Source organism: Mauremys reevesii, linkage group 16, assembly GCF_016161935.1.
Source record: "Mauremys reevesii isolate NIE-2019 linkage group 16, ASM1616193v1, whole genome shotgun sequence".
Taxonomy (NCBI): domain Eukaryota; kingdom Metazoa; phylum Chordata; order Testudines; family Geoemydidae; genus Mauremys; species Mauremys reevesii.
This window is the reverse complement of record NC_052638.1, coordinates 27542162-27830519: the sequence shown is the minus strand read 5'-3', so window position 1 is coordinate 27830519 and position 288358 is coordinate 27542162. Positions and strand designations below refer to the sequence as shown.

Below are 288358 nucleotides of genomic sequence, written 5' to 3'. Positions count from 1 at the left end.
CACCAACCTAAGAGGGGCAGTGTGGGGAGCTGAGAGCCCACTCTCTAAGCTCTGCTGGCAGCTCCCTGCTGGGAATCAGGCTGTCCCTTCCCCCCCCCCCCGCGCCCTTGGTTCCCCATTCCCCACTGGGAGTGGGGGGAAAGCCTCCCAGGGCTTCTTGCCCCAGGGAACAGGTTGCATCTGCCCCCATTTCTTCGCCTCCCATGCTGCCTGGAGCCAAGCAGCCTTGTCAATTTCACAGCTCAGGTAAGTCCACAAGACAATTAAGGTTCCCAACTGGAGGATGGGTGAGGGAGCCACCCAGGGTTCTCACCCCGGCTCGGGTTTTAATGGTCAGTTCTTAAATATTTTAATAGGATAAACTGTGACTGTGTCTAGCAATGCAGATATCAATTGAGATTCAAAATGATAAATCAATTAGGGTTATTAATAAATAAAAGGATAAAGGGAAAAATATAAAACTATGTAATACACACACACACACACACACACACACACACACAGAAAGAGAACAAGGTTAATGTCCTGTGAGACTGCAACACTTCTTAAAATATAAGAATATGTAGAGATAAACATAGAAATGCCCCCTTTGGCCTAGACATCATTCATCTGAACTCTGTGAAGTCACTAAATAATTTGCTTTTGACACCAAATTAGTGGAATAAAATGACGCCTCCCACTACAGAACTAGCACTTTATGCAGGGGAGATTAAAAGGTTGTGATCATTTCAGAGATGGGACACCTCGCATTCTAAAATGTTTGTCTTATGGGAAGTAGAATTCTGTGAGTCTTCCATTTGAAAAGGCAGATTATCCTGAGCACGGGGCAGTGCAGAGCTGTGCTGCCCAGGAGCAGCCCCCAACCCAAACTGTCACTCATCAAATCTTTTACCTGGCACAGGTTACTTAATCCCCCACATCAGTTCATCTGTGCTGGAGGACACACTGGGGTGGGGAAAGAGGGGCAGAGTCAAGACTCAACCAGTTCCTCACTCCATCCTGCTCACTTCCTGCCTGGATGAGCAGGCGGTAGACTAGTGGCCAGGCAAAAAGGACAAGTCACAGTCTTCCCCAATATATACTTATAGTGATGAAAAGCTCTGTAAAGCACATACGAAAAAGAGAACTTGGAATGAATTTTAGAGGAAAAAAGACATCAATTAATAACCACAAGCACAATCCAGCTGGATAACAAGTCAGCTATAATGATTACTAATGGTAAAGAAGTGGATCCCTCGTGTTATAAGTAGTAGAGATGAATAGCATGCAATAACAAGAATCTCAAAAAAGAAAATTGAACCGTAATATTTCCTATGCATTAGCAATGGTTCCCTGAAAGCTATGAGCTAGCTAACCATTCCAAGATTAGTAAAACATGAGGACAGTCTTGTTAGAGTTTTTTATTATTATTATTATTTCAAACTTTACACCGTGTATTAGAACATATAAAAATGTTCCATTATAATGGGAAGTCTTATAATAAACATTAAAAGAATACTTTAAAGAGATTTTGCTATATCTATCTCAGGGCAAAGTCAAATTTCTTGGTGCAGGTTTTCAAAGGGTAAAAAGTTAAGAATCATGAAGTTGACAGCAGGAACAAACCAAACCGAGCAGACAATCTCTTATTATGATACTCTTACAAGTTCTTATGATAAGAGGAGAGTCCTATTAAAATGGGACACCAGCAGCTCACATCAAAAAGAAAGTAGATGCCATAAAGGGTACTTAGCAAGAGCAATTCATCTCAAAGGAACCTTTGTGAATGAGGTGCCATCTCAATTTTTTTTTCTGATAACACTGAGTCTGCATATGAAGACCAGTTAAATAGAAATATCTTATTGTGATTTTCTTAGACTATTAAAGATAATATAAAACCTACCACATACAAATAGAGAGACAGCCATGTAGACTCATTGGCAGACATATAATAGAGTGGTGTTTTCCTTCTGGACTTAAAGTCTCATATCTCTCTCTCTCTTTCTCCCTCCTTAACTATTCCAGAACTCAGATAAAATAAAGGTTTGTACAGCATCAGTCTGTGATGTTCCCCTCGTGTTCTCTGGACCAGTGATCTGCTACGTCACTCCAATCCTTGACTCTGGGAGCCAGCCTTATCCTGCTCTGCTGTGAGAATCCCCATTCCCAGGCTCTTCACGCACAGCCTCTAGCATGTAAGCTGTTCCCAGCTACATAAGTGAACACTTTTGACCAGCCGCTGCTTGTGCAACCGAATGACACTAGCCAATATCTCCAGTCCCAGACACAACCCTAGGAAACTCTGTATTGCAGTGTCCAGTTATGACTGCTGAATGCTGCAAGCTTATATGAGTTCATCAATTTAACAAAGAAATTGATATGTACCAGGCTTGTTATCCCAAGGGGCATCTCTGACACGCTTCAAACCAAACGCACTGCTTCAGGTAGAATAAACAAATTTATTAACTACAAAAGATAGATTTTAAATGATTATAAGTCAAAGCACAAATCAGATTTGGTCAAATTAAATAAAAGTAAAATGCATTCTAAGTTGATCTTAACACTTCCAGTGCCCTTACAAACTTAGATGCTTCTCACCACAGGCTGGCTGGTTGCCCTTCAGCCAGGTTCTCCCCTTTGATTAACGCTTCAGTCGCTTGGTGGTGGTGACTGTAGATGGAGGTGGAAGAGAGAGAGCATGGCAAACATCTCTCCCTTTTATCATGTCCTTTCTTCCCTCCTGGCTTTGCCCCCCCACATTCAGAGTCAGGTGAGCATTACCAAACTGATCAAGGGAAGTCCCAAACTGACCAAGGGAAGGGGGTGTGACTCATTCTGAGTCCAGATCCTTTGGTGCTGCCTAGGCCAGTGTCCTTTGTTCCTGTGAGGCTGGGCTGGGTTTGTCCCATACATGTCCTGAAGAGGTGTGAACTGCCCCTCCACTCCTGGAGAGTTTTGCCTGGGCTTGTTTTAAGCCATGAGGACACATTTTCAGCCTCATAACTATGTATATGAAATTACAACCTATAACATTACTATAACAACAATGTTCAGTGCATCATGAAGACACCCGACATGACAAACTTTGCATTGGATACCACACAATCATATTATCAGGATGAACATGGGGGTGGCAGCGTGTTCCCCTGAGGTACAGAGTGTCCCACAGTCCAATCCCATATTCCCTACACAACCAAAACTCCCACTGACTTCAGAAGGTTCTTTGACTGTGGTGGTAGGAATACAGGGATCAGGCCTCCAGTGTTCAGACCTGCATATACCCATTAGCCAAACAAGAATCATCAACAATTCAAAATTATAGCACAAAGAAAAGGGATCGTCTCCCAAGTAATGCCATATAGTACAACTGATAATCTGAACATTCAAGGGTTCTCTTTGCATGTTAGGTCACTGCAGGGAAGTTTGTGGGGGGTTTACAGTACAGTTCATAGAATATCAGGGTTGGAAGGGACCTCAGAAGGTCGTCTAGTCCAACCCCCTGCTCAAAGCAGGACCAATTCCCAACTAAATCATCCCAGCCAGGCCTTTGTCAAGCCTGACCTTAAAAACCTCTAAGGAAGGAGATTCCACCACCTCCCTAGGTAGCCCATTCCAGTGCTTCACCAACCTCCTAGTGAAAACGTTTTTCCTAATATCCAACCTAAACCTCCCCCACTGCAACCTGAGACCATTACTCCTTGTTCTGTCATCAGGTACCACTGAAAACAGTCTAGATCCATCCTCTTTGGGACCCCCTTTCAGATAGTTGAAAGCAGCTATCAAATCCCCCCCTCATTCTTCTCTTCTGCAGACTAAACAATCCCAGTTCCCTCAGCCTCTTCTCATAAGTCATGTGCTCCAGCCCCCTAGTCATTTTTGTTGCTCTCTGCTGGAATCTTTCCTATTTTTCCACATCCTTCTTGTAGTGTGGGGCCCAAAACTGGACACAGTACTCCAGATGAGGCCTCACCAATGTCGAATAGAGGGGAACAATCATGTCCCTCGATCTGCTGGCAATGCCCCTACTTATACAGCCCAAAATGCCGTTAGCCTTCTTGGCAACAAGGGCACACTGTTGACTCATATCCAGCTTTTCGTCCACTGTAACCCCTAGGTCCTTTTCTGCAGAACTGCTTCCTAGCCATTCGGTCCCTAGTCTGTAACAGTGAACGGGATTCTTCCGTCCTAAGAGCAGGACTCTGCACTTGTCCTTGTTGACCCTCATCAGGTTTCTTTTGGCCCAGTCCTCTAATTTGTCTAGGTCCTTCTGTATCTTATCCCTACCCTCCAGCATATCTACCACTCCTCCCAGTTTAATGTCATCTGCAAACTTGCTGAGAGCGCAGTCCACGCCATCCTCCAGACCATTAATGTTTAAGAAGTGCCCTGAACTGCTCCCTTTCTAATTGAGATTTCATACACACTCTCCATCTGGATAATGAGTATCTGATCCAAATACATTGCAGAGATCAGCACCAGAGTGAAAAAGCAGGAGTTTCTTGTGCCTGCAAATCAGTCAGTGATGATGAGTGTTTGGACGGTTTTTAAGCAATTCCATACAGCCAAAGCCTACTCACAAGTCAGGATATTACACAAATAAAAAGAGTATTCTTTTGCTTTCTAAAGGCATGAAATGTCATGTAAATTTGAGTGGCAATAACAGTGCATGAAACAGAATACATATTGACAGGAAAAGGAAAATACTGAATTGTTTAGGGAGTAGAGTTTTGCAAAATACAGTAGCTAAGGAATTTTTACACTATGCTAATAAAAGCTAGGCGTTACTTTGTCTAACCCTGAATGAAATTAAATAAATGAAGGAATGAGTAAATTACAATCCAGTGGGTTAAAATCATCACTAGGGCATGGGGCTGTGCCAGGAGCCCTGAGCAGCAGCAGCACATTGGCACATTGTTTCTGGAGCAGATCAGAAAGCTGAGTGAGAGTCAAAGGGATAATCTGCTTTCCAGAAGAGAGAAATACCCTGTACCTGGTCCAGACCTGGTACACTGTGCTTCCCCTGCTGTACTGACAGATCTAGCTAGGCAACAGGTTGAGGTGTTAGAGCCAAGGCTCTGCCCATACACCCTGGTTTACACAGAAGGGAATGTGGTAGCCCAGTGAAAGCTGCTCTCCTCCCTGCACTTGTGAAGCCAGCACCTTGGGCCCATTTACGCAGATATGCAGACTGGGGCCACAATCTGTTATTGCCCCATTGAAAATCACATATCCAATTCCAGGGGGAGATTGTGTATGGGAAATACACGTGGGTGCACATCGCTAATGATTTATTTTGTTCTAGTTGTGGTGGTGATCTGATTACCCTGTTTACTTCAGGGGCTGATCCGGACAGGGGTCGAATACTCACAACCCCCACAAACGCCACAGGGGTGTGACTAGTCATTTTTTATGTCAAAAGCCAGTGACTAACTAACAGAACAATAGTGAAACAAATAGATTGTTGCTGATTTCATGAACTGGCCACTGTGTTTGTGTGGAATAAAGCCATGTTTTCTTCAGGAGGTTTCTTTTTCTCTCCCTCCCCCTCCACAGCCCTGCCAACCCCTGAGAGACATCCTCTCTCTCTCTCTCTCACACACACACACACACACACACACACAGTTCCTCAGGACTTTGAGCAAAGCAGGGACTGTAGAAACACAATTACAGCAATCCAAAAATACCAAGAGGACGGGAAGTAAGATAAGAATGTTATACTTTCTTTTGAGCACAAACTTCAGCTCCATCCACCTGATGACATATAAAGGGCAAAGTGATTAATCATATTTAAAAAATGATGTGGCTTTTCTTCCTGAAATAGAGGCCTTTTTAGTAAACACAAGCCTGTCCCAGCTGTTTGAACTGTGTTTGCATTACCAGTGTACACTACACTGAAATGAAGGTTATAGTGCAAAACTAAGTTTAATTTCAAGTTTCTCTTTATGGTTTTTTCCCTTGCTCAGATGCTTCTCCCAAAAGGGCTTTGAGGAAGTTGTTGAACTGTGGCAGCTGGCACCTGCCTTCAAGGCTCAGACATACCCCAGGGTCCTTTGCACAGCTGTTATGGTGCCTTTAGAGTATCACAGAAGCCACAATGCAGATCTAGGGAACTTTTGAGCACCACCGGCATCTGCTGCTCCAGATCAGTGGGTAAGAAGTTTCATGTCTAAAAACGATGTGGTTTATGTTTTTAAAATGGATTTTCCTATTTCAGCTGAGTCAAGATGCCAAGCAAAATGGCTCAGGATACACGGTGCTATCTGCTGTGGCACCTCACTTGATGCATCAGGGAAGCTGAAGGAGGCACAAACAACTGTAGAGACAAGCATTCTTCATCTGAAGAGGAAGAAGGTAATATGGGGAGATGAAAGTGAAGGAGAAGTAACAATTACATTCTTTTAAAAATTAACCAGAGGAAAGCAGAGGTCCGTGCTTAAGAGCAGAAAAGCAGGAGGGTGGAATGGGTTCTGTGGTGTTTCACTCCATATTCTTTATGAAAATATGCTTATGATATGAATATGACATAACAGATATACTTTATGCAAGATGGGTCTTGTAAGGTATCATTGGAAAGGTTAGAATCTACTGAATGTGATTATCCAATTTGTGTGCCTGTATCATTTCTGTATCTGAAGTTAGGAATATTGACTGTGTACCTGTATTTCAGCTATGCTACTTTGGGAGATGCCCACTGCTAACGCTTCAGGTACAGCTATGGAAAATCCAGACAGGGCTAATGGCCCACCAGCGAGGACAGTGGTCTGTGGTAAGGCTTGGCTTTCCTGCATGGACACTGTGATCCTACAGAGTCAGGGGGTCCTGTCACCTGATACTAAACATTACCAGGGACTCCTTGTGACTTTCCACTGGAAGGGAAGGGGGGTCAAGTTTGGGATACAAAGGATTCCCACCTTATGTAAATCCTATTTAAGGGTGGGGAGGAAAGCAAACAGGACTCATCTTCCCTCCATGGCCTGTCTGCCTAAGAAGAAAGACTGCTAAAGCCACCTGAAGGGAAGACAGGAGTCCAGACTGAGACAGGGGTCCAGTCTGAAAAGAAATATAACTGGAACTTTGAACCATAGAAACTTTGCAACCTGCCTAAAACAACATTTAGGGTAAGAAATTAAATGTTGTAACCCGTTTCTTAAGTATATTGAGCTTAGCTTGCGTACTTTGTTTTATTTGCTCAGTAATCTGCTTTGTTCTGTCTGTTATCTCTTATATTCACTTAAACTTCACCTTTTGTAGTTGTTAAACTTAGTTCTTGTTGCTAATATAATCCAGTTTATGTAATTTCTAACTGGGGGGGGGGGGAGAAGTTGTGCATATCTCCCTCCACATTGAGGGAGGAGGTGAATTTCATGAAACCTTTGCATTTGTATCCCTTAAAGGGAGTGGGCACCAGAGTGTTGGGGTGAGTCCCTAAGGCTGAATCTTTCCAGAGCGGATCTGTCTCTCTGGGCAGCTGGCTGTGGCCCTGCCTGTGTATTTGACTGGAAGAGGTTTACCAGCAAGGCCAGGTTAAGGGGTCCCAGGCTGGCAGAATAGGCTGACTCAGTGGCACCCCAGCACATCAGGTGACACCCCAAAGGGCCCAAACCCATCACAGGTTCGATACACCGCAAGTTCTGGGTGACTTCTACAGGTTTGCCTCCAAAACCTTGGCTGCATAGTGCCCCTGGGTACAGCACATGTTGCTACTGCAGGCAAGGCAACCATGAAAAAGTGACAGTCAGCAGGAATGGAGGGATGGTGCCTGTCCTGGCAGGGGAGCAGATCAACTTAAACGAAGTAAAACACTGAGTCAAACTACTTAACATCAATTTCTTTTCTTAATCACATAGCAGAAGATAGCTGGGGGGAGATGAGGATAAGGGAGAGCGAAGAAAACTTCAGGCTCAGCATCCCACTGTATGTATGAAGTATACACAGCTACTCTAACTCTATTTACATGCCTTTCTGACTGGGAGCTCTCCCACAAGTAAATGAAGAGACTGGTCCAAAAAGGCAAAACAGAGTTGAACTGACTGAGCCAGTGCTAACTGACCTTGCTTGCCCAACAGTTTCTGGTATGAACAACTAGCAATATTTTTAGACATATTACGTTCTCTCACCTATACATTGTGTTTCGCTATTGAAGTATAATAATAATATAGAGCCCTGGTACTTTTAAACCCTGCTGAGGATTTCCTCCCCTGAACTGAAGAATTCCAGTGAATAGCACTGAGTGGTGCCTTTAAAGAAGACATTCTCTCCAGCAGAGGAAGTGGAATTTTAAGGGGCCAGAACTATACATTTCCCCACATAAAGTGATTTATAAGAACAGATTAACATATACAGATCCAAGCTCCCCTCTGCAATGGAACATTTCCATGCAGGTTCAGGGTGGTATGCAATATGACTTATCAATAATTTAAATGCATTCAGCACATCTGTTGCTTAATAAGAAAAAATAAAGGCAGTGTTTGAAAAATGATCACAACTATCTGTGTTTGCCCGAACAGCATATTTCCCCTGACTTATTTATATTTTTGCTGCAATGTTTGCAGACACTGAATCATGTTAAAGCTGCATTCTTTTTATTACCAACTTTGACTGGATCCCTGCTAATAAACCATTAAAACAACAAACATATAAATAAAACAAATGTATTTGTCGGTGTTTATGTATCACAGCCACTGAAAATAATACAGTAAACAGAGATTTTTTTCCTCCCTCTTGCCTTATGTCTGCGCAGGCTTTTTTTACATAGGAATAATTCAAATGCATTCATATCTGGGCATCAAATCATCCCCTTGGTGAGCCTCTTATTGGCCATTAACTGACTCTTTATTGGGCAGCCTAATTTATTGAACAGGTTAGACCCAGTACCAAACAGGCAATTAAGATGATTTACACATGCAAGCAGTGAAGTGGAGAGCCTCTTGCATGGGACAGGAATTCATTGAAATGGGCCCTTCAAATCCCACTCTAGGTAACCTTCTCCGTGGTTCCTGGCAGGGGGAGAAGGGATGAACAAAACAGATGCATACACTTCCCACCCAAATCACAGAGAGACACTCTGCCTATACCTCATTATCTTCCAGCACCTGCCCCTATGGAAAAATCCTACAGAATGTATAGGGATGCAACCAGTAGGGGGTCTGTATAAACGTACTACGCCTGTATAGACACTGTTCTAAACTTGATAAAAATAATAGGGAAATAGTTCTTTTCTATAGGGTTTGTTAACCATGCTATAGAAAATTAAATCCCAGGTCTACAATTCTACTAAATTCTATAGGATGTTCATATAAGGGCAGGTAGGGAGAGGCCAAAGATTCCACCCAGGCACACCGGGGAAGGGTTGAGTAGCAAAATAAATACTACATAGGTGCGTCTGAGAGGTGATTTCTCCCTTCGGCAATATCCTAGCTCAACTGCACAGCTAGGGTGGGCTCTATGCCAAGACTTGCTGACTTAGAAAATACCACAACATGTTTTATTTATGCCCCTGTCTCAAAATTAATCATATCATGCAAAGAGAAACAAACCATACAACAACGTTTTTTTCATGGTGCCTAGTTGTAAACAAAGGACTCCATTCACAGAGACTGGAAACCTGGCTGATTTCATTCTATTAGTCCTGTTGAAGTCCATGAGCTGTGAAGCTAAACACATTGTGACCTTGTCCCTTAGGTGCTCCACAGTTCTTGTAATCTTGTGGCTTCTTCTGATTCTCCAGGGGAAATCCAGAACTATTCCTACTATTTGGAATTTCCCACCCCCACAAAGCAAAGTAGCAAATTAATTCAGGTTTCAGCAGTTATTGGTCTTTGAGAACCTGTTTCAAGGTGCTAAGTACCCTCCATTTCTACTGAAATAAATAGAAATTGAAGGTGTTCATGGAGGTTTATTGCACAGAACTGGATCCATTAATGCTGATATCAAGGAAATGCATTAGTGTTTAGCAATGAGCTATACGTCTCTGGGTCATCTCTTCAGCTTCCCAAAAATGATTTTGGTTTTGCAGTGGACTTCGGTGATAACCCAAACTTTCTTCTAATTAATACCACCTTCCATGGAACAAGAATCTGTGCCTCTTTAGGGCTTATGGAGCATGAAAGTTATGGATATCTTTAATAAACTAGATCCTGGGGAGGAATTCATGAATTAAACAATACCTGAAAGTGATTTAATTTGAGAAAAGGTCAGGAATCCACCCTACATCTGAGAATCATATTGATACATAAACTTTCATGGCTATTCTCTCTCCCACAAATTCATACCCAGTTTATTCATACAGTTTAATAATATCTTTTTATTGCACACAAAACCTACCACACAAGCAGAGTAGAAAGGGCGCAAATAGCTTTCAGCTGAATATAACACTTCACACACACACACACTCTAACTAACTGGGTATGTATTCAATACAATTGTTTCTCTTAAAGAAATATCACATCACAGAATTTAAACAATATTCCCATCTCTAAAATGTCTTTCCATACACATCATTTCCAATAACCCTGACAAACTTATGTTTACACACAGACATGTATATATATATATATATATACACACACAGTATATATATATATATATATATAAAGATCCCTGCTTAGAATCCTGGAAATATTTGTTCTTATTCTAGTTTAGTCCTAAGCATTTGGTAACCATTATAGGGTTTTTTTTCCCTTTCCTTTTCTTTCTTATAAACAAAAACAGCAATGTTTATTTCAGCTCCAGTTGCTCAATGTGAAATGTCATTACAGCTTTTGGAATGCTTTTTGCTTGTTACATTAGCTGCTGTTACAGAGCTAACAAAAAAAGAAAAAAACATTGTGGAGCCAATTTTCAAATATAGGATGCTTAATAGGACATCAAACCCTACATTTTGATACTTAAAATCAGTACTTAGTAGTATTATAATAAAAATGTTGCTGCTGATCTACATGTCTGCTGAAAAGACAATTTGACACCATCTATGGATATCATCAATTATGTAATCTTGGAATTTTTCCCTACTTTTCAAATTTTTACTTTTTCCTATTTTGTATAGGTCTGGCTTTTTTTTTAATAAAGATTCATAATGATACAAAGACAAAGTTTACAAACCAACAAAGATGATATCAACTCCACAGATGTGCAAAGGTGGTGGCTTATTTTAATCTTTGCAAAAGTAAAATATCTTTATAGTACAGCATTAGACAAGTCTGTGGATTTATTGAGTAAATGGCCTAATCTTCCAGTATAGCAAGGAAGTGTCAGCTATCTGCAGCATATGCGAGAAGATTCTGGTGATTCTCTGTAATGGGTTGGCATGCTCGGGAGACAAGCTGCCATCGATGCCAAGGAATGGACTATACAGAGACTCTTGTACATCTCCAGATGGAATATAAATTATCTATTTCTAGTACAATATAGAAATCACTATTAGCCCAATCCGCCTGCCACTGAAGTCAATGGAAAGTCACTCCCATGTACTTCAGAGGGAGGGAAATTGGACACCATGTTTGATTATAGAACATCTTCGCACTTGATGTATGTGATGCTTTTCATTTATCAAGGCTGTTTGCTCTGGTCTGACATCTACCTTCTTGTTCAATCCATCATTCATCTGTACCAGCATGGTGTCTTGTCAGCATAACCCAATGCTTATTTCTATAACCAGCTCCATTTGATATTCCAAGAGAGACAGTTTAACATCTAAAAACTACATATAGAACACTCCTGACAGGGCCAATGCATCTATGACACAATGAAGATATTGTTATGCTCGGGGCTGGGTGAAACCTTACTGATCAATGTAAAAAGCAATTAAGCTCCTTTACTGAATATATAGCTGAACCAATAGGAGCCACAGCCCGAAACACAGGCCACATGCAAGACTGGAGTAGGAGCTGAGCCATGTGGCCTGAGAGGTTTTCCCTGGGGTCTGAATGCAGACACAGAGAGCTATGTACGCTCTGTGGGGAAGTGAGGGAAGCGGACACAGCTCCACAGTACCATGAGGCTCCACCTCAATGAGGCTCACACCAATATAAGTTCCTACCTACCCCACTGCTACTAAAGCTTCCCTCACAATCAAGCCCCACATTCTCCCCTCCACTGCTGTCAAACACCCCACATTCTTCCTTCTCTCTCCTGCAAACATCCCTCCATACCCCAACCTCTACATTTCCCTCTTTTTCTCCCCAAACTCCTACTTTTCTCCAATTTTCTCCTCCTTCACTCCCTGTCATCACTCCTCAACCTCACCCATTTCTCCTCTTAATTGCTCCTACTATCCTAATTCCACCCCTCTTCTCTCTGGTTCCTCCTCAAGTGCCTTCCCAAGTCTGTCTCCCCCTTCCTATCATCCCAAGGTACCCGTATCTATTACATCTCTCAAAGGCCCCTCCTCTGCTTCCCAATGGTTCCTGTTTCTGTGCCAAAGTCTCCCCCTCCCCAGTTGCCCCATACCTGTCCCCACAGATGCAACATCCTCAGACCCCACCTCTCCTATCCCCAGGTCCTCACCATGGCTTGTCCTCCTATCTTACTACTTCCTCAAGCTCCTTCCAACGCACTTCAACCACACACACACACCCGCAAGGTTCCCCTTTCTGTGTTTCCTTGCCCATCTTAGTTTCCCCTTCCCAAGGCCCCCTTCCCCTGAGTGACCCCATACCAGTCTCCAAAGTGGGGGAAAGAAGACAAAAGATATTGATGTGGGAAACCAGGGGCAGGGCCCTGCCGTTCCCAGACTCTCTGAACCAGCAGTGGACTGGGACTGGACCCAGGGTAGGATGGGAAGGTGCAGGGCTGGCTACAGCAGGGCTAGCTGCAACCTTCCACCTGCCCAGCAAAGTACACATTGGCCTTGGCTGGCCACAGACTGCTGCTGATGCTTCCTGCGACTGAACCCAGCAGCTGGGACCTTTGTAAGGTGGCCCTCAGGGGCAGGAGAGTTGGCAGTATCTGCAAAAAGCTGCAGCATCACCTTGCTCTGTCCTCTACTCCCCTGCCAACCAAAAGGAAGGAAGTGGAGAGGATCACATGCCCCTTTCTCCCCCCTCTTCTGCCCCTAAATGCATGCACTCTATAGCAACGCCTGTGGCAGCCAGACTGAGCGGAGGTGTGTAACATCGTGGAATAGTTCCCAGTGGGGCCCTTCAGTGACTCTCCAAACAGGCTTCACCAGTGCCAGCATATTCCCACATTCTTCTGTGCACCCTAAATGGGCTTGTTCACCCTACAGAAGCACTGCCAACTCCAGACATTCAAAGATCAGGAGAATTTTAAAATAATAAATTCCAGTATCTTTTTATTTTATTTACTTTCTGGTATTTGAGCCTCCAATGTTCACATTTTCCAGCTCTTTGCAACCAAGAGGACTAGAAATCTTTTTTAAAAAAAATGAAAGCCAGAGTTCTCCCATTTTCACATGATTTTATGAGCAGGGACTTTAAGATATCAGACATTGCAAGACTTGTGATCAGATTGTGAGAGTTAGCAATATTGTAACAGATAAGAACAAGACAGCGAGTGCTTTTGACCCACATATAAAGAGATTTAAAGATAAAGGGCCCAGTGCTGATCCCATTCAAGTGAATGAATATTTTGGCACTGTTTTGAATGGGGACAAAATCAATATACGGTTTAAATGGGATTTTCAAATGTGCTCAGGATTGGCCTAACTTTGCTCCCAGTGAAGTCAATTTACCATTGCCTTCACCAGAAGCAGACTTTGGCAAAGTTACCAACTCTTGTGATTCTGTCACGAGTCTTGAGACCTATTTCGTGTTCCGTTTAAAGCACCAGGTCCTGGAATCCTCGGATTATGTGAGAATCTCAGCTTCCATTTTTAAAAAAAAAATACATTTCTAGCCCACATTTGCATAAAAGAAGCTTAAAAACATGAGCCAGGTGCTCCCTAAAGGCTCAGAAACCAAAAGATAATTTAACAGAGTCCTAAATATATCTATTTTTTTGTGTATTTTATTGGTACCTATGTGACATTAATATAATTTCAAACAATAAAAAAAAAGATTTCTCTAGAAGATAACCTCTTTCTAAAAGGTAATAATTCCTTTCAAATTCTCACATTAGAATCTATTGCCATTAAAAATGTATATGAAGTAAGGGAATAAAACAAAATATCCATTTTCCTAAGAGAACTAATTTTTGCTTGGGCTCAGATCCTAAAGTCAAAAGGTAAAAGTGCCCCTGGCTTGGTCCTTTGTGGATATAATATACAGTGGGATTTTCAAAAGCACCTAAGTGATTTAGAAGCCTTCAAAAATCCCACTCAGTCTCTATCAAGACTAGATTCTACATGGCCTTTGTGTGGGAGCCTTTCCTCACCTTGCAACTCTTGAACTTATGGGCAGGGGCGGCTCTAGGGATTTTGCCACCCCAAGCACAGACGTGCCTGCAGGAAGTCCTCCGAAGCCGCGGGACCAGCGGACCCTCTGCAGGCAAGCCACCGGAGGCAGCCTGCTGCCACCCTCGCGGCGCCGGCAGAGCACCCCCCCCCCGCGGCTTGCCGCCCGAAGCACGCGCTTGGCGTGCTGGGGCCTGGAGCCGCCCCTGCTTATGGGAGCTCACAGACTGTCCATCATGCTCTCTGGAGGTCAAATCACCCCTTGGGGAATAGGTTGCTTAGGGAAGAAACCACCAAATAAAGGTGTAATTATTTTCAGAGAAAGAGGAAATATATCAGATTTACCCTGCCAAGTTTCAGCCTCATCTAGTATCTGAGTTTTCATTTCTCACTTATTTCAACATTTTGCTTCATGAATGTTATAATATAAAAAGCAATTCAGCCTTAATTATAGTGGTTTACTGAAGCTGCTATAATTTTCTTGTCCCTTAATTTTCCCCATGTTTACTACTCTGAGAGCTTAGGCTCTAGTAAATTTTTTATTTTTCCTAATTGCTAAGCCTGAGAGGAGCAATAAGAGCCCCATGTATAGTATTTCTTTCTGTAATCTAAAGACATACTGTGCCAAATATAAGCCACTCAAAGTTCGCCACCATGGGTAGCAAAGTACATACTTTAACGTATGGTGCTCAAGGTATCTTACGTGTTCATAGTTATTCAAATTACCTGCAGCTCTATTTATTTTCACTCCCAAACTCTTTCACTCTTTCTTATGCACAGATAGAATAGTGGAACTAATTTTGTAGTGAGAGTGTTTTTTCTATTTTTATCAATGTGTTGCTTCCTTTGATAATCCTTTGATAATCAGTTACTCAGAATCTCAGTCAAAAGAATTACCACGTGACGTGAATGGCATAGGATCATGTCCTCCAAATCTAGGTCAGAAGAAGCCCCTATATACACTGATATCCCACACTCTCACATGGAATTCCTTTCTTGGATATGCTCCTTTCATTGCACTGCATCTCCTTTGTGGAGGCCTCTCTCCGGATGCAGAGATCCACACAAGAGCAAATGGAAAGTGGGTAAGCCTGGAGGTACCGCACAGGAGATTCATCTTGCACAAGATAAACTAGCAAAATATAATTCACGACTAGACAGACAACAATGGGGGTAGGTAGATGCATCATTGGTGGAATGGAGAGTATAATTTTACACACACACACTTTCTCTGTTAATAGTCTCGACACTATTTCATAGAACAGAGAGGTTTTGTTTTCAAAATCTGTACAGTGTGAGCCACAAAACTATACCATATTTATGTGAAAAACAGTCTTAAGTGTATGCAAATACTGGATACTTCTGACTTGATACAGTCTAATATACCGTGAACAAAAACACGTGAATCTTATTTTCCATGATCATTTTAGTCAAAAATTGATTTGATTTTCAATCAAAATATTTTTCCCAAAAATATTTCCCCCACAGTGGTTTAGAAAGGAAAGGGGGACTATTTCATACTTTCTGTAGAAAAACAATTTTCCACAAAAATGTCCAACCGGTTCTCATCACGGAGAGGCAAATCAGCCTTCCTTGTAGATACAAGACTTGAGATGATGAGGCTACTTGGTGGTCTCAAGTGGCAAAGGGCAGAGCTCACCTTCTTTGTTCACTGACAACACATCTAGTATGGGTGGTGGAAACATATTTCTGATAATCCACTTGTTTCCACTGCTCCAAATTATCTCTCTCACATAATACCTGGTTATTTTTATTTAGGTGCCAAATATGAAATTAGAGGCCTAACATTAGGTAACCAGGTTCGTCTGACCAATGTTACTTCTATTGTTGTGCAGAGATATGCCTGCATTTGAACACTGGCTCTGATCGCTCTAGACCTTTGGGACAGTTCTGAACCCATTTGAATGTGGCAGCAGGAACCGCTTTCTCTTGCAGAATCTTACACCAGCATTCCTAAGTGATAGAATTCTCAAGTTGTAATCCCTGGCCATTTCACTAGGTGGCGTATACCTGAGATGTGGACAGATGTAAAATGAGGAAAAACTAGCTTGGGGAAGTGCAGCAGAGAGATTGCAGTGTCTGAATTATTGAGAAGACAATACAGAATTTATTGCGCTTTATTTTGCCAACTCACCCACCCTGTTGGACAAAAATGTTACTATTACATCTTCGCATTAAAGAACCACCTACAGTTCCCAGTCACCATCAGGACCCCATCATTCTAGATGCCATACAAAACACAAAGTATAGGATGTTCCCTGCCCTGTTTAAAGAACAAGATTTCATGATTCCAATGGCTTCCACAACCAAGCTGTGTCAAGCTGTCATATTATAAAAGTTGCCTAGGGAACTGGATGATTCAGGAGACAGATGAAAAGAATGTTATGTCATAGCCCATTAGTGTCTAGTGCTCATCCAACCAAGGTTGGAAGAGAAAATAATTTACCATCTAAAGTGTCTTTGAGGGCTAGTGAAATTATTTGGTGGTCTCAGTCTCATTCTTAGCAAACTGGTTTAGCATCATGTTTGGAGTCTTCTGGGGATGACTTAATTCACCAAAGGTGTCAACCCAGCACCTTTCACAAGCCTATATTCATTTTAGATGTAACATACCCCTTTGTTGCAGAATTCCAATCTCATTCCCATGCCTTAAGACATGTGTCAGATATTTAAATCTTTCTCCTCCCCATCGAGGCTGCCATTCTTCATTACCATACCTCATCCCAGTTCACTGAAACACTCACTATACAAATGCTGATTTTGCCCGTGTGGTGGGTTTATTTATATTTTTAAATAAACCAGTGTCTGTTGCAAGACACACCATACTAAAACAGCAAATGACTCTCTCTCTCTCTGTTTGGATGTCACATGTCTCCGGGGTTATCAAAACCCTAGGGAATTCTGAAAGATTAAAAGGAGAATGTAGAAAACTGAATCTTTACAGATGGCATTATCAGACAGGGAAGTATTATCGTCAGAGGAGAATTACATCATGATGAATCTTCATACATACTGAAACGAAGAGGGGCATGCAATGGAATATGGAAGAGACTGGTAGCTAGCTAGGTACTTCAATCTAGGGTAGCTAGCTAGGTACTTCTACTGCCCTTATCACTTTAGTAACTGAGACATAAAAGAAAACAAGTTTTCGTGTGGCGAAGATTGCTGTCAGTTTCTGATAGCATGGTTTTGGGCCAAGATTCTGGGGCGGGGGGGGTTGTTATAATAGCTCTTATTTAGCACAAGACTAAAGCCCTGGTTTACAGAGCCACGCCAAGAACTGACAGTAGCATTTCCACACTAAACTGGGAGCCACAACAAACCCAGATGAAAAAAGGCAAGGAGAGGCAAACTGGCTATGATTCTAAGCAAATAGATTTCAAACGCATAGCACTAGAGTTAAATATAGATTAATAAGTCCTGCTGCAAAGAAGCAAAAGAGCAAAGATCTATTAAATGGAAAGGTGTTAAAGCATATCCACCTATATGAAAGTTATTATAGAACCATCTCTAAAACCTTCAGCCCAATGTGCTGTGAAACAGGCAAACAGGACATTAGACTGTCTTGCTAGGAGTCTGTGCTATAAATCAAATGGGATGATTGTTTTATTATGTGAGGCACTAGAGTACAATTTGCTGTAGAGCTTGAGAAAATCTGCCTGCTAGTAAGCTCTCTTTAAAAAAAAAAAAAGATCTCCCAGTCTTTCAACCACAGCAAGAGCTTACAGTCTAATGCAGGGGTGTCCAAAGTTTTTTTGGTGAGGGCCAAATATAGAAAAAAAAAAAAAAAAGGCCACACACCACACACACACCGTGCGGAGGGCGGCGACGGCGACCTGAGGCATGAGGCATGGCGGGTCCGTCTTCGCTTCCGTCCGGTTGAGCTGCCCCGCCGCATGACTGCAGCAGGTTCGCTCCCGCCGGCTCCGGTGGACCTGCCGCGCGGCATGCGGGAGCTCAAAGCGCCGCGCTGCGCAATAAAAACTGACCAGCGGCGCGGTTGGGGCCGCGGCCGTGAGTTGGACACCCCTGGTCTAATGAGTTCAGAAGGGGTGCATTGTCAGTTGGGCTCAAAAATGGCCTCCCTCTTTGTGGGCTTAAATTGTGCCCATAGAAGGAGAAACAAATAGTAACACCTCTCATTACCTGATCGGCACCTGCTCTGAGGCAGTGAGAGGCGTAATTACTCCGATTTGCACCCACAGCTTCATTGCAGGTGCTGATTTCACCCTCAAAAAGGAAAGGCACCTGAAAATTTACCCTTAACAATGTGGAGGAAAGACACAAAGGAAGAAACAAGTGGAGCTGTGAGAGATTTAGAAAACCTTGTAGAAGGCAGAAAGGTCCCTCAGCTTTAAAAAAAAACAAAACAGTAAACTCACAAAATCTCTGAGTCAATTCAGAAGGTTGACAGCTCCTCAAAGCTCCTGTTTTGTTGGATATGAAGGTAGCCATTGAAGATTAGGGAGCAATCAGTCCCTCTGAACTGATTCGTGTTTGTGAATCAACTAGCTTATACAAAAATGGCAAAGGGAGTCCTGGTCCTGTACACAAGCATATAGCACTGACTCGAGCCCTCCGTGAGGCCAGCCAGCCAAGTGGCTGTGTAGGAATGACATTTTGATTTGCATTGGTCACGTTCCTTTCCCACCCATTATGTATACCTTTAATTGTCAATTTCTTGCCCTGGCCTCTTCATTGAGCTGTGCTGCAGTTCATAATCAGAACCAAATTCTCTTACAGCTTCTCATTATCCAGATTTTGTATCAATATCCAAGCTGCTTTTAACAACCCTATTTTTCTCCTCACGTTAAAAGACCCACAGCATAGAAGTGACACTAAAGACATGTCTTCCAGTGTCTTACAAACACTGCACACCTAATACACAAGCACAGTGGAAGGGACACATTTTTAAGGCAAGTTTACAAAGGCCTGTTCACCAGAATCTGAATCTCTGACAAACAGCTTGCTGCAGCTTTAGTTTACAGAGTTTATAATTGTTCTGGGAGGTGCATTACAGAGTAATCAAAATGATAACAATTCTCAAAAATTACAGTGGGTTGTGTGGAAAGATTAAACAGCTTGGTCTTATTCTCGCAGGGAAACAGAAGACTTAGCAAACACCGAATTAACATTTTTAATATTATGAAGGGGAATTAATAACAGATAAACACAGGGAGAAAAATCAGGTAATAACTTATGGATAACAGGTATTCTGCTGCTACCTGGCGGTGGAAGCAAGCAGAAGGAATTTTGCTCACCAAAGGTGACATTCTAGTAGGGAACGGAGGCACGTTGAAGGTCCATAAACTGAGGAACAGTGACTGTGGCAGAATGTGGATAAAGGCAATCGCGTAGCCTCCTGCACTCCATGAACTCAAGCTCCATGATGATCCATCCCATGAGAATATGCTGGGGAGATAGTATAGTTGGGGCAGGCCAAAGATATTAGTGTTAATTCCAGATCCACATATAGATACACTGACTCCCGAAGATATGTAAGAAGAAAATAGCAGTCCATAGCGATCTGAAGATCTAACTATACCAAATGGCAATTCCTCTGTTGTATACAGTAGAATCCGCCACTGCATACTTTCCGATTTGCTTCAGTACATACATTTCCATGCTTTCCTTTTAAATAAAAATCAATACAATAAAATTATTTCCAAGAGAAGCTGTTAGCAAATATTACTCTGATTTAAAATTGGTTTTGAAACACCAGATAAGAAGGGTCCTTTAAAACATATTCCAAAGCTGCCTCTTAACCTTAAGAAATAATATAAGGAATTGAAATGGAGGTTGTTTCTGGGTATGTTTTGTTCTTTTAAGTCTAACTATTGTTTCTTTACAAAACAATATTTGACACATCCACACCCAGCATACCCTCCCACACCTCTTATTTTTGACAAATGCAACTGCTAAAACTAACATTTTCAAACCTGGATGTCTAAAGTTAGATAGCTCAATCCTTATTTAGGCAATTAAATATTCTGAGTACCCTAAACTTCCATTGGAGTCAGCACCTGCTACCGATCATGCTGCTGTGAAATGAAGCTATCATGAAAGCAAGGAGAGAAAGCATTGTACTGTACTTTAAATCAAAACATGAAATGTACCATTCACAGGATGATATTGTAAACTGACCGAAACACCCATGCTGCATTGGTATTTTATTAACCTTTTACATTATTTAAATTTTTGAAAAATTATAAAGCAATGGCCATTTTATTTCTGTTTTTTAAGTGTTATTCATTAAAGCTTTCTGATTCAAAAGTAATGGGATCTGGGAAAAGAGGTTAAAAAAGCCAAGCAGATCCTATCATGGAGTACAATTAATGCACCACTTTGCTTTCACGGGGCATTTCTGCCTTAGTAAACATAATGATAGCTTTACTCAGAGGTTAAAGTCAGAGGGCATTTTCTTTCATTACTAACATAGCTTGGCAAAGGTTCTGAGATCAAAGGCAGACTGTCAGCGTAATTGTAAAATAATACTTTATTCTCCACTTTTAATTACATGAAATAGCTTTATAAATTATTAATAAGGTTCCCCACCATTATAACAAACCTTGATTAAAGACACCGATTTATTCATGAACTTAAAGGAGGTTTGTATAAAATATACAGAATCCTTCCGTTAGATCTGATTTTTTTGACAGCACATGCACAGTAAAACTCTTTAAGAAGAAATGGTTACAAAACTATGCCCAAAATTCAATTAAGACCTGCCAATTCAAAGCAAGAGACTCTTATTTTTATCTTTGATAGGTTTACATCCCTAGAAGGCAGCATTTCCATGAATGCAGTTCCAGAGGTACAGCAGGCAAACCAAGAGATAAGCATTAAGTATAATCAAACCTGTGGGGTAAAATGGCTTATTATGGCAGTGGAAATTTCACAACTTCTCTTAGAAGAAACATCCAGATTTAAAGGCCTGATCCAAATAACTTTAAAATCAATGGGAGTCTTTCCATTAACCTCAATGGGGTTTGGATGAGGCCCGACATGACAGAATCTGCTCCAACTATTAAAGTGCAGAACAAAAAGTAACTGTTTTAGCAAATCTGTTCTTGACACCTGCTTTTTTCCAGAAAGATGCTATTATTTAGGCAAAAGAACTAAAAATAGCATAGAACAAATTTGTTACTGGTGTAACTCCACTAAAGTCAGCAAAGTTGTTTGGACCTATCTAACTGTGATCCTTTAGCTTTGAGGGGCCCATATACTACTGTAATGGTGCCAAGTAAATGTGTCATTTAAGGTGCAGATTTCATTCCACCCTAGGGGTTATTTATCACAACCTTCTGCCGTTCTTCAATTTTTCTTATTCTCTATTCCCACACCCTGAATCTCCATCTCCACCCTACCCAAGTACAACAAATAGTTCTTTCCTAAAAGGAAAAGCTCAGGAACAGATTGATGATGATATTACATTTTCTGATTCAGTTAATATGTCCTTCATCTCCAGGGAAGTTTTTCTGTATTTGCAAAGAGACAGATGCAATGATCTAAAAGGCTTTTCCATCTCTAACTTCTATGACTTGTATTTGATTGTTTTGGCCTGGCCCAAGGAGGTCAACGATCCACTTCTGCATCTGACTAGCTTTTTGCTGAAAAATGTTTTGCATCATGATCGCATTTTATGGCGGAATATTGTTGTACAAGATTTTTTAAAAGTATGTTACAAAAGGAACTTTTAAGGACACGTTAAACAAGGCCATTTACTTTCCATGCATTTATGGCTTTTTTTCCCTAAAAGTGAGCAAAGTGTTCTTCACATAAATTAAATGCACTGGGTTTGGCCATTTCAGAATACCCCAAACTATGCTTGTATCTAGGTGAATATGTCAATTCACTAAAACAATCATGTTTCAAGAGTCACTGCTCACTCCAGAGTGTACATACAGGCTATCTAATATTTTCTCTGTAGACAATGTATAATTGTGCACTTCCACTAAAGTCTTCTGGCCTACTGATGCAAAGAGCTATCAGGCTGTGTATTGCAGATCAGTAGAGCACCATTGTTCTACTAGTGTATTATGGGGCCTTGCTTCTCCTAACACATTTTCAGAACATTGTCATTCAGCTTTTTCACTCTGGCCTCAGTTCATGCCTAGCTTTAAGGACTCGAGTACCACTGAAACCAATGAGACTATTCTCATGCTTAAAAGTTTAGCATGGGCTTAAGCACCTTGCTGAACTGGGACTTTTAGTTTTCAGAGTGTAAAATGGAAGTGTACACTAAAAAGAAAGTTCAGTAGAACTTAAAGAGCTACCTGTGAATTAAGGATTCTGTAGTGAATGTGGTTTAAAAAACAGTAGGGTTCCCAGTGGTTTCTAAGTTTCTAAATGTGTTGAGTGGGAGATGAAACTCACTGCAGGGCAGTATTATCTAGAGGTTATGGCCGCGATCCAGCAAAGATCATGTTTTATCTTTAAGCACAGAAGTAACCCCATGAAAGTCAGACCAATGAGCTAGCACCCCTGCTCTTGTGATTATAAGTGATCCAGCAGTTTTCACAAGTGCCAGTTTTACTTCTCATCCATAGAGACAGTAGCCTGAATTCTGAATTCCATTAAGGCCACTTCACACCAGTCTGTCAGTGTAAAGGGGCCTTCACGTGGGTACAACCACAATTTACGTTTCCTTTGAGGCCCAGTCACACTGCCAGAGAGATGTACAGGGGCCTTGAAGGAACTGAGAATCAAGTCAAGTATCTCCGACAGCACACTGCCCCCCTATTGGACCACCAGCTCAGCAGCAAACCAGAGGCAAGAGTGCCACCCACTGGATCACCAGCATCACACAAGGATTTCACTGGAGCTGTACTGACAAGTTCTGAGCCTGTCGAACTTGTGAGATCTGCCAAGACCACAGCCCAGCACAGTTCACTGCATGATTACAAATATTTGTTTCAGAGTATAAAAAGTGTATTGCTTCAAGAGTACTGTCTGAAATAGTCTCAGACAATTCAAACAGACTCTAAAATACAAAAAGCAAGTATACCTACTATAGGACAAAATGGACCAGATTATCCATTAGGTTCATTCCAACTCCACGTTCCATACAATGGTGCAAGTAATCCGGTACAGTCGGGTACTCCGTACCATTAAGACATTCATTGCTGGTCCGCCATACCAGAAAGGCACATTTTCAAGAATGAATTGTAGAGCCCTTCATGGATACAAATTTATATCTGCGGATAGAAATCGATATCTGCTGAACCGCAGGGCTCTCCCAGGACCTATGCCGGCAGCTCCTCTGGTGCAGCTGTACCGCCCCTCGCTCTGCCCCCAGCCGTTCCACACAGCTGCATCTCCTGTCTGGAATCTGTACAGCCCCGCTGGAGGAGAGGGCTGGGATGGTACAGCTGCAGCGGAGGAGCTGCAGGCACAGGGTGCTGGCTCTTGTGAGTGGCAACCCCACTTTCTGCTCCTTTCGCCGCTGCAGTTCCCGGGAGAACCATGCAGTTCAGCTGATACCGATTCCTATCCATGCAGGGCTCTAGTCACGGAATTTGGCGGGGAGGAGTCAGGGGGTCGGTACAGTGCCAGTAAGAGTTAAAAATCTACTCATACCACTAGTTCCATAAATCTATGAAAGTAGTTCACCTCCCTCAGAGAAATGGCCACAGCAAAGTGCTGATGTGCCACACTGCCACTGAAATAAAAGATAGTCTTGGAATTGCACAGTTTGTAAGGATTTAATCCTATTGCTATCAAATATCACGGGGTAGAAAATATTTATTCGACAGGCTAGACAGCTCATATTTCCTTGGGTTTTTGTGATGATTCACAATGTTGATGTAAAAAAAGACAATGTAAAGAATTGCAACAGGCAATGTGGCCTACCACTTGTGATGTGAAGAAATGTATCCTCTAGAGAGAAAAAGTGGTATTTGGCAATTTCAGAAAGTGTGGAACAGACATCATAATTTCTCCCTTACAAAGACATTCAAAAAAAATGTTTGTTACTTAATATTTTTAAGGGCAATCACTGTTTTTAGCATCCAATTACATGCTACCAGTGAGAGAAGGCACAAATGGAAAACAGTATTTCAAAATACGCATGCACAACACCCATGTTTGTATGCACAAATTTGATGCACACATTAGATATTAATAATTATTAATGCTGTTATTCATAGGTGGTTGTTTTCCTTCATTCACACTGTAGGTTTTGTATACATACACACAACACAGAGGCACATAAAATAAGAGAATCTCCTCTATAGTAAAACAATCTATTGAAGGGAAGACTAACGTGATATACGTCCATATTTTTAAAAGCAGTTTCCATCTAACAGCGCTTATATTGTTCACAATGATTCCACTGTGAAGTGTTTACATTCAACTATTGCTTTTGTGTATATGGCCCTGGGAACACTTTTGCATGTTTTTCATATAGTTCCTATTAAATATGAGAACTGTAGCTCCTCTCATGAGACAAGGTTCCACTGCTATTTTCCCTAAATAATGGCCATCTGTTCTGAATGACCTCCCAAAACAACCTGCTTTGTTAATGGCAACTTTGTTACAGTTAATACATCAGCTGGGATTACTCCAGGCAGCTTTCTGTGGGCCTCTATTGTTATGAAAACCTATTATCGGGCAATTAAATGACAGCAAGAACGTAATAAAGTACAACAGTTTTAGTTGTATCATTAGCTTGGGTGCTGATGTTAATGAAAGGCTATCACACCCTCGACTGTAATTCCTACAGCCTGTCGTAGAGGAAAATAACTGCAGTCAGCAGCTATTTTCACCTTAATGGTTTGAGCAATTACACCTCTTACCCTAAGCCCTTCCCCCTTTCTTAGAATGAAGAATAACTCTCAGATTATCTTTGAGGACTGCTGCAGAAAATGAGGCATAAACGCAATGTAAATCTTACCTAAATTCTGCTGGGTTTTTGTCAGGCAGATTTCATTGATATTCATTCATAATCATTTGTTCTCCATGTAAATGAAATGATAAACTAATTTTGCCCACTCTCTACTTTGTTCTTGTCTCAGTGGAAAATAATGAAGTTGAATTACCCTCACAGTCCTTTGAGATTCCCTACTGTAGGTTGAGTCTCTGCATAGTGCTTTTCCTTTTCTTTTTTTCATTTCAAGAACTACATAAAACCAAATAAACCTCTCTGAGAAAGTAGGTGCACATAATTGCCATAGATACCACAAGATGACTAGAGCATCTCAACTTTCCAGATAGTCCTGGGTTTGAAATATAGACAATCAGCATTTTGTATTTCTGATATATAACCTAGCTGTAGGTCTAAAATAAGTTCTGTTTTTCCCACCGTGAAAATAATATAAGAATTTATGTTGACATCAGGCAGTACACTCTCTATCACAGAGACGATGCAACTGCAGTCATACTGTTTGGCATAGATTCAGCTAATATACATTTATAGTTCTTCTTTCTTTGACAGAAGGTTGTATATTTACCAGCCTATATATGCAGTTAGGATAAAGTGCTGTTTTTTACTGGGACTCAACCTTTACTCTTCAGGTTATTCTTTTTCTTCCCAAGATGCAATATGAAAACTTTATACAAAGACACAGTATCAATCCACTGTATTGATGCTGCACTGGGGCTTCTTCCAGATAGTCAAGCACAACAATTTCATGGGAAAAAGCTTCTCAGCTTGAGTTATGTTTAAAAAAATAAATCTGCTGAGCATTTTCCCTACTTCATAGAGATATTTAGATGGTCTTGCAAATCATGTGGTCTTATCACCACCACATTTATTTTGTAAGGGCTAGAAGGTGCCCATTAGGGCTCAACTTACTTATAGGAGGGACACATAGCTGAATCACCTCAGGTGGTGCTCAGAGAACGAACTGTGCCTCTCTCTTGCTCCACCTTTGCTCTGCTGGGGAGTAAATTACTGCATCCCATTTCTGTGGTGAAACTTAGCCCATCCTGTGTGTGGAGAAACTGCGTCAGCTGGCTAAAGGAAGGGATGGAGCCAAGACTCCTCTAACTCCCTACCCCTCCCTGCTCAGAAAGGAGAATGAACGAGCAGCTCCTGCTCTGCCGCCTGCAACCACAGCTCAACCAAGAAAGTGAGTAAATAGTGGTGGGACCTTACTTCTCCTCACATCCCTGTTATCTATATATAATTGCGTGCTCCCACGCGCAGTTATTTAGAGAAAACACATATATAAATTTTGCACATAAACACATCCATTCATTTTCTTTGCTGGCGTTATGTATACTTTTTGTATTTCTATATGCTAATTGCAGCACCTTATCACAGCAGAAAGTTGCTATTCAGTAAGCTCTGCTCCATAACCTGAAGATAGCATCAGTAATTCTGTCCTAAGTTTAGCAAGCCACCACACTATCCCTTATTTGTTGTCCTATGCACACATTCATCTGCAGATTTCTGCCTGTGTGGGAACCAAAGAAAAGTTGTAAATAAATGGGTCGCACATCAGATGAAGCTCTGTACGTTATCTTCTTAGAATACTACTGCTCATAAAGCAGAAAAGTAGAGGGTTTTTTTGCGTAATATAAAGTACAATAGCATCAGGGAACTGTGAACATTGCTCACACTGCTTAGTTAGATGGCCTGTGGGGAAAACATGCATTTCCCTACTCACTTATAAATGCCAGTTTCACTTCTTCCAACTTTCTCTCAACATTGTAGATCAAAGGAAATAGGGGGCAGACTTACATAATAGCCTAACACTTGACATCTGCCTGTGACAGGCTTCCCCAAGTCTGTTCATCTTCAAACCTGGTATTTTTAATAATATCCGCTCTGGCTTCTTGAAATTACAATTGTTTGGTATCCTTTTTCAGACCAGACTCATCAGGAACAGCCTTCTAGAGTAATTCTGTCCTCTCAGAGCTACTGAGTAGTACTGTGTACCTCTCCCATTGACATCAATAATAAATCCTAATACACATGGAGAGCAGTGTATCAGAGGCAAGTACTACCAAGTGGATCCAAGAGGAGAATTTTGCCCTTATGAGAACTTTCCCAATGAGTTTTCTCTAGAAACAGGATACAGGACACTTTCTAAAATGTTCTATACAGGCATAAAAGATACAGAAGCTTGTACTTTTAAAGACAGCCAAATCGTTTGTTGTGTGTGAATCTGGTAAAGTCCAATTTACTACTGAACAGTCAACACAAATTAATAAATTATGCTATTTTACATGACATAGGACTCTTCATCCCAAAGTCCTAAACAAACTAAGGCCCACACATGCTGATTATACTGACATCTGAAGGTAGAATGTATTAGCCCTACAACACCTGTGAAATACACCAAGGACTATTTTCATTTCCTACATGTTTTCTACAGACAGAGTTGTAAGTGTGTATTTTGATCTGAACACAGCACACAATCTGTGATAATCAAGTCATTTGTATTCTTAGAGCAATATAGTGCCCTCAATCCATGTGTGCCCTTGATCTATTGGAGTTCCACTGGGGATCAAGGGCAATATCTGGCCTTTATTTTTGATGTTGAATCAAGTAGAAAGGTAAACCCTGTTTCTATCAGAAAAGGGAGCCTCTACTGAATTTAAAAAAATGTAGGGGATGTGAATAGATAGAATAACCTTTTTAAAACAGTGATAGTGACTGCTGCGAGAGAGATGAAGATAAAAGATAAAGGGCCAGATTACACTCAGTTACATCAGTGTAAAACAGGAGTCTCTCCAGCAGAGTCTGTGAAATTGCACCCATGTAAAAAAATCCGTTAGAAAGTTGAACCAGGACCTGATTTGCAAATTAGAATTTTCATGCCAGAATTCATTTCTTAATATGGCTACATTATACCCTGACTGTTAGTTGTGCTTAGAGCAAGAGGAGAATGGCTGGAGGAAAAACTGTTAGCTTAACTCCCATCCCATCTAGTTAGAGGACACATTTAAAAACAAGTATTCATTTACATTCCAATGCATTTAAACTATTAACAGGAGAGACACTTTTATAAGGGGAAGGGAAAATATGCAAACCTTGGAAAACTAAACTCAAAGAAAAGTCTGCAATATTTGTTTAAAATATTTGCTTGTTTGTTTGATTTGTAAAGATGGAAGAAGAATTGTTAGTTTACTTCTCGTGAGTGTTAGTGAGGCATGTTTATTGCATAATGCAAAGGTCTGCTGCTGAAGTTATCCCTAGCTTTCCCATGCCAATCAACCAACAGACACATCACCAAGATGCTGAGTAACAGAAGATAAATCTGCTTGGTAAATCTGCTAGCAAATCACAGAGATTGAACAATGGTCTGGGATCCATTTTAGCGCCTGCACTGTTCAATCTCTACAGCGACATTCCAGTCACATCATCCCATTAATTCATTTATGCAGATGATATTGCAGTAGTAATGCAAACATCCTCTCTTAAGGCCACAGAAAAGGTCATGAACAAATATCTCCAGTCTCCGGACACTTGAGACGTATTTCAAAGCTTGGCAACTGAAACCCACCACTTCGACAACACTCATCTCTGCCTTCCGCTTGAACAACCACAAGGCCAAAGTGCCACTGAAAGTGGATTTTTGTGGTCTGCCTTTATCTCAGGACCACATTCAACAATGCCTTGGAGTTACCCTCAATCAGACGCTGACCTACCGCCAACACCTGGACAACACCAAAAAGAAGATATGAACAAGGGTTAACATCATTCAGAAGCTTGTTGGCACATTCTGGGGAGGTGATGCATGCACACTTCAAACATCAGTACAAACCCTGGTTTTGTGAACAGTAGAGTATTGCTCACCAGTTTGGTGCATCAGCTCCCACACCAACCTCGTTGGCACTAAAATCAATGCCACACTCAAGATCGTTAGCAATTCTCTCAAATCAACACCAATACTCTGACTCCCAGTTTTTGCAGGCATTGCACCAGTCAACATCAGGTGAGACACTAATATGGTCCAGGAGTACAGTAAGACCCTGGCCACTCTGGACCTGCTGATACATCAAGATCTCAATTCACTGCCACTCTCCTGACTCAAATCCAGGAATCCTTTCTGGATCCACGCATCAACAGTCCAGGCCAATAGAAAAGATGCCAGCACTCCCTGGCTCGGATTGTGGGCCATTTGTGATGTCCCAGACAAAGACCTAATTGAAACTCCAACGAAAGAAGTCCCAAGATCCTGCCTTCCCTGTAGGCAGTGTGCTGCACTCAATCATATTCCCTGTTTGTCCCCTAACCTCTTTTTCCCTAGCCTCTTTTTGCCAGAAGTTGGGAACGGGTGACAGAGGATCAGGGGCGGCTCTAGGAATTTGGCCGCCCCAAGCACGGTGGCATGCCGCAGGGACGCGCTGCCGGTCGCCGGTCCCGCGGCTCTGGGGGACCTCTTGCAGACGTGCCTGCAGAGGGTCCGCTGGTCCCGCGGCTCCAGTGGAGCATCCGCAGGCATGCCTGCGGGAGGTCCACACGAACTGCGGGACCAGCGGACCCTCCGCAGTCATGCCTGCGGGAGGTCCGCTGGTCCTGCGGCTCCGGTGGTCCTCCCGCAGGCATGACTGCGGAAGGTCCGCCAGAGCCGCCTGCCGCCCTCCCGGCAAAATGCCTCCCCAAGTGCGTGCTTGGCGCGCTGGGGTCTGGAGCCGGCCCTGCAGAGGATAGATCACTTGATGACTACCTGTTCTGTTCATTCTTTCTGGGGCACCTGGCTTTGGCCACTGATGGAGGATAGGATATTAGGCTAGATGGACTTTTGGTCTGACCCAGTATGGCCTTTCTTATGTTCTTATGCTCAGACAATGCACAGAAGGTGGCTATTTTCTCCACAAATGGAAAAAAAATCAAAGAATCACCAAATTGTTGACTGTTGTGAGGTACAAATCATATGACATCATGGACAACTGCCCCATTCAGGCTTATAGTGGTGGTACAAGGAGGACCTATCTAACTATCCCAGAAGCAATTGAATGGCTTTCAAATTTTAAAATTCAATTATAATCCCAGCCTGTTTTTCAAAATGCCATACGAAAGAAAGACAAAAATTGCTTGCACACATCAGTTGACATACAGAAATGAGAATAAGTGTTCTACTGGCAGTGAAGAAAGATATGGATGTTTAAAACATTTGTCAAAGTCCCTGATTGGTTCTTACTGAGCTATTCGGTGTTGAAATGTACGTGAGTAGAAAAGGAACTAAATATAAAACAGCAAGCAGGTTCTACAGAAAAAGCACCTCCTTTTTAGTGAAATACATGACCAAGATAGGAAAATTCAGTGCAAGGTTGCATTCTGATGGTACTTTACATGCAAAGCTATAGGAAATTAAATTAGGGACTAAATGTTAGCAAAGTATTTAAGCACATGCTTAAGTCCATTTCTACTCAGCAAAGCACTTAAGCACATGCTTAACTACAAGTGTATGCTCACATCTCATTGATACCAATGGGACTTGAGTATGCTGAAGTGCTTCACTAAATGGAGACGGATCGCTGAATCAGGACCTTAGTGCTGAAAGAAGAAGGTGGCACCTCACCTTCTAAAACAGGGGTCAGCAACCTTTCAGAAGCGGTGTGCCGAGTCTTCATTTATTCACTCTAATTTAAGGTTTCACATGCCGGTAATACATTTTAACATTTTTAGAGGGTCTCGTTCTATAAGTCTATAATATATAACTAAACTGTTGTATGTAAAGTAAATAAGGTTTTTAGAATGTTTAAGAAGCTTCATTTAAAATTACATTAAAATGCAGAGCCTCCCAGACTGGTGGCCAGGACCCGGCAGTGTGAGAGCCACTGAAAATCAGCTCGTGTGCCGCCTTCGGCACGTGTGCCATAAGTTGCCTACCCCTGCTCTAAAAATAGTCCTTTTATAAAATCTGCTGTGACAAAGTTCCTCCTCTACCTTGGTGGGTCCTGCGCTTATTTGGCAGATTTGCTCACCTCAGTGATCTTCCCCACAGTCTGGGTCAACTTCTCCTGTGTCTGATCAGGAGTTGGGAGGTTTGGGGGGAACCCGGGCCCGCCCTCTACTCCGGGTTCCAGCCCAGGGCCCTGTGGATTGCAGCTGTCTATAGTGCCTCCTGTAACAGCTGCATGACAGCTACAACTCCCTGGGCTACTTCCCCATGGCCTTCTTTATCCTCACCACAGGACCTTCCTCCTGGTGCCTGATAACGCTTGTACTCCTTAGTCCTCCAGCAGCTCACCCGCTCACTCTCAGCTCCTTGTGCCTCTTGCTCCCAGCTCCTCACACGCACTTCCTCTCCTCTGGCTCCTCCTCGCCTGACTGGAGTGAGCTCCTTTTTAAACCCAGGTGCCCTGATTAGCCTGCCTTGATTGGCTGCAGGTGTTCTAATCAGCCTGTCTGCCTTAATTGGTTCTAGCAGGTTCCTGATTACTCTAGTGCAGCCCCTGCTCTGGTCACTCAGGGAACAGAAAACTACTCATCCAGTGACCAGTATATTTGCCCTTTACCAGACTCCTGTACCCCTCTGGCCTGGGTCTGTCACACTGGTCAATAGAATCAGTAATATTTTGTTTGAAATTTTACATCCAGCAATTAGTGACAAAATATTTCAGAACCAGAGAGTAAAAGTTGGGTCCCCAAATAGCTCCAAAAACCCGTAGGATCAACTTAAGCAGTCATTAAAATGTCACACACCAGCACTACTGGAATAGGTAAGATCAAAACATGGATAATTAGGGTATCAAAGTTCTGCCACATGTTCAGAATGGTAAAAAGGATTCTATTATCAAATGCACCTGCCAACTAAACTAATAATATGCACTACCTATGGCCTGGTCTACGCTACACAGTTAGGGTCAATGCAAGGCAACTTACATTGACTCAGCTGCGGATGTGTCTTTGCTTAAATTTGGCTCCCACTGACATAAGTGCCATGCTATGCCAACCTAATAACACCACTTCCCCAAGCCGCGTAGAGACACAGTTGATGTAGTTAGGTGGACGCAGTTATTAGCGTAGACGCTGAGTTGATTACATTAACTGTTACCGGCATCTAGGAGCTGTTCCACAATGCCCCACACTGACCACTCTGGTCACTGTTGTAATCTCTGCTGCCCAGTGGTCAGGTAGACAGGAAGTCCCCCCATTCCATTAAAGCGCCACACATTTTTTAAATACTTTTTCCTGGCTGCCCAGCTTCATGAGCACACCTAGCAGCTCTCCATTTTTTAGTGTAACTGCCTCGCTGACCGAACCAGCTACATGCTGCAGATGCACTCCTGCCTGGAATGCCCAGGAGATATTGGATCTCCTGGGCTGGGGGAAGAAAAGGCCGTGCAGGCACAGCTTTGATCCTGCCACTACGAGGCATCTACGAGCTGATTGCCGATGCAGGAGAAGGGCTACAACACAGACCAGCAGCAGTGCTGTGTGAAAGCCAATGAGCTGCAAGAGGCATACCAGAAGTCCAGGGAGGCCAATAATCAATCCAGTCTGAGCAAGAGACCTGCTGCTTTTACAAAGAGCTGCAAGCCATCCTCAGCAGAGACCCACCACTACCCCCAAGAGCACCCTGTATAATTCCCCGGAGCCCAAGTCACACTGAGGAGGAGGCGGAGAAGGAAGAGGAATATGGGGCACAGGCAACTGGGGGATCCAGCTGTGCAGTGAGCCAGAACATGTTTTTGACTCCGCCGCAGTCCAGATAGTCGAGCACAGATAAACCCAATGTAGGGGAAGGACCCTCAGGTAAGTATGCAGTTTCCTTTGAAATTACAGGGATGGAACCCCCAAAATAGCAGGACACGTTTGTTGGTTTTCTCTTTTTTATTTGTGCCAGAAGAGGTAGTGGAACCATCAAGAGAGGTAGAGTTGCTATCTCCTTTCCATTCCTCTCTAAAGTTCGGCAGATGGGGCCATGCAGAGCAGTTTTTTTATGGCACCGGCATATCCCATGAATCCTCAGTAGAGATCTCAATGAAACTTTCATGGAGGAACTCTGCAATCTTCTGCTGGAGGTTTCTGGGGAGGGGTCCCTTATTTCTTCCAATGCGGAAAGACACCTTCCCACGCCACTTTAGCAGGCACCTTGGCAGTACACAGGCTAGCAGCATAAGGACCTAAGCAGCATTGGGATCTAGCTGCAGCTTTGATTTTTCTGCCTCTGTTACCCTCAGGAGTGAGATATCAGCTAAAATAACCACCACCTGTGAAAAACGGTGCCAGTATTCAGTTCCATTGCCCTATGCTACTATAATCAATCCAGCAAGTTATTCCCCCCTTATTTCCCCAACACACACTCCCAAAGGGCCAGGCTCACCATGGCTGGTGCTGTGACTGGTGCTGTTCTCTATCCATCACATGCAGAAGTGAACCCATAGTGCTTGCAGCTTTTGGGGAGCAAAAGGGAGTGAGTTCAGTATCTTAAGTTTTGATTTCCATTGTGAATACCCTGCAGTGCTGCCTCTGTGTTTTGTATCTGCAGCTGCTGCCACTGTGGCCTTCAGGGTCTCACCTACACACCTGTGGAACACCTGAGCCAGATATGGAGGAGAAAGAAAAGAACTTGGGATGACTTGTTCCAGGAGATCCTACAAGCCTGTGCTGCTTCAGAGAATGAGCACAGGGCCTAGAGGATCAACCTTGCAGACAGCATGGAGGAGGAGGGGAGTGGAGAAAGGTGAAGTAAAAGGAGAGGGATGTGCAGTAGGAGATGCTTGTTCTTCTCAGACAGCAAACAGAGATGCTGCAGACTCTGGTAGACCTTCAGGCTCAACAATCCCATGCTCGCCTCCCTCTGCAGCCTATAGAGAATGCAATATCAAGACCTTTCTATACCCCCTCAACATTCCACATGGCATCAGGAGTCAGTATACTACCTATCACTGTACCCGGGGGTATATGCATACCTGAAATGGAAATGAGTGTTCTTTCCACTTCATAAGTTCTGGTCCCTTAATTTATTAAGTTTTAAATGTTTTTTTAATGGTCCAGTTCATTTTACAGAATAAAATTCTATTGGGGGGGGGGGATCATCTTTATTAGTTCACAACATATTCAGTCTGGTGCTGACCAGGTCTGCCACTCAACAATTTGCTGTTACTTCACTTTGTCACAGAACCCATAACATCATTCACAGACAATCGTAATAGGTGCATTGACTATGTTATATTCCTGCAGACACAGCAATCACTACAAGATTCATACCAGGCTGCAAAAGAGCAAGGCCAGGTAGAGGACACTACAGCAACACACACTACTCTGGCTCCCTTTTGAAACGGTCTTTCAAAGCCTCCCTGAGTCATATAGTTGCATGTTGAGCTCTTCTAATGGCTCTTGTATCTGGCTGTTCAAATTCAGCAGAGAGCCACTCTGCCTCCACCAGGGGAAACTTTTCCCCCTTTGATTCACAGTTATTACGCAGGACACAGCAGGCAACTATAACCATAGGGATTTTTTTCTCACTGAGGTCCAATCTTGTAAGTAAACACCACCAACAACCCTTCAAATGACCAAAGGCACATTCAGCTGTCATTCTGCATCTGTTGAACCTGTAGTTGAAGCACTCTTTGGTGCTGTCAAGGTGCCTGATATACAGCTTCATGAGCCATGGGAGCAAGGGGTAGGCTGGGTCTCCCAGGATCACTACTGGCATTTCAACAAGGGTAATCCACCAGTCAGGAAAGAGCCTCCCTGCCTACAGCTTTCTAAACAGGCCTGTGTTCTTAAAGATGCAAGCATCATGCAACTTCCCTGACCAGCCCACACTGATGTCTCTAAAGTGTCTCGGGTGATCCACCAGTGCTTGAATTACCATAGCCTTTTCTGTTGACGTACTCTGTGGCAAAGTGGTCTGGTGCCAAAATAGAGATATGTGTGCCATCTATCACCCCAAAACACGTTGGGAACCACATTGCTGCAAAACCATCCACTATGTCCTGCACATTGCCCAGATCCACAATCCTGAGTAGCAGGAGGCGATTAATGGCCCTGCACACTTCCATGACAATGGCCCCTGCCATGGATTTCCCAACTCTAAATTGATTCCCAACTGATCGGTAGCAATCTGGCATTGCAAGTTTCCATAGTGTAATCACTTCTCGCTTCTATACTACCAACAACCAACTGGCATAACAAACATTTAAGATTATTACGAATATCTACTTGTATAATAGGTCTTAATTCCTGAAGCATCTCTTAGGGACTATGGTAAAGAGTTTTTTCTTTTAAATTTATTTGTTGTAATAATATGACATTCATTAACTGTATTGCACTGCCAAGCTAATTTGGACATAACATCCATTTTGAGACAAATCCTGATCTCACTGACGTGAACAAGAGTTTTGCCACTGCTTCAAGTCGACCAGGATTTGGGCCTTTATTAATAATTAAAATATATGTGTCATATAACCCAGGTGAAGTAGGCAAATGGTATTACAGCCATTCAATTTGCAAAAGGGAAAGTGAGGCAAAAGCTTTAAGCGACTTGCTCAAGGACACCTGGGAAGCTAGTGGAATTTAGCAATAAATGAAACTGCCCTTCTACTTAGTAGCCTATAACCACATAGGTGGAAATGGTTTAATAGGAGACTCTCTAGTTTTTAGATGTTTTGTTTGGGTTTTTTGACATTTTATTTTTCTTCTCTAGTACCCTCCAGTAGTAACAGGGTATTAAAATACAATTTTAAAGGTTTATCCTGATACCACTTTTGTTGAACCAAATCAATTAAAGCAAGTATATTCAAAGAGAAAATGATCATCCGTCTTTAAGTTGTCTCACTACACATAGATCCTGAAGGGAGATTACAAATAAGTGCATTACGTTGCAGCATGGGACAGATTCTGAACTCATTTATGCATGTGCAACCCGCCTGAGTACAGGAGGGTCACATGGCTGCAAGAGAAGTTAAAACATATATAGAGATGCAGTCTACGTAAAAACCAAGTGTAATTCCATCTTTAAACCTCAGTTTCTTGGCTTCTGTTCCTCTGGATCACAGGCTAAGCATTTCTTAAGCACATTTTTTTTAAATGTTACTAGAAATCATTGCTGTGATCAATAGTCTGGATTCCAATGACCAATGGTCACATTTGAACTAACCTGAATGCAGTCTTGGTTCATAAAACTCTCTAGGTGTCAAATAAGATCAAATAAGAACACAAGCAGAAAAACTGTAATTAAAAATGGGAGCATAATCAGACTAAGAAAACTTCAGGCATTTCCTAGCAGCCTGATGTGTACAAGAGGGAATGAATCAGAAGAACTTGCAGCTGCATTTTCAGCACAAAGGAAAGGGCTCTCCTGAACTTGGCAGGAATTTACTTTAGGGTCAGAGTGAGGTACACCTGAGATATAAATTATTCTGATTTGAAGGCTGCAGTTAAATGAAAAATAGAAAATACAACTGGCGGTACCCATGTTTTTGTCTTCCACTATATTCTCCCACAATTGACCTTGAGAATACCTAATATTAGCCTAAGGGTGAAAAGAAACATTCCTATTCACTAGAATCTTTTAATAATAGCTTGTCCTCCTGCTCAATATGCAAGTAGACAGTGCTTTTATAATACCTTCACAGAAGGTGCATTGTTCCTAATGTTAGGCATGCGCTTAGCCCTTTTACTTCATACAGTAGCAAAGACACAGAACATAATACCAATGTCAACCATTGAGTATTCTAATACAATAAATCATACTAGAATGGCATATTACAATATCTTGAAACAATTTTATCTGTCATTCTACATGACCAGTTAGAAAGATACATTTTTTTCAAATTGGAAAAAAATATATATGTTGTTAAATCCAACTGCAAAGTGAATTCTGATTCACCAGACATTTTGTCAAGGAAAAAATGTCTGCAAGCAGTTTGGAGATGGGGTGAAATCAGATTGTTAAAATGTATTTTGTTCACATTTATAAAATGCTACAGCTTGACATTGTCATACATTTGAAAATTCTGGTGCTGATAGATTTGGGAAAGGAGTCAAAGACTTTGCTATGACACTTTCAGCTAATGTGAAGCAACACACGAACCCTAGAATTCTACTGCCCTCTACTGGACCTTTCTGCTCCCTCTACACTGACACAGCAAAACACAAGACTCCTCTGTAGAGTAAAACACAAGACACCTCTTTAGAGTGTATCTTGTAACAGACTGCAGGTCCAGGAAAGTAAGATGAACTTCGCTCTTTCATGGCAACACTGAAAAATTGCAAGCACAGATCTAACACGACTATCATTATGTACTTCTAACTACTAAAACCCTGCATGTTGCATCTATCCTTCCCTTGTGTTTAAAGCATGACTTTTCATTAACATTCCAGAATTGGAGACTACAGCAAAGATGTACAATATAAGCACAACCCATGATGTTTCAGATTATCTTCTGTAAATGCATGCAGCACAACCTGAGAAAATAGAAACCTGAGGAAGACTCCTCTACCTCAGAAGCTAGGAATACAGGCACTAGTCATTGGAACAGTACCAATAAGTCTGACAAAGGATCTTCAAACGAGGAGGATGGTATCTGACAGCTTTACATTTGGTTATAAATTTAGTGGAGACAGGACTTGAAGAGCAGCATCCTTCCCCTAACTATCCACCACTACCTCATAAACATAGCAAAGTTCCAGCCAAACAGTGAGAATAATGTCAGTGCTGAAGATCTGCCTTTCAATGGAATGGGTGGCTGCTTCAGAATTTTTACAAAAATAAGAGAAATTATGTACTGGCCCTAATTTCAAAGATGTAAACCTGCAAATGCATCTGCATGTGCAATTACCATGATTGGTCAGATATTCATTGTAAAGTTAGGTGAACATTTGTGGCTACAATTACTGTGACTGCACTCACAAATCCAGTATTCAAATGAACTACAGCCAAGGAAATCTGGTTTGTGAATTTCATACTGTGAATGTATATTCCTTTTAAAGAGAGAGAGAGAACGAACATAAGAATGGCCCTACTGGGTCAGACCAAAGGTCCATCTAACCCTGTATCGTGTCTTCCGACAGTGGCCAGTGCCAGGTGCCCCAGAGGGAATGAGCAGAACAGGTAATCATCAAGTGATCCATCCCCTGTCATTCATTCCCAGCTTCTGGCAAACAGAGGCTAGGGACACTGTTCCTGCCCACCCTGGCTAATAGCCATTGATGGACCTACCCTCCATGAATTTATCTAGTTCTTTTTTGAACCTTGTTAAGGTCTTGGCCTTCACAACATCCTCTGGCAAGAAGTCCCACAGGTCGACTGTGTGTTGTGTAAAGAAATACTTCCTTTTAATTTCATTTGGTGACCCCTAGTTTTTGTGTTATGAGAAGTAGTAAACAACACTTACTTATCTACTTTCTCTACACCAGTCATGATTTTATAGACCTCAATCATATCTCCCCTTAGCCGTCTCTTTTCCAAGCTGAAAAGTCCCAGTCTTATCAATCCCTCCTCATACAGAAGCTGTTCCATACCCCTAATCATTTCTGTTGCCCTTTTCTGAACTTTTTCCAATTCCAATACATCTCTTTTGAGATGGGGTGACCACATCTGCACACAGTATTCAAGATGTGGGCGTACCATGGATTTATATACAGGCAACATGAGAACCACCTTCAGCTTCTTAGTAGATGAAGTTTGATTACTGATTTAATGTTTGTCTTGTTATTTTTTCCATCCTAAGAGATTCTCTTAAAATATTTTTCTCCCCTCCCCCATCCACATTTTTCTTACTGCACCAAAGGGTTTCTATAGTATAGATCCTGCTTTCCTTGATCACCCTCCCAAGCTAAACAGAGAGAAAGGGGTGCGCCCATAGCATGCTCCCCTCTCTCATCCCGTCTACAGGCATAACATGCAGTTGAAGTTCAGAGGAGGCGTTTAAGGGATGGGAATGAATGGAGTCAGAAATAGCTTCCCTACATGGTACGTTCTACGCAGTGGCTTCCATTTATCCCCTCAGTCATATCTGTGCAACTCAGTCAGGGCAGAATCTGGCCTGCAGAATCATTATTATGGGTGATAATGGATAGGAAAGGCAAAGAGCCCAGCTTTAGCTTCTAGAGCCCAGTCTAACAGCAGCCCTAACAGCTAGAGTAGGGGTCCCCATCTAAATGTGCCCACATCCTGGCCGGCAGTGGAGCATCTGCCGAAATGCTGCTGAATTTCTGCAGCATTTCGGCGGCGATGTCTCTCGATGATGCCGCTTGCCGCCGACAAGTGACGTCATCGAGAGGTGTCACCGCAGAAATGCCACAGAAATTCGGCGGCATTTTGGCGGATGCTCCACTGCCGCCACAGTCCTTTGTCTGGCGCCTGCCAGATGAAAAGGTTGGGGACCACTGAGCTAGAGGAAAAAAAATATTTTTAGGTACAAATTGAGCAAATCTGATCAGAGCAAGAGAGATTCAGCCATGCCAACCACCCATGAACTTCAATGGGAATTCTATGCTCAGAGCAAACTGGGGACATCATGAAAGCATGTGAGCTACTTCAGTGGAACTACTCACATGCATGAAGTTCCTCATGTATAAATGTTGGCAGGATCAGGACCTCGCTCTTTGACACGTGCAATTAAAAGTAATACTTGAGTATCTATTGCAAGTACTCGTATTCATTATTTTGCTCCCCATTGTTCACATTTCATGGCAAGAACTTTGAGCAACACATCCATTTCCCTAACACTTTTGTTCTCTTCCATTTAGAAACATTGATTTCTTTTCCTATGTTTTGAATGGATCTCAAATTAATGAGGTTGTTTTGTTTAACAGCAGTAACAATTTCAACTACCAAAGCACCTTTTCATGCCAAAATATCTTTGTTTGTGCACCAGCATCAACAATTAATGTCAACACAGCTCTGGGAATTGTGTTTGTTAATTAACTGCTGCTGTAGAGCTAGCAGGCAGAGTACAAAACTTGGCATTTCCAAAGGGTGTATAAAACTAATACTTATTGTTTTCCTTTAAAAAAAAAACTACCAATTGGCTAGCAGATTTATTTTCACTTATTATTTCTATTAAGTAATGAAATAGCCATACTTTCAACTAGATATTTAGGGCCAAGTTCTCTGTCCTTCCAGAGCTCTACTCAATACAGGAATGGAGTAGGGGAGAGGCGTCAAAGGTGTCTTTGTGCTTCGCCATATTTTGGAGTCTTCAGAGGCCAATTTACTCCTGGAGCAATTTAGAGCAGCACAAGGGCTGCTCTATGTGTTGTCTGCTTTTAACTGACCCCTAGGAGCTGCTACACTGGCCAAAAAATACATGGAAAGCAGGGGGCTCCAGACATACCCACTTTACACACTTTTGGCATCCCCCATGTACTGGGTGCTGCAGGAGGGGACATGGAGCTCTTCTGGCAGCTGTGCACCTCTTAGGGAGTGCTCCATCTCGGAGGTTCTTAGAGGATTAGCTTAGTTAGTTATACGGACCCGTTAACACTGCTCCAGAGACCTTAGCAGAAAACACTGTCTGGATTCTCAAAACCAGATTATGTTAGTACATAACTTCTAACAACTTTAATGTACCTGAAATGTGAGGCCTGAAACACTGACAACGGCATGTCACATTTTCATCCACTATTTTTCTACGTGGGGGCTGCACAGTAAGTAAATGTTTTGAAATATTTTCGGGACTATAAACTTATCCCTGGTAGCAACCTGCTCCCCACGTCCTGCTGCAGTCATTTTGCTACACCTGAATTCTCAGTTGCTGCAGTAATTGATTCTAGCCATTACCTTAAAACTTTCTCAAGTTTATTCCACATTTACACATGTAGCCATAGTTTAAAAAAAAAAGTCCTCTGTTTCATTGTGCTTTCTCGTGATTATTCTGGAAGGTTCTCAAACTGATCATACTATGCCATTTCCAGAAGTTTTGAGAGTCATGTAACAGATTGCCACTCCTCTCTAAGTAGGAGACTCCAAGGACCAGCATGTTGATCCAAATGAAGACTTTTAAATTAATGTTACAGTGATGTTCTAGGAGGCAGTTCTTGCAGGAGCCATATGCTAATATTCTATCCCCATATTGTATATATTCCCATATTGCAGAGAAGGCTAGAGTGATTTCTCCTCTGCCCCCTAGAGGAGTTCATCACCCCTCTCTCCCCTACTAAACAAATCCTCTCTGCAACACACAAAAATGCTTCTTTGTAATTTCTTTGCTATACGTCAGCTGGTGCCAGGTCTCAGCTACTCAACAGTCCCAATCAGAGCATGCCCTCCCCCCATGAACCACACCCCAAGTCCTCTCACTCTCTTTGTCACACATTCTTTAAATGACTTGAGCTGTACTCTGTGCTATAGCAAAAGTGTTTCTAGAACAAAGTACAATAAAAATATTTCCTTCAAAGTGTGCTCAATATGTTTGTTTGCCAAGTTGTGTTGCCTTCCTCCTGGCTTATGGGAGAGAGAACATAAGAACGGCCATACTGGGTCAGACCAAAGGTCCATCTAGCTGAGTGTCCTGTCTACTGACAGTGGCGAATGCATTTAGATTAAATAAGGAACAAATAAATACATTCTATGGGCACAACCCCTAAACAGACTGAGTTTTTCACAGGCTTGGTGGAGTAGATTTCTGCAGGAGCATCTCCTTAAATTATTGGCAGTTCATCATTGTCAAGATAGGCGATGTCGCATGCTGGAGCCCACAGCTTCTGCAAGCTACACCTCAGTATTAAAAATGAAGGTGGCCATAAGCCACATTGTAGAAATATGTGAGCTGCATTAGTTCTATGAAATGCAAAATGGAAAGGAGGAATGACACAATTTATCTTTGTCAGACATATTGTCCTCATATGGCCCTTACCTCAGCTTAACCTCAAGTGAATGTTAATCTCTAAGGACAACAAAAACAGCCCTGACAGTTATTATTGTACGGAACTGATCATATGGTCCAGAAAGAACAAGACATATTCTGACCTAGTCAATTATTGATTTTCATCATTTAAAACTAACGCACTGCTCTTTCCAGAGCTGTTCATGCCACAAAGCCCTTCTTCAGCACTTCTCTTCTGGTTAAGTCATCAGAGTGGGTACGCTTAGCTACAAAGCCATACACCTGAATGCTTATGATAAAGCACACATTTAAACATTTAGCAAGTGTCATCTTCAATCATCTGCATGGCTCTCAGGAAAGCAAAGTCCAGCAAAAGGGCTTAAAATCCATTATACAGCATATTTCCAATACAAATTATCTTGCTTTGTATCTCAATGACAGCTGCAGTCCTAAATGCAACAACTTGAATTCACTTCTCTCTATTCTAGTTTCACCATTGGTAAAGCAGTGATGCTACTACTTAGCTTACTTTGAAAAGCACATTGAGATGTCTGGATGAAAACTGCTTTATACAACAGTGAAGTAATCTTATTGTGGCCCCTCTGCCATGTAGTAGCAGGTGTTTGGGGCCTTGAAAATTGTCACTGATACTTCCTTCACCAGGAAGCCAGAAATTCCAGGTATATTCTAAGTGTAACTTGTTTTATTTTACACACAGAGACAGTCCTGGAACTGAGGTGGTCACAAACAGCATGTAGGCAATTCCTTTTCTCTGGAATCTCAGCCCAACACCAGTCCTCAGCTCCCAGGGAACAACCCTGTCTTAGAAATGTGCTCCAAACAGAGAACAAGGTAGAGAGAAAATTCCTCTGATCATACAATTCTCTTCCCAGAACCATCCATAACATAACTAAAAAAACCACAACATGTTTTCCCAAGACTGAAAAAATACTTGGAAGACTACATGTAACAGCATCACTTGGTGACATCAACCTGCCCCAACATTATTTTGTGCCACATTTTCAACCACTATTAACGATAGGTGTAAAATAGGAGGCCAGTTTTCAAAAATCAGTCCTACAACAACATAATCTCATTAAAGACCACGGAAAACCCATTTACCACTCTTATAGTTGTCCATTTCCTAGACCTGTGAAACCCTGAAATTATGTAGCTTCCAGATGGTTTTTCCAGATGCTTGAAGGTGGAATTGAACCAACTAACTGTTGGGGACAATTTTAACAGGTCTGTGGAATCATCACTGAAACCCAAAGTCAAACTTCTTGCTACCTGTGGAACCTAAAAATGAACCTTTCAAGACTGAGTTTCAGGTCTTCATTTTGATAAAAGTTTCATAATACTAACTGTTGGCCCCATGGTAGGTCTGCTTAGAAATAACTCCAAAGATGATGCCCTCACACACATGGCAAAGAGTTTTACAAAACTCTTTGATTTCATTTTCAGTGCTGACTGTGAGATATTGAACAGAGGTTTAATCTCTCTCTGAACGATCTCAAATCTTAAAGTGGAACTTCAGAGTCTATGAAACTAGATGAGCTGAAAACAGGAAAAAAATTAATTGCACAAACCAGCACATTTAGCATAGCTCTACTAGGTATCCCTACAAAGAAAAATGCCCACAGACCTGTGAGTAGAGAGGCCACACATGAAACTTGCATCTCAACTTCACGGCAGAAAACTCTTAACTGAAGAAATGTTTTTCGAAGCTATTCCTAGCTGTACTGCCTTCAAAAGACAGTGAAGGAAACTCTTGGTTGACTTACACCTAGGACATAAGTCAATGCAGAATTTCACCCTTTAATTTTAGGAATGACATCAGTGTGCATAGGTCAAAGGTATGTATACATTTGATGAAGGAACAGAAAATACTTCATGTCGATTTACTTTGGCTCCCTTTTTTTCTGTTTTTGTTTCCTTAACATGTTGTTTTTTTTCCCTCCATCCTCACTCTATTTTGAAAATTGATCATCTGGCCTTCTGTCAGATATGCTGATATATTTATTGCTACCATAGCCTCTAAATAGCAATATGTATTCAGTACATTTGTTTTCCTTTTTCATAAAACAGATTTTCCCAACACGTTCTGATCCTAATTTGTTTAGATTATATTCTCTTGTTCTATTTTCTTTTCAAACCTAAGACTTTGCTCAAATGCTTTCTTCCCCTGTATCAATTGGTTAACATAAAAAAAATCCATTTGGTCAGCATGAATTCCTTCTTCCATTAGCAACAAAAAAGCCTGACTTTCTCAGCCTGAGAACTGTAATCTTCTGAAATGTTGTGAACTCTTTGGGCCCTGCTCAGCACCACTTCAAAGGAAAGGCTCTCAACACTACACATTGTATAGTCCCAAATGATTCTTACAGTTTATGGGCTCCGCCATTGTATGGGCCTGATTTGCTGCTGTGTGAGTTTGATTTTACAGCATTGTAAGTCCCTTGAAGCCAACTGGATTAATGCAGTAGTGAATCAGACCCTGTGTGTTTACTTAGATCCAAATTCTGCTCTCAGCTTCATGTGGATGGCTGCCATTGAAGTTATGGGAGCCATGTATGTATACAAAGGAAGACCTTGAACCTTAGAGTTCTTTGCCAATCATGTCCTCTGTTCAGTCCTAAGAACGGGTTGTCTATGTAGAAATACAGCATTTGCTGGTTCAGATATTCCTGTTTCAGACTTTAGGCGCTTGATTTTCAGTGGGGCTTTAACAGATCATCCATCTATGCATGTGTAATTTGGCACATGCATTTGTGTGTACATGTCTGGTGGACTAGGTATGTATATGCCAATATATGCATAGGTGAAGGAGTCTCTTCAATAAGAATTAGCTTTGATTACATGTGCACATAGATGTGTGCATATGAACAAATTGGAGGATGGGAGATCATGCTATTTGATTTTTTTCTGACCTTAAATATTTTAAGAACATTTTTCTTATTAACAGAGACAAGCAGAGGATTAGCATGTACCATCCTGAATCAACTCAAATATTGGTTCTAACTCACTCTGATCCACCACTCTCTCTATCTTGGGTTTTCATCTAACTATAACCAAATGGTGGACACTGAAGTTCTCTCTTTAGTTCATAGTATTCAGTCAGTATTTTTACACTCCTGGCTTTTTGAGAAACTTCCTAGTTGTGATTGGAAAGCATGTATAGTATTTTAACAATGGAGGAGACCAAAAAAAAAGAAAAAAAAGAGGACCTGACACACATAAGCAACTTACTCATTCTAGAGTCTCTCTCATTTTTTGAATCTTTGAAAATTGAGTGCAGACGTTAATGCTCCCTCAGGCAGCTTTAACTCGCATAGCTAGCATTTTCTCAGCAGGTTAGAGTGCCTCATTGACCTTGGCAACATTACCGGGATCATATTTTCAGCTGGATGAACATCTCTTGAACAATTTCTCTAATGCACTGGGTAAAACCATGATTTCTTTAAATAACAGCTTGCATCTCTTCTCTTTCCAGTGATAGCATTTTTTCTTCAGGCATACTGGTTGTAACCATGCCATGAAAAATCCATTTTCATTCATATTCGGGATTCTTTGCATCTTATCTAAGAATAAAGCACAGAAAATTATTACACCTATCTTCTTAAAGGCAATACCAAGGCTTATATTAAGGAGTAAGAACTTCTCCTGTCTTCACATTTCTAGCTCAATTGTCTTCAACCTAAATCTGTGGACCCAAACTGAGCTGATTACTGCTGAAGACTTGGATACGGCACCTTTCAGATAATGTTCCTGATTCTGTCACTTGCACTAATAGCCCAGTTCAGTTTCAGCAAGCTGCTCAAATCAGCCAGCCAGAAGGACTGATGGGCAATAATGATATTTGTATTGGAGGAAACAGATGCAATCCTGGGAACCAATTGCATATTGCTGGTACTTGAGACCATGGGTGTCTCATATTTTCCCTAGTCACTTCATATGGATGTTAAAAAGGATGGCTTGACTTCAGTGCATTTTAGATCATACCCAGAGAGCAAAGATGATGTCTGGGGTGATATGGAGGCAGCTGAGTAGGCACAGTAAATGCTGACTTACCAAATGAGATCAAGTGTAAATGAACCACAGAATCTCTTCAGAACGCTGTCATGTTCTTCTGAATAATATAGACGGCTGCAACATACCCTTGTAAATTTCAATACCTTGCAATAATTTGGGCAACACCACATTGGCCAGCATAAGCTTCTTTTCCCACTCCCTAGGTCTCTGGTAAATACAGTTTAAAAGATCATTTCCCCTTCAGATCTCTATTCAATTTACTTCAAATTATAGAGGAAATTCAGATTTACAGTGTAATGTAGAAATGACTCTGAAATTATCTAGCAAATGTAAAATGGGAAATCTTTCTATCTATAAACAAGGCAATGTTCCTCTTAAATATGTGCTGTTGTTTCCTTAACTACGAAAAAAGCTGAAGTCATTATCTGTTACAATGAGATTACAACTTTCTAAATAGCTAAATTAGTTTAAATTGCCATTCTTAAGGGGCTATTTTTAAGCTTTAAAGGTATATACAATTTTAACAGTTGACGATAGTCTCTGCTTTTAGGTGGCTGCTTCTTGTGTTTATCCAGCCCAGTTTATCATTCCCTTTGAGTAAAATGTCAGCCTGCTGACTTCTTTTCTTTTTATCACCCCTATGACTATCTTGCAAAATTTTGCAGATCAGATCAAGCCAACACTTTGTACTTCCAAAGAGCTCTTGCAGTATTAAATAAGTAGAGATGTAGGTATTATTAATTCATTCATGGCTGGAGTTGTGGATCCATTTTCAGTTAGCACTTCAAGTCGATGGAAGTCATGCAGCTAAAATCCTGCTCACTGCTTTGAAAGCATACAGCATCCCATAGTCTGAATTACTTTGGCTGTTTGCCAGTCATTTTAAATAAAGGAAAACAGCTGAATATATTACTACTCTAAATCTTGTGAGCATAATTTATTTCACTTAAACACAATGTAGCCTGTGTTCTATTCCATTTTCTAAGGCTACGAATATTTTTAAATACTAACCCATATGTAAGACGGGGCCTGAAGTACTATATCACAGCATCATACAGATGAGCTGTAATGGAATTTGAGACCTAGACTATAGGCTTAACAGATTGTTGCATATTTAAAGAGACCAGGTGGGTGAGATATATATTTTATTGGGCCAACTTCATTGGTGAAAGGGACAAGCTTTTGAGTTTACAGAAAGTTCAGACCTGGAAGAGAGCACTGTGGAAGCACAGAAGCTTGTTTCTTGCCGTCAGAAGTTGGTCCAGTAAAACATATTACCTCACCCACCTTGTCTCTCTAATATCCTGGGAGCAACACAGCTACAACACTGCAAACAATATTGCACATTTAGTTATTAAGGAGTTTGTAAAGCTTCAAAATTCTTAACAAGCTATAGTATAATGAGTAAGAGGAAATGGTATTTCATTGTCCCTTTTATTTGCATACACACTAATCAGTTGGATGATAGGATATATAAATAATCTATTTTCCTGTACATTCATTTAATTATTAGCACTCTACAGTATTTTTCCTGCTTCAGTTAAATTTGCTGATTTGCATATTAGTTATGTATTTGTGATTCTTTTTTTAATAACTGTCCCCCCCATATTCCACGTTTCCCCCATTTTTTCAGTTTCAACAGTTCAACTCAAAAGACAACCATACAGCAGTTTCAAATGGGCTTCTTCTCTACTTACTAGCTAAGTAGCCAACGGAGGCTATTTTGTTTGAGGTTCTAAACAGTAAAGTAAAAAAGCCACTAAGAATTGTGCATATTGCATTTATACCCAGGCATGATTTCTTTGCATAACAGATTAGCTTGCATTTCCAATATGTTTATTTCTTAATAAAACACAATAGCTTGTCTCTGGCATTTATTTCCTTAAAACACAAATTAGGAATGAAATAAAGTAAATAATTTTTTGTTTATATGCATCATATCTTGAGGCATAGGCATCATTTCCATGGAAATTACAGTGTATTTAAATCAACATTTGCTTACAAACTATATTAATTTCTAACTAAATAGCTGATTTGATATGCAGCACAAAGTATTGATTGCCATATGTGCATTGTCTTGGTATATCTGCCATTTCCTCCACAAAGGAGGGCACCATTATTCCCATTCTACAGATAGGGAAAACAGGCATAGAGCAGTGTGACTTGCCCAGCACATGCCAGGTCAGCTGAAGAATACAAAAGCCAAATTCTTATTCTCTTTACCTTCACCTCTCCAGACTGGGCAAAGGTAGTCATTTTTCCACCTCTGTTCTGGCCAGCCAGCTCACAGCTGTTCACATAGGTTACTCAAGCCAGGAGTCCAAGTCATCCAAATCCAATTAGGGGAGGGTACAGAGTAGCCTCTGGTAAGTGAGAAGATTCCACAGTAAAACACAGAGTGTGTAATCTGGCCCCAACAGGTGGGAGAGTCAATAGTTGTGTCCTGCTGTTCACCTCCTGGCTGCAATTTCTAGGGTAACTCAAAACCAAAATGTTACTCCTAATTCACATATTAGCATCATTGTTTGTATCACAGTAGCCCTTCAAGTCCCACACTGGGCTTGGGGTTCCATTGTGTTAGGCACGGTCACAGGTAAGCGATTTGTTCTGGTAACTACACCCATCATCACTATAAAATGGACAATTACCATACACTGATCTCTCAAATACCACCACATATCCTTAAACTAGAGAAATGCTAAAGGAATTCATGTATACAATCTGCTAAGGGCTGACTTTATACATTAGTCACCGTTATTATTGGTTTGCGGATGATAATATAAAGATGCTGCAACGTTTATTTGCACTAAAATAAGAGAGATGGGCTGCAGCCAAAGTCACAGAACGTCGTTCAGAAAGTACTCTGATACGCTGCAAAACATGGCATTGTCATTCCTAAACACAGCTGCATGAGTCAGACCAGCAGCAGGGTCTGGGGTGGTGAATGCAGAGCCTCCCAGCCCCCAGTGGAACAACTAGCCCCCTCATCTTTCCCATCGCCTCAGTTGGACCAGCAGTAGCCACTCCAGGGAACCAAGCCCAAGGTGAAAATCCCTTCCCCCCGCCATCGCATGGAGCTGTAGCAGTGGGACAGTGCCTACGGAGCTCTGACATCATCAGCTTTTTAGCAAAACCTCCAGGCTGCTTTGACCATTCTCTCAATGAGAAACAGGCCAGGAGGGAGAAGTTGTTGTAATATAGCCCCTGGTGTCCTCTTGGTTCCTTACTCAGGGCTTGCGGCAAATTCCACAATTTAGCCCTCAAATAAACAAAGAACAATTCCATACTGACGTGACACAGAGGAAATTATGCAGTGAATATCCAAACCAACTATATTTGTCACTCAGTGATATGTGAACTCTGACAGAATAATGTGTGATGTTGAGTGCCAATAACTGATGTTAATAAGCTTTTCCGTGCTAGCTATTGCATCTATTGGTTGCTAGGCAAACCTTTAGATCTGTGCATTAAGTTAGAATGTAGAGGTAGGAAAAGCTTCATGAAGAGGCAAGAGAGCTGTTGAAAAATTAACAAATTAAAAAAGGTAAAAATGTGCCAGTTTTGGCTAGATTCTGCCATCTTTATTGACATTGAGTAGTACCTTATTCTGCAAGCCATCCCATTAGTTTCAGTGGGGTTACTCATGGAGTAAGATACTATTCTATGTGAGTAAACTTATCAGAATCTGTCCTTTAGTGTCTGACAAGTGCTTACTGCAGTGCATATACTTAATATTTTTTATATATAATGAGGCTTCATTCGTATCTTTGATTTTCAGTGCAGATCTAAACCCCACATAAATACATACTATCTACCTGGGAGCATTTGTTTCAGGAATCACACTTTTACAAGATGTTTATATAGATGCAGTTTTATGCCTTTAATGGAGCATCTATAAAGAGCCAGAGTATAAAACAAAGATTTGTAATTAAAATTTGAGATGGAAGCTGCTTTTACAGCAAATTTAAACTAGGACTGGCTTCCCTGGCATCAGAACTGCAACACTGCAGTTACTGTGACCTTGAGAGGAAACTGCAGAGACGAGCCAGCTGGTAGGGGCAGAAGCAGCCAAAGCAAATACAGCTGTACTGGGGAGTGGGGTGAAATGGGCATGCTTGGGGCTACCCCTCACTTCCCCCATAGCACCTGGCTGGACACAGAACTGTGCAAGGGAGACAGACAGACACACACACGCTTTGGGGGCACTAGGAACCAGGTGGTTCCTCTCCTCCTTCTCCACATGAAGCTTTGGGATAAAACTTTCAGAGAGGAGACAGCCAGAGACTCCAGCAGAAACAGCCAAAGCAGGGCCCTTTGGACATTCAGAGAACTTTCTTCAGTTGTGGCTGGAACTTCTGGCCTTGTGCTGATCGGCTGTTTGCTCCAAGATTCCACCTCCCTTAGTCTCTTCGCCTCAGCTTCATTCCACACCCGCCCCTCTTCCCCTGTCCTGTCTCCTCACTTCTCTTCCATACTCCATTTATCCCCCACTAAACCTAGCCTGCTAGAAAAATCCTAGAACTAATTTGACATTTGCAACCATCATACTGTTCACTCTGCAGGCGTGTTGCACTTCTTCCCCCATCCTGTGTCTGTCTTGTCTATTTAGAATGCAAGCTCTTTGGGGCAAGGACCATCTACTATTCTGTTTGTACAGTGGCTAGCACAAGGGGGCTGACTGCCCCTTAGGCACTACTGTCGTAAATATTAATAATTATAATAATAGAGTTACAGGGCTGAATTCTCCTGTTGATTTCAAGGGGCTCAGAATTAAGTCTGCAATACCATACGTACACTAATAATGCTATATATTTTCTAGAAAAATGTGGTGGAAAGGGACTCATGATATTTTTATATTTTCATTTTAATAATTTTAATAATCAACAATAATATAGTATTATGGAGCCTTCCCAAGTTCCATACTGAATGGCATTGTATCTGCTTATGATAGGGACAAGGCTGAATTCTCCCATTTCCTCTCCATTTTCAACCTTCTCTAATATTCTTATTTATGCTGTTTAATGCGTATTTCAAGCAAACACCAGTGTTTCTCAGGATTTAAACTGAACCAGAGGGGAAAATATATGGGTAGCATTCAATCCTAATGAAACCCGTTTTGCAGAACAACAACAAAGCATCTGGTAACTTCTCCAGATTTTTCACAGGAAAACAAATGAAAACAAGTGTTTTATGGAATTTGGAAGCACACATGAATGTTGCTGTTAGCCAGCATGTGCCTAAGTGCACATCATCCTCTAGTGAGGCGAGGGGTGGGGGGTAAGATGTTCTCAGAACGTTCTCACTAAATCTCTGGAAAATGTGCAATCAGGCTATTTCACTGAGCAGATCCGGCCCAGGAACATAATCTCACTGCTAATGAACTCAATAGCAACAGAATACAGACCCTAGATGTATTTGGAGATTTGCCCAGTGAAGCGTATGGCAGAGCAAAAGAAAGGGTTAATCATTTATGTCATCAACCTTCATGAGACACACAGCTCAAATACTAACAGATTGTGTTGCTGTTGTGAATAATGCTTGTAGTCCAGGAGCTCCTGTTTTTCAATATACTGATGCAATTTATTGTTTTTAACTTGTCCCCGAAATTTAACTTCATATCCTATTACTCTTGCCAAGCACAAACTGATTAATTCTATATGACTGAAATCTAGTGCATCAAAATATATTTTCCAGACACTGTTTTTGTCTTATTACTGAAGAACTTGTAACTGTTCACAAAATGTTATAGTTAAACAGCAGCGTGAATTATGTAACTGATAAACATTGGGCCAAATTATCTGCTGAGCCACCGATTCACACCAGCTGAAGATCTCTCTCAAAAGTGGCATAAGAACTAGAAAAGTGAGAGATGATTTATACTAGGGCTGGAGTAAATCTAGCGGCTGTAAAGGGTGTGGCTTCACAGAATGGAATATGGCCAGCACAGGTACAATAAATGCTATGCAATTGCAGTAGCGTAACATACAGGGTCTTTTAAGGTGAGCGTAAGGAGCTGCAAAGCACTTTCACAGCATCAGGCCAAAAGCAATTTCAGCATGGCCCAATCTGCTACCATATAACAACCAACTAATAAAGGCATTTCTCAAACAAAAAGCAAGCAAGTTCTGCTAGGCTGGCATAGTACCATGCAGTAAAGTTTTAGAAAGCTGTTTTCCATGTAGTATACAGCATCCTCACAAGCCTTTGTCATAGTATTAACAGTGCATGTGATACGTTGTTAGAGCACAAAATTAACAACTTGAGGTCTGTCAGCAGAACACAGTCTCACATTAGCAATCAGTAGGACGCTTGGACAGCCGACTGCAATTCAGCTCCCTGCATGCACAGTGGCACATATAATACGCCACAACTTATGCTGCAAGTTTAGTTTGCACATGAATTGCCTACAGTCTTCACATCTTTCAGAGGCACAACTTACACATTCGTAACAGACTCGATCCTGTTGGTGCAGGGAGGAACAAACTGTCAGCCAGTCTCTTATTGATTTCAATGGGGTTTGGTGTAAAACGCCTGTGTGAACATGGGCAATATTTGTCTTTAGGCACAGTGATGAACATAAGCTGCACCTCCCTAGGAATAACCCCAGGAGGCATTGTGCCTCAGACATAACTCATTGAGGCACTATTCCCTCCTGGCTTTCCCCTTGCTCAGGGAGGGAGAGTAATTTGCAGCTAGTCTACAGCAGCAGGAAATTACTAGTTCTCCATCCACCACCACATTCCCCCTCCGGTGCAATGGCTGGTGCACTGGGGTGCTCTGACCATTCCCTACCGTCGCTCCGGGCACGTGAGCTCATTCCTGAACACCCAGAGTCAAGGTCTGGGTAGCCCATGCAGAAATAGAAGGAGATGCTTATTTGCCCTTACTCCCTGCCCAGGTCTATAGTCCAAGTAGCAATCTAGCCATAAACTTCTTTTACCTTCAGTTTCCCTATCTGTTAAATGGGTACATACAGTAATAGGTATATAACTTCAGTGTGTTGTGAAATACAGTTAACTTGTGTTCGAAAAGTGCTATGAAGTCTTTGGATGAAAGATGCTATAGAAGTGCCAACTTATTATTCAGCATTAGTTGCAGTAATATTAACAAGCGGCCAGAAGTGGGATCTGGTGTATAAATATCCTCGCCGGACAGAAAAAGTATGACTGTTTTGTATTTCAATTATAACCATGTAAGGCTCTAAAAGTATACATTATATCAAAGAATCCTAAAATGTAGACTAGATAAGACTAATTTAACATATTTAAGTATTTTAAAGTTAGCCAATATTAGCCAATAAAGCAGGCAACATTTAGGTATGACAAGCTATTCAATAGAGTAGAAATTTTAAAGAACCTAAGTAAAATAGGAGCTTAAATCACGAGGTGCCTACGTACCTTAGAAAATCTGGCCCTTAGAAGCCTAAATCCCATTAACTTTCAAAGAGACTTAAGTTCTTAAGTGTCTAAGACCCAGATTTTTGAAAGGTATTTAGGCATTGCTGTGCACCACATTGCAATGTCTACCTGATTTAGGAGCCTAGATATTTTCAAAACTGATTTAGGCATTTAGGAGCCTAAAACCCATCAACTGTCAATAAGATTTAGAGTTAAGTGCCAAAATCACTTGTGAAAATTATGTTTAGGCTCCTAAATCAGGTAGACATTGCAACACTGAGCACAGCAATGCCTAAATATCTTTCAAAATCTGGGCCTAGTCACCTTTGAGCCTTTCATCCCTTGTCCCACACTAGCCTTTTGAAAAATCAAGTACATAATGTCTGAACTTGCCTACTTCAAGCAAGAATTAATAACAGTGCAACAAGAGTCACTGTTCTGATTCTCCTTTTAAACGGTCAGAGAGGCCCAGCTGCTGCACTACCTTCGGTAATTGGCATCTTTATTTTACAAACAGTGCTATAGACAGTTTTGTCCCCTTTGATCCCTCTGTAATACAAACTAGGTTCACTAATCAAGGCTATTCCTCCTTTGTTTGCCCTTCAGATCTTGCAGAGAGCTTCTTCCTGCTGGATTTTGTTATGTACATCGCATGTGTAATACACCAATTGTTACAGAGAGATTTTGTCCTGATTCCCTAAGAAAGCATTATAGCTGTTCTGCTACAGACACCATAATATACAAAAATTGCAAATCTATTAAACAGATGTTTTACCATTCCTGAGCCCATTGGATTTAAATATACAGCACAAAAACATGTAGTAGCTTGGCTACTATAAAGAATATGACTTGAAAGCTTGCAACGCAATCAAGCATCCCAGGAAGGCCAGGGTATATATGGAAATATAGGAAAGTCATAAACCTTTGGAGATTATGATAGGAGGGACTGGTAGCCTCTTATTAAGGTTGTTCAACAGTTCCCATTATAAGACCCTTATAACTTTACCAAAGTTTCATCTGTTCAGACTGAAATTTTCCATGCCAGGTCTACCTCAGGCTGAATGTTTGTGAAAAATTCAACCCAAATGGTTCAGCCGTTTCTGAGAACGAAGCTAGGCAAACAACTATTGTTTTAAATTTTCAAATCTTTAAAAGATTCTGGTGACCTTTCCTTTGAAATGTTCTAACAATCCCATGCTTTAGAGCACGTTCTTGAATTTTGATAAGGATGGGCTTTGCATCAGCAATGTGCCTTTTGCAGTACCTGTGAAAATCCACCCAAATTGGGCCCACTTTAAGCCTTTGGAGGGAAAAAATCAATTTGCAAGTCTCTACCAGGCATGTGCTAGATCTTTGAAATGAAATTTCTCTAAGATTCTGTCCACACCGGACATGCTCAGAGCACGACTTTCTCTGCTGCAGTGCACCTCGGAGTTGCTGCAGTCTTGCTGGAGCTAGGCACTGGAATGGATAGCAAGGAGCCTGTCACTCCTGTGTTCTCAGTCACACACACCACTAGGCCCAGACAATATGGAGGAGGAAGCTGCCTGATTCTAATGCAGGAGGGACAAGAGTTAGGGATGGGGACAGTAGACTGGGACAAGAAGCCTATGGGGATTGCTTTATATTCCTCCCATTTTACTTAGCAAATACAGGTTTTGTGACAATATTGGTGATGAGTGCAGTATAAAAACCAGACAGCTATTGACAGAGTGTATGCTCTGATTACATGCTGTCATCTACCCATCCATTTCATTGTTAACAACTGCACGGGGTACTAGCATGGGTGGTGGGTATAATAGGCCAGGGGACGCTAACCCAGGCCATGGCTCTGCCCAAGCTCTGCCCCAAGGCCCCACCCTCACTCCCCTCTCCCCCAAAGCTGGCGGCCTGGAGCTCTGGGCTCAGCCAACCAGTGGCCCAGGCTGGTGCTCAGGGCCAGCCATCAGCCCAGTGCTCAAAGCGGCTGGGGCAGATGGCCCAGTGCTCAGTGCGGCTTGGGCAGGCAGGCCGGTGCTCAGGGCAATTCTGCCAGGGTTCCTCCGGCCATGGGGCGGGGAGGCTCTAGGCTTCAGCAGGTGAGGGGGGCAGAAGGGGCAGGGTAGAGATGGGGCTGGGGGACTGGCCTCCCCAAAGGTGGGGTTCACGCATCGCCCCTGAGTACTATTTATCTGACCAATTTCTCAGACACAGCCTCAACTTCTGTGCCTAAAATTAAACCTCCAATCGGTTACCCCCATGTTAACCTCACATTTACACACAGAGGGTTAGATCCCAAGCTAATGTCAATAATAGGCATAAATCCACTGATTACAACGGTGCTGCACACCAGCTTAGGATCTGGTGCAGAAATGGGCCAGTTAAGTACCCAGCTACATGCTTAGCAGGTGCAAACCCAGATTGGATGCATGTTGCCCAGGACCGGTGTAACCACTAGGTGAACTAGGCGACCGCCTAGGGCGCCAAGATTTGGGGGAGCCAAAAAGCGGTGCCCCCACATTTATTTTTACACTATTGCTGGAAAACGAATGAAAAAAGAAAAAAGAAATGTCGTTGAACTTGCATTTTAACTTGTCATTCTTCTCTCGTACATTACAGCTATAGCCTATGCCAGCTCTGCATGGCAGGCACAAGCATACTGCTTCACTACGGTACAAAGTGGCAATGACGTCATTCTTCTCATCGCACGCAGCCATTACCCGTTCTGACAGGCTGTTTATAATGCTACGTTTACTAGTTTTCAGAGGTTGTTGACTGAGGCTAAACTATTTTTGTTGAGTTGTTTCAGATCTAAGACACTGGCAATTGCTGCTGCATCATTTCACTACTACTTTGTGTCAATTGTGTATGTTAAGTATTTTAGTGTACATTTTTATCATGTGTGTAGGTTGTTGAAATTTGTGATACTGATATTGTCAGTTGTTGTATGACGGAGTAGCCGCCATTCTAATTTTATAAATTTTATTAATAACAATAATTGGATATTCTAAAGGTAGAATAAAATGTTGTAGATTCTGATATGAAAGAATGAAGGAAGGAAGTGTACGTGACTAAAAAGGGTGTATTTATTTTCACTAAATATGTAGACTAAATAATTAAATTAATTGATGTTGCCTTTTCTCCATGCAAAACTCCAGGCACCATTTTAAAGGGCAACTGTTAAAAATTGGTGTTTAGACTTACAGTAGTTATAAAAAGTAATGGGAACATGCAATCTTTTTGAAAACATTGAACCTTTCTGCAGTATTCAAGGAGCCAAAACAATTAATGAATAAAAGCTCCTAAGTTAGATCAGGCTTACAGAAAACCATGTCAATTCAGGAAAATACTGAGGGCTTATTCACCATCTTAGAGAAACACATTTGAGCTTAACAGAGCTTGCTGGTATTTATTCAGACACTGTATTCATCTAAATACAAGCATACTTATTAGTTGAAAACCACAACTGTAACAGCAACACGGCTCTTTTCTTAGAGTGAGTTCTATGGAATATGCGCTGAGCTGGGTGACAGAAAACTTTAGGGGTAGATTATAAAGTGAACTTCTCTACACTTTCCTCTAAAACACCATCTTCTCTAGTGCAAAAAATGTTTCTCGTTAAAATAAAAATTGCAGTAATGCATTTCTTTAGACTATTACAAAGTGAGGGCTGAATCATGGCACTAAACTGTCTCTTCCCTCAAATCTAGACAATAAGCACATTGTAGACAGTGGTAGTTCATGCTTCAGCCTTTTTAGCTGGAAAAGTCATATGGCTATATGATGACAACAGCTGAGAGTATTCACAACAGGAACTAAGAAAGAAACATAGTCCAAATTACTGCAGCAACTGATCTGCCTTAATATGCTGATATACTGTAATTCAAGATTGCATTAGGCCTGGCATGAAACCATCATTCAGTGCATGAAAATTATAATATGCACCATCCTTTCTACTACAGGGGACATATTTAGTGCAGACAGAGGTATTAAAGTTCATTTTCATTCTTTGAAATAATTAAGTAGAGTATTACACGCATCTTTTGATGGCATTACAGGAGGAAGTGCATTTAAATAACTCCTCAGGTAACTACATTAAAACAAATCCTCAGAAACTGGAGATTTAACAGAAATTTGAAAACAACATGTTAATGCCTCTCGTAACAGTATTTTTCTGTTCGTGCTTTTATAAATTTGCCAAACAATGGGATCCATGTGGCAGTATTTTTTTCTATGGCACTTGTAAGTGAAAATTGTTTTTCTTCTACTTGCAAGTCAATTCATTGCGAAGTTTCAAATTGGGAAGGAATCACAAGAGGACAGGGAATACAACCTCAAGAATAATTTCAGTCTCCTGCATCATTTCATCCAGGTCTCACTGGCATAACAAAAAAGTTGCAGTCATGTATAACTGTAAAAAGAGAAGCTCATTAACAAGAGCAGGAGAAATGAACTGCAAGCTTTTTAAGTATTCAGAGGTGCCTGCCAGCTTGGGGGCCCTAGAAATCATGTGAAAGAGAGGTGGTTTTGGGTAGTCGTAACTAAACGAGTCATTAAAAGGAAAACCAGCTTCCTCAACAGCAATGAGCAAAACCAAAGCAAAAATTAAGCACTGTCTATGGCAGCAAACAGTTTCCTGCATCTCTTCCTGTTACTGAAATAATTACTACTAGAAGAACTGTTCTGAATTACCCTCACCTGTCCCCTCCTCTTCTGTGGTTAAAAAAGGGCTTCCCGGTGAGACAGACTCTGAAGAGAAAAGGCAAAAGAGTAATTTAGGCACAGCGCTGCATTGGGAGCTACTTGATGTGCATGGTGCAGCATCACTGAGTGAAACGGAGAAAATGAGTACATTATGATGGCGTGTGGTGTAAAGATTTTTACTATTAGGAGTTTTGCAAATATTACAAGCATGATTGCCATCCCAGAGTCACGGATGGTGCTGTTACAGATAGTCATGCTTGCAGTACTTAACTAGCCCTGGCAGAAATACTGCGCTGTTAGCTGTGATGCAGTTCTTTGAAGACGCTATTTATGCATAAGTAAAGTTAATTTGCCCTCATTGCCTCCTCACCCCAATTCAAAGTCTCTTTCCAAGTGAAATAATTTATGTGCAGGGCTGATGTCTTTAAGATACACATACAAATAAAAAAATATTACAAATGTCAAATAGATTAATCATAACCAGCTATATCCCTAGCATACAGATATATGTCCATACAGAATATACTATGCACAAACATATGCTGCATACACTTACTGAAGAATGGTGAGTATACTTTTCCTGAAAGATCTTATAAGAGGGTCAATGAGATGTTTCTTAAAAGTATTTGGTATTGAAGTCCCTGAATTGCATTCTTCAGTGGTCTTAGTTAGTATTGCTAGCTACAGTGACAGTGCTTTGTTTGGATTATATTGATTGACATTTCATGTCATGCTGACAAGCATCACAAAGAGTTGCATAGTTCTGTTTCTCTGTTTTCAGTGAAATGTTATCAGTCCTTAGTTTCACCACAAAGCCAGCCTGAAGGTTTAAGCAGCTCTGGTCTAGTGCATATTGAAGCAAAGAGATTGAGCTTGAATATGAACTTATTCAACTCAAAGACTGTCCTGTAACTATGATGGGCAGCTGAACATTATAGATTTTATGACTACACAGACAATTTTCCACTCTTCAGACTAGGAACACAATCACGGTATTGCCAAAAAAGTCTCTTGTGTTTATTTATCTTCTGTTACAGTTTGTAACTGTTCCGCTCTTTACCACATCAAAGAAATGAAATCTTAAGTGCTGAAGCCAAGAGGGTGGACAGGCTTTGGTACCCTGGACAACATACCTCAACATCAGTCTGACAAGAGCTGAAATGATGAAATCAGTACATTAAAAACGGATGATGCTGTAACCGTCAATATTAATCAGCCATCAACAGCATCATTCATTTTTAATTTACTGGTATGCAACAGATTTGACTATGCCCATAGTACTTCTCATATCAATGAACCCAGAATGAAGGAAGGTACTATTGCCAGGTCTCCTGTTCTTGCACAAACCACTGCAGCAAAAATGTCAAATGTATTTTTTGCTGAACCATGCTCTCATTTATATTCCCATGTTTTCACTGCTAAGTATATTACAGGCATAATGGAGGATACATAACTGTATACAGAATGATTATAGATATTTATATGCATCTCTAGTGAAAGATCATGCCCATAATTCAAGCATGGCAAAGCCACAAACTTTTGAAGGTCTTCCAACCACCACTACTTCCAACCACCACTACAACCTTTGGGAATCCATTAACATTTTTATGCTTAATGTTACACAATGCAATTTATGAGTACTTTCCACATTGAGTTATAGTAATAGGTGATTTAAAAGCAGCCTGACCTTAAAATGAAGTAAATGATTTGCCCAATATACAGTTTCACCAAAAACGTTTACAGACCCTTATTAGCACAAATAAATATTACACATAATTTTAAGAAGTATGGAAAATGATTTCCATTATAACAATCTATTGTCACTCATTTTACTTTCTGAATATTTTTGCTCTTGGGAAAATTTTGTCACAGCCACAAAAAAAAGAGAGAACTTTTGGGGAAAGTTTGAAGGCAACACGTACAGATCCCTTAAGCTCCAGGAAAGAGTCTAAGTGCTTGATATATGTGGGGAAGATTTGGCATTTTAGTTATCTGAACCAATTTAATGTTAAAAAATTAAAACCATTTAACTGGAACTCATGCAAGGTTTGGAATTGCCTGCTCTAAGTCTTCTACTTATTTTTAAAGAGGACAGCAGCTATTCAGCAATTTTTGAATCAGGTCACTTTCCAGGGTATTGTATTTTGAGAGTACATTAATGCTGACTGTTCTGTGCCAATTAAAGACTTGAAGATTAATAAGTTATGCTTCATAACAGGAGGTGGGTAAGTAGTACAGTAGTAATTAATTAGTGTGTATAATTTGAGCTCCCCTGATGATAGGCACTACAGAAGTGCAAGGTATTAGTAGACTATAACCATATAGGACTCATTTCATATCTCTTTCACAGTCATATTTACTAGCTGCTACATGTTCCTAAGTACAGTATAATATTTATCATAGTAACTATACCAGTTGCCCCAAAAGCCTTATATATGTTTTTCAATAAAATTCAAGCAACGTGCATAAATGCTGTCAGTGCAAGGTGTTCTCAGCATTATATCTGTTAAGGTAACAGCAAAACATGATGCACAAAATGCACATTCCATTGTTGCATTATTTCTACGCATGATGGTGCTGCTAGCCTCATTTGGTTTCTGAAAAACAAAACAATCTGTTCACACTTTTAAGAAGTTTCATGTTAAGTGTCAGACCTCATTTGCAGATTTTCTAAAGAATCTTCTTCAGGTATAAATATTTCAGAGCAAGAGAGATAAAGTTGGCAACTAATTAAATATTTGTTTTGCGTTACATCCCTGTGACACCACTTAAAATTTAGTTCCAGCTCTACATTTGCAATGGAGGTGGTTGTACAGATTTACTGGGGTTTCATAAGTATAATTACAGGCATATTTGATCAAATAAGCTAGACCAGGGGTTCCCAAACTGCAGCACATGTATCACTGTCATATGTGAGCCTGTTGGAAGTCGTATGCTGTAACAGGGTGGTCTGTCCCCTTTAAGAGGTAGTGAGGCCTGCGGCCAGCCAACTCCTGTTTTATGGTCTGGCCTCTTTAAGGAAACAGGTGTTTGATGGAGCAGCAGACTCTTTGAAAAATGGGGCCAGGTGTTAATACCACCTTAACATGATGAAGCCCAGCTGCTAGGTGACTCCCAAGATGAGAGAGATGGACAGTCTGGAGGGGGAGAACTTCAGGGAAGCATTGAGTCACGAGTGAATTTCCCTTGGATGGGAACCAAACCGTAAGGGAGATTGGTGGGCTGGGTAAGCCTGCCTGAGACACAGAACAGCCCCAAGAAGGAGGGTTGTTGGGTCTAAAACCAAGGGGAGAGAGTCCAAGAACCTGGGAACAGGTGGGCTAGAGAAGCCTTCTTGAACTGCAGCACAGCCCCATAAAGGAGGTATTTAGAATCTCTTAATCAAGGGGTAAGAAGTTGCAGATCCAAGACCAGGGCAGGAAGAAATCTGTGGAGAAGGTTATTCAGAGAGGCCAGGGGTTGAAGTGGGACATGCAGAGCTCCTCAGCTCAGAGTGAGCTGGAGGGCAACCAGGAATCTAAAGCATTGAAACAAGGGAGAAATGAAGAGAAAGTTGCCCAGTGGCCAGGTTAGGATCAGAGACCCATTTTCTGTAGAAAATACTCTGCCAAAGGGGTTCTCGGCAAAGAAATTGAAAGAGTTGCTTTACATATAATGGTGGGCTCAAGATTGAGTTCAATAAAGTGCAGCTCATTGACTTTTGGTTGAGAAGGGGAGAGAGGAGTTTAGTATGGTATCTGACAGGGCTTTGAAATTTTAATGCCCTTCAGCACTATGCACTTCTGTGAGACTAATTTTTCTGCCCTGGTGTACCACTGAAAACAACTACAGGACAAACTTCAATGCAGAACAGCCCTTCACCTGACAAAGCAACTATGTTCTGTGAAGCAAGTACACTCTAGCACTTCTTAATTTTCTCTGAAAGCTACTCAAAACGTTTTGTATTTTTCTTGATTTAACTTTTGTAAAAAGATAAGCAAATTGAACTTTGGCTCATGTTCAACAAAATCAAGATAAGGATTAAAAGGAACTTTAATTTTAAATTAGACAAGTCAAACTCTTGATTTAGTCCTGCAGCATACCAAAAAAGACACCAAGACATCATTTGACATTTAATTGTTTCCTGTAATCTGAGTAACGCAAAAAAAGAATGCACTGTCTAAAACCTGAGATGTTTAAAAAACATCTAAACTAACACTATAGGCTTCCTTAATTGTTTATTTTACTATGCATCCAGAAATGCCTATTTTGGACTTAAATAAATGTGCACAAAGAGAAGATATTTGCATGCGGTACTTCAAATACCAATTTTTTAAGAAGGTGGTACATGAACCATTAAAGTTTGGGAACCACTGAGCTACACTATAAAAGGATAGAATGATGGATATAATATTTAACGGACCACTTAATTGTCACATCGATGGTAAATCCATCAGCAAAGTCAATGGAGCTACACTGACCTACCAACTAAGATCCAGCCCAGTATTTTTGGAGCACTTTGAGTAGCTCAAATGAACAGATCCCCTTACTCACAATGAATATTACTTAACTGCACAAATATGCCCAATGATATCAGTGGAACTAATCATGGAGTAAAATGCTACCCAACATAAGGGTATCAGAATATGTCCCTAGTTAAGCACAAAACAGTATGATGATGATTTTATCTTCGAGGCACAGATACAACAGTACAAACCATTACACCTCTAGTTAGGCAACAATACTGCCCTGTGCATGTCATTCAAATCACTTTTAGGGAGAAGTCACTGATGGAACACTTACTCAACCGCCAAAGTGATCTGCTGATTGTGCTAGAAGAATAGCAGCAATGGCTAAAGGCAACACTTTTTCAGATAACCCCAAAATCTTTACACCATCTCCAGCCTTCATTCTCAGAGGTGCATACTGTTTTCAGCGATGCTCTGCCAGCTCACTTGTACATTGGCGCATAAGTTATCTGTTTTACCTACCCTTCCAAATATTGTTATATGAATCCTATCATCCCCCACCCCCAGAGGATGGGAATACTGTGTAAGAGATCACAAAGAAAACATAACTAATGAGAGGGAACAGGATGGGCTGCACATAATTAACACTTACATGCCAGCAACACTGCAGTTTTGCTGTCAACATGAATGTTTACTGTCAACAGGAAATCTCTGAACTCCACCTGCCAACAATAAGAGTTAAGTGTGGGATAAAACATTTTAGCAAAGAAATCTCAATGTGTAAACTGAAGCTGAGAAAGAATTTTATCAGACCACCAGAGAAAGCAGGGTATGGATAGGTAGGTGGATGTCTGTCCTGCTGCAATCAACTTTATAGCTGAGCCATGACTCTTAACTGATTATCTTGTCTGCACATCTCCTTCATATGTACCTAAGCATATACCATCAGTTTAAGATCATCTATCTTTAACTAGGTTTTATCAATGCTACTTCAACTTGGCCTATGTATTTACTCACTGTATATTTTAAAAGGAAGCAAAGTCTAGAAATGTTAAATAGGGGATATAAGCCAACAAGCAGCAAAAGAAAGAACAAAGACAAAATAAGTAAACGCTTATCTCTTTAGCAAGCTAACATAAAGGTTAACGAATAAGTTCATCTCTGCAAAAAGGGGTAACAAAAACGTACTTCATTTGCCAGCACTATACGTCTTGTCATGAATCATGCTTAGTGATGCATGATCTTCCACACAAAGAAATCATTATCTTGCCTTGATTTATTTTTCTCACAACGGAGCTGCTTTGAAGCTGTTTAGCAACAGACCTAGCTGGGGTGCATTCAGCTGTCTAGAAATGAAAGTGTAATCTATGAAATAATTCTAAACTGTGGCACAAATTTCATGAGCATGCCAATGAGACAACCTTCACAAAGAAACATGGAGCCTATAAGCAAAAAATGGTGCTGTAGCCAGTTCTACTAAGGCTCAAAAAGGGTCAGAAAGCTGAACGGCTTTGTTTGCTATCCCTTTATTGGCCTAGTACATAGAATCATAGAAGATTAGGGTTGGAAGAGACCTCAGGAGGTCATCTAGTCCAACCCCCTGCTCAAAGCAGGACCAACCCCAACTAAATCATCCCAGCCAGGGCTTTGTCAAGCCAGGCCTTAAAAACCTGTACGGATGGAGATGCCACCACCTCCCTAGGTAACCCATTCCAGTGCTTCACCACCCTCCTAGTTAAACAGTTTTTCTAACATCCAACCTAGACCTCCCCCGCTGCAACTTGAGATCATTGCTCCTTGTTCTGTCATCTGCCACCACTGAGAACAGCTGAGCTCCATTCTTGTTGGAACCCCCCTTCAGGTATTTGAAGGCTGCTATCAAATCCTCCCTCACTCTTCTCTTCTGCAGACTAAATAAGCCCCTTTCCCTCAGGCTTTCCTCATAAGTCATGTGCCCCAGCCTCCAAATTATTTTCATTGCCTTCCACTGGACTCTCTCCAATTTGTCCACATCCTTTCTGTAGTGGGATCCCAAAACTGGATGCAATACTCCAGGTGTGGCCTCAACAGTGACGAATAGAGGGAAATAATCACTTTCCTTGATCTGCTGGCAATGCTCCTACTAATGCAGCCCAATATGCCATTAGCCTTCTTGACAACAGGGGCACGCTGTTGACTCATATCCAGCTTCTGGTCCACTGTAATCCCCAGGTCCTTTTTCTGCAGAACTGTCACTTAGCCAGTTGGTACCCAGCCTGTAGCAGTACATGGGATTCTTCTGTCCTAAGTGCAGGACTCTGCACTTGTCTTTGTTGAACCTCGGCAGATTTCTTTTGGCCCAATCCTCCAATTTATCTAGGTCACTCTGGACCCTATCCCTACCCTCCAGCACATCTACCTCTCCCCACAGCTTAGTGTCATCTGCAAACTTGCTGAGGGTGCAATCCATCCTGTCATCCATTAGTGAAGATGTTGAACAAAACCAGCCCCAGGACTAACCCCTGGGGCACTCTGCTTGATACTGGCTGCCAACTAGACAACAAGCCACAGATCACTACCCATTGAGCCCAACAATCTAGCCAGCTTTCTACCTACCTTATAGTCCATTCATCCAATCCATACTACTTTAACTTGCTGGCAAGAATACTGTGGGAGACTATATCAAAAGCTTTGCTAAAGCCAAGGTATATCAAGTCCATCTCTTTCCCCATATCCACAGAGCCAGTTATCTCATCATAGAAGGCTATCAGTTTGGTCAGGCATGACTTGCCTTTGGTGAATCCATGTTGACTGTTCCTGATCATTTTCCTCTCCTCCAAGTGCTTCAAAATGAATTCCTTGAGGACTTGCTCCATGATTTTTCCAGGGCCTGAAGTGAGGCTCACCAGTATGTAGTTCCCCAGATACTCCTTCTTCCTTTTTTTAAAGATGGGCACTATATTTGCCTTTTTCCAATCGTCCAGGAGCAACCCGATCCCCACAAGTATTCAAAGATAATGGCCAATGGCTCTGCAATCACATCAACCAACTCCCTCAGCACCCTCAGATGCATTGCATCCGGCCCCACAGACTTGTGCACGTCCAGCTTTTCTAAATAGTCAACCTGTTATTTCACCACTGAGGGCTGCTCACCTCCTCCCCATACTGTGCTGCCCAGTTCAGCAGTCTGGGAGCTGACTTTGTCTGTGAAGACTGAGGCAAAAAAAAGCATCAAGTACTTCAGCTTTTTCTACATCATCTATCACTAGGCTGCCTGCCCCATTCAGTAAGGGTCCCACACTTTCCCTGACATTCTTCTTGTTGCTATCATACCTGCAGAAACCCTTCTGATTACGTTTCACATCCCTTGCTAGCTGCAACTCCAGGTGTGCTTTGGCCTTCCTGATTACACCCTTGCATGCTCGAGCATAGGCACTGACTTCTGCTCCCTTTGCCCCCGGCCCTGCCCCAACTCCACCGCTGCCCCACCACCATTCCAATCCCTTCCCCAAAATCCCCATCCCAACTCCACCCCCTCCCTGCCCCTATTCCAACTCCTTTTCCAAATCCCCACCCCGGCCCCACCTCTTCCCCGTCTCTTCCACTTCTCTATTCCACATTCCTGCTCCTCCCACTCCATCCCAGCACGCCACCAAACACCTGTTTGGCAGCAGCAAGGCAGGAAGCACTGGGAGGTAGGCAGAGGAGCGAGGATGTGGTGTGCTCAGGGGAGGAGATGGAGGAGGAGGTGAGGCAGGGAGGAGGGGAGCTTGGCTGCCGGTGGGTGCAGAGCACCCACTAATTTTTCCATGCGTACTCCAGCCCTGGAGCACCCACGGAGTTGGCACCTATATGCTTGAGCAATATTTTTATACTCCTCCCTAGTCATCTGTCCAAGTTTCCATTTCTTGTAAGCTTCCTTTCTGCGTTTAAGCTACCGAAGATTTCTCTGTTAAGCCAAGCTGGTCACCTGCCATATTTGCTATTCTTTCTGCACATTGGGATGGTTTGTTTCTGTGCCCTCAATAAGGCTTCTTTAAAATACAGCCAGCTGTCCTGGACTCCTTTCCCCCTCATATTAGCCTCCCAGGGGATCCTGCCCATCAGTTCCCTGAGGGAGTCAAAGTCTGCTTTTCTGAAGTCCAGAATTTGTGATTTCATGTAACACGTCACTGATGTAATCAGAAGCTATAAGGCAAGGGGAAAAAACACTATTTGTTTCATCAGCAGTTCAGTAATTCTGGGAGAAGATTTAGACCTTCTGACACATTCACAGGACATGAGGAGACTAATGAAATCAGTTGTTTTAAAACCTGAAAACCAGTTAGCATCTTTGCTGAGAAAACTTTTTAGCAGTTGCAGTTTCCTCTTCTCTCATTAAGTGAATTTAACACTGGTAAAAAGTGCAAATTTGTTTCTCCACAGAATGGCACTGAATCTGCTATCAGTAACTAACACCTGCAGATCCCCCAAGTTCCAGAACACAGAATGGGGAAGATTTGGCATTTTAGTTATGTGAACCAATTTGATGTTAAAAAATTAACTCCATTTAAGTGAAACTCATGAATGGTTTGAATTGCCAAATCCCTTTTTTTGTTAGGGGACAGCATTGCAAATATCATAGAATATCAGGGTTGGAAGGGACCTCAGGAGGTAATCTAGTCCCATGCATTGCTCCAGTTTTAAGGAGATGGTAGGTTATGTTCCGTAATGCCCATTCACTCCTTAGCTTTGCTGCCGAGATGTTGCCCTCTCCCTAGGAGCAACTTTGAAGCCATGAAGTCGTTTTTCCTAAGGCATTGAACAGTCATTTACTATTCACCAGTCACATACTAGAACTAGTGAAAGTCTCTGTAGCCTATTGCACATCTCCATTCAGCCCTTCCACACTATGACATCTGAAGGCTTCTTGATTATGCATCAGAAACATGCTGGCTTAAAACTAGCTGCTTTACATTCAGTAAAAGAGCTCTGGAAACTGGAGACCATTGTTCTATCTTTAGTAATGACTTCTCCCAATAATGAATTGCATGTCCACTGCAGTCTGCTGAGGTATGTGATAGCCTCTGGCCACAGATAACTATCCATTAAATTTTCTAAAATGTTATCCATTGAAGGTTTAAAAACTGTGTTTAACACAGTCTGGTTTTCATTTTACTTTCTTGAGGCTTCCCTGAACTTTCAGCTTCCCAAGGGATTCTTCGCCATGATTGATACAATGTGTTTTTCCTTCTGAACTTGAAAGTTGATTCACTCACAAAAGGTGTGGTACATTTTTTCAGTGTTGGAATGAGGGCTGGCCTGCACATTGTGTACAAAACAGCATGAAGAAGATAAAACTGTGGTGAAAGCAGCTGAGGGGCAGGATTTAGGAAGGGTCATGAAGAGTGCAGAAAATCTTTCCAATCATACACAACCATAGTGTTTCAAGCCATGCTTTCTGTACGTCCAGTTGAAAATTCTGTAATCTCAACCAGCTCTCTAGTTAGTATCTCATTAAAACAATGAAATTAACACAGAATTTCATACACAAACTCCAAATTTTCTCCTTGCTTTGAGACCCTATTCAGGGAAAAACATCAGGAAAGTGAGTTGTGCTATAAACAGTCTAGACTGATGCTATGTTGTCCCCAATACAAATTTGTTCCTGACTTTAGAGACAGACCCTGTCTGCAAACCTTTTGCATCTGACGAGACTTTTTACATCATTATTTTCTACCTCAAAATATTTCCATTCACCCCCTTATCTCATATGCACTATCCTTCAGAAGGAAAAGTCAAAAGTACAAATACAAGAGAGGGAGTAACTGACTAGGTGGTATGTGATGGTGTAGCAAAAAGAAAAAAAAGGTAAATGTCATTTCTGAGCTGTATTAACAGAAGTGAGGTATTGCAGACATGGGAGGTGGTTGTTCTGCTGTTACTGGCACTGAGGTATCAGAGTGCTGGAGCACCCACGAAAAAAAAAATAGTGAGTACTCAGCACCCACTAGGGTGACCAGATGTTCCGATTTTATAGGGACAGTCCCAATATTTGGGGCTCTCTCTTATATAGGTGCCTATTACCTTCCACACTCTGTCTCTATTTTTCATACTTCCTATCTGGGCACCCTAGCACCCACCAGCCACAGCTGTTCAGCAGGGCCTCTGATCAGCTGTTTGGAGGCTGGGGGAGCTGCTTAGGGAAGGGCAGAGACCAGCGAGCAGCGGGCAGGGGCTTCAGACGAGTGGGCCAGGCTTCAGGGGTGGTGGCCAGGGTGGAGGACCCCCGGGCAAAAATAAAAATCAGTGCTTATGAGGAAAGGTTAAAAGACTTGGGCATGTTTGGTTTTATTGAAGGCTAAGGGAGAACACAATAAAAGTCTTCAAATATGTTAAAGGCTGTTATAAAGAGGACAGTGACCAGTCAAGGGTAGGACTAGAAGTAATCTGTTTAGTTTGCAGTAAGGGAGATTTAGGTTAAATATTATGAAAAACTTTCTACCTATATGGAGAGTAGATTAACAAGACCTAACTAGCATCTTTCAGTGAACAAGTAGCAAATACTTGAAGGACACAGCCAAAGTGACCAGGTCACAGACAATCCATAGATTGAAGTGTATGCATATAAAACCGCCTCAAACAATTTGGAACCACAAACAAAATTGTAACAATCAGCATCTGCTCTGGGATAAATTTTAAAAGGAAAAATGTACTGGATAAGTGATTTGCTAAAAATACAATGGATTCCTCATAGCCTAGTAAATGCAATAACAATAACCAAGCTAGAGATTTTTTTTTAAATGTTTGAAGCGAGAACACTTTTCCCTTTCCCAAGCTCTTCCATCTCCGTTAGTGTATAAACATGACCCAGACACTGAGAGCAAGAAGTTAGCCTCCTGTATTTCTTCTTTTGCTTTTGTTCTCTCAACAGCCTCTTTCTAAAGTGGAAAGAAACAATTCAAAAAAAGAAAACCTACTTTTCAGTATCAAGGATTTAATATGCATTAATCTTACAGCAGCCTACAGCATTTTCAACTAGAGTGCAAACACAATGTGCTTCCTGTCATTTATACCCCATCCCGAGCTTTGTTATACAAAGGAAATCCTTTAGATAGAAACCCAGATGGGTCAACACAAGCTAAACTACACGCTCAGCAAAGGAAACAAGAAGTTCCTTTTTTCAAAGCATTTCAGGAAAGTGCTAGCAAATCTACTGTAGCACCCAACTGAAATATAACTCTCTAGAACTGGGGACTGAAAGGAAAAAGGAAAGCAATACCTTAAAAGATTCATCTGCTAGGAAATCCGAGGGAAGGGAATTTTGGAAAGGGAGATTCTTCCCATAACTGTACATGTCATTTAGTTTACCAGACAAATGAAAAGAAAAAAGGAAGAGTCAAGTATTTTGGAGTGTATTCATTAAGTTATTTTACCCCATCATCTGAGTAACAACATTGAGTCTAGTGCAATCCACTAGAGGTGAATAAATTAATGGAGAGCTTTGACATCCTACCCAGAGAATGCACAAGTCATGTTTCTGAAAACCTCTTTAAAATAAAATAAAACAAACAACTTGAAAACTTTTTAAAAACAGCCCAATTCTGGATTAGAAGGTTCCAAATACTCCTTCCCATCTGAGAGGAGACAGCAAGACGTATAAGGTTAGAAGTTCAATACTTTCAAGGCCATAGAAGTGCAAATTCTTCCCCACTTTCCCACCAATGGATAGTCCCTTGGCTGCAGCACGAGTGTAATTGTCCTGCCCCGTGGAGTGATTGGCAGATGCCATATGTGAAAAGGTGCGTCGCTGCTTGGCACAGAGATCAGCTTTGCAGGGACTGCATGCCTGGCAGCATGCAGGGACAGGCCACGAGGAGTAAGAGATCACACGATTTGCTGTGACCTGGATCCTCCTGTCTTACCCAATGGAGATCAGGAGTAAGGGACTGCAACTACATCACCCTCCAGCTCAAAGCTCAGTTTCAGGGACCGACCCATGGGCTCTGGATGTGCCTCAAGAGAATCTCTCAACGTTAACAATGGCCCCTTCAGACCAGGGGAGAGGTGCATGACAGGGCCCACGTACTCCAATTCCACAATTCTGCATCTCTATTAAACAGAAAATATTTCAATCACTTGTTACATCTTGAGCAGCCCCCTGCCCCTTACACAGCACAACCAGACCTGTTCCCCTGCCAGGGGATCTTCTACAACGGGTGGAGGGGAGGGCTGGACTTTGCTGTGTTTACTGTACCACAGTGAGGTGTTTTAATAAGGGGTTCACCCAATAACATCCCCCCTTATCCTGTGGATCAATTCCCTGGGTACAAGAAGAGCATGCGCCCACTAAGAGTGGGGTGAGAGGCTGGAGAGTTAGTTGGTTGTTTTCCCAGCCTCTCATACAACCAAGGAGGGAAGCAACAGCACTTGGTAAATATGCACATGAAGTGCACTTAGCTGGAAATGATCCTTTGTTCCTGTGAACTATAGAGTATATTGACAGTATCAGCACAATCTTCACCTTGGGGAGTGGCAGGGGCGGGGGGTGGGGGGTGGTGAAGACTCTGTAAGAGGATCTGGGAGGGTTATCTTTAGCCAGGAAATGTTTCTCAACATATGTGACACTTGGCACCATCTGGTGCATCCCAATTTGCTCTTTCAGACGTGTTTTTATTAGCCCCAGGGATCGTCTGGCAAGGAATAGTTAGCAGGATGCAGAGAATGGGTGGGGGGAGACCACCTCCATCACCCCTTCACTTACTAGTGGAATTTTAACAAGACGCTTCCAGAGCCCTCTCCAGTTCACTAGCGCTAATGGCCTGAGTCTGATCTTGTAAATCAAGAGGTAAATCTGACATCTAGTTACCTCAGCATAACACAGCAGAAGATGAACCTTCTCTTTCCCTGCTCGACATTTTTTGCAGCATCACCAATTCTACTTTTTTGCAAATGAGCTTTGTGAGCATTTGAATGGTTGATATACTCAGAGAAGCAGCTCTGCTGCATTACAAGATGCATGTAACAAATGGAAATATCACCCATATCTGAATAAAAATGAAATAACATCAACTTCTACTTTCAAGAAAATACACATAATATTTGATTTTACAGGGTAATAAGAGTCATTAAACAATGCTTTGTGTCTTACAACAGTATTTTAATTTCTGCAATGTACCAAAGCAAATCACGTAACAGCCATAAACAGAGTGATTAAAGACAAAAAAAGATACATTGCAAAGTGCCAACCTACAGGGACAAATTCAGTTTACTTTACTCATACAAGCAGTTCTATTAACGAGAATGGGGCTACTCTAATGAGTGAAGTGAGTAGGATTAGCAATGCATTATAAAATTACAGTGTACAGATCAGAATAGACAGTGAACAATCTATGTCTTTCTTAAAGCAATATGTTCTGCAAGGAGCATAAACAATCAATAGGACATTTGAGTAATACCTTGCAGCAAACAAATTTCTGTTTCAGAAGTTAAGTGCATATTGAGTCATAAAGGTAAAGCAAGCCCACTTTTAATGCTAATTAAGCTAGAGTGGGGTAAATCAATAAATATGTTACCCTAGCGAAACCTCAGCTTCACTGGTCTGACTCGGGGATTCTCAAACTGAGGGTCGCAAGGCTGTTACCCGGGGGGTCGTGAGTACATGCACGAAACAGAGGGCAAAATATATCAATTTAAATCTAGTGTTTTAGAAAATTACACACACCTCTCCGCTGAAGTGCATTTACTTCAAAAAAACATTGTAAACATGTAATGCAGTGATCATTGTTCCTAAACGAAATATATATTTGTATTACCACTACTTTAAGGAAACTGGACTCTGGGGATCTTAGTATCATGTGCACAGATTTGTCGTCTTGAGAGAGTAAAAGGGTGGGACTGAGGCAACATTAGAGGGCTTCATTGTTCAGCTGCATTAAACAGCAGACCAATCAGAACACTGAGAGCAGCAAAAAAAAAAAGTAATTTGTATTTTAACAGTCAGACACAGGCAAGGGCAGCGCTGGTGGGGTGGGGTTGCGGGGGCTATAGCCACCCTAAAACTCGCCTTAGCCCCACCCCATTGAGCCACCCCTCCCAGTGCAAAGGTCAAACATTACGCAGAAGGAAGGGTGGCATGGTATGGCATTACCACCCTTACTTCTACAGTTATGCGCTGCTGCTGGCAGCAGTTCTGCCCTTCAGAGCTGGGCACCTGGCCAGCCGTCACCACTCTCTGACCACCCGGCTCTGAAGGCAGCACAGAAGTAAGGGTGGCCATGGGGCACTGAGTCTGCTATGAAAAGTGATATTGACAAAGTTTCTTCATGCCCTCCCAGTATTAAACACTAACTATTTTTTTTTGGTATTTCTGCTTATCAATATTTTGATTAAAATGTGTGTTAATCTTAATTGAAAAGCAGTGAGAAAAGGTAATTTCATTTTAAACAATAGGGTTATCAATTTAGCACTTAAAATAGTGTTAATTATAAAAAATGTGTTTTTAATTTATAAGGGGGGGTTGCACTCAGAGGCTTCCTGTCTGAAAGACGTCACCAATGCTGCAAAAAGTTTGAGAACTACTGATCCGATTCAAAGCCCTGAAATCAGTGGAAAGATTCCCATTGATTTAATGGGCTTTGGGTCAGGGCTCAATCTTGCAATGTGCTGAGCATCCTCAACTCCCGCTGAAGTCTGTGGGAGTTGGGAGCCCTCAGCACTTGAAACCACCAAGCTCTAAGTGAGGAATGAGTTCTAGTAGTTGGGAATCAGGACTCTTGTTCTGCTCCCCAGCTCCTCCACTTGATTTGCTGCTGTGCTTTGCAGGGACCCTGAAGGGATGGGGAGGGGGGAGATGAACAGAGGAAAACAGGGGAGAGGAGCAGGGACTGTTTATAAGGAACCTTGGGTTTCTCAGTTAAACCTCTGCAAATATTGATGCTGGAAAAGGGGATGTGGGGTATCAGTGTCAACTAGAGCTTAGGAGGGGACTTCTGGGATAAGGTGGGAAGGAAATTGGGTGGGGGCTAGGTTAACAAATAACTAGAAGGTAAGAAACAAAGCAGCTGTGATTGCAGGGACTGTCTGGCAGGTGTCTCTAGCCCCCCATGCGCCTGTATCTTCCCCCTCCCCCAGGGCCCATAACCCTGCCCCTACACTCTACACATCCCCTAGGTGATGGGGTGTTTACCCTACACCTGCCTGGAAAGGGTTAACTCAGCAAGCCACAGCTGAGAGGAATCAGGTGGCCAAGCAATCTCCTGACTGAGTGAGGGAGCCCAGCTGAGGAAGAAGGAGCTGGGCTGGGACAATAGAGACAGGAAATTGGAAGCAGAAGGGGCTGCTGGGAATGGCTGCAGTCACTCCTTGGGAAAAGGGACATCTGTCTGGAGGCTGCAGTTGCTCCCTGGGAGAAGGGGGCAGTAAAACTGGCAGAGCCAGAGAAGCAAGGAGGAGCCAGAAGATTAGGAAAGGGCTCCGGGAAATACAGAAAGGTCTGGAAGGGAACAGACCGTGATTGATGGCTTAGAGCAGGTTCCCAATTTTTTTTTCCCTGAGTCCCACCTGTGCAGCTTCAATGGGCACTGCAACCCACTATTAACACTTCTTGAGGAATATTACTAATTTATTATATACATATAAACTATAACACTGTAAATAAGAAACGTACATGTTTCTTTTATTACATACTGAGGCAATGGGTACTAATCCGATAAAGTAGAATCCAAACGTCAAGTATGTGACATCATATTTTCTTACCACTTTCTTTATTTTTTTGGCTGGCTGATTTCATGTATCTGTAGATGTTCCAGGACTTTCATTATCTTCTCCACCTGTGCACCCTTCTTGTTGTCAAAAAATAAAATCAATCCATGTCAGATTGAAATACTGCTCGCCGTTTTTTACAGTTGTAAATGGCGGACTGTGTGCACGCTGCTAGGTTACAAAGTGAGAAATCTTCTTGTTATAATAGAGAGAACAAGGCAAAGAAACCTCATGGCTAATAAGAATATTCTGGGACTAAATTATATGGGCTACAGAGGCCTTCTGAAGTTTATATCACTCTATGGTACATATTTTCTTATTTATATATTGTACTGCAGTGTCGGTGCCTATATTATACTTTATGTCTCACTGTGGAAAGCAAAGCCAGACCCAGGAATTATTATTCTCCTTATCTGTGATGCTGAAAACTTTCTTAATCACTGGTTAAACTCCAGGACTGTGTTGCTCTCTGTAGTTTCTCCTTTCTTACCAGATCATTATACGAAAATGAAGTGTGGGGAGTGGGGCAGACGGGGGGAGTTTAAAACCCTAGGGCATCCAAACTAGCTAAAATCACTTCAAGATAAGGAAATCCACTGCAGATTCTACTACCACCTGTGATTTAGATATGATCACAGCCTTTTGGAAAGCTTAAATTAAGGTATGACTTGAGTGGAGTTATTCTGGGTTTACACTAGCCTACCTAAACAAGATCAGAATTTGGCCCAATATATCCATTGTTATCCACACTGTATAAAAACGCCACTTCTATTATAGAGGTCACAGGTATACTTGCAATATTTCAGATTGGACAAAAGACCGGGGCGGGAGGCAGAGGAGGAAACCTACTAGCTACCCAGGTCTCTCAAACGTCCCTCATGCTCCACACAGATTCCGTCCTCTCATTTTTATTGTTTAAAATTATTTACAAGTTTTAAAAAAATCATGACGCTAATGGAAGGAATCCCACAACATTCTAGGTTTCCAGCATGAATCATTTTACGTTTAGATCTGTGTCACAAGTGGTAACAGGGCCACAAGAAGGGACGTTCAATTCATTCCAGTAGAACAGGGCCGGGGACAGTCAGAGGCCTGCTAAGGTGGTTTGTATTCTTCTATGGTGGGGTACAAATCTTGTCCATTTAGTGCCTCAAAAGCTGTATTCAGGGCCCCATTTCGTGCTTTGTAGATTTCACTGATATCCACATCAAAACAAGAGAGGGTATTACAGAGGTTATTTTAGAGAAGCTTAAACATTTTATTTAGATATGGCTCTTTGCAGAAAACAAAGCTACCACAATGGAGCTAACATGGCTGCAGCTTGCAAAGGTTCAGAACTGAATTCAGCAGGTAAATCAGTACAGGTCTTTCAGCCCATGTGCTGCCCATTCTCTGAATCTTGGGGAACAACCATTGCATCTGTTCTGTTTTTTGGAATTGTTCAAGATTGTATACCCTGTTTCCTGCTTCTATTAGCCATTTGGATGTGCTGGAAAAAAAGGTATTAGCATTACATGCAAATCGTAAAGCATGACAAAATGATAGGCAAAGGCAGAGGCAATCCATCCACTATGAAATCAGGTTGAGGGTGTCCTAGATGCTAACGATGAGATCACAGGTTTATGCCAGAACTTAAGTCGGAAGATGATACCTCACAAAACAAACATTTCTTAGATTTTGTTTCTTGTTTTAGCCAAGGTGTGGTATACTAGCGCATCAAAAATTAACATTGCGTGCAAAAAATTGCTCGGTCCAGATCTTGACATTCAGAGGGGTCCTAGTTTATCACATGCTTTATCAGAATAATGGTCTTCTGGGTTTGTTGCATGTATGGAAGCTGTTGCTTCACAAGTCGAAACATTAGAATATCCACCCAAGCAGTTCAAGAAGAAATTATCTCAAAGGAGGAAAGCAATGCCAAGCAAAATTACATCAGATCCTAAAAATGTTTCTGAATGTGAGGTTTTCAGCCATGTTTTAAGTATAATATTAACACAATTGGACAATAGGATGTGTGAGTACAATAGAATTGGAGAAATGTTTGCTTTTCTGACAGGTGAGAAACTGAAAAGTCTCTGCAGTGAAGTCCTAAAAAGGCATACTCGAAATTTAGCAAGCAGCCATCTTGAGGATTTAAACTCAGTTTTGAGAATCAGATGAAGCTCTTCACCAGTTTTTGCAGGTGAATTTTTAAGGATGACTTGGAAATCAAGGTGCCCATTGATCTCGCTAGCTACATTCACAAAAGGTATATAGAGAAGAGTTTCCTTAATTCAGAAATAGCACTGTGCATTTTTTGCTGTCTTTCTATAACCATGGTTGCTAATGAAAGGAGTTTCAGCAAGCTAAAATTAATCAAGACCTATCTAAGAACGTCCATGGGACAGGAAAGGTTAAGCAATCTGACTGTTATTTCTCTAGAGAACTTGGAAGCAATGCAGATAGTCTCATTAATTAGCTGATCCCAGTCTACTTCAGAGAAGGCTAGGAAGCTCCCTTAATAAGAGTATTTAGTAGTGATTGTGTAGTTTTTTGCAGCGGGGGAAGGAGGGCCCAGAACACCCATGGCATGGCACTGCGTGGTAACTCACAATTCAGCCTTGGCAGGTGCAGATCAATCAATCTCACTGTGAGTAGGAAGGTGGTGTATTTGGTTATGTTATCTCTTTGACCTAAGTCAAAATGCAAACACTCTGGATAGCTAATCTTTTCTTTCCTTATTAATCATAAGACACCCACACACACACTGCAGATGGAGGCCACCATCAGAGCAATCAACCGCCAGGCACCAGCAGCTCAGACTTAAAGAGAATATTACAGTTCAATGATTCAATATTACAGGCGTCTGCACAGAGGCATTTTTGCTTTCTTAGGAACCAGATTTTAAAGAATCATTCAGAATGTAAAAGCTCATATTTTAATGCAAACTTTCCCATAGCACTTTACACCGATTTCCTATACAGTTGCCCTAATTATAGTACATGATAATGCTGCACAGAAACAATTAGGAATAGGTGGAGCCATCCATATGCCCCACATTTGATCCAAGCCCAAACCAAAGCTCTCTGAAGGTTTAAAGGAAACCCTTTCTATTGTTGTGCAACTCCTGCACCTGTAGGCCCCAGCCAGCGCCGGGAGTAGGAACAACAAACTTCTTCAAGAAAGGCTGTTCTTGCTGTTTTGCCATCCGGACTGGAAGCAGGAAATACTAGCAATGTCAGAAGTCACTTCCCATAAGGTTTTCAGCCCAGCTTTGGAAACTGAGAGCTCTACGATAGCTCAGATAAGCACTGTGCGAGCATCTTAACATCTTGTCATTTATCTCAATCAAATGTGGACTCCATGTGCCAGATCCTGGTCCCCCATAGAAATTGCAACTGCTTTGCTATGGTCCACCGGCACAAAATCAGTTCAAAACTGGCATGGGAGTCTTTCAGTTTAGGGAAATCCCAGATGATGTAAGGACAGCATGCCTGTCTACATTTATTTTGCAATTTTAATTTGAGAAGAGAATTTGATCCACTTTCTGTCCTAAACTGTTGTGGTGTTGTTGTGAGTTGTTAAACACAGCTTATTACACCCAATTAGTGGCTGCATTTCAGTGGTAGGTAAAGATTGTGTTACAAGAGTGATGGCAAGATATGTAAATAATCGCTAGATAAGGTGTCAGTAGGTAGCACTTAAGAATGCTTAGCATAGTTCCGGGGTTTTGTAGGACCAATAAGCTTCTTGTTCATTGCATATGGCTGTCTCAGTGCAGCATTTTATGTCAACTCAACATACAGTACTTTTATTCTGTTTGTAAAGCACTTTCAGAACTCATAGGAAGGCAGAGAGCTATATAGATGTAAAATATTAATATATTATCATCAGGTACATATGAAATGCACATATATTTGATTATGTGCAAAACCTCCATAACAATAATTGGCACAATGTGCATAACTCCACATGTCCAGCACTGACAAATACTTAGTGTGAATGAACAGTTAGATTCACAGCATCAGTAATCCCTCAAAAGAAATAGGAGTTAATGGCAGAATAGACTCAGACAGAAGGTTTTAACCATAGCCCAAATATGTAAGATTGAAAGTTGTTGCCTCCCTGACAAAAGCATGGCCTAAAAAGCAAAATTTTCAGATTGCATCAAATCAGCCTTAAAAAATGTTTTTAACACCCACAAAAATGTATTACTGTTAGCTTGCACAAACCTGCATGACAATACATCAACACCTGCATATGTAAATAACGTAGGGTGCCCAGCTACCCAAAATACACAAAATTGGATATTGAATTCTCCATCTGAAAATTTGTCCCAGGATGAGAAAGTGAAGGGGAGACAGAAAAATGGCTTGTTTTTACATAATTTCTATCCCAACTCATATGTTTGTAAAATATTTTTACTAATTTTATTTAGGGATAAGCAAAGAGAAGGCACTCACCAAGTTGTTGCTGAGGCCTTTTTGCTGCCAGAAAATATTTAGTACGAAATAATCATAATGGATTCAAACATTCAAGAGCAGTGTGTTTGAATTTTTGAGTGCAGTATTCAATGGGTAGGATAGGAGGATATAGTTCATGTCATTTAGCTGGATTTCATAAAAATATAAATTTGTACCGATAAACAAACAATATTTTTTTAAAAATAGGATCCTAAAATTAAACTCCTAAAACTTCAAGTAAAGTTTTTCAGATGAATAGTTAATTCAGCAAAAACATGTAGAAACTATTTGACTATTTGCAAATTCAGGCCAAAATTGGCAAGTAGTTTCTGCTGGAAAAAAATAACTTTTTTCGGGGGGAGAGTTGAAATGGTTCATTTTGACATTTTTTTAATTAAATGTTTTGACTTTTCATTTCTGAAAAACATTATGTTTCAAAATTTAGTTCAGTTTATTTGAATAACTAAAAAAAAAGGTAGAAACACCTGAAAATGAAATAAAAAACATAAAAAAAGTGAGTTTGTGTTGAATGAATGTTTCATACAAACCAAAATGTAACGTTTTAATTTCAGCCACTGAATCAAAAAAAAATCATTTTTCATTCAGTTCTACTCCTAAATCCATGGGGCTTGCGCACTTTACTAAATGGATAGATTTTCAGAAGTTCTAAGCACCCAGAAGTACCATTGCTGGTTATCCAGTACTTTTAAGCTGCCCACTTATTTAGCTGGTATTAGCTAAGTACGGATTTAAGAGTATAATTTTAGGCTTCTGTTTTTGAAAAGCCGGGTTAAAGTGGACTGGGGAAGAGTTGTGGGGAGGGGGAGGGCAATGGATAACATTTTAGACATACAGAGCGTATCAGCAAAAGAAAGCCATCCAGGGACACAATTCAGCATGAATGGTTATTTTCTAAAAATTGAAACCAGAAGAGTTTTGTTTGTTATCCACTATGCATTATTCATCCTTCATTATTCTCTAGGTTAAAAGAGTTGCAATAATAGAGTTAGGGAGCAGAAATAATACCATGTGATTGAGGAGAACAAACAAACACCATAGCACAAAGAGTCAAAGTGAGCACTTCACAGCCAAACTGCATGCTAAAAATCTCTCTTCCACACTAGAAGTGGAATTTAGTGAATACCTACAAGAAGCAAATGCATTTACAGAGATCAGGATCAGTTTGCAAGTGATTCCCAGGGAGAAAAGGGGCTCCATTTGCAATGAATATTATTCACAATTATAAGGTATTTGTTTGTATTGGGATAGCATCTAAGGGCACCACACCAGCACCATTATTCTAGACACTGTACAGATAAGCAATAGAAACCACAATCCCTACCTTGAAGTTTAACAATCTGAGGTATGATGAAACAACAGCTGGATGAAACCAGTAGAGGTGGAAGGAGGAAGAAGCAAATTATACAATAAGCAAAAAACAAACAATTCAAATAGCTCTAGAGATGGCAGAAGGGTTGGCACTGGAGTCTATGGGGCAAAAATGAAGAGACTGAGTTCAGCCAACTGACTCGTGTGCTCTAGGACTTGACTTATTTTGCCAGCTTTTGATGTTTCCCCACAGTGACAAAGAAAATAACACACTGGAATTAAGTCTTATAGGCAGTGTCCTTCAATATATTTACCAGTATCTCTCTCTCACACACACCCCGCCCCCTCCCTCAGGGCATCTCCTTCAATTAGTTTAAAAGGAAAAAATAAATGCAAGTTCACTCCTAGGGTTTCCAGAAGATTTGAGCTCCGCCTATGCTGTTGGACACTAGTCAATAATTATTTTTGCAAATAGATATAGTCTTCCATCAAACATTACATAAATTATGCTATTTCCATCAGTCCCAGGGGCAAAGTTAAACCCTATTTATAGCAAATTCCCCAGTCATTCTATATTAGAGGCCAAAGGCCAAATTCAGCCTAGATGAAAATGGTGCAGCTTCAGTGACATCAGTGGAGTTATGCCTGCTGACACCAGAGCTAAATCAGATGTGCAACTAAAATAACCCCTAACTACCTCCAATCATATGGATCAGTGTCTATTGGGAAAAACATATCTATACTGACTAAGATTTCCAAACCGTTAAGTTTGAGCATACGCTCACTGGCTCAAAGGAGGCACAAAGCAGAATACAGAACAGGAACAGTACATGGGGGAATGTCAGTCATACACTTAAAATCATCTGCATTTTCACTATGTTTGCAGCAGTACCAAAAATAAAGCAGCATAGGTCTTGAGGTATAATAAAAAGAACGCATATAAATGAGAAAAAGTCATTGATGCAATCTTTAAACCATTAGTGCTTTGCCCCCAAAACTTTCAGAAGCAAAATCTCTTTCAGAATAACTCTCTCCACTCCCTTTTGCTACACCCAAACACAGTGTCACAACCAACCAGTTGGATTCATTCATGAAGAGCTTTTATACAGGGCACATGTATCTGCCTCTCTCTTCTGTGTACTGTGTTAGATATTTGCACTAGAAAACCAGGTCTGAAATCCTGAGCTTTGGGAAGAGGGTGGTGGTGGTGGTTGTGCTTTAAGATCTGAATCCATCTGGTCCTTATCGCGCTAATGGGACAACATAAAGCCTGGAAATTTGAGCCGGGGATGGCGGAAAGCTTTCAAAATATGGCTCAGCTCAGTTTTGCTGCTCAGGTCCGTGTGTAGTAGAAAGGCCTACACTCCATTTTCAGAAGTCTCTCCTCCCTTCTGTGAGTCATTTGTATTTTTAAAACGTTGGCCCATGTTTTGTGCAAAATTTGCAGGTGCATATTTTGGTGCAAGAATTAGCAAGACACGGCAAGTACTGCACAAACCCCTGGTGAGAGGCAGTCCCTGCTTTTGAGAGCTTACAATCTTAATAGACAAGACAGACAAAGCTGGGGGCAAAATGACTTGCCCAATGTAGAGCTAGTTGAAAGCTGGAATTTCCACTCCCGGTGGACTCACAGGTAGCCAGAAGCCCTGGCTGAGCCTTGGAGTTCCTAGACTCCCTGCTAAATGGTAGGGTGCCTGGAAGCCCCGAGAGTCCCAGCCTCAACCTGAGGAACCAGGAGCCAAGCATGAGTTAGAGCCGGAGCTCCCAACTCTTCAATAGGGAACTGGGAAGCCAGGGGTCCCCAACCCAGGGCAGTCTGCCTGATGGACTCTGAGAGCCCAGGCTTCCCAGCAGCCTGTCAGGCAAGTTGGCAGGAAACCAGGTAGGTTTCAGACAAAACCCTGTCCAGCAGGCAGCATTCAACAAACTGGCCTTTTCTGACTAAACCCTGTTCTAGTAGAAAGTCTCCAACCAGCTCTAACCCAGGATCACCCAGCAGGTCAGGGACAGATCAGGAAATAGAACCCAGGTCCTTCAATTGTTTTTTTTTTATTATTATTTCTTTATTTTGTGTTTAGTGGGTTGTGGACAAAAACAGAAATCTGACATTTATTCCTCTTGGCCTCTCTCAGAAAACAATGAGATGCTGAAATGTCCGATTTTGGTTTACCCTGCAACTTCTTAAATAAAACAAGGAAAACAAAGTAAGCACCTTCTGAGAGTTCTTTTAAACCTTTGCTTAAGTTGCTTTTCATTTTGGAGTGCCCTGAAGTATATTTAGCTTTGAGGGCAGTTTGAATTGCTGGATGCAGCCACTGGACTACAGGGAACCAGATTACTACAAATGTCTAGTTAAACCCCACCTTTAGAGCTGCATGTACATCTCAGAGGGCATAGTCCGGCCCATTAATGTGGAGAACTACATATCTTAAACACTGCTTCCCTTTTCTTCTCCATTATTGTGACATTCCCCAGGGTACAATCTCGACTGCTGAACAGCTGTTCCCCTCAGTTCTCTAACCTGGGGTGCCTTTTACACTGTTTTGCTGTGAGAACAACCACTCTGGCCTACTCACACACACAGCCTCCTGAGTTATAGGAGTGCTCTTGGCCAGCCACTCTCAAATTATATTGCAGAGTCACACCAGCAAATTCCCAGTCCCAGACTTGTCCCCAGAAATGTGCCTCTTGCACCGCCCAGCTCTTTCCTTCTGGACAATACAAAGCTCATAGAAAGTCCATCATTTCATTAATAGAAAATATGCCCAAATCTTGTTATCCCAAATACTTCAATCCAAACACACACTGGTTTAGACAAAACAATAAGACAAGTATATTAACGAGAGAGAGAGAGAGAGAAAGAAAGACTAAGTGGTTACAAGTAATGAGGCCCAAAAGTCAGAATTGGTTATAAAGAAATAAAAGGTAAAACGTAAATTAATACCTGAATCATCAAGCTAAGTGAATGCAAAGCAAAAAGGTTTCTCACCATATGCTTACAGCAGTCTGGCTGGAATCCTTTAGCCAGGACCTCTCCCACAGTTGAATGCTGCTTTTTTTTTTTTGTCTTTCAAACATTGTTGATGCCGCGAGTAGAGATGAGGGGAGAGAGGTGATTCTGGGCCTCCGTTCCTCATTTTTATATCTTTTCCTCCTCTTTGAGAATCATCTCCAGATGGGGTTCGGGTGACAGCCAGTTTGTTTACATGGGAACAACTGTTCCCATTGCCAAGATGTAAATTTCTCATTCACACCCTTCTTCCTGCCAAAGAATGGTCGCTTAACCAGGTGACAGTCCATTTGATTTTGTTAACACCTGGCTGAGGCATCAGTTTGCATTTTGTCTCTCAGGAACTGGTTTGTGCTGCTTTCCTGGATTTGGAATATGCCTTAGTAACATCATACAGTAGAATCTTATAACTTTATGTACAATGTTGCCACACATATTTTACCAAGACAACAATAATCAGCAAATGATGGGTTTTTTTTCAAATGATACCTCACAAGGCATACTTTGTAAAAAATTTATCATAGTCTTATGAAAGTGGTGAATATAGGGGTACAGTCTGTCACAATTATCCACTGATATGAGAGTGTTTTTATGAATAATATTCATAATACTTTGTATTTGCATAGTGATTTCTAAACCAAAGATCTTAAAAGACTTGAAAAGGGTGGCTGAGCATTATCCTCCTCATTTCACAGATGGGAAAACTGAGGCAGAGAAGTTATGTCACACACCCAATTAGTATCAGTTCCTGGGGAAAGAGGACAGCTCTCCTGACTGCATATTTGCTTCTCTAGTCAGAGAATGATATGAGAGGATCCACAAAACGAAAGCTAAACATTTTTCATTTTTGTTCGTTTTCCATGCAAATTTTTTATTTGTCCTGGGGGAAAGAGAGTTTTCAAATAACTCAGTATTCCACCAAAAAAAAACAAAAAATGCCAAGAAAAAAAAGTCACTTTCTGCAAAAAACAATTTTCCATTAAAAAAAAGTTTTGATGGAAAATTTCTGACCAGTCCTACTTCATTAAAGTACAGCTGCCTCTCACAAATGAATATTGCATATTAGGGATCGAGGGGCCTGGCCTAGCTTGCCAGTTACAATCATTGTTTGTAATTTTAATAAGCAAATCAAACAGGTTCATTTTGCATGCATGCTAGATTCTTATGGTCACTCAGCAGTAAGGAAGAGTTTCCTTTTATAGCTCATTCTGACAATGCCACTAGGAGTCAGACTGGAATGTGAATCCACTTTTCTAACAAAAAAACTATTTGTTCCTGTCGTTTATAAACAAGGAAATAGGACAGTTTGCCTGGTAGGAATCTGCCCCAGTGAATTTTTTAGTGTCAAATTCTGCAGTCCTTAGTCTGTATGCAGCCAGAACTCTCTGATATCAATAAATCAGTGGCAAGCTTGCCTGATTAATGAGTGTAGGGTTTGGCCCTTAATTTGCGATCTAGTTAATCAAATGCAGATGTCACAGCTGTAGTAGCCCAAACTGAAGACATTACTGAGACAATTATTTTACACATACAGATGTCGGCTTCCATTAGCCTGCTGAGCTGACATTTCTTCACATTTTCTACAAACTTTACATTACAAATACATCCAGCGTTACATTCCTCTGTTTAACAAATCTAACTATAGGAAGTTGAAGTCAGACCTGCTCCAGGATATAAACTTCAATCAGTGACAGAGGGAAACAGCTAGTAAATGGAAATGACTGATAGCACTGCAGAGCCCTGATTAAAAATCCCAGAAATAAAAACAAAACTTTTTACCAAGATTAAACCTGCCACATTGCACATTAATTGTTATTTTTAACCATAAATTAAGTTGCTGTCGGAGAGGACTCAGACAGCTGTCACATACAATTGTTCCCCATTTAAAATGTGAGGAATTTTACAATGATTATGCAAGATCTTCAAATTAGCAGTTTAGGGATTATTTTTATAACTGGTGCAAAGCTGTCTCTCCATAATTCTTAGCTAGTCTTAAAAATACTGACACAAATATCACAGCTGTGATTAAATGTCAACTCCTGGCACAGCTTCACTTGCACTGTACCTTGTGAGGAAGTTTTATGAGGACAGTGTACTGGCCCTGGTCTTTGTGTTATGTTACAGGGCATAGAGTGGGAACAAATTATGGGTATACTGCTCAAATGTAAAGCCCCAGTCCAACGGGAGTCAAATTATTACAGCAAGTGTTTATGATTAACGAATCCGCAATTGCTATAATATTGGTTTCCATAATTCCAAGAGCTGTCATGGTAAATGGTTTCATTACCAAAAAAATAAATTGCATAAATTATATAAGACACTCATAATACGTGGGGGCATCAACATGAAGAACCAAACTCCCTCTTAGCAAAAAGCAGACTTGATTCCATTGACATCAGCAGAATTTCTCCTGTTTCTCCTAGCAGCAAATTTGACCCTAAAACAACAGTTCTCAGGAATGTTACCAGCAAAATTTAAGAGACAAGTCAGATGAGATAGAAAGCAACCCAAACCAAGAACTAAAATGAAAATTAAAACAAAACAAGATACCACCAAAACCAATTATTTAAATATTAAGAAAGCGTAAAATGTCTTAGTTCTTTGTTTATAACGTGTCCTGAATACCACAATCCCCCAGTGCTTTGGTGACCACCAACGGGAGAAGTCTCCAAAAGAGAGGGCTTTCTACCCCCGGGGACCAACAGCACAAGCTTCCCCATCAGTTTTTAGCTGCCATATCAGGCCACTGGATAAGAGACAGTCCCTCCACAAAGCACAAAAAGTCATTTACTGAGATGTAAACGCCCCATTTGTCAGGGGGAACAATAATAAGAAGCAACTTTAAAAGTATGAACATTATGGGCCAAATTGTGCTCAGTTATGGAGTTACTCTGAATTTACACTAGTGTAACAGAGAGAATGGGGCTCTCTGTATAGAAGCACATGAAGTAAAGCCGCTATCAGTGTTGATGGAGACTGTAATAGCAAAGATTGAGGCAACAGTACTATCAGGAGTTAGAACCTGGCATAATATACTGTACTGTACAGTACAGTGAATTTCACACCACCGTGCTGGCTACAAAGATGAGGACTCAGAGTTTTAAGTTACCAGCTCTTCAGGGCAGGGACTCTGTACTATGCTGTGGCTATGTCTACGTTGGTACTGGGGTGGGATTCCCAGCTCAAGTAGACATACTCGCACTAGCTCTTATTGAGCTAGCATGCTAAAAATAGCAGTGTAGTCACAGTAGCACAGGCAGCACCAAGTATCAGCAGGGAATAGTCACCCCAAGTACGCACGCAAAAGGTCCGGGCAGGTTTGTATTTGGAGTCATTAGGCTGTTCCACTGCTTGCTGCTCTCCATGCTGCCATGACTACACTACTATTTTTAGCGTGCTAGCTTGATGAGAATAAGGTGAGAGCATATCTGTGCCAGCTAGGCATCCCACCCCTAGCTCCAACTATAAACAGAGCCTGTGTTTGTACACTGTCTAGTGAGGCCCCACTATGGAGTTGGCCTTTAGGCACCATCACGATAAATGTGATTAATAATAAACTAAACAACCTGCCCAGTACTTTAAACATAAAATATAAGCTTGCAAAAAAAAATTTTTTTTAAAAAGAGACACACTGATTCTGATTTTATATTGGTTTTACACCAGTGTAACTCCATTGATTTTATGAAGTTACACCTGATTTACATCTATGGAAGTGAGTGCAGAAGCAGATTGACTGTATTTACCATATTAAATGGAAGGTCAATTACAGGCCACTGTAATGTGTTATTCTCATTAATAAAAGAAAACCCATATATACCTATTAGGATTTACGTAAATGTCAACTTTAAACAGTGCTGGATGAGACAGACAGCTCTCAACAATAAAGCTAGCATTTTATCCAGTCCAGTAAAAAGACTATTTAAAAACTGAACTTTACAAGAGTAAATAGTTCAGCTCATCTGCGTATACTTCAACATCTCTTACATAAGGATGATTCTGAAATCTTAGCTTGTGATAGAAAGAGGTGCTGCTCTGAACCAGATGGCACTAAACTGACTGTGCTACACAAAAACAGCATGCAGAGCAGCTGCTGAACATCCAAGGGGCAAAGACTAGGAAGGGAGCAAAGCTGTCGGGGTGAAATAGCTGGCTACAGTTAACTGAAAAATGTGTTGTGGAATAAATGCTGAAGAGATATGTCATCAGTGGAAAAGGCTGAATGCTCCTTGAGGTAAAAGAGATTTACAGATGCAGACAGACAACTACCATAGGTCCTATGTGAATAGTTCAGCATCTTTTGCTGGCACAAAGTCTGCATCCTCCGAGTCCTTCCATTTCCTAAGGAACATTAATTCTCCTCCACTCTGCATGGAGCTCATTACTCGCTAAGGATTCCATGCATTGTCTGCACATTCCCATCCACTTCTAGAAGCTTTTCTATTTAAACACAGAGGTCTAAATTTTTTAACTTGTGTGCTTAAAGTGAGGCAACTAAATAAAAACATACCTACCAAATACAATTTTGGTTTGTATTAATAGAGGCATATCATGCAAACCACAAGAGATGATAAGACAGCTTTGCTCGGTGCTGGTTAGGTGTCAACTGGAGTCTTGTGTCCAGTTTTGGTCACAGCTGTATGGAAAGGATGTAGAGAAACTGGAAAGAATCCAGAGGCCAGCGACAAAGATGATCAAAGAGATGGAATGCAAGCCATATGAGCAAAAGCTGAAGGAACTGGGTATGTTTAGTTTGGAAAAGAGGGGGGAGGAACATGATAGTGGTCTTCAAATACTTGAAAGGCTGCCATAGAAAAGATGGAGAAAAATTGTTCGCTCTTGCTACAGAGGGCAGGACAAGATGCAATGGGTTCGAACTACAGCATAGCAGATTTAGATTAAATCTCAGGAAAAACTTAACTGTAAGAACAGTAGGAAAATGGAACAATCTGCCTGTGGAAGTTACGGAAGCTCCTTCACTGAAAGTTTTCAAAACGAGACTGGAGAGCCATCTGACTTGGATGGTTTAGACACAACAAATCCTGATTTTGGAAGGGAATTAGACTAGATGACCCTTGTGGTCCCTTGTAGCCCTATGGTTCTATGAGTCTACCAACATCTTTGGACAAAACACAGTACCTTTTAGATTTGCATACAATTACATTAATTTGCAAGCAGCCAGTCAGCAGGGCACTTCCCCATAGACTAATAGATTTACCCTGCAGGCCTACAGAAGAGCTGGAAAAAAACAGTCTAAGGGAAAACCATCATGCCAGCAGGTCTGGGAACAGGGATCTGAGCTTACATTACTGTCAGCATGAGCTGCAAGTGTTCAGCACCTTTGAAAACCAGACCATTTTTATTTAGGTGCCTCTACTGCAAATTTGAACTATGTTGTCCAGAAAGCACAACAGTAAGAAAGCCTGGGTTCAAATTGGTGAAGAGTATGCCTGAAAGGTTAGGAGATTTGTTTCTATTTGGATATGTATCCAGAGATGGGTTGTTTATCCTAAAATATCCAAGCTCATATTACCTCATAATAATCTCTTAAATCCTATGGGATTCAGCAGAAGTGAAATCTATAGAGTGAGAAAAGGGTCTATGAAAATTTAATAAGGTTCTAACACTTTAAAAACCAATAGAAAAATAATATTTCTTGGTTTTGTTTTACACACACACACTATCCTTCAGAACTCTGAAGCAAACAATTCTCCATTAAGTTCTATAGGATCCAAAGGAAAATATTAGTCTGTTGTCCCAAGACACACACGGGAAGAAAAGGCAAAGGAAACAGTTTCTCCAAACCTAGCCAAATTGTCGCTATGGGACTCCTCCAATGCCCACTAAAGCAGGGGTTCTCAAACTGTGGGTTGTGACCCCTCAGGGGGTCTCAAGGTGGTTACATGGGGGTCATGAGCTGTCAGCTCCATGGGGCTGACATCTCCGAGCCCCATTAAATTAAATCCCCCCCCATTTTTAATTTATGGGGGGGGTCACACTCAGAGGCTTGCTGTGTGGAAAGGAGTCACCAATACAAAAAGTTTGAAAACCACTGCACTAAAGGCCATGGAAAGATTCCAACTGACTTCTAGAGGCTGTGGATCAGGCCGTATATGACTGATCCTCAAAGGGATAGAAGTAGATGATGATTGTGTGGATTTGGCGAGACCTGGACTAGAAGTGACCTGTAAAGAAGACATGAGCATTTTTGAAAGGAAGGGGCATGAAGAACTATCTTATCCCCCATCCTTCGTTAGACTGATGGCAACAAAGATGATTCTGTCAGTCAAACAAATTTAGAGTTATTTACAAAAGTAAACAATATCTAGGATTGTCGTGTGCTCTGAGTACCAGAACCTATCGCTTAAGCTGCATCCTCAGCAGATAACTGTTTTCCAGTGAACCGCAGTTAACATCCTCCCCCCGCCCTTTTCTCTCAGCAATGAAATAGAAACTGCTTATTTTCTTATGAGGAAACCTAATTGTAATCAGTCTCCTTAAAGATGACTTTGAAAAATGTCCCCTCATTAGCTGCTTAACCTTCCTGAATAATTAATGTATCAAAATTTTAAAAGAGCTATTCGTCTTTGCCGCTGCACGTCATAAAAATGTGAAATAATGTAACCAAAGCCCAGTCTTCTAGAAAACTGGAAAAATCAATCCCATTACCTTTGCTAAATTGTGATGAAGAATAGGGGTGAGAGCGTATTTCACTGCAGGATGTTATTATTTAAAGTCTTCTATAAAATATGTTGCACATTTGGCTACATTTATTATAACATACCTGTAAGACCTCAAAAATTGGTCTCTTTTTTAATCTCATGCTTCTCAGAGTTTCTCCTGAATTATTTAATAAAGTAATTCCTCTCTGGCTTGTAGGGTAAAACGAATAGTGGGTCTACATTTTTTTCTTTATAGATAGGGTCAGAGGAGAAACTTAAGTATATGTTGCTGTCCCAGAACCGAGCACCAATATTCTATGTGAGTTCTAGGAGGGCCCATCTATTCATCACATTGAACTACCTTAAGTTTCATGGGTGCAATGCCCATCAGAGTCACTGTGGCCTGAAACTGGGAAACTCCCATTGGGCTGCAACAGAGGAACAAATCAGGTCGACTAGCATAATTCAAAACCACTCATTTGGAATGTTTAACTTTTCCCCTTCCCTCTCCCCTAAATATTCCTCTGCTTTAAAAACTCTAATGCAACTTGGGCAACAATTTAATTAAACAGTTTTCCGTTTAGAGTTTTTTTCTGGCCTGACTCTTTATTGCCTTGCAGCTAAATCAGAATGGCAGCGTTTTTGCGCCCTTCTTGCACAGGTGGAAATGAATATACAAAGTGCAGAGGAGAATCAGGCCCTAAATTGGAGACGTAACCAAATTCTGCTCTCAGTTGTACTGGTATGAATCCAGTTGCTTAAAATCTACACCACTGTTACCAAGAACAGAATTTGGCCCATGTTTCTTTCCCACAATTTCAATATACTTCAATCGAGTACATATTTTTTCATGCCACTAGCAAAGGTTGACTCATCGATTTTGGGAAGTAGTGGAACTTTATGGGAACACCCATATGACGGATGTGAGCTTCAGTCTTTGTTGTTTCTGGTGTAAAAATCCCGATGGCCAGGACTCACCAAAATGCTGAAAAATCCTGTTCCGCCTGAACACAAACATTTGAAAATAAACTGTACTGACCATAGTGATCAAACATTCAACTAATAAAAAAAAATTAGGTTTTTTTTTACTGTTTAGTACTCGATGTATTAAGCACCAGCACTGGCTTTGTATTTCTGCTAGAGTCCATTTCCCTTTATTCAGCTACTTATTTCTTGCTCCCTCTGAAAAGGTAAGCATAGAAATAATAAGTCTAAGTTTATCTGGTTTCCTCCACTCCTTTCTGTCACTGGCATTAGTAAGGCTTGGAACAATAACAGGATGCAGGGATGCAGGATGGGAAAAGGCTGACTCCCAGCTGGGGAACCTTGGAGACTGGAAAGCTGAACACTCCCAGTATTGCTTAATGAAATGAAAACTGATTTTTTGTTATTGTTCTTCACTCTGGGTAGTGCTGTGTAGATTTCTGGATACTGTTGATTTAGTTTGCCTAACTTGGGATAAAACTGAAGCTTCACTGACTCCTGAATCAGGTAAGGGACAATGGGGTGGTGTTGGTCTTTGCAGGTTAATTTCAAGGGTTTTAGTCCCTATTTAATTGCTTTGATTTTTGTTTAAAGTTTTCAGATGGGCTATTTACTTAATATTCTGTGCATTAGACATCTTTGCAGCATCCTCTGATCTGATACTGCTGTCACTAGTGCATAATTCTATTGACATCATAATTTACACTGGTGTGAGAAGAAAATCAGGTTCTCTGAGGCTACAGCAAAATGCTCCCACACTGTAAGGGGCGCTTAGACATTAAGAAATGGATCCTTTTTGTATCTCTGGTTCACAATGCAAACTGAGATACCAGGGTATGCGGTCACTGGCCTTTTACAATGAGACATAATAACAGGATCAATACTATAAAATGTACCTGGGGACCTTTCAGCTGCAGCGCAGACAGCAACAGGCTTACTATTTTGCCATTAGAAAACTGTACGCTGTGTTATATCTCGCTTCTTTTATACATAAATACATCGGATCAAGGTTGCACAGGCCCTTGGTGTTTTTTTCTTACTTAAAATTATTAAAGGAATTTTAGTGCTATTGGACTAAGTACCAAAAGGTTAGAGTTCTCATGCTCAAAGGCAGCCACTATGCAGATCTCACATAGCTGGAGCTACATTTGTGTAAAGACATGGGGTAACAGTTTCAAAAGCATGTAAGTGATTTAAAGCATCAGCCCCGTTTTCAAAAGTGACTCAGGCCCTTAGGAATCTAAGTCCCCATTGACTTTTAATGAGATTTTGGGGCCTAAGTGCCAGGGCCACTCTTGACAATGGGACTCAGGTGCATTTGAAAATTTTACCCTTGATCTTCCAAGTTCCATTTAACAGTACTTAGACCTTACAACTGGCTGTTGGTCTGGAAGTAGCCATCTCTGGCTCTCGGCTGTCCAAGTTTACCTATTTTTTGGTAAGTTACTTCATGGAGAGATCCTTGAAACATGAAATCTGCTAACAGGGCTTTTATGTTGTTATAACTATAATGTTTCATGTAGCAGGTCCCTCAGCTAACATACAAGTTCCATACAACTTTCAAAGACACAAATGTTTATGAATAAGAGAGGAGTCAATGCATCTTTGTTTCTGTTAAAATTATATTCTGTCATGGTGGGATTGTGGGGTGGACAATATCTTACTGTGCGGCTTGCCATGCTGTAATAAAGAAAAGGAAAGAATATGAAATGCAAGAAAAATTATGGAATAGGCTACTTTTGTGAGGAAACCTGAACAGTTTTCAGTCATTAAGGGTATTAAAATTGTGGTATTTGTTACAGGACCAGGTGTAGGGGTCAGTACTGAAGATGCTTAAGCAGAAAGAGATTCACTTAAACAGTTAACAGTTTGAAGATATTTGCCAAAAGAATATGTTTGCCTCATATCCTGCTTTTGTTGAAGGAGAATAGAGTAATTGAAAACAGGATATAGGTAAAGAGACTTGTATAATTTCTGCCTGAGAAGTTCATATGATGATAGCTTTTGCTGAGCTAGGCTATAAAAATATAAAATATTTCAAAGAAAAATTCTTCCTTTTTCCAGTGAAAAAATAGAAAAAATCATCCTATTCCTTGTCTGGGTTTAAAGCAATTAGTGCTTTCTGTCTGGGGAAAGGGATGGTTATTGCTGGTGGTTGTGTTTTTAAAAACGTTTAATCTATATTTTTTTTACTCCATTTGTACTTCATTGTGGTTTCTGATGTACAAGTATCCACATTCCAGATCACTTCGTAGTTTAATTTAGACAGATCCAAACTCAAATGGCAAGTGGGGAAAAAGTCTTTCCCACTGATTTCATGAGATGTGTGAAATGGGAATATTTTGTGACAGAGAAAAACATTTTAAAGGTATACAAAGTACTTTCCATTCTTCATTCCAGAGTTTAAAATGAGATGAGCCCCAACTGCTCAGCACACATGTTGGAAAGATTAGTTTCCTTCTTGCACTGTTGTGTGTCAGAGTGATTATTTGTGCAAACTGGAGACACGGAGGGTTGCGGGGGATGGGGGGGAATTTGCAAGGCACAAAAGGCAGACAGCCACTCAAGCCACATTGACTTTCATTGGGAGCTGGATGCTTATCTCCTACTTGTGCCTTTGAAAATCCTCCCAAGAATTTGAATTTATATCTGGATTCCCAACAGACCTTGGCTACACTCAGATCCAGGGATATGGGTATGGCCCACTATAAAGATAGCAGTTTGCTAAACTCAACTCTGGATTTAGATTTCAAACACCTACAACATTTTGGAGTGATCAAGTCTGGGGGGAATTGATTTAGTGTCATGACTACTGCAAACACCAAAACACAGGGAACCAACATACTGCCAGTCACAAGCAAACATGGTGATCTGAAGCCACCATGTCACCTACTGTGGGCAGCTCCATAGCTCTGGGATCCATTCTCAGAAATACTGCTGGAAAATTGGTAATCATGGCATCATTCCTTTCCATGTTTCAGGCTGCGTGAAACTCAACATAATTCACTTATCAGGGGTTTCCATTAACATTTTCTTGTGTTTCAGCCTCTCTCAAGTTCACAACCACCCATAACCCAGGTTCTGCTTTGAGTCTGGGGTTTGTTCAAACCCCCAAACAAACTCCATCAAAACTGCCAAGTTTTCCATTAAAGGCTACAACCTCATTGCAAAAACATAAATTGGTCCATTCACTGACCTTATGTTTACTCAAAAAGAATGTGAGCTTTAAATCTACCTTTTAGTGAATTTGCTCTGAATTTCAAGTTCGTAACAAAACATAAATCTGGGCAAATTTTGAGGGATGTGTGGTTTTGTTGCACACATTTTGCACAGCTCTCACTACAACATACTTCTCAAGAATATATTACTACCTCCGGGAGCTCATTGTACTGCATGAAATATCAGTATGGCAGGCAGAGATGGTATTTTGGGCCTGACCCTCTGAAGAGTTGAGCATCCTTAATTCCCATTAACATTCATAGGAATTAGAAGTACTTAGGAAATATTCAGCACCTTACAGAACCAGACCCTGTGTAAGTCCAAATTCCGTGAAACTCATGGAAGTCACTGAGCTAGAAAGATATATAGATATATATACACACGCATACACCATGTTTTGTCCTTGGCTGGTTCTGCTGAAAGCAGTAGCTGTTATTTCATGCCCATTTCAGGCACTGCCTGAACTTAGTATGCCCTGGTATATATGGGACTTACTATAATTTATATAAAAAATAATTTGGAGAAAAAAGTCAACTTTCAGCAATCAGGCTGTTGAGTCACTTCAATTCACATCTGAGTTTCATAACTCTTGAAAACAGTAGCTGCACTACGGAACAAAGGAACATACAGATCAAGGATATAATTTCCCTGAGGTATAGTTTTTTTCTGGCTTTCTCTTTTTAATACCTGTCTGTCTGTGATAGTGTAAAACTCCAGTCATTCAGTCATCTGGCAATTAACCTTTCTAGCAAAGCAACACTGCCAGCCCAAACATTTGATCAGTCTTTCTCAGCACAGATATATTTGTGTGGCCAAGTAAGCAAATGCTCTCAAAGGTTAGGACTATCAGGTAAAAGTATTACTAAATATTACATTTGGAGGTATGGAAACACTGAGCTCGCAGTGAAAAGCCTGCTATTTCAGAGGGAGGGAAAAGCATGGTCACTTGAGATGCACTTCAGACACCATATAAAGTCAGCTCTTTCCCAGGCCAGTAGAGACAGAGTGTCGTGCTGCACTAGCACCAGGGTCTCAAGTGGGAAGGACGGTTGCAAAGCCTCACTCCAGTTAGAGATGGGCCAAAAGCAGAATCTGACCCCATTTGAATTTCAGGTAGCAGTTACTATCTAAACCCTCCTATACAATTTGGTTCCAGACCAGATCCAAAACCTAAACCTTTAAACCCATAATACGGTTTGTTTTTTTAAAAGAAAAGCCGGCTAAAAATTAAAACAAACTATTCTTTGACCCATCACCCTCCAGTCTCTCTCTTACAAAATAACTCTTGGCCTTCCCTCAACACAGTGAGCCCCAGACAAGCTCCTTACATTCTCCCCACACCTCCCTCCTGAGATCAGCCCCTCCCACTGAACAAATCTCCACCCTCCCTTGCACATGCAGAGTTTAGAATAGAAGCTCCTGATGTCACAGGAAGCTCACCAGACTGTAGTAAGGCTGGGGAAGGCCATTCCTGTTCCACAAGGTATTTGGAGGAGGCACTTGATTTCACCTTTCAGCTGCCATCGCTCTCTTCTGCCTCGCACCATGCTACCCACTTTCAGCTTGTGCTTTGAAAATGTTCTAGGAGCACAAAAGACACCCTCTAATCTACACATGGGCCTGTGATTTCTGTTCAGATAGGTGTTGCCCTGATCATGCTCTCAGTGAAGACAATGGGGAGTTTGCCATTAATTGCCATGGGAGCAGGAGCGGGCCCTGTATGAATGGACAGCCTTCATACAAAGATTAATCTCCTCTGGGACAGAGATTCAGAATTAGTCATGCCATCCTATTTGCGGAACACTCCCACTCCCCCTTAGAACTCAGCCTGCATTCAGAGAAGGACATCCCCTATGGTACATTAGCATCTCCGTCATGGTCATCTCCCAGATTCATAAGATTTGTTTCAAAGTAAATGAAATTTTATCTGAAAATGCCAATTTACTTAAACAACATTTTGGGGTTAGCCTGAAGTACTCAATTTTTATTACTAAGAAGATTTGAGATTCGATTTCATTTCTATCTGTTTTTAGGAAAAACAGTTTTTATATAACAGTACTGTCAAAATTAAAACTAGGACCAGCTGATGTGTTCTCAGCTTTATACTACTGTGGTATCTAGGGGCCCAACTGGCAATGAATAGATATACGTTCACTAGTTCTGCTGACATTTTATCTTTCTTATGAAAGGTCAACAAATGCCACTGCCTATACAGCCAGCCAGCATAGGGTTAATAGACCTCTAAACACCATGAAACAAAGACTCGTCCCATATGGAAATGAGCAGAAGGGGAGGAAACCTTATGTAGTTTCCCTTTGGGAGGACAACTAAACCATTACAATGTTGCACGGAACAAAGTATTCTGTTTAAGGGATACAGTAGTTCTGTACCCTTGTGGCCAGAATTGCCACTAGAGTTTGCTAGTATCTTCGGATTCGTACAGGTCCATCTTCCAGTAACACTACTAAAGATGACTAAAATCTCTAGGAGGAGGAATTGAGTAAGTTTCCCATCGTAACACGCTGTCTCATTTCCCTTGTGCTGACCTAACTCAGAGAGGTTGTGAGTTGTTCCACTTTCCCTATATGGTCTCAGCTTTGATTTTTCTAAATCAAGACAAATGCTTCAGTTCCATACGAAATTTAGAACTAAAAGACCGGGCTAGGGCATAAACACTTACCACATATTCTAACATTAATCAAAGGTAGTAACAATTACCTCCTAATCATAAGAAATACAGCTAGCAATCTTTCAGAGTCAGAGAGCAAACCCACCTTCTGAACAGAATCAAGCCACAAAGCTTGGATTTGGGTCTAGATCTGAATAAGAACTTTACAAATGCTGGGATTGTTTGAGGTCTCAAGCTGTGGAAGTGGCACAGCAGCAGTGGCTGGTGTTCCAGATGTGGAAAAGGTAGGAGGCCTCAGTCTTGTTTCCCAGTATGGGCACAGGCCTCTTTGGGTACATCTATACCACGAGCAGAATCTGCAGCAGAGAGTCTCAGAGTCCAGGTCTACAGATTTAGGCTCATGGGTCTTGGCCTATGGCACTAAAAACAGCTGTTAGATGCTTGGACTGGAGCTCGGGTTCTGAAGCCCACCCCATTAATAAGCAACCAATATACGGCCACTTGAACTGCAGTACAATGTAACATGGTATCACCATATCCAACCATTCAGAAATTAGTCAGGCAACAAAAAAGAATGAAACTGACTTGAAAGCGAAGTCACAAAACATTTTTTAGAAAATTACTTTTTGCTTCCTGGCTCTTGAGCCTTTAGGCTTCTCATTTTCAAGCTTTTCTCCACTACCATGAGGGTAAAAAACTTTGGGGCGGGGTGGGGGGGAGAAAGCAAAAAAGATTCTCACAAAACAACATGACTCCAGGAGCTGGGGCTTTAAGAAATAACAAAATTACAAGACTCGCAATAAAAGCACAAGTGTTGCAAAACTGGTAACACTTCACTGATGTGTAATTCATAACATTATTTCACAATGCACAGTGGTCACAATAGAAATGGTACTGGGAAAGGTGGTAAATATAAGTGGGGACCAGGAAGTTCTGAAGGGTTAAGTAGGCATGATCTGTGGAACTGGTTGACTATCTCCAGGAAGTAAAGAAAAGATGGAGATTTGAGTTGAATGTTTAGAAGGGAAAAGATTACAGAGTGGTTATGTACTCAACAAAATACATTGTGGATCCATATTCTCCATACATTGTAGTCCCCTTCCTCAAAAGATATTTATGTATGTGCAGTCAGAAGTCTTTAATATTTCCTTTTCAAATTATAACATAATAAATTTAGTTATCCATGAGTATCAACATATAAAAAGCAGGGCTAATAACTGCACGACAAACTCACCGTCCCAGAGTGTCCCTCGTCTTGAAACCCAACATTGCAATACTTCTGCCTCCTCTCAGCCTCAGGGCTCCTGTGGTCTGGTGTGGTGACTTGGTCCTCCAGCCAAGTCACACCATAGTTCCTTTACAGGGTATCAATGTCCCATGTCAGTGTCCCATGACACTAGTTATCAATGTGACATTTTGCCCCTCCAGCGCTCCTCTTCAAGCCCACTCTTCTTTCAGGGTAGGGGGCTCCCAGTCTCCTTCCCAGCAAAACTCAAACCTGAAACGGAACCAGACACCACTTCAGCCACTCTGCCAATCCCGGGCCTCAGCTTGCAGCCCCTCTGTGTTCTCCCCAGCTCCTCACACCTCTTCTGCAGCCCCACCCCACAGGACTGCCTGCCTGTGGCCTTTTCCCTTTATCAGTGCCCACCACAGGAACTCAGTCCACTCCAGAAGCTTTTCAGTGCTTCTCCCAACTTTGGCCCTTTGCCAGAGCTCCCTTGTTGGGAGAGGATCCCAAGGCCTATTCTCTCCCTGGGCCTCCTGTCTCCTAGGTGTCTTAGAACCATAGGACTGGAAGGGATCTCAAGAGGTTAACTAGTACAGTCCCCTGCACTCATGGCAGGACTAAGTATAATCTAGACCATCCCTAACAGGTGTTTGTCTAACCTGCTCTTAAAAATCTCCAATGATGGAGCTCTCACAACCTCCCTAGGAACTTAACCACCCTGACAGGAAGTTTTTCCTAATATCCTAATAACTGGACCCAGAACTGATTGCTGTGGGACCCCACTCGATATGCCCTTCCAGCTTGCCTGTGAATCACTGACAACTACTCTCTGGGAATGGTTTTCCAACCAGTTATGCACCCACCTTATAGTAGCTCCATCTAGGCTGTATTTCTCTAGTTTGTTTATGAGAAGGTCATGCAAGACAGTATCAAAAGCCTTACTAAAGTCAAGATACATCACATCTGCTGCTTCCTCCCTATCCACAAGGCGTGTTACCCTGTCAAAGAAAGCTATTAAGTTGGTCTGCCATGATTTGTTCCTTACAAGTCCATCCTGACTGTTACTTTATCACCTTATTATCTTCTAGGTGTTTGAAAATTGATTGCTTAATTATTTGCTCCATAATCTTTCTGGGTATCGAAGTTAAGCTGACTGGTCTGTAATTCCTTAGGTTGTCCTTATTTCTTTTTGTATAGATTGGCACTATATTTTCCGCCACTGTGCTGCTCCCTATACAAAGAAGGTCTAGCTAGGTCTGCTAAGGAATTGTACCTAACATTCCCTCCAGGTGCCCATAGGTAGGCTAACTGAGCCTTCAGGCTCCCATTAGCCTTTTTGCTGCCAGTGTGGCATGTATGCATCCCATCACAAGCTGGTGCAGTTTTAACTGCAGTCTGAGAAAACAAAACTTCAGCACTTTTGTGTAATAAATATCGGTTATTGTGGATCATACACTGTATTTACACTGGGGAGATATTATGTTTCTGTTCGCTAAGACTTTGTTGAACGAATGAGTTACAATTGTATCTGCTGTAGGGTTTATTTTTAAATACATATGATAACTATTGTACACAAGTCTTGGGGTGTTGAGATTTTTTCCTTGCTCAAGAACATAGTTCGTGTTCCACACTAAACTGTGCTGGGAAGCCTCTGCACCACTCAGGGCTGTGTCCATTCGGAAACAGGAGGAGCAATAAAAGCTTTGCAATACAGTTCATTCTGTTGTACTCTGTATAGGTTCTTATACATTATTAAAATTGTGAAGAGTGGACCTTATTCTGCTTTGGCTTGTACAAGCTCTTAACATTCAGCAACAACTCTAGTTAATACTTAACCTCTGTACCCAGCAGAATTAACCAGGGGAAGGCACAAAACTTAGATCATTTCTAAAACACACACTAAATTCACTGCAGCAAGAACAGAAAATGGTTTGCAATATTTTGGCTGGAGTCCTTATTAAAAGCAGCCTAGCCAGGCAAGACATATAGATATAGATATAGATCTTTATTATTTATAACACAAGCTTTACTAAAATTCTTCTGCCACATTGTGGAAAAAGTCATCCCTCATGATTACAGTGGTCTCAGAGTTAAATTTCATGGCTGTTGTATTGACAATGAGGCTTTTCGCAGGAAGGCTGTGTACAGGAAAATAAAGATGGTCAATGTTTAGAGATTCTACTGGACAGAATCTCAATCCATCTCCCAGTCTTAATGAACTAGAACATTTGGAAAAGTTTAGATGTGTCAGCATACACTTTCCTAATTAATCAACAAGCCCCAGGGACTGCTGGATCAGTAAGATTATCGGGGCAAAACCTGCACCCAGCTGATAGAACAGAGACCACTAGGCCCCACATAGATGTTCTCCCCAAAACAGAAGGATTTTTAAAGGATTCCCAAGTCACTGCATTTAGAGACACAAGAGGCCTTGGTCGTAAGCAGCTGGAGATCTTGATACAGGGGATTTGCAGGAAGTCAGCTTGTAGTCCAATGCCATGATTAAGCGGGGTGTATTTAGAAGCAATGGCTAGTGTTAGGGGAAGGAAAGGAAAAGGCTCTAATTGTTTCAGAATTTCTATTAAGTACCAGCCTTCAGGAAATACATTCAGACCAAAGCGACTCTCCAAATGAGGTGAGGTCTTCTTCACAGATCACTGAACCTAAATTGCCGGATCATCATCCCTAACTACCTTTTCTGTTTGGAGCATATAGAGGATAACATATCCCTTGCAATTTTGCTCCCTCTCATTAGGTCACTGTCATATTTTTCTACATCTGTCCTTGTCCAATAAGTTACTAGCATTTTGCCTAACAATACCTTTTCCGTACCTTATCACTTCTGACGAAGGATTCAGCAGGAAAACATTGCTTACTTTCTATTTTTAGTGTGCATTGAATACAGCTCTTTTGTTCCAGAGTGATCTAATAAGACGGGTGGAGGTGCAAAGTAATCTAACCGTGAAAACACAGCCTGGAGTTTGATGGCATTTGGCCACTGTCATCAAAACGCTTGTGGTCAAAATGTAAATCTTGTGTCGCTTGCTACTTTTTTCCTACAATATTTTCCAAGCCAAGAAATCACATTAGTCACAGGTCCCTTGCACTTGCTGATTTTAAAAATGGAATCCTCTGAATCAACAAAATACAAAGCGCTATGTGACAGTATGAATAATACAGAATACTTTCACTTAGTGCTCTATATCAGAAACAAAAGTTCTGCTGATCTGTTTAATTATATGTGCATTAGCAAAGTATTCTGTTACTTTCTCCAGAGTCCTTTCTACTCTCAGATGTTTGCAGCCCACTCTTGGATGCAGAGCCGTGGATGCAGATCAGAGAGTAGGATTTTTTAGTGATCCCTTGGTCATGCCACTAATTCCATGCAAGTGGTCAAAATCCTCTGGTTGTGACATTACAGTCATTACTACAAAATGAAGGATGATGTCACAAATATAAAATAATGATCACTTTGGTCTGGTGCTATGCTAAGTAGTGAACTTCAAAACATTCAGCAGCTGGGTTCAGTCCCAGCACATGAAGCAGAGCCTAACCTTCTTAGGTCCTTCTTCTCCCTCCCTGCGACCCCCACCACCCCCTCACACACCCTTCTCTGCTCTCCTTCCAAAACAGATAGATTTTCCTCTCCTCTTTACTCCCCCTTCCTAGCCAGTACTACCCTTCAGGAGCCTTCAGTATCTTTCTTCAGCATACTCATGCAGCATCCTTTGTGCTAATAGATTCGCATGTGACGTTAAGTGCTGTATGCACAGGGAAACCCTGCACTGTTTTGAATAATAACGCTTGCTCCACCCTTTAGAATGTTCTAATCCGATTTGCAGATCGCTTCTGGGATAAGGCATTATGATATATCATTCAAGAGCTTATAGGGAACAAGAACTCTTAGTCAGTGCCAAAACAAATGTACACAGAATACAGCAGGCACTATACCTGTTCAGCCCCAAATGGGTTTCCACCAGTTCCCAAGTGTCTCCCTGGTCTTTATGATGACAAATTACATTTTCCTGGAAACTGGGCAAGGACATCATTGATTCTGCACCTGGCATGATACATGATCTGCATACTGAGAGAGTGAAATGATGTGAGATTCCTCAAACTCACCTCATTATGCAGCGGTGTACTAATAGCCTTTTGTGTGCGTCCGTCTCTTGGGACAGATGGAAAGCCAGCAGTCTCATAAAATCTGGTGAATTGCTTGCTAGTCATGCTGAGGTTCTCATATAAAATGAAAATAGTCGTCCATTTTAATGACAACTGCATTGCATAACTGATGTGGGGAGAAATGGGCAAGACTGGTTAATGCCACTACTGTTCATTTTTGTCATTTGAAATTATTTCATTGCCTGCATGATACATGTGTCACTCTTACCATAGTACAATGCCTCACTTCTCTGTAATAGCATTAACCCCCTTTAGACCATTGAAATGATTCCCAAAAATGTTAGTTTACCTAGTCTCTAGGACATGTGCTTCTGCAAAGTCTAGAAAAAGAGCCTAGTTCAATGAATAAAACACACACTATTCCATTTCCTTCTATTACGCTCACATTCAGGGGCATAGTGTGTGGGTGCTGGTGGACTGTGATATATAGCAGATCAGACAAGATGATCTAGTGGCGCCTTCTGGCCTTAAACTCTATAGCACCCTTTTCAGACAAGGAAGTACTGTTTAAAACAAAAAATGATTCTCTGTAAGTGGAACAATTGTTTAATTAGATGTTGTCTGTGCATGTAGATTTCTGAATAAATCTACACGGCTGTGTTTGAAACTTCCCTATGCAAGGCTATTTGATATGCCCTATATGACATCCTAATCCCATTTTGGTAACTACCCATGTTCATAAATACAGGCAAATAGAAGCATTTAAAAGAAAAAAAGAGTTCTGCTTCTGGTAGACCCAGTATGCACAAAACAAATCCCATGAGTAAACACAAATCTCCCCTGAAAAGTTCTGACAGGCTCCCAAGGGACCATGTGTGTCATCTCTTTCAAGCTTTCCAAGAATAACTTTAAAATACACTAACTGGCAAGTGGTGATTGCATTTTATTCTAACACAGGCCACACTCAGAGCTGGTGCAACTGCACTGAAATTAATAGAGTTAAGTCACAGGTAAATTTGGCCCTCTATATCTAGAAAGGAGGAAATCGATGCAGTCTGCTAGTCTGAAGAGTTCACTGAACTGTCACATGCTTTGGTTTTTGCTTCCACAAAGAATTTCATGGCTGTGTCAGACTTGAACTATCATGTTCCTCCTAGGGTTCGCAGTTTGCAATAAGCTTGTCCCATAGCCATAGGCATACATGCCAGTGTGAGGTGGATAAATTAATCAAAACACAAGTCAACCAAACGTAATTTTGTGAGCATGAAGCTAAGCCTAAGAGTGTATGCCAGCAAAAATATATTAACCGGTGTTCTAACAATAGGCCTTCTCCATCACATCGAAAACACCACAGTTCTACAAATAGTACTCAACTCCAAACACGCCTTTCAGATATTAGAGGTTTTAAAAAAAGGCAAGACCACATGCACTATTCATTATAAATCTAGAGACGATAAAGAAGCAGTTAGCGTATAGCTGTCCCCCTAGACAAAACACTAGTCTGAACTATCTCAACAACAAAGTAAATACTTAGCCCTGAGGAGTTTTTGCAGGCCAAATGAGAACTGAGATCAAGGTGGATTGCACAGGGTATAAATCAGTTCAGAATTAACTCCATATACCATACAAAAACCCTGCTGTTCTTTAGCACCAGTTGTCTCCAATATGGCTCTTGGTCTCCTTTTAATAGTTTGCTCAGGAAAGAGCCTTGTTTGAGTTGAAGGAATAAAATAACCTACTTGTCTCTTATGGAGTTCATCCCCATATGATACTGCAAAACTACCCCTTGCAGGCTTCTCATCCATCTAAAATAGATCAGAAGTGCCTGTCACCATGGTATCTAAGGCCCTGAGCCAAACCCCATTGAAATCAATGAAAAAACTCCCATTGGTTTCAAAGGTTTATGCCCCAAGTGTCCTCATCCCTGGCTCGGGAACTTTAATTCCTCTCTTCCCCTTCCCTCACAGTCTCAGCCATTACCCAGCAATCCAAATGAGAGAGATTGCAATTTAAAACATATACATGTGCTTACTTGGCTGCCACACATTAACTTGTTCAAGGAATTGAGATAACTTTAGTAGGTTGCAGTTCATGGCTGACCATGTGGGGATGGGGGTGGGGGGGGGAGGTGGGAGGTGGGGCAGGGGAGGGAGGGCAATCTTGGTGGTGCTTGTTGCTGAGCATTCATTCCCATTGCCAAATCCTTTCATCTCAGTCAAGGACTGTCAGCAAAATTGGATGTTTGCTTAAGATCACAGTTTATGGTATGTCTGTGCTCCTCAGTGTGGCAGCTACGCAGAGACTGGCTAGGAAAGAAAGGGGAATGGACTCTCTGGGAAGACAGACGTGAGCAAAAGTCAGTCAGTCAGTCTGAGATGGACAATCACAGAATGACACAAAATGTCCTCATTTGGGCTTGATGAGATGGCTACATTGCTTGGTGCTGTGCTACTCAGAGCAACTTCTCTCATTTGACTTTGAGCGTCTCATTCAAAATCAAACCAAAAGACAAAGGGCCCTGTTTACTATTCCTCTCCATTCACTGCCTATGTGGCTAAAATATTTTGGGCCCACTCTTGATGTAAGATAAACTCCTAATCAATTCAGCGAGAGTTCTTTGGATCAGGAATGCAGGAGGATTAGACCCTCAGACTAAATATGGCCTCAGGATTTGTCTTCCCATTTTAGACCATGGGGGGGGGGGGGCGGGAAGAGAGAACCACATAAACAGTTTATACCTACAGTAACGCGGCTACTTCTGAAGAACACTTTTTCCTCTGTGAAAAGGATCACACAAAATATCAATCCAATTTCATTAAAAAAATTCCCAGGAGAGAGGAAGAAAAGACCTTTATGAGCTTTTGTAAGAGCTTTTTTTTTTCCCCTCCTGGCTTATCTCCTTTACTCTGAAATTGCTCATTTTCATTCAGACCTTGAGAACACTTTCATTGGGCTTTGCTAAATTCATTCCACATTTGTGCGGATGGCTCATTCTACCTTGATTTGTTTTGCCCCCTCAGTGTTTTCGCCAGTTCTTTAGTCCAAGACTCAGCAAATCAGGTCCAGAATGCATACAGAGGACTCCCGTTCTGTACGGTCACTGGGATTTTGCTGTAGTTCTGGCTGCTGCTACCAAGCTCTTTTTAGTATTTTTTTTATCTGTCCATTTGCTTGGTGCTTTTTTTGACATTTCATTAGAGCCAGCTGGAAAACTGACAAAAATTGAAACGTTGATGAAAAACCCAATAGTCAACACTTCCCCTCCCCTATTCCCCTATCAGCTCTATATTTTAGACAATAGTTGTAGGAAGACCAGATGTCCTACTTCTGTTTGTTTGATCTACTTTCCAGCAGGCCTATATATGTTTTGCGTGTCCTGGGATAAGAAAGCAAATATCCTTCTTGCTATCCAACTTTATGAACATAAAGCCTGTGACTATATCTGATAAGCAATAAATCTTCACCATGCACAGCACATGATTGCAAATGCTTACAGCTCCTTCTTAACCAAATTTCTTCTGATGTGTTAAAACACCAGTCCTGACTGAAGACGGTTCCGTTAATTCAGAAATATAAGAATTTTTCTGAAGTTCCCAGGAATCATCTAAGGGATAAAACAGGCCTGGGAAAGTTCAGCCCATAAACTTCTTCTGAAAAATTATACAAGCACCTGCAAATAGGGGCCTAGAACAAAACAGTGTATTGCCTCCTCAACCATAATTATACATGGCCCTTGCTGGTTGGGACCCAGAATTAAGTGAATATGATGCAAAGGACACTGCAAAAGCAGCAATGTTGTGTGACCAGATTTTTAGAGGAATTATGGTTAGGATATTTAGGTACCGATGTATACCACTGTAGCACTATCTTTCTTATAAAAATCCAAGTAAAGACATGCTTGTTTAGGATGTCTCAGAATCTGTGATGCTACAATAGTTTTTAGATAGTCACAAACATTCCACAATGCTTGGTTACCCAAAAAGATTACTTTTGTCATCTGTAAACCAGGAGGTAAAAATGACATTCCAAAATAAAATGATACAATGAAGGAAAGCACCATGTCACCGATGAGATCAGCGCGTTAATCTAATAAACACAAAGTGACAGACCGTTGTCATAAAAGAAAGGCCAAAACAGGTCACTTCCTACAAATGCTCTAATTTCTGTATATTGCTTAGAACATTTGATGAGTGTTTTAATAATATTTTTATGTAAAAAAAAACAATGTTTATCCCATTTGGAATCTCAGAAAATGATGGTTTTGTAAAGTTATGAATGTCCCAAGACTCTCATGTCACATCATGGATCCTACCAAAAAAAGTGTTATTAGAGTTTAAAAAACTACCCAGTTAGCATTTTGCACTGAACTAAATGTACTGCCTCAGCTATTGCTACATGTTAAGCCGAAGGAAATGAAGTAGCTCATTTTTACGGTTTTAGACATAGTTCTCTAACAGAAGCTACAGTAAAGGTAACAATGCTCTTTTATTATAGTACTGTGTATAGTATAGTACATTTTAATTAGATTTGTTAGTCTTTCACCAGGAAGTGTTGTCTAATGGTTAGATCAAGGGACTGGGAGACCCAGAGCCTGTGGTTCTATGGCTAGTTCCGATACTGATCCATTGTGGGACCGTTGACAAGTCATTGAACCTGTAAGTGCTTTGGTTCCCCAATCTGTAAGCTGTACATACTGCATGCTGTATCTACGGTACTGCTCAGGAGCTTGAGGAGGCTTTATTAGTTCATTTCTGCAAAGTGCTTTGGGGTCCCTGAATGAAAGGTGTTTTCAAAGTGCAAAGTATTACTAGGATTGTTTTCATTTACTAAGGTTTTATCCCTTTAAGTGCTGCCGTTAAGGTCTCTTCATTACATAAATAGGGTGGGCACTCACCTTGTATTCAACTTATGTTGTTTAGTGGTTACCTTGCTGTATTACTTATTGCCAGTTATTCTATTCATGAGCCTTTATCCTTCAAAGTTCATAGATATAATATTAAATGACAAAGTGAGAACTTTTTGGTGCAGATTCTATATGGAAATACATACGATTACTGTACAGATAGACATCGGGTCAGAATCGGCTCTCAGTTACTTGAGTATAAATCCAGTGTAATTTAACTGAGTTCAGTAGTTACTCTGGATTCACATTGGTGTAACGAGCAAAATTGGGTCCAGTGTTTTTGAGCAACATTTCAGTTTACATGCATTGACCACTATATAGTTAAAGGTCCAATTCCAAGTCAATGGGAGCCCTTCCACTGATATCAGTGAGCGGGGGCTTGGGCGCTACATCAATTAAATGCCTGCACTATACGTATCTGGTAGTTCCAATGCAGTTTATTCTTATTACAATGCTGGCAAACATTTCTATTACCACCTTCAGTAACTTATAGTAATATTTTGTGTAATGGGAAGGTTTAATTTTTCTGCAGTTCATCATACAAGAGCTCAAACTGGTTGAAATATATTTGATTGTGTTTTTATGCCTAAAATTATAAATTTTTGGAAAAGAACAGGCATTTTCATAAATATCCTTCAGGTTCTCATTAAAAAACTGGGGGGAGGGGTGGAATCTACCATTTTTAGGTTGTCAACAAACAAACAAAAAAATGGTTTCAGGTTTGTCAACAATAACCCAGAAAATTCCACAAAAACCATTGAGGAAAAAACAAAAACAAAAAAAGTTGCCTTCAATTTAAATTTTGTATTGAAAAGATCTATTTTAAGAGCTGCTAGAGCTGATCAGAAAATTTCTGTTGCGAGTCTGATTCATGTCTGTTGTTTTTAGTCAAATTTCTTTCATGGGATATTTATCAATATTTTCCAGTTGGGCTAGAAATATTCTTTCAAAGGAATCTTCATTCCAAAAAAATCAAAATGATTCTCTGCATAAGATCATTGTGAGATATTTCAGCTTCCCTGGCCAAGGCAATAAAAATTGTATCAACGGCGACTGCTTAGTCATTTATTTAATCAACCATACATTAGATTTGGCTTACTGGTTTACACAAGACAGAGCTATAGAACAGTGCACTTGAGAGCCTAGATATGCATCTTTTATTTTTGACTAAACTAACTTCACTTAAGCATTATATTAACTTTAAAGAATGGGAGGAAAACAGATCAGAGCTGGACAGGGACTGCAAAAATTTTCTGAAGCAACCATCACTGAAACAGGACATTTTAAAGCCAATATTGCAGAACTACTTGCAGAAAGCAAATTTCTAATTAGTACAGTATTTACATGCATTTGCACCAAAAACTTGATTCTAAGGAATTATACTCTTCCAATTAGGAAAAGAAACCATACCATGTGATACGTGTATCTCAAAAGCAGCTTGAATATCAAAATCCTTCAGTGAATTCTCCACTTATACTTTGCAGGCTGAGAATTATTTGCTGAAATTATCCAGCACAATTTCAAATAATGAATACATTTGAGAAAATCATGATCTGCTCAAAGAAGATTTATGAGCAGAGAGAGAAGCTCAGTTAATTGAATAAACTAATTGTGAATTTTTTCCCTGCTCTCTTCAGGACATATTTAAGGTGCTTGCTTAAAATAAATGGGGTTTAAGCTATTGGTACAAGTAGTCGGACAAAAGCTAGACTGAGCCTATAGTCTCAGATCTGATGAAAGGAACAGCTTGGGAAGGAACTGTCTCCTCATAGCGCATCCTTTATTAGCCTCCTGTTCTGGAAGGATGATAGGAGGAGGGAGTAATTTACTGCAACATGTAAATGGATGCAGCTTACTCCTGCTTCTCCTGGCCCCACCAGGCCCCAAAGCCAGGCCAACTAGTCCTGGCAGTGGATGGGGACGGATTGGATGGACTACTCTGCCCTATGCACTGCCATCCTTTTGCTGACACAGCAAGTATCTGGAGAGCAGAGTGCGCTCCACCCCTGAGCCACACCCAAGATACAGATAGACTGAGCAAGGGGGCATCTGCGGAGGCTTACTCCCCTACTTACATGGGTATAATCTAGCCCTGCATTTTTAGCTGCTTGCTTCTGGCCACTCCAACATGCTGTACCATGTTGCATGGGGCGTACTTTCCCTTGCTCAGCTTCAACAACTCCTCCCTCCTGCTACTACCTCTGGGGTTTGTTGAATGAAATAGTGCACTACCTAGCCTTTCTTCGGGAATCTAACATCTGCAGAACTTGATCCTCATGCCCTTACCCAGTTACTTCTGAAGGATCTCTAAAGCTGGGACGGGGGCGAGGGCTGTGTTATACTTGAACATGAGTGATTCCACCCCCAACTTCAGGGAAAGGAGTTCCACAGGACTGGTTCACCAGAAGGGGAGGATTTTTTGCTGAAGAAGGAGATGTTCACAGACTAGCCAGAAATGAGTGTCTCCTTGCAGGCTCCAGCTGTGCTATGGCACCAAACATCACTCATAACTATACCATACAAAGGAACTGCAGAGTAGACAGTGACACTTCTGATTGAAAGGATGAAAGCTGCCAAGAAGAAAAGAGGAATTATTTTTGCAAGGAGTCCCAGGGTTTTGTTTTCACTATATGTTTGACTTGAAAGATATACCAAAGGGCGGGTACTAGCTTAACTGGAGAAATTGTTTTACAGAGGAAGGAGCCAGAGCTGCAGTTCTGAATCAAGTCAAGAGACAGCAAAATTATCTCATTTGGGGACATAGAGTCTGTTAGCCAGCAGCCAGCACAAGTGAAATCATTTTAAACTTGGGAGAACATGGAAAGAGGGATCTGCTGACTGAAGTGAAACATTTTGTATTGTAACCAAACTGTACATCTGTTTAACAGGTTCAGTCTGATACGTAGGTGACAGAGGCCCCTAAATAAAATGTAGTGTTTTGGGATAGTCACCACTTATTAAAAATATTACTGTGCTCTGCACCATGTTTGGGGTTATTACTGTAAACTACAGCAGTATTCCCCACCCACTCTGCCCCAGGGATGTTCCTTGCTTTTTCTTCTTGTATGTGTTCTGTATTAATGATTGACATATTGTATGAGGCCCAAATGGTGAAGGCCCCATATTCCCTCACAGAGAGCTCTGTGACAGCTTGATAAATCTTTAGAAGGATCAGGACAGTGCAGCAGGCCCAGAGCTCATACAATAGATAAACTCATCCACTCAGACTTCTCTGGATGCAGGTCTTCAATTTCCATGCCCACAGATCACCACAACATGGAGATAGCCAAGGTACTGATTATCTGTTCAGATTAAATTATTCTCTCTCTAGCAACTGCTCTTTAAAGACTGGGATGTTCAGAAAAGAGACCACCACTCTGCAGGGTTGCTGGAACAACTGGTACAGTAAGGGTACTGAGAGCCATGGAACCAAACTGTTGTAAACCATGTATATAACAGAAACCACTTCAAGCCAGGGGGTGCAGCAGCCCCCCTCCACCCAGCACCCTTAGTTCCAGCACCTATGCCTCTCTGGACAGCATATTTCTAAGATTAATTGAAAGGAAAGGTATCCTTAGCAAGGTGTTCTCTGGTAGATACAGGCCAGAGCCTCAAAGTTTGGATCCATATCTGAATTTCCCAGTGGCTGGCATTGGACAGGTGGTTTTGGTTCAGAGGCATCTCTCTTGCCTGTGGATATTCTCCTGTAAAAAGCAAAACAAACTAACGGGTAAATTCTTCTTCTTTAGGTAAGGTAGGAATAATGTGAAAGACAAGCTTCTCTCTCCTCCTTGTACTCTAATGAAGACGCTGGCCACTTAAGATGATAACACTTTCTGAGAGCATCTTTGTAAATATGTCAGTTCTAGTGAAGTTAATAGCAATTTAAGCTTACAGTGTAGTGTTTCAGTCTTCTCAACTAGCCATTACAATACAGCAATGAACAACAAGATAATTACTGTACTAGGGCTGGAACAGAATGATGAAAAGCACCATTCCCTTCATTCCTAGGGAGAAAACAGGCTGGTGCAAGGACAGATTTCAGACTGTTGTTCTCTTTCCTGAGGATGGGGGTGGCGGGGTCTTTTTCACAAGTGTTTCCCAAAGCTACATTCAATCCTAACTGACATTAACAAGCTGTTTTCAGATTGATCATCCATAGTTCAGATTAAGGGTTGACAGATATGGTTAAGTAGTCACCATGACTTTGAGAATCAAAATCCCCCCAGGATCCTTTATATTTTGCAGTGTAAGGTTTCTCAATTGCAAACAAAATCAATTACTTCCTAGATGTGCATCTTAAACATAGTTTAACAATGAGCATTTAATGTTAAAGAAGCTACAGTCGTTTTGCCCAGCAGTTTCCTACACATCCACGTAGAATGAGGAATGCAGTGTGTGTAGCTCACGTACGAAGATGCAGAATAAAGGGACAGGAAAAAACAAACATATCACTATGACATGAAGGTCCTAAAACACCACATTCCAACCATGTTACAGCACTACAGAACAACAGTAACTGCCTAAAACTGAAGAGTAACTCTGGAATACGTCTGACTACCTTACCTCCCAAAATATTGTCTTAATAGAATATCTAGCTAATCGTGTGGTGTCTACTCTTCTATCATTAATAATTGCTTCTCTTTTGATATACCTACTGACAGTTGATAAGAGGTAATGGGAAGCAATTTACATGTAATTTCAAGTTCTCCAACTATTTGAATGTTAACTTTCCCTGAAAGTCCTTTGTACTGTAGAAGGGAAAATTCAGAAGGAAAATCTGGCAGCTTCGCTACATGATATAAACTTCTCAATCTGATATGAAAGTCAGGTCTAAAGTTAGGTAATAATAAAGTGATTTAAATATTGTTCTAGAGAACAGCTTCAGAAACATCAACTCTATACCTTGTACAATTTAAGAATAAAAAGGCAGAGGGGACTGCGTGTTTGGTTTTGAACTTTTCCAAATACAGGGAACTGAAGCAATACCTAAAGATTTCTCTGAGCTGGCTCATTTGTTCCTGTGTTGTACTCAAAGCTGGCTGAAACATTTTACATGAAACATTTTTTCAATCAAAAGATGGGGTTTTGTCTAAAGTCAATATTTTCCATGTGAAAATACTGATTTCAGCAGAATTTACTGTCAGGAAAATCAAAAAATATTTCATTTCATCGAGCCAGAACCTTTTGTTTCAGGTTGAGTTGGCGTTAATCTTTGCATCTGCCTGAACTGTCGTATTGCTTCCTACCCACATTCACCCCATGGGCTGTGCTTCCTTGCCAGACTACATCTCCTGTGATGCACAGAGCTTCCCCTTGTGTCTAAGCAGTTGCTCCCATGATGAACTGAGGCAGCTCAGACAGATGCAGAGTAGTATCAGCAAACAAAACCAAATGGGAAGTTTTGATTCATGAATGTTGAAACGTTCATATGAACAGTATCAAAACAATGTTCTAATAGAAATTTTTTTCTTTCATGAAAAGTTTTGATATTTTTTCTGATTTGGATGAAAATGAATGTCAAAATTTCAGAATTTCCTATGGGATGGGAGTACTATATACCTAGATTGCATTCATCACCATGTATTTTTGGACAGGTTTCCATGCCCCATTTAGGGATTATATCCCACCCTCCATCCCCGTTTCCGTTGGTGTCGAAGTTTGGTGCCGTCGGCCATTTTAAAAAGAAAAATTGATGATTATTTTTTATGTTTGAATGGGGGTATGTTGCGTGCTTGTGCTTTGATACATTTGCTTGTTTGTTTAGAGAAAAAGGTTGAGAGAATAGAGTGAGAGCATAAAGATTAAAAAAATAAAGCTTTGGTAAGGTTTAGAGAAAAAAGGAAAGAAAGGTTGTTTGGTGAGGGTGAGTAAGGAGAGATGATTTTAAAGGTAGTTTGGCATTTTATTAAAGAATAGAAAGAGAGAACTTTAAAGAAATTGAGATATTTTTAAAGGGGTAATTTGAAAGAATAGAGGCAAGTTATTAAAGAAAAGAGATTTTTGGTGAGGTTTAGTAAGGAGAGAATTTTAAAGGACTAGTTTGGTATGTTATTAAAGAATAAAAATTGTTGAGATAATGTAAAAGGTGTATTAAATATAAGGGTAGGTTAAGAAAAGAGCATTTAAAAAGAGTTAAATAAAAGAGAAACATATAAAGGAAACTCTTTAGTAAGTACATGGTACAAATATAAAGGTTGGTTAAGAAAGAAACATTTAAAATGTTAAATATAAAGGTAGGTTAAGAAAAGAGCATTTAAAAATATTAAATAATATTGAAAAATTGATTTTAAAAGAACACACACGGCAAAAAAAGGGCATTTACTAAAGCAAAGACTGTTTAGTAAGCACATGGTAAAAAAGTATAAAGGGAGGTTAATAGTAAGGCATTTAAACTATTAAATACAAGGATAGGTTTTAAAAAGAGTATTTAAAAAGAGTTAAATAAAAGAGAAATGTATAAAGACAGGTTAAAAGAGAGAACAGGGCAAGAAAAGGGCAAAGATAGACAGCACGTGGTTGAGTCAGAGAGAGAGAAAGAGAGATTTTACCCTTCCAAGTGTTTCTGCGGAAAGAGAACTTCACAGGTTCACACCCCCTCAGGCTTGGTATCACTGCCTTTGGACTGGCCCAGTCAGATGTTGTTCTACAGCAGTGTCGTAGAATTCATTTTCCTGAACCAGTCCTATAGTCCCAAGGTTTTTAAACAAGAGCCATCTACCCCATCTCCCCCTCCCCCCGCACCTTTAACTGCCTTATTCTTATCTAAAAAAAACAGACCAAGCATTTTTCCCGCCATGTAGCACTTTTATATAGGGGCCTTAATAAAAGTTAAAACCATAAGCCCTTAGTAACATACAATTTTTAAAAGTTTCCCCCTATGTTTTAGACTAACATTGGTTACTTTTTAGTGAGACAATTTGAAGCAGCGTGCTTTTTCACCAAAAACAGCCTTTGTAAGCCAGTGGATCAGAGAGAAGATTTCTTCTTCCTCCACTTCTTAACAAATAGAGGTGAAAGTCTTATAAAGGAATAAACACTTTAAAAGACAAGCCTATATGAAGACACATCCCTTCATTTAACATTTTTATAGGTGTGTTTCAATAAAATAGAGTATGCAGAAACATCCCAGGTTTAAAACCACAGGGCCTTAGTTACAGCCAGTTTATACTTCCCTTATTCTGTAAACCAGTGGATCAGAAAGAAGAAGTTTGTTTCTTCCCCCCACTTTTTAACAAACGCAAGTGAAAGTTATATTAAGTTTTGTAAAGGAATAAACACTTGAGAAGACAAACCTATATGAAGAAAGAGCCCTTTATTTAGCACTTTTGCATGTGTTGTAATAAAAATGAGCATGCAGAAACAACCCAGAGTTAAACCCACAAACCCTTACTTAACAAAAAGTTTTTAAAAGCTTTTCCCTATGTTTTTAGTGAGGACAATTAGAAGCTGCAGCAAAAACAGTGTCTGTGAGCCAGTGGATCAGAGAGAAGATGACTGCTTCTTCCCCCACTTTTTAACAAATAGAGATGAAAGTTATGTTAAGGCTTGTAAGGGAATAAACACTTGAAAAGACAAGCCTATATGAAGAGACATCCCTTCGTTTAGCACTTTTGCATATGTTTCAATAAAAAAAAAGAGTATGGAGAAACATCCCAGGGTTAAAAACACAGAGAACCTCTTTATAAAAGTAACGTATAGTGATAAAAAAAATTTCCCCTATGTTTTAGGGAGGGAAAGCCCTAAACTATTGGCTGAGAGTATCGTGCAGCCTCCCTCCCTAAGTAAGGAGCTTCTATTTAAACAGGTCTGAAGATTAAATATGGCTGCACCTAGGAGGCTGGCAGTCAAGCCTCTCATGAAGAGACGTTATACCTTTTTTATTACAACACATGCAAAAGTGCTAAATAAAGGGCTGTTTCTTCATATAGGTTTGTCTTTTCAGGTGATTATTCCTTTACAAAAAAAATTAATATAACTTTCACTTGTATTTGTTGAAAAGCAGGCGAAGCAGCAGCCTTCTTATCTATCATCCACTAACGCACAGATGCTGTTTTTGTTAAATTTCTGTTAGAACATTGTTTTGATACTGTTCATAAGAATGTTTTAACATTCATGAATCAAAACTTCCCATTTGATTTTATTCAGCTGATATAACTCTGCATCCGCCTGAGCTGCCTCAGTTCATCATGGGAGCAACTGCTTAGACACAAGGGGAAGCTCTGTGCATCTCAGGAGATGTAGTCTGGCAAGGAAGCACAGCCCATAGGGGTGAATGGGTCAGGGAAAGCCGCTGGTGGGCTGGGCCGGTTTGTTTACCTGCAGCATCCACAGGTTTGGCCGATCGCAGCTCCCACTGGCCACGGTTCACCGTTCCAGGCCAATTGGGGCTGCAGGAAGCGGCAGCCAGCACCTCCCTTGGCCTGCTTCATCTCTCCTTACTCAACCTCACCAAACAACTTCTCTTTCCTTTTTCCCCTCTAAACCTTACCAAAGCTTTCTTTTTTTTAATCTTTATGCTCTCACACTCTATTCTTTCAACCTTTTTCTCTAAACAAACAAGCAAATGTATCTAAGCACAAGCACGCAACATACCCCCTATTCAAACATAAAAAATAATCAACAAAAATATTTTCTCAAAATGGCCTTTGGCACCAAACTTCGACGCCAATGGAAATGGGGATGGAGGGTGGAATATAAGCCCTAACTGGGGTGTGGAAACCTATCAAAAATACCTGGTGATGAATGCTATCGAGGTATATACTACTGATGGAAATTCCATTTTTTGATCAGCTTTAGTTGTACTGTAATTAATTGGCCTGATACTCTAGGGTAAATCCAGTAACTTCAGTGGAGTTAATTGTGATCTATATTGGTGTGGGAACAAATGTAGGCTCTGTAGGTTTATTGGCTTGGATGTTGAGCTGAACCAGAGCCAATTCTGAGCCTTCATGAGTTTGGCTCAATCTAGCAGCCATTTACCATTACTTAAGAAATCTCTGTTCTATATTCCCCACTGTTCATATTTTACAATGTTTTCTAGGTTGCAAAGGAAGATGAAAAAGCTTATTCTCCTTTTCTCCCTGATCTTGGCTCCAGCCTCTGTTTACACAGAAGATTTCAAGGCAAAACTAAATCTTTCACCAAGCAATAACAGTCATAAACGATTTAAGAGAGACTGGATCTGGAATCAAATGCATATCATGGAAGAGATTAATTCACCATTACCACATCATGTTGGGAAGGTAATTAACAATGTATTAGCAATCAATCAGCAGTTACTAACTAGGGTGAAACAATAACCATGCAAGAACATGATGAACAGCGTTACTTTTTGACATTGTAGGTGTGATAGAAGAAAGAAGAATTGTAATGTGGTTTTAATCCCAAACTACAGGATGGGGGTAATGGTAACAATTTGAAGACTTATAGTAAACCAAGAATAATGTCACAAAAACAAAATCTACTTTATTTGTAAAATACAAATAGGTTTTATAAATTGGTTGGACATCTGTGCAACTGGGGAGTATTTTGGTGGCATACAGGTGTAATGGGATGAATGGTAAATTAGTTGCACTAATATTACACTACCATTTTCCCGCATCTCAGTTTATCTTCTTCCTGAAACACAGGCCAGAATTCTGTCTTTTAATGGCCATATCTTCTGCTGGTGTGAATTGGCCCAGCTCTATTAACTTCAGTGCAGCTACACCAGTTTACTCCAGCTATGGATCTAGCTCATGCTTCTAGGTTCTAAATAAATGTATTGAGAAGTGAACTTGTGCTTTTATTACAATATTCATAAATTCTGACTGCTCGTCTCCTTTTAGAGGGAAAGTGAGCATGAGGAAGTGGTTGTGGGTGGTTCAGTATCAGAGACAAAACTTGATTACCAGAGAAACTGTATAATTCTATAGACAATAGAGAAATGATTAGGTAGTTTAGCATGCCAGTCTCTCTCTTTGGATACACATTACTACTGTACTTCTCATCCCCCAGTGACTGTACATTAGTATTTGGTTATTTAGGGAGAGTTAGGAACCCAATTTACAGCCTGCTTTGGGAATAGTAGAGTTAGTTGAAAATGCCTGCAGTAAGCGTGGATAGTTTTACAAGACTATTTAATAAATTCTCTCTCTCTCACACACACACACACACACCACTCATTTAAATTTAAGTATCAAACTATGCTAATCTTATTTACCCTCTACTCTGACTCTCCAAAGTCAAATCTACTAAAACAACCTATAATCTGCAAGTTTGATAGATTTATGTGGCAGTCACGAAACGAATTATCCTACAGAGCATTTTGAGAAAACGGTTGATCCACCAACAAGCAACATGGTCTATACTGAGAATCCAGTTTTACTAAAAATAGATTTAATCTGTTCATTGTGCAGCAGAAGTGCATATTCTAATTACTCCACGGTAGCTCCCTAAAAATCACATATGACATTACTGAACTTGTGCTTCATTTTTAAATTGACAATAAAGCTCTGACATGCTCAGGGGCAGCTCCAGGCACCAGCGCACCAAGCATGTGCCTGGGGCGGCAAGCCACAGGGGGCGGCCTGCCAGTTGCAGTGAGAGCGGCAGTCAGGCTGCCTTCGGTGTCATGCCTGCGGGAGGTCCGCCAGTCCCACGGTTTTGGCGGCAATTCAGCGGCGGGTACACCATAGATGCGGGACCGGCGGACCTCCCGCAGGCATGCCACCAAATCTGCATTACCAGCAGACCTCCCGCAGTCATGCCGCTGAAAGCCACCTGACTGCCGTGCTTGGGGCGGCAAAATACATAGAGCCGCCCCTGGGTATGCTTAATATGTGTAATTGTAGCTTCATGCATCTGCATTTCATTATTAACTGTAGATACCAATCTGTGCAGATTAAAAAAAGAAGAGTAATTTGAATGAGATGCTTTATTTGTGCACATCTTTTTTTTTTTTTTAATTATGCCAAAAGTCAAGTTGTGCAGAGTCTATTTGATGCAAAAACAAAACCCTTGTGTTGTGTGCTCATTTAATTTGATAATTTGTTATCTGTGCACATATGAATTATAAACAGCTAATAGAGCAACATAGCTAAGGAATGGATATAGTCAGTGTAAATAAATCAGAATTCAGAAGTTAATGAGTTTATTAATAGATTTTACCCTCACCAAGCATCTGATTCAAAGCTCAGTGAAATCAATAGGAGTCTTTCCATTGATTTCAATCTGTTGTATTGGGCCAAAAATAAAATTGTAGCAAATCTGAAGAGAGTTCTCTCTGCTTATTGCTTTATGGAGTTCATTAATAGGCCCTAATTTCAAAGTCATAGGTCAGATCTACAAGCTTACTGCAAATCCAGGGGGAAACTACCTTTCCAAAAATATATTATCAGATCTTCAGCTTCTAATAGTCTCAGAAGAGTTTAAGTCCTACCACTTATATCTGCAGGCTGCCTAAGTTATACTGTATTTAGACTAGTGTCATTATCAGCACTCAATCAACTTATTTCTGTGTGCATGGCAAATTTGCATATTCTAATTAAACAACTGTGTTGACTTCAAGTCACTGTAATAAGAAAAATCAGTCACCATGACATATAAAATGTCTCATGAACACTAGATGAATTAAATATACTAAAGGGATACAATTCTAACCTGTCAGCCATTCTCCAGGCATGCTGTGTTCATAGCTAATCTCAAACAGGTTGTCAATTTTTGTGTTTTGTTTTATTCTTTTATTCATCGAGCCATCAAACTAGAACCATGAAAATTTGGCAGCTAAACCTGACATGCCTGCTATATACCGCAAGAGTGAACATCATTTGAAAGATTCCCTTTAGGGTATACACAAAGGGTGGAATTTTAGGCCATTGCCAACCACTCTTGAAATTTACTCTCATTAAACTTAATGTAAAAGTTTACCATGGACTTTAAAAGGCAGAAGAGTTATACCAGCACTCAGTGAGTTGATAATACCACCTTAGATGCAGTTATGGTATTAACTTGTTTGGTTCTGTTTCTTTTAAAAGAAAGCCTATAGTTCTCAGATTAGACCAAAACGGGATGGGGGGGGGGGCTGTATTTGGAAATGTTGTAGTCCTCAGGTTTTTTCACAATTTAGTAAAAAATTAATTGTTTAAAAAAAAGAGCATTGACCTACTTGCAAACTCATTTTCTATAGTACATTGCTCATAAAATCCTATGAATAACTGCACAGCACCCTGGCAAAGTTCTTCAAATGTAGTCTTTCAATCTGAACAAGTTTGACACTTTTCTGATAAATGCAGCTGTACATTTTCTTCCCATGTACGACAATCAGCACCTGTCAGCCTGCCTTGGTAAAATGAAACAGACTTTTCTGGATCAGCGCTGTTTACTGGCGGTGAGCGAGACAGAAAGAGGCCATGGGGTATTCTCAGCTAACACAGGACATTTCTGCTTCATTTCAGACCAATTCAATAGGAGATTGAGAAGAACACCTCTATTCCTGGTGCTGTCCTAAATAAGAGAATAATTCACTTTGTATGGTGCTCTGTGGTCTTCTAGCAATGGAATGCTTTTGATTACTTTTGCAAAGTCTGCATGCAACGCATTGGATTGGCAGGATTGAACACTTGATAAGTCTCTAAATAAAGGCTACAGCAGCAGGCATGTAGAATTGAGTGACAGCAGCAGGAATATGCTCATATAGTTTGATTTTATTTTTTATGACCCAGGATGCTTTCTCTATAGGTTCATCCCCACAGTTTTAACAAAGGCAGTTTTGGAAGTCCCTGTGCTTTACATTGAATCAGTCAAATAGAGATTGAGAGAGAGAAGACACAGCATATGCTCCTACCTTTAATATGTGGTGGGAGTTTTTAACGTGTGGTATAGGACAACAGTGGGATGGGAAATAGGCAAATTATTTACATCACCAAGTATAATAAGAAAAGAATTCGTACAGTAAAGCAGAGAATCTTCTATTCTTTGCAGCTCAGTTGTAGTAGGAGTGCACACAGCAATGGGATGCTAGCCAAAATCCTGTGAGACTGTCTTATCAGTCACCTGCAAACATATCAAGAGAGGGCACTTCCTTGGAGCATTACAAGGGGAAAGGGCTGATCCAAAGCAAAAAACCTCAGTGGAGAAGCACTTATCCCATGAAGAAATAATATTCAGGCACCTGCTTGAGAGCTAGAAAACAATATGAAAAAAGCCTAATTTTTCTGACGCATTTAAAATAAGACTGCTATAGGGAACAATCCGGCATTAGTCCCTGTGGGGATGGACTAGCCAATCTAACAAGATTTTTCCACTAATCAGACTATGATCTATCTGGGCAGATTCTACCAGTGAGAAAAGTAACAGCTAATGAAAAGTTAAAATGTTAGAACCACCAAAATTTACAATCTCTCTCCCTCTGTAGCTAGGCATTAATATCAAAATCATAGTACCTAGGCTTAAGACCACTTTACGAAGTTAGGAAGCCCTTCAATGAATGTGGTTTCTTCCCACAAACCCAATCATAAAATTAACTTCTAAGGAACGTGTTGAAATATACAAATACCTGCATAGACTCTACTTATTGAAGGTTGGTTTTTTTTTAAATCGGAATAGTTTTAAAATCATAAGCATCTCTCTTCAGTGAGGAAATATATAGATGGTGCAGAGCTGGTGTAAAGGCTCTGGGCCACACCACTATGGCCCCTGGTGCAGGGGATGTGCTGGGGCATCCTGACAACCTGAGAAGCCTTGGCTGCCAGCATGACCTCTGGAAGTCACTGTCAGCCAGCACAATTTAGGCTGCCCTCAGTTGCATCTCAGGAGTTCTAAGACACTCCTCAGCAGCCCCAGGATCAGGAAGCCACAAAAAACATGACGTAAAATGTGGAATAAAGGAAGAAGAAGAATTCCATGACATACTACAAAAAGGGGGGATGTAAACAAAAAACTGTTTAACAGCAATAGCCTGACCATCAGCAAGATAAAGCAGAAATGCTAAACACAAAAGCAAATGCAACCTCTGATAACATCAGAAATGTAGGAGTGGAAATTCTTGGTTAATTATAGGGACTGCTGGTGAGTATCCAACTGCAGTAAATGGAATAAGAGTGCTAATATATTGAGAGCATATATCTTTGTACAATAAATGTTATTTGAAGTAGTTTAAATCTTCTATCAGGAATCGGGAGATAAGATGTCGAAAAGAAGAATCAAAGTTACCTCCAGGTTAACAATAATGTACAGAACCAGTAGGGAGAGTGAATTCAATATTTTTTAAAGTTGATTGTATATTTTATCCCTTTTCCCCCATCCTTCTTATGTTATTCATCTTCATAAATTGTAAACTACTGAATCTTATTACATGTTTTGAAAGTGCCTAGCACACTGAGGTTACTACTATAAACCAAATAGCAGTAGAAGGAAGGAAGAAATAAAATTAAATAAATAAATAAATATTACCACCGGGGTGTGACAGATGATCCACCACTCCAAGAGGCCCTGGATTCCATGAGTGAAATCCTGACCCTAGTGAAGTCAATAGCAAAACACCCAACGGGGTCAGGATTTGACCCCAGGATTCAAAATCTGTGATAAGTGGAACACTTGCCTGATGATCATAGCCAATTCCAAATTAAGTGTTTGCATAAGATTTCCATTACAGAAATTATAAAAATCCTCAACTGTTTCCTCAAGTCCATTTATTTATTTAGTTGAAATGTTGAACCAGAGCAAGTATGTAACATTTGAGTAAGGCTTACAAAAATGGCATTAAAACCAAGAAACTTAAGCCCAGATCTTCAAAATTAACTAGTGATTTCGGATGATAGCTTAGGAAACCGTATTAAAGAGGGCCAAACTTCCAGAGGGTGGGTGCTGGGGACTTTCTCGAAATCAGAAAGTCATTAGTCACTTTTGAAAGTCTTGGGATAAGACAACATTATTGGAAAAACAAAGCTAGTGAGTTTTTCCAGTCTCAGCATTTAGGTCTGAATATTCAGGCCATCTTCAGTGGGATAATGTATATTGCTAATAGTTGGATTTAATTTATGAAAAGAGTAGCTAGGAAGAGGTGATAGTGGAAAGGTGATATAGGAATCAAATGGCCTCAAAAACCCAACTGTAAAGTTTGGTGGTGCACTTAAGTGAGATTTTATACACACAGTTCTTATTGCAAATTGGATAACTGCGTATGCTTCAAAGGGGAAAGGAGGCAGGAATTCCCTAATTTATACTTGATTTGTGCAAACCAGCAATTACAAATTATTTATAGATGAACTAAAGCAGTGGCTCCCAAACTAGGGGTGTGGCTTGTTCGGAGTAAGCCCCTGGTGGGCCGGACCAGTTTGTTTACCTGCCACGTCCACAGGTTTGGCAGACTGCAGCTTCCAGTGGCCGCAGTTCACCGTTCTCGGCCAATGAGAGCTGCAGGAAGCGGCGCAGGCCGAGGGCTTACCCTGAACAAGCCACACCCCTAGTTTGGGAACCACTGAACTAAAGTAATGGCTTTAGCTAGTTGCTGAATTTATCTGTATGAATATTATGTACATCTCCATGCAGAAAGTGTTCTGTTTTCAGATTTTTAAACTCACTTTTAACTCCCTCAATTATACTTTCTAGATCACATCAAGTTCAAGGAATAAAAATGCTATGTATGTTCTTGAGGGGGAGTATGCCAACAGCATCTTCAAAGTCCGTGAAGACACCGGAGATGTGTATGCATTTGAGAGGCTGGACCGAGAAAAGAAATCAGAGTATGAGCTGACAGCTCTCTTTATTGACAGAACAACCAACAAATCACTGGAGCCACCATCCAGATTTATCATCAAAGTCTATGATGTTAATGATAATGTTCCTGTGTTTGTACAAAAAGTGTTCAATGGCTCTGTCCCAGAAATGTCACCAGTAGGTAAGTTCTTAGACTACTCATTTCTCCTTATGTTTCTGTTTAACAGAGGGGATTTGTAGTAAATGTATCATGTGATAATTCCTTCTCTAGGAACTTCAGTCACCAAAGTGACAGCAGTGGATGCTGATGACCCAACAGTTGCAGGACATGCCACAGTCATATACCAAGTTATTCAAGGAGAGCGCTATTTCACAGTTGATGATTCTGGTAAGCATGACACACACTTTTCAGCTTTTACCATATACTTTACAAATGTCACACGTCTAAGCCTTTATCATTCTAGCCAAGCCAGAGAATGAGTTGGACATTTAGTTATCAGCAAGAATGTATTTACAGAGAGGTTTTGTTCTGGTGACACTGTCTGTATTATTTAGGAATGTGAAATGAACTGAAAAACGAAAAGGCACTTGTGTGCTAAATGCTGGAGGGGGAAGTGTAAAGGGGTGCATTTCCCCCTGGTAAAGGCAGGTGCGGTGAAGGCACAATAGTTCAAGGCTGAAATTTGCAAATGAGATTGAGCTGAATTTATCCGACAACTTCAGTTTCGAGTGAGATATCACTCATGCCACTGACCAGGAATAAGAATGAGATAGCACAGAAATATTGTACATCACTGAAATTCTTACAGCTGTTATTGGGCAAGATGTGGCTGTGTCCTAGACCCTTCACTCAATCTCTCCATGGGCACCAGTAAGTGACAGGCCCATGCCTGTATTTCTCCCAGGGTGGAATCCCACAAATAACCCCACTTTTAGATGGGATCCTCATGTCACAGTATCCCCGTTCGCCACCCATGAGTCCTCTGCTACAGAGTTCCCTTTGGCAGCTGTGACCAGCTGGTAAATGCAATGACACAGAACTGCCTCTTCAAAACAAAAGTATTAATAATTTATCCATAGGAACATAACAGGGAGGGGTAAGATTAAAACAGTATGCATATAGGCTTTTGTTATCTCACGTAAACCTTGACTTGCCTAAACGTGCAAGTTTGTCTCAGGACGAGACAGTCTGCACCTCTCCAGCCTCTGCCTCCATTTCAGTCTGACTTTCATTGTCTTTGTCCTGGGACCCCTGAACCTAACTAATCCAGTTTATGCATCTCACTGGTAGGATAAGAGGTAGTCTTCCAGCAGTTGATTTGTCCCTTAAGCACTGGCAATTGATTTAGTCATTATCTGCCTTCCTGGAGATTCGTAAACCCACCCAGGATTGTAGTTAACTAATTTTTTGTATATATAAATACTATATTTACCTCTGTCTATTTTATGACTACCATAATGCTGTCTGCTATATGGGGCAAAGAGTTATCTCCCACCATCTTCATACCAATAACAAGGCATAGATTCACTAATCTTTCCAATAAGTTTTCTTCTCTTTCTTGCAATTGTCACCTTTTTGATGATATAGTACAGCAGAAGGGGTCCTATAAATATTCAAACTATAGAAATACATTATTTGAATTATGTAAATGTACTTTACCATTTCCCAGAATATTTATGCATAAAAATAATAGCATCAAGGTGAGGTTTTGTCTATAGATTAACTAAAAGGAAGTGTGACAGCTTTTCCGGACACCCTTTGAGACAGTGTACAGTGTGCATTTTTTCACCACCCACAGTCAGCTGATCGTCACTAAAGAAAAAGGATGCATCATTTGTTGACTGCCATATGACTTCCATTGTTAGATAGTTTGGCTGGACGTACACGCTTGCAACATAGCACTAAACTTGACTTCTCCAATAAATTCATGGAGACCTTGCTCTGCAGGCCCTCTCGGACATTTGGGGAGCTATTGTTACACGTGAATGTGCTTTATCTGCCAACTTTCACTGTGTCCAGCCACACTTCAGATTATTCCCATGCTAAGTAGAAATAGGGGGAAGTGCATGAGCCTGATTATATTCAAATGCACATAAAACACTGCTTCTACAGAGTACATGTACACTCCTTAAGGGGCTTTACCCTTAATCCCAAATATCTGACCATTTGGCCTCTACATTTGTTTCCTGATTCATTCATCATACAATAAACATGAGTATTAGATGTACATGTTTAAACCAGTAACATTATTGCCAGCAGTACACTACGCAAGGATCCATTACTTTTTCCAGCTGCAGTACCTCTATAAAGGATATCTATAATAGGATAATACTATTTAGCCAGTGTTTGTGGATTTGTAATCAAAATATTCAAAACCTCCAAATACTGCATGGAGATATACAAAATGTCCAAAATATTCCATCATCTAGAAATCAGATTTCTAACCACAGCATTAGAAGCAATAGCCAAAATGCTAGTTAAAGCCAAACAGCAGAAGTACACACAGGGACATCTAACAGAAGATTGCCGTGAAGTGAAATATGCTAGAATAAATGTGTGACACGGACCCCTCAATTCAGGGTGCCACCTGATGCATTGGGTCCCACTGAGCCCGCCAGTTCCACCAGCCGAGGCTCCATCACCCTGTCCTGCTGCAGCTGCGCGCACACACACACACACATAGGGACACACCCAGTTGTAGAATCACACAGAGTCTGCAATCAGCTGTGTGTGGAAAGACTCAGCTCAGGGAATTGCCCAGCACTCTAGTGCACACACCTTCTGGACAGGGCCAGCTCTACTGTTTTCGCCGCCCCAAGCAGCGCACCAAATTGCCACTGCAGACGGCGGGGGCAGTCCGCGTGCCGTTAGGGCAGCACGCACGTTTCTGCAGTGGCAGCAATTCAGCAGCAGATTCTGTCTTCAGCTGGAAGACAGAAGCTGCGCCGCCGCGGACAACTGAACATAGAAGCTGCCGCCGAATTGCCGCCGCCGTGGAAACGCGCGTGCTGCCCTAACGGCACATGGACTGCCCCCGCTTGCAGATTGCCGCCCCAAGTACCTGCTTGAAATGCTGGTGCCTGCAGCCAGCTCTGCTTCTGGAGTCTAAACCCAAAATGATATTGTCTTGTGCTGTATGGAGATCTATACAGCATAAGCTCATGAAATCCGCTTCCCCCACCCCCAGTTATGAATCACACAAACTGGGTTTTAGAATAAACAAAAAATAAGTTTGACAACTTCAAAAGGTAGATTTTAAGTGATATGGGATAGAAAACATATTAAAGCAGATTACTGCGCAAACGCGGAAACTAGGCTTAATGCGGTGTTTCTCAAACTGGGGTCGCCACTTGTGTAGGGAAAGCCCCTTGTGGGCCGGGCCAGTTTGTTTACCTGCCCAGTCTGCAGGTTCGGCCGATCGCAGCTCCCACTGGGCACGGTTCGCTGCTCCAGGCCAATGGGAGCTGCTGGAAGCCTCGATCGGCCGGACCTGCGGACGGGGCAGGTAAACAAACCGGCCCGGCCCGCCAGGGACTTTCCCTACACAAGCAGCAACCCCAGTTTGAGAAACACTGGCTTAATGCATTAAAGAAATAAGCTACAAATAAAGTAATTTCTCACCCTAAGTGTTTTATGCAGGTTGTAAAGTTTCTTGAAGGTAAACGGCACTGCTTTCAGCTTAAATCTCCAGGTATACCCTTCACAGGTTGACCTTTCTTGCCTGAGCTCCCCTGCCCAGCTTAGTTCCTTTGTTTCTTCAGCTGTTTTCAGCAGTCTTCCTTCTTGGGGAGGGAGGCAGTGGAGAAGAACCAAGATTAACTCATTCCCCAACCTTAAATAGAATTTACACATGGCAGGAATCCTTTGTTTCCTAGTTTGACACCCCCACCCCTTCTAGTAGAAAAATACCAGAAGTCCAAAATGATGTCCAGTACCAGGTGACATGATCACCTGACCCTGCAGTGTTAAAACAGCATCCCAGGAAAATCCTCAGGAAGGAGGCTAGATTAGCATCTTCAAAGTCTTAGTGTCCTTCCTACTGGCCTATCCAGGCTGTTTGCATACTGTCTGGTAGGCATTCCCCAGGTGAAAACACTGTTGTAATTATTACATAGTATTTCTAACTTCAGATACAGAAATTCATACAAATTGGGTAATCACATTCAGTAAATCATAACCTTTCCAATATACCTCACATGACCCATCTTGCATAAAATATATCTTAGTTATGCCATATTCATCTCATAACAATATTTCTATGAAGAATATGGAGCACAATGTCACAAACTGATCCTTTTTAATGTGTTTTTTAAAGGAGTGATTTCTACAGCCACAGCTGATTTAGACAGAGAGAATCGGTCTACATATGAAATTGTGGTTAAAGCAAAAGATACTCCAGGGCTTCACGGTGGGGATTCAAGCACTGCTACAGTCATCATTACTTTGTCGGACATCAATGACAACTTCCCAACATTTGAACAGCGTAAGTTGTGAGAGTGATTTTTTGTTTGAAAGGTATGAACAGGTATGATTAAAACCAAATGGTTTTATCAGAGTTTATTCAATCAAGATGTATTGCTTTATAAAAATTGCTAAAATATCACTTGAATTGAACAGAAATTCCTCCCTTCCCGGTTCTTCATTCACCCCACCCCACCTAGCACTGTATACATAAGTTTGATTAGAGTCCCTGAATTTTGCAAAGAAGCTATGATGCACAGCTAGGGCAGAATAAATCCATTCTATGGTATCTCGCTCATTCTGTACTGCATCTTGACATTTTTGAGCATCAATGCAGTTTTTAAATAATAATCTCAGTATTCTCTGTGAAATTATGTTCTTGTTGCTAAACATAAATTGAGATGAACAATTAACAGAATTCTGTGGTGTTGGGGGGGCTGTGTTTGTTTTTGTTTTTTTAAACAGAATCGTTCCACTTTAAAGTCTTTGAAAATGTTCGAGTAGGAAGTGAAGTCGGCAAACTGAAAGTACAAGACTTTGATGAGCCACAAAACAGAAACACAAAGTACAATTTTGTCAGAGGAGACTATAGAGATACCTTTGAAATTATACCAAATGCATTCACCAATGATGGAATAATTAAGCCAAAGAAGGTACAATTCCTAGTGACAAAGAAAAATGTGTTGTTTGTCATGTTGACAATTGATATCTAAGCTAGCTATACTCTAAAAACAGTATGGAACAGAAAAATCCAATTTTTATTTTTTTTTTAGTTTCAAGGTAACAGATATATATAGATAGATATATATAAAGTGAATTGATTCGGTATTATTACTAGGATAAAAACTCATTTTCTCACAGTGTATAACTGAGATTTACCTGATCAGATGCCAGGCTGCACACCTCAGACTCCTCTCAGCTTGGTATCTCAGTTTCCCCTGTCCTTAGGTATTTGGATAGCTTGGTGGGCCAGTGATTTTAATGCTTTGACTTTCCGAACCCCTTTCTGGAGTCAAAGTCCAAATGAAATGAAAAATTCAAAATCTTCCAGTTAATCTCTTTACTTCTCCTTTTTCTAAGGTTTTACAGCCTCCCTGAACCTTCACTGCCTTTCCCATCCCTTCCCCTGGAAACAGGAGGGTTTCCACACTACCTCCAGGTACTGTGGTAGGGGCTCCAGGAGCCTGGGCCTTCTCCAAAACCCTACCTGCTTTCAAGCTCCCAAACCAGCATCACTGGTAGCAGGGACATTTCCTCATTAGTTCCAACAATACCATCCCCAATAATTCAAAAATCATGACTCAGCTCCCCCTCCCCTGCATCATGATCCTACTATAAATTATAAATTTGGTTTCGTTTTTATTGGCCTCCTGGTTCCTAAGCTGTTTGAGTATACTCGCTTCATGTTTTCAAGCTTTTCTGTGTCATCAACAGGACTAGAAGCTTTTTTTTTTTTTCCCCAAGTGAAGCTGAGATTCTCAGATCCGGGGCTTAAACACAGACAGGTTTCATAAAAACCATAAGAGCTGGTAACATTGGCCTTGTCACTAAGCCTCATCCATGGCCTCTTCCCGTAGTGTTCAGTGATCCCACAGTGCTGAAAGTGGCAAGTGCCTGCAAGATTTATTGTGATTTATTCTGAGTCTGTTTCCAATTGGCTGAGCATAACAACAGCTTCACAATGCCCCTCCCAGATGCTCTTAAAAGCACAGCTGCTAGTAACATAATTCCCAGCACACCACCACCAAACTGCTGCTCTTCCCCAGGTCTCTCAGCATCTCCTACTCCCTGCAGACCTCTCTCATAGTGAGGAAAAGGCTGCTGCTTATATTACAAAGCAGGCATGACGCTTCCTCACCTGCTCTAGCACATGATCTGCAAGAGGGTGGGAGAAAAGAGGAGTCAGGACTTGAACCACTTAAAGGCTCAGTTCATTGTTTGAAGCACATAATGGACAAGAGTCATCCATGGTGCAATTTCACTGGAACTGGTGGAGTTTCCAGAAGAATGAATTTGTCCCTGTGTTTATGTCTCAGAGATAAGTTTGCACTGTCATCTAAGGCAAAACGTCAATGTAACTTATGTAACAGTTTCAAAGCTATTGTCTCTGCCACTATGTCCAGTCATAAGTTTAACACCTTTATCACTATTTAATTAGCATGTTTCAGATTAGTGTATTATATAAGGAACAACTGGGTATCTCAAGCACTGCTGTCTACACCAGTGCTTTTGGGTCGAAGGCCACATTGGGGTAGGGAAGGCTGTGCTCCCCAAACAGCCTGGCCCCCGCCCCCTATCCGACCCTTCCCACTTTCCGCTCTGACTACCCCTCACCCATCCAACACCCCCCACTCCTTGTCCCCTGACCGCCCCCTCCCAGGACCCCACCCCCTATCCAACTCTCCCAGCTCCCTGTCCCCTGACTGCCCCAACCCCTATCCACACCCCTGACCCCACCCCCAATCCAATCCCCCTGTTCCCCGTCCACCCGTTCCCTGTCCCCTGACTGCCCCCTAGGATACCCTGCCCCATATCCAACCCCCCGGCCCCAGCCCCCTTACCATGCCACTCAGAGCAGCGTGTCTGGAGCCGCGCCTCCTAGCCAGAGCCAGACACACTGCTGCGCTGCCCTGCATGACCAAGCAGCCCCGCCGCCCGGAGCACTGGTGGAGTGGGTGCGGGGGAGGGGGGACAGCAGGGAAGTGACCAGGGGCTAGCTGCCCGGCCAGGAGCTCAGGGGCCGGGCAGGACCGTCCTGTGGGCCGGATGTGGCCTGTGGGCCGTAGTTTGCCCACCTCTGGTCTACACCTACACTATCTACAAGGTGGAGATGGACTGAACCTGCGAAGTTAGGGATGGTTGGTGTTTTTCTTAAAGCCCCAGCTCTTACAGTAATGTGATTGCAGGAGAATCTCAGATTTCATTAAAAAAATAAATTTCTAGCATTTATGGTTGAAGAGGGAAAAAAAGAAAAATGTGAACCCTAACACACAAAATGAGAACACAAAGAAATATACCCACATTTTTTACTTATCAAAATCTCATGATTCTGATGACTTGTTACATGGTTTTTGAATGCTTGGGGCAAAATACCAACTCAGATTATGAGCATCTCAACATTCAGAGCTGTTTGGAGATGGTGTTTTATTTTCTTGAATCCTGGGCAGGCTGTGAAATCTCTCTCCGACGTTCAAGTCAGATCCAAGCTTTTTTGATTCAGGCCCACGTCTAATCACTCAAACTATCAGTATGGTTCTCAACTGTCCCTCCAGACTGAAGCAGCTTTTCAGTAGGAATCCTGAATATACGTAATTTATAGCCTTAGTGAGTTTGAGTTACAGCAAGGCATGAGATGAAATTTGCAGCATTCCTACTGCCCTAAATATGCAGCTTTTAAAAAAACGCAAAACAAAACACCACTTGAAGGTGTGGTGCTAATAGTATACAGAAAAGCAATTCTGTCCTCCCGCAAAAAAACAAACTATACCAGATTCTTATTTCGTTGTAGATTAAATTGTTTTCTCTTGGACATGCTGACTTCCAGGCATTTCTGGCTACATTAAAGCACTGATAATATTGCACCACTGCAAACTTGTGGCAAAATGTCCAAATCTCTCCTGAGTTCAATTGCTCTCACACATGTAGCACTAACACTGCAATCTACTCTGCATACAGTCAGGGGCGGCTCTATGTATTTTGCCGCCCCAAGCACAGCAGTCAAGCGGCGCCCATGCGGAAGGTCCCCGGTCCCGTGGATTCGTCAGCTTGCCTGCAGGAGGTCCGCTGGTAACACGGATTTGGTGGCATGCCTGCAGGAGGTCCGCCGGTCCCGCGCCTTCAGCATACCCACCGCCGAATTGCCGCCGAAACCGTGGGACCGGCGGACCTTCTGACTGCTGCCCTCATGGCAACTGGCAGGCTGCCCCCTGTGGCTTGCCGCCCCAGGCACACGCTTGGTGCGCTGGTGCCTGGAGCCGCCCCTGCATACAGTGAACAAGTTTAGCTGAGAGGCCCATCATGGCCAGCGAGTTTGGTAGGCAGAGCAGCAACAGACCTTGGGCATGCTACTATTGGCTGCATTGCTGGCTGTAGTTTACAGTTAAGGGTCTTGGCTCTCAGGCAAGAAAGCCCCATCTCCTGCCCTCAATGAATGTGGAGAAATGTAGTTGGCAAGGGCAGAGATGTGGATTTCAGCCTCACCTTCAAAGAAAGGAGCTAGGTCAGATCACCCTAGGCTAGCTATCCTGGCTACGGTCAGAGATAGCTGCCTCTGACTGAAGCTTGCAGCCACAGAACTGTAGACATAAAATTACAGACTGAGATTTATGTGCTGAATTTTGAATAAAGACTAGATTTGTGGGAAAAAGTCATAAGCTGCTCAAGTAATAAATGCACAGAAAAAGGGAGAAATGCACTGAATAACTGATTCCCTGATAATCTAGTTCTGTTGCAACATACTAGCATTTCCAAATCACACATTCCAGTACAGTGCTTTAGCTTGCATATGTAGCATTTTTACCACTGACTGAGAATGTCTCTCTTTTCATTTAGCCATTGGACTATGAAAAAATAAAAGAGTACAAGTTTGACATTGAAGCAACTGATCCAACGGTTAATATGCGTTTCTTCAAGCCCGGTGGGCCAAAGAGCATTGCGACCGTTACCATTGAAGTTCTTGATGTTGACGAGCCTCCCATCTTCTCTCAGCCATTTTATCTTTATAAAGTAAATGAAAACTACTTCACAAAAAACCCGCTTGGCAAAGTTTTGGCAGTAGATCCTGATGCAGCAAAACGGAAAATTAGGTAACTGAGGCTGGATACTATACCAGCTCTAGCAAACAATTGTTAAATTCTCAACATTTTAAAGGAAATAAGGAAGTTGGCCAAATTTTCAAAACTGCATATGCAAAAATGCATAATCTGTATGTGCAGTCTCTCTCTCTCTCTCTCTCTCTCTCACACACACACACACACACGTGCAATAATTTCACAAAAGTTAAGCATCTGGGCAATTACCACATACGGTCACTATGATAGCACGTGCGTGTTATTCCTACACAGATTAGCAGACAAGTGAAAATGCACAATTCTGTATGTCTTACTTCATGTTTATGTACAATCATTGTTGCAATTTTTTATATTGCAACTACTGCCTTGGCATGTATAGGCTCCAAAATTAAAACAAAGTGAACTAATTTAAAGTCAGCAAAGGAGTAATAAATAAATAAATTCATATAACAGCAAATTTGGAAACATTTTCTAGCTGACGTAAGATATATTGGGCTACTTATTCTATTCTGGCCCAGGTAATTTTTGGGGAAAATTCTATCCAATGAGGAGGGCTGGAAGAGAAGAAAATAGTTCTCTGCCATGTGTTTGAAGCTTTAAAAAATGTTAGTCCTAGAGGAGAACAGTTACCAAAGCGCATGGTAAAGGCAAATTATCAGATCTGCCGTTTATCATACCACTTTGAACAACTTCCAGACCTTCTGCAATGAATCACTGAAATCCTACACACTGTATTACTATTCTTGTTTTGTTGAGGATTATCCTTTTTAAACAAAACACAGATATACCCTCCGAAGATCCAGCCCTAGTGGGGACTATGTCAAAGTATCCAATAGTGGAGATATCTTCATCTCAAAGCAGCTGGACAGAGAAGCCAGTGCCTGGCATAACCTTACCGTGGCAGCCCAAGAAATCATGGCAGACAGTAAGTGTTAACTAGAAACCTGTTTCATTGAGGGGAAAAAAAATCAGTATGTTTCTTCTGAATTATTGTAGTTTAAGAGAGAAAGAAAAGCCCCCAAAAACAAAACACCCACCTGTCAACATTTGACACAAGTTAATGCACCCCTTTGATCAAAGTGCCTGTGTTTGCCTTACAATGATTTTGCATTGCAAATGATCAAATCCAACAAATCTCTACTTCAGCAAGTGAGCGGAGTATCCTTTTTTTGGAATTTGGCCTATTACTATTATGCAAATTCACTCATCTTATTAACCAGAATATACCTTGTTTCACTCTCTCCCTCTTAAGCTAGTCAAGGGTTCTCAAACTTCATTGCACTGCGACCCCCTTCTGACAATAAAAATTACTACATGACCCCAAGAGGGAGGACCAAAGCCTGAGCCTGCCCAACCCCCACCACCCCAGCTTGGGGGCGCCAAAGCTAAAGCCTCAGTCCAGCTGCCTCAGGTTGGGGGGGGGGGCAAAATCAAAGCCCTGGCAGGGGTCCTGTAACCTGAGCCCTGCCACTCATGGCTGAAGTTTGAGCCCCGCTGCCCAGGGCTGAAGCCCTCAAGCTTCAGCTTCAGCCCTGGGCAGTGGGGCTCAGGCTTTGGCTTCAGTCCCGGGCCCCAGCAAGTGTAACGCCAGCCCTAGTGACCCCATTAAAACGGGGTTATGACCCACTTTGGGGTCCCGACCCACAGTTCGAGAACCGCTGAGCTAGATATACCTTTGAGCCAGTGCATGGCTGACACTCAACACGCCGTCTGGAATAGCAACTATTCCCCCAAGATGTTAAGGCAAATGGATTTGCCCAGAGACATCCCCAGAGCCTGCCACCTCATCGTCATTCACACCTATTTATTGCAGGAAGGGCACAGAGCTCCCCCTCCAAAGCATGCAAGGTGGCAGAATCCCACTACACAACTGCTGGGACAGCAGCAACCCTGCATAGCCTCACTCTAAAGTGGCCTTGTCTGAGTCCTCCATCAGAGGCAATTTCATCTCTAACAATTTCCTCTTAGTTCAAAGTACTAGTAAAACTGAAGGGGGAAGGGAATGGGGAGGAAAAATTCCACATTACCTACATCCTACTGGATTTGCCAAATGTAACTGTCAATATGGCACTTTAATGATACTCAAGAACACTGGTTGGTGAGCATTAAAAGGTGAAGTATAGATTCTGTAACATACATGTAGATTTAGTTTCAAGGTTACTCAGCAAGTCTTCTCCAGCTAGAATCCAGAAACCAGATTTAACACTTAGCCTTCAGTACAAATGCAAAGAATCCCTTCAAACCGCTAACCTTTATGCCTTGATCTGTAAGTCTTAGGCCTGGTCTACACTGGGGGGCGGGGGGCGAGGAGAAGATAGCGTAGCTGAAGTTGACGCATCTTAGATCAAATTTAAATTACTTACGTCGCATCCTCACGGCGCTGGATCTACAGCCACGTCTCCCCCGTCGACTTTCCTTCTGCCTCTCGCACTGCTGGAGTTAAGCAGTCAACGGGAGAGCGATCGAGGATCAATTTATTGCATCTACACTACACACGATAAATCGATCCCCGATAGATAGATCGCTACCCGCCGATCCGGTAGTTTAGATGTACCCTTAAAAAAAGCATCTGGCCTGATTATACTCCCACAGTACAAAAAGAGCAAAATTCCCCTCATGTCCATATGTAGAGCCGTTGTAACCACTTCCTAGGCCAGACCCTTCAACAGCTCTAAGTCCTGCCATAAGAGCCAAGGAGCAAGTGGGAAGGAGGGATAGTCAAAGCTTGTTATACTTTCGCAATCTTCAACTGGCATACATTCCTTTGGGGTTATAGACAGCTGGCACAGTTTAGAGCAGCCCCTAGGTTGTTATAACCTACACAGAGTCCAGCACAGTGAATCAGGCAGCCATAACCAGTTCCCTCCATCCCACTAGCAGATCTCTGTGCAGGAACAAATCTGGGCCTAAATTCACATCTAATAAGTAAAAGTAGTATAAGCATAAATTCATAAAAGTGTGATACTATTCATGCTCATTATGAAGAAGTTCCATGAATGATGCAAAGCACAGGACCAGAGTTCTGTATGGGGCTCAGTCTGTAGCCAACTGACTGATAAATCATCCATTATTTCATATTTATCATTTCAGATAGACTGTCTGACATAGAATCACATACACAAGTTTATATCCAGGTTCTTGATCAAAATGACAATGCTCCAGAATTTGCTTATCCTTATGAGCCCAAAGTGTGTGAAAATGCTGCACCGGGAAAGGTAGGTAATACATGAGAGGGTTGTTTCTATTTATATTTAACCATATACCTTCAACCACAAGTTAAACCACAACTCTTTTGATAAGAATTATCCTGTTTGCTAATCCTAAATACTGATCTGCGTGTGCTTCCAGTGACTACTCCATGACTGCACTGACCTCTGAGCTGTCAGCACTCAGAACTTTTCTGCTTCGGTCTTTTTGCTGCTACAATACAGACATCTATCACTTGACACACACACACACACTGCATCGCTCTCCTTAGTCCCTCTCCCTCCCATCAAGCAGAAGGTCAGCAGAATGCATGCACATTAGCCATTATATTACAGTTCAGTTAACCCTACAAGATGGCAGTTATCACCAGCAATTCATTTTCATCTACCTAATATCCATACATGCAAAACCTGAGCTATGTAAAATAGGCAGGAGAAAATATGAGTAAATATTAAGATTGCAAATTTCATCAGCACCCAATTTGTGTGCCAACAAATAGAGTTGGTATTTTTAGGTGTCATGGGTTCCTCAGCTGCAGCCTTTACATGAAAGTTTTTTGATTTATATTCATTAATTTACAGTCTTCGAGCCAGATTCTACCATTTGATGGAAGCTGTATGTACAGACCCAGGGGTGGTATTTGACCTTTAACTTGATTTTGAAATACTTTTTGGTATATTATTTATTGATGTCATATATATTATTCATCTGCCATACATGCAGTAGCTGTATTGTGCGTTTTGGGTATTTGGGGGAGATTTTCAAAAGCAAGCAAGGAATTTAGGAGCTGAAGTCAGACATTCACTGTTATTAGTGCTCTTAAATCCATTAGGCACTTTAAAAAAATCCACTTAAGATATTTAAATTAACATTAGTTTATTCTCTTTATGATTAATTACAAGCCATGCCACAGCCACACAGCGGAGTAGGAGAGAAAATCCCTTTCCTCTTTGTGTGGCAGGATTCAAACTACCTGGCTTTTAGCACCTGCTACTGTGGGGGAGTATAGAGGCTCTGCACCAGTTACTCTCCATAGAAAGTAAGCAGGGATTTTTCTGGAGGCACCTGGGGCCTCTCTGGGGGGCTCCCTCTGGAGTGATGCAGCTTCACATGACCTCTTACTGCAGATGTCCATGAAAGGCCCAGCACAAAGCTATTGCATTACATAATGAGTGTTTTTACCACTGTGTGCACTGCATACCTAAAATTTGAACTTTGGGATCTTTATAGGTGATAATCAGGATTTCAGCTACTGACAAGGATGAAATGTTGCCTGGCGTTAACTTCAAATATTCCCTGACCACGGAAGATAGCAACTTCACATTGGTTGACAATCACGGTAGTGTATCCCTCAGTAGATTTCAGTAGATAGCAAACGAGAGGCACCAAGAAACATGAGGTGAAAGCTACAGCGATAATCTCTGATGGGAAATTAGCTATTGTTATTTATAAACAGGTTAAGGCTTTTTCAGCAGATAAAGTGTTGTTCATGCCCACCCAACTATTTGCGGGGTTCCTGAAAGGCTCAGTTAGCCTCAGGGGATTGTGTCAGATAATTGATAATCTATAAAGAAAGTCAGACATTGAGATCATCACTTAATTAGATGTCATTACCTTTTCCAGATAACACAGCTAATGTCACCGTCAAATATGGACAGTTTAATCGTGAGCTGGTGAAAATCCACTACCTACCTGTCATCATCTCAGACAATGGCACGCCAGAGCTAAGCAGCACAAATACACTTTCCATCAGTGTCTGCAAGTGTGATGAGAAAGGAGAATTCACTTTTTGCGAAGAAGCAAGTAAGCAAGTTGGAGTTAGCATTCAGGCACTGGTGGCGATTTTTATCTGCATCCTCACAATCCTTGGTAAATATCTGATATTTCAAGCATACTCTGCTCTTGACATGTTCTTTCTAATTGAGGTACCTGAAGCTTTGTGCTTATCCAGGATCAAGAGAGTAAGTCACATTCAGTAAATGTAAACTCTTGCATTTACTTTCTTTTTGGCCTATTAGAATAGTTGTCTTACTTAACGAAGGAGCAGTTGTAATTTCACCAAAGTATTAATATTATTTAGCACCATTAGGCATAATATAACTGTACCTGAGATCTGAGCCAGAGAAATAACAGGGCCCCATCTCAAAAGGCTGAATTCATGTGGGCACAACATGTAACAATGCAAGAAGACACCAATAGAAATTATATTGCATAATACATTAATGGTGCGACTATAGGCTGCTGTACTTGATGTATGGGTATTGAAGCTTTTGTGAATGGAAAGCTGGTATCCAGGATTGTAACTTGGGTGGCATAAGAACGCATAATGTTAAAAAAATATTAATATAGCACGTAACATGAACTGGCTGACATGTGGGGATTGGTTGGGTGATGGAGCTGTTCACCTCTAGGTCATCAGTTTGAGTTTAACATGGACTGGTAAGTGTGAAAGTGGGTATTGTTTGATAGCCGAGATGTTAAATGATTGGATGGTCCAAGCTCAGTTCCTAGTGGACAAATGTCCACATCACAACGCCACACCCATAAGTCAGCCTCAGCAAAAGAGGTCAAACACCAGCCGATTATGGAGAATGAACTATGGTCTCTCTGCTAGAGATATACCCTCCAGGGCAGGGCTCAGGCATATTGGTAGGGCAGCATAGGGAAAGCTTGCACTGCTGTTGCCTGTTCTCTGTTCATGAATACAGGACTTCAGGCTCCAGGACTAACAGTCTGGTGCTGTAAAAATAAAATTCTAAGGAGATGAAGAAATCAACACTAAAGCAGATTGATAGAATGCAAAAACAGGCCCCTTTTGTGAACACATCACTCCTACATTAGGAATGTTTTAGATAACATTCAAAAAAAGAATTAAATAGCATTTTTCCTGCGAAAGAACTTCAGATTATGTTCAGTTTTAACTACACTGAGTTTGGTTTACTCCAATTCCCTATATTTGCCTTTATTTACAACTGCTGGGATATGTTTTCTCTACAGTAATCACATTGCTGATCATTCTGAGAAAGAGGCACAAGAAAGAGCTGACTGTACTCAGGAAGAATGTGGCAGAGATTCATGAGCAACTTGTCACCTATGATGAAGAAGGTGGTGGTGAAATGGACACCACCAGCTACGATGTATCTGTGCTCAACTCTGTCCGCAAGAATGGCATGAACCTGGAGCCTGGGCCCTGCCTATATGCACAGGTCCAGAAGCCAACAAGAAATGGAAATTCTGGCACTGGGGAAATGGCAATTATGATTGAGGTGAAGAAGGATGAAGCTGATAATGATGGGGATTTGCTGCCATATGACACCCTTCACATTTATGGCTATGAAGGTGCTGAGTCCATTGCAGAATCTCTTAGTTCTTTGGAGTCAGGATCCTCTGATTCAGATATCGACTATGACTTTCTAAATGACTGGGGTCCCAGATTTAAAATGTTAGCTGAGCTTTATGGATTGGAGCCAAATGAAGACTTTGTGTATTAAGTTCAAATCAATTGTGTTTAGCTTTTTCCCCCTAGAGACAGATAGTAAAGCCAAGATGCAACCAGTATGCAAAAGGAGGATCAACAGATCTTTACACAAGCAGCACAGGTTGTAACTATGATTCTAGACACCAAAACCTCAAAGCATTTTGGGTTAAAAAGTTACAATGAAATCCATTTTTTTTAAAGTAATGACATTGTTCTTGTCCCATTCCCTCAGCATAGGTAGCCCAGATAGTACACGGGCTCCTCCACTGACACTAGTTCTCTAGGACCCACAGGTGAGCTCCACCGAGCATGTCTTTTCAATCATTACTGCCCAGCACCTGTGAAAGTTTTCCATATATATGCTGATGCCTTCAGCAGCATACCCCCGATTTCATTCCATGTGGTGTCATACCCTTTTATCAATGTGAAATTAAGAACAGAGGAGTCTAGCGACTCTGAGAAGGAACATATTATGGAGGCACCTGTAGCCACCTCCCCCTCAAGTCTGCCTTGCTTCCTGTACCATCTTGCATGGATAATCCATGCCTTTGCTTCGGCAGCAAAGGGGAGGATCATCATTTAATATTAAAGATGATTCCATTATGTTCGAAGAGAATCATGATTTCTCCCTTCTTCCCAATTCACTAGTTACCTTTCCACTCCAAAAATGGGCTACTGCAGGAAGATAGTAGAACTTTTTGGGATTTTTAGAAGACCACCACAGTGGTTTTAATTGGTCATTTTTTAAAAGCTTGACTGTGTGGACTTCTTGCACCGTCCTGGAGCATTAAAATCTCCCTTTATCCTCAGAAAAAAAAAATTTCCTTTCTTAACTAGGATCTTGGTGCTATTCAATGGAATATACCCTGCTGGGCAGGAAACCTGCAGATCAGGTGGAATATTAAGGCTCCAGAACTGTAGGTCTCACTGGATTGCAACAAATCACAGGTATTACAGGCTAAGCAGGCATGGGTTTTTCTAGGAGTTTTCTTTCGAAGATAGTTGAAGGTATTCAGCTATTTCAGGAAAAAAAACTCAAGGGTCTCATTACTGTGAATTTTGTTTTTAAACAGGTACTGTAAAATGGGTATTTTCCACCTAGGAAAGTAGTGGGGACTTCCAGACCAGACTATTGTAGCTGTGTACTCTACTGTCTGTCTGAAAGACCAAGGCATGGGCATAAGCAAGGTTTTGGGTGTCACCACCACTACATCCCTAATCCTGCAAGACACATGCACATACTTCACACACAGCGGGGAGTCATCCCATTCAGCTGAATGCCAGTGCACACAGTGCATCAAGTCAAACAAACATGTATGTTTTTCAGGATCTAGGCAAGTGATGACGATGGGCTGGCTCCTGCTCCCACTGATGTAAGGCTCCCATTGATTTTAATGGGAGCAGGGTCCTGCCAATGAGATACCCAGTTTTGCAGGATCTGTAGGAATTAGTTTAGCTGATCTCTTGATTTAAGATTGGATTTTATACTAATACTAAAGTTGTCTTTTTTAAACCAGTGTAGTGGAATTTCACTGACGTGCATTTCACTAAGCCACCCATAGCTGATACACAAAAACCAGCATCCTTTTTCAGCAAAGATTTAATAGCAAGGGTATTAAATCTGCAGAGCGGTCTCTGTAGTACTTCACTACTTTTTCAAAAATACACTATACAATATTTAGTAGGACACTTTCATCAATTATTCAAATTATAGTACACTTTCCAAATACAGGCCTGATCCAAGCCCATTGGGAGTCTTCCCATTGGTGGTTGGATCAGGCCCTTTATAAATAATGTACTTTTTTTTAAATTGTTTGTCCACTTAATCATTAATTTGCAAATCCAGTCCTCAATGCAAGTTAGTGAGGTTCTACTGATGATTGTGTTATAAAGAATTCTTACTAATACTTATATTTTAAGATTTTCATGTGTTGCTATTCAACAGGAAATGTTAGCTATAGAATTATTCAGTGCCATAGCTAAAGAATCTTCTGTACACAACAGCCAGATAACATTTTCTATAATCACTGTGGGGTTTTTTGCAGTCTGCGTTATAACATTATTCTAAGGAACATTGTACTGATCTCTACTGCACATCAAAGGTGTTTGCACTGGATATTTTCTTTTAATATTGCTGTACTTGTTTTGTTTTTACTTACATAAAAGCCAAATTCAAATGTAGTGTTATTTCTCTGTGAATTAATAAGCTGCATGCATAAGACAATAATAGGCTTTTGGGTGATCTTGCTGCAGTGAATTCAGTCAAAAGAATGCTGGAATCTGTTAGTGAAGGGAATAGGAAGTCATCAAACCCAGAGAACAGTAGACACGGGTTCATAGAGGAGCTCTGCGTAAAAATGATTTTTTTCACGCACTTGGAAAGCTATACGCTAAGAGAGCGGTTCTCAAGCTGTGGGTCATGACCCCATTTTAATGGGGTCATCAGGGCTGGGTTAGTCTTGCTGGGGCCAGGTGCCAAAGCCAAAGCCCAAGCCCTACTGCCTGGGGCCGAAGCCCTTGGGCTTTGGTTTTGCCCCCACCCCCAGGGCAGTGGTGCTTTGGCCTCTCCATATGGGGAGGCAGGGATGGGGTGGGTTCAGGCTTCAGTCCTCCCTCCTGGGGTCATGTAGTAACTTTTGTAGTCAGAAGGGGGTCGCAGTGCAATGAAGCTTGGGAACCCCAGCTCTAAGACCTTTTTCCCACAGAATCTTCCCTTCTCAGACATCTGATTTCACGGAGACCCTTTTCCAGGCAAATCAGAGCTGTGCAACACACGGGTTTTCTTGTCATGTGGGGCCAGATTTTCAAGAGAGCTCACCCCCAATTGGGGGTATGGAGATCTTTTGAAAGTTTGCCTACAGAATCTCTGTGATTCTAGAGGGAGATACAAATATACAGAGAATACTGTTATAGTATTAGCCAGATCCCACACATGCAGGATGGAGCACAGGAATCAGGACCTTCCCACCCAAAAATACAATCTTCTATTGTTTGAACTAAAGGGGAGTCTCCATTAGCTACCACTAGAACAGTTCCATCCTCAGTTATCAAATGTGTTCAGTGTGTCCCCTGATAATTTTAGATGACCAAATGGAGGGCATTTTCAGTGTAATTAACAGATAGCTGGGGATATGAATTTGATTGAGATTACAAGGAATTTTGCATAACTGTTTGAGGAGACAACAGTTAGAGGAGAAATTCTTATTTCAGTTGATAGGGGGCTTTGGAGATTAAAGTCCCAACTCCTATCCCTCATGTCGTATGTGTATGACTTAACTGCCAGCCAGAATGCACCTATCCCGACTTCCTCTGCACTCAACACTGTTACTCCCTAGTAATATCTTCATCCCTTCAAGGGATGCATAGCACTCTTCCCCATCACCCCTCAGCAATGGCATGGCCCAAAGTCTCCCTAATATTTCTAGTCCTGCCATACCAGAAGCAAAGGACTGAGCAGGGGTGCATAGCACTGTACAAAACACCACAGATAGTCATTTCCCCACATTGCCCATAACCCTGGATTTAAGGGTTAGCACACAACAGATGAGTAGACAGTCATACCAGAAAGGGAAGGACCAACTCAGGAGAGAAAGCTGTGTTTGCAGAAGTTAGTAGTAACTGTTTTAAATTGCACTATAAATTGCAACTAACCATCTGTGAATACTTAAGTCTCACAGTCTAAGACCCTTAAATTCAGCGTTTTAGACAACAGTCCTTTATCATCTTTTTTCTTTGTTCATTCTCAAAGTTCATGCCAAAACTTTTTTTTAAGAGACGTACACAGACTGTTGACATTTACACAAATATAAATCAAATGAAAACTGTCAGTTCTTTCAGAGCTAAGTGTCAGGAGCAGAATAATATAAAAGTTTCAGATTACACAAATTTAGCACACATTGCATTAAAAGCTCAATACTTATGTCAGTTAAGTTACAATGAAATGCATTTTTCCAAAGAAAGACCAATTAAATATCTATCTGCGATAATTTTGCTTTTACCCAATATTTTAAGTGTTATTCATTTAATTAAAACATACATTTGACTTTTATTCTTAGTCTATCATGAATTTTTATTGTATTATTTTTATGTAATAAAAGGTCATGCCAGGAGACTAATGCATTTAATAAAGATTTGTACATGGCCCCCCATTAAGGATCCTTTATTAAATAGTCATTTATGCTTGAAATCCTTGCTAAACAAATTAGCAAGGAATACCTGTTAAAAAAAACAACATTTATTGAACCCCTTTGTATGCCAAAATAATCTGGTGAATTGACTCAGCTACTACTCCAAATAGTTTAGATGAATTTTCAATATTTAAGGGAAAGAATAATTCAAAAATGAACCCTGTAGTTGCATCAAGTATTATGTTATTAGCATTCAGCACAGCTATTGTAACCTGAGGGAGAAATATAAAAACACATAAAAGCCAGGAAAGAGGACATAAAACAAGAAATGAGAAGGGAAAAAAGCATTTAACTGTTCTTGGGGGTTTTTTTCCCCGCCTTGTTAATGGATTCTCTTCTTACCTCCCTGGCAGCAATACAAATTAGTTCTAGAAGGGGTCCAGTCAACATTGTTATTAGAGCTGAAATGTCATTTCATCAAAACCAAAATGTTTCATGGAAATGTATCAATTTCAATGAAAAAGCATCTGGAAGGTTTTGTGGATTCATGACGAATACCCAGAGAAAGAGGGAGAGCACCCATACATTGCAACCAAACCAAATTTCCAAAACTTGAAATTTTATATCAGATTGTTGTTTTCTGGTCAGCCCTAGTTGTGATGCCTGAGTCATGAAGAGCAACGGGGTCTCCTTTGGAGTTTAGTGCTTTGATCCAAGAACCCTCCCTAAACCCATCTCATATTTTCCGCTTCTGACACTTACATCTTGCACATGCTATGTAATGCTGTCTGTTGGTGACTGGCTAGCCGTACGCACACAGATGTTTCATGGCTCACAAATCTATCCTCAGTCTATCCACAAATCTATCCTCAGTCTATGTTATGCACATCAATGGTATTTGAGGGACTTACAAGATTACATTTCCAAAAGATTTTAGACCAAAATCTCCAGCTTTCATCATTCTAATGCTGTAGTACAGGTCTCTGGGTAGATCACTGGCAACAGGGACCAAACCAGGACTTCTGGGTCTTAAAGCACGATCCTCTACTGGCTGAGCTAGAAGACCTAGCTCTGTCATCCAACACTGTAGCGGGCTTCTTGATCTCTGTACATGGCCCAGCCACTACAAGAGGGCAAGACCGATGTGGGTTACACCTGCAACTATGTACTATTTATAAACCAACACCCAAACAATGCATGTTGTAGTTCAACAAGTAGCATGTATGAATGTATGACCAACCTGCATCATCCTATTTAAATTTAGCTCTAAAAATAGCCCAAACAGCAATTTAAACCCAGCATACAGAAGGAGATCTGAAGTCTGAGTGAGAAGGGCTAACTGGATTCCTTCTGACTTTTTAATGCCTTACTAGAATATTTTTTACCTTTTAGAGGCACAAATAAAACTGCCCCATCTAATATCTGTCATGCACAAAGCAAAACAAAAAAATATTATAGGCCACTTTGCCAGGACCAGGCTTTGAGGTGCTAACAATACCTTGTGTTATAGTCTCTTCTTGTGTGTTCATGATGCATAGAGTTACAGCTTCAAGTCAGAGAGCGCATACAGCTCACTGTATCACTTGATCTTGTGTTGAATCATAGGCACATGGACAGGCAAATTCACTGTCAAATTTCAGAGATCTAAAGCTTTTGTTATGATCCTGCCTTGCCAAGAAGAAAAGCCTAAGAAAAGCTCCCTTCCCAAGAAAAACATCTACTAGTGATGATAACCCCTCAATTTATACAGTATCTTTTATCCAGATTTATGCTGTTCTCAGTTACACATGCATAAATCCAGAGTAACTATGCTAACATCAAGGGAATTACTCTGGGTCTACACCAAAGTAAATGTGAACAGAATTTGGTGGTGTTATAAATAGGGCTACAGTGTCAGCTCCATTACGTTTTCTTTATTTAATGACCAGTTTATGATCCAACATACAGAGAGCAAAGACTGGGACTGTCTTCAATCTGGTCCAGATAATGAGCAAACAAAGAGATAGCTTTGGTTTGTGTCAGGAAGAGGGAGGGGAAGCATATAAGCCAGATAAATAGGACAGGTTTCAAAGTCAATGAGAGATGAGCTACAGTAGCTCCCCAGGGGATCTTTGTAGTCTTCTCTTTATTTGAAATGAATTCATGATTCTGTGTTAACCTACAATGGGCTCAGTTCCTGTTGCTACAGTTTCCAAATCAAAAGTTACCCTTTACTCTTAGACTGGGAGACTCTTAGGAGCACAAGAAGAATAACTACAGTGACTACGAACACAGTTACAAGTAAACAGTCTTGTTTGTATTATGTGTCATACTCACATACACATCTACCCAACCTGACAGAGCCCAAACCATAGTCAATGCTGTACATCCCCAAGATATTAGAGTCGGGTGGAGCTCTCAACGGACGGTCATCAATAGTCAGGTGGTTCCTGCTGGGGTCTTCCCATTTTTACCCAAACAGGGAACCTCTATTATATTGTTGTTCTGACCATGCCTAACCATCTTATTCATATGCATGAGGGTTCCAACCTTTTTCCTTATCTGTACTTCCACACCCCATAAATGTTGGGGTGCCCTACTTGCCATAGGTTGTTCTCTTTGTTCCCCCTTTTCCTTATTAGCATCTTATTAATATTTATGCCAACCTGTTTCCAGAGTAACCGGGGGTCAGAACAGAATTTCCCATGATGTTACAGTCATGTATCTTGCAGTCTATTTTTCTGAAGTGTCACCTTTTGGCACAGCTTTTACAGTAATTTTGTGATCTTATTGTAGGGTGACCAGATGTCCCGATTTTATAGGGACAGTCCCGATATTTGGGGCTTTTTCTTATATAGGCTCCTATTACCTCCTACCCTTTTTCCTGATTTTTCACACTTGCTGTTTGGTCACCCAATCTTATCGGAAGAGGGTCAGTGTTAGGTTACCCACCCATATCAAGTCTCTGTAAGCCTGTGGCCTAGTGTAGCTAAGCAAAAATATTGTACAGACCTCCACCTGTAGGCCTTGCATTACAGCTTTACCTTACTTACATCCTTAATACACACTAGTCATTCCTAAATACTTGTCTGTCTTCTAGTGGTTTGAGCATTGGCAGCTAAACCCAGAGTTGTGAGCTCAATCCTTGAGGGGGCCATTTAGGGATCTGGTGCAAAAATCTGTCTGGGGATTGGTCCTGCTTTGAGCAGGGGGTTGGACTAGACCTTCTGAGGTCCCTTCCAACCCTAATATTCTAAGATTCTATGCTATAATCCTATCTCACTTAGCTATTCATCACACTTTGATTACATATGAAATAACATGCACGTTAACAACACAAATGATAAAATGAACTAATTAGCTCACCCTTTTGGCTATTCTTGGCTGCCAGAATGGTCTGGCCATGACCAACAATGTCCTCTACATCACTGACGCCCTCTGTGCTAAAGGTTTCAAGCGGGGGCAGCATGTAGCCATTCCAGCTGATCTTATGACACCCCCCTTACAGTGAGGGTATAAATGGAGTGAGATCTGACTAGTTTGTGTTCCCTTCAGGGCCGGCTCCAGGCACCAGTGCCGCAAGCAGGTGCCTGGGGTGGCCAATGAAGAGGGGTGGCACGTTCCGCTCTTCGGCAGCAATTCGGCAGTGGGTCCCTCAGTCCCTCTCGAAGGGAACGACCTGCCGCCGAATTGCCGCTGAAGAATGAAGCGGCGGTGGAGCTGCCGCCAATCTCAGCTTCCCCCCCCAACTCCTCCCGCCGCTGCTTGGGGCGGCAAAAACCCTGGAGCCAGCCCTGGTTCACTTTGTACTACTGGAGTGGCCCAAAGAAGCCAGAGTGGGATCGGGCCATGAGTCTGACCCCATCACTTTAAATCTCCTATTCTGTTATTTCCCTGAAAACTCCCCAGCAAGGGAGTCACTCCTAAGATGAGATATAGCATGCAAAATTTCAGGACTGATTTCTTTTTAAAGGAGGTTGTGTGGGCTGTGGGATTGTAAATGGGGTTATAATGGTAAGCTATCTTTATTTTTAACTCCTCCTCCACAATACTAGCAATATGTTCCATGCTACAGATGTTAAGCAAGATGAGGCAGTGAGCCAGTGAAGCTGGTGGAGTTACAGTACAGGCCACTGTCTGTTTATTAAATTAAGAAAAAGATTCTAAATGTAATCAGCATTTTTATGTCATACTCATCAATGAACACCTGGTGGCACTCAATTCCAGCAATACCATGGGAGAAAAACATAATTACATTGCAAAATATGTTGTGCAGAACAATGCAATCAGAAATCTGCTCTTTCTCCTAGCTATTGGACCATGCTACACCAGCGTAGGGCACCTGCTCTTTGCAGTTTTGTTGTTATAGCTCACATGATATTTTATTTAGATAATGGTTAACACTGCAGTCTGTTTCATACCCTGACAGTGAACTCAGAAGAACATAGACTCTTCCAAGCTAGCAAACATCATGCTGTTATAGCCTGCTAGGCTCACTTTTTATGTCATGCTCGAGCGTATTACCTGAGGCTTGTGGAGCCAGCTGAAATGATTAAATGAAGTGTTAGATTCAGAAAGGGAACTCTAAATCATGATCTCAAACCAAACAGATTTTAAAATACCTGTGGGGGAGAAGGAAGGAGTGGAGGCATGTGAACTCCAGGCAAGGTTAGTGGGAGGAGAAAAGGGGAATATGAATCAAATACTACCCACCATTAAGGATCAAATTTTGATCCCGCTGAAATCAATACATTACATTTTTATTCTTTTAAAATTGAACCAGCATTTGATCGCAATGGGGTGGTTTTTTTAGTGATAGCTTCCCAGATACTGGCAGTGGAGAAACGCCTGTGATCATGGTATTTTGTTTTTCATATTTCTTATCCACATTCATTGAAAACTGTCCGAGGGAAAGTTTGAGTGCACCACAGGGGCCCTTTTTAAATTTAAACCTTAACCCCCCCCCCCAAAAAAAAACCCACCAAAGGCACAAGATAATTGCCAACCCCAGGTTTACATGGTAAAACTGAACTGCTTATTTTTTCTTTCCCTCCATCAAACAATCATCATCCTTCCTGGTCATTCAGGATCACAACTTTTTAGACATCTTTCACTCCCCACCACACACAGTCAGTATAATACCAAGTCTTAACAGTTTGGCTCCACAAAATCTTGAAACCCTTTCCTTTTTTGTCCACACTAATTGTCTCCGTCCTACTTATCTCTTTCCAAGAGTCCTGCACAATCCTTGTCTCTAACCTTCCTGTAGCATGATCAGATGTCCCAATTTTGGGGTCTTTTTCTTTTATAGGCTCCTATTGCTCTCCCACCCCCTGTCCCGATTTTTCACACTTGCTGTCTGGTCACCCTACCTTCCTGCTACCCACAGTGCTCCTCTCTAGTGCATCCAGAATGCACCTTCTAGTTTTTCTCCTCAACCACCAATCAGTTTTTGTTCCAATGCATTTTGTGGAATGGCTGTTCTCTGAACACGAACAAGCGTATTTGTACATGAATAGGAGCATGCACTACTCACGAGCCATCATTTGTTACTCATTTTCAAAGCGTCAAGTCATCCAAACAGAGAGCAGAAACAACCCCGTGTGACGTACATAATCAAACACTGTGAAAAATGAAGGGCAACTACTCCCAGTGAACCCTTCCCTAACAACCCACAGGCTGAATTTGTTTGCCTAAACTGTTTTTTCCACTCAATTACAAACAGCAAATTACTTAATACCAAAAAAAAATCAAAGCCTCTGTGCATAATCCACAAACTGAGCAGAAGGCTAAGTTCACCATTTGCAAAAATAACCTGACCAGCTCTAATTTTTATGGCACTGTTTCCAACAGGCTCCCCTGCAGCTGGAACGTTGTAACTGTGCTGATAGCTGGGGTGGGAGGAAGAGCTAGGACACATCAACAGCACACAGGGGGGTCTCTGTCCCTTCCGTGTGTCACAGAGCAATGCTCCCTGGCAACTCCTTCTGCAGAAGCACAATATGCAAGTTGCAGCCAACAGGGCTGCAAATTATAGTGAAGGGTGGCAGGCCCAACCTGTACTGAGGGCAGTAGCAGCAGCTGCTGAGAGCCTGAGCGAATGCTCATCTATTTGTATAGGCTTTGCACCAATGAGGAGAATTAAACCCTGACTGAAGATCAATACCACCCAGTATAACAGCAGAACAAGCCTCTACTAACACCCACTAATTTTACCCCCTGGGTATTCAAGCCTCGGAGCAACCCCAGATTCAGTGCCTATGGTAAGCAGTCTTATCATACTGTACCCTCTATAAATTTATCAAGCTCAGTCTTGAAGCCAGTTAGGTTTTTTTGCCCCCGCTACTCCCCTTGGAAGGCTGTTCCAGAACTTCACTTCTCTTAATGGTTAGAAACCTTCCTCTAATTTTAAACTTCTTGATGTCCAGTTTATATCCATTTGTTCTTGTCTCAACATTTACACTTAACTTAAATATCACTTCCCCTCCCTGGTATTTATCCCCCTGATGTATCTAGAGAGCTTTCATATCTCCCCTCATCCTTCTTTTGGTTAGGCTAAACAAGCCAGGCTCTCTGAGTCTCCCCTCACAAGGTAGGTTTCCCATTCCTCTGATTATCCTAGTAGCCCTTCTCTGCACCTGTTCCAGTTTGAATTCATCTTTCTTAAACATTGGAGACCAGAACTACACATAGTATTCCAAACAAGGCCTTGCCAGTGCCTTGTACAATAGTACTAATACTTCCCTCTCTCTACTGGAAATACATTGCCTGAGGCATCCTAGGATTACATTAGCCTTTTTCATGTCTGCATCACATTGGCAGCTCAGTCATCCTGTGATCAACCAATACACTCAGGTCTTTCTCCTCCTCTGTCACTTCCAACTCATACGCCCCCAGCATATAGCAAACATTATTTTTGTTAGTCCTTAAATGCATGAATTTGCACTATTAAATTTCATTCCATTTCTATTACTCCAGTTTTTAAGGTCATCCAGATTTTCTTGTATGAAAAATCCTCAGTACTTCCCATCCTCTTCTACATTGGCAATACCTCCCAACTTTGTGTCATCTGCAAATTTTATTAGCACACTCCCACTTTTTGTGCCAAGGTCACTAATACAAAAGTTAAATAAGACTGGTCCTAAGAACAATCCCTGAGGAACTCCATTAGTAACCTCCCTTCAGCCTCACAGTTCACTTTTCAGTATAACACATAGTAGTCTCCCCTTTAACCAGTTCCTTATCCACCTTTCAATTCTCATATGAATCCCCATCTTCTTCAATGTAACCAATAATTTCCATGTGGAACTGTATCAAAATGCCTTACTGAAATCCATGTAGATTAGATCTACTGCATTTCCTTTGTCTAAAAAATCAGTTGTCTTCTCAAAGAAGATCAGGTTGGTCTGGCACAATCTACCTTTTGCAAAACCATATTGTACTTTATCCCAATTATTGTGTATCTCTATGTCCTTAACTACTTTCTCTTTCTAAATTTGTCCCAAGACATTGCATATAATTGTGGTTAAACAAACAGGCCTGTAGTTTCCCAGATCACTTTTTCCCCTTTCTTAAAAATAGGTACTATATTAGCAATACTCCAAATTTATAGAGTAATTAAAAATCCTTGCTAATGGTCTTGTAATTTCATGTGCCAGTTCCTTTAATATTCTTGGATGGAGATTATCCAGGCCCCCCAATTTACTCCCATAAAGTTGTTTGAGTTTGATTTACATCTCAGATTTAGTAGTTTCTACTTCCTTATCCTCATATCCATTAGTCATCCTGCCACTACTGTACCATTATTAAAAACTGAGGCAAAGTATTTGTTTAGGTGTTGGGCCATGTCTAGATTAACTTTAATCTCCACCCCACCCTCAGTATTTAGCTGTCCAACTTCCTCTTTCCTTGTTTTCTTTTTATTTATATGGCTATAGAACCTTTTACTATTGGTTTTAATTCCCTTGCAAGGTCCAGCTCTGCTTGGCTTTTGGTAATTCTCACTTTTTCCTTACACATTTTGACCTACAAGAGGTAGCTTTCCTTGCTGATCCATCCCATCTTCCATTCCTTGTAGGTTTTCTGCTTTCTCTTAATCACTCGTTTGAGATACTTGCTCATCCAGCTTAGTCTGCAACCCTTCCCTATGAATTGTTTCCCTTTGCTTGGCATGCAGGCTACAGATAGTTTCTGCAACTTTTGCTTAAAGTAACTCCAAGCCTCCTCCATGTTCAGAGCTTTGAGTTCTTCAGCCTAATTCCCTTAGTATTTTAAAGTTTGCCTTTTTTAAATCAAGAAACCCAGTTGCAGATCTATTTTTGTTTATCCTTCCATTTAGCTTAAACTGAATTAGCTCATGATCACTTGAACCAAGGGTGTCCACTAAAACCAGTTCTTCTGTGAGGTCCTTACTATTCACCAATACCAAATCTAAAATGGCATCACCTCTTGTAGGTGAAGAAATCTGTCAGCTATCACATCCAGGAAAATCTGAGCCCTACTATTATTAGTAGCACTTGTCCTCCAATATATATCTGGGAAATTAAAATCTCCCATAATTCCACAGAGTTTTTACTTCATTAAAGAGGTCTCTTATCTTAGCAAAGCTGTCTCCAGATAAATTCCCTCCTATGGAGAAATGACAATATCCAAAACCTAAGATCAGGGGTCTAAAGCATTGGACAAGTTCTGGAGGAATTACTATGAATATAAATACTCTGACTATAATATACTATGAATAATATAATTACTATGAATATAAGTGTGACCAGAGTCTCAGGAAAGCCAACTGAGGTCATTCAATTAGTGTGTACTGCAAAGAATGGGCAGAAAATCCCCGAAGCTGGTGGATATTCCAAAACTTAGATTTACCAAGCCAGCACAAAACAGCTTCTATAATACCACAGTGGTTATCCAGAAGCCAACACCACAGTTCACTTAAAGCAACCCAGCCTCAGGCCTCCACCCAGACACCCAATTCAAATATGATGAGGATTACTGAAAATCTTATTCATCATATAAAAAAATTCTACCAGTCCCCAAAGGATCAGACACATTACCTCCCAAGCTAATGAATATTCCAGATCTTACCCAAATACGCGCTTACAGCAAATTCTTATTAACTAAACTGAACTTTATTAAAAATGAAAAGAGAGAGAGTCTATTGGTTAAAAGATCAGTGTACATACAGACATGAGTACAATTCTTGAGATTCAGATTCATAGTAGAGATGGTGAGCTTTGTAGTTTTAAAGAGTTCTTTCAGAATTAGTTCATAGATTATAGACCAATGTTTATATGTAGGGTGATTCCAGGTAAGGACTGGAGAACTCAACCTTTTGGCTCAAGCTTCCCCCGCATGAAGCATCAAGCAGATCTGAGATTAAAAAGGAGCAGGACCCCAGATACTCTTATACAGTCTCAGGTCTTCTTTGACAGCTCGGAGTCCTCAGGTGAACAATAGGCAATTATGGAGACTTTGAAATAGACCTATTTCCTAAGCATCACTAGTAATTAGCTATATGGATTAACATAAGGCAATTGCCCATTTTCCACCATTCTCAGGTGATTTGCTATACATTTCACAGAGAGATGAATACAATGATATTACTAGGTTTACAGTTTATTTAAATGTTAACATTTCCTTTTCATCTCTGACTCAATAGCTCCAGTGACAGACAGGAGCTGTCTGTTTACATGGCTAACATTGAACAAGATATAAGTACACACATACAATTAGTATCCTCAAATTAGTATAAGTACACACCTCCAATTCTCTAACAATATAGGTTTACATTTCAAAGTTTTAGCCTATCTACCATGGAATGGCCCTAATTACCATTCACATACTTTTCTAACATGTCTCTACAGGTTGATTCTGGGTTATTTAGCCTACAGGATGCTTAACCCTTTCTGGCCATGCATCACACTTTGTATAAGATTCATTGCAATTACAGAACAGTGGTAGCAACAATGATTTGCATGGTCAGATTCTAATTAGATAACGACTTCAGGCGGATCGATTTTTCACGATTTCGATCGATCGATATATTATCATCTCATCTCATCGGCGATATATATCGCGACCCTAACATCGATTCCGCGCTCCTCCCACCGCAACGGCGGGGGCCGGGCGGCGGACATGAGAGAGAGCGGACATCGATCCCCACGCGCCGGGAGGACGATCGAGTTATATAAGAAGATACTTCTCAGCCACTCATTCAGCTGAGCTGAAGTTGCGTATCTTATATCGATTTTTCCCCTTAGTGTAGACCAGCCCTAGGTCACAATAAGCATTAGCAGATGAGCATTTCATTGTCACAAATGTGTGATCCATACAAAAGCAAAAACAGTTCACAATCAGCAGCCAGGTGTCCCCAATACACCCATTTTTACATGCCCTACTTCTGATCCAGCCAGAAGACTTATCACATCTGCTTATTTATTACTTATTGTGTGTTCTGAGGGGAATCAGTTAAAGAGAAAATCCATAGCAAAGACCCTATGGAAAAATTGTCCTCTTTATACTTCCTTCCATTTTACCCACAAGATACTGCTCCTGCTGCTGCAGGCAGATGCTAACTTGCCTTCTAATTTAGCCTCTTGCAAAAGTGTACCTGACATGGCATTGATTAGTCATCAAACAGGCCTATAAAAAGCTCTCCATGTTTTCCATTTCCTAGTTGTAGAAGGAATCATTTGAAAAAAGTTTGTGACATTATAAACTGTATGTACATAGAGAAGAACAGTCCATATGCAGGAACAGGAGACTGGCACTCACAAGCTCCTATGCTGGCTCTGACTCTGATCTCCTTCAACCTCAGGTGAGTCATTTAGGCCCAGATTTCAAAAAGCAGTTGCAATTTTTTGCTACCAAAACTGGAGGCACTCTAAATTAGAGGCCACCTTTAGGCTAATGTATGGTAACCATACTTTCTTATCTCCCACCAGCATTGTGAGGGTTAATAAATGTTTGTAAAGCATTTTATAGCACACTAGAGGCTTCACAGAAATCTGCAAAGAGTTTAAAATCTAAAGACCGATCCTGCAAACACTTACAGCCCACTGTAGTGCTTCATGCCTGAGTAGGCACACTGAGGTCAAAGGGACTAGCCGTGTTAGTAAGCACTACACATGATTGTAAGTGATGGTCAGGCCCCATGTTGTATATGTGACACTATAAGGGAGGGTGATAAAGTAGAAGAGGCATAGGCAAGGATTGGAGCATAGTGATCACATGATTATTCAGCAAGGGAAGATCTTGGTGCATCTGAAAATCAAAGCTAACCTGTTAGTCATTTAAGAAAGATAAAGTAGGACATGCACATACAATGTTACATGAACAAAACTGGGTTACGGTTCCTGCGCTGCAAAAGACTAACTCTATGAGCGGGGCAATAACTGGGTATTCTAGTTTTATGGACAGACCCACAGCATTCACATGACAGGTGGTGCAATGGCTTCCCTTTGCCAAGAAAACTACAAAGAGACCCACATTCAGCTGAATGCAGACTTGGGTTTTGTTGTTCATTGCTTTTTTTATGCTACCTCTAGAGAATGTGCTCATTCAAACTTTAAACCTGGCAATTACCCATTTCACATCAATTTAAGCTATGAGCAGTGACGGAAATTCGGTGCCTGCACTGCATACCCATAAAATCAGCAGTATTAGTTTGGCCTCACTGTAATTTCTCCTTTCCAAATAAAGCGTAACCTATGTCAACTCTCTTGTTGTTACTCCTTTAATGGTTTTAAATGGTACCAGCCTAATAGCTTCAGCCATCAACCTTTAAAGATTCATTTTTAATTTGTGTGTATTTAAAACACTTATATCCTCCCTGGATTAGCACAGAAGGGGGCTGTAAAAACACACCCACCCATGATTTATGTACTTCCTCTGATCAAAAGGAAGCTTGTCATGAGAGTCAGAGGCCCACAGCAGTTTGAACCCCACAAGCCCTCATCTTTGTGACAGTTTACAAGTTGGACAACACACTCTGGATTGAGGCAGGTACTTCAGGAGTTAAAAGCATGAGCTGTTCCAGCTTGAGCCAAAGCTCTCCAGCTGGGGCGGTAACAGACATATCCTGTGCAGATTGCGAGTTACTGCTCTCCCTTTGTGCCCACTCACCAGTGGGTTACATTACAACACAATCACACAATGCTTTTTATTTTGATGCTGTGCCACAGGTGCCCGGTGAAATCCTCACTATCAACAGAACTTGACCTTGTAGTCCTCCCTAAACTCAATGAGAGTTTTCTGTATGTTATAACTGTGAGAGCTGGTAATGGAATTACTATGACATGTCCTTAATACACAATATCACAATACACTATTCAGAGAGTCAGTCATAAGCTGAACAGAAAAGAAGGGTTTTAAGGCAGGATTTAGAGAGATGTGATCTGATGCCTCAGGGACAGGAAAAGCGGGAGTTCTACATATTAACACTCTTAAAGCCAGCTCATCAATAGCTTCCAGTCCCCTAACTGCTGTCCTCTTCAGTTTAAGTCTCCAGGCTTCTGCCAGATAAGGATTCTGAGTGAATATTCTATTTTCTTCTCAAATATATGTATTAACTCATGCAAGGGAGGAGAGGAGAATGTCTATCTCCAGACACACTCAGTGTTCCTGAAGGGAAATTCAAACCCTGAGCTGTGCATCTCACTGCCCCCTCGGAAATAACACTGAACATTAAATATCTTCACAGACCAGGAAGGTTTCCTTGCATTTCTAAACTGTGTAAAAGAGTTTCACCTGCAACTAATGTGGTACCTTAGAGAGAGAAAGAGAGAGATTAGGGGAAACTCATTGTCCTGAGGCCTCCTCACGGCCCAGACAGAAAGCCCTGTGTTCATTAAAGGTTTGACTGAGTCTTTGTTCAGTACCCTGTGTATGGAGAAATTGTGGTTGTAGAGTCTACTTCTTTCTTTGCTCCTATGAGGGAGTAATTTGCTACAGCCCCTTTGCTAGCTGGTGCGGCGCAGGGGCGGGGATGGAACCAAAGTTCTGCCCCCCTCTGTCCCTACCTGCCCACTGCCACTCCCCCTCCTGTGCAGATGAGCAGGAATTGGATGTAGCCTTGTTTCTACCCACTCCCAAGGTGCTGGCTACCACAACTGAGCCTATGCCAAGGGGGGGGAGTAATCTGCATCAACAAAGGGGCTGGAAGAGATAACATCCCTCCTGGAGCAAAAGGGGGAGGAGCGGGAGGAAAGCAGGAACCAGACTCTGTGACTCAGAGGCACAATCTGCTTCCTGCCCTGTTCCTTAGGCAGCACAGCAATCAGCTAGAGAGAGGAGTAAGGGCTCAGAGCTGCTCAAAATAAGTCTTGCCATGGAGAGCAGAGTGAATAGATGGGGAGGAGACAGAGAGAGGATGGGAACGGGAGGAGCCCTAGCTCCACTCCATCCCCTTTTGCTCCATGGGAAGAGGTGAAATAAGGTAGTCCCTCCCCATGAATTGTGACTCAGTCTGCCCCAGGGTGGTGAGGCTGCATACCACATCGTGGGTTGCCAATTTCAGCCCAGCCCAAAATCCTTTGGACCAAATTTTGCTCAGTTACATCTGTTCAACCCCTCTGATTTTAATGGGGCCCCACCAGAGTAAGTGAGAGCCCAGTTTGGGTGCTAGACTCTTTACACTTAGGTGAAGTCACTGCATGGCACATTACAGCCCAGAGGGAATACTTAACGAGTGTTATAAATCCCTAAAGCTATATTTATGATGGAAATGTTGATGCAAGCTTAATTATAGCAATACTACTGTAAGCTGCTCTGCTAGGCAAGACATTTAAACCCAGTCTATAATAGTTCTCGCTGTAATAGGGACAGTCTTGCTGCACAGCTACCAGGCAAGGCCTGCTACCTGGAAAATACTGCAGCACCTGGTCCCATTCCCTCCACTACACTCATTCTAATGCCTTTTTTCTATTGTTCCAGCTAGCACCCAGACAGATAGCACAATCCCATTGACCTTTTCTTCTGTTTGTGGATATTTGACTTCCAGGCTAGACACAGAGGATTGCCATTCAGTCTAAATTAGTTTATATTTGCTTAGGTATTTCATATTACAAGTGCGTACCCAAGGAGAGTTTCTTCCCAAATCCAGACCCTATAAGGTTTCTCTATGTGATTTCCTTGTACTGTACATCCCTTCTGCCAGGTGGTTAACAGCAGCAAAATGGTTCAATATATCTAGGGTCCCTCTTGAGAATTAACTAAAGTGGCTCAAACCCCCTCCCCCCCCACCAGGAACCTGGGAAAATTAAACACCCACTCCCTCCATATCCTTAACGGGCAGAATTTCCCCACTCACCAACACTCCAAAACCGTGCACAAACAAGAAGGCATTATTAAGGGAAAGGGAATGGTCAAACTTGGGAAACACAACAACAGAACATCTACAAATAAAAAAGTAAATACTCCTCCACCTTCCCACCTGACAGTGAAAATGTCCTGCAGATAGTAGTCCCTTGACCGCATCACTTCACCCATGCACCAAAACCCACTCACAGCAAGGATCAGCAATTCAAGGATTTCTTTGCAGGTCTGTCTCCTACCTCAAAGGAGGCATCACTGCCCATCTCTCCATGTAGTGATTCAACTTTATTAAGATGTGAGGTAAGGAGAAGCCACACCAGAATCTGCTCCACTGCTGTTCTCTGCATCCTTTTCTACAGTGAAGGCCCCATAGGAAGGGAGTCAAAAGCACTTAGCACTATTGACAGAACCTAGCTACTTAAATACAAGCTCTTTGCTACCAAATAATAGCTCTTTTCTCCACTTAAACCCCCCTAGGAGCCACTATGCCCAAAATCCAACTTCATGACAAGTTATGGTGACCCTCCAGGTGTCACTGTGGAATTGTGGGTAGATCTATGCCAATGAAGCTCTCTATGGCAGCACTTTTCCCTTTTCAGCAATAGGGGAAGTAGGGAGTTCTTTCTCCCTGGAGCTTCTGGCCATAGGGCTTACACCTGTAATAATTTGAATACACACAGCTATTGATTTCTATTAAGGGCAGCCTCTGCACAGGGCCAATCATGTGATATACTTCTGTAATCAAGCTCCAGTTGAAGAAAGAAAATGTACAACATACCCTAATAGGGTGGGACACATTTTCATTTTGTTGTCAGTTCACATTGCCTGAAACAAAGTGATTTTGAAAGTAATACAGACATAGCGCAATAACACTGTCCTCAGCAAGGCTTCGAAATCCATTTAGGAGGCTCCCACTGGTAGAGCAAATATGCAATTACAACCAAAGATGGGTAGATCTCCAGACTAAACACCATCACAAGGCCATGTGTTAAATAATGCATGTTCTATAGCTGTTTTTATTGAAAAAATGTTCATTTAGTCTCCTAAAGGATTGTACTTTGAGAATAAACATTAGTAACTTCCGTGATAAATATATATGAATATAGTTGTCTAGGACTGCAGTGAGGTCGTATGTGCCTGCACACATAATGTATGTCCTGAGGATACATTAGGTTAGGGTCTCAATATGTTCCACAGCACCCTCAATACTCCATTTGGGGCACATGGTGTATTGGGCCCCCAAAACGAGACTGGCATGCATGGGGAGAGGGATGCTGCACTCTGTAAAAGAACAAAAGTAGTGGATAAGCTCCCCCACCACACCAAGCAGTTCATGAAGGCCTCCTGGAGCTTCCCCTGAAGTACTGCAGCTGTGGACTGCCTCTACACTCAGGCTGTAGCAGCCCACCGTATACATGCACCGTAAAAAGATGGACATGTGTGGATTGTTTGTGTCCTACTTTTCTAGTTCCACATCTTACTAAGAAAAGGTCAGAACCAGGCACAAATGCTTCTTTTGGGCTGAAGGGCAGATAAACACTAGCTGTGGTTACCTTGCTGACATTGTTATTGGCAAAACTTTCCTTCCCTCCACAGAGGAATCCTGTCCCTTCATATGCAAATACAACAAGGACTGCATGTTTCTCAGCTTCAGCATTACTCTCCTCTTCTCCAACTCTCCACCTCCCTTCAAACCTTGCTGCTTTCTCAGCGACATTTCTTCCACAGACATAAATGTGATGTTTCTCACTTTGGTTCATATGTCAGCGATCTTCATATCAAAGCTTTCCAGGCCAGATGCACATGAGCATCAGTTGGCTTTGGCAGCTGCAAATGTTCATTTTGTGCTATTCCACCAACACAGAGTTTTAAAAAAAAAACACCCCATCAAAGGGTGATGCTGGCTTTTCTTTGGACCATTATCATGAAAATGTCTTGTTGGTATGTCTCAAGGTAACATGTCACATCATGACAGATCAGAGCCATGTTGTCCTGCCACTTGAAAGGGCAGTTGTAGTCAGAAAACTGACTAAGTCAAAATGACAGTGTAAGTCTCCCGATTTATCCTCTCAGTGATTTAGAAATCAAGTCTGCTGTGTTTACAAGACGAGTAACATTTTATTCTCCTTGGCAGCACAGCAAATACAAACCTGGAAGCTAGAAATCCACCTGTGTTCTATCTGCCTCCTAAATCAGTCATGAGTTATGACTATTTCTTTTGGCTATAGAACTTGATCTTATGATCCAAGCCTTGATTACCTCAATATTAGACTACTGCAATGCATTATAAATGGCCTTGTCAACCCTAGGAAAATTAGTAGCCCTAATTCACCACTGTCGCAGCTCCCCACGGCTGAAAGCACGGTTAGACAATATAACGCTAAAAAACTTCTGAGCTCTGCTTCCACCAGTGCTATCAGTGATGGAGCTGAAATTTTCACATATAGATGCCACCCATAGGTTTATAAACTGATGCTCCCGGCGAATGCTGCAGTCTGTTTGCTGAATATCCTGTGTTTGTACAGCACCTAAAAATGGGGTCCTGGTCTACAAATAGTAAGCAGCGTGCATGATGAGTCTACTGGCTTCTAAATGGAGTTTTGATTCTGACCTATAAATCCCTAAATGGCCCGCAACACCTCTCCTTCAGGAAACCCCGATACTGCAGTAGCTGCAGTCAGTGGAAGAGCTAGCTCTGTCTAATTGAAAAATAAGAGGGGCGATTGATAGGGCATTTTTTATTAAGACTCTTCAGCACTGGAACTCACTCTATCACACTTGGTCTGAAATAGCCCAACGTTGAGGCCTTTCAGGCCCATTAAGTTCTTGGTGTCTTGGGAGGGCTGAAGTGCTTGAAAGATTTGGGTTTTTGAGGAGGGGAATGGAGGAGAGGTAGCTATAGGGGTGTGATGGGTTCCCCCCAGGTTGCCCCCAAAAGTGGGGTACCACTGAGCCCTCCTGACCTACCAGCCTAGGTTCCCTTTATGCTATACTGCTATGACCAGCATGCCAAGCCCTCTCCCAGGCTCCAGTCTGAACCGTCACCGGCACACGTACAGGTAGGGACATTTGCAACTGCAGAAACATACAGATGCCATGATCAGCTCTGCATGGGAAGGCTTCAGCTAAGGAACTGCCCAGTATTCAAATGCACACACCCCCTCTGGAGGATAAACCCAAAATTATACTGTCTTGTGCTGCACAGAGAACTGTACAGCGTAAGCTCATGAAATTCACCCCCTCCCTCAATGTGGAGAGGAATATACACACTTTCTGCCCCCAGTTATGATTATAAAGTGATTATAAGGGATAGCAAACAGATCAAAGCAAGTTACCTAGCAAATAAACAAAAGCACAATCTAAGCTTAATATACTAAAGAGATTGGATATAAGTAGCAAATTCTCACTCTAAATGATGATTTAAGCCACTTGCAGGAATTCTTAACGGGCCAGCTGCCCTTGCTTGCAGCTTAAAAACCCCAGGTATTCCTTTCACAGGCTAGAAATCCCTCTAGGGTCCCTGGGTCCAACCCTTCTCCCCCAATCCAGTCCTTCTTTCTCAGGTGTTTCCAAGAGTCTCCTGTGAGCAGAGAGTCAGTGAAGAACCACGATGATGTCACTCCCCTGCCTTAAATAGCTTTTGCATATGGTAGGAACTCTTTGTCTCCCAGCTTGCTTCCCATGCCCTGTCAGTGGAAAAACACTGGTATTCCAAGATGGAGTCCAGTACCAGGTGATTTAGTCACATGTCCCTGTAGGGTCACAGCAGCCATGACTCAGATGCTATTTGTAGTGTCCTCAGGAAGGCTCCCGGCAGGAGATTAGCTTCTTCTAAGACCTATTGTTCTCCCTAATGGCCCTTCCCAGCCAGCCATCTAGAGTGATTGCATTCTGCCTAGTGGGCATTCCCCAGGTGTAAACACATTTGTAATAGATGTATAGACAATGCTCCTAACTTCAAATACCAAAATGATACATGCATACAAATAGGATAATCATATTCAGTAAAACATAACCTTTTCAATGATATTTCACATGACCCATCTTGCATAAAATACATCATAGTTATGCCATAATCGTATTGTAATAAGAATGAATATGGGATGTAGGGTCACAGGGGTTTTTCTTGATCTTTGAGAGATTGTTGTGGGATCCACTCATTGAAAACAGAATCACCCAAAACTAAAGCAGTGGCTAGAGCACAAGATAGGTGCCCGTCACAGGGTGGGCTGGAACTTTAAGGGAGGTGGACTTAGCTGCACCTGTGACTAAATTAGCTACCTCCCAGGAGATGAGTGAGGCCACAGATCGGGTGATAGCATGCAGGCCAACTGGTCCTTAGATAAAAGGCCAACAAGGAGCCAGTTCAGAATAAGAGCTTCAGAAGACCCCAAGCTGGGGGAAGGGACCTGATTGATCCATTTGCCTTACACTGCTCTGTTTTGATTTGGAGAAATAAATCTCAACCCTGAGGAGAAGGAACTGAAATCCTGCTGCTTGTGGCAGTGTGATTTGATGCCCTGGCCAGTGAACTGGCCCACCAGTATTCACTACCTCACTGTATACAACTCAGAATAAATAGATATGAATAAAATCTCACCATCTACAGGTAGATCATCTGTTGTCAGTGTTGATGGCACACAAGGCTGAATGGCTTCTCCCTTACTTTCCCATGGCTGTAGGGGCTCTGCAATGCCCAATCTACAAAGCTTCTTTTTGGATCCAACAACAAACTTCAAGGTTATCTGGGTCTCAATATGGACCTTCCCTTGTACTAAAAGTAATAAAAATCTTGGCTTTTGCCAGTCAGACAATTTTAAAAGACACAAAGGCAGCAATATGTTGCATAAGAAAATGCCCTTCTAGGCCTTTTTCTGACTTATTTGGGGCCAAATTCAGCCCTGGCATAAATGACTACAATGCTATGGACTTCACCGGGAGTCATTCATTTAAGCCAGGGCTAAATGTGATCCTTGAAACTGTGTTGCAGAAGTTACAACTGGAAAACAGCAGATGGCAGTGGCAACAGAATCGCAATACAAACCTGTGCCCGCCCCCCCACACTGACTGGAAGGAACCTTGCCTGTTAAGTGACAGATTACATTGCAAATAGTGGCAGAGAGCTCTAGAAATATTTCTTCATAAAAACACAACACACTACAAGCCAGATGCAAATGGGGCATAACCCAGACTTTTACTTTACATACAGACAACTTGGGCAGGAATGACAATGTAGACATCCAAATACTTGATTTGTGGACACAAACAAACAGCCAAACTTCTGGAATCTAATTTAAAATAAAATAAAATAAAATAATAATAATAAAAAGGATTCATCATTTTGGGTGCATAACTTTTGGGTGCATAACTTGAGACAGTTAGGAACTGATTTTCAGAAGTACTGAACACCCACAATGGTAATTGCCTTAAGTGACCTCAGCCATCCAAGTCCTCCAGCAAAAATTAAATTAGGACTTGATGTTGGTGATATTCTAAGATTCAAAATTGGGCAGGTTTTTTTTTAATTCACTTTGCATCTTGGGTAATCACTGCTGAGCCCCTACAGTGATGGAAAAGTGAGGGAGATGCCATTCAGCCTTGCGTACCATCAACTACAAGGAGGCATGGAAGGTGTGTGGGAGTGACTGAGATTGGATGAGGAACCTTGTGAGAGTGACTGGGAAACAGCGTGGTGGGAGAGGACAGACAGATCAGATGAGGAACTGGGAGGGGGAGAAATTGGGGCTGGGTGGGCAAGGAGATGGGGAGTGGCTGGAGAAGGGGGAGACACACAGTGATTTGCGGGGAAATTGGGACTCAGACAGCAAGCCCGGAGAAGGAGACTAAGACTGGCTAGGCAAGGAGACTGGGACTGGAATGAGAAGCCCAAGGAGTGGCAATTGAGATGGGCTAGGTAAGGAAAACGGGACTGGGAAAAACAGCTGGGAAGCTGGAGGGGAAGAGGCAGGCATTGGACACGGAGAATCCAGTGGATGACACAGCGGGAGATCAAGGGTCAAGGGAACAAGCAGAAGAGTCTGTGCTTGTTAGCAAAAACTCTCCTATGGAACCTGGGCAGGAACCCAAGATTTCCGAGTCTCACCATTCCTCTGTGAAATATTTGTGAAACCCACTGGCAAAAGTATGGGTTTCTCCCTTGTAAATAATCCAGATCTTAACCCAAATTGTAAACTAGAGAGCTTCAAAATTTGGGAATTTGTGACACTGACAGACTGGTCAACTTGTGTGGGACCCATAACAACTTAACAGGAGTCAATGAAAAGTAATCAAGACAATTTTGATTTAGTTGGCGATTGGTCCTGCTTTGAGCAGGGGGTTGGACTAGATGACCTCCTGAGGTCCCTTCCAACCCTGATATTCTATGATTCTATGAACTAGAGGTGAGGGTTTGTGATCTGCAATATGCAGGAGGTCAGACTAGATGATCATGATGGTCCCTGCTGACCGTAAAGTCAATGAATCTATGAACACTACATGTAAATTCCATATGGTGAGATTTTCTTATTGAATTTATTTACATTGATTTGTGTGCAATAAAGCACTGTATGCCAGGTCAGCTCACCAGCCCGGGGAACAAATCACACTCCCAGCGGCAGCAACATTTCAGTCCTTTCTCCTCAGGGTTAAGTTTTATTTGTCCAAATCAAAACAATTCACCACAAAACAAATACATAACCCAGGTCCTTTCCCCTAACCTCCAGGGCCAGATTTCCAATTAGACACACTAGGCACATGCCTAGGGGCACCTAAAAGTTAAAAGTGGGTTAAAAGTTTCATTTTTTATGGAAAACACAAAGGTCAGCTGTAGGCAAGGGGGACACTGAAAATGCTGTGCCTAGGGGCACATAGGGTGTAAGTCCAGCCCTGCTAACCTCAGGTTTCTTGCAGAAGCGTACCTGTTCTTTGCAGGTCTAACTCAACTTTGCTGCTTGTTGGAGCTTTAAAAAAAGTCACACATTCAGTGATTTTCCTCTGCAGATCATCTTTAAGAGTTGGGGGAAAGTGACTTGTATAATGGTCTCCTATATAAAGCAGGTTTCAGAGTAGCATCTGTGTTAGTCTGTATCTGCAAAAAGAACAGGAGTACTTCTGGCACCTTAGAGACTAACAAATTTATTTGAGCATAAGCAATGGCCTTTTGAGTGGGACTTTGGCTGCAGAGAAGACTGTGAGGGGGGAATTTCAAACAGGCATTGAAATCAGAAGCTTATACTAACATTTGCTTTGGTTTTGTTCCCTCCACACACCCTTTTCCCCACACGTGTGTAACCTGTAATGGAAAAATAGAGGCCAGAATTAACTAGAGAGTTTTAAGCAGATGAACATTCCTGCATGTAGCAGCCAAGGCAGGGTAGCAATGCTGAGGAACAACACAGATAAGCAGATTCTACAACAATCACCAAATAACTCTCCAAAGGCAAGAGGCCTCCAGCTGTATAATATAGTGTTATGCTAGAGGCTGGGTGTCTCCGAGGCAGTGTGTGTTTGATCTGTGGGCACTCACAAACCTCACTGAAGCCGGTAGGCAGTTAAATGCCTCTGTTTGGTGACAACTGAAGCAATAGAAGCCATTGCCCAAGCCAAAGACCAGCATGGCATGGTAAGGCTGGAGTAGAAGCTGAGCCATGTAGTCTGAAAGATTTTCCCTGGGGTCTGCATGCGAATGTAGGGGCTGGGTATTATTTAATGGAGCTGTGTATGTCTGAGTAAGAAGCAGCCAGAAACCAGGCAAAGAAAGCTGCAGAAGCACCAGACAGCAAGAGAATCATTTATAGTGTGTCCCTGAGAGACAGGAGAGAGAGAGCAAGCTTTCAGGGCAGATTTCTGGTTGGAAGGAGGCTAGGAGTTGCAAGCAAAGAAACTGCCTCCCGTTTTATTCCAACTGTCTCCATGGAAACAGAACTTTGTAGATTCTTTGTAAATAGACCCAGACATTTCTTTGATGCAGTACTGTCTACCATCAAAATGGTTAACCTATTGTTACATTTTTCTGGGTGCCTCAGAGACCCTTTAGAGAACATGTAACTTCCCATGGACTTTTTCCAAGTCTCTGCTAGCTTTCTTTGAGCATCTCTGCAGAGCTGGGTTTATTGGGAAGAGACCAATGTTGGGATGAGATATATCACTGAACAGAAACACATGAAAAGCTAGAATCTCAATGGTCCCTTTATCCTGACCAGAGATCACAGTGGCCCTGGCTAGGTCAGCAAAAGATCACAACAATGCTGCTAGAATTGGATGACAGCTTTACATTCAGGAGGTGAAAATATGGACACCTGAAATGGCAGCAGTTTTTTACTGTACCTGCTGCCACTGCTGTGTGGCAGATTTGGAGAGTTCCCTGATGGTTTCCACATCAGACAAAAGGACAGGTGGATTCAATTGACTTGATGGTGCTTGTAGCTTTCACAAATGCTAGAAATCCCAGAGAGAGGTAGCTTTAAAAAAATTAAAGCATCACCACATTGATGCTGAAAGTTTGAAAAGCCTTCTGAAGCCAATTAGACTAACAATTATTTCATATACAAGAAGCTAATCATCTTATGTCTGCAGAAAACAGCACACCACCTCAGGCTCTGATTTTTGTCAGATTGCCACAATCAAATAGAATCAGGTCTGGTGGGTATTTGGATGTGAGATCTCCAGGGAACATCCAATGTACTGCAGAAATGGCATTGGTAATGCTGGGCCAGGTCCACCATGAATAAAATACAGCACAGTGAAGTCAGTGGATATTACAGCAGCTGAGGATCTGGCCAATTATTTCCAGCATCAACATGTAATCGTGATTTTTAAAAGGAGAGGAAGCTGCATCAGGAATTTAGTTAGGTAGAATGCAATTTCCTGAGTTGGAATTTGGCCAGGATACTATCACTACTCCATTTGTTAAAACCATTGCATCTTTAACTGAGCACAAATAATTAGGACTTCAGTTTTTCTTCAGGATACATAGCCAAATTGAACTGCAGATACAACCCTTTTGAGGTATACCAGTCACCAGTAAAATGTATAAGATTTCATATCAATTGGATGTACTTATTACCAAAGTAAATATCTCAATTTCAGCTTTCCATACTGCATCTCTTAATCCATTTGAAAGTACCATTAAGCACAGATTTGATGATGCACAGTTGTTTCATGGTAATGTCTTTTATTGCTTACGACAGAATAATCAAATTGGCCTCAAAGTGATGTACTGGAGAGGTCACCCTCATAAACAAGATACATTTGGCAGGAGTCATCAGGATGTGCACTTAAATCTGTCCTATTTTTTTAAGAACTGTTTCTTTCATAACATGTAGTTGCTGATCAGCACTTTGGAACAACCAAAGCAGAACAGTCCCCACCATACCCATCTGAAGATTTACACAAGACAAAGCATGAGCTAGAACAGGAAAATTACTTTTCAGGAAGACAACCCAGTTGTATCAAATAAACCGACTTGCTCTTTACTTTCTTTGGCCTATGTTTGAGAGTCTTGGTGGACCTCTTGGCTGACCCCAGCAAGTTTTGGTTTAACAACCCACTCTATGGCTTCAGGGCTGGGTCCAAATGAAGTCAGTGGAAAAACTCTCATTGACTTTAAAAGAGCTCCTGCTGCAGAGATATGGATCAGAACAAAGTGCTCACAGCATTTTATCTATTCTTCGGGCTTCTGATTAAGGGTTAAGTATCAGAGGGATAGCCGTGTTAGTCTGGTTCTGTAGAAGCAGCAAAGAATCCTGTGGCACCTTATAGACTAACAGACGTTTTGCATGTTTTTCTTGTAAGTGCTAAGGAGCCTACACTGTTCCTTCCTCATTTGAGACTATTTGTCACTAGCTCACACGGCCTTTCAGCAGTTGTTTCCTCAGCTTCTTCTTGTAGTTTTATTCACCTCTTTGAGGTTTCAATTTCCCCCTTTCCACAGAATTCCGACCTGCTTTCACTCACATATTTCCATGACAGATCTGTTATTCTGGTTGCTTCTCTATGGTTTCATCCTCTATTTTAAGGAATTTGTAAGTGTAGCCAAATTTTATCTGTTATTCTGGTTGCTTCTCTATGGTTTCATCCTCTATTTTAAGGAATATCTGGCTTTGTTAAAAAGCAAAAACAGGGATTAATTAAACTCCATGCACCTGAGCTCTTAAATGTGTCCTCGCTTACCAGTCCTTGAATCGCATTTCAGCTGACTTCTATTTGTTCATGCCATGTTGTTGTTTGCTCTCTCTACTGCGTTAAATACCATGTCAAAGTTGCCACAGACAATGTTTTATCTGCCTCTAAACCCCGGCTCTTTCTTCTAACAGCATTTTGTACTGTATAGCCCTGAGGATGCATTTGTTTTTCTCTCTCTCTTTTTTTTTTTTTTGGTGCTCTAAAGCCTGCCTCACATTTCTGTACAAATGAATTGTATAAACCACTTAGCTGCCCTGGTTCCCAATCTCTCCCTAGTCATTTATTGCTGTGCTTCTCTTTTGTATCGGTGACCCTCTCTCCTCTCCTGAGATTTTACATTAACTGCTGGGTTTATCATCTGACTGCATGTTCATTTCTAGAGGTCAGTGTTATTTAAAACGTACTTAAGAACAGGAAAGTACATTACATTCTCATAAGGACTCACCTGACACTTCAACCATCCAATGTTTTTTAAACCCCGCACCAGGTCTCACATAAACGATGTCAATCTAGCAGGATACAAAGAAATGCTGATGGAGGTTAATGGTCTGATTTTTCAGGGATTGCAGTTTGAAGTGACACACTGGCTAACTTTGAACCACCCAACCTCAGAATCTTTTACTCTTTTCAGTCAGTATTTTTGCTTCTTTCAGCAATTCCTCCTCTAAACTGGGGCATACAGCTGACAAGACCTAGTTCTGTCCTCATTTATGCCTATGCAATCCCACTGACATAGAAGGCTTGTATGAATTTGGCTCACAGCAGAATATGGCATCCAACGGTTTGAATCCCAATCTCTGTCTCCCCAAACCAGAAGAGTGTTGTGGGGGAGATGTGCTAAGCTCCAGCGAGGAAGGAGTGCTTTGTGCTGTGCATGTGCAATTGTTCTGTCCTTTGCTGGAGGACTTGTCTGTTGCACTTGTACAGGCTGAAAGGAGCAGGAATAGCTACCCTGCTCTGTCCCATTGTGACAATGAAGATGTGTCAATGGGGGAAAGAGGGAAATGCAGCTTGTTATGACGATACAGTGCTGCAGCCTCAAAACACTTTCTGCTTACCCACCCATGATCATAGGTGCTGGAACTAGGCTTTCTGGGTGTGCTTCCACACCCCCTGGCTTGAAGTAGTTTCCATCATATCCAGGGTTTACAGATTGTTTCAATGGCTCTCAGCACCCCCACTATACAAATTGTTCCAGCACCGCTGCCCACGAGGTTCTAAAATAATTCTCCTTTCAGGACAGTCTGCAAGAAGAGAATGGAGTGCAGCATAGGGCTGGAAGCTTCATGGCAGAAAAGGCCAATGTCATCATAATTACAACTTCTTGCCTGACACAGTACAAATGTTACTTGGAAAGGATCTTTTGGAGTCCAGTTTAAAAATACAGAGGAACTGCTGACAAGGATATGAAAGTTTTTTCCAGCATTTTGTTCTGAAAATATTTTCATTGCAACCAGAAATATTACCATGTATGTAATCATGAACTCCTGAAAATGGAGAGTGTTAAACAGTTAATACTATTAGGCCAAAATATGGAGATCCTCCATCTGATGATCAACAGTTGCTGCTGATACAGAATTTGAATGAGTGTCTGATATGGACAATCCGCTGTAATATGACACATCAGTTGGAGAGAAATAGCTTCAACATACCACAATGGAAAATTCTAAGATTCCTTTAACACCTGTCTGGCTCTTAATTTCCTGTGAGGTACCCTACGAAAACTCTAGGTATGACATCAGTTAAATAGCTGTTGTATTCATGGTAAAACCCAGAGACTTAATGAGTACTGGGGTTTATAGGTTTTCACTAAGGTGCAATATACTTGTGCTATTAAGACACAGGACAATTTTGGTAGGAGGAATACCACCAATTTTGGATCAAGTTGCTGTTTCTCTCCTTGCTGTAATTGCTTTTTCTCATTTGTACTTATTTCCTTTTGAGTTTTATTAAACTCACCCTAGACTCATAAGTCTACACAAACAATCAGTGTGCCAGGCATTCTTCTTGAAAGCTCTATAACAAAAGCCTCTTTTAAAAGATTGCTTGTAATAGATAACTGTGTTACCTCAACATCCACCTGCACAGAAATGCAGCATAAAACCCAGAATCTTCACAACAGGCTGCAGTGAAGAACAATTGTAAAAGGGGTTCAGAACCAAGTATTTCCCAGTTTTGGGTTTCCCCTTTCTCTTCATTTTACCCCCTAGAAGTTCTTGTGTTGTGTTGTTTCTGATACAGAATGTCTGTTGTGTTCTGCCTTAGGGATGGATGAATTCTAGCTGTGGGTGAAGTGGCCCCTGTACCTACAGATACCAATTCTCAAATATGGTCACCATCAGAGGACATCCACATCCTGCATTTGGACAATCATATCAGCCCTTTGTGATAAACACGGCTGCTCTATTCACTTAAGTGCAGAGCTGAACATCCACATCATACAGGATTTGGATGCCCTATTAAAAAATGGGCAGCTTAATATTGGCCCATCATCTGTAAAATACTTCAGGTATTTAGGGATGAAAGATACATAGGATCATAATCAATTTCTTACATAGAACACAGTGCATGACATTCAGAGTATTCCAGAATGCAGATCCTTCACAGGTGTGCTTTAGACATATACTGTTTATTATTTATTTGCTGACCATTTTCTGCCTCTCATTTCTATGTGCCAGAGCCTCACTAGAACTTGTGGTTAACTTATATAAGGAGTGATTAAAAGAGACTGAGAATCTGCATTATTGCCAGGCAGCTCCTGTAAAGGTCACCACAAAATAACATGTATAATTAACTGTAAATTTAATTAAGGAGTCAAAGAATGACAGGAAAAGGAGATAAAACTGAGATAAAATTTTGCCCTTAATATCCTACTGCCAGGCTGGCACAAGGAAATCCAAAAGAAAGAGAGACAAAACTACAAGCAAGTGTCTTCAAGAGGAAACGTGCACAGAAAGAGGATTGCAGTGTATGTGACTGTCCCCCTGAGAAGAATACATAAAGTTAGTGAGCAGCAAACTGAATTTGGTTCTTGATCCTTAGTTAGGGACAATTTTTGTTTTTACAAAGTTTAGAAGGAAAAGAATCAGACAGGTTTTAGAAGAGAGGGAAGACTGTATTAGACTTTGGAGGTTCTGGCATGGTTTGAGATTCTTGTAGAGGATTGTTCTAATAATCCAGTCTTCTGAACTAATGTAAGAACAATTTCAGTATTAATTCTGTGTTTCCTTACTTCAGTTACTACTCAGAATTTGGGCCCTAGTATTACTTTAAAATAGCTTTTTATTGGTATATTTAGCTAGATTATGAATTTTTTGTAAAATATATTTTTCTTCTCTGGATAACTTGAGCCTGAAGAAGATCTACATTATCTGGGAAAATATTTCTAGCAACTAATTTTTAAATCTATAAGCATATTAATTTCACATGTCCTACATGTTGGTTGAAAATTTATATATACTGATCTATACAACATGTTTTTAAAACCTTATCCACTCAAGAAAAACAGGTGCAGTTCTCTTATTAATAATTCTACAGTATATGTTCAAACTCAGTAGATCCTTATCATGCTGGGAATTCATGTCTCTTTAATTGCATTCAAACCCATTGCTTGAAAATTGCCAGCATAACAGCTGAAATTGTATTGATCACTGAAGACTATTTTCATCCTGAGATTTCTCGGAAGTGTGTTCTAGAGAACCCCAAACAGTACAATTAAAAAAGCTAACATTTTGTCACAATTCTTTAGGAAATCTTGATCCATTTTACAACAGATCTCAAAATGGAAATAGATTCACTGTTCCAAGTTACTTCTATTTAAAAGACGGCATTAAAAACATGGAAAGAGAGGGGAGGGGAAAACTAAAAGGAGAACATAGCTAAAGGAAATACAGCACCACATGCGTTCCTCCGAACACAGAAAATTATATCACAAGCATGCTATTAACTTAGGCTAAACTTTTAAAAGCCAGAAAATTCAGGTAAAATCTCAGCCTGATTCTGCTCCCATTGAAGACAACATCCTTCACACACATGGTATTCTTCTCACATGAGACAAATCCTGATCACTCTATTCACACAAGCAGACCCACTGAAGTCAATGGAACTACTCAATGAGTAAGGCAAATAGGAGTTGATTTGTGCATTGTAACACATGTGGAAATTTAAGTCACCAAGGATCTGCTCCTGCTTCCACTGAAGTTTATAGCAAATATCCCAGTGACTCGAATGAGAGCAGAACTGACCCCAGTGTTTGTAAAGCAAATATTGACATGTCAGATACTATATTGTCATAGTGATAACATTGATATCTAACAAGGTAAGCTACATGTGTGTGAAAAATGTTTACTTAAAAGAGAAGGGGCGGGAATAGTCCATCTTCTACCAAAGTCTTAGGTAATTTAAACCTGAACTAAGGGTTTAATTATCCTCCTGTATATTTGTTGCTAGCAGTTGCAAATTGGCTACATGCCATTGTAGGCAGTCTCATCATTCCATCCCTTCCATAAACTCAGCGATTCTCAAACTTTTGTATTAGTGACCCCTTTCACATAGCAAGCCTATGAATTAAAAACACTTTTTTATATATTTAACACCATTATAAATGCTGGAAGCAAAGTGGGATTTGGATTGGAGGCAGACAGCTCACAACCCCCTGAGAGGTCATAACCCCCAGTTTGAGAACCCCTGCATAAACTTATCACGCTCACTCTTGAAGCCAGTTAGGTTTTTTGCCTCCACTGCTCCTCTTAGAAGGCTATTCCAGAACTTCACTCCTCTGATACAGTAACTCCTCGCTTAACGTTGTAATTATGTTCCTGAAAAATGTAATTTTAAGTGAAATGATGTTAAGCAAATCCAATTTCCCCATAAGAATTAATGTAAATGGGGAGGGGGTTAGGTTCCAGGGAAATTTTTTTCACCAGACAAAAAACTATAAATATATACACACACACACACACACACAGAGTATAAGTTTTAAACAAACAATTTAATACTGTACACAGCAATGATTGTGAAGCTTGGTTGAGGTGGTGAAGTCAGAGGGTGGAAGAGAGTGGGATATTTCCCAGGGAATGCCTTGCTGCTAAATGATGAACTAGCACTGGGCTAAGCCCTCAATGTTAACATATTGTTGTTAATGTAGCCTCACACTCTACAAGGCAGCACTAATGGAAGGAGGGGAGACAGCATGGCAGACAGAGATACACTCCCTGTGTGTGGGAGAGGAAGATGTGTGTTGACCCTTTAAGTACGCTGACACCACATTCTAAGTACATTGCCTTTAAAAAGATCAGGAAGTTGAGATAGCAGCTGTGGCCAACTCTCTCCGTCCTGAGCCCTGTTGTATCTCCCCCCTGCTCTATATGGAGAAGGGATAAGGGGGGGCAGGGGGACACCCTGACACAGCAAGCAGGAGGCTCCCGGGAGCAGCTCCAAGGCAGAGGGCAGGAGCAGCACATGACAGTGCGGGGAGGGACACCTGAACTTCCTGGCAATTGAGAGCCTGCTGGGCAGCTGCCGCACAGGGAACTTAGGGGAGCGGGGAGCTGATGGGGGGGGCTGCTGGTCCACCCTGGTTCCAAGCTCCCACCAGCTAGCTGCAACGGGCTGCTCTTCCTGCAAGCAGTGGACAAAGCAGGCGGCTGCCAAACGATGTTAGAAGGGAGCATTGTGCAACTTTAAATGAGCATGTTCCCTAATTGATCAGCAACTTAACAATGAAACAATGTTAACCGGGATGACTTTAAGTGAGGAGTTACTGTAGTTATAAACCTTTGTCTAATTTTAAGCCTAAAATGGCCAGTGTATAATCCATTTGTTCTTCTGTCCACATTGACATTTAGCTCTTCTCCCTCTCTGGTATTTAAGTTATTTCTTCCTCCCTCTAAAGGTGTTTATATAGAGCAATCATATCTCGCTCAACCTTCTTTTGGTTAGGGCTAAATAAGCCAAGCTCTTTAAGTCTCCTCTCGTAAGGTGGGTTTTCTATCCCTCAGATCATCTAGTAGCCATTCTCTTTACCTAGTCCAATTTTAATTCATCTTTCTTAAACCTGGGAGACCAGAGTTGCACACAGTATTCCAGATTAGGTCTCGCCTGTGCCTTGTATAATGGTACTGATACTTCCCTGTCTCTACTGGAAACACCTCGCCTGATGCATGCTAGGATTGCATTAGCCTTTTTCACAGCTAATCACACTGGCGACTCATAGTTATCCTGTGATCAATCAATACATCCAGGTCTTTTTCCTCCTGTCATTTCCAATTTATACCAACATTTCTTCTTGTTAGTCCCTAAGTGCCTGACCTTGCATGTTGCACTTTTAAATTTCATCTCATATCTATTACTTGAATTTACAAGGTCATCCAGATCATCTTGTATGATATTCCGGTCCTCCTTTGTGTTGGCAATACCTCCCAACTTTGTGTCATCTTCAAATTTTATTAGCATGCTACCACTTTTTGTGCTAAGGTCAATAACAAAAATTTTAAGTAAGATTGGCCCCAAGAACAATCCCGGAGGAACTCCACTAGTAACCTCCCTCCAGCATGACAGTTCACCTTTCAGAATGATCCATTGTAGTCTCCCCTTTAACCAGTGCTTTATATACCTTTCAATTTTGATATTATGCCCCATCTTCTCCAATTTAACTAATAATTTGCCATGGGGAAGTGTATGGCATGCATTACTGAAATCCAGGTAGATTAGATCTACTGCATTTCCTTTGTCTAAAGAAACAAACAAACAAAAAACAATCATCTTCTCAAAGAAGGAGGTCAGGTTGGTCTGGCATGATCTACTTTTTGTAAAACCATGTAGTATTTTATCCCAATTACCATTCACCTCTATGTTCTCAACTGCTTTCACTTTCAAAATTTGTTCCAAGACTTTGCATACATGTGCCAGTTCCTTCAATATTCTTGGATGGAAAAGGAAATCTGCAAGATTCTACAAGTTGTTCTTTCTCAAACTTGAGGCACTGTAATTCACTCTCTGTTGACTCCAGTCATTCTGTAAACTTGTGGGCTCTTAGCATGGAATTGTTTTATGACTCCCCTCCTGTCTCTTTCCCTGAACTGAAGCCCTGTTTCCCACTCTGCCCCCCTATTTGGGCCTCTACTTGTTGGAGGGGTCCTGTCTGAGTCCCCAGCTAGTTTGTTTGATGGATAGTTCAGCCTATATTTCCAAGGTACACTGTTGAATTCGGGATTCTGTGTGGGTCCCCACTGCATGCTGCAGGGTTTGGGATTGAATTTGGGTCCCCATGATGTCCCACCAAGTCCAGGACTCTATCTGGTGTATGGTACCCTGCTGGCCTGGGACTCAGTCTGGGTCAGTATGGTATCCTGTTCAGTTTTCTTTATCTGGGCGTAGGACAATTCTTCCTGCAGGCCCAAGCTTTGTTTCCTCTGCCCCTCTGGCCCACATGTGACCCTGGGCTAACTCTTGTTCTAATCTGACCAGTTGGTTGATGGCTTTCCCCCATGACATGTTTGCATTGTCCAACTCTTGTTGGCACTTTCTAAGTTGATCCCTCAGTCCTCTGGGAAGGTCGCAATCTTCCTCTCCTATCCTTACTCCAGCCTCTAGCCCTCTTACTTCCTTTCCTTGTCAGCCCTGGATCCCCCTGATCCTGGCCTGCTGTCTTAGGCCCTGGTTATACAAGGGCTGAGAAACCCACCTCGTCTCGCCCTAGATCAGGGTAGACAACCTACGGCATGATTTTCAGTGGCACTCACACTTCCCGGGTCCTGGCCACTGGTCCGGGGGGCTCTGCATTTTAATTTAATTTTAAATAAAGCTTCTTAATCATTTTTAAAACCTTATTTACTTTGCATACAACAATAGTTTAGTTATATATTATAGATTTATAGAAAGAGACCTTCTAAAAATGTTAAAATGTATTACTGGCACATGAAACCTTAACTCAGAGTGAATAAATGAAGACTCGGCACATCACTTCTGAAAGGTTGCCGACCCCTGCCCTAGAGATATGGGCCAAGGCAGGCTCTTGACCACCCCAACACACAGTTGGACTCTTCAATCCCGAACCTCCACTCAAGGTCTTTCCCTCTTGAAAGCATCCCTGGGTTATCCCCTGGTGAGCACTCACCATTTACCATACTGCCCCAGCAGCTCGTCTCCTTCAGCCTCAAAGCAGGCTTCAGCTTGCCTCACACCTTCCTCCCACTGAGGCTGGCTGGGAATGCCTAACCCAGCTCTGTACCCCCACCCCAACATAAAACCTTCGGGAACTACTACAAGATGACCTGATACAGGACTTTATTCATTGAACTAGTCTCCAAGCAGAGCCACAGCGTCACAGAGTCACATAATTTCTGGACCACTATCCGTGGTCATATCCCTCGAGGGAATGGTTCTACCCGAAACCTCTGTCTGTAGACCTCAGGAATCAACTCTAATCAATCCGAGACGGCTGCCTTCAGCACCAGATAGGAGCTTACCTGCTCATAACTTACCACTCAGTTAACTGCCAGCACCTTGCCCATGCAGGCTATCCAAGTCACCTCCTCCCAGTCCACTGCCTTTGCCATCTTTAAATGTTTGGCAGAAGGCTTAAGGGTCATCCTCCTGTGTGAGCCTCACTAGGCCCAGAGCCAACCAGCCCCCAGTCCTATCACCAACTGTGTTCGGATGTGGTTCGGCCTGTTTCTGTATCCACTTCTGTTTGGAGTGGACTTCTTGCCACCTCTGTTGCACAAGAAACTGGGTCTCCTGCTGTTTTTGTTGATATGCATCACCATTGACTGCATCAGCAGGGCCTGGGTCTGCTGTTGCTTCTCTGGCTGCTGCTGCATAGCAGCCACCTGCTGCTGTCATGTCACTAATAGGTGGATCTCCCCCTTATTCTAGGAGTGGGCTGGAATCTCACTTTATGTCACCAAGCTATATTTCCCTCTGGCCCCAAAGCATGTGCTGCCACACCCAGTCTTTTGCAAGGAGGTTTATTTTCTTAGAGGTTAGCAAACAGAAAAAACAGTTTTAACTCCTTGCTCAGTATCAGGCTTCAGTGCCACCCCCTCCAAGGGTCTCTGGCACTCCTGCTTCTGGCAGCTTCCCAGTTTCTGTCAGCACAGCTCCCTTCCTAGAACAACAGGCACAAGGCTGCTTCCCTGAGCCTCTGGCCCCCTGCTCCAGAGAATCACCACAGGAGCTAGCTCTGCTCTAGGGTGGGTCTTTCCTCCCTAGGGGACAGCCTGGGGAGTCTCAGTCAGTCAATCTCCTACAACTGCCTAGTGGCAGCCCAGCCCTCTTTAATTGGCAGGATTGGGTTCCCCTGGACCAGGGGCAAGGGAACTGGGCTTAGCTTATCCACAAAGACCAGCAATCCTGTGACACCATAGTCAACACCAGTTCAGCTAAACCACAGTTGCAAGACTGTGAAACCTTAATGCAGACAAGACACACAGTTCTTAGTAAAAAATGTCTCAGTCTCTTTATTCCTATGTTGTCCTGTAGTTCTGGTCCCTGCACCTGGACTTGGGAACGCCCTGTCCAAAGCCACATCTTCCCTCACTTCAAGGTGCCTTTCCTCAGTACTGAGCAGGGGTTAGTCCAGATGGGCATGTGTGTTAATCCTGTCCCCTGCCCTCTCTTTGTTGGGCTGCTCTGAAACACAATGGAAGTTCTCAGACAGGTACAACTTTAACCCATGCCTACTGGAGCCAGATTGTCTGGGGCTGCTCTACACCGGGAACATTCTTCCACTGTTAACCTAGCTTAGGTGCACCTGTGCTAGCTATCACAGGAATGCAATTGTAGACCAGGCTCAAAAGACAGGTAGATGACACGATAGCAAAAGTGCCTGTATATGCTACCCCTGCCGAAGATTCGCTGGTGCTAAATCAATGGTGATATTCTAGACAAGGTCTGGGATTCTCCATCCAGAGAAGTAAGTCTTATGTCCTCCCAAACAACCATGCTCACATCTGATATGGTGAAGTATTTTAGCTAAGGCCCATACTATGGCCCAACAAGTCAATAACATACATTTCATTAACACCTTTTCTGTAACAGTATGATGTGATGCACTTTATTTAAATGTTGACTTTTAAAATGTTTAAGAGATGTCTGGGGGGTATCAGTCACTTAGAGATATGGTTAAAATATTAATTTTATCTTACCAAAAATGGACAGCCATTTCAAAATGCACCCATCTATGAGTCACCACATTGCCACCACTCTTCAGCTTCAATTCAGCACTCAGCAACAGCAATCTAATGGAAATTCTTAGTTGCAGAAGGTGGTAACGTGGTTGAAGATCCCTGTCAGTTCTATAATCTGTACTAATTGTGTGGCTTAACCACAATGAAGTCCCTGGATAGAAGAAAAATGTAAGATCATCCAGGAATAAAATTATCTGTCTTCAGCAAGGGCTTCTCACTGAATGCCCATTGTTAATACAAGGAGAAATAGTCACAGCCAACGTCACCCTTCACAATTCCATCCATAGAGAATATCATGGTGATCCTAATGCGAATGTATCTTGAGTTTCCAACAGTCTGTCAAGATCCACATTTCAAAATATTAGGAAAAACACATTTCTGGCATGACTGAAGGAAAATAACATAGAGATACAGTATGTAAATCACAAGGTAAAGAGCCTCTTTTGAAATACAGACGCTTCTTGTTTTGTGATATTAGCGAGACAAGCTAGTCTGAATATGAACAAACCTTGGTAGCTGAAACTCAATGTTTTTGTCCTTGCACTCGCTCTCTGTATGAAAACTTAGTGTTCAACACAACAAACTGTTCTCTGAGTGTGATTCATTGATCTTCTGTGAGATTCTCTTTATAATTAAAAGTCTGTTTTGCCAAAACAAAAAAGAAAAAAAATATGAATTTGACTAAATATAAATGTTCCCATAGTATAGCCAAGGAGATGCACATTATTGCTGATTTATTGCACCAAGTGTGCAAATAAGATTCTGACCTGAATTCAGCAGTATGTGCTGGTTTCATTCAGGTGCATGACTGACCCAGAAAAAACACACAATGGAATGTGGGAGAATGTATTGTATGATCTCCTTAATCGTTAAGAGATCAGAAGCCATAAGCAAAATCTATAGCATTTAATGTGTGCACAGTGTCAGTGTTACTGACTGGCAGGAAAGTTATGTGTGTGCTGTGAAAATGCTACAGTAGATTTTATTGGGTCATATTATATATTGTATGGTCTGACCTAGAAACAAAGCTGTGCTAAGTCACAGTACATGCTGCCAAATGGAAAGGGTCTTTCATAAATAGATGTTCAGATTTTTAAAAAAAAAGTATTCAGCTCAATAAGGAACTATCCTAGTCAACATTTTCTATGGCTTCTCCTTCACTCAAATCTATTAATTCTTCTAAGTAACAGTGGTCTGCAGACTTGGGGAGCAGGAACTCCACAATTCCAATCCTGGCTATGACACACTGATTCCTTAGGCTTTTGAGGAGTGACTTAGATCAAACTTGGGTGCATAAACTGAGACATCTAAACAACACTGAGCATCCACAGCTTTCATTACAGAGGGGACCAAAGAGTTTCAAAGACAGAGCCCTGAGGCTAGACAATCTGTTTTTCAGAAGTACTTAGCACTGAGCAGTTTCCCTCTGAAGTCAAGGGGAGCAGCTGCATACTCAGCACTTTAAAAAAAATCTGGCAGTTTATTTAAATGCCTAACGTGGACTGAGAAACCTAAATTTGTGTCTCGTACTTTTGAATAATCTTGGCTAGAGTTAGCATTGTCTGCAAGATAAAGCACTAGTGCTGATGTCCTGGTTAACAGGGGTACATCACCAAAACTGGCATAAAGTCCACCTACCCAGAGTTGCTCTTGGAGTTTAAAGTGGATAAAATATTATTAATATCTTACCCTAAACTGCTGTAGACTTTTGATGTGCACTGTTAAACAACTACTCATTTTTGCCCCTGAAGTAGCTATACTTGAAGGTGAAGCAGTTCCTATATAAGGCATGTCATTTGTGAAACACTTTGCGATCTATCTGAATGAAAGACACTTTGGATTTGTATACATGGCAGCTGGGAGCATGTATCCCAGCCCGAGTAGATAAAATATGCACTAGCTCTGCTTGAGACACACACTGAACGTCCGCTTGAACGAGTGCACTAAAAATCGCAGTGTGAACACTGTGACATGGGCTAGCAACCTGAGTTGGGAACCGGGGGTCAGGCAAGCTTGTATTTGGGGGGCTAACTTGTGCTGCAATGTCCACACTGCTTGAACAGAGTTAGCATTTGCCTCAGAGACACACTCCGAGCTGGAGTGTAGACATACCTTTTATGAGCACAAGTCATAATTTGTACCTGTTCTACCAAGACAGGATGCAAATCTCTAGACAGCATAGACTGAGGAAGATGTTACAAGTTAGCAACTGACTTTTCAGGGGTGAATTTTAGGATGGGGGTATTTGTTGACAATATTATGTAAGTGTATTACAATAGCTCTTAGAGGCCTCATTGTGCTAGGCACTGTATAAACACAATACAGAAGAGACAGGATTGTTTTCAGGGGGCCCTGTCCTCTGTGGTGCTGACAGCCCTCTCCCACCTACGGAAATCAGTGAGTTGATGCTCTTCAGCATCTCACAGCCAGTGTTTCTGGGAATTACACAAAATGTACAGTGTCACCGAGACAAGTCACCAATGATAGAGAATGAAATATACTTCCAAAGGCCATGAGACAAACTGAAGTTCAACAAAGCTTAATAAATCATTGGCTACTTAGGTAAAAAGAAACCTAGAGCAGCAGCAAGCTACCCATCTGGTAAACAAATCTTAAAATTCCCAAAGTTGGGACCATTTGCAAACTTCATGAGAATCCTAAGAACATCACCATGGAACCAATGAGAAATTCAGACAGCTCAAGCACTGGGCCTAAAGAAGTTGTTGAAATATCAGGGAAGTTGTTCATAGAACCACAGAACTAGTCAAAAGTGTGGGAGGAGGTGGAAGGCATCATTCAGGGTTAGGTAACTTAGTCAATTCTCATTGCTGCTTGCTCGCATGAGTAGAACGCTCAACAAGTATCACATATACAGCAATAATTGTTCACAGGCTTGGGTATGTACACAGGTTAACAGGAAACAGAATTACTAAAGCAGATGTGTTTACTACAGTATATATTCTAGAACTTATTACTTTAAATGTCTCTTGTATTGGGGCTTCCCTGCTTGCCCTGGGAGACTTTTCTATGATCCAATAGACAGGACCGGCTGTAGGAAGTGTGGGGCCCGATTTGAATACCCAGCGGTGGTCTGGGTCTTCAGCGGCACTTTGGCAGTGGGTCCTTCACTCGCTCCGGGTCTTCCATGGCACTGAAGGACCTGCCGCGGAAATGCTGCCGAAGACCCAGAGCAAGTGAAGGACCCACTGCCAAAGTGCCGCCGAAGACTGGACTTCCGCTCTTCTTTAGGGCATGAGGACCTCTTAGCCTACTACACCTAATTCTAATTAGGTCCACGTACAGCGTGAGCGACAAGGAGCTGAAACTAAGGATTCTATCTACCCGAACTAATCAGGCGCCCCCGCGCGACCGCGGGCCTCCTCGGGCAAGGTCGTCGACTCGCCTCTCCTGCCGGGTGGACTACGTTCAAACAAAAACTCAGCGCCGGGTTCGAACTATCGCCTAGATCAGACCCACCGCTTATTATTCAAAATCGGCCCTTCACTAGATAGATCAGAGTTCGAATCGAAGAAGTCGAAAACGAACGCCTGCCGCCCGACGACGGTAAGTATAGACGTGGCCTTAGGCACGGACGTGGGGCCCTCTTAGGCGCAGGGCTCAATTCGGGGGAATCGGCCCAAAGCCGGCCTTGCAATGGATCTCACCATTAGAAAGTGTTTTGTTTTTTGCTGATATTCAGCCTAAATTTCTTCTTTCTTAATTTAATCCAGTTACTCTCATAATCCCTTGCACCACCCAAACAATTCCTTTCCCTCCTTGATGTTTACTTATTTCCACAGTTCTGTCCCTTTTAGCTGACTTTTAGTCAATAATAAATAAAGTAGGGCCAGTGTCTACACCTATATTTATACAGCACCTATCAGAGTGGACCCTGGTTGGATTCAAACTGTTCAGGCTTCTGGGTTGTCAATAAGAACAGAAGAATGGCCATATTAAGTCAGACCAAAGGTCCATCTAAGCCCAGTAGCCTGTATTCTGACAGCAGACAGTGCCAGAGGCTTCAGAGGGAATTAACAGAACAGAGCAATAATCGAGTGCAATAATCATCCTGTGTTGCCCAGTCCCAGCTTCTGGCAGCTGGTGGTTTAGGGACACCTGGAACATGGGGTTGCACCCCTGACTATCTTGGGTAACAGCTATTAATGGATCTATCCTCCATTTCTCTAGTTCTTTTTTTTAACCTAGTTATACCTTTGGCTTTCACAAATTACATCCCCTGGCAACGATTTCCACAGGTTGACCATGCGTTCAGCACCTTATCAGAGCAAGAAAATCACGGAGTATTTACAAACAAAGCAGAACCTTTTCAACCCTCTCCCCGAAAGTGACAGTGAGAGCAGGAGGGGACGAAAAGGGGAAACATGGAGAGCGAAGTGATGTGTCGCCCCCCCCCCTCCCCACACCTAAAAAGAAATGTTCTGCCAGTAACCCCCTAGCCCAAGGCTGGGTTTCATGAGCGGGGGGAGGGAACAGAAAGCAAGCACTGGTGCCGGAGGAAGCTAGTTGGAGAGATACAAAATCATGGAGCCAAACTCTGCGAGGCGCTCAGCACCCCCGGCGCCTTTGAGGATTAGCGGGCGGATGCTCAGCGCAGAGCCTGGGTGCCGGACCAGCCCTTCGCTGTTACACGCCCCGCCTGGCGCTGGGCAAGTCCCCGCCGCACTCCGCCTCCGGTACCGTGCGACCTTCCCGGAGGACGAGCGCTGCGCGGGGTGATCCGGGCTCCGCTCTCCGCGCCGCGGCTGCTCTTGCCCTCGCGGTGCGGGATCCCGGGCTCCGCGGGCGGGCAGGCAGCGAGCACCCCGCGCTGCTGGCACCGCCCCCCGTTCCCCGGGAGGATGACAGCGATGGCCCCGGCCATTGGGAGGACCCGCCGCCGCCGCCGCCTGCTGGCCCTGCCGGGCTGAGGTCACTCGCCGCCCCCCGCCCGCAGACTCCATGGGCGCCTGGTCCCTGCCGGGCCGCCCGCTGCTGCGCCAGCCCGCCCGACCCGAGGAGGCGGCGGGGAGCGTCAGCGCCTGGGAGCCGCGCTCGCCTCTTCCCCCGCCGCCGCCGCCGCTGCTGCTCCGCCGCCCATGAGCCGCCTGGGAGCCCCGCCAGCTGTCGCCGAGGCGCATGGAGAGCGCGGCCGCCTGTGTGTGCTCGGGTAAGGGATGGGGGCGCGGTGCCCTGGGCTGCCCCTCGCCCCAGCGCTCCACGGGGGTCACCGCCCTGCAGGGGCATCGCCACCCCCGGGGGGAACCCGTCACTCCCCGCGCAGCCCCGCCGCCCCGCCTAGGCACAGCGCGGGCGGCAGCCCGGAGCCCCAGGGCGGGCGGGCAGGGGCGTTCTTCGGCCGACACCGGGGAGGGAGCAAGCGGCGCGGCGCGGCGCCTCCCTCCTGCCCCCCACCCCTCATTAGGGGACAGCACCAGCGTGGAGGGGTGATGGGGGAACTTTGAGATGTGTTAGACACTCATCTCCTCGCCCCCCCTCCGCCAAAAAGTGTTAGACAGAGGGGCCCTGCTCCGTTTATTGAAGGGGCGATGCGCCTTTCCCAAGAAATGCAGAGTGGGGTCTTTCTCTCTTTCTAGCTAAGGAGACAAGATTAGAAATATTTCTATGCTAGTTATAAAATAGTTTGAGAGGGCTAGCAGTTGAGGATAGAGGGAGGGAGATACTTAATATAGTTTAATCTGCAAAGCAGTTAATTTTTTTTAAATCTAGTTATGCTTGTTTTCTGTGTAATAATAGAGAAACTGAATTGTCTTCTTAAGAAGACATCTTTTATGATTTAGGCTACTTTTTTGTGTGTGTATTTTGTTGCCTATATAGTGTACACTTGTATTTTATTTAAATTTAAGTCTTTAAAGTAGTTTAATATTTAAAATAAATAGTGGGAAATTTTGTATACATTCCAGGATACATTTTACTATTCCAGCCCCACTTTGGCACACAGCTAGTTTATGTAAGCAAGTTAGGAAAGCATTATTTTGCCTTGCCAGTGTAGGTGCCCATTTCAGTAATTGACAAAATGCTTAACAATAATAATTAGTCTATTTGCATGACAGTGTTGTCTAAACATGGCTTTTTGGAATCCTTGAGGCACTAAAGTCTTGTATAATAGCACTTCCTAAAAATAGACTGATTCCTAGGAAATTCGAAGCAACAACTCATTTTATTTACACACTCAAACTGCATCTGTTGTAGATTCACAATCTGAAATATACAGCTCTGTCACTAGAGAGTGGGTGCACTTTAGCAACAACTTGTGTCATCAAATGACATCTGGCTCTGAGACAAAACTGCTATTAAGGACTCTTTTTATTTCCCTCCTTAGTTCTTTTCTTACATCTTCCTCTCATCTCTGGAAGCTCCATCCACATTGGAATAGGCAGCAATTATTCCAATCTCTGTAAGTAATCCTTTTTAAAAAACTGCTTTCATGGCATGCTTGCAGTCATGTACAGTTGTACAAATATATTTAAAGTCTTCTAGAAGATAAGGTATCAATCCAGTAAAGAGCAAATAGCTTTCTGCCTAAGAAAACAATTGTGTTAACAGAACTGTGCCATTATTTAAAGGTCTCATTTATTTAAAGGTCAAATCCTTCAATCCTTACTCTGGCAAAAAACTCATTGAAGTCAGGGACATTTGCCTGAGAACAAAGCCTGTAAAATTGTTACTTTTAAAGTCTCGAATTCTTTAGATATATTTGCCTTCTTTTCTGCTATTTAAAACGTCTTCAGCCACAACAAAACATAAGCCCTTTCCTGACAAAACTGATTTGCAATCTGGCTAGGCGGACATTAAGCTGCCTGTGGTTTCAGAAATTCCACACCATTTTTGACAGTTACTGTCAGAAGAGAAGTGTCTACAAAATGACCATTTAAAATTTATTTTATTTTATTTTTATTTTTGGGTAGTCATTGCATGAAAAATCTTAACAGGGGAGTATTAACTTTAAGGCCCTAAATCTAGCATGGGAATCCAGATGGATGTAGAAATCCATGCTAACAGGTTCTGATGCTGGATCAGGACCCTACTAAGCAAAGAAAAGTGAAGACAAAGACATATGAAGGATGACTGACATTTTTTCCACAGAGAAAGTATTGCTGAAATAATGTAAATAGATCAACTCTTCTATAACAAAAACAAGAACTGGACCATCATCATGGTAAGAATAATTCAGTTTAGGTCTGAAGTTTGAGAGACTGACAATGGGCAAATTCTGCTTTCAGTTACGTAGTCAGTGGAACTACTCCACATTTAGGGCCTGGAAAACTATGAACCTTAGAGCATGCTACCCTGAACAGTGAGCTCAGTGGGACTACAGTAAGAAAAGTTGTTCTTGTTAAGATTTGCAGGATTGGGCCCTGCTGCAACAGAGAGCAGAATTTGACCCATAAAGCTGATTACTTGGCAAATCTAAAGAGATCAAAGTCGCTGACTTTCAGAGTTTAAGTATTTGCTATAACTTCAGTTTGGCTTTGAACCTGAACTCCTAGCAAAAACATGCCAGACTAGGGCTGTAAAGCAAATTCAAGACCAGCAGATATTGACTGAACATTGCTGATGATATTGGTCAACCACCATCACCCAAACAATATCAGATTTTTTTTAAAAAGGGGAAGGGCCTCCAACAGTGGCCTTCCAAAAGATATGGACAACTCTAAAAGCTCACCTTATTAAAGCTACTAAATGACTGCTTAAGAAAACAGGACTGATAAAAAAAACCATCCAATGTCATGGGAAACCTGTGGCCATAAGAAACTAATTATAACATGTACTTGCTTCAGTGTTTGAGTAAGTACTGTTTAGTCATTTTCTAATGAATTTTTGCATTCAGCTAACTGTGCATGATATTCACAGTTCAAGTACATAGCACTAGTCTACCTATATGATCCAGATCTGTTAAACCTTTGGAGTCCCTGTCATAATGCACACACTTTCCATCCATTCCTCATCCCCACATTCCTTGATATTCTCCCCCTCAAAGTAGTTTCTTCATCCCTGTTCTCCCCCAGAGATTTTTTCCTACTCCCTCCCCTAGCAGGATTCCGTCATGTTCCCCTCCCTAGTCCCTCCAAACTCCATCTCCATCACTCCAGAAGAAATATGTACCGGTATTTGTCTGCGTTTTACTGCATTAGATCCCTGCATACTGGTAGGCCTTGATCCCAGAGTTACAGCAAAAAGCGTTACAGCAGTGTAGAAGGAATTAAATTTCCTGGCCATGTAAACCAGAGAAGCCCATGCTGTAATGACTATTGAAATTCATGCTTGAGATAAACCACACGTGTGCAATGCACCATTTTCTAATGACACTGAGGATAAAATCCTAGTCAAGAGAGATTTAAAAATAACTTTTGAATAGAACTTCATACTTGTGAAAGTTGCCAGACTGGCAGCCCTGGAGACAGAGATCCTCTGTATATCCATATAGCAAGTACAGCACAGATAGTGACAATGCAGGTTTCTTCCCCGTTCTCCTGTCAACCCCTTGCAGTAGGCAATTGTTGGCTGGTGTACAAAAGAGCTTGTCTAGAGTACCTTGTGTGCCCGTGGAATCTAGGCTAGCAGAGGGTCCTAGTGCAGTGGTGCTGATGGAGTCAGCTTATTATAGAGCAGCCCTGGTGCTATTCTATCTTTAAGCCAACTTTGTTTCCCCTTCCACCTTTGCACAAAGGATCATGTACGGAGCAGAGTTCAGCCAGACTACTCCTTCGTAATTGCTTTTAATTAGGATAATGCTTGTAATGAGAATTGTAAAACTCTTCTGTACCTAACTTGTATAATTGGAGATAGTCTGAATTTCTGGTTTGGCCATGGCCAGTCTAATGTTTCTGCATGATGCAAGCTCCACAGGGTTGCTACTCACCCTCCTGAGCAGGTGGGTCAGAGTGACTAGAGTCTTGACTCCACCTCCTAACAAAATATTGATGACAGTTTTGTGCATGTGAGAAAAATATTGGATTTATCATAGCCAAAAATTTCCATTAGGAAAGTTCTCAGGTCCAGGATGCAATCTCTGGTCAAAACCAGAACAGGAGAGCCAGCCCCTGACCTCCAGCTTGGTGGTCAAGAGCTCAGAGATTAGATTAAAATTCAGGAGTATGACTGGGTGAAGCATTTGACTTGAATTTCACATTAACAGGGCTGATAGAAAGCCTTCCATAAAAAAAAAAGTTAGTCTAAAACCTATTTTTCTGTCAAATGAAAGTTTTTCCACAAAGTGTTTGGTTTCTGCCCAGAGTTTCAAGTTTTCAATTAAAAAGTTTGCCATCTGAAAAGAAGTTTAACTTTTTATTGAAAAACCAAAAGCTTTTCTATTGAAGACAGATGGAAATGAGGGGAGAAATTCAAACCAGTTCTACAAATAACTTTAAATAGTTTCAGTTTAGTCTGCAGTCATGAACCTCAGCCCCATTCTCTTGATAGTTAGGTGAACATGGGCCAAAGTTGTTCACATAGCTAGGCAAGCAGGACACAGTCTTCGAGCTCACTTTCCTCCCCTCAAGTCACTTCCTTTTTCACTTCCCAGTGACCCCCTCTGAAGAAATAATTTAAAAGCAGGCAGAGATACATGTGCAGTTGTATACCTAGTCTGCAGATGCAATTATTCAGCTTATGAACACAAGTCAAAAGGCCAAAGTGACAGGTGTTAATCAGGATAGCTGCATGCACAAGTTAGGCAGGCAGGCGGACAGGCCTGATTAAAAAAAAAATTCTTTGATTGCCTCATCTTGAACTTTGCAGGTTTTGAAAACTTGCCCTTAAAAGAATTAGCTTCAAAAACGTAAAGGGACACATTCAGAAATTCTGTGGCTTTGTCCCCGGGTGCATGAAGATGAATACAGCAAAGGGCAAGGCCATTTAAAAAAAAAAAAAAAAAACACACACACACACACCCCACTACTGAGAAAATTCTGCAGAATATCCTGCCCCTAATCCTACATATCCTTGAATAGACATTCAGGAGACCATCGCCTCAGTGCTCCACTTGAGTCCCCACATACACAGAGCAGCAGCACAGCTGGCTTCAGGCTGTGTTGTCATTGACTACAGGGCTGCCAGCTGTGCTCTGTGACTCCATGAAGAGGATGAAGGTTGAATAAGCATTAACTCGTGAACAACCAAATCCTTATCAAGCAAACAAAACAGTCACTCTGCAGCCATGACTGCAGGCTCAGCTTCTGCTCCTGGTGACAAATCCTGCTTCTTCCCATCCCTCCAGCCTCTGTGGGCCCTCCTCTATAGTAAAATTGATGCAGTCACCCTGCCCAGGAATCAAGGAGCCTGACAGAAGCCTGACAAGCACAAGGCTCCCTGTGCTCCAGCTCAAACATTAACTTGGAGATATACCTGAGTGAGGCCTGTGAATCAGTGGTTTCATGGATCCAGTGGCTATTGTATACTACTTAAGCAGTCAGAGGAAGAGCAGAGGTTGCTGCAAGTCTCTGCATTCTTATCTCAGTGCACAATGTATGGTAGAAATGCATAGGTGACTGAATCACCAAACAGATCCACCAGTATCAGCCATTTCCAGCCTCCACCCATCCAAGGAGCCCTATGGAACTGTGCTGCCAGGGGGAGCAGGCAGCATGTATATGTTCCCCAAATCTTGCCCCACTCTCCATGCAAAGCAAAGCCACCCCACTGCCACCACAGCAGAAATCATCCACGTCCACAGAAGTGAGGAGGAATGCAGGTTTTGCCAGACCTGAGCTGCAATAACTAATCTGCAATGGATGGGGTCACTCGGAGCAACTGCTCCCTATGCTCCTCGATTGAAACTCCTTTTTACAGGTGGATGTTTTGCAAAGAGACTTGAGACAGCTATACAAAGAAAGGGATTTTGTACCTTTCCTGCTCACATACTACCCTGCGCCTCCCTACAGTTTGTTTCCCCCTTGCCATACTGCATGTTATAAGGGTGCATATGGCAGGGGGCTTCCTGACTTGTGAAATAAAGACATCCCTTTAGGGCTAAAGGAGCAGAGACCATCTTTATCCTTTGCCTTAGGAGACAAAGGAACCAAGTGATTTCATCTCTGTGACAGATCCTGGGCAGCCTGGCCAGTCAAAGCTAGAAAGGAGACTGTGGGTGAGAGAAACCATCTTGAACAAAGACTGCATCTTGCTAGATTAAGTTTGTCTTTTATCTATTTGATTGTAACCATTTCTACCTTTATCCCTGCTAATTGGTATCACTTAGCCTATGTCCTTTTGTTAATCAACTTGTTATAAATCAACTCAGTGCTGTGCTTAAAGAGAAGTGTGTATTTGCCTCAGTTAAAGAGTCAGTACATTACAACATAAATTTAAGAGGGCAATGAATTTAATATCTTCGTGAATGATCAGTGACAGGAGCTGTGCATTGCAGAGGAACAGTTGAGAAACTGAGCCTGGAATTCACTGATTTTCACTTGTCAGGTCAGGTATGGGTCAGGAGAGCCTTAAGGAGTTTGCTGGTGAGGATGGTACACTGGAGTTGTCGGGAGCCGACTGTCTGACCTCTAGCTAGGTTCGCTCTTGCTGAGGCAGAGGGGTAGTAGTGGCTCACAGCTTTGGTTGTCTCCAGCAACATGTTCCATGCCCAAAGAAGAGATCCTTATAATGCATCCACTATTTTGGTGAGGGGGCGGGGCTTTTTCCCTGTCTCTGTCAGATCTATTTCCTATTTCATGGAAGGGATGGACTGGAACTGTGTTCTCTGTAAGGGATGTGTAAAAAGCCTCATGCCCGCTCCCTTTGTGGGACCACAGAAAGGCTTCCCCCAACTGGCCCTTTGCTTTGGGAAGAGCAGAAGTTGCTCACTCCCTCTCCCCTGGGAGCAAAGCACTCAGAAGTGGGATAGGGAAAAGGTGGGGGTCATTCCCCTCTCCTTACATACAAATCCATGGAGCTTGGCCAGCACACTTGGAACTATCTGCACCATCCTATTGCCTGATACAGAGAACACATGGAACATCCATGGGGAGGATGCAGGCATGCTCTCTCCAGCCTTCCTCCTGGGCAGGGTACCAATGGTGGTTGTTGCAGTGCCCCCCCTCCCCCGCCACTCACCCTCCAGGCTCCAGTGTTCTGACAGAATGGTTGCATCCCCAGAGTGCTTGTAATCCAAGTGCAGACTGTCAAACATGTCCTTCACCCACTACTGAGAAGTTAGAGCCCTTCCCTATATACACACCATTCATTTGCCCTCCTATTATTTTCATTTCAGCCACTATTCGGTTAATGTCTCCTGAAATCAGGGTTCCCTTTTCCAGCTATTGTCCTCCTGCCTGCAGGCTCTTAGCAGTTTTCCTAGAATCTCCTGACTGTTTCTAGCCTATATTTCAGTCTGGATTGCCTGTGTTATAAGAGCAAGATGTTATTTTTTCCCAGGGGCCAGAAAACTCCAGGCACAGAGTAGTCTGTACAGAAATGCAGATTTCCCCTGACCCTGCAGGTTTGGAGGGGATTGCATTTCCAGCCCACCCACTTAATTCTGTCAGAGATGCTGGCACATGTATGCTGCATAGCTTAAGTGGGGGAGGGGGAGGGGGACGGGAGGAGGAGAAGGTTCCAGAATACAGGACAAAGCAGCATGGAATCAGGATAAACCTAGGGAGGGCAATTTTCCCTCCATCATGGTCAGTGTAGGGAGTTTTTGCTCCTTATTTGTCCCCCTTGTAGTTTCTCTGTAACATTTCCTTTCAACCTCATTGGGCTTCTTACACTTCACCATCTATTTTTTTTCCCTTGTAATTATATTGCTAGCATGGATGTAAATAATGGGGAAGAGGATGGGAACATCTCTGCTGAAGACTGACATCCTCTCATACTGTACCTCCTTTTGTTTGCCAGAAGTCCCACACGGGGGCCTGTTGGCATGCTGCTCCTTCCCCTCTGGTTTCTCAGTGAATATAGTTCCAAGGTTGGTGTGAATCCTAGCACCTCTGATGAAGTGCCCCACTAGCCTCACATACTATATGTGGGAAGTGCTGTAAAACAGTTCCCAAAGCATCTCATTTGTGTTTCTGCACAGGATTTTCAAAATAGCTGGATTGTTAATTGTGTTTAGAGTTATGAAAGGGTGGGAGGTTTGGTTCAGATAAGTACTCTAAAACTGGGATGCTTATCCCGGTGTCTTGAGTCTGCCAAATTCATCGTAAGAGCAAGCTTTCTTGCAATTGCTCCAGTCAGACCAAACACGCTAGAAAAGCGTTTGTGTTGCCTTGCACTGCTGGCCTCAGACAAAACCAATAAGTGCAGAGATGTGCCAAAAAATGCAAAGTTATGCTTTAGGAAGTCAGACTTTTTACAACCAACACAGCACCTCCCTGGGCTTCCAGTTTGATTTATTTGCAAAGGGTAACGTTGCTTCTTATTTTTGAATCCTGAATAAGCTATGCCCACCACTTGGATGGCAGACATTAAGGATTGAACCAGGGACCTCCAGAACTAAAACCTTGGAGTCTCTACAGCTTCAGCTTTAGGCCCAGGCTGTTAAATGAAGAGCTGCAATAAACTTCTAACTTCTGTGAATTTGGAACAGAGGTGAACACATGACACACCGACTAGAGGGTTACATTAAACACTTGACATTTAGTGCCCAATCCTAAAGCATTTAAGGCTAAAAAAAAAAATCTCATTGAGCTTTGCTTCAGGATTGGGTCCTTCAGTCTTCACCTTTAGATTTAAGTACAGTTTGATAGCGGGTCTTCATTGTGATTTACTGTTTGGATTGCAGTAGCAGCCAAAGCTGCCTCCCTCCCAAGCAGGATCATGCCCCATTGCACTAGCTCGGGGGTCAGCAACCTCTGGCACGCAGCTTGCTAGGATAAGCACTCTGGCGGGCCAGGCCAGTGTGGTTACCTGCTGTGTCCGCACGTTCGGTCGATCGCGGCTCCCACTGGCCGTGGTTCGCCATCTCAGGCCAATGGGGGCGGCGGGAAGTGGCACGGGCCGAGGGATGCGTTTCCTGCTGCTTCCCGCCGCCCCCATTGGCGTGGCATGGCAAACCACGGCCAGTGGGAGCCGCAATCGGCTGAACCTTACACTATCTTACACTATCTCTGCATCCCTAGAGGATTCCCTCTATACTGGTGAGACCCTCCCATCACTGGCTACAGTGCAAGAACACAGCTGAAAGTCAGGGCCATGATTTTAAATCAGATAGTGTTCCTTTAACTATGGTGAGTAATCAGCACATTTTCAGACTCAGCTGGTTGACAAAGCAAGTACACAATTAAATCAGATATAATCCAATTTATCATTTGAATAAAAGGGATTTTTATGGTAATTGCATCATCCATTTATGTATTCTTCTACAGCAAGATATACAACATACAGTTCTTATTTTAATAGCATGGAATAGTTTTTCAACTTTTGGGTAGATCATCTACATCCCAGTTGTCAATTTGACACAGACACTTATTGACAATTGAAAGTTGTTCCAATCCTGAGAATTCAGTGTTTACTCTAACCTTCAGACTGACAGTCCAGATTAGTCAACTTCAGGGTTTCAAATAAAGCTATAGGAAATACCAGTTATTTCCCCAACAACCAAATCAGATGGCAACAACTCATTCACTACCAGCTAGGGATGAATTTTTACAAGGCTAAAAGGTTTTATAGACCTTGTATAGGGTACTTAAGTTAAAGGGACAGTCAAGTGCAGTGCAGAACTCTCAGACCAGGAGAGGTGGGAAGGGGCCACTATCTAAGTTATGGCAGCTATGCTACCAAGAACTCCCATAGTGCTATGGACCGAGCTGGCTTAATGTCTGCACTGGGTGAATTGTAGCAAAGTACAGTATTTCAAGGGAATGTGTCAATTTTGCTAAGTTTTCTATGGAAAGTTTCAAAATAGAGTATTTAGTTTCAGCTCCAGTTTTTACTGATATATAATTTTATAATGCTTCAATGTGCAAGCATTTCAATACAGTAGTTGCAATGTTTCCAAACTGAAGTTTCAGAATTTCTGTACTATGAAAATGTTCAGCTTTTTGTGCTGATTGGGATGAACAGTCTCCTGGTGTTGGAATTTACATCCTGGGGGAGATAAAGTTCATTATCCATCCAGCTCTGCTTAGTACTTCTAGAGTTTCAGGGAGGCAGATTAATTATGTGGGGTTATAGGCTGGAGCTGCTCCACCCGAGAGACTTGCCGGGCTTGTTCTCCAGCTGCCTGGAACCTCTGGAAAAAGCTGATCATCCATCAGAAGGGAGATTCACTTAGTTTGTTCCAAGATAAAAACCATCAGCTGAGAAAGCAATTTGTTGCTCACACCACACATTAGGTCATGTACCAAGTCAGTTTGATCTTCAGTTTGGATAAGATTCACTAGCTACCCAATAATCAAAGCCAAAAATCACCCCTTGCTGAAACAAACGCAGTGCTTGAACCCAAAAATATCAAAATCAATACTGAATCACCTATGTTGTTTAATAAATTTCAAATACACCCTATGATTATATAGTGTCTAGAGGCCAGATCCTCAACCAGAGCAAACTGGGGTAGCATCAGTGGTGCTACATTGATTTGAAGGCTGAATTCTAGGACTTTTTGCTAATCAGATGCACCAAGTACTGCATGAATTTGCATTGTTTCTGAGTCTGCCACCACTGAATAAAAATGTGAATAAGAATCTGAGTGACACCTATCATATGACTAGTGAAGTCACTGTCAAGAAGCATTGCACCTCTCCAGAGTATTATGTACTGGCAATTGAACATTTTTATTACACCTTTCTGTTACAGTTTATGTTTGTTTCAGAAAGGAAAATGCCTTTGGGAATTAGAATTCCATTCACTTAGTGTATTAAAATATGGTGTTTCTATGCTCAGAGTGTTAAGTATATATACTGTCCTTGTACTGTATCCACACAAATGTTGGCTACTCACAGTCAGCAATACATTAATCAAGGTCACTATTACTTGGTAATTAGATATTATGTAAATTGTACCAAGCTGATTCCTTTTCAGGCAGTAACCATGGTGGGGGAAGTAAGATACATTGTTTGGATTTGCACTGAGCACAAAGCTATTCAATGCACATCACTTCTCAGTATTTACCACCCCTTTTTATGACACCATTTAATATTTGCCCTATTTAAATGAACAACATTTAAATGACTTAAGGCCAGAAGGGCCCAATACAATCATCTAGTCTGGCCTCCTGTGTAACATAGGCCACAGAATTTCACTCAGTGATTCCTGCATGTATCTCAGATGTGAGATCAAATTTCAAAATACTGAGAAATGACTGGGTTCTGCAACATGATGCCCAGCTGAAGTCTCTGCTCCAGTGCTTGCTCCAGGTAGCCAAGAGAAAGATTAATACAAATTAAAAAAAAAAAGCAGCCAGAAATACAGGAGAGGACTACAGTGCCCAGGAATGGAAATGGCTGTTTACCAGATGTCAAGAAACAAGACCAATCCACCAATTTTGGTGGCATAATTTCATCTAAACACTTAGAGTGCTGTATTTTTAATCAAGACCCTTGTGACTTCAGAAGGCACATGAAATTAAGTGAACTGGGTAAAAAAATTGATTACAATGGAAGTTCAGCATCTCCAGTTTTCTTGTCAGTACTAAGATTGAGCCGTTATATTAGAATGTCTCAAATTATTTGAGACAGTCACCCTTTGGTGCCCAACTATCACTGGAGTAACTCCATCCTCAGTGGAGTTCCCCCAGTGTAAGTGAGAACAGAATTTAGCCCCTTATCCATATTTTGTCCTCAAACAGTGCCTTCACCTCCCACCCCGCCCCCACCCCCCCCACTAGATAAATTGCAGCAATAGAAGCCCCTTGGAGTGGATAGGCTGCCTCTGCTGTTTGGAGAGAGTCTCCTATTGTAGATTGACTAAAAACCAACCTTTGCAAGAGTTAGTTTTGCCTGCCCTTTTAGGTGTCACTGGCCTTCATTGCTTCTCAGGACAAGGAAGCTCATTTTGCCCATACCATTCCTTATAGCTCACAAGCCTAACAGCTCTCCTCTCCATTATACCACAGTTCAGTTTTTAATAGCATCTTTCCTATGCACTGTATCCCAAACAACTAATAGCCAAAAGAAAGACATTTAGAACTTCTCCCTTGCCTATACAATGGCTATGTTTTCAGGTGACATTTCAATCAAGCAGAGAATCTTTGTAGTGTAGAGGGAAGATTGCAGTTCCTGACTATGGAAAAGCTGAGGCCAATGCTTTTGCATCAACAGCTGTACAACTATTGGAGTTACAGAAAGGAACTTAGTGTTGGACAACTGGAAGTGGAGCAATGAGGGGCAGTGAAACCTGTTGGGCTGGAACAAGCTGAGAATGTTTAAAAAAATAGGACATCTTAAAACTAGATCTTGAAATAAATGGGGAGTCTATGGAATAATGCTCTGGGAATGTGTATGCATGCACACACCTTTCATATTTCAGAATAATTGTTAGCATTTTCCCTGACCACCTCAGAATGTCTGCATGCAAGTTTCTGAGCTTAGACCTGTGTGAAGTCAATGGGCCTGATCTCTTCCCACCTGGGGTGGAATAGATCCTGTAAGTTCCATTAGCCTTCACTTAAGTATTTTAGCTCCTTCAGAAAAAAAATTAAAAAGCCTTTAGATTGCAGTGAATTCTCTTCTGTTTGGGAAATGCCCAGGTTCCCAAAGTTCATGTTTCAAGTACCTGCCACAAGTATGGTAGCTGTTCAGAAAACGTTATCCAAGATGTGCTAGAATTGCAAAACAAAATTTGATTATTACCCTGTAGATGGAAGCAGTGCCAGGTTACAAGTGTATGGTCTAATACATATAGTAAAAGTGTTCTTTCAGTGCTGGTGCTATTTATAAATGCATTTGTGGGTTCTGACATTTTCCAATGAAGCAGCTGTGTGGAGAATTGGAAATCATGCACAATTACTCAACTGCAGGGTTTTCCTGCTATGAAAGCTGACACACAGGCTCTGAATTAAGAATATTGGAGAACAAACAAAAGTCTTTAGTCAGAATGCCTTTGTTCAGCTGGATGCCAGTTTGCACCTTGTTTTTTCTGTTCCTTTGCTTCTAGGATCTGGTATTTTCAAGGTGGGGTCTGGCTTATTTGGTGTGTTAAAGCTGGTGATATACAAGTGACTTGAATTCAGTTTTAGGGTATAGGATAGACACCAAAAGTGCCAAAGTAAACTATTGGTTTTCTATTCCTAGTGCTCTTCATTACTAAACATCAGAATCCTACTATTTAATTCAGTTAGCAGTAGAGCGATAATGGACACCAGTTAAGTGGTAAATAAGGTGCCTCTTCTCCAGTTAAAACTTTTACCAAAGCATGTGCATTACTTACACCTTTCAGACATTCTCCTCTCATCTTCAATGAAAACATGACCAGCTGTACTACTGAAGCTGGATTTTTGTGCACAAGTTCTGAATTGTATGCACATTCATCCTGATTTCTGTGAATCTATTTGTGCTCCACAAATATTGAACAAAAGGAGTCTGGACAGATTATAAACTCAAACTAGTCTCTTCAGCACCATTTGCAGGGTATGACTGGTAGTCTACATGACAGTGTTGTTTCTCTCTCTCAATTGGAAGAGTAACATTTCAAAAACAGGAGAATAAGTAAGGATGAATAGTAAATATTTTCCCCTGCACATGGGTATAAGCATTAATTTTGCACACAAAACAAGGATCTGAAGAGTGCCTGCTCCCCAGACAGTGGTGCGAGCAAGTATCTATTCAAGTGCTTGTTTAGGAGTATCCATTAAAATGGTCACATTGAAGAGATAAACATGTATTTGTATTCACTGCTTCTGCAATAGCCACTCTGTTCTAGTTACACAACTCAGAACATTCTGACTAGGGATGCATGACTGTGTTCAGTGACAATAAATGCTGACCCAAACTTACTCATTTCTTAACCTGAACGCCACATGACTAATTTGTCATCATTTAGAATTGTTGGGGCCCTATTAGCCAAATTTCTGCTTCTTCATAGTGACTGGAAACAAAGGCCTTCTCTACACCTAAAACTAAAGGTCAACCTAGCTGCTTCACCCAGGATTGTGAAAAGTGTCTTGCCCTGTGGAACAGATAGGTCAACCTCACTCCCACTATAGATGCAGCTACGTCAACAGAAGACTTCTTCCCTTAACCTACCTACCACCTCTCAAGGGGTGGTTTAAATACAACCAAAAACCCCTTCCATTGCTGTAGCAAGAGTCTACACTATAGCAGCAGAGCTGCTGTGCCCCAGCTGTGCTGCTGGGGCATTTGTAGAGTAGACATGCCCTGAGCTATTCTCGCCCCCTCACATTGAGATGATAGGGTGAGGAATTTAACAGGACCATCAGTTGTGTCATTGGAAAACAAAGTTAACCTTTCCCCTACATATGCAGAGATGGGGTAATTAGCTATAAAACTCCTCTAGGGTCAGAGATGGTCTTGAGGAGAGAGTGGATTCTTCATTCTTCCCCACTATACATAGTAGGAGAAACATTTGAGCATGCTGAGATCAAAGGGCAAGTCAGACCCTGCTCTGTCCTAACAATCTCCAAACCCAAATGTGAATTATGCTCTAATATTTGTCCACATGCACATTTCTCTGATGTTAAAGGTGTTCAGCCCACATGCTATGAGATTCAGTTCCCATCCTTATTTTTCAAACTGGAAAGGAGTTGTGAGATGTTCCCATCCATGGCTACCTCAGTCCAGCCCTTCATGATCCTGGAAGTTAAAATAGCTCTAAGTTTATCCTCTTTTCTGTCATCCCTTTTGCATATAGACTAGGACAAATACTGCCGGCAAGTTTTCAAAACACTCATGTCCCATTTTCAGACTTGACTTAACCTAACTACACTTTTGAAAATTTTACCTTCTGTGATTTGTTGGGCACATTTTCCCTGTGTGCAATGCTTCATAGGTCTACAGCACTGTATAAATGATTAACGATTTACCAAGCTTTTGTCGGAGTCAGAGGCCCCCCCTTTTGCTATCTGACAAAGAACAGACAAATCTGTTTTCAGTCTCACAGGGCTTTTAGAGACAGCGAAGAGGACGGACTTTCAGAAGAGCTGTGGCATTGTGCAGCAGGCATTTCCTACTTCAGTAACACAGTCATCCATTGTTTCTCTTCCTTTCAGATGAAGGCAGCATTCTGCCCTGTAAAAAAGAAGAACTACGGTGTGGCAACGGACTCTGCCTCCTGAACTGGCTGCGCTGTCACTACAAGAAGGACTGTGGCAGAGACTACATGTCCATCAAACTAACATGCTCAAGTGAGTTACCCTTCAATTTCCTCCATGGGACTGTCAATACACCTTCCTGTTGAATCATTCTCCACAGACTGCACTTTGCATTAGATTTGTTCCGAGTTTGATGCTGCATTAATATGAGTGCTTGGTGAGCTTATTTATGTCTAAGTCCCTTGTTTATACTGCATGTGGATTTCAAGCAGAATACTAGCAAATAGTAGTAGTGGGAAGGGATGATTTAGCTCTGCTCAATGTATTTAGCTAATGTATCATGAAAGGTGCTGCAACCAAATGCCAGTTTCAAAAAGGGGGAGTATAATCCAAAAGCTGAGACTACTTAAGAAGCTAGTCAGTGCTGGAACCTATTAAACACTGGCAGCTAGGGGAAAAAAAAAATCAATATCAAGGAGCAACTGCAGGCTAGATTCTCTGCATTTGGAATTGTTAATGCAAAGTAACAAGCCAACTGTCAGCAGGTTAAAACAATGTTGGAAGAAACAAAGAATTACTGTAAAAGCAAAGACGTCAAATATATTCAAAGGATTGATTTCTGCAGACAGTGTATATAGGAAAAAGTGTTATTCTGGCAGTGACTAAGCAATGCCTTGAGTACTTTTAATAAATTGATAATGCAAGTTCTATGAAAAGTAGTATGTTGCAATTTCAGTGATACCTATTTACTAGTATATGAGTGATTAACAGCTTCAGCCTAGCCTGTTCCCTTGATTTTTGTTCTCGCCTTGCTAAACTGCTGATTTCAAACTATAGGAGTGTGAACCTTCAGTTTAATATTTATATTTTGTTGCCATAAAAACTTGCCAGAAGGAAAGCTGTCAGAACCCTTTTCCACAAAGTGTGAATGGAACTGAGGGTGCACTATTGTCCTTAATTAGACATGTCTATTGACCTCATTTTCTCAGTTAATACAACCTCGTGCAGACAAGCATATAGCTACAAGTTTGAGGAATGACAGGTAGCTAGAGTTATACTATGGACAATAAACTGACAGCCAGCAGCAATGCACATAAAGTGGAGTTGAAAGCATTCATACAAACACAAGTACTGTGGTAATATAGTCCCTAATCCGAAGGCCATTAGAGACTCTGTGAGCTTTGTGTCAAGCCCATGGAACACAGGAAGTGTGTGTTTATAATTAAGCATTTCATAATGGCCAGAACTACTGTGTTGTGTAGAAGGATGCAAGAGATCTGGGCTTGGTGGGACCTTGGTTTCTCACCTGTCAATTTAGTGGATCTGAGGAGCTGTAGTAAAATGATGCACAAATGTTCAAGGATAATTATGAGCGCCACTCACTGCCCAAATATCCCTGCCATCTGTGCCACAAATCAGCACTAATTCTGGAGGAGACTGCTTGCCAGACCTTGTACCTGTAAGAAAAGCCCCACAAAACATCTAAAGGAGTCGGGGGGGGGGGGAGAGAGAGGGGGAAGGAAGATCTATACAATATCTATATCTTGGAGATGAAGGTTTGATCTGGCTTTTTTTTTTTTTATTTAAATAAAAACCCTTATCTTGGGATAGCCAAAAAAAATTAGATGCTTGACAAAGGGGAACTGGCCAGTCCGTTTCTGCAAGCCAAATCTGAATAGGTATTATAGTGCCTTCAGAACCTTTTAAAACTTTTCTGCAAAAAGTATTTCAACAATGGCATGTTATTTCAAGAGGTACTTAATAAAAAAGCAGAATTAAAGCAACTGACTACTTAAGTCTCAAGTATCAAATAAATACCAAGCAACATGGGGTACTTCTCCAATATATAGGATTTTCCAAATTTGTTTGCAAAGCTATCAATTCAATGCTAAAATACACCCTATAAACCATGCTGATCAACAAAACAGTTAATCTCCATCTCTGGAGATATTTAAGAGTAGGTTAGATAGATGTCTATCAGGGATGGTCTAGACAGTATTTGGTCCTGCCATGAGGGCAGGGGACTGGACTCGATGACCTCTCGAGGTCCCTTCCAGTCCTAGAATCTATGACTAAGAGTCACATTTTAGCATTTCTTCTGTAACAAGCTCAGAGGAACAAATGCCCCATAAAACAGATCATGTATAAATATAGTCACAGAAGTGCATGGTAGAGGCCTATACAAATCAAATCTTGCTGACAAGAAGAATTCACTGTATTTCCATGGAAAGACTGATTTTCTGTTTGCAGCTGGACTTGAGTGCAGGGTGTCACAGTAAGGGTGGGGTGTCCAACCTACAGGCCCCATGGGCTTTACACAGCCCAGAGCATTTCATAAGGCCCACAGCCTGCTTCAATGCAATATACCAAATGGTGGATTTGTTAGCATTGTGTTCTCTTTATGTGCGCTGTGCGCCGCCCCCCTCCCCATTTTCTATAATTCTGATACACATTTTATGCACTGGTTTCTTTGTTTTTAAGAAGAAAATGCTATATATAGCAACAGCCTATCTAAATACATATGAAACAAGCTGAACTTAAAATATAAATCAATACAGAGGACTCTAAATCTTATTAAAATCACTAGAAGCACAAGGTTGTGCTTAGGTTTGTGGCCCTCCTGTGTACTAAAGGTTGAGCAGCACTGCAGTAAGGTATTAGTATCTGTTATTTCCCAATAGTCTCAAAACAAAAGCAAAGAAGAGTTTTATACAAGTCAGTTGCCATATCAGGCATCTCTGCCAGTTTAAGAAGGTGTTGCTAATACCAAGGAGTGTTAAAATACCAGCACTACAGCGAGATAAGAAGCCTGTATGAACTTGAACTAGCATGCTATTTATGCCCACCAACACCACCCCAAACAGTGCTGCCACAAAATCTCAGTGACTGAGGATGGAGCAATGACTATTGTTCAAGCGCTGACAGATTTTCAGATGTGGGCACCACCTACAGCAGGGACCCATATCTGAAAATTCAACCGTGTGTGCAACACAACCACACACACCAGGCAATTGTGCAGAACAAAGTTGCCTGAAGGTCTTCCAGCTGGTTAGCTCTTAGATTTAATACTATATAGCTGCATTCTGTGTACACTTTATTGCTATAAATGTGAGAGCGCGGATCTATTTGCATCATAGGGAATGTATTACCTATGGGTTCTTCTCCCAACAGATCTTAAGCCCTATGTCTCCATGGTTATCTGGGTTCTTACATGGCACTCATCACCTTTGCACCTGATCATACAGTACAACCAGTAATAACTGTCAGAAAGATTTTACTTTAGGACAGGAAGTAAAGCTCAAGGGCACTTACAATAGAAACCTCCCTTAAGCTAGGTAACCAATTACTTCCAACACTATACCTGAGGAGGCAGCAAAGTTGCACCTGATATAGGAATTGCTCACAGGAAGGATGTTCTCATGAATAAAAAAAGGCACTGCTCATGTCAGCTTCCTTTTTCAGCTCATTTACAAATGTTTTCTCCTCACGGCTCTGCTTTTCAACACCTTCTCAGGTTTCTGTGGGGTATTTTAGGCAGTTGTGCTAAAAAATTTCATTATGGGGTCCAGTTCAGCCTAGGTCTGACATTAGGAAGTCTTTTGGGGGTAAACTAGGTGAATACTCAGCCCAGATTTCTTTGCTTAACCGAATTCCACATGCACACCCTTTTTATACACAGTGGTGCCTGCTTACATTAGCTGTTTCATCCTTTCCCATGTAGTGTGTATTTGTGGTGCATCTGCTCATATTCTGTACAAACCCTTATTTCTGTGGTATTTTAGACAGTTATTTATAGAGGACTCCAGTTCTCTAATCTATAATTCAACACATCTCAAATACCATGCACAGCTTGAGGCTCCATCAGATATGCTGGGTTGCCCCAAAAATCAAATGTAATTATAAATTGCTCTGTGGCAGCAAGTGTCTTTTTTGTCCCCACTTTTAGTATTTGGGGACTAAAGTCACTTCAAATGTGACACACATGCTTTCTGCAGCAAAGAAGAATCTGATGTTATGTCTCCTGGTTTAAACAAACCAACCACAACCAGGTTTTAATTCAGAGTGTCACAAATCAAATATATCACTCAAAAAAAACTAAAGCACCAAAAGTAGTGAAAATACCATCAACAACTGGAGAAAGCAACACCATGCACATTACCATGTTCAAAACAGGATGAGAAAATTGAATTGTGTGCTTAAGGGCACTTGAGTTGGCACTGCCTTGAGTGTTCCCTTCCTCATTTTACAAAGACACATTCAGTCACAGCCTCAATGAAAAAACCCACATTCACAGGTATAGGCAAATCGGTCACAAAGTACAAACCTGATTTACACAGGCATATCTAGAATTTGTGTGCACAACGTTACAGGCCAGTTGAAAATTTGTCCAATAGGGTGGAAAGGACCTTTCTATTTCAACTAGTAAAATGCTTTAATTACTTCCTTTCAGCTAGTGTCTGAACTTGCAAGATATTGAGCAAAGCAGCTCCCACTGCAGTCAATGAACACTTCAAGCACTCAGACCTTGAAATCAGATCTAAACGTTCCAGGAACCAGGCATTTAGACAAATGACCAATGCTCTTTATTAAAGCTCAGAATTAGTGTGGTTTTTAGCCTAGAATATATACACAGCTTCTCATTAAGGATGGTGTGGTACAACCACAAATGTAAATCTGTTAGGGAGAAAAAAAATGTCAACCCTTGCAAAAGCCTCACATCATTGATATGGAGATAATAGGAAAAGTGCAGTTCCCTCAATTTACTATTTAAAACAGTTATGAGTTTAAGTTAGCATTAAAACAGTTGAATGCATGCCTTACTTGCAAGTCCCTGGACTAGGAGTGTATCATGCTTTTTAAAGATGTAGAGTAAAAAATGCAATTAAATCTGTCACATGAGACCTTTACTGGGTGTGCTGGCATTTTAGAAGACTATAAATATCAACATTTCTAATTGAGATTAAAAAGGACAGACAGTCCAGTTTTCAAGTGCTGGGTTAATAGAAATTTCTTTATACAAAATGATTGCAACAGCCTAGCACTATTTCTGTTAAATAGTATTAATGAAAGTTTCTGCAGAAGTTAGAGAACTAGAGACTGATTCAGTTTCAATGATGAAGATCTAGAGTAATATTGAGATCAATGAAGTTACTGTTATAACAGTTTAAATCAAAGTATGACAGGTTGAACCTCTTGGGAAGCCACCTGATGTGCTGAGATGCTACTGACTAACTGTTCTGCCAGCATGGGCCCCCTTTAACCTGTCTTGCTGAGCCAGGCTCTTAAAACCTCCTTTAACACACACAAGCAGGGCCACACCCACCTGCAGATCAGTTCTGGGAAGAACCAGCATAAGGGACTTGCTCCAGCACTCAGATGTCCACCTCCCTTGGAGTGCAGACCCAAAGATACATTATGAAATTTGCCTCCTTCCTCAGTTTGGAGAGGTGTGCACACTTCTCCCGCTCCCCCATTAGAAGTTACAGAAACTGGGTTTAACAAACAAATTTTATTAACTATAAAAAGGCAGATTTTAAGTGGTAAAAGAGGTATCAAACAGAACAAAGCAGATTAATAAGCAAATAAAATCAAACATGCAGACTCAGCTGGTTTCCCTAAAGAAATTGGTTACAAATAATATTTATCACCCTAGATATTGTTGCAGGCAGTTTGCAAAGCTTCTGTGGTTCAGAGTTCCAGTTATATTTTTTCAGACTAGATGTGTCTCAGTCTGGACTCCCCCTTGTCAGTTTTTCTTCTCGGGCAGACAGGCCATGGAGGAGGAGGAGGAGTAGTCCTGTTTGCCTTCCTCCCCACCCTTAAATAGGATTTAGGCAAGCAAGGAATCCTTTGTTTCCCAAACTTGATTCCCACCCCCACCCCCTCTCACAATGGAAAGTTACAAGAAGTCCCAGGTAATGTTTTAGTATCAGGTGACAAGACCACCTGACTCTGTAGGATTAGTGTCCATGAGTCAGTGGCAGTATGGCGTGTCCACAGGAAGGCCAAGCTTTTCACAGTCCATTGTCCTCACTGATGGGTCATCCACTCCATCTGGCTTTTCCATTGTTGTACCTGAAGTGTTATCAGTGAGCATCACCCAAAGTAACAGTTTAAATACTGATACATAGTCAATATTCCTAATTTCAGATACAGAAATGATACAGGTACAGAAATTGGATAATCACATTAAATAAATCATAACCTTTCCAATGATCTCACATGAGCCATCTCACAAAGTATCTCTCAGTTATGTCATTTATGTCAAGCATATTTTCCATAAAGAATATGGAATGACATGTCACAAACAGAACGTAATCTGGTCCTGCCTCTTCAGATGTAGAATCTTCAATAGTCTTTTGGCTTTACTAATATGCAAGATGAAGCAAGAACTAGCACTAGAAAAGTCTTATGGACATTCTCTGGGGTGGGGAGAGCAGATCCATGGCTATATGCTAGACAAATAAGGAGAGATTTCATGGTGAGGGTTTTGACCTTCTTCTAAGTTCCTTTTCCTGAAAGGACAAAGACTGCCTTAATGTCTTCCCTTCTGAGCTGGAGTTGGTCTGCAAGGGGTCCTCAGAGGCAGTATAATTGAAAGGGTAGGGGAAAAAAAAGAGGCTATTAAAAGCATAATTGATTATTACATCAAGGGGGTGCTGGGTTCAAATCTAGATAAACCCAAGTCCATAGAGAATAGGTCTCTGCCTTTATCTATTTTCTCAGACCATTGGTCAGCAATTCCATCACAAGTCTGTGCATTTAAGAATACACATTATTGATCTTCAGTGGATCCTATTAGTTACTCGTTCTGTAGTTTTGATGAGCTGACTGGATAGAAAGAACAGCTGTCCTTTTTCTACTCCCCACACAAAAGGTGGCTGTGGTCCAAGTTTTTGCCATGCAATATGGCGTTCCTTAAGAGAAATATCTAAGCAGATAATTTTGACAGTGAATTTCCTTTGTGATATAATTATCAAACCATGATGCGAGACTTCTGATGGACAGATTGAATTTCAGCCTTTACCAGCTTCACTGAGTCTATGCGATGTCACAAGTGAAGAGTTTCTGCATAAAGTGGACCAAATATGATATTGAACCTTGAAAGATTTTTCATCCCTCTAATTACAGAAAAAAATGGCAGTGATAGAAATGTAAATCAATTCCCATCTTTGCTTAAAATTCCTGTGTGATTTAGTTTTTATCATTGTTTTTGTGCTTCTGGGGTGCAATTCTCCCCTCTGCAGAGGGCCTGCACAAGGTTGGCAGAGCACTTAACCCCTAATAGGAGTTACTTTAGAGGGACTTCAGTGTACACAGCTCTGGTGTTAGCTCTCTGCACAAGGGCAAATATCACCTTATTTCAGAAGCCTAAATACTCAACCAAATTCTGCTCTAGTAACTCCTTTGGGTACAGCAGATCCAAACATTAACCTGTACACCTCCCCACAGTGTAAGAACATCAAGGTTTAAGAACATCCCTGCACTGCTGGGTCTCAGATTATGTTCAGTCTACTATAGCATGGTTGGGAGAGAGGAAGGTGGAAGAGAGAAACTTCTCTAGAGAAGTGTGGGAGAAAAGTTGGTCCAGAGGTTTGAGCATTTGTCTAGGACTTATCAGATCTGGATTCAAGTCTCTGCTCTTGAACAGACTTCGTATTTGACCTTGGTCAAGTCATTTAGCCTCTGTGCCTTATTACAAATGGGAGACTAGCACTTGCCTACCTCACAGGGGTGGTGTGAGGACAGACTAACTGATGGTTGCGAGGCTCCCAGATACTGTGTTAGAGGTAGGCACACAAGTACCTTAGTTGGAAGGCTTTGTTGGCCTCTTTTCATCGGCGAGAGATGGTAGGAATTGCAGCCTATGATGTAGATGGTTTGCAATGTCTCATGTGACCGAATAGGCTAATCCGAGATTTGCATGATCTTTGGCCGTTACTGCAAATGTATGCATCTTGGTTGGGAGCTGCTTGCTTCCTCCAGGCTCTTTTCTCTTCAAGCTGTAGGAGCCAGCTCCTGTGATGGGACTTTGATACCCTGATGGAGACAATGGCATCACTTGTTACGATCACTTGTCAAGATTTCCCATTGGTCAGAATCAATTCCAAATTCCTTCGGATCCTGCTTTCATGTGTCTTTATAGCGAAGCTTGGGAAGTCTTGTTCCTGTTCCCTCCAATAGCTCCCCATATAGCATGACCTTGGGTATCATCCATCTTCCAACCTACTCAAATGGCCCAGACAGCACAGTCATCTTTGCTTGAGCAGGGCTGTCAGTTGGTAAATTTGCCCTCTGAAGAACCTCTGTGTTGGTGACTTTATCCTGCCATTTGGTATTGAGTAGGCAACATAGGTGGAAACTGTTCAACCTTATCTCCTGATGAGCATAAGTTGTCCATGTTTCCCCACCATATATGAGTGCTGAGGACGCAAACTTTGTACACTAGCATTTTGGTCTTGATGGTCAGCTTTGAGTTGTTCCAGGTTTTTAGTTAGTCTGCTAAAGGTGGTGGCAGCCTTTCCAATGCAAACATTTCAGTCTTCATCCAGTGAGAGGTTGGTGGTCACTGTAGCACCTAATAGCTGAACTACTTCTAGCTGGTTTGCATTTAAGGATCTTGTGGAACCCCCTGTCCTAATACAACCGTTAGTTGGAAGGTCAAAACCGTTAGGTCATGTTAGAATTGAAAACCTGCTACTGCTATGACCATACAACCTGTACTGGTCAATGCCGAGTGCTGGGTGGTGGTTAACCCAAAAACCTCAGGAAGCACCAATGGCTTTGGGCTGATGAGTGCCTAATGAAGGAAGTGGAACACTTGATGGAGGAAATGCGATCAGAAGACAGATGAGCAAATTCACTCAGTGTTTTTGCCAACTACATCCATGCAGGACAGATTGGGTCCTTTAGCTGTTGCTGATAACCAATCTAGAAGTGGAGCCCTGAAAGGCAAGCAGATGGAAGATCATCTCTGCTCTGGCAACTCCTGCAGTGTAGCTGGTTCCAAATGTATTGACTCCTGTCCTTCCTTTGGTCCAAACCAGTTAAGTCAGAGGGGGATGCTGACACATTGGCTATTGCAGACATCACATGGAGAGGACACTCCATCCTTGCTGCCAGGGCCGACTCTAGACCCCAGCGCGCCAAGCGCGCGCTTGGGGCAGCATGCCGCCGAGAGGGTGGCAGGCGGCTCCGGTAGACCTCCTGCAGGCGTGCCTGTGGAGGGTCCGGTCATCCGGCGGTTCCGGTGGACCTGCCGCAGGCATGCCTGCGGAGGGTCCGCTGGTCCCGCGGCTCTGCAGGAGGTCCACCAGAGCCGTGGGACTGGCAACCGCCAGAGCGCCCCCCGCGGCATGCCGCCCTGCTTGGGGCGGCACAATTGCTAGAGCTGCCCCTGCTTGCTGCAGTTGGAAGGCTGGACAAGTGTGTTGAGGAATGTACAGCTAGTGGATCTGTGACTACATGCATACACCAGACAATTATTTCAAACCTCTTGGAGAGAGCAGAGGGGAACAGATGCCAGAAAGGTTGCTCTGGCCATAATGGAATGTTCAGTTCTCTGCCCTGTAACAAGCACATTAAAGAAAGAGCTGTCCGTGTTGGAATCCATTTCCAAAGGAAGGAAGAATTAAATGTGTTGTACATGGCTGGAACAAGACAGCAGAAGTCAGTTTTCTTGTGACTAACACTCAGATGATTCAGCTAATGCTGGCCCTGGCAACCCCATTAAAATGGGGTCACAACCCACCATTTGAGAATCACTAAATTACCACTACAAACTGAAGGGGAAGAGGAGTGGTTCCTCTGCCCCAAGAGAAATCACAATTCCCCCCCCCCCCCAAGATATTGCTAAGTCATCCCCTACCAAATAGGTCTTACCACAAAGGCTCCTAAAAATACTTCATAGGAGCACCTCTCTTTTGCCTTTGGAATGGACCAGATTATCCCAAATGGCAGGTATCTTTAAAACAAACCGTTCACAGACAGCATAAATACAAAGCTTTTATACAAATAAAGGCACCTCACTTCAAATTATACAAGTTTAACAGTTTGTTAAATTCAGTATTCTTAGTGCAACTTCCAGGAACAAAGCATAAACATTTCCAACTAATAAACTTAATACAAGTTTGTTTGCCCAGTACTTTCTCAAACCATAAACAAAGAAGGCAAAAGCATTTTTTTTTAAGTGGGGAAACAAATGGATAGATTCCCCAGCCCATTAGTTCTCTCTCCTGTCTGTGCAGTCACACCCTAGGGATGCTAAGATTTATCCCAGGCTAAAAAGAAATTATGGAGAGCCCTTTGTTAAAACACTGGCAGCACATCAATCCCTGAAGCAGACCAGTGAAAGAGTGGATGGGAACACAAAACACCTCCTGCCCAGAGTGTCATTAGTGTCAAACCTAATATTCTCAATTCAGTCAGTGACTGAAAAAGGGGAGGGAGGAGAGAAAACGTTTTTATTTTTATAAAACCAGATATAGTGGTGTCCATCGGAGCTGGTACCTTTACCAATAGTTACTACAATGTGTTGATACCTGAGGAACCCATTTAGAATAGGAAAAGCTATGGTACTTCAAATATGCAAATAGCGAAAGCCTCAAAAATGGAAGGGCAAGGAAAAAATGGGAAGAGCTAAGGAAGAGTTTAAGTTAAATACCAGGGGAAGTTCCTAATTGCTGTAAGAGAAATTGGGCAGAGGAAGAGATTCCAAAGGGAGGTTGATGTGGCACCGTTACTACATGTATCTAACACCACATTAGACGATATTTTAGCAGGAATTCCATATTAAGCAGTCACACTAGATAGCACAAATGGCCTTTTTGACCCTGATATTCCTGGGTCAAATCATGTGTTCTCAGCACGTACAACTTCTGTTTGCATCAGTGTGAAGTGTGGCTGCTCAATACCTCAAGATTTGGCCCTATATGCTGTTCCTTTCCCCCCACCCCATAAGAATATGAATGAAATTATTATATTATATATGCGCAAAGCACCCAAATTCTTGTTTGTATGCCCCTGCTTTTTTATCAAGGCCACAATGTCTGGTTTAATATCATTTTGTATTCACAGTAGCGAGCAGCTGTTCTATTGCCTGAGGACATGGAACCAACCCCAATTACCTGGATTGGGGAAATGAGGAGGGTGGCCACTAACAAATGTTTAAATAAAAAAGTTCTATTTCGGCTTCCGTTTCTAGCCAGAAGGGCAAGTGTGTCATTCTCAATCCAGCTTGCTAATGTAAAAGAATATCAATCAGCTGTAGGTAGAGGATTCAGAGTAGGGGGACAGACACTTCGAGAGAAGCGAAGTAACAAAATAAGTTCAGCATCAAAAATAACCCTTTATGAACAGGAGGCACAAGGATGAATGACCAGTGGTGCTGAGAAAATAGCTGCAAGCAGAGCTGGTGGTATAGGGAAAAATAATAGGATGTGTTTGTCACATATGGGATGTGTTTGATCTCTCCAGCCTTAGCTGCAAATCCATTTGTATCACTACTGGGCAGCCAAATACAAGGCTTTTTGAATTAGGAAAAAAGCCATATTGATCATTCTGTAATAACAGATGACAGTTGTATGGCACCTTACCAGGAGGCCATACTGTAAATGCATTTTAAAAACCACCACTATCCATATTCAAAAGCAACATGCCCACTTTTGGGCTGGGATTTTAATAAAAAGAAAAATCTCTTCTCCATGGACATTGAGAATCACCGCTCCTTGAGTCAGATGGGGCTTACTATCACCTCCCACACTTCCCTGCACTGTAAAAGGGCAGACCAGGCACTGGCTTCCCAGTTTTGTTGTCATGACAAAACTATGATTAGTACTTGCCACCCCTACATTTTATTAAGACACAATTTTGCAAAAAGCTGTTATCTATAGAAAATGGTGAGGCCCTGACCTACTACAGAGCCAAAATGAACGTATGTGTAGTGAGTACTTTTGCTATTAAGTCAGTTACCTCCCCTTGACTTTTAACTCGTGTTTTACTGCTGTCTGTTTTTGCCAGTGCTCAACGGGTCTCAACAGGTGGGTCACTTTACAATTAAAAATAGGTCTTCCAGTCTATCAGGGAAAGAAGAAGATTAATTTATTTCTTCTTTCCCTACACAACTTTGGGAGAAAGAACCAGAGCAAAAAATAAGCCAATCTTCTACCACCATCTGCAGAGCCAATACTGAGACAGTACTCATACTCTACATCCCCACTCAGTTGGTTAGGCTTCTGCTCTACCTTTATAAAGTTTCCTTGTGCCTTGATAAGTTGTTAACTTGGTGCAGTTGAAACTCTTCCTGCTCTCAGTCATTAGTCTTTGGCAACCAGCATCTAGTTCCCAATGCATGTATGTAGGCATCACTACCCAGATCCCCTCTTAAGCTACCCAAATGCCCTGTCACATGTAGCTAGCATTAACAGTCATGAAAAGGATAAATGCCCTTTACCAAGAGACTAAAGGTCACACTGTACCCTCAATCTTTTGTGCAAGACACCCCAGGACATGACTAAGAAGGGCAGAATATAAATTTATGCTTTGGTTGAAATGCTTGTGAGAGACAGGCAGAAGGAAGAGAGTGATGTAATAATGAAAGTACAGAGGAGTCATTGGTCTGAGATAGCATATGCTGAGGCTCAGGGCCCAATCCTGAAAGGGGATGAGGATCCTCAGCTTCCATGGAAGCTTCTGGCTGAGGAAGGCATTGAGCCTCAACTTGGAGGATCACATCCCAAAGATCTTACTCAGACAAAAAACTCACTAAGATGAGTGGAAGCTTTGCTTGAATAAGGATTGAACCAAGAATTTAGGATTTGGCCAGGGGAGAGCTGAGAGGTTAAAAGCTATTGCCTTTGGTTTGCTTTTACTAAATAAGTTTATTTCATTTCAGTTTGATTCAGTGGATTGGTTTCAATTTTAATGTTTCACTGAGCTGTGATTACCATGAAAAATGAGTTTAAAACTGCAGTTGCATGGTCCCTAATAGTATTACAGCTTGCTCCTCTAAAAGTCTGAGATATAATATTTCATAAAAGTTGTGAAGGAGATTAGAGGAGAGGGAAGGCATGGGTGACAGTATGGGCACACTCTTACTGTTTAGATAGAAAGTGACATGGGGCCTGATTCTCCACCCTGTTATACTTGTTTTACCTTGGTGTAACACCATTTAAATCAGTGGAGTCATACAGATGTAACAGTGGAGAATCAGGCCATAGTATTTAGAAGGTGCCCATCACTCATGCATTTCAGTAGGGAACGTACCAGCTGCTTGGCCAGGATTCTCTCTTGTTGTATACATGAAAGTGAATGTCAGAGCTGCAGTGTCTCTCTGTATTGTGTATCCTTTAGGGGCAGAACTGAGCCCAGATTTCAGTAGACCCCTTTTGAATAATGACATACAGATTATAGTAGCCCACATAGCACCATGTTCTTTGAGGGGTTATGGAAGGGTTAGGCAGCCGGGATGGCTAAGGTAACTTGCCAGTAATAGATGCTGGGCTTTTTTAGCCTGGAAGGGAATCAGGAAATTTGTCAATGGGAAACTTGGAGGGTTTCCACAATAGGTGGGGAAGGATCTGGGAAATTATCAGTAGTGGGATGGAGAAAGGTCGAGTCCCCAAATTCATCTTTCAAGGTGTCTATCTAGAGTCAGAGCAGATTTACAGGCAGGGGATTGTATAGATTTATTCCAGGAGATTTATTCCAGCATATAGCTCCATTCTGCAGGATTGAGGGGGCTCAAACTGTTCTCAGTGGATACCCAGACATCTTTAAAGACTTGCTGTGGCAGGAGGCCCATGCTTACTCTTACCAGGAACCACAGTTTAAGGTGAATTCTTTGTGACATTTTCTTTTTGTTCTGTGCTCATACAGCACCTTGCATAATGGGTTCCTGGTTCATGACAGGGACTCCTAAGTGCTACCACAGTACTCCTAATACTGGCCTGTGCATTAAATGTGAATCCTGTAGTCTGAGTACTGTGTATTGCATGGATCACAGTAGTGTGGGGGGGGGTGGAGAAGGGGAGAAATATAAGTAGTTACATGTGTGCATTCACAGGAGTGCCTTATATTACAGTGAACTGTATCAGTGAATATATCATCAGATATATTCAGGGAGCAGAACAATCCCACCCATTCTATAGGAAGTTTGTTTTAATAAATAATGAGACACACACTTCCTTCCATCTTGCAGGGTCAGAAATCCTTGCAGCTCAACTGGACTTCACAATATAACAGTTCTCTCTCCTTTAAGAGAGGTAACAGATCTCCTTCCCTAACATACTATGGAGTAGTGTAGTTTTAGCATTAAGTACAGGTTTTAATTTAATCTTTACAACTACCATGAAATTTGGCCTGTTGGGACAGAATGTGAATTATTTAAGTACGTTCTACTATGAATATACTTTCTCTAGCTTCCTGTATCAATCAATCTGAATCTCTATGAACAAGTAAGCTCTGTCTCTTTTTTGACTTTTACTCTATGGCAATTTTCTGCTGTTAAATCCTCACACACTACAAGTAGAACCACTGCTAAGTCTGAACAAAAGCCTTTGTATTCCATGTACTCAAGAGAAACTGCCCTGAAAACCAATGCATGGATTTGTTCCAGTTGAGAAAATAAGCTAATATTTCCCTTGCTGTTAAAGGAAATCAGATGTATAATCTTTGTTCAAGAGTTAACCATAAATTCCTTTGAAAATAACACCATTTAGCAAAACAATGCTGACTTGTAACAGTTTAAACCTATGTGTTTTTCCCATTCTTCTCTTTGGGACCCTTTTAAGATAGAAACTGTAATTATGCTTACATTTTAACTGTTTTACCCTGTTTAACAACTCCCTCAATGTCATTGTTAGTGTTGAATTCAACAACAGGAGTTTAAGTCTCTCTGTAGGCTTAAGTGCTCTCCTGAACTGAGGCCTAAGTACCTTGTCTAAAGTCCCAGGAAATGAGTGGCTTCATACAGATGAGAAACTCCTGACTCCTAGCCCTGTGCTTTCACCGTACTCTTCAGTGAACCTTGCAAGCCACTGACAGCTCCTGGGATCACAACTTTTTTGGCACAACATACAGCTCTACACAATAGTATTTTCAAGTTTGGGCACATTTTGTTGTCTTACCTTGCAATTACAAACAAAGTAGGGATGACCTTGAAGTTTCTTACATCTAGCCTCTTGGAAGTTGCATACAGCATAGCCCTAGGAAACACAAAACACAAGGTATTTGGAGACAAGATGAAAAATGACTAGGAGAACAAATTTAAAAATACAAAGGGGCTAGGGGACTGTGACAGGGTTGGGACTCACCACCATGGTTAAAATGGTTACTTCCAGGAATTAGCTCAGTCCATGGTGGGGCACCCACTGCTGGTAGTGTCCCATCCATCCTCTGCTCCTTTGTTGTTGTCTGGACCCACATTGCTTCCCACTCAGCAGCATCCTCTTCAGGACACTGCCCTCCAGCAGTGCCCACTGCTCCAATCTCACCCCCTTCCAGGGGTCTAGTGTTATCAGCAGTCCTTCTCTGTGCCCCAGCCACTGTGGTCAACCACACCCCAAAGTCTAACCCCTAGTGTCAGAGGTCTAGTGCAGTCCACTATCACCACATCCACTGGCTGGGTGTTCATGCAAAGGGGAAGGCAGGGGACCCAGGCCCATCCTCTACACTGGGTCCCAACCCAGGGACCCTTTGGTGGCAGCCTTCCTACCCTCCTTCTCTTCCCTTGTACACTTCTGTCCCTGGGCCACTTCCCCTTCAGCCTCTTTGCACCAGCTAGGCCCTTCCCTCAGGGCCTGCAGCCTGGCAGGTACCAGACTGGAGTTCCCTTCTGCTCCCACAAGCCTGCCCTAGGTGCTGGTCTCCTGGCTCAGAAGACCAACCTTCCCCCTCTAAAAGTCTGGGAGAGACTACCTGCTGCTATTCTGGGCAGCCTTTATATATGACCCAGCTGAGCTCTGATTGGCTGTCTCCAATCACAGCCCTGACTGGCTCTCAGTAAGCCCTTTCCTGATTGGCTACTGGCCTGAGCAGCCTCTCTGGCCTACTCTAGCCCCCTCTCACATGGGGGTGGGGCAGCTGCCCCACCACAGGGACACAAAGGTTTCCTTAAAAACCTGCATTCATATTTGCCTTAGGTCACGACTGAAATTTTTTATGTGGTTTCAGTTGAGTCCCATGTGGAAGAGTTCTGGTAACGTAGTGATATGGACACAGAGAAATGTTCAGAACTGCTAGTCTCTGCTCCAGAGAGAAGGCAGTAGTTAAAAAGAAGGGTAGGATAAGATATGGACCACCTTGAAAAAAAACTGTGTGTGAGACTAGCCAATGCTAGCACTGGTCATGATCATGAGCAATAGCAATTCACCAGAACTAGTAAATACAGATTATAATTGAAAAAAATGAATCTATCTCGAAGGGAAGCAAAAATCCTGGATCAAACATTCCCTCCCTGTTCTGCTGCTTGCAGAATGGAGGGGAAGGGGACAAAGGTGCACATGTACTGAGTGGCATGGGTAAGCAGTGTAAATAAACTAGACATCCAGAAGCTCTCATTGTTCAACTGACTGTTGGGCACTTTTAAAAATCTGACCACTTCATTTAAGCACCTAAATAGGAACTGAGCTCTTTTGAAAATCTGGGTGCAGAAGACGTCTGAAAATCTAGCCTTTTGCATTTACTGTGAACAAACAGCCATTCTAAGGATTTTTTCACAAGGGAAAAATGTCAGAACTGTTTGTAGTAATCAGCTATGTTAGCAAGATTTTTATAAGTGTCACTAAAATGTTAATTATTGCACTGACTCAGGGCAGCAAGACTGCAAAAGGAGACAGAACTTTCTTATTTGCATTTAGCAGGGGAAGACAAGTGTTGTTCTCTCTTTTCCTCTTAGGCTGAAATTGTTGGCTCAGTGGCAGGAGCACTAGGATGCATTTCTGCTTCTTGGGACCAATGGGTTAGTGCCAACGGGATGAAATTTGCATCATGAGCTTGTTAGTGAGCTAGTTGTTTTGGATTAGTAGAGTTTACATTGCTCCAGGAAATTCTAATTCTGGATAGGAAGGGGTTTATGGATGGAAGTACGCAATTGGAGGTACTCAATGAAAAACAAAGGGTGGACTCATTACTTTAATAAAAGAAAGGGAGGTTAGTTGCTGAGCCCAATTCCCACAAGTAGATCCCTGCAACTCTGCAGCTGTCCGTAGACCATTTTTGCGGATCGCAGATCAGATGCGGATAAAAATTTTGTAATCACGCAGGGCTCTACACACAAGTTTTGGTTGGGCTCCAGACGTTTTCTCTCCAAACTAGCATTGCTGACAAGAGCATATGCAAAGTACTCATCTCTTTTTGCAAACACACTACAGAACTTGAAAGCTAAAGGGAAGGACATAAGGCTAATCTGGTGATGGAAATGAATAAATTAGAGAAGCAGGTTAAAACCCCTTAACCTCTGCAGTCTGGGAAAAGGAGATGTCATTGGGATAAAACCAAACTAAAAAAAAATCTAAGAAATGTTAGCTGGTGTTCACAGGTTTGGGGGAATAGAAACCACAGTAAGAAAAAAAATCAGAACAGATACTGTATTTCATGATAAACTAAAACTACTACAGAGTTTGTTGTGGAAGAAATAAAACACTAACATTAACAGTCCCTAATGAAAAACAATGAAAAGATCGGGTTGGGGGAAAGAATCCTTGTCTACATTATAAATGTGTTCTTTTCGGTTTTAATTCTGTTTTCCTTTTTTAATACAACCCATGTAATATTAATCAAAAATGTCTTAGCTTAAGGAAACAGATACAGTGTTGATAATTCAAAAGATCAGGAAATGTGCAGCAGAAAAATAAATGTATGCAGAAACAATAAATTGCAGCATAACATAAAGCAGAGCATCAGGCAGCAATGGTGCAGTGTAGCAGAATATCAATTGTGCAATTTTCTTTGGAATCACAAGACAAATAGATGATTGCAAGGAGTTCGGAGTTGTTTCTATCGGGTTTGTTGTTTTAGAAAAGTCATTTTTATTTGAAACAAAACGATAACTTCACCCCGACCTATCCGAATTCACTGGCTTGTTGGCTCACCAACTCAGTAGGCCAACAGAACCATTTGTTTTCAGGAGACTGCAGTGCAGTTAGCACATTGGTGGTCTTTTCAGCAACCACAAAATAAAGTACATGACTGACAGCATTTTGCCAGACTGGTTCTAACAGAGGTCAACATGGGATTCCATGATTGAACAAGCCAGAGTCACTGTCTGAGGTGCATGTGCATTCTGTTTATTTTCTGCTTGCAGGAGGGATTTTTGTTTTGTATTGATACTAGCATAATGGTTTGATGTTCAGAAAATCACTGTGTAATAACTGGTAGCACTAATACCATGCTCTCACACAGACGAGCCCACAGGGAGGGTACAGATAGGCCCATAGGCACGGACTTCCTCTCTATCCAACCTCCCCTCTGCCCCAGGGCTGCCCCCACTCCACCCCTTCCTCCAAGCCCCTGCTCCTGCCCCCCCTCTTCCTGCCCCTGCTCCATCCCCACCCCTTCCCCCAAGGACCCACTTCTGCCCTGCCTCTTCCCACCCCCCTTTCTTCCCCAGGCTTCACACCCACTTCACCCCTTCTCCCAAGCCCCCACCCCCGCCCCCACTCCACACCCCATCCCCTGAACACCTGATCCAGGCATGCAGGAAGCACTGGGAGGGAGGAGGCAAGTTTGGCTGCTGGTGGGTGCTAAGCACCCACTAATTTTTTTCCGTGGAGCACCCACAGAGTTGGCACCTATGGTTAGGCCTTGAACTCTAAGTTCCTGATGCATTATCTAGTCAAGGGTAGGGGGCAGGGTTGGCAGTATTGTGTAGGAGATGGGCTTTCAACCATAGGGATATCCCATGATTCATTGCAAAATCCAGGAAGGGACATGTTCTCCTGGTCTTTAGCTGTATGACTCCACTTCCCTTGAGACAGTCCTTATTCTGCAGCATGGGGTTTTGGCACCATGGAGCAGGGCGCCACAGAATTTTGCTCATGCCCGAGCCACACCCAGCCAGCTACATGCACCTCTAAACAGAGGAGCCACAAAGTTCATGTCAGGGCACATTCACCGAGAGGGGCTACTGTAGGATCAAAGATACGAGGGGGAGGGGAAGGGAATGCTGTTTTGATTCTGCTTTCTTCTCGTCTCATCCCATCTGTGTTTTGTCTTGGAGAAGCTTCAGTTTCTACACTGTTGAAGAAACAGAGAACAAAACAGAATATTTATTGAACAGCATCTTCTTCTACCACTTCACATTCACATGTCAGTCTTGGCTCAACATGCAGCTTGCAATGAGAAAGCCTTGCTCTGACAGAGCTGGCTGCATTAGAAATGGGAATTGCTCTTTATTAAAGGATGACAAGTTAAAGTTAAGATGAAGGCTGGGGTGAAGCAATCCAGCTTCCACTCCATCTTGATTTAGGAACACAGTACAGCAACTAGTTGTGATAATATATGCACATAAACATGTATTTGCAGGAGGCAGAGCACGGTTTGATGCATTTATGTTAAATTAGCTTGAATAGTATATAGTAATTAATAATAATAAGGGCCAAAAGACAGTAATTAAGGAGTAAACCTGAGTGTGAAAGAGTCATAGGGTATAAGATTGAGCCAGCAGAGGCATCCCTTGTAAATGCCATCAAAATTTTCACGTGAATATTCTGCCATTCAAGGTTCCTAGGCACTGAAATACTCTGCATATCCACAGCGCAGGCCTCCCTCATGGCCCCACATACTTCAAGGGCATGGTTGCAGTAGGTCACTGCCTCTAAGCATAAGAGAGTAGTTAATTCTCTCGACCCGGTCAGCCTTTGACAACTGTGCTGAGACACCCACTCAATACTGTGGTGTTCTTTGTGGTGTGGATGTTCTTTCCCTTGGGACCTGCTGTGAACTTCCCCATCTCTGTGGACTGGTGGAAGATTCTGTCTGCTTCCCATCCCAGCAGGAGAGCATAGAGACAGCAGCGCCAAGGCTCCCTTGAATGCAAGGGCTGCTCTTGTGCCAGACCTTTATGCAGGCCTAACAAGTGGAGGGGAAGGCTCATTGCACACCTGTACAAGGGGTAGGCCTACTCTGGCCCAAAGAGAGGGATGGGCTGTGGTGCAATTTACTAAATTTAAATGGGAAACAAACACAAACCACAAGTGAATATTCAACCATTTATCATTCATTAGCTCCTTCCTTCACCCACTAATTCATTTGCTCCCATAGTAATGTTCTGTGTCAGTGAGTATTCTTGAGTTAAAGAGACACTGCTCATTGACTCAAGAGCACCACTTAATAAACATTTAATTTCTATTCATGACACTAAATTTAGCAGGAATAGGAGCCGTTATAAATAACCTGGCTGTTTATAAATGTTGTGGGATGTTCATGAAAAATGAAAGCAGCAGAAACAAACAGAAAGAAATGTCACAAATGATTGTATATGGACAGCTGCCATGTTCCATTTATGCTGAGTAGAAATACGATGAGACAGTCATGTCACCATGTTAAGTGGGGAGGTGTGGGGACAGCCTACCCACCCCTCAGGAAGGAAGTGTGTTTGGAGCACTCCTGTTCTGAGAGATGCCCCTTCTTGCACTAAGACTCAGATGGTCTCAGTCACAATGTTATAGATTCATAGACTCTAGGACTGGAAGGGACCTCAAGAGGTCATCGAGTCCAGTCCCCTGCCCTCACGGCAGGACCAAATACTGTCTAGACCATCTCTGATAGACATTTATCTAACCTACTCTTAAATATCTCCAGAGATGGAGATTCCACAACCTCCTTAGGCAGTGTATTCCAATGTTTAACCACCCTGACAGGAACTTTTTCCTAATGTCCAACCTAAACCTCCCCTGCTGCAGTTTAAGCCCATTGCTTCTTGTTCTATCCTTAGAGGCTAAGATAAACAAATTTTCTCCCTCCTCTTTATGACACCCTTTTAGATACCTGAAAACTGCTATCATGTCCCCTCTCAGTCTTCTCTTTTCCAAACTAAACAAACCCAATTCTTTCAGCCTTCCTTCATAGGTCATGTTCTCTAGACCTTTAATCATTCTTGTTGCTCTTCTCTGGACCCTCTCCAATTTCTCCACATCTTTCTCAAAATGCGGTGCTCAGAACTGGACACAATACTCCAGCTGAGGCCTGACCAGTGCAGAGTAGAGCGGAAGAATGACTTCTCGTGTCTTGCTCACAACACACCTGTTAATGCATCCCAGAATCACGTTTGCTTTTTTTGCAACAGCATCACACTGTTGACTCATATTTAGCTGGTTATATACCAGAAAACACAGGATCTTCTGGTCATTCACTTCTGATTGGATCTGAACCTGTCTCTCCCTTGTCAGCATCTCCAAGAAAAGAGGTTCTGTAGTCAGAATCTGCTAGAATATGGTAAGTAATTCAGATTCCCAGAGTGCTTTGGAAGAGAAATTGGAATCTATCCCAGTTAAAGTTACTAATTCATAATAAAGTTTGTCTAGATGAAAACATATCAGGGCCTGATATATGCACAATCATGTGTATATTTTTTGGGATGTCTCTGCTACTGGAAAATATTAATCCTTTGTAGATCACCTAGACACCAAGCATCATCCAAAGTATTCATTTAGCTGTTGGTCTGGACAATGCCAGCTAAATCAACACATACACACCGGCCCCCTCCTAAGGCCATATTCAGCAGTCATGTGGATGGTGGTATAAGTCACATGTTGGTAAGTGGGCAAAAGTGAATGTGAGCATGCGTGTAAAAAGGTGGCAATTACACTAACGGGTCAGGAGGCAGGAAGGAAAAGCAACCAAGGTCTAAAATCAAACAGGACTAATATATGTCTTCCTGCTGCCTGAGTCAGGGTGAGATTAAAGAATCCGGGGACCTAGACACACATCAAATGGGGCCCTTTGGCACTGCCCTCCTCCTTGGCCCCGCTGTTCCCTTAGCTGGCAGTGACCGGGCCTCCTACACAAGCCTGTCACCCCTGGGTTGTGGTTCTTTTTTAGGCATAGAGAGTTTGTATTTAACAACTCTTTAAAAAAAAACAAAAAAAAACATTAAAAGGACCATAACACAGCCAGCGCCTCGTGCGGACTACAGCTCCTTGCCATCCAGAGCACCCTGGCTTCCGAAATGGAGCATGACTTTTGTTTGATCTCTGCAGCCCTGCCACATCATTACACAACAATGACAGCTGCTCCATACAGCCCCACCTAATTAAACTTAAACATCTGTCTTTGTGAAGGCTCTGGCTGAGCATGCTACAAGTCGCCACACTTGGTCTCCTCTTCACAGTAGTACTGCACCTTGTTCTGGAATTGGCATATTGTTGCACACCAAAATGTGTGGTGCTAGTTCTGGCAGCTTTGAAGAATTCTTTAATGGTCACCATCTCATACTGGAGAGTCTCCTTCTGTGCAGCTGGAGTCTGTCTGGTGGATGATCTCTAATCCCTCTGTTCCTTCTGAAACAACAGCAATACATTCAAGATGTTGTTCCTTTTCTTTCTGCTACCATCTGGCCCCCTTTATGAGATGGAGAAAATTTCTCTCTCTCCGAATTGGCTTCATGCCCTGCTGCTTCCAAATTTGATTTGTCTCCTTCAGGCTGAAATTCAGTAGTTCATTTTCAGTCTCTGTTTTGGACTCAGTGCAGCTGAATTTACTGGAATCTGGGCAGCCATTAGCCATACTCTGCCTAGCTAGCAGTGCTACAACCATCTCTCCCCATCTACCAGGGCTCTGATAATTGGTCCATAGAAACAACATCCATTTCCCCCATCAGTGAAGCCAAAACTGGATTTCTTCACTGCATTTTAGACCTGGTTGGAAACTTTCTGATGGAATATTCTTTCATGGGAAAATGCTGATTTGTCAAAATGAAACTTTTTTTTGAAACGTATTAATTTCAACAAAATTTTGTCTAAAAAGAAAAACTGAAATAAGTGTTCTGATAAGGTCGAAACGTTCCATTTCAGCTTTTTTGGAACAGGATGTTATGGTTTTCCATTTGAAGCCACTTTTGTGTTATAATAAAAGTGAGTAAAAAAAATCAAAATTGGAATGAAACATTTTGATTTTATTTAACAGCATGTTTTGATTGACTCAAAATGATTTTTTTCAGAATTATGTTTTATGGAAAATTTCAAATTTTTTTTGGTTGCGTTCCATTTCATATTGGGAAAAAAAATTGAATTCACAGATTTTCCCATGAAACAAAATCTTTGGGTTCCCACTCAACTCTACTGTGTTTACTGTTTTCTTTTGCCTGCATTGTCCTGAAAAATGGTTGCTCTTGAGGGAGACTCTGTCCAAATGCTGGCTGATCTATGTGCATATTCACATCCACACCTCCCACACAGCTGTCTGGGCTGTCTGTTGCAAGGTTCTGATGCCATTTCTTATGCTGCCTAATTTCCTCGTGTTTTTCCCCTCCATCTTTCATATTCCACCGCACAATAACCTCATGAATGGTTTCTTGACTCATTGCCTTATTTAAAGCCTGAACCTGAAATTTTGTCTGTTCCACTGCTTTGCAAGTTGTATGGCTTTTTCTGAAGTCAGCACACAATCTCTTAGCAAATGCTCACTTACCTTCCTGTCTCTTCAGACCACCACCAGTCTGTTGGTGAAACTTACGTTGGTCAGGGGTGTGTGTTTTTTTCCCACAACCCTGACCGACAAAAGTGGTAGTGTAGACAAAACCTTACACAACAACAATTGCTCCACACAGTCACTGGTCTTAAAGAAGTGCGGCCTTCTCCCTCCCCAGGCCATCTTTCCTTGTCTTGTGGTAGCTTGGAATCTGATGGCAGAGCCATGATGGGGTGGTGGCAGTGAAAGCTCCCCATGAAGACCTCCCTGCTAACATCACATTGGCAGCTCCCGGCAAGAACAACAGGTTTCGGCATTAACACCTCATTGGAATGAATAGGTGGCTTACCCGTCCCAGAGCTTTTGTTTCAGGCTGTCTGCAGATGACTCAGCATTCAGGGTTTTTTTTTTTTCCTAGGTTTCCTTCACAAGCATGCAGATTAGAATGTAATTTTTTTTTATAATGAAAACTGAGATTCTGATGTCGTCATCATGAGATTTCAGGGCTGGGGCTCCAGGCACAGGCTGATAGGCTCTAGAGCAGGGGTCGGCAACCGGTGGCTCGCGGCTTGCCAGGGTAAGCACCCTGGCGGGCCGGCCCGGTTTGTTTATCTGCCGCGTCGGCAAGTTCGGCCGATCGCGGCTCCCACTGGCCGCGGTTCGCGGTCCCAGGCCAACGCGGGAGGCAGGAAGCCGTGGCCAGAACATCCCTCGGCTCGCGCCGCTTCCTGCCTCCCGCATTGGCCTGGGACCGCGAACCGCGGCCAGTGGGAGCCGCGATCGGCCGAACTTGCCGACGCGGCAGATAAACAAACCGGGCCGGCCCGCCAGGGTGCTTACCCTGGCAAGCCGCGAGCCACCGGTTGCCGACCCCTGCTCTAGGGTGACCAGACAGCAAATGTAAAAAATCGGGATGGGGTGGGGGGGTAATAGGAGCCTATATAAGAAAAAAGACCCAAAAAATCGGGACTGTCCTATAAAATTGGGACATCTGGTCACCCTAATAGGCTCTATGTCTTATTCCTTATTCAAAGCCTGGCTGTTTTTCCCACTGCAGTGCCTCTGGGTGTGTATATGATCCCATTTTACCCTAATTTACTGATGTGTAACTCAGGCTATGTCTACTCTACAGACTTTACAGCACTCCTGTGTAACCTCTCCTGCCAACATAGCACTGTCCACACCAGCACTTTTGCCAGTGAAACTTGTATGGGTTGGAGGTGGGGGGATTTTTTTCACACCCCTGACTGACAAAAGTTTTACTGACAAAAGTGGTAGTGTAGACAAAGTCTTGCATTCACATCACCTCTAAAATCTTAGCCTAGAGCAGAGGCAGTCACGGCACGGAGGAAAACAGCCACATTTACTTTCCATCATTACGGACACAACTGTACTATTTATGCACAAACCACAGTGAAGGGGAGGGGTTGGAGTTGACAGTCCTAGGAGTGTGTGGGGAAGCAGAATACCTCCCAGGGCTCCTGGGCCCACAGAGAACATCCTTTTTGTGGGATGCATTATGCTCTACCCTGTGGCTCGCACATAGGGGAAAGAGCCATGACCTGTCCTTTTGCCTGCCCCCCTTGGGCTGCCATGTACCCCAAGTGAGTAGGGAGAAAGTAGCCCTTGCATTCCCAGAGTAAATAGATTGCAATTCTGCCTGGTACTTATGCAGACTAGGCTAGGGGGATAGGAAGGTCCCTTCTCTCAAAACCACACACCTTTGTATAGCCCAAGTAAAATCTGGCCTTTAAGAATTAATCTTCAGGTCAGTTCCTAGCTTCCTTAGCTGGATGCTGAGGGTATATGTTCCCCACCCAGCTTAGCACTGCAGTTCTATCAGGGGTTGCCTTGCAAAAGGCAAGGCAGTTCATTAAAAAAAGAATACTCTTTGGAGCAACACTTAGGACTTTCTTTGTATGTTCTTAGAATGATAATGAACAGCTGGAAAAACAAATAAAATGCTGAGCCAGATTAAAGCAGAAGGACTGTCTGCCCTTTATTAAGAACTCCCACCATCAGTCTCCTAGCTATACTGCAGTTTTACTGCCAAGAAGAACAACAAAATACAACATGGTAGGAAAATTAGAAATAATATTACCTCAAATACTGTAAACATCTATTGAAATTTAATCTTGATGCATTTATGACAGGGCTTTTAAATAAGCTTGCAACTGTTTCTGTCACTATGAAAATAAAGCTGCATGGGAAAATACAAACGTAATAAAAATGGAGAAGTCTCAAACTTTTATCTAGTCTCTACTTGGGTTAGACAATCTATTATAAACAAAACAGATATTTATTACACAACTCAAACTCCTGAGAGTTTTCTTTGCTTACCAAATGTTGGCACCCTTGGGAATTATACTCTTTGGTTCAGAGACATTAATAAGCAGTTTGTTGCATGCCTGAATCATTTCTGTAATGCTGCTTTTGTATGAAGTGTAATATTATTGATCTACATCATGATTGCACTAAGATGATAAAATCTGAAAGCTACTGAAGATGCAGATTTGCCACTCCTCACACACACACACTTTTGAATATTATATTTAATGAGCATTTTCATTAAAAGACAAAGTGAAAAATAAGATGATGGTAGTGGTCACTTACAACATAACACCTGCGCCACCCCCCCCCCCAAACACACAGACCTTAGTATTTCAAATAATGTTTCCCCATTCTGAAAAATAAGAAAAGCTATTTAATGGCCTACTCCTTCCACCTTTACTCATATTGAGTAGCACCTTTCTTCAACAGGCCCAATGAAATCATAATTCAGAGCATGTATGGGGATCAGACTCTTACCCATAAGCATTAAAGCCTGATTCTTATACCAATTTTACATTGTTGTATATCCGTTTACTTCACGGAGGGTGGTCTTGATGCAAGTACATGAAATGAGACTCAGGCCCTAAGTCAGAAAACGTATGAGAGATGTAAATATTACAGAGAAGGTAACAGTACATGAGGCAACATAAGAGAGGAAAAAAGAACAAATTGTTTAGGTTTCAATAATTATCATAAGAATTTGAAGTCACCCTCAATTTCTCTATAGTTAAAAAGAGTATAATTCACTATAGTGTAGTGTAGACTAAGAACCTCAAAATGGTAACTTCTGTCATGTATGATTCCCCCTCCTACAAAGCTGCTTGGAAAGCCAAAAGTGCTTAGCCCCCATTGATGTCAACAAGATTCCACTCCTTTTGATCTTTATAAATAGTTCACATTTCACTAAACCCAGTCATAAAATACATTTTAGAGAGAGTTAGATACCAAGAGGCCTGAAGCACTATTCATTATATCATGAATTTGCCTCCACAGAGGCTAAAATCCCAGACATGACTATGTCTGGTAGGACAATTGAATCATTCATGCCTCCAACTCCCATCACTAGGTTTCAGCCTCTGTGGCAGTAACATCCAACCCAAATTATATTACATCGTCTGGGGAGAGCTGATATCCTTGCCTGGCAAGGCTGCTAGAGTCAGTGGACAGTGATCCCTGCCATGTGACATGGATATTTTGTAACCCTGACCCATGTCAGGTGATACAGTTATTACATGGACAGTGTCTCCGTGGCTGATTGACTGCTAAGGAGACAGTGAAGTCAACAAACACCCCATTCTACCAATTCCAACCTGTAGAAAAACACACAGGCTTGCAGATTAGAGATTGCGCTTTATTTCCTGACCCTCATCACTTGACATGGTGTTATAGAAGTATTATTATTATAGAAGAGGAGAGAATATTTTTCAAAGCCAGCATCTATTGAATTTCTTTTGCATACACTACATTTTTAGAACCAATGAAATAACAAGCTTAGATATTAAATCTTCATTATTGGTAACTGAAATTCCACAGTTCTATGAATTTTTTATTTACTCATCATACTTTACATGTGGCATCAATACTCAATAACCATATAGGGAAAACGTGTTAACAGCACAGAGAACTCCAGTCACTCTCCATTTGTTTTTCTGAATTCATTCTATCCCACTGACATTTATAAGCTAGCAACCATCCTTTGAGAAAGCCCCAAACAGCCAAGAATCTGATGCAAAGTTTAAATACAAACCCAATAATGTTTTCAATAACAAAGTCAATCTGTACATATAATAATTTAATTAAAAAAAAAAATCAGTAAAAATGCCCATCTAGATTCAAGGAGTACAAGCTAAGGGCCAGCTTCATCCCTACTGCAATTCTGCTGTCTTATTGGGGTTGCACCAGGGTTGAATCTGGGCTTAAATAACTCATATTTTGACAGAGAAAATAAAAACCTTCTTAATTTCTCTTCAGGCATAAGTGGCACACTGGCCTTTAATACATATGCTGCTCTTCTTTCTGTTCCCCTTATTTCTCCATGTGTTGTTTATTTTACCACGTTGCATAAAGACTGTTGCATTATATAAAAACTGTTTGTACTAAAGCTGGAGTAGTCTTCAGGGAGAGCCCAAAAGGATTTATTTAAGCAGAAAGGTTTTATAGTCTAACTATTGTAGGAATCACTAAAAGCTGTCACATTCCCCACAATGAACACAGGCTATCATATGGAAGCTTTTAAGGACGCTTTAGACAGGTCTCCTCTTAGTTTGGTCTTGCAAAAAAAAAAAAAAAAGTTTATTTAGCTCTTTTCAGTAACTAAGAGCTTTGAAGTACTCCAGTGTACACAGTCTTTTAACTGAAGCCTTTTCATTTTTAGGGCTACAAATATATCCTCAGGCTTCTATTTTATTTCTGTATCCCAGAGTTTTAAACTTTCTATTGCATCCAGGTATTATGCTGTGAGACTTAACTATTCCCCTATATCCCCCAATCTTCCTCATTCTTTGTATTCATTTGTATCCCCTGCAGTTTCAAAGGTCTGAACTGGATTCAGTCATGCAACTCCCATTAAAGTCAAGAAAAGTCAATGGAAGTCATGTGGCTAAACCCCGTGCACCTCTTTTAACTGGGGTATATGTCCTTTGTACTGTACATTCCTGTTTATAAATGTTTTTCTCCCTCACCTCAGTACCAAATATACCTATCTGTTCAATTGCGTAAGTCAATTGTCTGTGCATATTCCTGATCCATCCTATTACTCCTGATCCTGATCCAAGTTTGCTTTCTTCTAAGTTAGTGTTGTACAATAATAAATAAAATTAGATAACAATAAAACTAAATCCTAATCCTTGAGGCTTTTATGCCATCGTCATGCATAATTCAGTGTTTAGATTGCTAAATTGTCATTCCCCAACCTACTTCTTTATCCACTTTAGCAGCTCTTCCCCTAGATCTAACTTGAACCTTGCAGATTAGTCTTGTGTGCGGAACTGTTTCAATAGCTTTTTGAAGTCCAGGTAAATTATGTTCACATTTTAACACCCCTGTCAATTCTCTGTGTTCCAGAACTTCCATCTGGCTTGTTAGTTTAGCATGATGTTCATTTTGAGAGTCCAGGCTCTCTTTGGTCAGTTCTGTATACATGTTCCTTCATCGCGGCAGCTCTCAGTCTTGGAGCCACAGGCTCAAAATTGATCTGGGGAGTAGTGGGTAGGTTGGAGAGTTACAGCCAAAATTGTCTCATACCCAAACAATTGGAGACACGCAGGGAGAAAAATTGTTCTTTCCTCCTCCTGCAGCTGTCCAATCCTCACTGTTGTTTCTTGCTTCCTCCTCTCCTTTATTTTTTCCCCCATAGTAATATAGCTCCTGCCATATCCCAGTCCCGGCTCTGGTGTCATTAATCCAAACTAACTAGTCTGTTTATTTGGATAGTTACCATGTATGTATGTGTGAGAGAGACAGACCCTCCCTTATTCTTTTGTAATTGCATTTAACATTGGAGGTTTACTCTGTTTCTAATGACTATTTGTAGCTCTCAGATATAGGCCATCCATCTTTGCTACGTTCTGCATGGAGCTCTGGGATGGAGCCCTCTTGGCTCTGCTGCCTTAGCAATCATCAGAATGCAGCAAGGTCAATGATGTGATCATGCACCAACAAATAATTTGTGCTATACAAGCACTTAGACCAAAAATGTACCTTTTCTATACAGCCTGTTAGCCAAAGCTTGTATGTTATAGATTATTTGCTGGTCCTGTTAAAGCAGTCATATCATCTACTTTGATTCTCTTTTCTTAAGGATTAATATTACAAGTACTTTTGTGTATCAGTCATTAACCTTAGCTTCTTTATTAGAAATCATAGCTTAGGGTGCTATCAGCCCCTCTGTTTTTGTGGAGAGGAGATGCTGGGGAATAGAAAAGAGCAGTGTCATCTCTGCTGCAGCATCCTTTTGCCTCATAACCATGAAGAACCTGCTCTGTACAAGGACCACATGGAGAGTGGGAAGTTGTGCTGGGGGCAGGAGGAAGAGGGGCTGTTTGCAGTGTCCTCCACTCCAGGTACATTAGCCACTTGGATGTCCCCGAACAAGTTAATGCTACTCAGAGTGTATGTGTGAGTGAGCGCAGGTGTGGGGTGTCTGACAAGGCAAAGGAGAGCCAACTATGCCAGACTGGGGTTCCCATACCATCCCTTTCATGGCAACCTTAGTCCTCTCATGCTGTCTTCCATTCTCACCCCAGAAGGAAAGATCCAAGGGAAATGCCACAAACTCAAACTCACAGAAGTATGCTGAGCCCTGTGTCTCCATCTGCATATGTTTCTGCAAGAGGGTTCAATATGATTCCTAATTTGCTTGTAATTTAGTGTAATGATGAACCCTACGAGAACTACTGGTTTGGATAAACTAACCACAATACTAAATTGTTTTAAAATTTCAAGAAAACGTAGGTTTAACCACAAAGGAAGAGCATTTTTGCCTCCCTTTACTTGTTTCAATTACTAAAACAACATGTTACCATGAGAAATAGCTTGCCAAGATCCTAATACAGCAATTGGTTGAAAAATTAAAAGGTGAACAAATAGGGCCTCAATTTAAAAATAAAATGCTGTTGTTTACATAAGAAGATGAATGAAGTTGCTTACCTAATTTGCAGATGTTTGCATGGGCCAATCCAATGTATTAATACAAAAATGCCACTTTTTCATCTAACTAGGTATTTGTACACACACACAGTTAATCTGCGACTACAACATTGGTAATCATGTAAATAAATTAAGCATGTATCTGCACACACAGTTTTACGTGCACAATTGTATGCATACAGTTTTGAAAATCAATTCTGTAACACAACCTATTAGCATCCTTGCCATTTGGAATATTATGGCACTGTATCCTCTGCCTCTCTGCAATTTATGTTTGTAAATAATTGTGAAAAACTTAAAGATGAACAGATAATGAAAACACTGCACAATGGTAATTTGCTTGAACATTCAAGTATTGATTGCTCCTACCAGGATCAGTAGCTGGTGAATAATGGAAGCTTTTTCAGATATTATGAAGGCAGTGTGAAAGAAATTACAGAGAGCACATCTTTCACTGATGATATCCATTTCATATGAACTGGAGTAGTAAAAATGCCATGTTATGCCAGATTCATCAGAGGAAACGGGGCCATAACTAATGTAGTCAGCAATCATTGTGGCAAGTATCATCAATTAATGTATTATGCATCCTTTGTCACTTTATGTTTCAGCCACAGTAACTTTCTAGGCTTGGTTGGTATTTGTTTCTGTTTTGTAAATGAGTTTCTGGATAATCCAACACTTGACAAAGTAGAACATTAGGAATAAACATACATTCATTAGAGATACCCTAATCTTCCTTAACAGATTTTGTTTATCCTGTACTAACACAAAAGATGAATGGAGGCAAAGATCTTATTTTGAGCCCAGTCTTGCAATGTGTTAAATCAGTAGGAGCAGAGAATTGCTCAGCACCTCAAGTAAGTGTTCAGTGCCTTGCAAGATCAGATTTATTGTCAGCAAAGTCACTATCTGTACCCATCATGGATACTGCCTTTCTTGACCCTGCCCTTAAATCTGGTGTTTTATGAGATTATGAGATAGCCTCTGGGTTGGCTGAATCTGTGAACTCATCCCCAGAAGAGGATGTTTGTATCAGAAAGAATGAGACAGTAAATAAAAAAATACTAATCTACAGAATCCACCCAAAAATGAGAAATGTTCTTTATTTCTTGCATTCTATGCCATATCAGTGCATTAATGAACAGAGATAAGATCTAAAGTTATATTCCTTGACCCATGTAATATCCAGTTGGACCCCAGAAAAGCCAGTTTTAAAAAGACACTGTAATAAATCTCTATACAAAGCATAAACATTTATGCATGTGTGTTCAGTCCTATGCTATGTGGTGAACAACTGATAACATTTGATAACACAGATCTCCAAATGATGCCAGCACATCTGGCTATCTGAGAGGACAGAAGTTCAAACAGAACTGTATATCTGCATCACATTCACTAGGGCACAGATTATCACACCCTTATTCACAGTGAGCAGTAAAATTATTCTGAATGCATTTCCAGTCACTTCAGTGAGACAGGCTATGGAAGAAAGCAGGGGCTCTCATGACCCCATGTTAGAGTAGAAAGAAATTTTAGGACTCCCCTTATGGAGTAGCCATCAAGCAAGGGAGGGTGTTCATGACCCCCTGAAACTGTTTGTGACACCCCAAGTTAAGAGCGAGTGGTGTAAGAAACCATTTGACATGAATAAAGAATTTATAACCTGTTCCTAAAAGAGGTTTTAATGTTTTGTTCCATGTTAAGGACTGTGTGTGCCTTTAATAAAAACTGGCAATTACATCACCAACTATCCATCCAAGAAGGCATTTTCCTACACAGCTGGATTTACAATGTACTGCAGAGTTCATGGATCTGTAAATTCTGATAAATACCTGTTTGGCCACCACATCTATTTAATGCTGTGTATACCACATCTGCTCGAAGGCCATAGGATGGTTGTGAGTTTATATGCTACTACTTTGTTCCTCTCTCTTTTAAGCAGAGCCAGAAAGTGCTGCTGGTTTCTTAATTAAAATGGTGCTTAATGTGTTTTTTTTTTCCTGGAGATACTGTGCAGTGTTTCAGTGCCCATTATGATACAGTGAGTTCATGCTGCCAGTAAAGTGAAGCTGCTTTTAGTAAAAGTGAGTGGACTATTTTTATTCAGTTGAACAATCAAACCAGTCATTACAGTGCTCTCACACGTAACCCTTTTGTAGTTGAAGTTTTGTAAGTGCACATTCTCCTAAGCATTTATTTGGCTCGTGTTTTGGAATATGCATGTGCCCTAAGGCACAGATTCTGGATTCCTAAACTGGGGCCTATTAAATAGACTTTATACAGGAGATCTATAGATAATTTTATGGCAGAAGGATCAATTATAGCCCCTAGATTCAGCTCTTGTTTCTGGGTTTTGATTAATGGATCTTGGTAGTTACAGATCTAGTGGCCATACACCTTCCAACAACCAATCATTCCTGTCCACCCTGCCACAAAGGCAACCACCATACAGAACTGCATTTCCACTGCATTTAGGGTTTTCTGTGGCTCCAGTGCTCCTGGAAGGATGATTTCTTAAGACCGTAAATACGTGATATGCTAAGCAGTGGATTTCCCAATCTCCTGCCAGGAGTCACAGGGAGATCAGAGTCACAAAAAGTTGCCACCAGCATCGCTGAGAGAATAGACCCCATTGTATTTTGTCGAGGTGTAGAGTGACCATATTTCCCAAAGAGAAAACAGGACACAGCACAGGACTGGCCTGAACTGCTCACCCAAGCCCTGCGCGAGGCTGGCAGCGCTGCTCGCCCCCGGCATGTTCCTCCACACCCCACTTTGACAAATGTGCACTTTTGTCCCATTTGCTCCTGCCAACTGATGAAGTTAGGACAGCCGGGATAGGGCTTTAAAAAAAGGGACTGTCCTGGTCAAAACAGGACATATGGTCACCCGACTGAGATGGAGACACACTGAATTTTATTTTTGCCTTTTACTCCTGAGGCTTTGCACCACTCTCATCGATGGTATCAGCAGGGATGAGTGCCCCTCAAGGAGCAGCATTAGCTTGTTAACAACTCACACACTATATTTCTAGCATGTCACAGAAAAACAGTGTCTATTTCTCAGCTATAATTGTATTTAGCTGGCGATAGTTTAATGGAATTTTTTAAATATAAGGGAGTTGACACTCCAGGGACCACATTTTTAACTTGCTTCTAATTTAGGAATGTATCTTTGAAGCCTGAACTTGTTTGTGCATAAAAAGTTGAGTTGTTCTGCACACACCAAGCCAAGCTGTACATGCAAGTATCTAATTTGCTTGCATAAATATCCATTTACCTATGTGCATACATGTGTGTGCACACTTCATGTACAAATTTAGAGACCATCTTGACCCAGCTGTAAATCTAGTTCAACAGGAATCTTTCACACAGTTCTAGAACTGAAGCACCTTCTGAATTGCCCTGTGTCACAGGACTCCTTAGAAAGAGGCTATGTTTAGTTAATTTGAATAGGTGTACTTTATTGTTCAAGATAAGTGGATCTGTTGACCTCTTTAAGGATGTAAGAGTGTAAATCTCATCTTCCAGCACTTACCAGTAGATAAAATGTATCATTAAGACAGATAAGGGGGAAAATTGAAGAGCGGGTTCAGCAATTTCTTTTCTAAGCCATTTTTATATTAATGTGTTAATCTGCGATTGTGGAAGTCCTTGCTGTTAAAAACTGAGGATGGAAATCAAATTTGCCTTAATGTACCTTAAGGAAAGCCAGGGCAGAAGTAACCAACTTCTGTTACAAAATTGTTTAATGTAGTTCAGTCCAAATGTACTTGTCGAGGGACTTGAAAGTAACTAGAGCAAGGCCATTCTCCCTATTATCTTAGAGGTCAGCATGCAGGGGCGGCAGGGCAGGGCAGGGCTGCGCTGCGGGCGCGCGCCGCGGCGCGTCCGCCCCCGTCCCTTCGGCCCGCGGTTCGGCTCCTCGGCTCCGCTGCCCGCGCTGCTGGCAGGCGCGTCGCGGGACGACCGACAGGCGCAGCCGCGCGCGCGGAGCGGGAGCGGAGCCGCGGGCGGGGGGGACCCGCCGCAGTCATGCCTGCGGCAGGTCCGGGTCCCCGTCCCTCCGCTCCGTGACGCTGGCATGCCGGGGCGGAGCTCACTGAGAGCCAATGCTGCCCCCCCGGGAAACGGCCACCCCACGCGCCTGCTTGGCGCGCTGGGGTCTAGAGCCGCCCCTGTCAGCATGTCACCCTTATCAAGAAACAAACACTCTGGGTTGGCTCCTACCCCCATAGTCTGCTCCCTCTGCAGCTCTCTGACAGTCTGAAATACCCTTGGCATTCCCCCCAGTGTGGAGAAGTCCTCAATGGACTATACCACTACCAGTCTGTCACAGCCCTCAGTGTATAGAGAATATGTTAGGGGAACATTGTGGAATGATAAGGGATGCAAACCAGACATGCCAAACCTGTGGGGGGGAAAAAACACGCAGAAATTGGGCTTGTTTTTGGCTTAATTGGCTTGTGAGTTACTTGTCGCTAGTTTTTGGCTTGTAGCTTGTTGGGGGGTGTTTTGGACCGGCTCCCAGCAAGCAGGGGCAAGAGGGGAAGAGAGTCAGGGGTGCACAGCGGACCCACCACAGTCTCAGACTGCATGCCGGGGGGGGGGGGGGGAAAGCTAGTCACAGAGTGTTGGGGTTCATCATAGGGGTTGGCTTGTTTTGGCCTTGTTTTGTAATGGGATTAGCTTGATTTTCGGCTTATTGTGAAAGTCGGGGTGCTTATTTACCACGTGAAAGTTGGCAACTGTGATACAGTTTAAAAGTTTTTTAAAAAGTTTAGAAGTGTGACTCAAGTGCTCCCTAAAAGTTCAAAAACCAAAAGGTAAATAAAAAGAAGCCAAAGTGTATTTTTGAAACCTCATCATTTTTAAGTTTGTTTCATGATTTTGGGGCATCTGATATGATTTTTGAACTCTTCGTGTTGGCAATACTGGAATCATCATGACCAAGATTATACTATAATCTGCACTCGGTGCTAGGAAACCTAACAAAGGTCAGTTCCTTATTCATTCAAGGTCATTGGGGAGACTTTCAGGGACACATGCACAATACAAAGCATACTACACAGAGCAGGGGTGGGCAAACTACAGGCCACATCCAGCCCGCCAGCCAGGCATTTTAAGCTGGCCCTTGAGCTCCTGCTGGGGAGCGGGGTCTGGGGCTTGCCCCACTAAGGCGTTGCAGCCACAGCGCAGGGTCAGGACTGCTCCACGTGGCTCCAAGAAGCTGCAGCGTGGCCACCTCCAGCTCCTACATGCTCCAGTAGCCCCCTCCGGCGCTCCAATGGGAGCTGCAGGGGCAGTGCCTGTGGACAGGGCAGCATGTAGAGCCCCCTGGCTATACCTCTGCGTAGGAGCTGGAGAAGGGACATGCCACAATCTCCAGGAGCCACTTGAGGTAAGTGCCACCTGCGAGCTGCACCCCGAGCCTCTCCCACAGCCCAACCCACTGCCCCAGCCCTGATCCCCCTCCTGCCCTCCAAACACCTCAATCCCAGCCCGGAGCACCCTCCTACCCCCCAAACTCCCCAGCCCCACCCCAGAGCCCACACCCCCAGCCAGCACCCTCAGGCCCACACCCCACCCCACCCCCACATCCTGAACTCATTTCTGGCCCCACCCCAGAGCCCACACCCTCTCCCACACCAACCCCAATTTTGTGAGCATTCATGGCCCACCATACAATTTCTATTCCCAGCTGTGGTCCTCGGGCCAAAAAGTTTGCCCACCCCTGGCATAGAGGGTCACGGTTGGCCTACATTAATGAGTTCCCCACAGTTAAACCCGGGACTATGTTTACCTGAATAATATTTTATCCTTCTATTCAGGAATCTCCAAGCACTTTCTAGGTGTTCATTAACCTCATGACACCCTAGGGAATAGTTTGGTTTTATTAGCCCCATTTTCCACAGGAAATAGCTGAGATAAAGAGGTGTTATGTGACTTGCCCAAAGGTTTTCTGTTAGTGAGGGAGCTAGGGGCATACAAGCCAGACCATCTGAACACCGGATCAAAACCCAAAAAGGTCCTTCTTCCCTAGGTGAAATATTGTTGAATTACTTGCATATGTATGAAATGACTACCATGGGGTACCATTAGATCAAAAACTGACCTTTAACATTAGACTAAACCATAAACGTGTCTCTTTGATGTGCATAACACCAGGGAGAAGGGTAGAGAGCTGCATGCTATTTCTCTCTCTTTGTTGTTGCAAGCAGTATCATTTAAACACCTCTTATTTATGTCTTCTCATTAGATTCATCCCTGCACTGCATGTTAATTTCTTTTTCATTAAACAATGGCCTGTTTTGTTCAAAATGCCCTGTAGGGTTGCAGCGTTCGGAAAATATTCTGTATTTCATTTCAGATTTTGTCAAGTGTGCTATGTGAGTACAGCTATAACAGGAGTTCAAACGCATATGGAACGTCATTCATTATGAAAGGATTATAAATCTTTTGTCCGTCCAAAGGTAATTAACTTCTCTTAAACAAAAATATTTAAATAGGACCAAATCTAAGAAACAACATGCTCACAAGGGAAGCTTCTATTTGCAGGCTTATTCTGTATTTTGCTTGATGGTCTCCATTATATTTTCTCTCACTCTAGTTCAGCAGCAGTGATGTCAGACCTGATCAGTACACATTGCCATTTCCTATTGCTTTTATAAAATGGCATAACTAAGAAACAATCCTGTTCTAGCGTCCACCTAACCTGGTTCAGGGAGGAGAAGTTTACAACCAGACCGGACTGGGGTCCAGCACCGTCAGCAGGTGGTGCTGCCAGTGCACTCTCCTCAGGGCATTCACAAATTCAGTCAGTCTCTCAGCCATCCCTGCACAAGTCCCCTCTCTTCAGCCATCATCACTTCCTATTTTGTGTCTCCCGACGGGAGAGTAAATCATAGACACTTCTCTGCAAACTGGACTCTCAGCAGATTTTGTGCCAATGGGGATCTCTGCAGTTGTCAACATAAATCCTACAGTGAAACCAGGCTTTAGATAGGAACACACACACTATGTGTGTGTACGATTTAGGAATTTCATTACTTTAAGAAATCTCTCTACTGTTCCTATAATACTGGATATTCCATGCCTACATCCCACTATTCATTGAGTTTGAGGCAGACTGAGCTTGTAAGATTAGCCCTGTGCAATAGCAAGTATCTGTGCCATCCCAAGAGAAACAATTCTTGTCCCTGCCTTCCCCTTGCTCCCAGGAGGAAGCAGCTTTCTGCAGCTCTTTACTGACTGCAGCTTACTTCCTTTATGAACTAGCTCAGCTCTGCTGGCCAGTGCATTCGGGGAAGAGGTGGAGCTAATGCTCTGCCCACTCCTAGGTCCCAGTCCAACAATCCTCTCATGGGTGGATGTATTGCATGCATAGAACCTGCTTCTCCTCTTCCTTTCCTGTCCAAAAAAATCACACAATGGGAAGAGCCCTAGAACAAGGGTGAAGTTGGGTTACTCTCCTGCAAGGCCGCATGAAGGCCACTTACCATCTAACCCTAAACTCAGTTGAAATCAAGCTGTTCTATTGTTACCAAGAAGGACGTACAGTAATTCAACAAATAAAAATCATGAGCCAGGACAACTGGCCCTCAACATCACACCTTTCCCTAGTGGTGCACAAGGGCCTGTGGATACAGAAGTTAAATGGTCAAATATTATAAAGGATTCTTGGAGGGTGGGGGGAGAAGCCACAGAAGGATTCAGACAGGGCAGGGGATGTCACTCTGAAGTGAGACTAACTGAGAAGAACTTGTCCCGTGCTCCATTCAAGGAGTTATTTTTGCCCCACATGCCAAGTGTATGTGGAATGATATTTTGCTCCTGGTAAGTCCAGCATTCCTGTTCACAATACAGAACACTTTAAGGGCAGATTTCTTTCCAGTCCTGAAATTATTCACAGTCATCATCATTTCAATTTCTGCAGGAGACCTTAAAGTGTCCTTAAGTTTTGGTGACTCCAACTAAGAGTGGGTGATGGCAAACCCATGTGAGTTTCAGTATTACTGAAATTCCTGCAGCTCTCTCAATGAAAGTCAAGGTACTAATGATACAAAAGCTGAATGAATGAAATAAATTCCTAAGTTTTCATAGCATTAGGAGAAGGCTGACCTATTCTACTCCTATTTTATGCCAGGTATGCAGTCAGATGTTGGCCTGGCTCTCTCATGCTTGTGAGGTACTAAATGGTGGGACCATTAAGTGTCATATTGTTGATTTATTGCTCTCTGTCACCAATAATAATGACTCACATGACAGTACATAGTTTCAAAAGTCACTTTAATCAGAGCATAAGTTTCAAATCTCAGAGCTGGAAATAAAACAGATTCACTGTCATGAGAGAGAAAGATGTGTAGATTCAGCCACTTGCTAATGAGCTTCTGTCTGCTCTTAGCTGCTTACACAATCAACTAGCATAATATTTCTACTGCTACCAAATTTTCTGTTAAGTAGTAAGAAACTAAAAGGTAGAAATGTCAATCATATCTTCATGATTTCCCCCTCATTGCTTGTCACCCTTAAACACCAGGGGGTTGGGAGTAATGAGGGGAAGGCACAAGGCAGCAGCAACCCAAGAGAAGCCCAGGGAAGAAATTGTGACTCAGGAGTTGTCATGTGGACACTTCTCCCCTGGACACAGGCTTGAGGCCACCAAGCTCATTAAACATAGGCCACCAATAGTATTGTCAGCTCTCGTGATTTTATTGCAAGTCTTACAATATTTGATGTTTTTCTAATAGCCACATTTCGTGGAATCATACTGATAGGAGAGAATTTCAGCTTTTAATAAAATAAGTTTTCTACCCCTCATATTTGCAGAAAGAAGCTGAAAAATGTGAACCTAAATGTCTCAAACAACAGAAGGCAAGTAAAACAATCCAAAAATATTTTTAAAGCTCATCATTTTGAAGCCAATCATATGATTTTGGAGGGGGAGGCTAAACCCCTGATTTTTCAATGCATGGGGCTGGCAATAATGCACTAGCAAGCCAACAGCTGGTAACTACTGGGCACTACTAGGGCTGGTTGGGAATTTTGAGACAATTTTTTTTTAAATGAAAAATGCAGTGTCTGCAAAATCAGAATTTTACATGTGAAAATTTAGATTTTGCAGAAATTTTTCAATAGGAATTGGGCTCCCTGGCTGGCCTACATTTCCCATGATACATCGCTGTCTCACTGAACCACCATGCTGCATCAGATGTAGTCAAGCCAGTGAGCCCAGCACACCAAGGAAAATGAGGGCATGAGGCACCTGAACTACAGTGCCCATGAGGCACCACAGCAACAGAGAAACACAATTCAATGTTGAATCAAGATGAAACTAAATGTTTCAACATTTAAAAAAAAAACCCAACGTTTTTCCAGAACTTTTCATCCCCTCCAAAACCTCCTACGCTATTTTGATTTTTTTGGGGCTGAATCAGGACATCAAAATAGCAATTTCCCATGGGATAGAGATTCCAATTTTTGACGAGCTCTGGGCTGGATTTAATCTGGTGATGCTGATTTATTTTAACTGGTTAACAGACTGATATAACATAACATCTTACCTATTTCTAAGCCCTAATATTGTTTATGTAAAGAAGAAATAATAGGCTCAAGTCCTGTTTATAAAACTGCATTAGCTCAAAGTTGTTTGAGTAGGAGAAAAGGGAGAAAAATATATATTCACCATAAGGTGAGCTGCTTTACCTCCAGAGTGATTTGTTTCACTATAATGGTATTTATCATGTTGATAAAAGAGGCCATGGCTCTGAAAATTGGAAGATTTTTCCTGTTAATTTGAAACAGCACCTATACATGCTGATGTGACATCAACATAATACCTTAAAGCCAGGGGATCTGAAAAGATTTATTTTCTGAGCCCTTATATGCAGCTGCAGTCTCTTTGCTTCTGACATTCTCAATTTGCAGGCTGCTGGTGATCCAATCTTATTCATTCTGGCTCTATAATAAGGATGTCAATGCAAGAAGAGAAAAGTCATTATCTGATAGCTAGCAGACATGATAAAAAAGGCAGCATTAGATATCTCAGAGGGTGGACCACCTTTGTAGTGTTGGATGAGCTTCTCAAGGACACTGGTAGCTTTTGTACCTGCAAGTATGCAGCAAATTCACTTACAGCTATCTGTACTGAGTGCATCTGATAAACCTATAATGCCCCTAATACTCACAGTTGCATGTTTTGAATGAGATATTGATTTGTTGGTTACTACACAGTGGCAAAGTTTTAATTATAATTAGAACAGATGAACAAAGATGAGGCAAAAAGGTGGTGGTTCTATTTGGAGCAGGTTTATTTTAAATTTAGGGGTTCTGTCCAGTTCATGGCTATGGTTCAGGTTTGGATTATACAGTGCTGAAATCTCTCCTCAAATAAAGCAGAACTCTTGTGCAAACAGCTGCCTTTTTAAGTAGTGATTTTTACTACATCCTATCCCAAATTTAAAAATAATAAACATGCCTCAGAGCTGGAAGGAGTGCACATTTAATGTCCTAGTTGTGGTCCACCACTAGTAAAGAGCCTGGAACTGCAGTACAGTCATTGTAAGAATATTGTTTAGGGTGCTCAAAACCTAAGATGAAGCGTGTAGGTAGATGAGACATAAGGGGATTTTCAAAAAGGACCCTAATACTGTTGACTATTAATGAGCGTTGGATGCTTAACTCCCGTTTGCTCCTTTAAGAATGTCAGCCTAACCTCTTTGGAGGTGGGCATTTTCCCTTTTAGCTAACATAGCTTGCACCCTTATGATTTTTCAAATTCCTTTTGTTCTCTTTCAGTGTCAGGGATTTAGAGGTATTTATTTCTCTTCAACTAATCATAACTGCGATACCCAAGACTTGCACAAATGGGCTCTGATGTTCATATCAAATTAGTTTACATGAAAGCACTATGGGAAAATCCTGTAAGATTCTTATTCTAAGAACTAAATGGCACTTGAAGGCAAAGATCTTATACTTGAACCTCCTGTTGATTTCTACATCACTCATGTGATTATGAAACAAACAAAGAGGAATACATAAAACTGATAGACAGTCAGGACAAATGGCAATCAGTGCATTAGGGGAGTTTGCTCATACTCAGCTATTGTGCGTTATTTCCCTCCCCTTCAGTCATGCCTCAAATATTATAAAGTATCTTGTTGGAATGTTGTTTACCAACAAGATAAACCTGATCCTATAGTCCTTTTGAGCACACAACTCCCACTAATACCAATGGGAATTTAGTGAAAGGCTGGACTCACTACTGGAGTGCCTCCTTGTGGCTGAGCATGGTGTAGTCTTGCTCTCCTCTGGTCCTCCAACGGCCTGCCTTTTCCTGTGACTCAGCCAAGGTCACAATTTATGTCCATTCCTTCTGGGGTATTAAAATCCAGAAATAAAAGTAATATTATGAACTCAAAACCAGGGTCATCCAAGGAGTCTGCAGCAGGAGCCCGCCCTTCTATTTAGGGCTTGTCTTTATGCAGCCAGCCCTTTCAGTCAGTTTGCCTGGGCCCAGTCGTACCACACATTGGGAGGTTCATCTAGGCCGCAAGCTGTCGCACTCTAGGTTGAAACCCAGTTTCCACCAGCAAGACAAGCAGAGCTCTGCTCTCCTTCCCGGTCAGCCCCAAACTGAACTGAGTCTCCTCCTTTTAACTCCCCTCTCCACTCCCAATATATGCTACAGGTTTAGTGGGGTGGGGCCAATTGGGTCCACAGGCCCACATTTAACCCCCTCCTTGCCAGTGTGCCCCATCATCACACAGGGCCCAAATAAGCTGATCCTCCTGTAAAGTCCTAGATGTGAGTACATGGGCCCTTCTAAAATAGCATATTAATTGGATCCCACTTTTACAAAAAAATTTAAAATATCAAGCTGAATCCTTGTCAGTTCAGGTGAGTGACCAGCCCAGAGCAAATCCAGGCCCAACTGGAAGAATGGATCCACCCAGCGGGTGTGTTTGAGGCTGGTTTATATCAGGGTGTTTGTAGCAGGGTGATGGATATGAGGCAGTGATGCTGGAGACACCAACAAGCCCAGCTCAATCCATGATGGGATCTGAGACCATGGGCTCCAGTCACTACTCAAGTGGCTCTGAGGCAAAATTCCTGCAGCTGTAGGATGGGATTGGATTGGTCTGCAGCTCCCCCACAGAGGCCCAGCAGCACAGACCCAGTCATGCTCGGAGGCCGGATACAGAAGAGGCCACTAAGGGGAAGCCCCAGATGGACAGGGCCAAGTCTATTCATACTGCCTTCTAGTGGGAGTTAGGAGTGGGAGAGGATTTGGAGGAATAATTTTACTTCTGAATGTTGTTGAGATTATACTGGAATACTGCATCCAGTTCAGGTGTCCATATTTTTTAAAAGGACGTGGAAAAAATTGGAGAAGGTGCAAAAGAGCCACACAAAAATTATTTGAGGAATGGAGAAAATGCCCGACAGTGAGACAAAGAGCTCACTCTATTTAGCTTATCAAGAAGATTGAGATCTGATGTCTTCGGATCAAGACCTAGTCAAATACAAGTTATTGGGCTCAATCCACAGGTAACTGGGTGAAATTCTATGGCCTGCTTTATACAAAAAAAAAAAAAAAAAAAAAAGAGGTCAGACTAGATGATCTAGTTGTCCCTTCTGGCCTTAAAAAAAAATCTATTAATTATCTAGAGATACACATACACAATACAGGAAAATAAGTAAAGCTTGAAGCAGTCTGTGATGGTGCACCCCATAAAGCTTTATGAAAAAACATATATCTCATAACAAACATGTTTTTATAGACTCAGACTCCAAGGTCAGAAGGGACAATTATGATCATCTAGTCTGACCTCCTGCACAAAGCAGTCCACAGAATCTTACCCATCCACTTCTATAACAAACCCCTAACCTATGTCTGAGTTACTGAAGTCTTCAAATTGTGGTTTGAAGACCTCAAGCTGCAGAGAATCCTCCAGCAAGTGACCCGTGCCCCATGCTGCAGAGGAAGGTGAAAAACCTCCAGGGTGCCTCTGCCAATCTGCCCCGGAGGAAAATTCCTTCCCGACCCCAAATATGGCGATCAGTTAAACCCTGAGCATGTGGGCAAGACTCACCTGCCAGCACCCAGGAAAGAATTTTATGCTACATATGCCTTGTAACATCTCTCTGTAAAGGTTATGATCTACTGAATCTATTCATCATATTTGTATGCATGTGTCATTGTTGTATTCAAAGTTATGAATATTGGCTGTGTACTTGCTTGATTTCTAAGTAGCCTTAGGGTATGGCTACACTTGCGAGTTGCAGCGCTGGTGGAGGCTTTCCAGCACTGCAATTAGGAAGTGGCCACACCTGCAGGGCACTTCCAGCGCTGCAACTCCCTGGCTGCAGCGCTGGCCGTACACCTCACTCAGCATGGGGAATAAGGATTGCAGCGCTGGTCATCAAGTGTGGCCACACACCAGCGCTGTTATTGGCCTCCAGGGTATAAGGGTGTATCCCAGAATGCTTTTAACTAAATTACTCCCTTTGTTTTGTTATGCAGCCTCTCTTTGTTTTGTTGTGAACCTCCGGAGCTCCGTCCGGAGCTGCTTATCAGCTCCTGTTTGCTGTGATCAATCAAATGAGATCCTCCTCCCTGCGTGATTCACAGGGGTTGAGTGTTTGCTTTGCTTGAGAGAAACAGGGGGAGGGGGCAGAGGGGGGAAAGAGAGTATGTTGGATGCAGGCTGTTTGCAGTTAACAGTAAGGGGGTGGGAAAATTCTGATTTTGCAGTGTCAGTTCCAAAAATCCACTCTCCCCCCCCCCGTCACACTGCCCCACACACCCCTCTTTTGAAAAGCACGTTGCTGCCACTTGAACGCTGGGATAGCTGCCCATAATTCATCACTCCCAACAGCGCTGCAAATGCTGCAAATGTGGCCACACTGCAGCGCTGGCCCTGCACAGCTGGACGACCAGCGCTGCAACTACCAGCGCTGCAGATTTGTAAGTGTAGCCATACCCTCAGTAAAGCATTTGGTCAGCTTCCTGAGAAAGGAATGTGCAAATTAAGTGCCCAGTCAAGAAACACTTAAAGGACAATGAATCTTGGAAGGCTCCAATCCACATAAGCAGTCTACCTGAGGATGTTCAGGGTAGCATGTAAACAATGACTGCTGCCTGTAAAAACTGAGTCATGCATGGGCATGTGACTTGCCCATGTGACTCCAAAATGCCATCTTGGAGCTGGACTTTGCATAGGAGAGAGGAGAGGGCTCCACCCACAAGAGAAAGTCTATTTAAACCCCGGGAGGCCCCTCCATTTTGTCTTCATCTGTCTCACGAGATAGGTACCCTTGGGGGTGAAGAGGCTGAGAGAAATTGGAACAAAAGGACAGTAACTACAGGGGGTGTGAATGATTGCTAGACCCAGACTAGAAGGAGATTAGTCTGTAAAAGGTAGCTTGCTGGAACACCTCTGAGGGTGAGGTTATCTATCTGTATTCAGTTTTCTTACTGTATTAGACAGACTTGCGTGTTCCATTTTATTTTTCTTGGTAATTCACTTTGTTCTGTCTGTCACTACTTGGAACCACTTAAATCCTACTTTCTGTATTTAATAAAATCACTGTTTAGTTATTAACCCAGAGTAGGTGTTAATACGTGTGTGGCGGGGGGGGGGGGCAAACAGCTGTGCATTTCTCTCTATCAGGGTGAACAATTTTTGAGTTTACCCTGTATAAGCATTATACAGAGTAAAATGGATTTATTTGGGGTTTGGACCCCATTGGAAGTTGGGCATCTGAGTGTTAAAGACAGGAACACTTCTTAAGTTGCTTTCAGTTAAGTCTGCAGCTTTGGGGCACATGGTTCAGACCCTGGGTCTGTGTTGGAGCAGACTGGTGTGTCTGGCTCAGCAAGACAGGGTGCTGGGATCCCATGCTGGCAGGGAAAGCAGGAGCAGAGGTAGTCTTGGCACATAAGTTGGTAGTTCCCAAAGCGGTTTCTATGATCCAACCCATCACAGAGTCTATGTACAGTAATTGTTGAGTGTGGGTTATAAGCTTAAGAAACAGATGGCCTTTCAGCTGTTTCATTTTAAAGGTACCTGTGTGTGAAGGAGGTTAGATCAGCTCTTAAACATCCTGAGCTGGGAATTCCTATTCCCAAACTATTTTCTGACACTTATTAAGCTGATTTATACTGGACAATTTCCAGATGATTCTATTTTTCCACCAATTTACTCAGCTTTGCTGGCAGATGAGTACAAAAGCATAGGGACCAGCCGAAGTAAATATGCCTGTCTATGGAAGGAGCCTTCAGGTCACAAGTTCACAGGATCAGAGATTTCTTTTATTCCTTCTTTAGATATTGGGTATCTTGAGACAGTAGGTATCTGCCTTGTATGTGTTAAGATTAATACATAGGATTATTGTGTTGCATGCCGCTCCTATTGCAGAATTAGTAGTTTTTTAAACTGCAGATGAACTGTATATTGGAGGCATTGTTATTCACACCACCATAGCTGTGTCACTGCTAGTGACAAGTAAATCTCAAAGTTCAAGGGTTGTCTGGTTAAGCATCCAAATGTTGCCAAACTTACAACGGCACCACCTATCAGTCTCACACTACAAAACCCCCTGCTTTAACCAGATCTGCAAGACCTTTTCTCTCATTTCCCCCCCACTGATTAGCAGATCTTCCTCCCTCCAGATTCCCACAATAGCTGGTACCTCCCCATGAAATCCTCCTTCTCTGCTTCCAAACCCCTCTTGTACTCCCCACCTTTGACCTCTCACACGGAGGCTGCACTAGATGACCTCGAGGTCCCTTGCATTTCTATGATCAAGCACACTCAGTAGACTGGCATACGCCAGACAGTATTGTTTGTCCATTGCCCAACCAGGAGGAGAGAGTCTTGGCAGGAGAAAGCATTGGTCAGTGGGATTGGGGAGGTACCTTTATGTTATTTAGCAGCAAGGGCCTGGGAAAAGCTGCCCGTGGGCATAAAATTCAGGCCTAATTTTCTCCATGTCCTGTTATTAAAATAAAACACAAGTGGTTTTAAGGTCCAGTTAATATCACTATCAGGTTATTTATTACTGAGCAGCGCTCCAAGCGTCCCTTAGTAGAAATGTGCATGCAGAAAACTCAAACATTCACTCTGATCTGAAATTTAGGAAAGACTGAATATAAAAACTAAAGTTTCTTTCTGCTTTATGAATGGCAAAAGTAGTGTTGCACCTTTTAGGCAACTTATGAGCCCTTTAATTCAGTGGTTCTCAAAACTAGGGCCGCCACTTGTTCAGGGAAAGCCCCTGGCGGGCTGGGACAGTTCGTTTACCTGCCGCATCTGCAGATTCAGCCAATCATGGCTCTCACTGGCCACAGTTCGCCACTCTAGGCCAATGGGGGCTGCAGGAAGCGGTGTGGGCTGAGGTACTTGCTGGCCGCCCTTCCTGCAGCCCCCATTGGCCTGAAGCAGCGAACCGCGGCCAGTGGGAGCCACAAATCGGCCGGACCTGCGGATGTAGCAGGTAAACAAAGCAGCCTGGCCCACCAGGGGCTTTCCGTGAACAAGCGGCAGCCCTAGTTTGAGAACCACTGTTCTAATAGAACCATCACACATGACTCCAAAATATCATGACAATATTTTAAATGCTTTCACTACAATTCGAGATCTGAAAGATTACTAAGAAAGTTTGTCTTTTAAATTGCCAGCTCAGTTTAAAAACCTCTGCTTGAATACAAAAATGCACCCCAGAGCTCCATTTTGGATTTTAAATTCAACTAGCAACCTGTTCCGGCACACAAGTGAAACAATGGGCCAACTATAGTCATAAATCAAATATAAGCCTGTCTGGATTTACACTTAGTATAGCAGAGGGCCCATTGATTCTGCTGGCCAGGAGACCTCTTGGCATGTCTGGCCTTATGGACAAGGCCAGTCTCTTTCTTTCTGATCCAAGGTGTAATGTCTTGGAAATCAGACATTTTTCCCCAAGATCTAGCCCTGATGTGGCCATTGCATGAATGAGTTAAATCATATCACTTCACCTGCGACAGTGCTACTTGGCACACAGCCAGTTCACTGCTGTTTGAAGCGTTTGAGAGATTTTTGTAATGCACCTACTCTGCTTATTTTGTGGTTTCCTGCATGGAAGCCATAGGAATAAACAGCGAGATAGCAGTCTGATAGCTGCGGTAGCCAGAGGTTTATTTCACAGTCCAGCAGAAAGCATAGAATCCAATTGGTCACTCTTGACCGAACTAAATCATCACTGAACAAGAACTACTCATAAAGCAGGAGCAACAAAATCTTTATCAGTTCTGCTAATTTGCCTTGTCTATCATTTCTTCTTTACCATCTGTCAGTCTTCTCCCCTTGATTAAAAGGCTGCATATTCAGGAGTCTGTCTCATCATTCCTAAAAAAAAGTAATTCATCCTAGCTAGAGAAAATGAGGCTCTTGAAATTTACTTTGAATAGTTTACACACGATGCACCTTATTGTGTTAAATATGGCACCTACTTACATTGTTTATACAATATGCCACTGTACATGCCACCCATGTTCAGTCCTATAGGGCTTTATTCAATATATTTAAAGCTCACTGAAAGTGCTGGATATATAGTCCTAGTGGATGAACTTTTCTATTAATCCACAAACCAAATTCAGCATAGGCAGTGTCAATGCAGTATTGTCTTAATATGCTTTATCTCTAGGATAAGAGATTTGCTTTCCATGATCAGTCAGTCCTTTACCTTCTTAACTGACACTGGCAACAATTGTGGCAGTCGTGGTTTTTGTGATGTGCTCATTACTTTTTCAGGAGCTTTTCCCCCCCAGTCACGCCACACAAGAAAGACGACATTCTAGCCATCCCAGTAAAGCAAGATCCACTGTTGCCTACATTCCTGGCCCCATTCCTCCCTTAGTTGTTCCACTGGGAAGAAATGCCAAGGAGGCCAGCAGGAAGAGCTCACCTCTGTATGCCAGCCTGCAAAGGCAGAGGCAGCCAAGGAACAAGTCTCTAGAAAGTGACTGGCCTAACCCTTCCAGCTGGCCCAGTTTGACAGAAAGTGTGATGTCACTGCCCTCTTGGGTGCGGAACTGACAACAGGGCAGAGGCCACTGGCAGTAAGAGGATTCCTGCACAGCAGGGAAAGGCCACATTTTTGCCTAGTTTTGAACAGAGGACTTCTTGCATGTTAGGCAAACATGATAACCACAACACTACATAAATCTTGACCAGCTACTCTCCCTTTCTCTTCATTGTCTATCCACTTGGCAACCAACTCATTGCCTATAGGGTTGGCTAGATCTTCTTTTAAGGTTCCAGGTAAAACAAAGAACATTATGCCCTTCAGCACAAATTCCGGATACACGTTACTCTAAAGTGGACATGCATTCAGGAAATAATTTCAATATGGCCTCCATTCTGCCCCAATGACAATACAAACTGCAAAAAGGTAGAACTGTAAGAAGGGGAAAGCCAGTTTAAGCCCTGTTAAAGGACTATATCCTGTGAGGTGCTGAGCAGCCTCAACATCCACTGAAGCCTTTGGAAGTAAGCGTCCAGTACCAGGGCCGGATCCAGTTTTTCTGCTGCCCCAAGCAGCGCAAAAAAAAGGAGCAGCGGCACTTCGGCAGCAACTCAGTCACGCCGCTTCTTCTGCGGCAGTTCGGCAGCGGGTCCTCCCTCTCTTCCTCTTTGGTGGCAATTCGGCGGCAGCTCAAAGAGGAAGAGGGGGAATGAGGGACCCACCGCCGAATTTCTGCCGAAGACCCGGACATGCCGCCCCTTTGAATTGGCTGCCCCAAGCACCTGCTTCCTATGCTGGTGCCTGGAGCCGGCCTTGTCATTACTATGCTAGAGATGCAAGTACCAGGTTAGGATCAGATTCTCAGTGACCCAGAATAGCTCTATTTCTTTCCCTCAGGTAAACTGGAACAGTGTAAAAAGGTTTCTCTTCAAAAGAGAGGTTCATGGTAGGGGAAAATGGCACCACATGATAAAGTTTCCAGAAGAGTTGCAGCTCCCCCAGCAGAATGGAGTGGTGTGTCGTGTGTATTATAAATACAGTCTGTTAGGAGCGGTGCAAGGGCTCTGTAAAATTCTGTGCTGAGGTATTAGAGAGGTTTTGCAGACAGATGTTGCTGCCTAGAATCTAGAATAGGCAATTTTCCACCAATACTCATTCTCATTCTAAAACGAGAATCACCAAATCTGCCACAGTTGTACTCATTTCAGGTTTGTTTTCTGGGGATCTGAAGGAGGCTGAGCTTTGCTAGCACACACACACAAAAAAAAGTCCAGTTCAAATGCTTGAATATTCAGATTGTGTATTTTGCTGTGTAATAGGCTTGGTCTCCCACAATATGCGAGGGAGCCCTGTACTCACCATGTCAGCAGCCTCCCACACCCAGGTAGTTGTCAGCACAGGCCAGGTGTGGGAGATTCAGCCCTTGGTCTGAGTCCATAGGAATCAATCCCTCCCAGGACTATCAAAGGCCCCTCCCAAGCACCAAATAAAGAAAAGAAAAGCAGAAGCTGGCAGCAGGCCTTTGTCTTTGAAGGGGATCTGACTACTTGTAGTCCAGTTCAACACCCTCATGAGAATCACTCCTAGCAGTGCTTTAAAGTAACTGTTGGGTGTGGCCCACCTTCCCTCCAGGGGGCTCAGACAGGCAGTGCTCAGGGGACCAGTCCCAGCCCCTCTTTGGGAGCTGAGATTTGAAGGTGTGTTCTGTTCCTCAGCCAGCTGCTAACTGAGCCAAGTTTCCCCATGTTAGGCCTTTCGTGTAGGCTCAGCATGCTTGCACATGACACAAGGTAGGGCTGCTTGAGCCCAGAGCCATTCATTAACCCTTGACTGGCCAGTATGGAGTTTGCACATTTTGGCTATTGTAGCCTGTGATGGGATGTGCAATTTGCCCCATTACCAAATAGAAGCAATTTCATGTGATTTATGTAACCAACAAGGTGCAAATTTTGAAGGACTAATATGGAATATTCACAATGAAGTATTTACAAGCTACAGACCTACAACTGGATGAAAACATTTGCAAACAATTTAGCATAATGGAATAACTAGGAACTCTGTTACAGATGTTTGTGGGCTCTATGCAAGTATCCATATTCCTAATATTTATGAGAGTGGAAGTTATTTTGCCATGCATAAATATGCAAAATTACCAACTGAGAGGAATTTGGGTAAGAGAAAAAGATTAAAAGGTTGACGTTATTCTTTGCTCTGAGTAGTAGGAATATATTTTGTTTTCTGAGATTGTTAACAAATTCTTAATTCTCAGAAATAAGGGGTCTCATTTTGTAACTCTTACTCTCTTGAGTGCTCCCATTGAACTCAGTGCTATTCAGGAAGTAAAGTCTAGAGGATTAGGCTCAGAATTTAAAATACTGTAGAAGGAGGAGATTATCAACTGCCTATTGTTTTAGAAGTTGGGCTAAGGGCAATTCATTCCTTTTAATAACAGTAATATTGTAATATATCATGCTTCTGCCAGAGACTGGTTTCAACTAGATTAATATGTATATAAAAAGAGGGAAGATTCATGAATATGAGTAACAGAAGGTAAAAAGATGAGCATTTAAACAGCGTAGACATCTTCAAAGCTCTGAGGGAGTGCTAGATAAATGGGTTCTTTGTCTTACAAGAAGAAATGCTTCTTTGGGTACAAAAGGGGAATTTAAAGTTCAGAAGTGATTTCTTTTTCAACTCTGCTAATGAGATTTAAACTCCTATAAAAACAAAAATAGGGCCAGATTCTGATACCCTTACTCTAATTGACTTTAGTGGGGATACTCATTGACAAAAGTGCTATGCAACATGAGTAAGGATATAAGAATCTGATCCATAGCTCGTATAGCTAAATAATGTCTAAAGGTTGTACAATGCCAACCATCCTTTACTTTGGTAAACACTCTCTTTACTAGTGAGGGCAGCTATTAATCTAGTAGTAATTCTAGTAGCCATTTTTCTTTTAAAAAGAATCAAACCCTTTAGAGAGAGAGAGACAAAAACACACACCCAAGACAGCTCAGACTTTTCCAGATCTATAGTTATTTAAAAAAAAAAAAATCCACACACATCACAGTTTGTGGAATAGTTCTGCACCATAGTCAATAAATTGTACACCTAAATAATGATTTTTCTTCTTTAGTTACCCATTAGGGTAAGTGAAATATTTTGGTGAAAGGAAATTGCCAGTGCTTCTGATTTATTCTTAAACATTGACCAAACAAGTCACAGAATTTTGTTAGATTAGGCATAACGATGGTGGGATCCAACACCAAAATTAGAATGCTCTGTGAAGGCTGCATATTCTAATTTGGCTATTGGAATTATTGGAATAAATTCCACCTTCATAAAATTGGTCAGAACCCTCTCTCAGAAGGCATCTACTGATGCAGCATTTCCGTTACACGTAGAAATGTACAATTTTTCACTTGCAGTAATCATCTGAGCTTGTTTAGCTGATGAGATAAAATTATGGGAGAGGAAAGAATAGAAGTTTTTGGATATTCAAAATAGTCCACTCTACCTATATTCTTAAACTATTGCAAATCCTTTAGGTCATGATCCTTCCAACCACGATCACAGCTAAGTACTCTGCATATTTTTTCCATATCCTTATCACAAGACTTTGTATTCCTATTTCCTTGTACTTTTTACTACTCTACTGATAGTGATTGATGTATATATATTTACAATGGGGGAGCCAGGTTTGTTTAAGAACTCATCCTGAGCACATGAAAGGGAATAGACTATCACATAGGGCACGATTTTCAAAATGGCTCGTCGTAGTCAGTTTTGAAGTCTATGGTAAAATTCCCATTCAGTTCAATGGGAGCAGTGGTAAGCCAACAATGAGTGCTTTTGAAAATCCCACCCATAAGCTTCTCCGGTGAAGTCCACAAAAGTTAACCCACGTCATCCAAAATTCTGTAACCTACTCACTCCCAAAAAGAACAGTATTAACCTGGGACCTTCCTCTGGATCTCCCAGTAGGTTTCTAAGTAAACAAAAAGGGCGAAAGTAGTCTCTTAGGTCTAGGACATGTGTCAACCTCATTCAAATTCACTAGAGTTACTTCTGGTTTACACCAGCATAAATGAAAGAAGAATCTGTCCACTTCTTTCAGGGTCTGGAAAGAATCAGGCACATTGCTGGTGCTTAACCAGTAAATAATAATAGATCAAAGACTTGGCCATGAAGTTTAAATCTAATCTCACTCTGAATCCTGCACCAATTACAAATGAAAAATCAATCTGATGAAAAGCCTTTGACATATTCTTGTGGACTTGCCTAGCATTCAGTGAAATTCTAGCACAGTTAATATGCTCTGTGCATTATGCCGTTTTTCAAATGTGAAACATCTTCAGAGGGCTGACATTTTTTATCACCAACCTGATGTATAATAGCAATATTACCAGTGCCACACCTAATATGAAAGTATTAAGCTTGCCTTGTGAAACAATTGACTGATAAAACAAAGGCATCAAGGACGAGTTGCAAGTCTAACTCTCTCCTGACCTTCTCATTTCTGCTATCGGAGAACATAGCTTTTATAAGATCTCTTAAATGCAGTTGGATTATAGTAGGTTGCTTTTAGCCAAACTGACAGTAGAATCTCTGCTTTAGTAATGGCATATTCCTATCTGCTAATTGGTTAAAATAACAAAAAAGTTCCTGCTTTTTTAAACAATTTCAAAATTTTATTTTCAGTCAAAACATTAACTTTAACCAGTTGCAAATTGTGTGTTGGGGGGTGGGGGAAGAAATCACTCATTAAAAAAAGAGTTATACATCTTTGTTCTAGTGTAGTGAATGTGCCAGATTTCACTTTATTCCACCTTAAAAGGTAACAGCAGGAAAGCTACATTGTAAAAAAAAAAAAAAAAAACAACCCACAATCCCCATTTTCTGTGAACTTCTTATCATTGCTAGCCTGTAAAGCTTTCATATAATCAGTAGCCTATGGAAATTACTAGAGGTGAGATCTCAATCTTCAGGAAAGTTTAGATGCAAATCTGGATCCAAACTTTGCAGCTAGCTCCTATCTTTACAATGAGCCTGTGGTTCAAACACAGAAACATCCAAACTTTGCACTGTCCACCCATCTTCAGAAGTGATATTTACGAACTGGCTCCTAATACAACATCCACAACCTCAACTAAACCCAAATGCACGTTACATACCAAGAAAGTGGTGAACCAAGAGTTTTTATTAGTGTAAAATTAGGATAGGATTAAACACACACACACACGCACACGCCCACACCCACACCCACCCGCATACCAAAAGTTTCATTATCCTAAAGAGCAAGACTTCGTAAGAGCGCTGTGAAGTTTTTTGGAAAGTGGTCTTAAATGCCCATGAAGATTCTCACAGTCAGCCAAGTGCTGCTAAAAATTAACAAAAAACACTGCACATGAATTCCCAAGGGTTCCCCCCCCGCAGTAAACGGAGTATCAAGCTTTAACCACTGATAATACATGTCAGTGTGAAGCCATCACGTATGTACTGCTCCTCTTTGCAAGCTCAATGTGGCTGCAAGACACTAAGAATATCATACAGTAGCAAGAATTGGATAAATACTGCAGAAAATTACCTGATAACATCCATTCCAATAAGTGCATATATACCTTTACAGGACTCACACAATATGTTTTATTTGCTTTTCAGGAATATTTGTAGGAGCAAAGTTTTGTTAGCAAGAATGACTACAGAAGGGGAATATGCCAGAAAGAGAATCGCCCATTGGTACACAGAAATGGTGCATACACAAATTCTAAGTGTGCATGTCAGCCTGTACCATTTTTGAAAGTTTGTCCCAATTGGTACACCTGCAAAAATGTAAGTTGCATTTTTTGCAGCCAGAAAGCCCTGCATGGCCCCTCTTTCCCAGAGACCGCCTGATCCAAAACCCATTGCAGTCAACTAGAGTTTTTTCTGCCGATCAAGGCAACATGGGGTAAAAGGCCATGAAAACAGTCCCTGCTACAGCTAGCTTTAAAAGTTTGTCCCTGAAATTGACAGTTTTATTTTATGTTCCACTTCCCTCCACAGCTTTACTTAGTAAGGGACCCTATCAAGTCAAGCCCTATGTCTGTTCTACAAGCCCCTCATTTCTAACACTTCCCATTTTTTGTGTAAGTAACGCAGCGCTTTGAATATCAACTCTATTCAACACACGCCCATCCACATGACACCAGTAGAAGCTCTAGGAGAACCCAAGGTTAAACTTCTGGTATAATCTCCCTAGATTGTTTCAGAATAAGATTTGCATTGAAAACACTTGCAGTCATTCTAACTCTTTAAATTTGTTGTTGTTTTATTAAACTTTTCTGTTGAATTATGTCTCTGGGTGTGCTGTTGGAGGTAAATAATCTAGAAATGGAGTTTGAAGATTCAGAGATTTTAATAACTTTTCCTATAGTCAGTGAAAAATCATTTTTTAATTGAAAAATCAAGGAAGGAAAGGAAACATTGTACAAGAGACAGAGCTTTCTCAAGGGGTAGCCAACACTGGGGAACAAACTCATACAGGAACTAAAAATTACCACTTTGACAAGGTGGTACTTGCATGTTTCTCTTACATAAACATATAGCAGAGAGTGCACACACACACACACACACACACACGGAATGCCAGAAATGCATTTACACACGCTGTTTTCAAGGCCAAAGTCACACAGTAGTTTCAACATGAAATAAGAATGAAAGAAGCGCTCAGAAAATACACTGGGGGGGGGGGGGGACCAAAAAGCAACTTCCCACACAACTATTTAGTAGAATTGTTCATGGTATTGGAAAGCTTTTGTTACTGCTAAAGAAACGATAAACATAATACTTATATTCACCCAATATTGTTAGTCCTCACTTGACCTCTAGCCAGTTTGACTTCCCAGCCAAAAGCAAACCTGGGGTCTCAGTTCTGCAGCTTACACCAGGATGGTGGCTGATGTGTTTCAATGCTCTATACTTGTCCCTGTGCATCTTATAAATAGCCATATCATGAATTAGATCTGCTGAGATTGAGTGAGACCCAGAGACACCAGGTTTCATATGGTCTAGGAAATAGTAGCTGCTTGGAGTGAAAGGAGAGTAGGACTAATTAGTACATAAAGCTTAACATGCTGAAGTCCAGTTGTATGTAGGAATCCATGCAAAGTTTGTAAGTCTTCCAGGAGATTTTGTGGAGCTTTTAAAACACACAGGCACCTATGGAGAACTGGGATAGGGAAGTTCACAGAAGTAAAGTTTATGTACATTGAACATTTTATTTGAATTATTTTCAGCATATAAATACCTGTGCTGGTGCCTATTATATAACATCTGCATAGACATGTTCATGGCTGAAATTTAGTTAATATACCTTATTTTAAAAAAATAGGAAATTCCCAGGGAGAAAAAAAAATAGTTTTGGGTTGGGTTTTGCAATGTAATGTATTTATACTTCAGACATTTCATAGAATTTAAGGGCAAAAAGGGGCCATTATGACTGACTCTCGTCTGAACTCCAGCATAACAAAGATCACAGAATCATCCATTGCTTCTATCCCACCGCTCCTTATACATTTGTTTTAGAAACTGTATGAATGGTGAGGGTATTTATCTTCCTTTCACTATTCATTGCCATAGTTTAAATACTTAGATTTTCTTTAACTGTAAAGTTACTTTAACATTAAATTTAAAATATATGTATAAGTAATCACTATAATGTAACATTGTTTGTTAATGAGGTGGGTATTAATGTAGAACTTGTCTAGGTAATAGGGTCACTCTTCATAGCACATGTTCCTTGAAGCCATACAGAAGATTGGGCAGGAGAAGACTACCTGTGCTGTTAAATGGACATGCTTAATGACTAGATAATCAGGACTGCTAAGTTAGACAGACTCTAGCATAGAAGAGCCTGCAGAGATGTTGCAGTACAGGTGCACTACCATTAATTGCTGCAGAAAGAGTAGGCTAGCTGGCTGATTTTATTAATTATTTTAACATTTAACATACCATACCAGGCTGACCAAGTGCCCATATTCAATAATATGTCCATCAACATTGAGAGAGAGCGCTCATCTCTCAGACGAGCCAAAAAGGTTTATCCAGATATCCCAGGCAGACAAATTATTCAGATTCATAGCAGTTATTTCCATTAGAGAGATCACTGGAACTTTTATTATTTGCTACCAGAATAACACAGACAGAAATAAAATAACTATGATCTTGTGAAGATAGTGAAGCAATAATCGGGGGGTGAGGGGGTATACAAATACACTACAGATACTCACTTCAAAGGCTAGAAGCTATGTGCATTGCTACACAGGCAGTTTTACTGGCTGGGAGCCAGGACATTCTTACTCTTCAAAGATCTTTTTAAAAAAATATTAACTATTTCACAAGGAGATCATTAGGGGCAAGATGTAATCAGTACGATGCAAATGACTGTCCAAGTTGAAATCCATTTGTAACTTGTTGCTCTGGATATCTGTTGCTTATGCAGCAGCTTTAATCAAGTCTGTTCCTTTCAGCATCACTTATGCACTGTCTCCTCTCTCTCCTGTGCAGAAGTTCACTTGAACCAGAGCAGCCCTATCAGTGAATTTCCCGGCTACAGTGAAAACGGCAATGACGCCAGCTTGCTGGTCTCCCCCCTCCTGGTAGCTGGAGTAGTGATTGGACTTGTGCTGTTTCTATCCTGTGTGACAATCATTGTTGGCAGCCTGAGAAAGGATGGACGCTTAAGACACCCACATCTGAGGAGAGAAGCTAATTATGGTGAGATAGTGCTTACGTGCCTTGTTACACTGCTCCTATGGATAGTGAGAGCATGGCTCTGCAGAAACTGCAAAGCAAACATTAAAAAGACAGAAGGAGGCTACAACTGGCTTTCTTGTTTAGTTGCATCTCTGGGCTGGCACTGAAGTAAAGTAACGAGAGCTACATTTAATATTTTAAGGGGTCAAAATGAATATGTGAAAGCCAACTGCATAGCTCCTGTTTGCCAGGCTGCTTAGTTTTCTTTGGTATTGTACACATTTTTGTCTCCCTCTCTATAGTCTCCTAATTTCCTGCCGCACTCTGTTGAAATCCCATTACTGCCATTGGTCTGTGGGCCTAGTTTTAATTTCTCTCTGCTAGAGCCAGCATATAGTAGTTTCTAGAACAGGAAATAATGGAGTTCTCAGTCTTTGAATCTGTACCAATCTTGAAAATTGCCCCTTTGTTTTCTATAGAAGTGAAGAGTTACATGTAATGATGCTGCCCTGGCAACACGGCAGGACATCTGGTTACATTAGACTTTAAGCCCCTCCCAGCAGCACTAGTCATCCCACCCCCTACCACCAAAAAAGTATCCCCATCTTTTCTTCCTGTGACCGAAATCTTGTGTGATTTCAAAGTATGAGATATGTAGGATGACTTTTTGGGCCATTTTGAGGCTGCAGATCAGAAAATCTTGAGAGGTAATTACACCAGAAAAGCTGACAGCAGATGCACTTCTGTAGTTAAAAAGGGAAATTATTAGGGATGGATATAAAAAGTGATCCCATTGGCCAGCTCTTCCACTGCTACAAAGCACTGTAGCTCCACTGAAGTTGAGGATCATTTAATTTAAATGGCGCATTGGCAGTTTGCACCAGCAAAGGATCTAGCCCCACAAGTTTGCAGTTTGTCATAAGACAGTTAATTTATATATTTTTTAATTCTAGTTAATCTCAAGAGGTTGTTCATTTATGATTTTACAAGGAAAAAAACCTCTAAACATTATAATTTGGAGGAAAAGCCATTTACCAAAAACAAATATACCCTGGTTCTAAAAGATGCCTCTTAGGCTGCTTATAAGTACATTGGACCAAAACTTGAGCCTACTGAGGTAATTTACAAAGCTCCCATTGAAATCAATGGGGCTTCAATCTTTATTTTAATAGTTATTCATTTTGCGTTCGATCTGTGTTTAATAGAGAGGTGTCTTCAGTCAGCTTCTTCAAATAATTCAAAAATGGTGAAGGTCTTTGGACCCCATCTTAGATTCACATTTTTCACCTCTTTTAGAATTGTTTATTTATTTTACTAAATATAGCAAACAAACCTTAGTCCATTGGAGATAAATTACAAGCAATGTCTACTGTTTTCGTAAGACCTATTTTTTTCTGCTTTTTTCTGGCTTTGCAGCAATTAAGGCACTAATCCCTGAGCTGTACAGTTACTGTATCATCAGTAAAGCTGGTATACAACACCTTATAATGCCAAAACATCTGTGTATTATATAAGATGAAGTTGTCATTTCTTAAACAAAAATGCCTATGTTAATATTTCAGCTTCATACCAACATATGGGGGGGGGGGGCATCAAAGCCCCAGAGAAAAGGACAATCTAAAGAAAAAAAGCTATTTTCCCATCTACCACCTGATTATTAGAAATAAGTGTTAAGTTGTACGAAAGGCTTAGCAGCATCTTTTAAGAAAAAAATCAAAATAATAATCTTGAGCTCAGTGGTGCTCATCTGCCTATCTTAAGGTTTTACCTTAGCAGCCATTACCATAGCATCTGGGCACATTTCCATTGGCTCCAGTGGTAGCACCAGGAAGCACTGTGAATTTGGCTGACTAAGTTTACTAAGCATAGGAGAGGTATAGTAAACATGGTGCCCTGAATTAATCCCTGGTGGAGTTCCACCAGTAACAAGTTAGCCTATTAAAATGACCCTGAAAAATGAATTGAAGATGTACACACATATGAAAACTGCTTGAGGAAGGCACAAACAGTTCCCAACTCGAAGTGTGTCCCAACCCCTATCCAAAAAGATCACTACTCTGGCAGAGACTTCCCTCAAAATAAAAGAAAAATATTGATCCCTATTTACAGTCACAGCCCTAATTCATGGATCTAGGGCGATTTGCTTCGTTAGAGGGCACAAATTATATTCTTATCTTTTCTAGCTACCACTCAGAACACCTTTAGGAAGTTTACATCACTATTTTGAGTTTCAGACAAGTCTTCTCAGGGTAACCCATAGCTGTGAAGATTTGCTGACTGTGTTTGTGGTAAAGAAAAGTCTAATTTAAATCTGATATCAAAGCAGTGGTGCCGGCAATGAGCGCAGACTCCAGGGCCAGATCCTCAACCAGTGTAAACTGGCCTAGTTCCACTGGCTCTGATATAGTTATGCTAGTTGATATCAGCTGCAGATCTGGCCCTTGACAGAGTAATCATTGCAAGGAACCACTTTGCACTGCACCTTATAAATATCTTAACAAATGGGAGGCAGGCACACAGTTCACAGTGGCTACTTTTTATTCACAAATGAATTTTTATCCACACTATTTTTCTACATCAGTGAGTTAAACCGCCTCTGTGAAACATGACTGCCCTTGTCAGCTCACTAAAGAACAGGCCTAGCCTGCCTCTGAGTAATGCTGACATTCCATGAAGTGCACCTGGTTGTGGAGTAACCACCTGCAAAAAAAAATATCACATTGTGGATGACGTCTCTGACATAAAACCAGACAGGCAATAAAATCATCATCTCGTTGGCTCCTTAAGGGAGTCAGGGACAATTTGTCCTGGTTATTTTTGTTCATATAGAAAAGCCATAGGAAAACTACAGAAGCTTTTGAAAGCTCTGCCTGCAGTGTACATGATGCTACTGTACATGAAATTGTGACTAGCTTTCCTGGTAACTCTTACAGGACAAGAAGGGAGATCTGACAACTACCATCAGAGCTGGGAAAAGAACACAGAAGTCCTTTATTAGATTGATTTTGCCCCTTCTGTTCACAAAGGGGAGGGCTGGAGGTGGAGCTGTGGGGTGGAAGCATCATGTCACTGGAGACCTGCTATTGTATTCAATTTCCTACTTAGTCTCCTAGGAATTCCCTTAGTTCTAGCTGCCACATGAGCTGAGCTGCCAGGAAAAGCTGCAAGGGGTCTTGGATAGGTGCATAGACCACCTGCAAACACTATTCCCTTAACAGAAGAGTCTGGAAAAGACGCCCCAAGGGGAATCTTACAGAGTTTACCTCCGTCTGTAGCAAGCCTTATCCCATTTATACCTAACGCAATCCATTCATTTTCACTCTACCTCACCCTTCGCATTTGTACCAGAATTTTTTAATGACACCCTGGCATCTCCTAAGCTAGTGGTTAAGCAGTGTCCTTACAGATGTCTGGTTTTCTAGATAAGGCTAGGTATGCATTAGGCAATATTGACAGGAAAACAGCTTAAAAAATCATGCCCCCTTAGGCCTACTGTTCCCTCCCCCATCTCCATCTTATTTTAGTACATTGATTTATATACATTTTCTGAAGCTAAGGTCAGACCTTATTGCTCCGAGTAACTCTCCTTCAGCAGACCATGGTGCCTTTAACAATAGCGGTTTATTTCTTGACTCACTGTATTGATCAGATGCTTCATTATTAAAAATATGTTGGTCATTCTGCCTAAAAATTGACTTGACCTTTTATCACTGATCCCTTCATGCTATAAATTGCGGTGGTAGGTATTTTTATAGATATTACTCTGATGCCATCACTTCAAACTTTTGCACCTTTATTTCCACACGCCCCCATGCTCCAAAAGAAACACAGCATTAGCTTTCAACAGCAGGAGGAATAACTGCATAATTTACAAATTACAACCCTGGTGTTCACTTTTCATTTTGTGGGACCTTTCACCTGAGCTGCCTATTCAATCCAAGCCTTATTTGACTACCTACCAAAAAAGAAACCCCCACTTTTGCATAATTGTAGTTTGAAAGTAAAAACAAAACAGTGTTTTATGAAGCATCTCCCTACAAAATCTCTAGGAAGCCATTAGCATTGTACATTTTGAAATTACACACAAATATAGTTACCTACTGTGGGAGTTAAACAAATGAGTTGTGTAATCAGTTACCAATGGAAGTAGGTGCGGGGAGGAGGAGGAGGGCTACTACTGTCTAGGCACTGGTGGGTTTGGGGAAAGAGTCCCTGACTAGGCTTCTCTGGGCACCAGGTTGCCCCCAATTAACTTAATTCAGACCAGATGAACTCTCCCCTACAGTTCAGTTACATTTAGCCATCCTCACCCATCTGCAAGGGTCCACAGCTGCTGTCCCCACTGAGGTGCTGGCTGCTAGCTCCTCCTCTTCTCCCAAGCTGCTCAGGAATAGACTGTTTTCCATAAGGGGGGGGTTGTAGGGCAGTCAGCCAGTGAAGCCTCCTAGCATCTCATTGTCTGCTCCCCCTCCCCTTCCAAGAGTAATCTCCTCACCCCTGCCCTACCAAAAACATCAGCTCCTGACTCCCCTCCCTACGGGCCTCTCTCTAGTGCTTGAAGAAAAAGAGGGAGGGGCCAGGAGCCTGGAACAAAGTGGTGCAGCTGAGAAGTCTGTGGTGGGATTCTCTCCATTATACTACTAACTCCTGTCTCAGGGACAGCCTATGTGCAGGCAAGCCCAACTCTGACTGCAGAGAAGGTGCCAGCAGTTTCTCTTGACACCTCCAGGGTGTGCCAAAAATCTAAAGAGGCAAACTTCCAATGGAAGGACTACGCCCCTTTACACGCCACTCCCTGCTTGTACCCTGTTTGAGCCAGTTTCCTGATATCTGTGTGGGAGCCACATAACGACTGCAGCTTTTCTTTTCTCAGTCCCATTCTCCAGTTTCTTTTCCCTTGTGAGTCCTAGTGTTAAGGAATCAAATTAAGGGTATGTCTACATCGCAATCAAAAGTGTGACTGCAGCACATGCTGACATACTCATGCTTACTTTGATCTATCTAGTTCAAACAATAGCAGTCAAGCCATGGCAGTATGGGCAGCCACACAGGTTTTACATGCCCAATCAGGACCCGGATGTGTACTTAAGCAACTACCCCTGTGCTGCTGCAGCTTCACTGCTATTGTTATTGAGGCTAGCTAGATCAAAGCTAGCTCAGATATGTCTACCTATTCTGCAGTCACACCTCCACCGCAGTGTAGACATACCCACAGGTGCCTAAAGTTAGGCACCTAGATAGAAGTGATCTGGTTTTCAGAGGTGCTGAATATATGCAGCTCCCAATATCTTCAGTGGTTATGGAGAAGCAGTGCTAACATTTGAGATTGTGTACAGACCTTGTATTCTATTTGGGTAGAGCACTGATGACATTGACAATTTGGGGAGTTGCATGGGGTGTATATTCCTAGCTCCACACCATGATACACAGTAGCTTGGATTTAGTTGGCAGCCATCCCTGACAAGGAAAAAAAACAATTCCCTAAGACCTGCTTGCCCCAAAACACCAACAATCCTACTGTCTCATTTGAGGATTACAGGTATAAATTATGGCAGAGCAGCAGTGAAGCTACCATGGAGAAAAGACTCAGTATTAATTGCTTGTTTTATAGCTCCAGATGGCTTCTCCTACGGTGGCTCAATTGGAGAACTGAGATCCACCTGCACAGAGGAGTTCCCACCAGCTTTTGACTTTGGTTCCTACATGGAGACTCTCTCTCAGGTCAATATCATGTATCCTGACTCACCTCCATGGTAAGCACATTTCTGGGTTTCTGCCAGCCCTTTTTATGGTTATTTACATATTATAGGTACAGGAGTGGTAGTTCTTTTTGCAAAAGAATGTTGTGATTATATTTGTATTTTGCTGACTAAGCCTCTGTGAAAAGGGACTGTTACCTAGTCATAAGTAAATACTCTTTTTAAGTACTCCAAAAGAGGTAGTATAAATATATTTGGATAATAATATTACCTTATACTAAAGACTAACAAGGACAAATAAAAACCTGTAAACAGAACGTTTTGGCCACCCTGTTGTGTATAGTAGCTCAATATCCTCAAATTGTGGTTGAGAAGACCTTCCTGGGAGTTCTTGGGGCCACCAGAACTAACCAGACACATTCCAAGATGGGAGAGAATTGGATCAATGGCAGAGAAAATGCTACTGAAAATAGCTGATCATGGCTCAAGTCCACAAAATGGAAATATGCAAGAACCTGGTAAATAGGTACCACTAAGTCAAAAGACAGATAAGGTGAATAGACACGAAGGTAGACATACAGCAATACGATCGATGTGCAAGACAGCTCCATGATTAGTACATGATTTGACCAATGTTTTGCCTGCTGGCACTGCACTTGCTACCTGCTCTGATTGTGCTATGGGGGAAGCAAACAGCCAGCTTTATCCCATAAACCTGTTTTACCGTGGTTAGCTCTCTATTTCTTCTGGCTCTGGCACCCATTTTGCCGTTTGTTGATCCCTCCAAAGGAGCTATTAACTATCTCAAAGCCATACCAAGCAATAAATGCTTGTTTCCCCGATATGTTTTTTTCAAAGCACTTAGACTAGAAGTGTGAAATCAACCAGAACCCTGCATCTAAATCCACAGAACGGTACATAAATCCACTTACAAGTATCCATTGCTCTAGGGCCCAATCCTGAAACCCCTCACTGATCAAAGCATATAAGTTGTCCCATTGCTGTCAGTGGATATGTGCAAGGTTAGCTGTTTACTTGGAACCAGCTCAGTACTAGGAAAAGAGTGTTTTTTATTAGCAGATAGTTTGCACAGGATTGGAAGTGCCATCCTCCACTGCCAGAAAGCTTTTTTAACTGGCCCCTCAAGATATCCTTTGCATAAGGGGAATTGCCAGGTGACACACAGTTGCCATAATAGTTCTACACCTTCCCTTTGGCACAGGGGTGCATGGCCAGAATATCTGAGCTTTGGCAATCCCCAGCTGCATTTGGGCTCCTGGGGCCAAGAGCAATTTTGTATCATTTAGAGCAGCCCTCAAGGTGCTCTACAGTCTACACTGTACTTAGGGACCAGCCAGCACCTTGATAGACCAGGATCAGAGAGGCATAAAAGTGGCTAACAACCACTTTCCCATTCCCTATCCCAGTCCTGAGCTGTACAAAGTGCAGCTGTTGTGTGGCCCAGTCTCGCTATCACAGTAGTTAAATATTCAAGACAGAAAACACTGAATAGTTTTGACAAATATTCAAAAACTTAAATTTTATATCTTAGCAACATGGTTGGGGCCAAATCTCAGGAAAAGCAGAGTTTAGCAGATGGTTCAAAGTAAAATGTGGAGAATTATGTAGTGAGGCATTTAAGCTTTCACTGAGTGTAAACTTCAGTTCACAAAAGGATTGCAATACAGAATACAAAAATATTAGTATGATGGGTAAGTTTGACAGGGCGCAACTCACCACTGCAGTACCTCCTGCTGGCCATCCCGGTCCTTTGTATTGGGGCCTCAGTCTGGCAGTCCTCAGGCTGGAGCACCCTCTTGCTTCCCTGACCCTACCCAGCACTGCTCTATCTAAGGTGGCCAGTGCTTCTCCCTTGCACTCCAAGGAGAGGTTGAGCAGCCCATCTTATATGGGCCAGCCTGGCCCTGATTGGCTGTTCCAATAAAGCTTCTCCTGATTGGCTGGCACTATAAGCCTTTTCCTCATTGGCTGTCTCCCACAGCGCCTCCCCAAGGTGGCTTTAACCCTTTACCTACCAGTGAGGGGCAACCACCCCACCACAGTAAGATTCAGTATAGCTACCTTCATACCATGGCCACATGGCATAATGTTCAAGTGTCTATTTTCTGACTAGTAGAGAGTGTTAGAACCAGCCAAGTTATTGTGATTTGGATTGAGGGCTGTTCTCCAAGACAATGTGTACGGAGAGGTGCTGTGTTCTAGTGGGTTAGGGCTGGGCCTGCAAGCCAGGGGAAGAGAGTTCTAGGTCTAACTTTTATTTACTGTTTGTCCTTGTGCAAGTTCCAATAAAATTTAAAAATATTAAGCACCCACTTTGCTATGTACTAAATACAAATTTTGAATAATAGGTATAGCAAAATGTCAGGTTAGCTGAATTACTGGAGTTTCTCCTTCTAATTCAGAGAGGAACATGTCATGTAAAACTAATCTTGGGCACCAACAAATCAATAATGATGTTGTGGCCTAAGCATGAGGGAAAAGGGGCGAGGAACAGAAATAAATGGCAGCCCAGACTAAGCATCATTGCATTAACAGCAGTGATAAATTAAAACCTCCCTTGTACACACCTGAAGCGATAGGAGTCTATGGGTGTTCTAATGCCCTGGGCAAGCACCAGAAAAGTTTGTTTAAGTTCACAATGTTGTTCTAATGTTTTGTCCTGCTACGTCACCCCCAAATGTCAGATGCCACTGAGCTGAGCATTCTTGAGCATATTATTTTTGCTAAAAACATCCATCTGAAAAATTCCTGGGAGCAAGAGTGGAGCCACTCTATGCCCAAGGGTGACTATAATTGTTTCAGACGATCATTTTCTCTAGGTTTTGTACTCAGGTCTTAAACCAGAGAGAGAGAGTGGGATTAGGTAGTTTGGTTGGAGAAAACCAAGAACATAAAATAGATTTCCTGTTTTTCTGCGATTAGAGGAGGGCTAAGTGTTGTGCTAACCAATCATGAGCTGGAGGAGAAATTAACAGCCTCTGCAATGGGTGCATCATTTGTAATCCCAAAGCTAGACAGCATCTCAGGATCCAGATGTGCCTGAAGTAGGAGAGATGTGACTTCCAAAATCCACAGCAATCAGATTATACAAAAAAGCTCTCTGGTACTCCAGGTGAATTTGTAAAGCCATGGCATACCCTGAAGGCCAATCCTACAAGCCCTTACCCATGCAGATAGTTCCACCGAAGTCAATGGGACTCGGGGCCAGCTTTAAGAACTGCGGGGCCCAATTTGAATACCTGGCAGCGGTCTGGATCTTTGGTGGTGGTGATGGGGGTCCTTCCCTCGCTCTGGGTCTTCCGCGGACACCCCGCCGCCGAAATGCCGAAGACCAGGACTGCTGCCAGGTGAGTAAAAAAAATTTAAAAGGCGCCTAAGGCGCAGGGCCCGATTCCAGGGAATCTGCCTAAAGCCAGCCCTGATGGGACTGCTCATCTCAGTAAGATTTTGCACGATCTGGCCCATGCTACTGGCACCGGGGCAGCAAGCAGGACAATTTCCCTGGGCCCCATGCCACGGGGGGGTGGGGGAGAGGGGGAAGCCCACAAAGCTAAGTTACTTCAAACATACAGAGTCACTGTGGGTAAATGTAATGCAAGTATTACAGTAATTTAATTTCTAAAAATGGAAATAAATCACATTTAATGAGAGGTTTTCAAACTGTGGCGCACGGCTCAGGCTTTGGCCCCGCATGGCACAGTGGGGTGGGAGCCCACTCCTTAGTTTCCGCCTTTAGTCTAACGCCAGCCCTGACTGACACCCATTCTCAGGTTAATTTGCACCAGTCTGAGGGAAGACAACCTCCACATGAGGCAAGGGAAAGGGTTGCTTTGTGAGCAGAACACAACTTTCCCTAAAAAAAGAAGACTAATTGAGCCAAAGAGAACAAGGATCTTGAGGAATTAAACCAAAAACAAAGATGCCCCGAGCAACCAAGAAAAATTACAACTAAATACAAAGTAAGAAGTGTTTGCATGTGAGCAGGTAGGAATAAAATTGTACAGCTGCCTACAGCCCCGAGAGCTGTAGCTCAGGATTGCCAGGGCAGAGGGACAGCCCAAGCCATGCCCTCTTTCTCCTGACTATGCCATCTGCCTGGCATAGGAGTAACTAACCCGAGAATCCCACTGCATAAGAGAGATCCTCCTGGGCCAGCTCAGGCAGCACAAAGCTGTCCTGATGCAGAAGAGTATCCGGCATTGTATATTTAGCTCAAGATCAGAAGAGGAGCATTAGTAGGGAACAAACAGAACAGAGATACCTCTATATGCAATTTGACCTTCCTCTACATCTCATGAATCTCTTTCACAGAAAGACAAGATTCCACTTGATATCTCAGCTCAAACTGAGCAGTGAAGAGCACAACACCCTAGATTTCCTAGGGGAACAGTCCACAAAAATCAATCTACACTTTGCTCAGGGCCAGTGCAACCATTTAGGTGACCTACACGGTCACCTAGGGTGCTAGGATTTGGGAGGCGCCATTTTCTTCGGCAGCAACCACAGCGGCCAAATCTTCAGCCGCCCCGGTCGCCTCCGGCATTTAGGTGGAGGGAGCTGGGGCAGGGCTGCCTGCAGCAAGTAAGGTGGGGGGCCGGCATGCAGGGGAACTCCCTGCCCCAGCTCACCTCTGCCCCACCTCCACTGTGTGCTCGGGTAGGAGGTGGGGCAGGGGTAAGCGGCTTCACTTCTCCTGCCTCCCAGGCTTGCAGCGCCAATCAGCTTAGGCGCCGCAAGCCGGGGAGGCAGGAGAAGTGAAGCAGCGATGGAGTGCTCAGGGTGCTCATGCTCAGAGCAGGGGTGAGCTGGGGTAGGGGGGGTGCCTCAGGGTGGAGAGTGGGGAGCTGCCTCAAGGGGGCGTGCCTCAGGGCGGAGGGGGGGAGCTGCTGCGGGGGGGCGCCTCAGGGCAGGGGCGCTGGGGGGGGGCGCAAGGTGGAAGTTTCACCTAGGGCGCGAAATATCCTTGCACCAGCCCTGACTTTGCTATAGTTATGCAAGGTGCTGCATCCACACACAGCTCTCCAGTAGGATGTCCAGTGAAGAATACTATTTATATAACCTCTAATTGGGAAATTTATGAAAAATGCCTTGGGATGTTAATAATTTAATTGCTTTGATGTCTGAGCTGCAAATCTCATTTAGGGCTCAATTTGATTATCACTATAAATGCTTTTTCTAATCATTTCTTAGATTAGATTTAGAGGAATACCAGGCACTCGGTTTTGTCATAGTCCTGCTACACTCACAGGGCAGTTAAACAGAAGCAGTTTGGTCAATTTGTCTTGACAGCCCTAAATATATAGTGCTCATATCCATAAACATCCCTTTAGAAGATGTAATGACTTGCTAATGAATCTGAGATCTGTGTGAATGTCTGTCAAATTGATTTTACGTGAGAAGAAAAAAAACTGACAGGTCTTAAATGAAAGAATCAAAATGGTACTTGGATTCACTTCATACCCTGTTCCTATCATATACAAATAAGTTTTACAACGCTGGGGCAGTTTTATATGGTGTTATGTCATCCTGAAACATTTGAAGCCTCTGTTACAAAAGAAAGCAAGATACTTACTTCCAAGAACGCTAGCCATTATTGCTGAGAAAGAAGATCCATGCCACCTGGCACAAAGAATCCAGAGCGTGGAATTCTATTCCACAAGAGTTACGAAAAAAGAAACGTAACCAAACATCATCAGAATAAAATGCAAGATCCAGCCCTTTGCCAGAGGTCACCCATCACCGTAATATGAATTTGCAGCATGCAGCAGCAGTTGAAAAAGCACAGGGCCAGCGCCAGTTTTTTTTTTTTCCGCCCCAAGTGGCGAATGGGGTGGGAGGAGAAGATAAAGCCGCGATCAGCAGCACTTCGGCGGCAGTTCTACCATGCTGCTTCATTCTTCAGCGGCAATTCGGTGGCCAGTCCTTCCGTCCTAGAGGGACTCGCTGCTGAATTGCCACCGAAAACCTGGACATGCCGCCCCTTTCCATTGGCCACCCCAAGCACCTGCTTCCTGCGCTGGCACCTGGAGCTGGCCCTGGCTAACAATGTTAATAACCATTAGAAAAGGGATATATAATGAGAGAAAATATCATAATGCCACTATGTAAATCCATGGTATGCCCACATCTTGAATACTGCATACAGTTCTGGTAACCTCATCTCAAAAAAGATATACAAGAATTGGAAAAGATACAGAGAAGGGCAACAAAAATAATAAGGGGTATGGAACAGCTTCCGTATGAGGACAGATTAAAAAGAGATGACTAAAGGGGGATATAATAGAGGTCTATAAAATCATGAATGGTGTGCAGATAGTGAGTAAGTGACTTCAGTGGGCTTTGAACCAAATCCTGTGCCTCTGTTTCACAATTTCTTCTGTAAAATGAGTCTAATAATATCTACCTCAAATAGATGCTGAGAGATGTCATTAAATGTTTGAAATTCAGCGATAAAAGGCACACTGTGGGTGCGAAACTTAGAATCAGCCTAACTCGGCTCCTATTTGAGTCAATGGTAAAATTTCCAGTGACTGCCTAACTCTGATCATGGTGATAACACTGAGCAGTTTTTCAAAACTGCACCATAGAAGTGCCAACTATTATTAAATGGAATATGCTGCAGCACTAAAAGCAGCAATACCTCAGAACCCACTGGCACCCCAAGATTTTCTAGCCAGAAATCCCTTGCCCTATGCAGCATGGCCACAATAAAGTTAAGAGGCCCTTGATAGTCAGAACTGAAAAAAGTAAGATAATTACCCTCCTAGGAAAAAAATCCTTGCTGAGTTCTCTTCTGGTTTTCCACTGGCTAGAACAGGATACCTACCAAACTGGATATTTCTGTCACCTGCTGGAAAACTCATTTTTAGATTAACCAAATCAAAGCCCTCTCCTAGAAGCATGAGCCTATACATAACTTTACACACTCACCCATCATAGTGTGGGTTATTTTCCAGTGGTCCTCAGATATGAGAGGACACTAACAAACGCAGTGATGATATATTAAAATGAATATTGGGGATATAAACATCCGAAGAGACACCACGTGAAGCCTGGAAGTTCTAATGGAGATAAATGCATAATGGATTATTTTAAGAAGGCACAATTTTCTTAATTGGTTTTGATTACTGTAGCAGTGCCCATAGCTTCACTCTCATTTATAATGGTAATGCAGACACTCACTAAACACTGCTTATCAAGGGTTTATAATTTGTATGTAAAAAAATTCTTTCCAGGCTGAAATTTGTCACACAAAATTTTCATCACAAAATGATTGATTTTCTTTGGAACATATTTATTTTAATTGCTTTGGTAATTTTAAAGCTGCATGACAATATACAAAATAGCAATTTATCTAGTTAAGATACTGGCTTGCATGTGCTTCCATTCCTTTTAAAAGCTCTCATTTGACAAACACTCTTTAATATTTAATACCTTATTTTTATAAAAATAGTAAGTGTCCCTGAGCCACAACTGTTTTCTGCAAGACTTTTTTTCCCTTCCATGCATATTGCAAAGTAAGGCCCCAGTCCTGCAGCTTTTATTCATCCAAGTAATCCCACTGAAAACACAAACCTAATATTATTTGTTAGACTCCAATAATATACTACACGCATCCTCCCGGATTGGAGGACTGGATCCCAAGTACAGTACTTTGTCAGTACAACTGTTCTAACTACATCTTGAACGAAAAATGTCTACAATCAACTTCAATTTTCAAGAAGAGAAGTTTTTTAGCTGTTAACTATGAGAGAACAGAGGCACAGAAAAGTTAAGTGACTTATACAGGACCAGTCTTTTGCAGAGATGGGAACAGAACCCATACTCAGGTATCTGCTTGCCCCACACCTCCCACATCTTACTACTCTTCAGAGTCCTGGACTGTCTAAAACGGGCATTACCATCATTATTTGGTTTTGGTCACTGCCAAGATGTGGTCAGCACTTTCTGAACAGCGATCAGGTACAATCCCTGCCCTGAGGGGCTCAGAATCTAGAGACAGTGCACACACTTACCACAATACCAAGTTTCACAGTCAATTTCCTGTAAGTAGGATCAGAGTTTAACTTGCAGGTTGCCTCCTCCCCTCACCCTTAACATTCATGGATTCTCTCACTCTTTAGGTTCCTTTTCTCTGAATACTCTGGGTTCTCTAATATCTGTAACAACTGCTGTTTATAATATTTTGTAAAAAAAGACACCAAGTGTCAAAAGAAGGGGACTCATTACCAAGAAAGGCTAAAGAAACAGCCATTTTCCCACACTGCTCTGCTTTTAACTGCTCTTTGTTTTTCTGATTTATTTTTCTTTCAAGTGTCTGTTTTCCCACCTGTGAGGATTAGGGCTCCCCAAGTCTCTACCAGACCCCAATTCAGATTGTGTGTAATGTCCATCCCATTTGTAGCATACACAGGGTTTTCCAAACAAACAAAGGAAGATCCTAGTCTCTCTTTCCCTTGAGAGATGGGGTAAATCAGAGTAAAAGAAAGGCAAAGGTAGTCTGTCCCTCAAGCAGTCCTTTGGGGTTACCCCTTTGGGGCTTGGCTTATCAGCTAGTACAGTGTCTTTAATTAGGGTTTACCTCCAGCCCCTCCTCTTGGGGTACCTGCTTATAGCTGATCCATGCCATTTCAGGGGCAGCAAGGCCTACAGCTGTCTCCCTCTTAGCTGATCTGGTTCAGAGGGTCAGCAGTCCCTGCAGTACAAAAATCTTCCAGTTCAAACTCCCCTCACCAGAGGGGAGTATCCCTCTTAAAGCTCTGCACCTTCCAGGCAGTGCAAGTCTTACAGGTGTGCCTGATTAGTGCTAAACCAGCCCAGAAGAGCTAATTAGTTTCTTCTCTACTAGAGTGAGAGTGCAGCTTCACACCACCTTTTTATTTGACTTCAATTAAGCCTTCCAAAAGTCTCCTGAGTCTCACAAGCGTATTCACTCAGAGGAGATAGCCAGTTTCTCACAGTTCTAGAAAAGAGAGTCAGTATTCTTTAAAGGACAATTTTCTGTTTGGTTATAGCCACCTGTGTCATGCATATGTGGCCAGCTTATTGAGAGGTTGAGCTGACTGCCAGTAGAAACACCCATTGATTTTAGTGAGTGCTGGATCAGTTTCTCAAGCCTCAATACTGCATGCCTGGACGTGCCATCAGTTCTTGTTGAAATCAACATGGATTGAGAGATCTCAACACCTTATTGGCTGGCACTCATCATTCCCAAACCTTTACAGCATGCTGACAATGGCGTTGCATTAGAGTCACACTATCATGATTCAGCCTTTTCAAGTCAGAGGATCATCATATCCCCAGAACCATCAACAGAACTGAAAGAACAAGTCATTGATTCACCTCTAATTGAAGTCTTATGTGTCCTGCTCTTGCTTCACAGTTTTCCTTTGTTTACAGTTTGTCTTTCACTCAACTTTTGGGTCTAGTATTAGTGAGACTGTGTTACTAGATTTCTCTAAGTCGTGGTACGTGAATGTCTGTCTCCTATCGAAGGGTGTTGTAGATTTGCTGGAAATGAGGTAATGGCAGAATAACGACACTGTTAATTATCACCTCTTTTTTTCCCTGCTTCAGGGCCAGTCATACTAAAAATCCTGACCTATTATTATTGAATCTCAGAGAAAGATGGATATTGATATGATGAGGCTGTAGCTGGGAGGGCAGAAGCAACATGGGTGTATTACAAACGTGCATGTTACAGGTGCTATGTCAATGGATACTGATATCTCCAGAAAGGGATCAAATAGTTATTCAAATAAAATAGACTTTCATGACTTCATTATAGACTAAAGTTTGAAAATTAAATCAGGTGGATGGTGACACAGAATCCATAACTGCTATGGTTTACATCAAGTGGCACAGGCGGTTGGTGACTTTTAATAGGGCCAGCACTTCCAATGGATGCAGCACTCCACAAGCACCTGAAATCTGTCCATACGGAGTGGAATTTTTTAAAACTTTCTTCGCATTTGAGAAAATAGTACTTTAATGTTTACTAACTCACCAGCAAAATAGAAGCCTATACTAAAAATAGGATAAATACATTTAATAGATTTTTTTAAATCACTCAGACATCTCAGGTGTATGTTGTCTCTATTTAAAAATATGAACAACTAGGAAAAATCCACAGTCCAATAGCATAAAAAGTTCCACTGATAGATAAGAGCAACGCATCACAAATTGACATTTCCTTTCCTATGATGATCAATAGCTCCCCAACATGCCTTTCAAGATCCATAAGTCCGACACATGCCTATCACAACCTGTGGTGTACTTCAGGGGTTCTCAACCAGAGGTCTGGGGCCCCTGGGAGGCTACGAACAGGTTTCAGGGGGGGCCGCCAAGCAGGGCCAGCATTAGACTCGCTGGGGCCCAGGGCAGAAAGCTGAAGCTCCACTGTATGGGGCTGAAGCCCAGGCCCCTGAGCCCCACCACCCGGAGCTGAAGCTGAAGCCTGAGCAATGTAGCTTCACGGGGGCCCAGGTGATTGCCCGGCTTGCTACCCCCTGACGCTGGCCCTGATTTTTATATGCAGAAAACCAGTTATTGTGGCACAGGTGAAGTTTTTATAACATGTTGGGGGGAAGAAAGAAAAAGGTTGAGAACCCCTATACCTTATGCAGTAACTCAAATGCCCAACAGGAAGTATGTGGTTTGAAACCAGACAATCACTATGCTCTCAAATGAATTCACACAGGAAACTGATAAAAGACGAAAAGCTCTATCCAGGGGTGAACACTTTTCACGAAGTGATCGCTCCGCATCTGACCTCTCAGTCCTTGTCCTCAACGGAAACCTGCACAACACCTTCGAAAGACAACTTTGGGAAATTAAATTCATAATTCTGCTGAACACTAAAAACCATGGACTTAACAGAGAGACTGGTTTTATACCTCATTACAACAAGTTGTAACATACCGTACTGCCTGCTATCTCTTAACTGTACGCTTCATTTTGAGTGATCTCCAAGAGCCTGTTTGACCCCATATGCTTAACACTGTCCCGCCTTATATTTAGTTTGAACACTCTGGTTATCCTCTCCAGACCTGAGGAAGAGCTCAGTGAAGCTCGAAAGCTTATCCCTGCCACCAACAGATGTTGGTCCAATAAAAAACTGTTACCTCACCTACCTTGTCTTTCTCATGTCTTGGGACCAACACGACTACAATAACGCTGCAGACATTTCCTCATGGCAGTTACACATAACAAAACCGTATACCAATTTTAAGAAGAAACACTCAAGAGGAAATAATGACGTTGATTTCCAAGCCACTGTCCTACAAACCAGCTATTTATACTCAGGAGTTATAGAAGCACCATCACCATCCAAACCGCTCAGGTTAGCAGTAGTCACATTACAGCTTTTCTTTTCATGTTCATTTTAGGAAGTCACGGCATTTTCATTTGAGATTCAGCTTTCCTTTATTAGGCAGCAACATCATGTAGACATCCTTTATTTTGAGCTTAATGTTCTTAACAGAATTATTTTCTAGGCATGGGTGTATGGTTCTGTTTACTAGATTTTAAAAGAAAAGAGTGGATCTCCAGCTAAGTTACACTAATATGACACAAGTAACTTCAGTGGGTTTATGCCAATGTGCTGGAGTGGAGAATCTGGCCCAGTGTAAGCTAACAAGGAGCCCTGTATATTTCATAAATTTTTAATCCTTTTTTGAAGCACCCCTTCTCCCCCCATCACCAGCTTATTTTAATCAGTTTGTTTGTTTGTTTGCTTAACAAATTCTGCTAGCAGAACCCTCTTCTTCTCTTCCTAGTGAGAAGATCATAATTTATGAATGACAACCAGTTAAATAAGCTCTTTTGTGTTTCCTTGGCAACAAACCTATCTTAATACTCATTAGAATAAGACCTGACAAAATCATGGAGTGATTCCTTCCCCCCCGCCCTTTAGAACAACTACAACATTTTGAGTCAATGGGGTCAGACTAGAGATCCACTGCATTTTAGTTTAAAATCAGAAAGTGATATTTTTCCTTTGGGGAATAAATTTGCTCCTGCTAAGGAAGGATGTACCAGAAATCACCCACCTTCCCTCTCCTTCTGATGAATAAGATATCATCTCTTAAAAGATGATGGCAAAGAGAAGGCTAAAAGAAGAATGAAATTATCCTTCTGTCAGAAACCAGGCCAGAGAAATATAGATCAAAGCATGACCCTCTTCCCCAGTCAGGAATGCTTTGTACTGTATCTTAATGTGCTGCAATTAAGAAAATAATGGATTAAAGGAAATGCTTCATAAAATGCTGTAACTGAGGAGTCGGGAAACGAACGATTAACTGATTCTGCAAATTCTTTCAGGGAGGACAACAGCAGCATTCAGGAGAGATGCATGTGTAATAAATTCCCATGATCCCAGTTCATTATGTTGCAATAACAGTCATTCCCAGAAGTACATCCTTTTTTGCTTAGAAGGATTTTTCTGTATGTATGCAACATTGAACCTCATGTGCAGACTATGTTTTTAAAGGTACAATAACTTTGAAATGTTCGTAACTTAACAAAACTTTAGGGTTGTTCTTTCAAAAGTTTACAACTGAACATTGTCTTAATACAGCTCTGAAACTTTACTATGCAGAAGCAAAATGCCTTTTAACCACCTTAATTTAAATGAAACAAGCACAGAAAGTTTCCCTACCATGTCAAATCTTTTTTTAAAATTTTCCCTTATTTTTTAATAGTTTAAGTTTAACACAATACTGTACTGTACAATATTTCCTTTTTTTTTTTTTTTTTTGGTCTCTGCTGCATGATTGCATACTTCTGCTTCCAAATGAGGTGTGTGGTTTTCGAGTCAGTTCATAACTCTGGTGTTTGTAACACTGAAGTTCTACTGTAGTAGTTTGAAGCATGAATGTCCAGACAAAAGATCATAGGAGGTAGGGCAATCACAACAGCAAGTGTGAAAAATCATGACGGGGTGGGGGGGGGGGGGTAATAGGCGCCTATATAAAAAAAAGACCCAAAAATCAGGACTGTCCCTATAAAATCGGGACATCTGGTCACCCTAATAGGAGCATGCAAAAATCTGAATACCACGTTAAAAATACTGTCCTTTAACTAGGTATGTAGGATGTCACTGATGTGGTACACATTGACTTTTTCCCCCCCTGTGGTAGCCACTGTAGAATGCAAACACAGTCCAGTGGGGTATTTCCACTTTGAATCCCAGGGAAAAGCAGGAAGTGCAAAGGAACACAAAAATGAAAACAACCAGGAAAAATGTTAATCACTCTTTTTAATCAACACCAGGTTCCATTTTCTAAGGGTCAGTTTGGTTTTTATTCTATTCAAGCCAGTTCAACCCTTCCCTAGTTAGACTGCTAGGCTGTTGACATTTCTGTTTAACCTGAATGTTGTAAAACATTTTACTCTACACAATAAATGGAACGAGAGCACCAAGAATAATGTGACTTTTGTTGCTAACATTTAAAAAACCAATTTAAACGCTGGCTGTATGTGAACTCTAGGGAGAACAAACAAGAACCTTGACACTGATTCAGGCAGAAAAGTGAGCTGGCGTACATGGCATGACTGAGGTCTGAGTGAACTGAGCTCTTGACAAATCCTACACACCATCTCAAGTTTAGTTAAGGTATAGAACTGGCAGCTAATATCAAGAACTGGCACTGACTCATCTTAGTACAGTTGTACTATTAATTAGATGGCTGTAAAATGAAACGTATACTGTCTTATTAGGGAAGTAAAGGGATAAATAGAGCCACGCTTGAGAATGCCGAGAGACAAGGTGGGTGACATTATATCTTTTATTGCACCAACTTCTGTTGGTGAGAGAGAAGCTTACACAGAGCTCTTAAAGCTTGGCTCTCTCCCCAACAGAAGTTGGTCCAATAAAAGATATTACCTCACTCACCTTGGCTCTCTAATAGCTGGGACCAACAAGGCTATTACTACACTGCATACAACAATGGACCATTTTAATGTAGTCCTTCCCCAATCCCACCACAACGACCCACTCGCTTGTACCAAACTAATGAAAATAAAATTGTATACATCCTCTGTGTGCTGATACCGTCGCCACAACTGTAGTGTAGCTGTTTATTAAACTGCAGAAGCTACTATGCACTTTTGACCACCACATCTACCCTCTGCCCATGGATCCATCTCCCAAGGACTTGCTGTGCCATTCCAACACACACACCCCACCCATCAGCTTCAAACCACCACCAATTTTTAATCAATCTGACATAGAAGCATCTCATACCACCCAGCCTCCAAAACATCCAGTGTGTAACAAGTCATCAAAATGTGTGACCAGTGACCAAAATGTGACAGTTGTGTTTTAGTGCATGTTCCGCCATAATTGACTCTTTATAGTGTTTTTTTTTAAATGCAAAGCATGGTTTTATGGGTGTTTTCTCAGCAATGTGAGTCAATTAAACCAGTTTTGTGAGTTGTAGCAGCCTTCCTCCCCAAAAATCATCCTCTTCGAGATTGCAAATCACACACCGAGAAAACAAGTTTTACACTTTAAAAACATTATAATCTGTCAGTTATAGCAAGACATGCAACAGTGCACGGGGTCACACATTCTGATCATTTGGAGCCCTCGCCTAGGCTGCCCCAGTTCAGTAATGCAGCAGTCCTATTCCCTCCCCCCCTTCACACACACACAAACTGGTGCCCACTTTCCTCCTCAGTTACTGCAGCTACACATGCACACACAATATGTCAGCTATTATTAATGCAAACCCGCCCCTTGACACACACACACACACACACACAGATGCTCATTCCTCACCCCAACCCAATTAATACCTCGCCAACACACACACTAATGCCATTCCTCCCCCAGTTACTGCTGCTTGGGTCTCCCTACCTTGCTGCTGTGCACCCACTGTCTTCTTGGACCTAGAAGCACGATATGCCTTTCTGGCCCAGAGCCAATCCACTCCATGGATCAAAGAGACTAGGGCAAGGAGCAGAGCAGGAGCCAAGCAATTTCAGTTGGAGGCAAATGGAGCCAATGCCATTGTCACAGGTGCATAAAAAGACTCCCGACAGCTCAAGGCTGGCCCTTCTCATGTCCCTCCACCCCCCTGTGGTGTGATGAACAATGTATCAGTAACTTCCTGCCTCTTTGCCCCACCCCTGTTTAAAATGCCTTGTTGGCTGGGCAGCTCCCCTCCTTCTACTGTGGGTCTGTCTGCTGAGGTGCAGGAAGTGAGGCGCCAAGGAGCAGGTGGCCCAGAGGTGCAGGCTAGCAGGGCCTACCCGCCAAGGCACAGCCTGACAATGCCAGGCAGCCTCCAGTACAGTGAAGGGGTCTGTTCCATTTTCTGGCTCCAAATGTAGAACTTCAGCCCAAAATTACCCCAGCCAGAGGCCAAGAATAGGGGAAAATTCAGCCCAGGGCCACTGACAGTCTTCGCATACATAAATACTTTCATGGCTTTAAAACACATCATTTCACAACCTCTGCAGGGCTGTTGGGAAAAGCAGCTTTCCAATGGGACCCAGTGCTCAGGTCTAACCCTGGAAGAGCCTGATAGATCTGACTTTAAAACTGTGACCGTTCGATGTATTAAAAAAAGCTTGTTAAGAACATATTTAAAGGAGTTTGTTACTCTCTCTGTGCTGTGTACAGTGGGACTGATGGTAACTAAGGCACCTGGGTTTGCAGGTGGAAAGATGCAAGAAATAATCCCTATTCAATTGCTTTAAACTCCCTAAAAACTCTTTGAGGAGGAATGGTTTGTGAAACACGAGGCATACCCAAAAAACATGACTGTGTGGAGTGGAATAAATGTGTTAACACTCATTTGAGATGATCTATTCCTCCTGTAGGTAAGGACCACTCGCATGAATAAGGATTTGCAGAATGACATTCACACAATGTGAGGTCTTTAGAGCTGGGCTGTGTGTTAGTGTGTGTAAAGAATGAGTCAGACCTGTGATATTGCATACATTAGTACATGTATTACTGCAGTACCTACATACAAAAAACTACCTTCGAAGCAGAGGTGAAAGGAAGCCGGTACAGCGTACCAGCAAGAGCCGGGGCACTGTACCAGGGTGGCCCGGCTTCCCCAGAAGGCAATTTAAAGGGCTGGAGCCCCAGACTCTTTAAATTGCCGCCAGAGCCCTGCTGCTGGAGCCCTGGGGTAGGGGTAGCGGCAGCGGGGCTCCGGGCGTTATTTAAAGGGCCAGGGCTCCCATTGCCTCTACTGCCCTGCGCTCTTTAAATAGCTCCCGGATCCCCACCGCCGCTAACCCAGGGCTCTGGAGGCTATTTAATGGGCAGGGGTGGTAGAAGCAGGGGGGTCCTGGGCCCTTTAAATAGCTCCCAAAGCCCTGGAGTAGTGGCGGGGCTCTGGGGGCTATTTAAAGGGCCAGGGGCTCCCACTGCCTCTACGGCCCAGGCCCTTTAAACTGCTGCCAGAGCCCCCAGCTACTGCTGCTACCCCAGGGCTTTGGCAGGCTCTGGCGGCTATTTAAAGGACCTGGGGTGGTAGAGGCAGGGGAGCCCCAGGCCCTTTAAATAGCCCCCAGAGCCCTGCTACCAGAGCCCTGGGGTAGCAGCGGCAGCCGGGGGCTCTGGCAGCAGTTTAAAGGGCCCAGGGCAGTAGCAGCGGCTGAGCCCTGGACCCTTTAAACTGCTGCCGGAGCCCCCAGGTGCTGCTACTACCCCGGCAGGGGAGGGGGAGGTTACTGGGCCAGGGCTGGCCCTGAGCCCCCACATTCCCGCCCCTTCTGCCTGAGGCCCCGCCCATCCCAGGGGCCAGAGCCGGCCCCAACCCAGCCCCATACCAGTAAATCCCTATTTCTACTTTCACCCCTGATTAGAAGAAAGTTATGGTTGCAAAGTCAAGCACTCAAAAGTTAGGAAATGCCTGTGTAGCCTTTCTTTGGCCCTCTTGTGCATAATGAATTATAATATAGTCTTTAATTTCATAAGCATGTACTGTTCTTTCCTCAAAACCCTGCCTCATTCAGTGCACAGGACAGATGGTGCTCAGTGAATGGGTAGCTATTCAATATTTCTTTTTATTCTCAGCATCCAATAATAGAAAATTATGGGCATTCAATTATAGGCATCACTACCTGCGCCACCTATGATAAATAATAATTATAGTTGATTGCAGGGTTAATTGTGCATTGTAAGCTAATGAAGCACCATCATTAGCCAAGAACAACTTATATACTGAACACTTACAAATTTTCAGAGAAGACTAATTCCTCATTAATATCAAGACCCTGAAATGCAAATGAAACACAACAGTGTATTTCTAGCTTCCAGAGTAAAAACACACTCTTTGAATGATTTATAGTTCCTGCTTTGCAATGATAATCTGCAAATTCAGCATTGACAGTGCCAAAAAGATATTTAATTGAAAACCTGGCAAGTGTTCCCCATTAGATTTTTAAAATGTGATCCTGATTACCAAAAAAAAAAAAAAAAAAAGCAAGGTGATTGAATCTGCAGTGGTGGTTTGTTTGTTTTTTTTATTTCCCCAGAGCATATAGAGAGAAACACCATATTGCTACTTTACATAAAATACACTGAAAAGCAAGTATTGGCTATAGGCATTTTGGTTTTGTTTCATTCTGATGTTTAAAAGCCTGCTTAAAGTCTACTTCACAAAGGACCATTTTGATGTTTATCCCACTCAGCGTTTTAGTTTTACCGAGCTGCGCTACAATCCATCACCGATACTAAGAGAGATTATTCTGAATCCTAGGAAAGGAATTTTGATGATCAGATAATAGCAGTGACTGGGGCCTTGATCCTGTGCCCTGTCCCATTTTAGTCAATGTCAGAATTCACAATGACTTCAGTCAGGCACTACAACTGCTGCTTTCTCCTTTCTGTCCGGTCAGTCGCATGTAAACCTTTCCCTTACTGCCCTGATCGATCCTGTCCTCTGCACTGCAATCCACTCGACCTGGCACTGCACCGAAAACTAAGGCAACCTTCTTGCTAAACCAAGTCTCTCACTATGGGACACCCATGCTATGTGATGGGCATTAGCTGCCTCTTGGTTTCTGGGTAGGATTTCAGGGGTTGGTTTTGACCTAGAAAGTTGTAACTAGCTTGGGACCCACTTATTTGGGAGGCTGCCTTTTCCTGTGCAATACTGACAGTTACAACAGTGGAGCATCCTGAGGATCAGCCAGAAGGTGGTTCGCTGGGATCCACCTCAACCTTATTATTCATCCCCCTCTCCCCCGCCCCATTATATGGCTGCTTTGAAATATCTCAAACATACCCCCTGCAAAGGCTGGCTGTTTTCCCTTATGCAGAGGGCTGAGATACTGGGGCTTTTGGAGAGTGTGGGTAGACTTTGGATGGGCTCCAGATAACTTCTTGTGACATGAGTTGAGATATGCGGTTGGAGAAGCTATTGGGCTGGATAGCTCTTGTATCAGCCCCATCAAGTCCATTGCAATCAAAAAGACTCCCATTCACTTCAACGGCTTTGATTCAGGCTCTGTATCCTTCAAAATAAACATGCTGTTCTAAATACCTGTATAAAAGTCCAACCTTGCAAGGTGCTAAGTAGCGTTCACTCCCATCGACTTAACTGGGAGTTGGCACTTTGCATCATCAGATTCTTAATCCTTAGTTCAAGGTCTGATTTTATTGAAAGGAAAATCAAATACATTGGGAAGCTTCAGTGGGATTAATAAGGAATGGACCAAGTTGGTTTCCAAGTGACTTATGAAAAGAACTCAACCTTTTATCTGCTAGGCTTTGTTTCTGAAAAAAAGAAAAAAAAACAGAATTTTTGCTCAAGGTGTAAAGATCACAAGTTAAAACAAAACAATTACTTTCTTATGGGGAAATCTGAATTTCAGAGTTTAAAAGCATTTGCCTCTTCTTAAAGGGACAATCCATGAAGCTAAAAACAGAAACATCCACTGGATTTATGAGCTGTTTGTTAACCAGATATATTAGCAATGCACGCTGCATTTTTTCACTCCATCCTCTGTCTGCTGCAGCCAGTTTTGCCACCCTCGTTCATGCAGAATAGGACACGTTCACCCGCAAACAGTTTCATTGAAATCAACAAGACTACTCATGGACAAAAGTATTCTTCACCACAAGTAAATGTGCAGAATCAAGCCTCTTCTAAACATTACATAGTTCAGGAAGTGGCCTGTGACATCTCTCAGATGCTAATATGATTGAGGAAATAGATCCTTAATGTATCTAGCTCCAGCAAAACTGGCTGGCAATTCAGTTGAGCAGGATGGGATTTGGACAGGAAATTTCAGCTAATTTATTTGGGAACAGATTGCAATTGACCCTCAAGCAGCCAGGCACGGGATTAAGGGGGAGTAAGACACTGAACACAGCATGGTCACACTAGAACTTCATGCATGATGGTCTCCTTCCGCTACACAAGCAAGTGGGCAGGGAAGAGAGACAGAGTGGCTGGAGGTTTAACCTCTGCACCTCCAGGCCAGCAGAAATGAGCAAGTCCAATGGGGAAAATAAAAAGAGGAAGGATATTCTTGTGGTTAAGGCACTGGACTATGACTCAAGAGGCCAGCATTCAATTCCTGGCTGTGTTACAGACTCCCTGTCTGCCTCAATTCCCTGTTTGTAAAATGGGCATACTTCTTTTCCCCCCACCCGTTATCTGCTTTGCCTGTTTAGATTGTATGCTATTCAAGGCAGGGTCTGTCTCTTACTGTGTATATGTACAGTGACTATCACACAAAACAAAAAATAGGCTGCATCATTTTCAGGACTGCGGTAAGTTGCTGGCTCATACCAGGCGAGGTGTTACTATGTGCTACCACCACCGGAAAGGGTTGGGCCTGAACACTCATTGAAACTCTGATGCTTAGCTTGACTTTTTCCACTACCTCTTTGAAGACATGCATTTAAGTTTTCATGCTCTTAAGTTTCCAAAGTGGCAGGTCGAGGATGCAGCCTGGAGGAAGGAATATCAAGTAATCGCTTCCCCCTTTATTTTACCTGCCTCTTTTACACTGAAAACAACTGTCTGATATATTCTGCCCACAAACCTAACACTGAATTTGTTTTCTTTCAGCTACGATGAGTGCATTGGGCCTGGAGCGACACAAATCTATATTCCTACAGATGATCCTCCACCCTATTCTCTGACAGATCCTTGTCAAAGGAATGAATTGTCTATAAACATTAGCTTGGAAGAGGAGGCAGCCTCTGGGACTACAGGAAGATCTTCTAATTATCCAGTCAGACTGCAGGACTTGCAGCAGCCCATCTCATCAATTTCTTTGACAGCACTCACTCTCGAGGCTGCCCCCCCATATGAGACAGTTGTGTGTGAACAAAATAGGCCCATTCCGCTGGTTCCAATGGATGTGCTGAAAAATTCTTCAACTGACTGTCAAACCCTTCTCAACCAAATCATCTAAATGCAAGTGGCTCTTTCCACCCACTCTTTAGGAGGAGTCTGTCAGGATGAGAAAATGGGGTTTAAACAGAAGAATAAAACCCATAAAACTTTTATCTATTTTATATCTTTAAATGAGGCTGGATTTTTTTTAACAGTGAATTTTGAAAGTTTAGGTAAACTTTTATCTTTGGGCTTTGAATTATTCCCTGGCGTCTCATATAAACAACTGCAGAATAAAACAACAGCAACAAGCAGTGCATCCAACCTTTTTTAAGCATCTGAAAACACATTCAAGTCAGCCACTGTTAATGTAGATACATGTTAACCAATTGACACTATTTGTCAATGTTATGGTATTTGCATGTTGTAGAAGAAAAAGAGGAAGAAGAGTTTTTTGTGGTTTGTGTACATCATTGGTACATTATAACAAATGTCTTAGAAATAAGAAAAAAAACTATAATTTATAAAGCATTTTTTATTTAAATATATTTCAAGTAGACAGGCTGAATAGTATCTGGAAAATGTGGTTATCATAACTACTCATCTACTCAAAGGTGATGAAAGATGGTATTTTTCTATTCTTAACCTTTACATATATTGGCCACCATGATTTTGATGCCATTCCAAAGAGTGCCAATCCCACCTCAAAATAAAAAAAATATGGGAGTGTTAGAAATGTCAATGGATTCACAGAAATGCTAATTGGCTAGACCTACAGCAATGGGTTTCCAGAATTGCTAATTGATGAGGAAGGCCTATGACAGTCTTCCTAGAAGCTCTTCCTGGTGGGGTTGATACCTGTGAAAATTCCATCACAGCATGGTGGCTTGTGGCATAGCCATGGTGGGAAAGGTGTTTTGAAATACTAGCAGGTAGGTTAGGCCTGATTCTTGTGGTACAAAGCTGCATTTCCAGGCATTAGCTAGTCGTCTTTCACAGTTATAAGCCTACAGTGTGTTCGAGGGATCATGACCTTTCCCTGCAGTAATTGCCAAAGTGCAAAGTTAATAATAGATGCCAGGACTTGGCATGCACAATGACATAGTGAATCTTATTTTGCAAAAACCTCTTTAATCATTCATGATCTCTTTCACTGCAATTTAGCTGTCCATAAATCTTGCATCTGTTCTTAGATCTCTATCACTCATATATCTGAGAGAAATCGACTCATTCTAGCAATAACAACCGAGGTAAACTCTGTAAATATGAAGATTTGACCTTACTTAGTATGATGAGAATACACCCTCTGTAATCCAGATCCTCAACTGGTGTAAATCAATGTAGTACCTTTGAAGCCAATGGATCTAGCCCATTTTGGTAAATCGCTTGCAGATAGTTCTTCACATGGGCAGAAAGGACCTCAGTTTAATATCTCCTCTGAAGGACAAGTATGTAATTACTTCTTATGAAAATGAATACAGTACATATGTTGTCATTGCTTTGTTTTCTTCCAGATCATTGATGAAAATGATGATCCCCCATTTACAGTTACATTTTGAGACTTTATCAGTTAACCAGTTTTTAATGTGTGCCATGTTAATTTTATATTAGTCTAGTTTTTAATCAAAAATGTCATGTCATACCAATTCAAATGCTCTACAGACGTCTCAGTATATTACATCAACACTATTACCTTTATCAACCAAACCTGTACAATCTCAAATTAGTTTGACAGGATCTATTTTCCATAAACCCATGTAGAGCTGTAGAAATTTCATTTCCCACCTTTAGTTCCTTACTAATCCATCACTGACAAGATTTAAATCAAGGGTGGATGTTTTTCTAAAGTAGCTGCTGTAGGAATTATTTTGGGGCAGTTCTATGGCCTGGGCTAAACAGATCAGCCTGGATGTGCACAATAGTCCCATCTGGCTTTAGCATCTATGAATTTAGTAGGCCCTTACCCCATGAGTGGTCCTACTGGAGTCAGTGGGCCTGCATGCAGAATAAGGGACTAGCTAAGTAAGGGTGACAGAATCCGACCCATAAATATTAGAAAGTAAAAGAGAGTTTAGAAAATTCTTTCCTTTGTAACTATAAAATTGTGGTGCTGGGAGTGTCTCTTGAAGCTGAGACCACTTTGCACCTCACAGGATCAGGCCCCCAATCTGTTGTTAGGAACATACAGCTAAGAAAGTAATTTTTAAATATTATTTTTAACCTGATAGTGTCTCTTTAATTTATTTCATTCTCCTCCATTAATTTTCCATGTATGGTGAAGGGCTAAGATTTTTTCCCCAAAAATCTCATTTTGATGAAGGCAGTGGTGAGAACGGCAGATTTGTATTTATCTAGTGAGGGAGATGTTACCAGTGCTGAAACTGTAGATATCTGATCAAACTCTCTGTTCAGACACTAGAGCTAAAACAGTCGTAGTATTGTCATCTGAATTACAGGTCGCGTGATTGTTCACCAATAGCTGTCTGCTCCCCCTTATGGTGTATTGTTTTATAAAATAAACTCATCTGTTTATCATTCTATGTAGACATCATTCAAAGGGCCCAATCCATCAAAAATATGTCCAGCTTGTTTGTCAGAGAAGGACACAGTAGCCAACTAGAACATCATCTTCCATACTCACATTCAGCATAGAAGCCAGGCACATACTTCTGCTGATTTGGGCCTTAACAATGATTAATTGTTTATATGTTTTAAATAAAATAAATACTACTAACAATAATGTAGTACTTCTATAAGTAATTTAGCACTGAGTGCACAGGTATGTTATCTTGTCATATTACTATAAAGAAATACTTGCTTTCTGAACAGTGACCAATGAAAAAGTGCTTCTTTTAGTAAATAGTATTTAACTGATTTTTTTAAATGTCCTCCAAATTAGAATTAGAAGTAAAAGTATGTTATTAATTGTACTAAGTAACTCTGCAATTAGTATTTCACTGAAGTGAATTGCTGGAATGACTTTTTAAAACCTTGTTGGTAATTCTTTTTAAACATGTGAAAGCTAAACATTATGTGGGAATAGTTGGACAAGTCTGAATGGAAGTGACCCAGATACTATTCAGGACAGAGAATACCATTAACAGACGTTTGTATGCAAGTATAACATCTCTCCAGTAGATTTTACTACCACCGCCAGAGTAAGAAGCGTTGACTATAGTTTTTTAAAATTATGTAATAGAGAACACAGGACTATTTAAAGGTCCAATCTAACCCCTACTTACTGAAGTCAACAGGATTCTTTCTCCAGAGTTTAATGGGAGTTGGGTTAGACCCTAAGAGAACTATATCCTGCTATCAGGTTTTGCCCCAGACACTCTCTTAACTTCCAAGGGTGTCCTATTGGCAGGCTGAGTACAGGATATGGCCTTTTGTTTATCTCATTATTGTCAGGAAAAACAGTTTGGACACAATGTTTCTTGTTGTTAACATTGGCACATGTCTATATTCATCTCCTTTATTTGGGGTATTTTTAGTATACTGACCTTTGCAGACTGAACTTTTAGTAAAGAACATACATGTAAATCATAGAACTCCTGTGCTTTTTGTTTTGTCTGTACTGATTTCAGACTGCTCGCTGTCTTCTTTAGTTGTCTATCAATTGACTAGGCTAATTCAGGGCAAGATTATGGCTCCCTCTACACACCCTCTGTGGGAACTAAGCGGGAGAAGCCTATCCTCGGGCTACTCCCACTGTCAAAGCACAGGGGAGGGCAGCTTCCATGGAGTCCAGCGGTCAGGGCACTCATCAGGGATGTAGGAAACCCAAGTTCAAATCCCTAAGTACCTTTGTGAATCTAAACCTTAGTCTCCAAGTTCAGTTCAGCTCTGGTGTAGGTGAGCAATACCTCTTGGATTCCATGGGAATTGTGCTTGCTTATGCAAGAGCTGAATTTGGTCCTCAGTTTCATCATTCTTTCTCTCTTGGAACTACTAACCAGGTTTTTGCTTAGTTGCGGTCTTTGGAACATAAATATTACACTAATCATCCCACCAGTGACAAGCACTTATTTACCGATATGTATCTGGTGAGCTCTCTCTACTCTTTTGCTCTGAGTGAATCCAATAAATTCAAGGTGGAGAGGCACTTTTTGCCAGGTTAGATGCCAACAAAGATGAAGCAATGAAAGATCCCTGTAAAACCAAGATTGTTGTGTCACAGCTTTGCTCCCAACAAGATATTTTATGTTGGTGCAAGGTTAAAGCCAGATTTATTTCTGTGTCACAAATGGTAAAAGGAAAGAGCAAAGCACAGACTGAGCAACAAACTCATGTGTTTTTGATTAAAAAAAAAAGTGCATCTAATGGGAGTCTGTTTGGCTTAAGGAATTGTAAATGGACTATTGCACCTTGCACAGCTAAGTCACCGGCACAAACCCAGGCCATGTTGGGAGTGAGAGCTGGCATCAACCAAGTACCATCTTGTGTTTTGTGCTGGTGGTCTCAGAAATGTTTCTGGAGGCCAGATTTCTAAGCCTTTGGAACAATCTCCCAAAAGAACAGGGCCGCCCAGAGGGGGGGGGCAAGTGGGGCAATTTGCCCCAGACCCCGAGCCCCGGCCCAGCGGCGGTCCAGGTCTTCGGTGGCATTTTGGCAGTGGGGGGCCCTTCAGTGCTGCCGAAGATGCGGCGCGACTGAAGGGTCCTCCACTGCCGAAATGCCAAAGACCCAGAAGGCCACCGGGTGAGTACAAGCGCCGCAGCTCCCCCACTTTGCCCCAGGCCCCCTGAATCCTCTGGGCAGCCCTGCAAAAGAAAGGGTAGAAATCCCATCTCTGGAGACATTTAAAGAGACAACAGTAGAAAATACAGTTCAGGGAACACCTCTCAACCAATGCAAGACTAGACTAGGTGACTGTCAGCGTGTTGTGTGCATGCAAACACCCACACACAGCTGTACCGCAAAGTAAATCTGGCCACTTGGAGCAACAGCAAAGCAAGAGCCTACCTCCTGCCCTGCTAGAGTACTTCAGTCCTGCCAAAAAGCACCACCTCTGTCTAGGAGAATGTAATACAGGAGTTTCGAATATGGGACCTGCATTTTATCTTCCCGCTCTAGCTCTGATCCTCCTCTCTCTGCCACACTCATTCATCCTCTATCACATCAACTCTCAGTCCTGGCTGCTTCCCCTCTCCTCCCTCCCACCAGCCTTTAACGCTCTGTCATAATCCAGAGCTCACCTCAGCATAATGGTGGGGGAATGAGCAGAAACATGGACACTGGGCCCCAGTTTGGGTCAATAGCTGTCAGCATATGGTGCCGGTGCAGCTGTGCTGCCTGTAGGCTCCAGCCATACCATGTCTCTGACTCCAGGGGCTGGGAGAGGGGTCATTGAAATAGTGCAGCAGATGGCCAGCTGGCCTCATTCTGACATGTCTTTATTCCTAGCTAAATCAGCAATTTCTATATAGCAATTATCTAGGCATGATTTCTACACAAGAAATTCCCAATGACATTTCACTTGGAATGATTATCAAGGCACATGTTTCTAGGAAGCCTGAGAAGTCAGATTCAAAACTGGTTCGATTGCAATAGAGCACAGCTAGTCTTGTGCATGAGAAGATGGAGCAGCAAATGACTGTGTTTATGTGAATCTGGGATTTGGCACAAAATTAATCAAGGGGAACCATTTATTCAAAGGGATTAAGAAGAAAATGGTGTTTAAAAAATGAATAACTATCTTGTAACTGGGATAATCAATTATGAGTGACGCCATTAAGAATTTATGGAGCCAAATTCAGACCTGGAATCAGAAGGTGCAGTTCCAAGGTCGTCCATGCAGTGAGGCTGAATTACACTCTCTCTGATTTGGTCTTAATATAAATGGCAGTCCTAGAAGACCAATAAAAGGAGAGGAATGGGGGGGAGGGATAGCTCAGTGGTTTGAGCATTGGCCTGCCAAACCCAGGGTTGTGAGTTCAATCCTTGAAGGGGCCATTTGGGGATTGGTCCTGCTTTGAGCAGCAGGTTGGACTAGATGATCTCCTGAGGTCCCTTCCAACCCCAATAATCTATGACTCTAAGACTGGCACAAACACTGTGCTGGCCAAAGACAAGGAGGCCCAAATCCAGATTCCAAACGCAAACATCACTGAATTTGAGAAGTGTTTGGATCCAGATCTGAACCAGTCTTCTAGGTAAGGGGTCTCAAAGTCATGGCCTGCAGGCCATCTGTGGCCCAAGAACCTCCTCACTGCAGCCCGTGGAGGAGAGATGCATGCAGCCACACTGCTGGCAATGTCTGCTGCAGGCACCGCTCCCATTGGCTGGGGGAGAGGGACAGAGATATCATCACTAGTCACTGGGCCTTGGAGGCAGCATCACTTTTTTCCACATTGCATATAAATAGGTAAAAATACCAAACACAACTACCTGACGCACACCTTGCTGCAATCCTGAAGGTTTCAACTGCTCAGTCACTGGGGCCAAACATCAACAACCTGACAGAACTGAAGCGTTGCCAGGTCTCTGGCAAACACTAAAAACTCGCTGGCAGGCGAAGAATTGTATAAAGTTGTATGATAGTTTTATTATTTCTAAGAAATTCAAAATTAAAAAATACAACATAGACATTTTCTTTTCTGAACACCTTCTTCAGTGACATTATTGGCCCACTGGGAAGATTTGAGGACTGGCACCGGCCCTGAGGTAAATTGAGTTTGAGCCCCCTGTTCTAGGTGTTGCATCCAAAATCTAGATTACAAACCTACCCCACCAAAGAGGGTGGGCGGGAGACGGGACTCCTAAATTGAGACACTGGCCACATTCAAATCCTGGCAATGTAGAGACAGAGTCAAATAAACTGAATGTAATATCAAAATAAATAGCACAAGGAATAGGCTGCATTATTCATAATCCTATTTCATTCGGACCCTCCAGTCTTTAACGTACCTAAAGCTGCTGCAGAGTTTCTCTTCTGCTGCTGAAACCCAGGGCATCCTGTAGAATGAAGGTCTTAGCTTGGCATGGAAATCATGTGACCTTGCGCAGACATTTCCACTGAGCTGGGGACAGGCCCAGCAGCTTCTTGCTATGGAATTTTGGACCTGGATAGTTAGTCTTACCTACCAGGAGTGATGGCACCTCTTCCCAATTGGAGTGACCAGTTAGATTAAAACAGCAACAGGTTCATGTTCCTGTTGGGAATAAAAGTAAACAGTGAAGGGAGGTTTCTAATGCAACAGCTGCTTTCGTGATATAAAGGATGAAAAATAAAATGAATAAATAAAGGTAACAGAGAACTTTACCCTTCCTGCTGCAAACTACTCAATATTTTGTGGGCTGCGCTCATGACATTGTCCAGACCACTTGCATCCCACCCCAGCCATCCAATCCTGCACCAGATAAAGTCAACAGGAGTTTTGCCTGCAGCAATGGCTCAAAATGCTGCAGAGTCACTGCTGCAAACTGTATTCCTTTGGCCTATCTCCACTATTATAGAATACTGCAGTATTCAGAAGGGGGGAAACTGTAACAACTTTAGGGTTGCCAATTTTGGTTGGACATATTCCTGGAGGT

General features: G+C 42.0%; 2 protein-coding genes and 2 long non-coding RNA genes across 8 annotated transcripts; 2 read left to right on the top strand and 2 right to left on the bottom strand.

The window, feature by feature from the left end:
• The first annotated feature begins 91065 nt into the window (after window positions 1-91065).
• On the top strand, window positions 91066-140117 carry CDH5 (cadherin 5). 2 transcript variants are annotated; one of them, XM_039502750.1, is made up of 12 exons: window positions 91066-91243; window positions 115884-116085; window positions 122432-122720; window positions 122811-122927; window positions 126856-127023; window positions 127467-127654; window positions 131553-131806; window positions 132574-132716; window positions 134882-135006; window positions 136229-136337; window positions 136622-136867; window positions 137996-140117. In XM_039502750.1, exons 2-12 carry the CDS (start codon window positions 115897-115899, stop codon window positions 138487-138489), a joined length of 2322 nt encoding a protein of 773 aa, XP_039358684.1. In that variant the 5' UTR covers window positions 91066-91243; window positions 115884-115896; the 3' UTR covers window positions 138490-140117. The 2 variants fall into 2 exon arrangements, with proteins under 2 accessions (XP_039358684.1, XP_039358685.1); XM_039502751.1 differs by lacking the exon at window positions 115884-116085 and having other exon boundaries at window positions 91067-91243.
• On the bottom strand, window positions 97304-213329 carry LOC120384291. Of its 2 annotated transcripts, none has more exons than XR_005588735.1 (3): window positions 212746-213329; window positions 212560-212637; window positions 97304-98082 (listed from the first exon to the last, which is right to left on the bottom strand). It is a non-coding gene; the product is annotated as an uncharacterized LOC120384291 (long non-coding RNA). The 2 variants fall into 2 exon arrangements; XR_005588734.1 differs by lacking the exon at window positions 97304-98082 and adding an exon at window positions 194109-197411.
• LOC120384288 (protein BEAN1-like) lies at window positions 182180-281004 on the top strand. 2 transcript variants are annotated; one of them, XM_039502753.1, is made up of 6 exons: window positions 182180-182440; window positions 183614-183688; window positions 197393-197527; window positions 254599-254808; window positions 260399-260540; window positions 280553-281004. In XM_039502753.1, the coding sequence occupies exons 1-6, from the start codon at window positions 182410-182412 to the stop codon at window positions 280899-280901; spliced, it is 942 nt and encodes a 313-aa protein (XP_039358687.1). In that variant the 5' UTR covers window positions 182180-182409; the 3' UTR covers window positions 280902-281004. The 2 variants fall into 2 exon arrangements, with proteins under 2 accessions (XP_039358687.1, XP_039358688.1); XM_039502754.1 differs by lacking the exon at window positions 183614-183688 and having other exon boundaries at window positions 182181-182440.
• Window positions 254653-269268, bottom strand: LOC120384290. 2 transcript variants are annotated; one of them, XR_005588733.1, is made up of 3 exons: window positions 269113-269268; window positions 256556-256621; window positions 254653-254786 (listed from the first exon to the last, which is right to left on the bottom strand). It is a non-coding gene; the product is annotated as an uncharacterized LOC120384290 (long non-coding RNA). The 2 variants fall into 2 exon arrangements; XR_005588732.1 differs by having other exon boundaries at window positions 269089-269256.
• Window positions 281005-288358: the final 7354 nt, after the last annotated feature.

Bases quoted from the DNA above. Each gene is read 5' to 3' on its own strand.
- CDH5 (XM_039502750.1), top strand. From the start codon at position 115,897: ATGAAAAAGCTTATTCTCCTTTTCTCCCTGATCTTGGCTCCAGCCTCT. The intron at 122,928-126,855 runs GTAAGCATGACA...TGTTTTTTAAAG, and splicing joins TTTCACAGTTGATGATTCTG to GAGTGATTTCTACAGCCACA. The intron at 127,024-127,466 runs GTAAGTTGTGAG...TTTTTTAAACAG, and splicing joins CTTCCCAACATTTGAACAGC to AATCGTTCCACTTTAAAGTC.
- LOC120384288 (XM_039502753.1), top strand. From the start codon at position 182,410: ATGGAGAGCGCGGCCGCCTGTGTGTGCTCGG. The intron at 182,441-183,613 runs GTAAGGGATGGG...TTCCCTCCTTAG, and splicing joins GGCCGCCTGTGTGTGCTCGG to TTCTTTTCTTACATCTTCCT. The intron at 183,689-197,392 runs GTAAGTAATCCT...TCTTCCTTTCAG, and splicing joins CAGCAATTATTCCAATCTCT to ATGAAGGCAGCATTCTGCCC.